The 285,511-nt window shown below is 46.5% G+C and overlaps 7 protein-coding genes and 1 long non-coding RNA gene across 13 annotated transcripts; 4 read left to right on the top strand and 4 right to left on the bottom strand.

Moving 5' to 3' along the window:
- The first annotated feature begins 13,981 nt into the window (after positions 1-13,981).
- On the top strand, positions 13,982-25,506 carry TARDBP (TAR DNA binding protein). 2 transcript variants are annotated; one of them, XR_003514932.1, is made up of 7 exons: positions 13,982-14,099; positions 15,087-15,334; positions 16,848-17,011; positions 17,241-17,381; positions 18,013-18,183; positions 18,558-19,766; positions 20,501-20,622. XR_003514932.1 is itself a non-coding variant. In XM_027564924.1 (6 exons), the coding sequence occupies exons 2-6, from the start codon at positions 15,097-15,099 to the stop codon at positions 19,086-19,088; spliced, it is 1,245 nt and encodes a 414-aa protein (XP_027420725.1). In that variant the 5' UTR covers positions 14,007-14,099; positions 15,087-15,096; the 3' UTR covers positions 19,089-25,506. The 2 variants fall into 2 exon arrangements, 1 of the variants encoding a protein (XP_027420725.1); XM_027564924.1 differs by having other exon boundaries at positions 14,007-14,099; positions 18,558-25,506.
- Positions 19,534-37,539, bottom strand: MASP2 (mannan binding lectin serine peptidase 2). 4 transcript variants are annotated; one of them, XM_027564920.1, is made up of 11 exons: positions 37,437-37,539; positions 37,125-37,353; positions 36,828-37,005; positions 35,927-36,058; positions 33,620-33,816; positions 33,399-33,546; positions 29,832-29,950; positions 27,995-28,073; positions 25,730-25,861; positions 25,155-25,229; positions 19,534-23,930 (listed from the first exon to the last, which is right to left on the bottom strand). In XM_027564920.1, the coding sequence occupies exons 1-11, from the start codon at positions 37,439-37,441 to the stop codon at positions 23,164-23,166; spliced, it is 2,061 nt and encodes a 686-aa protein (XP_027420721.1). In that variant the 5' UTR covers positions 37,442-37,539; the 3' UTR covers positions 19,534-23,163. The 4 variants fall into 4 exon arrangements, 3 of the variants coding, with proteins under 3 accessions (XP_027420721.1, XP_027420722.1, XP_027420723.1); XR_003514931.1 differs by lacking the exons at positions 19,534-23,930; positions 33,620-33,816 and having other exon boundaries at positions 24,102-25,229; positions 37,437-37,538; XM_027564921.1 differs by lacking the exons at positions 19,534-23,930; positions 25,155-25,229; positions 25,730-25,861; ... (2 more) ...; positions 33,399-33,546; positions 33,620-33,816 and adding an exon at positions 35,020-35,134 and having other exon boundaries at positions 37,437-37,538.
- Positions 37,540-51,045: 13,506 nt separating this feature from the next.
- SRM (spermidine synthase) lies at positions 51,046-55,089 on the bottom strand. Its single transcript, XM_027564919.1, has 8 exons — positions 54,832-55,089; positions 54,172-54,292; positions 53,660-53,752; positions 52,804-52,957; positions 51,943-52,026; positions 51,657-51,802; positions 51,443-51,565; positions 51,046-51,334 (listed from the first exon to the last, which is right to left on the bottom strand). Exons 1-8 carry the CDS (start codon positions 54,996-54,998, stop codon positions 51,314-51,316), a joined length of 909 nt encoding a protein of 302 aa, XP_027420720.1. The 5' UTR covers positions 54,999-55,089; the 3' UTR covers positions 51,046-51,313.
- An 18,395-nt stretch (positions 55,090-73,484) lies between these two features.
- EXOSC10 (exosome component 10) lies at positions 73,485-96,946 on the bottom strand. Of its 2 annotated transcripts, XM_027564917.1 has the most exons (25): positions 96,794-96,946; positions 94,708-94,844; positions 93,666-93,789; positions 92,300-92,404; positions 91,842-92,007; positions 91,579-91,693; positions 89,642-89,717; positions 89,240-89,350; positions 88,896-89,039; positions 88,183-88,373; positions 86,607-86,763; positions 86,085-86,233; positions 85,865-85,915; positions 84,861-84,972; positions 83,074-83,124; positions 82,826-82,904; positions 82,625-82,734; positions 80,574-80,669; positions 80,156-80,230; positions 78,731-78,818; positions 77,574-77,647; positions 76,876-77,047; positions 76,009-76,070; positions 75,371-75,447; positions 73,485-74,593 (listed from the first exon to the last, which is right to left on the bottom strand). In XM_027564917.1, the coding sequence occupies exons 1-25, from the start codon at positions 96,902-96,904 to the stop codon at positions 74,563-74,565; spliced, it is 2,664 nt and encodes an 887-aa protein (XP_027420718.1). In that variant the 5' UTR covers positions 96,905-96,946; the 3' UTR covers positions 73,485-74,562. The 2 variants fall into 2 exon arrangements, with proteins under 2 accessions (XP_027420718.1, XP_027420719.1); XM_027564918.1 differs by lacking the exon at positions 94,708-94,844 and having other exon boundaries at positions 96,794-96,874.
- A 6,599-nt stretch (positions 96,947-103,545) lies between these two features.
- On the bottom strand, positions 103,546-227,154 carry MTOR (mechanistic target of rapamycin kinase). Its single transcript, XM_027564914.1, has 58 exons — positions 227,047-227,154; positions 224,789-224,964; positions 224,046-224,154; positions 223,123-223,355; positions 221,651-221,851; positions 220,809-220,943; positions 215,451-215,726; positions 215,258-215,366; positions 212,070-212,256; positions 210,989-211,117; positions 210,051-210,295; positions 208,770-208,985; positions 208,219-208,424; positions 205,540-205,662; positions 204,683-204,772; positions 204,466-204,558; positions 203,646-203,780; positions 203,288-203,417; positions 201,692-201,942; positions 191,820-191,906; positions 188,980-189,147; positions 188,365-188,477; positions 187,848-188,010; positions 186,661-186,753; positions 185,619-185,765; positions 181,272-181,414; positions 178,216-178,378; positions 177,955-178,100; positions 144,107-144,182; positions 141,045-141,184; positions 136,759-136,859; positions 134,957-135,072; positions 133,714-133,791; positions 133,419-133,526; positions 129,919-130,044; positions 129,695-129,826; positions 125,870-125,985; positions 124,839-124,956; positions 121,077-121,328; positions 120,298-120,398; positions 119,524-119,620; positions 119,025-119,123; positions 118,608-118,730; positions 118,215-118,397; positions 117,682-117,816; positions 117,298-117,472; positions 115,907-116,042; positions 115,148-115,295; positions 114,440-114,562; positions 112,995-113,077; positions 111,860-111,932; positions 111,329-111,403; positions 110,809-110,944; positions 110,105-110,170; positions 107,936-108,016; positions 107,578-107,658; positions 105,187-105,292; positions 103,546-104,495 (listed from the first exon to the last, which is right to left on the bottom strand). Exons 2-58 carry the CDS (start codon positions 224,948-224,950, stop codon positions 104,480-104,482), a joined length of 7,653 nt encoding a protein of 2,550 aa, XP_027420715.1. The 5' UTR covers positions 224,951-224,964; positions 227,047-227,154; the 3' UTR covers positions 103,546-104,479.
- ANGPTL7 (angiopoietin like 7) lies at positions 165,947-172,315 on the top strand. The gene is made up of 5 exons (XM_027564916.1): positions 165,947-166,973; positions 169,245-169,345; positions 169,922-170,116; positions 170,798-170,996; positions 171,200-172,315. Exons 1-5 carry the CDS (start codon positions 166,604-166,606, stop codon positions 171,367-171,369), a joined length of 1,035 nt encoding a protein of 344 aa, XP_027420717.1. The 5' UTR covers positions 165,947-166,603; the 3' UTR covers positions 171,370-172,315.
- A 4,872-nt stretch (positions 227,155-232,026) lies between the features above and the next one.
- UBIAD1 (UbiA prenyltransferase domain containing 1) lies at positions 232,027-244,248 on the top strand. Its single transcript, XM_027564913.1, has 2 exons — positions 232,027-232,875; positions 241,593-244,248. Exons 1-2 carry the CDS (start codon positions 232,365-232,367, stop codon positions 242,078-242,080), a joined length of 999 nt encoding a protein of 332 aa, XP_027420714.1. The 5' UTR covers positions 232,027-232,364; the 3' UTR covers positions 242,081-244,248.
- Positions 244,249-272,978: 28,730 nt separating this feature from the next.
- LOC113906579 lies at positions 272,979-283,218 on the top strand. Its single transcript, XR_003514930.1, has 4 exons — positions 272,979-273,466; positions 274,393-274,450; positions 274,899-275,072; positions 282,855-283,218. It is a non-coding gene; the product is annotated as an uncharacterized LOC113906579 (long non-coding RNA).
- The last annotated feature ends 2,293 nt before the right edge of the window (positions 283,219-285,511 follow it).

Below are 285,511 nucleotides of genomic sequence, written 5' to 3'. Positions count from 1 at the left end.
CACCTGAGAGGCGCCGCACCTCAAGTAAGACTTAACACAGGCAAATAAATAAACAAAAAGGAAAAAAGAGAGAGAAATAGATTTTAAAAAATCCTCGCTGATCATAACAGGAAATCAACAGGTGATCTCTAAGATAGGTGAATCAAAATATTATATAACAGCTGTACTATTTAAAAAGAAGGAAATCTGTAAGAAGCAACTAAAAGAATGGTTACTTTGAAAGGGGAGGTGGGGATTGAAGAGAATATGGGACTGCAGCCTTCATTACTGGTGTTTTGGCACTAATTGGCTTTTAACAAAAAGCATTTTAGGGCTTCCTTGGTGGCTCAGTGGTTAAGAATTCACCTGCCAGTGCAGGAGACACTGGCACCCCTGCATTGGCATGAGCTCCATGCCTGATCTGGAAGATCCCACATGCAATGGAGCAATTAAGCTCATGCATCCTGGAGCCTGCACTCCACCCAACAGGAGAAGCCACTGCAACCAGAAGCCTGAGCACCGCAAGTAGAGAAAAAGCCTGCACAGCAGTGAGACCCAGCACAGCCGAAAACAAATAAATAAACAACTTAAAAAAAACTTTTTTTAATCTAAGACCTAGGCCAAATAGGGGAGGCAGACCTTAATTCTGGCAGGTTCTAAGATATTTAAATGAAAAGGAAAGTAAGTCATGATGAAAGAAAAACAGCTTGCCTTGGTATTATATTATTTTATCTTTCAAAAATGCTTCTGGCGACCAAAGCAGTAATGAGTACACCTAATGCCTGGCTTCTAGTTTCTAAATGTCTCTTCTGACTGAAAGGAGCCAGGGCTCTTTAGAGGAAGGCTGATTCCAGGCTTGGCACATGGAAAGTATAAGGTGAGCCTGGAACACTTTGTTATGCCAGAAAGCAAGAATGTACTCAAAGAGTAATGGGAACACATCAAAAGGACCAAAAGCCAGTTTAAAGGGCTTCCCCAGGCCATAATTAGGACAATTTGATCATTAAAAACACTAATGACTATAATTATTGCAAAACATTGAATAAATAAAATCCAAGAGTTCATGGTAACTACAAAAAAAAAAAAAGTAGTTACCATTGCAGATGACTATTGGTGGTTTAGTTGCTAAGTTGTGTTTGACTCTTGCGACCCCATGAACTGTAACCCGCCAGGCTCCTCGGTCCATGGGATTCTCCAAGCAAGAATACTGGTGTGGGTTGCCATTTCCTTCTCCAAGGGATCTACCCAACCCAGGAATCGAACCCAGGTCGTCTGCATTGCGGGTAATGACTATCTACAGGAGAGGACTATTAGGCCAACCTATTCTGAAAATTGATAACAAGTTAAGCATTTAGGGGGAATTGCAGTTCATCTCCAGTTAATGAAGAAAAGTTCTTCTTTACAAAAGAATGCAGAATAAATTATATATTTAAAATTTTGCCATTCTGCAATCCCTAGTGAAGTAACTGAATCAGGCAAAGATCGTCAGTGGATGTTAAAAACATTAAGTAAAAGGTTGTAGGGAAATGGGATATTTGCCTTATGCCTGAGTATCATCCAGAGATCACTTGCAAATTGCAGAGGGAAAGTATACCTTTTCTGTGGAGGGATCCAGTGGTCACAATCTTAACTAAGGAGTCCAAATTTAGCATCATTGAAAGTAAGACAATCAGACATTGTGTTCCTGACGGGTGTAATAGGACATATTTGGCTGTACCCACAAAGTGACCTGGCCATTATCTAACCTGAATTTGATCAAGACTTTACACCACAGAGCAGGAAAAATGAGGAGAGAGGAATGCGCTAAGGAATGTCATGAGGAACAAATCAGGTGACTCCAGAATGTATCACGAATCCAGTTGATCCTTGAACAATGCAGGGCTTAGGGATATTGACCCTCCAAAAATTTGAAAATTGGAGTGTAATTTATAATGTTCCTCTGTATTTGTGGTTCCCCATCCTCCTATTCAACCAATCAGACAGTATTTGGAATCATCTCAGGGTATCTACCTAATTATTAGATTCCTTATTAGGTTTATTTATTAGGGGCTTCCCTGGTGGCTCAGACAGTAAAGAATCTGCGGGAGACCAGGTTCGGTTCCAGGGTTAAGAAGATCCCCTGGAGAAGGGAATGGCTCCCCACTCCAGTATTCTTGCCCAGAGAAGAATTCCATGGACAGAGGAGCCTAGTGGGCTACAGTCCGTGGGGGTTCATGGGGTCACAAAGAGTCGGACATGACTGAGCAACTAACACCTTCACTTTTATTAGTTCCAAAAGGGGGGAAATGGTATTTTTATGCTGATGGTAGTTTACAGTGGAGAACAGCAGGACAAAAAATACACCGCACTGCCTCTATGGTATTCATGCCAAAAATTATTATATTAATGAGAAAATTCCTGAATTTGATAATAGCACAATATTGAATTATACACATTATTATTATTTTATATATCTAGAGAGTGGGAGTGATAAAGCAAATGTGACAAAATTTTATCAGTTGCTGAATCTGGATAAAGAGTACACAGGAGTTCTTTCTACTATCCTTGCAACTCTATCCAAAATTTTAAATAATTTCAGAGAAAAAAATCTTTACAAAAATCTAAGTTAGACCTGGACCAGTTGGGGAGGCAATTCCTAAAAATATGGGGATTAAGAAAACATTTAAATCTTGATCAAAAAAGTTACCTTTATTTAAACACCTTGTATTATGTTGGCATTTCTTTTAGTGTTCAGGAATACTTGTTGACTTCATGGAACTGGCAGAGCTGGGACTCCAAGGTAAGGAGGCATGCATGGCCAAGTGACTGAGCTGCAAACTGAAGTCTGTTCCCAGACATTCTGGTTCTCAGCCAGTATCCTTTCTTTCGAGCTGAATTGCCTCATCCTTATGCTGGAAGCCAGCCCCCCAAAAAAGCTACTGTGGAACCCCTCAAGCCCTCAGCATCTGCCCAGCACTGGCACCCACGTGCTTTATACTCTAGAAATGCTTTCCAATTATTCTGTTGCCACTCCCGCCTGGATTAGGCCACTTCATCCAGGCCATGACTGGGTTGTGTGTTTTTACACTATAGTTTTAGCACAGTGCTAAAGGCAGAAGAGCATAAGGCATAAGAGCTCAGAAAATCTTTTCTGATCCATTATTTTCAGAAAGCATTTAATAAATAAATACTCAGAAGATAGGATATGGGTAAGAACAGATACTTTTGGGCCATCTAACAACCTTTGGGCTTAATGTGTAAGGGATATGAACACACAAGCAAACAAACCAAGATAATTTATAAAGCACATCGCAAGTAAGTAGAACTTTTTTTCTCTTTTAAAAAAAAATTTTTTTTTTTTAATATCGTTGCTTTAGGGCTTCTCTGGTGGCTCAGTGGTAAAGAATTGACCTGCCAATGCAGAAGATACAGGAGACTGGAGTTTGATCCCTGGGTCAGGAAGATCCCCTGGAGCAGGAAATGGCAACTCACCCCAGTATTCTTGCCTGGGAAATCTCATGGACAGAGAAGCCTGGTGGGCTGCAGTCCATGTGATCGCAGAAAAAGTAAGACATGACTTAGCAACTAAACAATGCAGTTGCTTTAACAATGTTGTGTTAGTTTCTGCTGTTCAGCAAAATGAATCAGCTGTACATATACAATCCATGAAGTCGCAGCAAGTGGGACATGACTGAGAAACTAACACTTTCACTTTTTTCCATACCTGTACATATATCCCTTCCCTTTTGGACTTCATTACCATTCAGGTCACCACAGTGTATTAAGTAGACCCTGTGCTACATAGTAGGTTCTCATTAGTTATCTACTTTTAACATAAGTATCAATAGTGTAAATGTGTCAATCCCAATGCCCCAATCCCTCCCACCCACCAGTAGAACTTTTTTTTAATTGAAGTATAGTTGACTCACAATGTTGTGTTAGTTTCAGGTGTAAACAAGCAGAACTTTTAATTGAAGTATAGTTGACTCACAATGTTGTGTTAGTTTCAGGTGTAAACAAGCAGAACTTTTGTTTCGAAAGTACTGTTTCAAGCTGAAACTCAGAGATGAACTTGGCTAGGAGTGGGAGGACTGTCTCCCTCTGGCCTTATCAATTCTCTTCCTCAAGGAGTTATTTACCTTCTTCAAGATTGTGTTTGCTGGTCTTCCCAACTGGCCTGAAAACTTCTGGGGAAAGGGACAGACGTTGTGGTTTTGTCCCTCTGTGAACTTTCTCCCTTTTCTGCATACTCAGCTCCGCCCACTTGCAGCAAGCATCCCAGGCCCGGAGGAGCCACCTGCACCCAGTACCTCAGCCTCAGTCTTGCCAGAGAGAGTGGGCCAGGGAGACGGACGGAGCACAGCTTCAGGACCTGACAAATCCTGACAGTGACTTACGGGCCGGGTAACATTCTCACGCAATTCATACAGCCTCTGAGCTTCAGTTCCTTCTGCTGCAAAATGAGGGAAGTGGGAATTCCCCAGCAGTCCAGTGGTTAGGACTCTGAGCTCCCACTGCAGGGGGAATGGGTTCAATTCCTGGTTGAGGAACTAAGATCCCATCAAAAAAACAGAAAATGGGGTAGTAAAACTGACTTCTTGGGCTTCCCTGATAGTCTAGTGATTAAGAATCTGCCTGCCAATGCAAGGGACATGGGTTCAATCCCTGGTCCAGGAAGATTCCACATGCCACGGGGCAACAAAGCCCGTGCACCACAACTCCTGAGCCTGAGATCTAGAGCCTATGCTCCACAACAAGAGAAGCCACCACAGTGGAAAGCCAGCTAGACACAACACAGCACACCACGAGAGCAGCCCCTGCCGGCCACAACTAGGGGAAAGCCTGTGCACAGCAACAGGGACCTAGCACAGTCAGAACACATTTTTTTAGAAAACTGACTACTCCCCCAAAATGACTGGGTGGATTGTGACGATGAGGCCTCTGCGCTTCATCCAGTGTTTGGAAACCTTAGTGACCATCAGGGGCCTTCTGTCCAGTTTTGTCCCTTGTTTGCACAGCTATCCCTGGGGGGGTGGAGTGGGTAAAGTCACTCATTCTTACTGTCTCCGCTCCTTCCTTCCTATCTCTCCAAATTTTGTTGTTGTTCAGTCGCTAAGTATGTCTGACTCTTTGTGATCCCATGAACTGCAGCACGCAAGGCTCCTCTGTCCTCCACTATCCCCTGGAGTTTGCTCAGATTCATGTCCATTGAGTCGGTGATGCCATCCAACCATCTCATACTCTGTCACCCCCTTCTCCTTCTGCCCTCAATCTTTCCCAGCATCAGAGTCTTTTCGGCTCTTTGCATCAGGTGGCCCAAGTATTAGAGCTTCAGCATCAGTCCTTCCAATGAATATTCAGGGTTGATTTCCTTTAGGATTGACTAGTTTGATCTCCTTGCCGTCCAAGGGACTCTCAAGAGTCTTCTCCAGCACCCCAATTCAAAAGCATCAACTCTTTAGTACTCAGCATCTCTCCAAGTTGGTTCAGGTATAATCTGGTCAATATCAACAGCAGGTATCAGAGATGGATGTGCAGGACAATATTTCTTCCCTAGGAGGCCATAAAAAGCAGGAGGCATCCACTCCAGAGTCAGGCTGCCTGGGTTCAAATCCCAACTCCACCATGTTCCTGCCCTGTGAACCTCTATGCTTCAGCTTCCTCACCTATAAAACAGGAACAATAACAACAGCAGCTACTCTGTAGGGTTATCCCGAGGATTAGATTCATCAACACATAATTACAGAGCGCTCTGCTAGTATTGCATTTCATTGAATCCAATATGATGGTACACACTAGGAAATTAAGTGTATTGCCAATTAAACTAAGACATATCATCAGTGGAACTGGAACTGAAATTACATATTGATATTAGAAAGTCTTAAATATGACATTCTTATATGTGGAATCTAAAAAGAAATGATACAAATAAACTTACTAACAAAAAAGAAAAGCTATGACAAACCTAGAGAGCATATTAAAAATCAGAGGCATCACTTTGCCGACAAAGGTCCTTATAGTCAAAGCTATGATTTTGCCAGTAGTCAAGTATGGATGTAAGAGTTGGACCATAACAGAAGACTGAATGCCAAAGAACTGATGCTTTCCAACTGTGGTGCTGAAGAAGACTCTTGAGAGGCCCTTCGATAGCAAGAAGATCAAACCAGTCAATCCCAAAGGAAATCAATACTGAATATTCATTGGAAGGACTGATGCTGAAGCTGAAGCTCCAATACTTTGGCCACCTGATGTGAAGAACTGACTCATTGGAAAAGACCCTGATGCTGTGAAAGAGTGAGGACAGGAGGAGAAGGAGATGACAGAAGATAAGATAGTTGGATGCCTCCACCAACTCAATGGACATGAGTTTAAGCATACTCTGGGAGATGAAGGACAGGGAAGCCTGACATGCTGCAGTCCATGGGGTCCCAAAGAGTCAGACATGACTTAGCAACTGAACAACAACAACTTAAAAACAGAAAGAGACTCACAGACTTAGAAAATGAACTTATGGTTGCCAGGAGGAAGGAATAGTTAGGGACTCGGGGAAGGTCATGTACACACTGCTATATTTTAAATGGATAACCAACAAAGACCTATCATATAGCTCATGGAACTCTGTTCAATGCTATGTGCCAGCCTGGATGGGAGGGGGGTTTGGGGAGAATGGATACATGTATATGCAAAAAATAAATAAAAGCTATGATAAAAAAAAATTGATAGATGAAATATACTATTGTTATTAGTATACATAGCTGGAACATATTCAGTTCAGTTCAGTTGCTCAGTCATGTCCAACTCTTTGCAATCCCATGGACTGTAGTAGGCCAGGCTTCTCTGTCCATCACCAACTCCGGGAGCTTGCTCAAACTCATGTCCATTGAGTCAGTGATGCCATCCAACATTCTTATCCTCTGTCATCTCCTTCTCCCTCTGTCTTCAATCTTTCCCAGCATCATGGTCTTTTCCAATGAATCAGTTCTTTGCAGCAGGTGGCCAAAGTATTGGAGCTTCAGCTTCAGCATCAGTCCTTCCAATGAATATTCAGGACTGATTTCCTTTAGGATGGACTGGTTTGATCTTCTTGCAGTCCAAGGGACTCTCAAGAGTCTTCTCCAACATCACAGTTCAAAACCATCAACTCTTCAGCAATCAGCTTTCTTCATGGTCCAACTCTCACATCTATACAAGACTACTGGAAAAACCATAGCTTTGACTAGATGGACCTTTGTCGGCAAAGTGATATCTCTGCTTTTTAATATGCTGTCTAGATTTAAGGGCCTAGATCTGATAGATAGAGTGCCTGATGAATTATGGAATGAGGTTCGTGACATTGTACAGGAGACAGGGATCAAGACCATTCCCATAGAAAAGAAACGCAAAAAAGCAAAATGGCTGTCTGGGGAGGCCTTACAAATAGCTGTGAAAAGAAGAGAAGCGAAAAGCAAAGGAGAAAAGGAAAGATATAAACATCTGAATGCAGAGTTCCAAAGAATGGCAAGAAGAGATAAGAAAGCCTTCTTCAGCGATCAATGAAAAGAAATAGAGGAAAACAACAGAATGGGAAAGACTAGGGATCTCTTCAAGAAAATCAGAGATACCAAAGGAACATTTCATGCAAAGATGAGCTTGATAAAGGACAGAAATGGTATGGACCTAACAGAAGCAGAAGATATTAAGAAGAGATGGCAAGAATACACAGAAGAACTGTACAAAAAAGATCTTTACGACCCAGATAATCACGATGGTGTGATCACTGACCTAGAGCCAGACATCCTGGAAAGTGAAGTCCAGTGGGCCTTAGAAAGCATCACTACGAACAAAGCTAGTGGAGGTGATGGAATTCCAGTTGAGCTATTCCAAATTCTGAAAGATGATGCTGTGAAAGTACTTCACTCAATATGCCAGCAAATTTGGAAAACTCAGCAGTGGCCACAGGACTGGAAAAGGTCAGTTTTCATTCCAATCCCAAAGAAAGGCAATGCCAAAGAATGCTCAAACTACCGCACAATTGCACTCTTCTCACACACTAGTAAAGTAATGCTCAAAATTCTCCAAGCCAGGCTTCAGCAATATGTGAACCGTGAACTTCCTGATGTTCAAGCTGGTTTTAGAAAAGGCAGAGCAACCAGAGATCAAATTGCCAACATCTGCTGGATCATCAAAAAAGCAAGAGAGTTACAGAAAAACATCTATTGCTGCTTTATTGACTATGCCAGAGCCTTTGACTGTGTGGATCACAATAAACTGTGGAAAATTCTGAAAGAGATGGGAATACCAGACCACCTGACCTGCCTCTTGAGAAATCTGTATGCAGGTCAGGAAGCAACAGTTAGAACTGGACATGCAACAACAGACTGGTTCCAAATAGGAAAAGGAGTTTGTCAAGGCTGTATATTGTCACCCTGCTTATTTAACTTATATGCAGAGTACATCATGAGAAACACTGGACTGGAAGAAACACAAGCTGGAATCAAGATTTCAAGGAGAAATATCAGTAACCTCAGGTATGCAGATGACACAACCCTTATGGCAGAATGTGAAGAGGAACTAAAAAGCCTCTTGATGAAAGTGAAAGTGGAGAGTGAAAAAGTTGGCTTAAAGCTCAACATTCAGAAAATGAAGATCATGGCATCTGGTCCCACCACTTCATGGGAAATAGATGGGGAAACAGTGGAAACAGTGTCAGACTTCATTTTTCTGGGCTCCAAAAATCACTGCAGATGGTGACTGCAGCCATGAAATTAAAAGACGCTTTCTCCTTGGAAGGAAAGTTATGACCAACCTAGATAGCATATTCAAAAGCAGAGACATTACTTTGCCAACAAAGGTTCGTCTAGTCAAGGCTATGGTTTTTCCTGTGGTCATGTATGGATGTGAGAGTTGGACTGTGAAGAAAGCTGAGCACCGAAGAATTGATGCTTTTGAACTGTGGTGTTGGAAAAGACTCTTGAGAGTCCCTTGGACTGCAAGGAGATCCAACCAGTCCATTCTGAAGGAGATCAGCCCTGGGATTTCTTTGGAAGGAATGATGCTGAAGCTGAAACTCCAGTAGTTTGGCCACCTCATGCGAAGAGTTGACTCATTGGAAAAGACTCTGATGCTGGGAGGGATTGGGGGCAGGAGGAGAAGGGGACGACAGAGGATGAGATGGCTGGATGGCATCACTGACTTGATGGACGTGAGTCTGAGTGAACTCCGGGAGCTGGTGATGGACAGGGAGGCCTGGCATGCTGTGATTCATGGGGTCGCAAAGAGTTGGACACGACTGAGCGACTGATCTGATCTGATCTAGGTTGGTCATAGCTTTTCTTCCAAGGAATAAGCATCTTTTAATTTCATGGCTGCAGTCACTGTCCACAGTGATTTCGGAGCCCAAGAAAATAAAGTCTGTCACTGTTTCCATTGTTTCCCCATCTATTTATCATAAAGTGATGGGACCAGATGCCATGATCTTACTTTTTTGAATGTTGAGTTTTAAGCCAGCTTTTTTGCTCTCCTCTTTCACCTCCATCAAGAGGCTCTTTATTTCCTCTTTGCTTCCTGCCATAAGGGTGGTGTCATCTTCATATCTGAGGTTACAGATATTTCTCCTGCCAGTCTTAAATCCAGCTTGTGCTTCATTCAGCCTGGCATTTCACATGATGTACTGTGCATATCAGTTAAATAAACGGGACAAGACAATATATAGCCTTGACGTACTTCTTTCCCAAGTTGGAATCAGTCTGTCGTCCCTTCAAGATGGTGGAGTAGGACGTGCACTTTTCTCCTACAAGAACTCCAAAATTGCAACTAACTGCTGAACAACCATTGACAGGGGAATGTTGGATCCCACCAAAAAAAGATACCCCACATCCAAGGGCAAAGGAGAAGCCCCAACAAGATGGTAGAAGGGGCAAAACTGTGTTTAAGAATCAAACCCCATACTCACCAGAGATGCTTGGAGGGCTCAAATAAAACCTTGTGCACACCAGGACCCAGACACCCCACAGAGGCTGAGTCAGACCTGCCTTTGTGGTTTGAGTGTCTCCTGAGGAGGCACGGGTCAGCAGTGTCCTGCCGTGGGGACAGGGGCTCTGGCTGCAGCAGACCTGGGAGGCACAGCATGTAGCACAAGTCCTCTTGGAGGAGGTCACCATTAGCCCCACCATAGAGCCACCAAGCAGACGACTCATAAACTGGAGAACAATTATACCAAAAAGGTTCTTGCACTGTTGTGAAAATTCTAGGGCCCCCAGGAGATTTCCCAACCTGGGGATCTGGCAAAGGGACTGAGAAGCCCCAGGGAATTTGACTTTGAAGGCCAGTGGACTATGAGTACAGAACTTCCACAGGACTGGGGAAACAGACTCTTGGAGGGCACAGACAAAACATTGTGCAAACCATGATCAGGAGAAAGAAGCAATGACCTCAAAAGAGACTGAACCAGACTTGCCTGTGAGTGTCCATGACTCTCTGGAAGAAGCTCGGGTTGACAGCGGCCTGCCCTGGGGTCAGAGGCACTGAATATAACACCATGCGGCAGCATGCTGACATAAAGCCTTCTGAAGGAGGTTGTTACCATTGCTACCATTATCCTTGCCATAGTTTGGCCTCAGGCCAAACTACAGGGATGGAACATAGCCCCACCTATCAATAGAAAATTGGATTAAAGATTTACTAAGCATGGGCCATCAGAGCAAGACCCAAATTTCCCCACAGCCAGTGCCTCCCATCAGGAAGCTTCCACAAGCCTCTTATCCTTATCCATCAGAGGGCAGACAGAATAAAAACCACAATCACAGAAAACTAACCAAACTGAGCAGAAGGATCACAGCCTTGTCTAACTCAATGAAACTATGAGCCATGCCATGTAGATCCACCCAAGATGGACAGGTCATGATGGAGAATTCTGACAAAACGTGGTCCGCTGGAGAAGGAAATGGCAATCCACTTCAGTATTCTTACCTTGAGAACCCCATGAACAGTATGAAAAGGCAAAAAAGATGTGACACTGAAAGATGAACTCCCCACTGGGTAGATACCCAATATGCTACTGGAGAAGAGTGGAGAAATAACTCCAGAAAGAATGAAGAAGCTGAGCCAAAGCAAAAACAATGCCCAGTTTTGGATGTGACTGGTGAAGGAAGTAAAGTCAGATGCTGTAAAGAACAATATTGCATAGGAACCTGGAATGTTAGGTCCATGAATTAAGGTAAATATCGAAGTGATCAAACAGGAGATGGCAAGAGTGAACATTGACATTTTAGGAATCAGTGAACTAAAATGGACCGGAATGGAAGAATTTAATTCAAATGACCATTATATCTACTACTGTGGGCAAGAATCCCTTAGAAGAAATGGAGTAGCCCTCACAGTCAACAAGAGTCCAAAATGTGGTACTTGGTTGCAATCTCAAAAATGACAGAATGACCTCTGTTCATTTCCAAGGCAAACCATTCAATATCACAGTAATCCAAGTCTATGCCCCAACCACTAATGCCGAAGAAGCTGAAATTGAATGGTTCTATGATGACCTACAGGACCTTCTACAACTAACACCCCAAAAAAGATGTCCTTTTCATCATATGGGATTGGAATGCAAAAGTAGGAAGTCAAAAGCTACCTGGAGTAGCAAGCAAGTTTGGTCTTGGAATACAAAATGAAGCAGGGCAAAGGCTAACAGAGTTTTGTCAAGAGAACACACTGGTCATAGCAAACATCCTCTTCCAAAAACACAAGAGACAACTCTACACATGGACATCACCAGATGGTCAATACCGAAATCAGATTGGTTATATTCCTTGCAGCCGAAGATGGAGAAGTTCTATACAGTCAGCAAAAACAAGAGCAGGAGTTGACTGTGGCTCAGCTCATAAACTCCTTATTGCAAAATTCAGACTTGAAGAAAGGAAAACCATTAGACCATTCAGGTATGACCTAAATCAAATCCCTTACAATTATACAGTGGAAGTGACAAACAGATTCAAGGGATTAGATCTAACAGACAGAATGCTTGATGAACTATTGACAGAGGTTCGTAACATTGTACAGGAGGCAGTGATCTAAACCATCCCTAAGAAAAAGAAATGCAAAAAGGCAAAACGGTTGCCTGTGGAGGCCTTACAAATAGCTGAGAAAAGAAGAGAAGTGAGAGGCAAAGGAGGAAAGGAAAGATATACCCATCTAAATGCAGAGTTCCAAAGAATAGCAAAGAGAGGTAAGAAAGTCTCAGTGATCAATGCAAAGGGATAGAGGGAAACAACAGAATGAGAAAGACTAGAGATCTCTTCAAGAAAATTAGAGATATCAAGGGACTATTTCATGCAAAGATGGTCACAATAAAGGACAGAAATGATACGGACCTAACAGAAGCAGAAGATATTAAGAAGAGATGGCAACAATACACAGAACTATACAAAAAAGATTGTCAAGACCCAGATAACCACGATGGTGTGATCACTCACCTAGAGCCAGACATCCTGGAGTGCAAGGTCAAGTGGGCCTTAGAAAGCATCACTAGGAACAAAACTAGTGGAGGTGATGGAATTCCAGTTGAGCTATTGCAAATCCTAAAAGAAGATGCTGTGAAAGTGCTGCATTCAATGTGTCAGCAAATTTGGAAAACTCAGCAGTGGCCACAGGACTGGAAAAGGTCAGTTTTCATTCCAATCTCAAAGAAAGGCAATGCCAAAGCATGTTCAAACTACCGCACAATGGCATTCATCTCACGTTAGCAAAGTAATGCTCAAAATTCTCCAAGCTAGGCTTCAACAGTACGTGGACTATATCAGCATTAGAGTTATGGGTCAGATGTCAGGTTCACCATTTACTACCTGGGTAACCTTACTTTGGGGTTCCCCAATAGTTCAGCAGTAAAGAATCCGCCTGCAATGCAGGAGACGTAGCTTCAATCCCTGGGTCAGGAAGAGTTCCCCGGAGGAAGAAATGGCATCCCACTCCAGTATTCTCACATGAAAAATCCCATGGACAGAGGAGCCTGGGGGGCTATAGTCCATAGGGTGGCAAAGAGTTGGACAAGACTGAGCATCTGACCTTACTTATGCAAGATACTGAGCCTCTCTGTGTCTCAGTTTCGTCCTCACCTGTATATGCGGATAACATCAATAGCACCTACCATACAAGACTGTTGGGGTAATTAAATACGTGATGACTTAGGTAGTACCTAGTACACAATCGGAGAAGGCAATGGCAACCCACTCCAGTACTCTTACCTGGAAAATCCTATGGACGGAGGAGCCTGGTAGGCTGCAGTCCATGGGGTCGCTAAGAGTCGGACACAACTGAGCGACTTCACTTTCACTTTTCACTTTCATGCATTGGAGAAGGAAATGGCAACCCACTCCAGTGTTCTTGCCTGGAGAATCCCAGGGACGGGGAAGCCTGGTGGGCTGCCGTCTATGAGGTCGCACAGAGTCGGACAAGACTGAAGCGACTTAGCAGCAGCAGCAGTACACAGTAGGTGCTATGCTTGCTATTCTTTAGAACAAAGTTATTCTCTCCAGGTGTGGATGTTGACTGCGGGAGAATAGAGGACGCACCTGGCTGGGCTTAGGTTAAAAATGGCTTGGGCTCAACAGCCCTCTCCCAGCCTCCCGAGGGTCAGGATGGCCTAAGGGCCTTCGCCCCGCCCAGCCCGGCCCAGCCCCGCCCAGCCCGGTCCGGCCCCGCCCCGCCCCGCCCGGTCCGGCCCCGCCCCGCCCCGCCCGGTCCGGCCGAGCCCCTGCGCTAGTCTCGCGCATTTTAAAAGTGCGCGAGCTCCGGCGGAGACCCGGGGCCGGCGGTTGGTCGGGCGAAGCCATCTATTACGCTACGTGGGGGGAGGTAAAAGCCTACCCATCTACATTTTTTCCATATTTAGCCTTTCTGGCCTAGGTGCTGGCCTCCTTATAGCCTTCAAGTTCACTCCCTGTGCTCAGACTGAGGGGGGGGGGGTTCTACCTCTCTGGGGAGAGGGTCGTTGTCTCTGTGCGGCGGTCCCCCCCACCTGCGGACGGGAAGCCGGTGGGAGAGGACGATGGCCGGAGGGGGGAGGAGGCGGCCCTAGCGCCATTTTGTGGGAGCGAAGTGGTAGCTGGGCTGCTCTTGGATTCCTCCTTGCTTCATTCTCCCTGTCGGGCTTCCTAGCAGCGGCCTAGCGGGTGAGTTGCAGATGCTTCTCACTAAGGACGCCCTGTGTGCCTCGGCTCCCGCGATGGGGCGGCCGCCGACCCGGAAAGGGAGTCGTGGGACCAGGCCTGCTTGGTCCTGCCGGAGCGGACTCGTGTGGGAGCGACGTTAGGGCCTGGCGCGGGGTGGCAGCCGGCGCCTGAGCTAGGGTGCTGGGCCCACGCAGCTGTGCAGCCCGAGGCAGCGGTTTGGCCTGGCTTCCCGGCGCGGGTATTGCTTTGTGCTTTCGTACTTTTGCACCGGGACGGAGTTTAGGGCCTGATACCCCAGCGGTCCCACCTCGGCCGCGCTTAGAAACTCCTCCCTCGGTTGTCACGCACTGGCTTCTGGGAGGTGGCGGCCCGCGTCGCGAAGGACCTGTCGCCGCTGTCCCTGCGGCTCAAGTTTGGAGAGCCTCTGGACAGCCCACCATCTGGAACAGGGAGGAACTTTTCCGTTGTTCTTTTCGGCTGGCTCACTGCTCCTATTCAGTCCTCAAAACTCAGCTTCTGCATCGCTTGTTTGGGGAAGTCACTTTGACACCCCTGTACACCCACACACACAACACATCTCAACCAGCTTAGGTTCTCCCAAACATCCTCAGACTACTTTCCAGTAGTACTTATCACGATTGTAATAAAATAAGTACTTGCTTGAGATCTTTCTCCTGCTTTCCCCTTCCCCCCCCCTCTCCCCCGCCTTGCCACTAGCATGCCATCTGAGACTAGTTTCACAATGGCAGCACTTGATGTATAGTAGGCATTCATCAAATACTTAATGAACTAGGGAGGCATTACATTTTAATAGCTATCCTTGCCTTTACTTTCTCGTTTTTCGGGGATAATCAACACCTGTAAGAATCCAGAGACCAGAGAATTTTTCTACAAGTTACAAAACAGTGCCGTATAAATCAGCTGGGATAAGGAAACAGTTACTTTGACCACAATTGTTAAGTCATTTGTATCTCTTTTCCCTTTAAGAGAAACAAAGATGTCTGAATATATTCGGGTAACCGAAGATGAGAATGACGAGCCCATTGAGATACCATCGGAAGACGATGGGACAGTGCTGCTGTCCACGGTTACAGCCCAGTTTCCAGGGGCATGTGGGCTGCGCTACCGGAATCCAGTGTCTCAGTGTATGAGAGGTGTCCGTCTGGTAGAAGGAATTCTGCACGCCCCCGATGCTGGCTGGGGGAATCTGGTATATGTTGTCAACTATCCCAAAGGTTTGTTGCCATTTGGTTTTGCAGTGATCCTAAAGTATAGGTTTGTATCTCGTTCTCAAGCATAGATCATGGTCTCTTCGTGGTAAACCATCTCCTATTTATTGCCCAAGTATTTCTTCAAAAGTTACTGTCAGACAAGCTTGGAAGACCACTAAATGAGTGAGAATTGGAATACAGAACATGTTTTTAAAACTATGTGTTTAATTATCTGCACTAATTTTGCTGAACTAATGCCAAGTTTAAGAAATTAAGAATGCTTTGCAGTTCTATCAGTCTGTTGAAAATAGTCCTCTGAAGTGCCTCAATATTTTGGTTTGTTCTTAATCCTTGCAAGCTACGTCATTCATTCAGCTAATTTTACTCCTTTTTTTTCCCCCTTAAATGAACATCAGTTGCAATAGCCCAAATCTTGAAGTAATTCAGTCCTAATTATAGTTTTAGGTCTGGGCTTTTTCTCACTGTGTCTTATCAGTGATGGTTTTAATCTAAAAGGAAGCATGAAGATTTAGAAGTGTGCCAAGGAACTAAGTACATATTATCAGTAGGTACTTTGTGCTAGTTGATAGATCTGTTACTTTTATTGTAACTTTATATTGCAACAAAGGTGTACTATTTGGTCAGTATTTAAGATGTTGCCTCAAGAGATTTTTTCATGTATCAAAAATTGTACTGAAATTAACTTGGTTTCTTTTAGTCTGCAGTTTCTTGATCCATTGGTTGTAGGTAAATACTTACCCAAATTTGAAATGTCATTTAGATAGTAATGTATTGATGTAGGTTCATAGTTGTAACAAGTGTACCACCCTGGTAGGGGATTTTTATAATGGGGTGGGGCTCTGCCTGTGTAGAGGGAAGGGTATATGGGAAATATGCCTTCCTCAATTTTGCTGTGAACATAACGCTACTCCAAAAAATGGTCTGTCTTTTGTCCAAATGTCATTGAGTTTCTCTGCTCTTCCAAATACTGGTTTTTTTTTTTTTTAATAACCTTAAGTTTCTGTTATTATAAAATTAATGTGAGCTTGATGTTGAAAGTTTGGACATAAAACAGAAAAACTGAAATCAGCCTTAAAAATCTATAACTGGAGATTACAGTTGCTAATTTTGTGGTAGTCAGATTATTGACATTAAAATAATCAAGGAAATATATTTAATAGGCACAAAGATAGCATCATTGTTTTTCAACCTGTTTTTTTTCCTTCCTTAATGTATTTTAAAGTGAAAATAAAGGAACTTTTGTTTTGATACATCTTTTGAGAGGGGAGAACATACAGTTGTAATCTTGAGCTGTTACAGAACCAGAGGTTAGAATCCCCAGATTGGCTCCAGAAAAGCAACCGAGCCGCTTATTTAAGCCTTATTCTGTCCATGAGAGCTAACATCACTCATTACCAGAAGTTTCCAGTGTCTTACTATTCCTAGAATGTTTTTGTTTCTCATTTCTGCATGAAGGGGGTGAAGTGTTTAAAGTGTTAAATGAATGTTCTAAAAGATTTCTGCTCATTTTGTTTAGATAACAAAAGAAAAATGGATGAAACAGATGCTTCATCAGCAGTGAAAGTGAAAAGAGCGGTCCAGAAAACATCTGATTTAATAGTGTTGGGTCTCCCATGGAAAACAACTGAACAGGATCTGAAAGATTACTTCAGTACCTTTGGAGAAGTTCTTATGGTTCAGGTAAGCTTTGATTTCACTTAACAGTTTTTCAGTGAATGAGCGTCCAGAACTCCTTGTTCTGGTGATGCTACCCTTCATGTTTAGTAGGTGATATTTTTAATATTTATTATATGTATGCGTAATGGGTGCTGAAAAGAAATTTGGTTTATACTATTTCCCTTCATGTGTGTACTCTGGGTTGGTTATATGTGTGTGTAGATTTAGTGAATTTAAATGATTTTTTTTCTAGGTCAAGAAGGATATTAAAACTGGTCATTCAAAAGGGTTTGGCTTCGTTCGCTTCACGGAATATGAAACCCAGGTGAAAGTAATGTCACAACGACATATGATAGATGGACGATGGTGTGACTGTAAACTTCCAAATTCTAAGGTACTTTCTCTTGTTTTCTCTGCTTTGGCCATTTGTGGTGACAAACTTAATTAAAAGACACTGTAAAATAAAACATTACAGTTGGAAAATGTGGCAGGGTGTGTTCTTGAAATCTTTTGTTAAAAGTCTCAGGACCTTAATGCATGGTGAATATTTTATATATTTGTTTGAAATACTTAGTTTATTGCTTCTCCAGAATAAAACATGATTCATTTTATTCTTTCTCTTGTTATTTAATGAATTAGCAATTTCTTACATAGTTACATGTGAACAGAGAATATGTGGATCTCGTTAGTGTTAACAAAGACAATTAGAATATGTTGATCTTGTTACAAAAGCCTTACTTATTCCAAGCAAGCAAGACTTGCTTATTTGGAACATTATCCTCTTTGCCAGGACATTTCTAATTCATCAATTTTCCTTAATCCAAATATACTTTCATAGCTTTAAAATTAAAAGCATTGAAGTCTTACAAGAAGATGTGCTAATACAAAAAAGAAAGGATGTACCTACTTTTTAAGCACTCACCTAAAGAAAAGGCAGGTAGATTGTGTTACATCCTCCACCAGAATGCTGTTTTCATTGCTTGTAAAATATTTCTGATGGTTTTTCTTCCTTTTGATTTGATCAGCAAAGCCCAGATGAGCCTTTGAGAAGCAGAAAGGTGTTTGTTGGGCGTTGTACAGAGGACATGACTGCTGATGAACTGCGGCAGTTCTTTTGCCAGTATGGAGAAGTGGTAGATGTCTTCATCCCCAAACCATTCAGGGCTTTTGCCTTTGTTACGTTTGCAGATGATCAGGTATTTTTCTCTTAAAAACTTTGCCCCAGTTAGGTGATTTCTGTTGAACATTGCCCTTCCAGCTAATTACCATCCTTACTAACTAAGCTCTCTGACCCTGTATTTGGGTCTGAATATTTGTGATAAACCCCTTAGGTATATTTTTAATATGTGACATTTAAGTGGGAGTGTTACACATCCTTTGAAAATGAACGGAAAAATCCCTGCTGCCATTACTATAAAGCTAAAGGCTATTTTATGGGTTTAAATGAAATAAGTGTTCCTTGCTGATTTTTTTCTCCAGCGTAGATGATGGCTTGAAATCTAAGTTTTATTGCTACTTTGTATGAATCAATGGTTTAATCTCCTCTATTTACATCCCTTATTTTTTATAGGTTGCCCAGTCTCTTTGTGGAGAGGACTTGATCATTAAAGGAATCAGCGTACATATATCCAATGCTGAACCTAAGCACAATAGCAATAGACAGTTAGAAAGAAGTGGAAGATTTGGTGGTAATCCAGGTGGCTTTGGGAATCAGGGTGGATTTGGAAATAGTCGAGGGGGTGGAGCGGGTTTGGGAAACAATCAGGGTAGTAATATGGGTGGAGGGATGAACTTTGGTGCTTTTAGCATTAACCCAGCAATGATGGCTGCGGCCCAGGCTGCTCTGCAGAGCAGCTGGGGTATGATGGGCATGTTAGCCAGTCAGCAGAACCAGTCTGGCCCATCAGGTAATAACCAAAGCCAAGGCAACATGCAGAGGGAGCCAAATCAGGCTTTTGGTTCTGGAAATAACTCTTACAGTGGTTCTAATTCAGGTGCAGCGATTGGTTGGGGATCGGCATCAAATGCAGGGTCAGGCAGTGGTTTTAATGGAGGCTTCGGCTCTAGCATGGATTCTAAATCTTCTGGCTGGGGAATGTAGACATTGGGTTACAGTTAGTTGGTATACTGGTGGGAATTCAAATTTTTCTAAACTCATGGTAAGTATATTGTAAAATAACATGTAAGAATTTTCAAAATTGGTTTGTTCAGTGTGGAGTATATTCAGCAGTATTTTTGACATTTTTCTTTAGAAAAAGAGGAAGAGCTAAAGGAATTTTATAAGTTTTGTTACATAAAGGGTTGAAATATTGAGTGTTTGAACGTGAACTGCTGTTTGCCTGATGGGTAAACCAACACACTACAATTGATATCAAAGGGTTTCTCCTGTAATATTTTATCCCTGGACTGTCAAGTGAATTCTTTGCATGTTCAAAATGGAAACCATTGATTAGGACTACATTCTTTTCTCCTTGTTTTAATTTGAACCCCACCATATGGATTTCTTTCCTTAGGAAAATCTCTTTGGAGATCACGGTGTCACAGTGGTTGGTTCTTTTGTTTTTTTTTGTTTTTGTTTTAACACTTGTCTCCCTTCATATACAAAAGTACAATATGAAGCCTTCATTTAATCTCTGCAGTTCATCTCATTTCAAATGTTTATGGAAGAAGCACTTCATTGAAAGTAGTGCTGTAAATATTCTGCCATAGGAATACTTCTGTCTACATGCTTTCTCATTCAAGAACTCGCCATCACGCTGCGCAGGCTGCGTCTTTGACGGTGGGTGTCCCATTTTTATCCGCTACTCTTTATTTCATGGAGTCGTATCAACGCTATGAACGCAAGGCTGTGATATGGAACCAGAAGGCTGTTTGAACTTTTGAAACCTTGTGTGGGATTGATGGTGGTGCCGAGGCATGAGAGGCTAGTATGAGCGAGAAAAGGAGAGAGCGCGTGCAGAGACTTGGTGGTGCATAATGGATATTTTTTAACTTGGCGAGATGTGTCTCTCAATCCTGTGGCTTTGGTGAGAGAGTGTGCAGAGAGCAAGGATAGCAAATAATGTACGAATGTTTTTGCATTCAAAGGACATCCACATCTGTTGGAAGACTTTTAAGTGAGTTTTGTTCTTAGATGACCCACGTTAGCTGAATGTGTTAAGTGAAACGATACTTGTATTTCCCTTACCCCTTTGTCAACTGCTGTGAATGCTGTATGGTGTGTGTTCTCTTCTGTTACTGATCTGTAAGTGTGGTAATGTGAACTGAAGCTGATGGGTTGAGAACATGGACTGAGCTTGTGGTGTGCTTTGCAGGAGTACTTGGAAGCAGAGTTCACCAGTGAGCTCGGGGTGTCTCAAAGCAGGGTGGAAGTTCTCATGTCTGTTAGCTACCCATAAGAATGCTGTTTGCTGCAGTTCTGTGTCCTGTGCTTGGATGCTTTTTATAAGAGTTGTCACTGTTGGAAATTCTTAAATAAAACTGATTTAAATAATATGTGTCTTTGTTTTGCAGCCCTGAATGCAAAGAATTCATAGCAGTTAATTCCCCTTTTTTTGACCCTTTTGAGATGGAACTTTCATAAAGTTTCTTGGCAATAGTTTATTTTGCTTCAAATAAACTTATTTGAAAAGTTGTCTCAAGTCAAATGGATTCATCACCTGTCATGCATTGACACCTGATACCCAGACTTAATTGCTATTTGTTCTTGCATTGTCCAAAGTGAAAAGTTTTTTTTGTTTTTTGTTTTTTCAAATCTAGTTTTTAATAAGTCTGGGTGACCACACCTAAAATGGTAAGCAGTACCCTCCAGCTTTTTCTTAGTGCCTCTGTGCATTTGGGTGATGTTCTATTTACATGGCCTGTATAAATCTCCATTGGGAAATCATCCTTCTAAAAATATTCTTATTTGAAGGAATGGGCAAAGCAATGTTAATTTAAAATGCTTTGTAGCAAAGCCTATCAATTGAAATGAAGGGAATATCAGCACCTTTCTGGATGGGGATTTGAAAAGTGGAATTAATTGCAATAGGGATAAAGTAGAAGAAACCACAAATTATCTTGTGCCTGAAATCCATTAAGAAGCCTGATAGCTTTAAGAATTAGCAGGGTGGGTTGTCTGTCTGTGGAAGTGTTAAGTGAAAGGGGCTTTGTCTTCCAAAGATGGGGAGATAGTATAATGTCAAATAAATCTACAAAACTCAAGACTCTCACGGTGCATTGTTAAGTATGTAAAAGCAATAATATATTGATTCTCTATTGTACTTAAAATGTAACTAACTTATGTGAGAGTCAGCTCCTTTTCTAGTGGAAGAATGTAACAGTTTTTGTGTTGATAATTTACCTAATGCCCTTATCTAATTAGATTATGATAAATAGGTTTGTCATTTTGCAAGTTATGTGTTTTAAACTTTTATAAATGAAGTCGTCTTTTAGGCTTATGGTCGCCACATTGTTTTATTCAGTTTCCTCTGTAAAGGATCTTGCGTTGTTTTAATTTTTTTTCTGCATCTAAATTGCATGATTTCCAAACCCTGTACCATCTGAATTTTGCATTTTAGCACTTGCACTATTACTCAGCAGCAGTAACATGGTAACTTAAAATGGTATTCGGGGACCTCCAAAGACTAAACTGACAAGCCTTCAAGAAGCCCAGGGGTAAGTTAACTTTGTCAATGGCATGGTTTTAATCCCTTATTTACACTTGTATAAATCTAGTTACCAGTCTTAGAAGGCTTTCAATGTTGAGTAGCCTTCTATTAACATGTTTATGGTACTACATAGCTATGGGTATTTAATTCTACCCTAAAAAAAAAAAATTGAAGTTTAGAAGTAAACTATTTGGCAAAGATTTGTTTAAGTCTATTTGGTCATCTAAATGCATTCATTCTAAAAACTTTTTTGAACCAGTTGAATAAAAATCTTTGTTGCCACCACAGTTTAGTGTCTGGAGTCTTACTGGAAAAATACAGTTTCTTTTTTTATTTATGTGACAAAGATGCTGGAAAGTTAGCTTTAAAAAGTGAGTCTCTAGAAGTTGCACTTTATATGTACAAGAGAAGTTAGTTGAAATCACAGTGAATTTCTACATAATAATGGTGACTCTTTGGCTAGAATGAGGAATTTTGTTGAGTGTTAGGTATTAAAACTTTTTAGGGAGGTCAACTAAATGAAATTTTTTAAGGTTGGGTCAGGGCTTAAATTTTGTCCTTAGGAAAGATGTTAAGTACATAGTAATTCAGATGTATGTGATAATTAGAATAGTTTTTTGTTGTTGATTACTGGGAGAGCAACTCTTAACTGTGTATTTGAGTTCTGTACTCAGCTGTTGTACGATCTGTAATCTATTTTTAAGTGTGCCCAAGTATTTCATGTTCATGGTAAGAAAAAAAACTACATTTATTAATAATACTGCCACTTATTTTTAATATATTTCTTATGAAAATGACACTTTTGAATCAACTGTCTTCTGAATTTGAACATTATTTAGGTTATTTCCAAGTGCTACGAATATTCTCACAGCTAAATTAAAATCTTAGCATTGTAATTACCAGGTCAAAGACTATGCACGCTTTTAAGACTTGTGAAATATATTGCCAAATTGTCCTTTAGAAAATCTCTTGACAATGTGAAATAGTGCTGTTCGTGTTCTTTGTTTGGCAGTTTTTTATAATTAAAAAATGATAGTGTTGTTTTAACATGGAAATCAATCTATACATAGGCCAAAGTGTTGCTATTTCCAATTTATCTACCCAAGAAAAACATTCAAAGTAACTCCTGAACCAATACTGCTGTAATATATAACATTCTCAGATCAATAAACAAATACAAAAATAGTTAAAGAACATGAATAGGAAATTTCATAGAAATGCAAATGGATAGTAGAAAAAGACACTGGACTTTGTTAAGTAAGTAAATGCAGATTTAATCCATGAGTTTGTAATGGATTGGCCAAGATGAGTATCACTACAGTGGCTTATGTCCCCTTAAATCAAAGAGTTAAGTAGTGGAAGAGTGGCTAGTGGACACATGCCTGAAAGGCAGGCTCACCTGCAGTCTGGTTCAGTTGGGGTGGAATGGCAGCGCTCCTGTTCATGTTTCTCAGGTCAATTTGCCACTAAGATCTTTTACGGATATTTTTTAAAACAAAGAATCACGTACTAGCTGAAGACACAAAGTTAAAAATTACTATTAATGATGCTCTTGATCCAGGGAATGTAGTTTATGACTTTGGTGTAGACCCCATACTGATCTGCTTCCCCGCAATTAATGGAACCCCAGGACACTATTCCTCCCACAAACCACTTCTGGGTCTCATTATCTAGAAACACTAATGCCCCCCCACTGTCACCTCTACAGCTGTCCTTGCCCCCACTTTGCAAGCCAGCACAAAGCATGTTATCAGTTACCCTTCCGTCTGGATAGGACTTCTTTTCGTAGGCAGCAGTACATTTTTGATGGTCAACAACTGGTATGTCAATAAACTTTAGATTTCTGGCAAGAAACCCTCTTTGGGTTAATCCCCATCCAGATGCAGTTCCAATGTCATTTGTCCTCATGAAAGATTCTGCTTCTTTTCTTGGCAAACAAATAGGCATGATGTTGCTGTTGATTGCAACTTTGTTCTTCAGTTTAATCAGTGCTATGTCGTTATCGTAACCAGCATCATGAATGTAACTTTCATGTATAAAAATGGCCTCCGCCCAGGCTTGTGTATAATTAGGTGATATTCTCTTCAGGGCACCCATTCTAATCTGTAGGGAGGCAGTGTCTTCCCTTTGGTCATATACAGCATGAGCAGCTGTTAGGATCCAGTTGTCGTACAGAAGTGCACCTGCTGCCATAGTTTTACCTAGTAACAGCACTTGCCAAGGAAAATAACCAAGCTTTGCATTTTGTCCTCCATATATACGACCTTCTGTAGTACGGGTGGATATTCCACACACTGGGGAAATAAGCAGATGTATAGAGGCTTTACAGAAACCTGATGGTGTTTTTCTCTAATTATTACCACTTTGGAGTTGTCAATTACTCATGTTTAATGTCACCCAAAAATTGTATCACACGAATTGGTGTTTGTCCACCTGTACAGGCAAGTGAGTATAGTATATATATGTTTTACTGCTCGAAACATTGTTCAAAGATCTGATAAAACCATTCGGTATTTTTTAGCTCCTCAGAAAATGAGGTGAGTGAAAATTAATATGTAGAAACTAATTTGTTTTGCCAAAGTAACTTGGTCTCAGGACTGGGAATGTGTTCGGTAGGGCTAACAGGAGTTGTCTGAGCTGGTGTGCACAGGAAGTGAAAGTAAATAACCTCTCCATTGCTTCTGTTTTCCTCTTTGTAAAATGGGGTATCTACACTGTAGTTCTGGGAAAGCAGGAACTAGGGTCAGTATCATAGGATTTGCAGACTACTTTCACCTTTGAACATTTAAATGTTTTAAAAATGAGAATGTTACAGTTGTAGCCAGGAACCTTCAGGTTCAGAAATTATTTCTGGTCTAGTTGTTCCTTCCAGACACTAGACTTTACTGTATATTGCTAACTAAATATGCTTATTAATGTAGCAAATCTGTTTCCTGTTGTGGCAGAATACTCTTATGAAAGCTTATAAACATTGTGTCAACTGAGAAGACTAAACCCAGTAACAGGGGTAATGGATATACTATTACTTTTCTGATTTTTTTTCTTCTTTGTCAACTATATCTTCAGAGCCAATTCTGGTAAAAACTTTTTCTGAGTACTATTAAAAGGCAAATTGCATTAATGTTTAAAAACTAGATGTCATTGGAAACAATTGCTTAGGGAAATAATGAGGTTATTAGCTTTGGGTTTTAATAGCATTTCTATAGAGAAGAAAAGTAACAGAAGAACTCGTGTTTATAAATGTATAAATGGTTCAAGATAATTTTAAGTATTTAATTTTTTATGCTTGCCTAGTTGTAAGGTCAAAAATCATCAAATGACTGATGCAGTCAGGACCTAACAAACCTCTCCACATGGAAAGGGGTAATGAGAACATATTATTTGGAAATAATAAGTTGGTCTAAGAGCCAAGTGCTGAAGTTACATTTCTGCCAACACAGCTAAAGCCCTACTTACTGTCTTCTACCCAGTTCTACTTTCCATCAATTACAAATCTCTTGTATAAATGTATCCATTACCAGGCTCACAGACTGGGAGTGATTTTTCTCTTTTGGAGCTCGTCCAGAATCCATCAGCCTCACACACATATTTACCTGCAAATCATTGGAAAAACAAAAATGTTTAACTGCATGTAAAAGGTGGTTGTCATTTGCTTGAATACCCCCTTGAAAAATGTTGATTCTTGAGCATCAGTGGGAAATAGAGGTTCTGAATAACCGTTTTACATGATTTCATAAATAGGAGGTCTCTGCATTACCATGTTTGCTTGCAAAGTGGAAACCTTTTAGACGTGTAACTTGAATATGTATCAAGATCTCAAGTGCTTAATGATAAGGTTTTGACTTGTTAAATTAAACCATTTGGAATATATTGTGTGTTTGTGGTAGTCATTTACTAGATAAGATCTGTTTTCAGATTCTTGTAAATTGACATTAAAGTCACTTCAGCTGCAATATTTCACTTAGCAGGTGGGAGACGTGCCTTTTAATCTTTTGCCTAGCCTTAGCCAAAAATGTTGGGTAAGTTTATTTTCAGATCATGAGGGCTTAGGTTCCAAATATTACCCACCCCCAACTTGGAACAGTTTGCTTACCATCGTTGGTTGTCATTGTGTAGAACTCATTACAGCGGTATTTAACCACAGCCCTGTATGTGGTCACAGCAGGACCTGTGATGTACTCCACCTGGCCACTGGGTAGATCGTCAGGAGGGCCACAGTCCACAACTAATAAATAATAAATAATGGGAGAGGGAAGTCAGTTTGTGCTGAATTCTAACATTAAAATGATGTGTGGAGATTGTGATGGTGGTTGGCTGTGTGGTGCTGTAACCTGAAGGCACATTCAAGGTGGACATCATTTCATCTCTGAAAATGAGCATCACCTTAAGTGTGGTTTTAAAGCGTCACTCCTTCCTATCCCTCAGTAAATGGCTAGACTGAAGTGAAGGCCCTGGGCAAGGAGGGTAGGATGCTTTCCCTAAAGGAAGGGGATTTGAAACCACTTGGACTTCCTTAGCATTCCCACATGTAAAAAAAGTGGCTGGCATTTATTGAATATCTCCTCGTGCAACAAAATAGCAACAGAAGAAAACAGCGCGGCGTGCAGGTGGCATGTACAGTCTGGCTCCATGTAAATGGTGCAATTTGATTGGCCTTAAGGGTAGAACAATACAAAAATGACTGAAGGACTCAGCTTGTTATGATCCTTAGCTTTTTAGAAGGCCTAGAAGTCATGCTACCTTGAGTTTGGGTTGGAATTCATACCTGTTCGGACATTAATGTGAAATAACTAACCCGTTGGTGAGAAAGTGGTATCAGTCTGAAAGTCATAGTTTTGTACACAATAAAACGTTGTTGATGTATTTCTGTGGATACTAAAAAAATAATACTTGGTTTTCAGCAGCTTAATAGCAGTGTATCTGGCTCTGTGCCAAGTGCTTAGTCCACATTGTCTATAATTTCTCCACAGGTAATATGCCCATAACCACAGAAGTGGCAAAACCAGGGCTCACACCCATACCTCTTACTCCAACACTCCCTTCAGTGCCAACTCTTACTGTTTTTTAAACTAAAAATTGGTGGTATATTGGTGGTATATTCTGACAGGAATATAAATTTTAGAGATGAAAATATTTAAATTCCCCTAGGAATTTTGTAGAAACCGTTGAACAAGATATGTGAAGATATAGGTACAGAGGTATTAACTACAGCATCTGTAATGGTAAACGAAATAAAGATCGCATGGACTGAAAATCAGGTCTCATGGAATACTAGACAGTCATTAATAAGAATGAGCAGCTCTGTTAGTACTTGAATTGATGTGGAAAGATAGCCCAGCAATTATGGAGGGGAAGGGTAAACTGCAGTCAGATTTGAGAATCCCACTTTGGTTCAAAAGTATGTAATAGTGAAATACATTAGTATGAATAGCATAGGAGATAACGAATGTGAAGGAATGGACCCCAGTGTCCTAAAGGTATCAACAGTTTGAGGATTTGGGCAAGAGAGGTTTTCACTTTTTTTTGTTTTGTAAATTTGTTACTTCCACTAACATTGATGCTTTTGAACTGGGGTTCTTGGAGAAGACTTGCGAGTCCCTTGGACTACAAGGAGATCAGTCATTGGAAGGACTAATGCTGAAGCTGAAACTCCAATAGTTTGGCCACCTGATGTGAAGAACTAACTCATTGGAAAAGACCCTGATGCTGGGAAAGATTGAAGATGGGAGGAGAAGGAGACGACAGGATGAGATGGTTGGATGGCATCAGCAACTTGATGGACGTGACTTTGAGCAAGCTCCGGGAGTTGGTGATGGACAGGAAAGCCTGGCATGTTACAGTCCATGGGGTTGCAAAGAGTCGAACACAGCTGAGTGACTGAACTGAACATGTAACATAGTTCATTAGATACATGACTCAGTTCACAAAATGGTAATGGACATTGTCATCCCAGTTTGATGTGGATATATGTCTGTGTATGTACGTGTATATACACATACACATACCGCAGTTGTCTGCATCAAGTGGTGGCCTGAACATGTTTGTATGTGTGATATATGTAACTGAGATATACACCAAAATAGCAACAGTGGTTATACTCTGATACAGTGGGATTATGAGTATTACAATGTAATTTTTCTCTATTCCCCATCTTTTTACTTAGAAAAGTACTTTTGCATATACTAAAGCAAATACTTTTCCTAGTAGCGTGGTCCCATTTTAACTGCTTAAGAGTACACCTAGACACTGGGTAAGACAAGCATACTTAGAATTCAAGCCCTGATAAAATCATTTTCTAAAAAGACCAGAAGCAGTAGTAGCAGAAGCAGCTGCGGGCGTTGTGGTCGCACATACGTACTGCTGCACACTGGCATCGGTCGGTCCCAAGACCCGTCTTTCTGACAGACTGCAGCAAATGACTTCAGGGGTAAGTTACCCTAAAGAGGAATTGAGAAAATATTAATTTCCTCGTTTTCATCATAAAGCACTCCACAGTAGTTCCTCTTCCAGTGTTTCGAGAGATGCTCCCAAGGAGGGTGATGAACCCACATGACACAGCCCAGCTACCTCGATACATGTGTGTGCTTGGTAATGTCTTGCGTGTGTCTCTCAAAGATGTTGACCTCTTGCAGCAGTTTTTGCCTTCCATTTTAATCCAAGAATATGTCAGATTTCAAGTTCCTGCTGATGCTGCACCATTTCTTTAAGTGCCAAAGGGTGATGGTCAGAAGTCTGGGGAAGGTCAACCTGATCAGGCATGGAATGAATATGTCTGGATTTTTCTACCCTGCAGCTATTAGCTGGAGGAAAGTCATTTAAAATACTTCCTTAAACTTCACAAGGGTGTTTCCTATCAGTTCCATTGCTAATATCTAGAGGGACATTTTTGACATTGAGATATTTTCCTGAAACGGACTTTAAATGAAAGAAAGTGGCTTTGACAGAAGCTTTATGCTTCAAAGGAGAGCAGGATGATTTTTTTTTTTTTCTTTCATCAGAGACTGAACAGGAAATACTAAAAAAAGAGAGTGAGACTTCCCTGGCAGTCCAGTGGTTATGGTTAGGACTTCAAGGTTTCACTGCCAGGGACTGGGTTCAATCCCTGGTCGGGGAACCACAAACAACGAGGCATAGCAAAATATATATATATCTTTAAAGATAATGGCTGATAAAACTAGATGTTCAATAGATGTTTATTTAAAAAGAAAAACAGATTTGCAGTTCAAGGAGCTATGGTAAGAGCCCGCCCAGAAGTTTGCGAATTGAGAAAAGTGTCTCACTTTTCCCCCCTCCACAGGACTGGATTGCATAGCCAGCTATCATTTCAGTGTTATTACTTTTTACCATTGGGATTCAGTGACAATTTTGAAGAACATAAAGAGGACATGTTAATCTCCTACCTGGGCCCCTAAAGCAACACACTAAGCATTTTTTGAAATTATCCTCCCTCTCCCTTAACAGTGGTCACTGTTTATAACTCTGCAGAATATACTGTTTGCAAGGGCTGTTTAATTTTTTGTGGGCCCAGGAGTTGTTTCAGGTAAAGGTCATTTGACCACGAGGAGTTTGATTATAGCAAGGTGATAACATAGAGCACAATGGCAAACATTTCAGTGGCTTTACCAGGAGCTGCAGTAATGTGTATGAACTGAGAAAGGTGTTCATTTATATCACCAGCGCTCCCCAAGACAAAAGCTTTTTTAAATAGCAGACTTCTGGTGGTTCAATGGTTAAGAATCCTCCTGCTAATGCAGAAGATGTGGGTTCAATCCCTGTTCCGGGAAGATTCCACATGCTGCAGAGCAATTAAGCCCTTCATCCTTGTGCTCAAGAGCCTGTGCTCCACAGCAAGAGAAGCTACCACTATGAGAAGCCCACACACTAACTAGAGAGTAGCCCCCGGCTTGCTGCAACTAGAGAAAACCTGAGCAGCAAGGAAGAACCAGCACTGCTATAAACAAATTAATTATTTTTTTTAAATAGCAGAATTCCTAAGAACAGAAATTTTTCTATAGCCATTTCTCTTAGCAAATGTATCATTTCTTTGAATTTTATTGTTTAATCACAGGGAAAAGAAACCACCATGCTGACAGCTGTTTTCCCATCTTCCTTTCACATACTTGCTGATATAAATGTGTATTAATTTAAAAACCATCATGATTGTGGTTGCAGTTAGCAGTTTTATATTAACTTACTTGCAGAAGTTCATAACCGGTCTCGCAGAAGACGGAGAAGTGGTCTTTCAGGATGTATTTGGCTTGCACAGGGGAGATGCGGCCATTAGGTGGCGCCAATGGATCAGGGCAAGGCTCAGCTGAGCAAGGAAATGAGACGAATGGGTTTGGCTGTGGTCTACAGCAGGCAAGTCTGAATTGAGCAATTAGAAGTTCTTGATTTATAAGTGAAACACTTATTGTGTAGAGAGAGCTTTCCACAAGTGGGATAGAGTTCTTAAGATTTAAATCCAAAGGCAAGATTAAATTTTCCGTTGCTTACTGTACAAATTAGGATTTGTTGTCTGGCCTGGGCTTCAGCCAAAGTGATGGAAAGAAAGTCAGGCATGCAATAAGGGAGCATGGTCATTGCAAAGGGTGTGTCTGGTCCCCACCAGGGGCCTCACACACACTGCAGAGAACTGGGGAATGTAACGGGGGCGGTGGGGGTGGGAGTGGAGAAGAGTTGCACCACGTGCATTTAAATCACAGGAAAGTCTCAGTTTCCTCATCCATAAGTCTGATGAGACTGTTTGCTCACCTCCTGGGGCTTTGTGAGGACTGAGTGTGAAGCACAGACGAACGTGCTTTGCTAATAAAGTGTTAGTCGTTCAGTTGTGTCCTACTCTTTGTGACCCCCATGGACTGTAGCCCGCCAGGCTTCTCCATCTGTAGGATTTCCCAGGCAAGAATACGGGAGTGGGTTGCCATTTCCTTCTCCAGGGGATCTTCCTGACCCAGGAAGTGAACTCAGGTCTCCTGCATTGCAGGCGGATTCTTTACCGGCTGAGTCACCAGGGAATAAGCACTGGAAGGGGATCAGTCCTGGGTGTTCTTTGGAAGGACTGATGCTAAAGCTGAAACTCCAGTACTTTGGCCACCTCATGCGAAGAGTTGACGCATTGGAAAAAACTCAGATGCTGGGAGGGATTGGGGGCAGGAGGAGAAGGGGATGACAGAGGATGAGATGGCTGGATGGCATCACCGACTCGATGGACATGAGTTTGAGTGAAGTCCGGGAGTTCGTGATGGACAAGGAGGCCTGGTGTGCTGCGATTCATGGGGTTGCAAAGAGGCAGACACAACTGAGTGACTGAACTGAATTGAACTGAACTGAAGAGGTGGTCACAGCCAGGGAGCCCTCCCAGCAGACCTCGTGGCTCAGAGCCAGACTGGCACCTGGGAAGCCTCTCCTGTCCCTCATGAGCATGTGCACACAGGGCTCAGGACTGGCTTCCACTTTGGCCCCCAAACCCTGGCCTGTTGTCAGCCCATGGCTTCAGCCCATCCCCCATGGCTGACAATCCCCCAAGGCCACCCCTCAGCCCACGCAGGCCATTTGCCTGTCCTCCACTTCCTCCAGCAGCCGATCTCTATGTGTCTGGGTGACTCTCAGTCCCAGGCAGGCCCCAGAGTCTCCAGGGACATCCCAGGGCTTACTGAGACCGTCTTAATCCCAGGCCAGGGTCCTGCTCACACCCTCCTTCACACACACTGCCAGGCCATGTGCCGGCCCCTTCTCACTCAGCAGCTGGCAAACCTGACTTTTCCCTCCTACTCGCTCTGAAACCAGTACTCCAGGTTTAGAAATTTTATTACTTTGACCCACAGGAAAACAAAAGGCTTTTAAATAATGAAATGTTTGGGACTTCCCTGGCCATCCAGTGGTTAAGACTTTACCTTCCAACACAGTGGGGTGTGGGTTCGATCCCTGGTCAGGGAGCTAAGATACTATATGCCTCGGCCAAAAAAACAAAAACAGAGGCAATATTGTGGCGAATTCAATAAAGACTTTAAAAATGGCCCACATCAAAAAAAAAGAAAAGGCTTCCCAAAGTGCTGGTCTCTGCCCTCCTGACCAGGCTCTCATTCTTTCCCACATGTCCAACAGAGGCGGCCCAAAGGTTAATCTTTGTTAATCCAGTCTCCTCATTTTAAAAAGTAATACCTCCTTCACACACACCCCATGCCTTCTACATTAGCCCACCAACCCCCACCTTTCCACAGAGATGTTATCCTTCATTAGATAATTGAGACATTATATCTCAGGAAAGTTACTTTAAGAAGCTCAGTGTCACACGGCCAGGAAGCAGGTGGCACTACAGCTGGGGCATCAAGCTGGGCAGCCTGACCCTCAGCCTGCACTCTCAGCACAGCTTGGGCTGCAAATATTTTGCTTTGGAGTTTCTCCAGTTCAGTTACTCGGCCCTTCCAAAAATATCCTCAGAGACCAGTTGGCTGAGAGTGTCAACTCTGAGGGGGACAGTCACATCCAGCGGTCAGTGCCCAGAAGATGGGGGACTTGGACTTGTGTCTAAGGAGGAAGTACCAAGAACCATCCAGTGTGTGAGGGTCTGTCATGAGGAAGAGGTGGGGAAAGCCCAAGAGGCCTGGAGGGTGGAGGCGGATCAGGGAGGCAGAGTGTAGCCCTAGCTGCAGATGCCCTGTCCAAACTCTGTGTGACGGGAGCCCCCATCTCTGCCCACCCCATCACACCCACTGCAGCTTCACACCAAGAAAGATGGAGCCTCTGGGCTTTTGCACATAACAGTTCCCTTGCCCTTGGGACAACACCCTTCCATATTCCTCCCTTTACCTCTCCCTTCTCCCCTGAAGCAGGTTATAAGACCCTTGTGTGACAGGTGTCTTCCCTACACTCAGAGGGAAGCCTTGTCACCAAAGACAAAGGGATGCCAAGAAGAATCCTAACAAACAAGGCTGGCTACATTTGAGTCATTGAAGGGACTGAGGCTGAAGCTGAAGCTCCAACACTGGCCACCTGATCCCAAGAACTAACATTGGAAAAGACCCTGATGCTGGGCTTTCTCAGGGTAGGAGAAGAACGGGACGACAGAGGATGAGATGGTTGGATGGCATCACCGACTCGATGGACATGAATTTGAGCAAGCTCCAGGAGTTCATGATGGACAGGGAAGCCTGGCATGCTGCAGTCCATGGGGTCGCAAAGAGTCGGACATGACTGAGTGACTGAACAACAAGTTTCCCCCAGTTCACCACCCTTACTTTATATTCCTCAACCTGTCACACTCCTTAGCAGACCCAGCACAGAAGTACACAGCTGTCTCTCTGGGTCTTCATTTCCTTAGGAAGGCAGTTGTGCCATGTAAAGCGTGGAGTGTGTGTGTAGTGTTAGTCACTCAGTCGTGTCCAATTCTTTGTGACCCCATGGACTGTAGCCCAACAGGCTCCTCTGTCCATGGGATTCTCCAGGCAAGAATGCCAGAGTAGGATGCCATTCCCTTCTCCAGGGGCTCTTCCTGACCTAGGGAGTGAACCCAGGTCTCCTGCATTGCAGGCAGATTCATAGCATCTGAGCCACTGGGAAGCCCTAGTGCCACATAAAACTTACATGAAATGAACAAGTATACTTTTTCCCATTAACCTTTCAGTTTGCTTTTCAGACTTATCCAGGGACACTGAGCAGGTTAAGGAAAAATTGTCCCTTCCCAGTTTCCGGGGCCCAGCCAGGAAGAGTTCCATCCCTTGTGGTTCCTTGATGCTTCTGGAAGAGTCCCTACCTGCCCTCACCTGTGCTGTTGTATCGGACCTTCCAGCCCATGTGGTCCCCCGACTGATCGGTGGTAAAGGTGATGGTCACGGTATTGCTCTTGGTTTCAATCCTGCTGGGCAATGTCTTCCCACAGAACGGGCCGTATTCCGCCTTGTCTGTTCGAATCTGAAAACGGAGAGATACCCGTCACCCCAGGACCTACCGGGCCAGGATGAGGTGGGGGCCAGAGGAACCAGACCTTGAGGGAGTCGTAGGGGCACAGGGTCTCGGGGTGCGTCTCCACGTCAAAGGACTCCACAAAGTCCAAGATGACGTGGAATCCCTCCTCCAAGTGGATGCTGTAGGTGCAGCTGGAGAGTTTGGGGTATGGCTGTGGGTATTCAGGGCTGCTGAGCTCCCCAGACCGGGCAGTGAAGACCTGGTCGGAACACAGGGCTGGGGAGAGGGGGGAAGACAGGCACGGTGAGCCGGGCACAGAAGCCTGGCTCAGGCTACTGGTCGAGCTCAGACACCAGCCCCAGAAGCCCTTCCAGAGACTGGACACTCCACCCAGGGGCTGAAGGGACAGTTTAGGGAGGGGCTTCCTCTGGCTTCCAGGCTTTAGCTGACACCCTCGACACTTGAATGTACATTCTCTGGGGCTGCACTCACACCCCCAGGGAAGGTGGGGGCCCTAGGCCAAGGCTTCTGTTGCAGGAATCACTGGGCCAGAGTCCCAATTCCAGGAATGAGGGGTGTGGGATTTGCCCGGGGGAAGGAGGCACCAAGAGAAGAGAAGGGGACTTTCCTTATTCCCCAGGAATTGGGTGGGGAGTGGATGGGAGGAGGGATATGTCCTTGGGCTGAGGGTCACCCACCCACCCCTGACTCTAGCAACCCCCAAGTTCATTTCCCCCAGTCTTGGACAGTCCAGCCCAGCCTCCCTTGGGCCCTCCCCCCACCCCCCTTCCCTGGATCAAGACAGGGGGGCAGTTGAGGGAAGTTCAAGTCCACATTGATCACAGATGAGTCTGGTGCCCACATTCCCCACTGAAACAGCTGATTCTGCCTTTGAAGAGGGAAGTCAGCATCACTCATGGGAGGGTCCTGCCCACCTCCCCCAGGTGGTGGTGCGGGGGACATTTCAGGAAGTAGGAGCCCAGCACTGCCTTTCTTCTTCTACGTGGCTGCTTCCCAGGGTGCAGAGGCAGTCAGCCCCAGACGTGGGGGACCAGATTACCTGTCAGTGAGTTGATGGGCAATCAGTTTCCATCCATCAAAACCTCCCTGGCCTCTTCTGCTCTGGGTCAGGCTCCCCCTAGCCCATCACACACAGGACCTGAATTGCCCTCTGAATAGGAAGTGGACCCAAGGATGCTCTGAGCCCAGTCCTTGGATTCCTGGTAGGGGAGCAGCAAGAGCTTGGCTGCCCTGTGGGAACTCAGGCAAGCCTATGCCCCCTCTCTGGACCTCAAGGCCCCACCATCAAAACGAGGGTGGAGGTAGAGCAAGCCCTTCTGGGAAAGACGCCTGTGGCCCCATGGAGGGGGCCACCCCACCAACTGGGGCCCCTCAGACTGAGATGAGGGTGGAAGAGGAGAGGGGCCAGGAAGCACATCACGGCCCTCCCCCACTGTCCCCCCAGAGACAGGCAGCAGGTGGAGGTGGAGCCACGTTTATTGTTAGGTCCAAGGGGGCGGTCAGTGGGGGCTGCAGGCAGCAGCAGACTTGCCCAACCCAGACGGGAGCTGGAGGGGAGGCTAGAGGCTCTGCTCTGGAAGAGAACAGAGACAGGGAGAGACACGGGGGAGGGATGACTGAGCAGGGGGCGCAGGGTCAGCTTCGAGGGATGCGGCTGCTCACTCCCCAGGGCGCCAGCTGGTTTTCCATCCAGGCCCCTGGCAAAGGCGCAGAGGGGCATCCAGGCAGTGGAGGACAAAGGGGTTGGCTGGCTGGGCACCAAACAGCAGCTTTGAGCAGGACCTGCCCTCACCCTGAGGTTCCATGAAGGGAAGCTTGTGTGAAGCAGGCCTGGGGCCCCCCACTCCTCCATCCTGGAGCCCCCCCACCCCAGGGAGGGTGAGCCAGGTACAGAGTGAGAGCCTAACACATGCTCACCAAGTGAATGAGCTGAAGGGGATGAGAGTGAGCCAAGGACAGGGCAGAGGTGAGTGAGGAATTGGAGAGCACGGGTGAATGGATGGATGGATGTGTGGATAGATGGACGGATAGATGGATGGGTGGATAGACAGATAGATGGATATATGGATGGGTGATAGATGGATAGATGGATGGATGGATGGGTGAGTGGACAGATGGATGGATGGATGGGTGAGTGGACAGATGGACAGTTGGGTAGAGGATGAATGGGTGGATGGTGAGAAGGGACAGAAGACCAAGAAGGGGCCACCACCTAGGAGAAGTGTCTAGAGGGCCAAGGCCAGTGGTCCCTCCAGTCGCCTGGGCAGAGCAACTGTGGCCTTGAGGAGCCAGTGGTATCTTGGGGCAGAGTGGGGGCTGGGCCAGGCATAGTGTCCCCCTTTTCCCCTTTCCAGCTGTGGCTCACCTGAGCAGGTGCGCTTGTTCCTGTGGAGAACATAGCCCACACGGCAGGAGCAGTAGAAGCCACCCAGGTAGTTGTGGCAGTGGTGGTCACAGGTGGGGGCCTCTCCTGGGGGCACCTGGCACTCGTCAATGTCTGGGGGAGGGCCAGGCAGGCAGGCAGCAGGAAAGGAGAGGGGATATCACTGAGGCCCGGGCTCAGGCTCAGAGGCCCCCAGCCTCACAGCTGCCCTGAGAGGAGCCTCCTCGGGAATGGAGGTGGCTTGTGCCCGGCCAAGTGCTAGAGGCCAAACAAAGGTCACTGTGGCCTTCCTGCAGCAGGTGGAGGGAGACCTCAATTTCACCCTTTTTAAACCAATGAAGGTGAAGTGTCCTGCTCCACGTAGCCAGGCCAGTGCAGGGAGCAGCCTACAAGGGAACCCGGTGGGTAGGCCTCTGTACAGGTTTCACTGAACTCTTAGAGCAGCCTCAGGACAAACACAGAGAGGTTGAACCACTTGCCCAAGGCCACACAGCAAGTCCCTGCAAGAGCCAGAATCTGAAATCAAGCATCGAAGTCCACATGCAGACGCAGTACTCAAGCTAGTGGGGCTTCACCTGCCCATCTGCAAATGGGCTCACCTGGCCCTTGCATCACAGGGGCCCCTAAGGATGTCCCTGGCACAGAAGGGCATTCAGTCTTAGCACCTGGCACCCAAGGGGGGCTTAGTTTAGAGCAGAGATCATGGCCTGTTAGGGATATTTGCATTGTGATGATGTTAGACCAGGTATGCACTCTTCTCCTGCTGGTCTGGCAAGAAGCCAGCCTCAGGGACTAGAGTGGGGGTGGGGAGGAGACCAAAGGGAGGACCAGTCTGGCCTGAGACCGAATCCCGCCCCCACAACCGGCCTCCTCCCCTGCTCACCCTCTGCAGAGTAGAAGGCCTCAAAGCCAGTGAACGGCTTCTCGTTGGAGTAGTCGGAGCGGAAGGTGACATCCAGGCTGGAGCCCGGTGAGTAGAAGGTGTCGTTGCCAGGCGCCCGCTCTGTGTCCGTGCTCTCTGAGCCACACAGCGTGGCCAGCTCCTTGGTCCCGGCGCTCAGCTGGGGGGTTCGGGGGTCACGGGGAGCAAAGGCGCGACGCCAGGCCTGACTGCCCTCCCACCCTCCAAGGTCAGACCCTGCTCCCAGGTGTCCCATCCCCCCGCCTGCCCTGCTGGCACCTTGACAAAGTCATACTCGCACAGGTAGGAGGGCTCCAGCTGGAAGTGGGTGAAGTAGAGGCGCAGGCGATAGCCGGGGGGCGCCGTCAGGGCCCAGCGCCGCTCCTGGTTGTTGGCGTACTTGTCGGGGAAGCCGGGCGATGCCAGGCGCCCGAACACTGGTTTGGGCCACTGTGGCCCCGAGGACGCAGCCACCAAGCCCCACAGCAGGCCCAGGAAGACCAGCAGCCTGAGGGCGGTGCAGGGCAGGGGCGGTGAGGCCTGCTCTCAGCCCTCACCCCTGCCAAGCAGGTCCTGGGGGCTTCCACCCACCTCATGGTGCACTCGGTGTCCTCCGGCTGACTAGGCACCGTCTGGAGCCCCAGGGAGCCTCACCTTTGATCTGTTTGTCCAGCGCCTGGCCCTGCCCCCAGCCACCCTGGCCTTCTGGGAACAGACCCCATGACTCCTGCCTGCCCAGATTTCTGGGCAGCGAGGGCAGGATGCTCCAGGAGCCAGGGGCTGGGCCTGGATGACGGCCAGGCCTGGGAACAAATGCTAGCTCTGTCTTCACCCTTGACCTCTGGGGTTCCCCAGCAGTGTGTGACTTCCAAGGTCACGCAGAGTCCTGGGGACAATGATCTCAAAGGTGGTGGCTTCTAGGTGGACATGGGGGAGACACACAGGCATCTACCTTTCCCTCCTGGCAGAGAGAAGAGGGGAGCTTTAAAAACACGAGTCCACAACAATGGGGAACAGGGGCAAGGATATGGAATCGACATTTAGGAAGCTGGAGAAACAGATGGACAGGTGGAAATGATGCTCCAGGAAGCAACTCTGAGCTTGCAGTGAAATCAGGAATTTGCGGCCCCAAGTCCTTCTGGACACAAGTAAGCATCTTGCCAATCCCTGCTTCCCATCCCCCAACCCCAGCAGAAAAGGGTGACTTATTCTTGGAGGAAACACCTGTCAAAGCAGGAGACGAAAGAGACACAGGTTTAATCCCTGGGTTGGGAAGATACCCTGGAAGAGACCATGGTGACCCATTCCAGCGTTCTTGTCTGGAGAATCCCATGGACAAACAGCTTAGCAGGCTACAGTCATACGGTCACACAGAGTCAGACATGACTGAAGCCACTTAGCACACATGCATGCATTCTTGGAGGAAGGATTTGGAGAGTCCCATCCTGCCAAGGATGGCAGGGCCCAACAGCAAACAAGGAATCCATGCAGACAGACCAGCCGTCCTCTGACTCAGCTCCTGGAACCTGGCAGCCACCAGACTTCTCTCTTTTCCCGGGAAGAGTGAAGAGGTCAGGAGGAAAGATCTAAAGATGCTGACTTGAAGGTTCTACATGCAAATGGCTCAGCATATTATCCACCGTGAAGGTCACCAAGCTTCCAATTAGCTTTTTAGTCCCTAGTCTTACAATGAGCAGAACTTTCAATGATTACTGAGGAAAACCGCATACATGCGAAAGACCAAAAAATATCAGCCAACCAACCAACCAACCACAGCAAAACAGAAAACATCAGTGAGAGGGAAATATCCAAAACTAAAAGGAAGCAATCATTCTTTTCAAAAGAAGAGGGCCAGAACAAGAAGCAAACACAGGATGCTTGCTGTTTAGCAAGAGCATTCAGAGAACAAAACATGGTTTGGGGAAATAAAAATACGATAGAAACAAAAAACTCAATAAAATGTTTGGAAGATAAGCTGAAGAAATCTTCCAGAAAATAGAGTTTAAAGAGAAAAAAAAAAAACAGTAAAGATAAGAAGTCTTATATGGGGATTTACCTGGTGGTCCAGTGATTAAGACGCCAAGCTTCCAATGCAGGGGATGTGGTTTTTCAATTCCTAGTTGGGGAACCAAGATTCCACAGGCCCCACAGTGTGGAAAAAATATAAAAAACTAAACTAACAAACAAATATGATTCATTCGTAAGAAGCCCTATAGTATGTCAAAGACTGAAAAACAGAAATTCCAGGAAAAGACAACAAAGAAAGCAGAGGGAAGGAAATTATAAACAAAGTAACACAAGGAAACTTCCCAGAAGAGAATGCAAGTTTATTGATTGAAAATGTCACCCAAGTGCCCAGAACAAGAGATGAAAATAGAACTTTACACATGTTATTTCAACACAGTAGAGAGAAAAACTATGTTCTACAAATTGTGAGGTACAGAGAGGGAAGCAGAGGGAAAAATCACATACAAGAGATCAGATATAAATGATCCCGGAGCTCTCAAAGCAACACTGGAAACTAGAAGCCAGACTCCAGTGAGTGCCATATTGGAATATTCACATCCTCAGGTGTAGAACTCTTCCACACTGATCAAACCAGTCAATCCTACAGGATAGCAACCCCGAGTATTCATTGGAAGGACCCATGCTGAAGCTCCGATACTTTGGCCACCTGACGTAAAGAGCTGACTCAGTGGGAAAGACCAGATGCTGGAAAGACTGAAGGCAGAAGGGGTGACAGAGGATGAAGAGGACTGTTGGAGAGCATCACTGACTCATGTGTGCACGTGAACTGGAGCAAACTTCAGGAGACAGTGGAGGACAGAGCAGCCCGGTGTGCTGCAGTCCAGGGGTCACTAAGAGCTGGACACAACTTAGCAACTCAACAGCAACATAGGACTCGGCTGAAAGGATGGGATGTGATGTGTGGCGAGGCATTCGAGGCATCGCAGAGTCTACCTGGCTCTCTTCTGGACCACTTGTTCAGGGGGAAGTCAGCCATCATGAGTGAGAAGTCTCTATGGAGAAGTCCACTTCAAGAGGAAATGGGTTCTCCTGATAACCACCTCTGTAATTTGCTAGTCCCGTGACTGAATCATCTTGGCAGCTGACCCTCCAGCAATAGCGACAGTTTTACTACAGCCTCATGAATGACCCTAAACTGAACCAACCAGCTAAGTCACTCCTAAATTCCTGGCCCACAAGAGACATGCTTACTGTTCCTCTTTCAACCTACTGATTGTTTCCATGTGCTACATTTCGGGCTAATTTTAAATACTGCAATGATAATAATAATCGAAAACAGCAAATCTCAAAATGTTGAAGGAAGATCATTGCCAACATATTTCTATACTCATCTAAATTCTGAACCCATCGGTTAAGCATGAAGATGGCATAAAGAGTTTCATGGGTGTCAGATTTTTTAAAACTTTCATCTCTTGTCCCCTTTCTCAGAAAACATCTCAAGGATGTGCTCCACCAAAACGAGAAACAGAAAGATACGAGCTCTGAGAGTCAAGAGTGGAATTCCATCTGGGTAGTCAGGAGACAGGGAGAAGGCAATGGCACCCAACTCCAGTACTCTTGCCTGGAAAATCCCATGGACGGAGGAGCCTGGTGGGCTGCAATCCATGGGGTTGCTAAGAGTCGGACAGGACTGAGCGACTTCACTTTCACTTCTCACTTTCATGCATTGGAGAAGGAAATGGCAACCCACTCCAGTGTTCTTGCCTGGAGAATCCCAGGGACGGGGGAGCCTGGTGGGCTGCCCTCTATGGGGTCGCACAGAGTTGGACACAACTGAAGCAACTTAGCAGCAGCAGCAGCAGCAGTCAGGAGACAAAGAACAGACTTGTCAGAAAGATGAAAATGATAAAATACCTGTAGAGCCTAAAGATTCTTTAAAAAGCTTTTTTCCAGTAGTTATTTTTCCTAAACAAATGTGAAAATTAAGCAAATGGAAAAAGCCTCCAGGGAAAGCAAGAAGCTATGCCAGAGATAAGAAAGTATCGTTTTTTGTTTTTGTTTTCCTGAGTCTCAGCTGCAAATGTTATTTGCAGGGTTGTAATGGTGCAAACACTGAAGGTGGAGCCAACTGACTCTCATTTAATTGTTGAGAGTGTGGTGGGGGCAGGGAAGCAGAGAGCTACATCTTCACCTTCCCAAATGGGAAATCGACAGATTGTGACTAAAACTGACAACAAGCATACTGTTTAGAGTCAAGATGGTAATACCAAAATAATCAACAGAAGAGGTGAATGCGGCAGCCTTGGGAGAGAAGAGTGGGTACAAAGAGGGGCTATTTTTCTCCTAACAACTCAGGTGGGAACTACTGGAATCCTTAAAGTGGGGGCAGGGCTGATTTTAATACCTGAACTTCAGGATTCTAGATAGGATTCTTATTCTATTCTCCAAGTCAGAGACTAGACTTGTTCACGGACCTCTTCTGAATTTTGGGGACTTGAGAAGACTTGACTCCCCTCCACCAAACACTGGCTTCCACAGATGAGTCTGTGTCCACATCACATCCACCCAGCTGTGGGGTCAGTGCTTTTTCTCAAGGCCCATCTCTGTGAGGTGGGTGCAGACTTCACCTACATTTGAGGAAGTGGAGGGATTTACACTGCAGACACCTTCTACTTCCAGGTCAGGTTGTTTTTTTTGTTTGTTTGTTTTGAATCTTCCCAGAGCAGGGATCAAACCCACGTCCCCTGCCTTGGCAGGTGGATTCTAACCACTGGATGACCAGGGCAGTCCCAGGTCAGGCATTCTTGCTGCTATTTCTGCAAGCTGGGCCCTTTCTTCTTCCCCTGCTCTGAGAAGGAATTCTGATCTCCACCAGCTCGGTGAGAACCATCTGACATGTGCTCTTTGAGAAACCTTGTAACCATTGAGGACCATGCTCCCATTTTACAGACAGGATAACTGAGTCAGGAGTTGTGAGTATCTAAGTCACAGATTTCCCTGGTGGTTCAGACAGTAAAGAATCTGCCGGCAATGCGGGAGACTGGGGTTTGATCCCTGCATTGGGATGATTCACTGGAGGATACTTGGCGACCTACTCCAGCGTTCTTGTCTGGAGAATCCCATGGACAAAGGAGCTTAATAGGCTACAGTCATAGGGTCACACAGAGTCAGACAAGACTGCAGTGACTTGGCACACATGCATGCATTCTTGGAGGAAGGATTTGGAGAGTCCCAGATCATACCAAGAATGGCAGGGCCCAACTGCAAACAAGGGCTCTACGCAGATAGACCAGCCTTCCTTGGACTCAGCTCCTGGAATCTGGCAGCCACCAGGCTTCTCTCTTTTCCCCAGGAAGAGTGAAGAGGTCAGGAGGAAAGATCTAGAGATGCTGACTTGAAGGTTCTACACGCAAATGGCTCAGCATGTTATCCACCATGAAGGTCACCAATAGTCCCTGTCATGTGCTCAGAGCTTCCAGTTAGCTTTTTAGTCCCCAGTCTTACATATGAGCAGAACTTTCAATGATTACTGAGGAATACCTTATACATGAGAAAGACCAAAAAAATATCAACCAACCCACCAACCATAGCAAAAAGAAAACATCAGTGAGAGGGAAATGTCCAAAACTAAAAGGAAGCAATCATTATTTTCAAAGGAAGAGGGCCAGAACAAGAAGCAAGCACAGGTTTCTCAAAGAGCACATGTCAGATGGTTCTCACTGAGCTGGTGGAAATCAGAATTCCTTCTCAGGGCGGGGGAAGAAGAGGAAAGGGCCCAGATTGCAGAAATAGCAGCAAGCACATGTTTAAAAAGAGCATTTAGAGAAGAAAACATGGTTTGGGAAAATAAAAACACAATAGAAAAAAAGAGAAACTCAATAAAATGTTTGGAAGATAAGCTGAAGAAATCTTCCAGAAAATAGAGTTTAAAAATAAATGAAAAAAACCAGTAAATATTAGAAGTCTTATATGGGGATTTACCTGGTGGTCTAGTGGTTAAGATTCTAAGCTTCCAATGCAGGGGATGCAGTTTTTCGATTCCTAGTTGGGGAACCAAGATTCCACAGGCCCCACAGTGTGGCAAAAATATAAAAAATTAAACAAACAAACAATTCATTCCTAAGAAGTCCTATACAGTATGTCAAGACTGAAAAACAGATATTCCAGGAAAAGACAACAAAGAAAGCAGAGGAAAGGAAATTATAAACAAAGTAACACAAGGAAACTTCCCAGAAGAGAAGGCAAGTTTATTGATTGAAAATGTCACCCAAGTGCCCAGAATAAGACATGAAAATAGAACTTTATACATGTTATTTCAAAACAGTAGAGAGAAAAATCATGTTCTACAAATTGCGTGATACAGAGAGGGAAGCAGAGGGAAACATCACATACAAAGGGTCAGGATATAAATGATCCCAGAGCTCTCAAAGCAACACTGGAAACTAGAAGCCAGACTCCAGTGAGTGCCATATTGGGATATTCACATCCTCATGTATAGAACTTTTCCACATTGATCAAACCAGTGAATCCTAAAGGATATCAATCCTGAATAGTCATTGGAAGGAAAAATGCTGAAGGTCTGATACTTTGGCCACCTGATGTGAAGAGCTGACTCAATGGAAAAGACCAGATGCTGGGAAAGATTGAAGGCCAAAGGAGGAAGGGGTGACAGAGGATGAAGAGGATGCTTAGATAGCATCACTGACTCATGTACGGACATGAATTGGAGCAAACTTCAGTAGCGGAGATAGCGGAGGACCGAGGAGCCTGGTGTGCTGCAGTCCAAGGTATCACTGAGTTGTACACAACTTAGCAACTGAAGAGCAACACAGGACACGGCTGAAAGGATGGTATGGTATGTGTGCTGAGGCGTTCGAGGCATCCCAGCATCCACCTGGCTCTCTTCTGGATCACTTGTACAGGGGGAAGTCAGCCACCATGAATAAGAACAGTCTCTATGGAGAGGTTGACTTGGGGAGGAAATGGGTCCTCCTGATAACCGCCTCCGTAATTTGCTAGTCCTGTGACTTCATCCTCTTGGCAGCTGACCCTCCAGCAATAGAGACAGCTTTACTGCAGCCTCATGAGTGACCCTAAACTGAACCAACCAGCTAAGTCATCTTAAATTCCAGGCCCACAAAAGACATGCTTATTGTTACTCTTTCAAGCTACTTATTGTTTCCACCTGCTGCATTTCGGGCTAATTTTAAATGCTGCAATAGACAATAAGAATGGAAAACAGCAAATCTCAAAATGTTGAAGGAAGATCATTGCCTACATACTTCTATACTCATCTAAATTCTGTACCCATTAGTTAAGCATGAGATGTAATAAAGGGTTTCATACATTTCATTTTTTTAAAACTTTCAACTCTTGTCCCCTTTCTCAGAAAGTATCTCAGGGATGTGCTCCACCAAAACAAGGGAGTAAACCAAGAAACAGAAAGATATGGTGTCTGAGAGTCAAGAGTGGAATTCCATCTGGGTGTTCAGGAGACACAGAACAGACTTGTCAGAAAGATGGAATTGATAAAACACCTGTAGAACCTAAAGATTCTTTAAAAGGTTGTTTTTTTTCAGTAGTTATTTTTCCTAAATGAATGTGAAAATTATCAAACGGAAAAAGCCTCCAGGGAAAGCAAGAAGCTATGCCAGAGATAGAAGATATTGTTTGTTTTTTTTTCCCCTGAGTCTCAGCTGCAAATGTTATTTGCATGGTTGTAATGGTGCAAACACTGAGTCGGAGCCAACTGAGCCTGTCATTTAATTGTTGAGAGTGTGATGGGGGCAGGGAAGCAGAGAGCTACATCTTCGCCTTCCCAAATGGGAAATCGACAGATTGTGACTAAAACTGACAACAAGCATACTGTTTAGAGTCAAAATGGTAAATACCAAAATAATCAACAGAAGAGGTGAATTCGGCTGCCTCTGGAGAGAAGAGTGAGTATGCTGTTGCTCTGCCAAGTTGCTTCAGTCGTGTCCGACTCTGTGCGACCCCAAAGACGGCAGCCCACCAGGCTTCTCTGTCCCTGGGATTCTCCAGGCAAGAACACTGGAGTGGGTTGCCATTGCCTTCTCCAATGATGAAAGTGAAAAGTGAAAGTGAAGTGGCTCAGTCGTGTCCAACTCTTCATGACCCCATGGACTGTAGCCTACCAGGCTTCTCCGTCCATGGGATTTTCCAGGCTAGAGTACTGGAGTGAGTTGCCATTGCCTTCTCCAGAGTGGGGCTATTTTTCTCCTAACAACTCAGGTGGGAACTACTGGAATCCTTAAAGTGGGGGCAGGGCTGATTTTAATACCTGAACTTCAGGATTCTAGATAGGATTCTTATTCTATTTTCCATGTCAGAGATTAGACTTGTTCATGGCCCTCTTCCTGATTTGGGGGACTTGAGAGGACTTAACTCACGTCTCCACCAAACACTGGCTTCTGCAGTTGAGTCTGTGTCCACATCACATCCACCCAGCTGTGGGGTCAGTGCTTTTCCTCAAGGCCCATCTCTGTGAGGTGGGTGCAGACTTCACCTACATTTGAGGAAGTGGAGGGATTTACACTGCAGACACTTTCTACTTCCAGGTCAGGTTTTTTTTTTTTTTTTAATTATGTTTTGAATCTTCCCAGAGCAGGGATCAAACCCATGTCCCCTGCCTTGGCAGGTGGATTCTAACCACTGGATGACCAGGGCAGTCCCAGGTCAGGCATTCTTGCTGCTATTTCTGCAATCTGGGCCCTTTCTTCTTCTTCCCCTGCTCTGAGAAGGAATTCTGATTTCCACCAGCTCAGTGAGAACCATCTGACATGTGCTCCTTGATGAAGCCTTGTAACCATTGAGGACCATGCTCCCATTTTACAGACAGGATAACTGAGTCAGGAGTTGTGAGTATCTAAGTCACAGATTTCCCTGGTGGCTCAGACAGAAAAGAATCTGCCCACAATGCAGGAGACTGGGGTTTGGGATGATCCACTAGAGGATACTTGGTGACCTACTCCAGCGTTCTTGTCTGGAGAATCCCATGGACAAAGAACTTAGCAGGCTACAGTCATAGGGTCACACAGAGTTGGACATGACTGCAGTGACTTGGCACACATGCATGCATTCTTGGAGGAAGGATTTGGAGAGTCCCAGGTCCTGCCAAGGATGGCAGGGCTCAACTGCAAACAAGGCCTCTATGCAGACAGACCAGCCTTCCTCGGGGTCAGCTCCGAGAATCTGACAGCCCCCAAGCTGCTCTGTTTTTCCCAAGAAGAGTGAAGAGGTCAGGAAGAAAGATCTAGAGATGCTGACTTGAAGGTTCTACAAGCAAATGGCTCAGCATGTCATCCACCGTGAAGGTCACCGATAGTCCCTGTCATGTGCTCAGAGCTTCCAATTAGCTTTTTAGTCCCCAGTCTTACATATGAGCAGAACTTTCAATGACTGCTGAGGAATAGCTCATACATTAGAAAGACCAAAAAATACAACCAACCAACCAACAACAGTAAAACAGAAAGCATCAGTGAGCGGGATATGTCCAAACTAAAAGGAAGCAATCATTATTTTCAAAGGAAGAGGGAGAGAACAAGAGGCAAGCACAGGATGCTGTTTAAAAGAGCATTCAGATAACAAAACATGGTTTGTGGAAATAAAAATATTATAGAAAAAAAGAAAAACTCAATAAAATGTTTGGAAGATAAGCTGAAGAAATCTTCCAGAAAATGGAGTTTAAAAAATAATGGAAAAAAAAAAAAAAAAAAAAACAACCAGTAAAGAGTCTCATATGGGGATTTTACTGGTGGTCCAATGGTTAAGACTCTGAGCTTCCAATGTAGGGGATGTGGTTTTTCAATTCCTAGTTGAGGAACCAAGATTCCACATGCCCCACTCTGTGGCCAAAAAATAAAAAGCTAAACAAACAAAAATCATTGTTAAGAAGTCCTATATAGTATGTCAAAGACTGAAAAACAGAAATTCCAGGAAAAGACAACAAAGAAAGCAGAGGGAAGGAAATTATAAACAAAATAATATAAGGAAATTTCCCAGAAGAGAATGCAAGTTTATTGATTGAAAATATCACCCAAGTGCCTGGAACAACACATGAAAATAGAACTTTACACATGTTATTTCAACACAGTAGAGAGAAAAATCATGTTCTACAAATTGTGAGGTACAGAGAGGGAAGCAGAGGGAAAAATCACATACAAGAGATCAGATATAAATGATCCCGGAGCTCTCAAAGCAACACTGGAAACTAGAAGCCAGACTCCAGTGAGTGCCATATTGGAATATTCACATCCTCAGGTGTAGAACTCTTCCACACTGATCAAACCAGTCAATCCCACAGGATAGCAACCCCGAGTATTCATTGGAAGGACCCATGCTGAAGCTCCGATACTTTGGCCACCTGACGTAAAGAGCTGACTCAGTGGGAAAGACCAGATGCTGGAAAGACTGAAGGCAGAAGGGGTGACAGAGGATGAAGAGGACTGTTGGAGAGCATCACTGACTCATGTGTGCACGTGAACTGGAGCAAACTTCAGGAGACAGTGGAGGACAGAGCAGCCCGGTGTGCTGCAGTCCAGGGGTCACTAAGAGCTGGACACAACTTAGCAACTCAACAGCAACATAGGACTCGGCTGAAAGGATGGGATGTGATGTGTGGCGAGGCATTCGAGGCATCGCAGAGTCTACCTGGCTCTCTTCTGGACCACTTGTTCAGGGGGAAGTCAGCCATCATGAGTGAGAAGTCTCTATGGAGAAGTCCACTTCAAGAGGAAATGGGTTCTCCTGATAACCACCTCTGTAATTTGCTAGTCCCGTGACTGAATCATCTTGGCAGCTGACCCTCCAGCAATAGCGACAGTTTTACTACAGCCTCATGAATGACCCTAAACTGAACCAACCAGCTAAGTCACTCCTAAATTCCTGGCCCACAAGAGACATGCTTACTGTTCCTCTTTCAACCTACTGATTGTTTCCATGTGCTACATTTCGGGCTAATTTTAAATGCTGCAATGATAATAATAATCGAAAACAGCAAATCTCAAAATGTTGAAGGAAGATCATTGCTAACATATTTCTATACTCACCTAAATTCTGTACCCATCAGTTAAGCATGAAGATGGCATAAAGAGTTTCATGGGTGTCAGATTTTTTAACACTTTCATCTCTTGTCCCCTTTCTCAGAAAGCATCTCAAGGATGTGCTCCACCAAACCAAGGGGGTAAACCAAGAAACAGAAGGATACGAGCTCAGAGAATCAAGAGTGGAATTCCATCTGGGTAGTCAGGAGACACAGAACAGACTTTTCAGAAAGATGGAAAGATAAAACACCTGTAGAGCCCAAGGATCCTTTAAAAAGCTTTTTTTCAGTAATAATTTTTCCTAAATGAATGTGAAAATTAAGCAAATGGAAAAAGTCTCCAGGGAAAGCAAGAAGCTATGCCAGAGATAAGAAGGTATCGTTTTCGTTTTTTTCCTCCGAGTCTCAGCTGCAAATATTATTTGCGTGTTTGTAATGGTGCAAGCACTGAATGTGGAGCCAACTGAGACTGTCATTTAATTGTTGAGAGTGTGGTAAGGGCAGGGAAGCAGAGAGCTACTACATCTTCATCTTCCCAAATGGGAAATCGACAGATTGTGACTAAAACTGACAACAAGCATACTGTTTAGAGTCAAGATGGTAAATACCAAAATAATCAATGGAAAAGGTGAATGCAGCGGCCTCTGAGAAGAGTGGGCATACAGAGGGGCTATTTTTCTCCTAACAGCTCAGGTGGGATCTATTGGAGTCCTTAAAGTGGGGGCAGGGCTGATTTTAATACCTGAACTTCAGGATTCTAGATAGGATTCTTATTCTATTCTCCAAGTCAGAGACTAGACTTGTTCACGGCCCTCTTCTGGATTTCTGGGGACTTGAGAAGACTCGACTCACATCTCCACTAAACACCTGCTTCCGCAGATGAGTCTGTGTCCACATCACATCCACCCAGCTGTGGGGTCAGTGCTTTTCCTGAATATCCATCCTTTTGAGATGTATAGACTTCACTCACATTGGAGGAGTGGAGGGATTTACACAGCAGATACCCTCTACTTCCAGGTCAGGCTTTTGTGTGTGTGTGTGTGTGTGTGTGTGTGTGTGTGTGTTGAATCTTCCCAGAGCAGGGATCAAATCCAAGTCCCCTGTCTGGCAGGTGGATTCTTAAGCACTGGATGACCAGGGAAGTCCCAGGTCAGGCATTCTTGCTGCTATTTCTGCAACCTGGGCCCTTTCTTCTTCCGCTGCCCTGAGAAAGAATTCTGATTTCCCCCAGCTCAGTGAGAACCATCAGACATGTGCTCCTTGCTGAAACCTTGTAACCGTTTAGGACCATTGCTCCCATTTTACAGACAGGATAACTGAGTCAGGAGTTATATCTAAGTCACAAGCTTCCCTGGTGGCTCAGACAGTAAAGAACCTGCCTGCAATGTGGGAGACTGGGGTTTGATCCCTGCATTGGGAAGATACTCTGGAGGAGAGCATGGGAACCCACTCCAGTATTTTCTCCTAGAGAATTCCATGCACAGATGAGCCTGGAAGGCTACAGTCCATGGGGTTGCAAAGAGCTGCACATGACTGAGCAACTAACACTTTTGTCACAGAGTTAGTGTGACCCAGGTCCAGTATCCCCAGAGATGGAACCCATTTTCACTGCCTTCCTTCATTCCTCTGATCATACTCAAGATGGGCCCTCCTGGAGCTTGGTCACTATTGGGCCTAAGACGGGGAGGTAGGGCACGAACAGTGGAGGTCCGGGCAGACACCCTGCTGGGAGCACCAGGGTCCTCAGGCTGAGCTGCCCTGCAGATGGAGTGGAGCAGCTCCTAGAGGCCTACAGTCTGGTGTGGCCTTGGGAGGTCACCTGATGCTATGTGGAGTTAATAGTATCTACCTTCCTTCCTTAATTAAGGTTAAAGGAATTAAAGCAGGTGACAGGACAGTGCTCCTCAACTGGCCATCACTAGTCTTCCTTTGCCTGGTACTCACCTTGTAGCCCAGATAAGTCCTGACTTCACCGGGCCTCCCAGGGAGGAAGACCGGGGTGGAATGGGGAACTCAGCTTGGGGTCAGACTTGCTGACCAGGGATGAACATCAAAAAGTGCCCAGAGTCCAAGAGCTTCAGGATGATGGAGAAGCCCAGAGAGCGTGGTGACTGGCCTGAGGCCACCAAAGGAGTAGGTGGCAGAGCCGGACCCCTGTTCCCAATCCCATTATGACTGCAGTCTTAGCCCCTGCTGAGTGGGGACTCCAAAGTGGGTGCCCAGGGTAGGGGTGGGGTTGGGGGGACCCTCCAACTACCACCAGGTTGGAGTGACTCTCTTGTCCTGCTCCCTGCCCCCTCAGTCTCCCAGGTTAACGTGTTCCCTGGCCACACCGCTGCCGAGGGCAGATGTGGGGCCGGGATTGGTGAGGCCAGCTCTTGCAAGGAGTGAGGACCTTCCTTGCCAATCCTGAGTCAGGAGTGGGCTAAATGCCCCCTTCCCCAATCTGTACCCTGTTGTGGTGACTCTGGTCCCACCACCAGAGCCCCAGTCCTGGCAGCCAGGAGGGCTGAGGCATCTGCAGGTTCAGCACCTTGGAGAGGGGACAGTCCTGCGCCCACAGAGTCCTCGTGGGCAGCTGCCCGCACCTGCTTTCTCAGCCTCTCAACACTTGGGGGAAGTTTCTAGGAACTTACCAGAGGGGACACTCATGAGGAGGGGAGGCAGGATTTGAACCCAGGTCTAAAATCTGAGCCAAGTCAAGGTACCTAATGTGCACGCCCAAGGAACTGGATCCCAACCAAGCTCCAGACAGCTGCCTCTGGGGTCACTGCCACCACCTTCCCCACAATGCGACCTGGTCCAGATTCTTCTGAGAGCCCTGCTGTGCAGCCCCAAGGGAAGGCAAATCCCTTGATTTTGACAACTCCTGAGCCCAGACCCCATGGGTCTAACACCACCAACCTTGTGTGGGGCTTGGGGATGGAATGATTAAGGGCTGCTTCTCAGGACAGACTTGGGCCAGTGTGATAACTGTTGCATCTCTGGGTCCTACAGAGCTCAAGGGGCTGGCCCAAGGTCACACAGGGAGCAGCCTGCCTGCTCCCACAGCAGATACTTGGAGGCCAGACAGGGGGGCCAACTCAGGGTCTGGCACACAGAAGAACCCACTGATGGCTGAGGTAGCCCCTGCCTGGGCCCATCTGAAGTCCAGGGACACACAATCCAGAATTTTGTTATAAATACATGTGTTTGGTGAGTGAGGGGCAACAGAGGTGGGGGAGATGCTGTACACAGCTGGTATAGGTTTGGTGGCTGAATGCCACCCAGAGGAAGACAGACAGTCCACCCGCTAGGGCCAGCCGGACAGCGTTCTGGGGCCTGTAACAGTCAGTTGGTGGGCAAGCCAGCAGGGGTCTTGTCCGGGGCTGGCGAGACCCAGGTGCCCCAGAGGCTCCCTGTCCGAGGTCGTGGGCGGCGTCAGCAGCAGTACCCGGGCTCAGCTCACATCATTCAGGGCCTGGAAGGACACAAGGCCTAGTCAGGAGGGGGCTGGGCTGGGGGGGTGGGCAAGATGGCCCTTCAGGGAGCCCTGGGTACGCCCTGCCCCGCGGGGGGTGGGGCTCACCTTTCGGGCAAACTCAGGCAGGACGAAGGCTGCCCGGTGCACATCGGAGTTGTAGTATTTCAGCTGCATCTCTTCCACCTGCTTCTGCATCAGCGGCTGCAAGGGCTCCCGGAAGTTGGTACTCTGGGGACAGGGGTGTGTCTCAGAGACATGCTCTCCTGGCCCACCTGCCAGGCTCCCGCCCCCACCCGGGGGCCAGTCCGCTTCGGCTCACGGGGTTCTTGCTGCACAGCATGAAGCCGATCTGGCCGCTGGGGTAGGTGGGGATGGTGCAGTAGGCGTAGTCCACCACTGGGAAGAGAGACTTGCAGAAGTGCCGCATCTCCTTGATGAGGTCCAGGTGCAGCCACTGGCACTCACCTACGGTGGGGGGGTCGGGGGCGGGTGGTCAGATGATGTCAGCACTGGCTGGGGGCAGTGCCTGGTCCAGCCCCAGCCGGACCCCTCCCGGCGGGAGCCCGGCTCACCCAGCAGCACCCAGTCCACCCTAGCCCCCTCACCCTGGCAGCAGAGAATGCCGTCCTCCTTGAGGGCAGTCTTCATGAGCTGGTAGTAGGACTCCTTGAAGAGGCTCTCAGCAGGACCTGCAGAGGCGGGGGGTGAGGGTGGGGGGGGACAAGCGCCAAGGGACACCGCCTGAGCCTGCCTCTGGGGGCATGAGGGCCACTCTCACCCCAAGATACACATCCACACAGCTACCAGGGGGCAGAGCTGGAAGTTGAAAGCCAGGCCTGTGGAACTCAGAAACCAACCAAGTAGAGGGTGCTTTGGAAGGGTGCAGGGATCCAGTGCCCCAGTGTGAAGGGGCTACACGTTTTAACCCCATTCCTGGGGGATTCTTGTTGGCACTGCATCAGGGCAGTCTCCAGCCTGGGCCTTGGTTTAAGATTGTATCACATGGAACTTCGCTGGTAGTCCAGTGACTAAGACTGCATTCCTAATGCAGGGGGCTCAGGTTTGATCCCCAGTGGGGGAACTAGATCCCACGTGCTACAACTAAGACCCAGTGCAGCCAAATAAAAATAAGTGTTAAAAAAGAAAAGAAAAAAGATGAGATCCTTGCACATATCCTGATGCTGGCCTGTCGGGGGCAGAGAGGAGGCTGAGAAGGAAACTGGGGCCTCAGTGGACCAAGGCCCCACTCTCCTCCAGGCTCTAAACCAACTCTGGGCAGTAGCCTAGTGGCCCTACTCTGCTGAGCCATGTTTGAGGGGGTAGGTGACACCTCAGAAGGGAAAAGAGCCGCACTAGTTCTGGAGGGCCCCTCCATCCTCTATTCTGCAACTCGGGCTTGGGACACAGATGGAGATGCTGGCCTCCCCTCTGGTGGCTGCTAGAGGCCCCAGGCCAAACCCGCTTACCCATGGGATCTGAGGAGTCAGTGATGATGACGTCAAAGGCGTCCTGGTTCTGTTTCATGAACTCAAAACCATCACCCACGTGTAGGGTCAGCTTTGAGCTGGAGTAGCCAACGGCCATGCTGGGCAGGAACTTCTTGGAGACTTGAATGACATCCTGGGGAGGGGACAGGAGGTAACAGGTTGGGCCACAGGGGTTGTGGACCCTGGAGCCAGAGTTGAGTGGGACCCCTTCTCAGAGCCTGATTCACCTTAGACAAGCCATTCATTTGTGGAACCTCAGTTTGCACATCTGTACAGCAGGGAGCAGCTTGGTACCTCCCCTTCTCAGAGGGCTGACTCCCACCAGCAGCTTGGACCACACTTCCGCCACCCCTGCTCCCCCTCCCCAAACCCAAGTGCCCCAGGAGAGTGGTTTCCTTACTATTTCAGAGTAAGGAATTTATTTCAGAGGGCTGGAATTCCACCTGGCCTGTATGCCTCACTACGCACACCTTTATCAGATAACCCTTTGACTCCTAAGTTGAATGTCAACTCCAAGGAGGCAGGACTAGACCTGCAGATGTACCAGTGAACCTGGCACCTAAATGCTCATGAAAGCCCCCAGCTGCTGTAAAGGACAAAAGGAGTCCCCGGGACTTCTGCGAAGCATCAGCTCTCAGTGTTACTAAGAAATAACATCAGCCGCACACCTTCTGTGCACCAAGTGCTTTCCTGTCTGCTTTTCCTACTGAAGCCTCCAACGTGCTCTTGAGACCAAGAAACAGGCCTGGAAAGGTTAAGCAACTTGCCCGGTGGTAAACAGCCAATTCAGGGCAAACTGGGACTTGAACCCAGACCCACCCAGCTGTGCGCTCACCTCATCAATCTCACACTGGACCACGGCCTCCACAGAGGAATGCTTGACCACCTCCCGCAGGACGCCTCCGTCCCCGCCCCCAATGATCAGCACCTGCCAAGGGGAGGAAGAGTCAGCCAGGAGCCGGGCAGGAGCCCCACCAAATAGGCTCCAGCGGGAGTTAGTGGCCGGCCTCTCTGCCCCCTAAACCGCACTGAGCAGACACAGCTCCCTGGAACAATTTCTCAGCTTCCCTGTGTCACAGACCTAATCACTTCATCTTCCACTTTGTCCCCTTTGCCTGGGAACTCCTGCCAAGGCTGCTCCATCTCAAGCTTCAGGTCTCAGCCCCGGTGTTAGCCCCCACCCCTTGTGAAATGGGCAGCTCCTCCCCTCTAGGCCCCTCTTCCTCGCTATCACTTCTCTGACAACCCTTTGGGCAGGGCTGAGCACTGGGCACTCCTGGGGCCCCCAGCACTGTTCTGTGGGGGCTATCCCTCGGCCCAGGGCTGGATCTAGCTGGGATGGGGTACCTTGCGTGGGTTGGGGTGGCTGCAGAGGGGCAGGTTGGCGATCATCTCCTGGTAGGAGAACTCGTCCCTCTCCGTGCACTGGATAACGCCGTCCAACACCAGCACATTCCCGTAGCTCTTACTGAGGGCGGGAGTGACAGTCAGCGACCTGGGCTCCTCGGGAAGGGGGCAACGTGCCCCCCACTCGCCCAGGGTGAGAAGAATCTCTCCCAACCTGCCGAGGGGGCTCCAGGGGTGAGTCCGGGGGGTGACACGTGGCGAGGATCGGCGGGCGGGCCCGCTGGGTGGAGGCTGGACGCGGGGTCCCGGCTCTGACGTGTCCGGGACTGACACGTGGAGCTCGGCGCAGCGGGTCGGCGCAGATTCCGGCTCCCTCCCCGCCGAGGTGGACCGCCCGAAAAGCCGGTCCCCAGCCCAGCGAGAAGGATGCGGGTTGGGGAGGGGACGGAGGGAAGAGACGGGCCTAGTTCACGAGAACTTCTGACAGTTTTGCAGGGGAAGGAGCGGGCAGAGACGGCCGGGGGGGGCGTCCGGAGGTAAAGCGCGCAAGACAGGGGTCCGACAGGAAGAGGGTCGGGCTGGGCCGAGCCCAGGGCTGGAGTGCCGGCGGGCTGCGCGGGGCCGGGCGGCCGGGGCGCTGGGCCGGGCGGGCGCGGGTACCTGCGGAAGACGAGGATATCCTGGTACCGCGAGCGTTGATGGTGTAGCAGCTGCTCCACCTGCAGAGACAGGGCCTGGCCGGGCCACAGGCTGCACGTCTCGCGGAACCAGCCCTCGCGGATGGCAGCGGGGCCGGGGGCGGCGGGGCCGTCGGGGCCAGGCTCCATGGCGGGCGGGCGGGCTGGCGGTGCGGGGCGCGGGCCCGGGACTGCAGGCCGCGCGGAGCCACAGCACAACGGGACCAACTCCGCCCGCCGCCCGCGCGGCAACCTAACCCGGCCGGCGGGGCGGGGCCTGTTGCCAGGGGCGGGCCCCAAGCCCCCCAGTGGCGGCGCCTGTGCGCGGCAGCCTGGCGGCCCCGCCCCCTCCGGCGTCCGAGCGCACTCATTGGTCTCCGACCTGCAGCGCGGCGTCCAGTGGCTGCGGCGGACCGTCCGTCTGCGGCAGCAGGCTAGTGAGGCAGCTTCCCTGGGCCACGTGGGACCGGGCTCGGGGAGGCACAGACTGGCCCGAGAGGGAGTGAGGGGTACCCGACTCAGCAGGGGAAACCTGAGCTGACATCTCGGGTCCGGCGCGGCGTGTCGGAGCGCCGAGACGTCAGGACTGCCGGCTTGAACCCTTGGGCTGGAAACACTGGACCGGGTGGCTACACTGTCGAAAGAAGAGTTAGGTTGTTTCGCTGGAGCTAGAGTAGAATGAATGTATCATCTTTACCGCGTCCGCAAATTTGAGTCCGTGTTGGACTTCAGCACAGCAGTGTGCTTGGTCGGGGGCACAACGAGGGTTATATTTACTTGAGAAGAGCATCACAGCCCCAGGACTTAAGCTCGATTTAGGCATTTCCCCTTAGATTCTCTGATCCTTGGGCGTATGGCTGCTGAATGAGAAAGAGTTCTTTTCTAAACGAGTTTCTAAATTTACCAGCAGTGTCCCGGAAGAGGCCAACACATGCATATTCAGCACCAAAAAAGACTGGCACACAGGGTTTTTGTTGTTTTTTTTTTTGACAAACTGGGCCTCGCTCCTTGAAAGGTGGGCGGGAATGTGCTTTCTGATTTTGTGAAAATGTCAAGGAACTTTTCTGAATCACATTAAGCATGCTAATTACCAAATATTAAATGCTAATTGCTCTACATGCTTAGTTCTTCGCATGCCAGGGCAGGGAGGTGAAACTGGCATAAGCCACGGGTGACATTATGACAAGGGTGTTTTTTTTTTTTTGAGGGACTTTTTGTAATGCTGAAAGCTCAGCTTCTCTGTACACTGTTGCAGAATCAAATCTCAGAGACAGTTTTGGGTGATACTTCACCCAAATACTATACCTTTTCTACTGGAAAGGGTAGCTTTCTTGCTTCACCAGGTAAAGGGGGATACAGAGGGCTCATGCCCTCAAAACCATGTGTCCCCAACTTGGGGAAGACAGTGACAAGTTTTCTAGTCATTGCTTAAAGAGGGCATGATCAGCTCGTGGACATTCTTCTAATGGGTTGGTGGTAAAGTAAGTAGGAGTCCACATCGTCAACCTTCAAGTCAAACTGGTATGGGGTCTATGTGCTTGTGGGCAGCATCAGTTCAGTTCAGTCACTCAGTCGTGTCCAACTCTTTGCGACCCCATAGACTGCAGCAGGCCAGGCTTCCCTGTCCATCACCAGCTCCCAGAGCTTGCTCAAACTCATGTCCATCAAGTCAGTGATGCCATCCAACCATCTCATCCTCTGTCATCCCCTTCTCCTCCTGCCTTCAATCTTTCCCAGCATCAGGGTCTTTTCTAAGGAGTCAGCTCTTTGCATCAGGTGGCCAAAGTATTGGAGCTTCAGCATCAGTCCTTCCAATGAGTATTCAGGACTATTTCCTTTAGGATTGACTGGTTGGATCTCCTTGCAGTCCAAGGGACTCTCAAGAGTCTTCTCCAACACCACAGTTCAAAAGCATCAATTCTTCAGCAATCAGCTTTCTTTATGGTCCAACTCTCACATCTATGACTACTGGAAAAACCATAGCCTTGACTAGATGGACCTTTGTTGGCAAAGTAATGTCCCTGCTTTTTAATATGCTGTCTAAGTTGGTAACAGCTTTTCTTCCAAGGAGCAAGTATCTTCATTTCATGGCTGCAGTCACCATCCACAGTGATTTTGGAGACCAAGAAAATAAAGTCTGTCACTGTTTCCATTATTTCTCCATCTATTTGCCATTAAGTGATGGGATTGGATGCCATGATCTTAGTTTTCTGAATGTTGAGTTTTTTCTCCAGCTTTTTCACTCTCCTCTTTCCCTTTGATCAAGAGGCTCTTTTTTGCTTTCTGCCATAAGGGTGGTGTCCTCTGCATATCTGGGGTTACTGATATATCTCCTGGCAATCTTGATTCCAGCTTGTGCTTCATCCAGCCTGGCATTTCGTATGAGGTACTCTGCATAGAAGTTAGATAAGCAGGGTGAAAATATACAGCCTTGATATACTCCTTTCCCAATTTGGAACCAGTCTGATGTTCCATGTCCAGTTCCAACTGTTGCTTCTTGACCTGCATACAGATTTCTCAGGAAGCAGGGAAGGTGGTCTGGTATTCCCATCTCTTGAAGAATATTCCACAGTTTGTGGTGATCCACACAGTCAAAGCCTTTGGCATAGTCAATAAAGCAGAAGCTGATGTTTTTCTGGAAGCAGATGTTTTCTCTTGCTTTTTTTTATGATCCAATGGATGTTGGCAACTTGATCTCTATTTCTTCTGGCTTTTCTAAATCCAGCTTGAACATCTGGAAGTTCTCAGTTCACGTACTGTTGAAGCTTGGCTTGGAGAATTTTCAGCATTATTTTGCTAGTGTGTGAGATGAGTGCAATTGTGCGGTAGTTTGAACATTCTTTGGCATTGCCTTTCTTTGGGATTGGAATGAAAACTAACCTTTTCCAGTCCTGTGGCCACTTCTGAGTTTTCCAAATTTGCTGGCATGTTGAGTGCAGCACTTTACCAGCATCATCTTTTATGACTTGAAATAGCTTAACTAGAATTTCATCACCTCCACTAGCTTTGTTCCTAGTGATGCTTCCTAAGGCCCACTTGACTTTACATTCCAGGATGTCTGGCTCTAGGTGGGTGATCACACTATCATGGTTATCTGGGTCACTTTTTTGTATAGATCTTCTGTGTATTCTTGCCACCTCTTCTTAATATCTTCTGCTTCTCTTAGGTCCATATTGTTTCTGTCCCTAATTGTGCCCATCTTTGCATGAAATATTCCCTTGGTATCTCTAATTTTTTTTGAAGACATCTCTAGTCTTTCCCATTCTGTTGTTTTCCTCTATTTCTTTGCACTGATCATTAAGGAAGCCTTTCTTATTTCTCCTTGCTATTCTTTCGAACTCTGCATTTGGATGGGTATATCTTTCCTTTTCTCCTTTGCCTTTCACTTCTCTTCTTTTCTCAGCTATTTGTAAGGCCTCCTCAGACAACCATTTTGCCTTTTTGCCTTTCTTTTTCTTGGGGATGGTTTTGATCACTGCCTTCTGTACAATGTCACAAACCTCTGTCCATATTTCTTCAGGCAACCTGTCTATCAGATCTAATGCCTTGAAACAATTTGTCACTTTCACTGTATAATCATAAGGGATTTGATTTAGGTCATACCTGAATGGTCTAGTGGTTTTCACACTATCTTCAATTTAAATCTGAATTTGGCAATAAAGAGTTCATGATCTGAGCTACAGTGAGCTCCCGGTCTTGTTTTTGCTGACTGTATAAAGCTTCTCCATCTTTGGCTGCAAAGATGACTTGCAATCAATCTGATTTCAGTGTTGGCCATCTGGTGATGTCCATGTGTAGAGTCTTCTCTTGTGTTGTTGGATGAGGGTGTTTGCTATGACCAGTGCGTTCTCTTGGCAAAATTCTATTAGCCTTTGCCCTGCTTCATTATGTGCTCCATGGCCAAACTTGCCTTTACTCCAGGTATCTCTTGACTTCATACTTTTACATTCTAGTCCCCTGTAATGAAAAGGACATCTTTTTTTGGTGTTAGTTCTAGAAGGTCTTTTAGGTCTTCATAGAATTGTTCAATCCTGTTTCCCTATCCCTGTGGGCAGCATACCATTGCTAATCACTAACTTCTCCCTCCTGGAGGGGGTTTCCATATCTGCAAAATAGTTCAAAGATAATGTTGTCTACTGGAGATAAGCTACTGGAGATCAGTGGAGAAATAAGTCCAGAAAGAATGAAGGGATGGAGCCAAAGCAGAAACAACACCCAGTTGTGGATGGGACTGGTGATAGAAGCAAGGTCTGATGCTGTAAAGAGCAATATTGCATAGGAACCTGGAATGTCAGGTCCATGAATCAAGGCAAATTGGAAGTGGTCAAATAGGAGATGACAAGAGTGAACGGTAACATTCTAGGAATCAGTGAACTAAAATGGACTGGAATGGGTGAATTTAACTCAGGTGACCATTATATCTACTACTGTGGGCAGGAATCCCTTAGAAGAAATGGAGTAGCCATCATAGTCAACAAAGGAGTCTGAAATGCAGTACTTGGATGCAATATCAAAAACGACAGAATAATCTCTGTTCGTTTCCAAGGCAAACCATTCAATATCACAGTAATCCAACTCTATGCCTCGACCAGTAATGCTGAAGAAGCTGAAGTTGAACAGTTCTATGAAGACCTACAAGATATTTTAGAATTAACACCCCCAAAAGATGTCCTTTTCATTACAGGGGACTGGAATGCAAAAGTAGGAAGTCAGGAAACACCTGGAGTAACAGGCAAATTTGGCCTTGGAGTACGGAATGAAGCAGGGCAAAGGCTAATAGAGTCTTGCCAAGAGAACACACAGGTCATAGCAAACACCCACTTCCAATAACACCAGAGAAGACTCTACACATGGATATCACCAGATGGCCAACACTGAAATCAGATTGATTATATTCTTTGTAGCCAAAGATGGAGAAGCTCTATACAGTCAGCAAAAACAAGACCGGGAGCTCACTATGGCTCAGATCATGAACTCCTTATTGCCAAATTGAGACTTAAATTGAATAAAAGTGGGAAAACCACTAGACCATTCAAGAATGACCTAAGTCAAATCCCTTATGATTATACAGTGGAAGTGACAAATAGATTTAAGGGACTAGATCTGGTAGATAGAGTGCCTGATGAACTATGGAATGAGGTTCGTGACATTGTACAGGAGACAGGGATCAAGACCATCCCCAAGAAAACGAAATGCAAAAAAGCAAAATGGCTGTCTGGGGAGGCCTTACAAATAGGTGTGAAAAGAAGAGAAGCAAAAAGCAAAGAGAAGGAAAGATATACCCATTTGAATGCAGAGTTCCAAAGAACAGCAAGGAGAGATAAGAAAGCCTTGTTCAGCGATCAATGCAAAGAAATAGAGGAAAACAATAGAATGGGAAAGACTAGAGCTCTCTTCAAGAAAATTAGAGATACCAAGGGAAGATTTCACACAAAGATGGGCTCAATAAAGGACAGAAATGGTATGGATCTAAGAGAAGCAGAAGATATTAAGAAGAGGTGGCAAGAATACACAGAGTTCAGTTCAGTCGCTCAGTCGTGTCTGACTCTGCAACCCCATGAATCGCAGCACGCCAGGCCCCCCTGTCCATCACCAACTCCCGGAGTTCACTCAGACTCACGTCCATCGAGTCAGTGATGCCATCCAGCCATCTCATCCTCTGTCGTCCCCTTCTCCTCCTGCCCCTAATCCCTCCCAGCATCAGAGTCTTTTCCAATGAGTCAACAGTTTGCATGAGGTGGCCAAAGTACTGGAATTTCAGCTTTAGCATCATTCCTTCCAAAGAAATCCCAGGGCTGATCTCCTTCAGAATGGACTGGTTGGATCTCCTTGCAGTCCAAGGGACTCTCAAGAGTCTTTTCCAACACCACAGTTCAAAAGTATCAATTCTTTGGCATTCAGCCTTCTTCACAGTCCAACTCTCACATCCATACATGACCACAGGAAAAACCATAGCCTTGACTAGATGGACCTTTGTTGGCAAAGTAATGTCTGCTTTTGAATATGTTATCTAGGTTGGTCATAACTTTCCTTCCAAGGAGTAAGTGTCTTTTAATTTCATGGCTGCAGTCACCATCTGCAGTGATTTTGGAGCCCCAAAAAATAAAGTCTGACACTGTTTCCACTGTTTCCCCATCTATTTCCCATGAAGTGGTGGGACTGGATGCCATGATCTTCGTTTTCTGAATGTTGAGCTTTAAGCCAACTTTTTCACTCTCCTCTTGCACTTTCATCAAGAGGCTTTTTAGTTCCTCTTCACTTTCTGCCATAAGGGTGGTGTCATCTGCATATCTGAGGTTACTGATATTTCTCCTTGAAATCTTGATTCCAGCTTGTGCTTCATCCAGCCCAGTGTTTCTCATGATGTACTCTGCATATAGGTTAAATAAGCAGGGTGACAATATACAGCCTTGACAAACTCCTTTTCCTATTTGGAACCAGTCTGTTGTTGCATGTCCAGTTCTAACTGTTGCTTCCTGACCTGCTTACAGATTTCTCAAGAGGCAGGTCAGGTGGTCTGGTATTCCCATCTCTTCCAGAATTTTCCACAGTTTATTGTGATCCACACAGTCAAAGGCTTTGGCATAGTCAATAAAGCAGCAATAGATGTTTTTCTGGAACTCTCTTGCTATTTTGATGATCCAGCAGATGTTGGCAATTTGATCTCTGGTTCCTCTGCCTTTTCTAAAACCAGCTTGAACATCAGGAAGTTCATGGTTCACGTATTGCTGAAACCTGGCTTGGAGAATTTTGAGCATTACTTTACTAGCATGTGAGATGAGTGCAATTGTGTGGTAGTTTGAGCATTCTTTGGCATTGCCTTTCTTTGGGATTGGAATGAAAACTGACCTTTTCCAGTCCTGTGGCCATTGCTGAGTTTTCCAAATTTGCTGAAATTGAAGAAAGTAGGGAAAACCACTAGACCATTCAAGTATGACCTAAATCAAATCCCTTATGATTATACAGTGGAAGTGACAAATAGGTTTAAGGGCCTAGATCTGGTAGATAGAGTGCCTGATGAACTATGGAATGAGATTCGTGACACTGTACAGGAGACAGGGATCAAGACCATCCCCAAGAAAACGAAATGCAAAAAAGCAAAATGGCTGTCTGGGGAGGCCTTACAAATAGCTGTGAAAAGAAGAGAAGCGAAAAGCAAAGGAGAAAAGGAAAGATATAAGCATCTGAATGCAGAGTTCCAAAGAATAGCAAGAAGAGATAAGAAAGCCTTCCTCAGCGATCAATGCAAAGAAATAGAGGAAAACAACAGAATGGGAAAGACTAGAGATGTCTTCAAAAAAATTAGAGATACCAAGGGAACATTTCATGCAAACATGGGCTTGATAAAGGACAGAAGTGGTATGGACCTAACAGAAGCAGAAGATATTAAGAAGAGGTGGCAAGAATACACAAAAGAACTGTACAAAAAAGATCTTTATGACCCAGATAATCACGATGCTGTGATCACTCACCTAGAGCCAGACATCCTGGAATGTGAAGTCAAGTGGCCTTAGGAAGCAACATTACGAACAAAGCTAGTGGAGGTGATGGAATTCCAGTTGAGCTATTTCATATCCTAAAAGATGATGCTAGTAAAGTGCTGCACTCAATATGCCAGCAAATTTGGAAAACTCAGCAGTGGCCACAGGACTGGAAAAGGTCAGTTTTCATTCCAATCCCAAAGAAAGGCAATGCCAAAGAATTCTCAGACTACTGCACAATTTCCCTCATCTCACACGCTAGTAAAGTAATGCTCATAATTCTCCAAACCAGGCTTCAGCAATACGTGAACCGTGAACTTCCAGATGTTCAAGCTGGAACCAGAGATCAAATTGCCAACATCCATTTGATCATAGAAAAAGCAAAAGAGTTCCAGAAAAATATCTATTTCTGCTTTATTGACTATGCCAAAGCCTTTGACTGTGTGGATCACAATAATCTGGAAAATTCTGGAAGAGTTGGAAATACCAGACCACCTGACCTGCCTCTTGAGAAATCTGAGTACAGGTCAGGAAGCAACAGTTAGAACTGGACATGGAACAACAGACTGGTTCCAAATTGGGAAAGGAGTACGCCAAGGGTGTATATTGTCACCCTGCTTATTTAACTTATATGCAGAGTACACCATGAGAAACGCTGGGCTGGATGAAGCACAAGCTGGAATCAAGATTGCCGGGAGAAATAGCTGTGCTGAATGAATTAAGGTTGCCGGGAGAAATATCAATAACCTCAGATATGCAGATGACACCACCCTATGGCAGAAAGTGAAGAAGAACTAAAGAGCCTCTTGATGAAAGTAAAAAAGGAGAGTGAAAACATTGGCTTAAAGCTCAACATTCAGAAAACTAAGATCATGGAATGTGGTTCCATCACTTCATGGCAAATAGATGGGGAAACAGTGGAAGACTTTATTTTCTTGGGCTCCAAAATCACTGCAGATGGTGACTGCAGCCATGAAATCAAGACACTTGCTCCTTGGAAGAAAAGCTATGACCAACCTAGACAGCTTATTAAAAAGCAGAGATATTACTTTGCCAACAAAGGTCCGTCTAGTCAAAGCTGTGTTTTTTCCAGTAGTCATGTATGGATGTGAGAGTTGGACTATAAAGAAAGCTGAGCACTGAAGAATTGATGCTTTTTGACCTGTGGTGTTGGAGAAGACTCTTGAGAGTCCCTTGGACTGCAAGGACATCCAACCAGTCCATCCTAAAGGAGATCAGTCCTGAGTATTCATTGCAAGGACTGATGTTGAAGCTTAAACTGCAGTATTTAGCCACCCGATGTGAAGAGCTGACTCCTTAGAAAACACCATGATGCTGGGAAAGATTGAGGGCAAGAGGAGAAGGGGACAACAGAGGATGAGATGGTTGGATGGCATCACTGACTCGATGGACTTGAGTTTGGGTAAACTCTGGGAGTTGGTGATGGACAGGGAGGCCTGGTGTGCTGTGGGTCATGCGGTCACAAAAAGTTAGACACAACTGAGTGATTGAACTGAACTGAATGTTGTATATATCTGTTGATAGAGAAACACTATTGCTTGTTTCTCCATGATCTCGAATCCCTTCCCTTCCCTAATTAACAACTGCTTGAATCTGCCCACTGAAACTCAGAGAAGATCCTGGAGGCTGAATGAAGGCTGTTTCCTATAATCAAAGGAATGGGGGACATGGAGGCCTTGTGCCCAGGAGCCCCACAGGGCCCTGCATGGGATCAATACTCTCCTTTTCTTTGATACTCCTCAACCTTGAGAACAGATGTTGGATGAGAAAAGGGAATAATTGTTTTTGGGTAGAACTCAGCAGAGGATGGGATTTCCTGGTGGCTCAGAAGGAAAAGAATCTGCCTTCAATGCAGGAGACCTGGGTTCAATCCCCAGGTCAGGAAGATCCCCTGGAGAAGGGAATGGCAACCCATTCCAGTATTTTTCCCTGGAGAATCCTATGGATAGAGGAGCCTGGTGAGCTATACTTCATGGGGTCACAAACAACCGGACATGACTGAGCAACACACACACACACACACACACATCAGAGGAACTTGGTTTTGGGGGAACTCAGTTTTAATCCCCACTTGGTTTTATCTTTCCCCAAATCTTTCAGGGAATGAAGTGATGACCACTGTAACTACTTTAAGCTGAGATGGGGCATAGTCCTGCCAACTTTGGGGGAATAGATACCGAATTGGAAATAGTTGAGTTCCATGTCCTGGATCCAGGTCTCATATGATTAAATCTCAATCCCTTGTTCTGCCATTTTGGTGCAGCAGACCCAGTTAGAGGTGAACTTTAGAAGTTAGAACAGTTAGAACTTTAGTAGACAGAACAGATCTCGTTTCCTTAGGAATTCAGGAGAATAAGTCTGAAAACCAGTCTGGAACTGGCACTTCAGAGACTTATTGTAGCCAGTTGTTTCCAGGCCATTCCCTACATGGGGAAAACCCATCAGAATCCAGGGGAGACCTGGAAATAGGAAGCTGGCCACATAACTAGCAGTTAGAATGACTGAAAGAATCAGCATATGAATCTGTAGGTAGAAGGTATAAGAAAGGGTAAGAACACAGAACTTTCACTCTGCTTGTTGGAACAATACAATGTCTGCTTCTCAGGAGTCTGCTTGCTGACTTGGCTGGTCATCTGGTAATCTTTTTACTCTGGTGTGATGTACCCACAGTTTTACCCCATCCAATTTTAGAGAGGTGTGAATAGTAAGTAGTAAGAAGAATGTTATAGGGTCCCTTCTTTTATTTTCAAGCTGCAGCTCAGGTTATTGCTTTTTTCACATTTTCAGTAGCATTCAGTTTCTTGCTCTGAAGGGATGGAAGGAAGCTTCTGGGTGGGGGTGGGGGGCGACCGGTGGAACACAAACTCATGCATAGCAGTTAATAGTTGTCCAGTCAGTTGAATATAGAAATTGGCAAGACCTTGTCCCATTTTAGATGAGTTTTTTGCATTGCTTGGCAAGAGTTTTCTTTATAACCTTATAGTTAAGAGTTTTTCTTTATAGTTTCCTTAAGAAGGGTTTTTGTCACTTCCAATGCCTTTTCTTTTCTGACTGGAAAAGTCTCTATTCAACCTCTCAATCTTTAGCCAAAATCTTGTTGAAGAGGGTGGGGGAATTTTAAAATCCTTGTGGATTGTGATATACCTCAGAAAATTCAAGTTTGCAACAATTCTGGAACGATCACATCTGAAATTACAGCCACTATGTCACCTAGTACTCCATTCTGACTTTCAAATGCATTCCCCTCTCCAGTGTTAAAGCAGATTCACTGTTAATGACTTCATTGCTTTTCTAGATATGGGAAAATGCAAGAATTCAGGCTCATAAAATCTTCTGAAAATATCTAACTACCTGAAGTCCTGTTCAGCCAGTTTTTCTCAGGGCACAGAGTGCCTCATTTCTGATCTCCATTCTTAATTCCTTTATTCAAGGGGTGTTGAAGTTCAATGACTGAAGTAGCCATGGACTTCATCTTTGCAGAGGCAGATGGCAAGCGCCAATTTTCGTTTGGCAGGGTCCCTTCAGGGTCATGTATGTGACCATGGTTTGGGGGGCATTTAATGACCATTTCATCCCATGGTGCTAGGGATGCTTATTCCCAGGTCTGGTGAAGACAGGCCACTCAGTGTGCTGCTCTCATTGGACCAGGCCTCCTTCTAACAGTGGCAAAAGACTCTGGACCCTTAGTGTCACTAGCCTCTTTAGGAAAATACTGCCTCTTATTCTTCCCATATCTAGAGTTATACTGTTACAGTCATTGATCTCATATGGAACTATATATCGTTATTTTATCAGAGGCTCAGTCACATATCTGATAATGCGGTAAACAATACTTTTGTAAAACAGGTAAAATAAAAAATAACATAGCTAGCAGTATTAGTCCTTAGTATGATTTAATTGTCCCCAGCATAAGGGACGGAGAAGGCAATGGCACCCCACTCCAGTACTCTTGCCTGGAAAATCCCATGGATGGAGGAGCCTGGTAGGCTGCAGTCCATGGGGTCGCTAAGAGTCGGACATGACTGAGCGACTTCACTTTCACTTTTCACTTTCCTGCATTGGAGAAGGAAATGGCAACCCACTCCAGTGTTCTTGTCTGGAGAATTCCAGGGATGCGGGAGCCTGGTGGGCTGCCATCTATGGGGTCACACAGAGTCGGACACAACTGAAGAGACTTAGCAGCAGCAGCATAAGGAAGCCTGTAAATTTAAATGACCATGGCCTGGTGTTAATCTCCTGGTTGTAGATTATGGAGCATCTGATCTTTATCCAAAGATTAATTACATAGTTAGGCTTCAGAAACAAACTTAGTGTTCTTCTGACAATTAAATTTTGTAACAATATGATGCAACAACAAGGAAAGTGGGTAAACACAGACCTTATTTAACAACACTAGAATTTAACATTCAGTGAAACCTCTTTTTTCTAGAATCACCTCCATTTTCATCAGGTACAGCTGAGACTAATTTATTTTTAAACTGTTTTGTCCATTGACCACATGGATTCATCCACGTTGATTCTGGTGTAATTCCTCAGTAGGAGTCTCAGATGAAAGTTTCAAAAGGCCCCTCAAGACCAAGAAAGCCATGTCAAAGGCCTGCCGTCAGATTTTGCCTAGGTGACTTTCTGTCTTCTATAGAAGTCCTCAGACTATCAAGATCCCCCCACATGCCAGAAGAGTCTTTCCCATTTGTTTGATAAGGCTGCTCAGAACCCAAGAGTTTACAATGTTTGAACAGAACAGGCAGAGGGAAAAGAAAAATATCTCTGTTTTACTCACAGAGGTATAATTTACCAAACTGTTGTAAATCATAACCAACTTGAGGAGAAGGGCTTCCCTATATCTGGAAAACATGAGTTAAAATCAGTGACATTTCAGATAAAACCCATAAATTTATCACCATAATTTACAGTCCATTTAGTGACCAATCCTGTTTTTAACTTTGTATGAAGCGATCAGGCTTTCCCTTAGGACTTTCTTCCTTACCTAGTTCCCCAGTATAACCTGAGATTTAACAGACTACAACAGTGTTGTTGTTGTTCAGTCCCTGAGTTACGTCCAGCTTGTTTCGACCCCATGGCCTTCAACATGCCAGGCTCCTCTGTCCTCCACTATCTCCTGGAGTTTGCTCAAATTCATGTCCATACATGAATATACATGAATACAACAATAGCCATCTATAAATCACAGAAAGACTTTAAAAAGGAATTTAAAAAGTCATAAACATTTGGCCACAATGGGATTGACAAAATAAACTGAGTTATTATGACATGCAACATTTTAAAACAACTAGAAAACAATGAGATAACATTTTACTGGGGCATACCAGATTTTTAGAAATCCCATGAAATTTAACATACTAATTATTAAGTATTTCTCTCTGAAGCCTTGGCCTTCTGCTGCTGCTTAGTTGCTTCAGTCGTGTCCAACTCTGTGTGATCCTATGGGCTACAGTCGGCCAGGTGCCTCTGCCCATGGGATTCTCTAGGCCAGAGTATTGGAGCCGGTTGCCATGCCCTCCTCTAGGGGATCTTCTCAACCCAGGGATCGAAGCCGGGTCTCGGGCATTGCAGGCAGATTCTTTACTGCTGAGCCACCAGGGAAGCCCTTTTAGAACCTGTCAAACAATATTTACTTAACCAAAGTAAAAGATTTCAATGGGAAATACAGATTACTTAAAAGCAAAGGAACTCACAAGCTGTCATGTAAGCAGAATTCCAAAAAAACTTTGAAGGGTTAAACCAAATCTCTAGCCCACTCCCAATTAAATCCATTTACCCAATTAGATTTAATCCAATCTAACAAAATCCTATGGAAATCAACCCTGAATATTCATCAGAAGGACTGATGTTGAAGTTGAAGTTTCAATACTTTGGCTACCTGATGCAAAGAGCTGACTCACTGGAAAATATTATGATGCTGGGAAAGACAGGGCAGGAGGAGAAGGGACTGCCGAGGATGAGATGTTTGGTTGGCGTCACTGACTCTATGGACATGAATTTGAGCAAACTCAGGAGACGGTGAACGACAGGGGAACCTGGCATGCTGTAGTCCATGGAGTCCCTAAATTGGGTACTATTAGCAACTGAACAGCAAGAGTTTTGTAAACATACCCTACGAGGGGGCTACAAGATGCAACAGAGTTCTGGTTGCCCATAACAAGGCTAGTCCAAAAGGGAAAATCCCAACCAACATTCCATCACAGGCAAAGCCTGATGCAATAGGGAAGGATTCCCTGGTGTTGCCACATGGGAGCCCTGTTGTTTAGTTGCTAAATCGTCTCTGACTCTTTTGTGATCCAGTGGACTACAGTCCTCCAATCTCCTCTGCCCATGGAATATTACAGGTAAGAATACTGGAGCAGGTTGCCATTTTCTCCTCCAGGGGATCTTCCTGACCCAGGGATCGAATGAATGTTTGTCTCCTGCATTGGCAGGCAGATTCTTTACTGCTGAGCCATCAGGGAAGCCTGTAATAACTTACGTGCTAAGGTGCTTAGTCGATCAGTCATGTCTGACTCTGTGACTCCATGGACTGTAGACATTGTAGCCAATGTAGACATTCTTCCAGTGGGTTGGTGCTGAGGTAAATAGGAGTCCACATCATCAACTTTCAGGTCCAACTGATGTGGGGTCTACAAGCTTGTGGGCAACATACCATCATTAATCACTAACTTCTCCCACCTGGAGGGGGTTTCAGTATCTGTAGAGCAGCTCAGAGATACTGTTGTGTGTATCCTTTGATGGGGAAACAGGACCCTGCCTCAAAGCTGCTCTTGACTCTTTCTCCCTGGTCTCACATCCCCTTCCTTCCCTAATTAACAGCGGCTTGAATCTGCCCATTGGAACCCAGGAAAGGTCATGCGGGCTGAATAAAGGCTGTTTCCTATAATCAAAGAAATGGGGGACACAGAAAGGTCTTGTGCCCAGGAGCCCCTTAGGGCCCTGCATGGGATCAATTTCAACCTCCACTTGGAGGTGGGAAGCCTGCGTCCTCTTGACCCAGATGAAAAACACACTGGTGTTTGTTAGTACAAGCCTCACGTCTTATAGCAATGAGCCTTGATTGAGTTAAACTCCTTTTAAAGGGGAAATGAGCCAAAGCAGTAAAAGAATTGCTAGGCAATTATGTGGAAGCTTGGATGGGAGAAGAGTTTGGGGGAGAATGTGTGTTGTGTGCTTAGTCACTCAGTCATGTCCGACTCTTTGCAATTCCATGGATGGTAGCCTGCCAGGGTCCTCTGTCCATGGGGATTTTCCAGGAAAGAATAGTAGAGTGGGTTGCCATGCCCTCCTCCAGGGGAACTTCCCAACCAGGGATTGAACCCAGGTCTCCCGCATCGCAGGCAGATTCTTTATCATCTGAGCCACCAGGGAAGCCCAAGAATACGGGAGTGGGTAGCCTGTCCCTTCTCTAGGGGATCTTCCTGACACAGGGATCAAACCAGGGTCTCCTGCATCGCAGGTGGATTCTTTACCAGCTGAGCTACTAGGGAAGCTCTTGGGGGAGAATGGATACATGTATATGTATGGCTGAATTCCTTCGCTGTTCACTGGAAACTCTCACAACATTGTTAATTGGCAATGTTGTTGTGATGGCTTCCCTGGTGGCTCAGATGGTAAAGAGTCTGCCTGCAAAGCAGGAGACCCAGGTTCAAACTTTGGGTTGGGAAAATCTCCTGGAGAAGAGAATGGCTACCCACTCCAGTATTCATGCCTACAGAATCCCCATGGACAGAACAGCCTGGTGGGCTACAGTCCATGGGATCACAAAGAGTCAGACATGACTGAGCAACTGACACTTTCAGTTATGTTGTTGTTCAGTCGCTAAGTCGTGTCCAACTCTTTGATTCCATGGACTGTAGCACACTAGGCTTCCCTGTCTTTCACTCTCTCCTGGAGTTTGTTCAAATTCATGCCCATTGAATTGGTGATGCTATCCAACCATCTCATTCTCTGTCTGCCCCCTTCTCCTTTTACCTTTGCTATATCCTAATACAAAATAAAAAGTTTTTAAAAAAAGAATTGCTAGAAGACGGCTCCCTTGGAACTGTTAACCTACTCAGGGTCGGGATCACACAGCCAGCCAAAGAGAGTCAACCCATGCCAGTTACTGCAGGCTGCCTGGGTTCAGCCCTGTACTTGGGTCATGGTGCTTACATCACCGCCTGCACATCAAGACACTTATACATACTCTGAGTTGTGACAGTCTGCTTACTTCTGTGTGGCCCGAGCCAGACTGTAAGCAGACTAGGGATGGTGTTTATAGCTGGCAGCACTGGGTAACAGGCTGAACATGGGCGGCCAGGATGCGGGCCCAAGCACCCGGTGGAATCAGCTGTCTTGGCTTCCACCCAGGCACTGCACAGCTGAGCCCAGGTCAGGGCCCTGGCATTCCCGGGGCACTGCATGGGGGTGTGGGTGGGGCAGCGGGAGGTCAAGTCTGTCCCGTCCCTCCTGCAAGCTAAACAAAGCTGTTCCAGCACGTGCATCCGCAAATGAGGACAATAAATGACACCCTTGACCCTCCTGTAGAGGAGATAGAGCTGTGGTCTTAGCCTCAAATACCAATAGCAAGCGGGACCTCTAGGATAATTTGTACAGCAGTAGCCCAGACCTTCCAAGTTGAAAGAAAATGAAGGTCCTGAATACATTTTAGGTGAAAAAGTCCCCAGATGTACAGGGACCATGAGCCCAGAAAGGTCACCCAGTTTCAGATCACAAGGAGGAAAAACTGGTTTTGCCAGAAGTAGCCCCTGTCATATAGCCCCCTTAAATCTACAACTGATAGGGAAACTCAGGAGGGGGAAGCCTGAAATGTTCCCTTGCATTCAGACCAATGTGTGTTTACAACTCAGTGGTAAAGCGGCACCGTGCAGCAGGTCAACCGTCTCAGCCTCCTAAGGGCAGCTAGTTTATAAGAGGACAGGAGGGGGTGAATGGCTACCGTCCAAGGCGATGGGGCTGCCACAGGGCAGGAATGTGTTTCTGTCGCTGATTAGCACTTGGGAGTCATTTTTTAAAGCATTGTGTGTAGCCAGGTAGACAGCTGTGGTTCTGAGTGTAAACGAATTTGGCCAGTACACGGTGTTACTCGGTTGAAAATACTTATGGCAAGCTTCCTAAGGGCCACAAACAGCAGTGTACATCCTTGAGCAAAAAGCCCTTCTGCTCCGCTTCTGCTCTTAAATTCTCTACCTCCAACCCCACCCGGTCCTGCCAGGTTGTCTTCCCAGAGCGCAGGGCCCTTCACAGCCTCCACGGTTCGGAATCACCAAGCAGTTCCAGACTGACACGTACCCCCCATCCCCCACCTCACGCTCCTCCCTGGTCCTTGAGCATCCAATCAATTTCCCCACGGCTTTAAGCTTCAGTGAAATGGAGCTACAGATGTTCTCCAAACCTCCAAGGCCCTTGGCTCCATCCCTTGGCTCAGTGGTCCTGGACTTTGGGGTTCCAGGGACCCATAAAACTTAAAAAAACACACTGGGGCACTGATATCAGGTTGCCAACTTTTTTTTTTGCATAAGACACTTAGAAAAGACCTCTACTTGTACAGTTTACAGTCTCCATCTTATTAAAAAACAAAATCACGACTTCCCTGGTGGTCCAGTGGTTAAGACTCTGCATCTCTACTGCAGGGGCACAATTTGATCTCTGGTTGGGGAAGTTCCACATACAGTGCAGTGTGGGAAAAACAAAACCAAAATGACAACAAAATCCAGACAAAAGGAGCAAGGATAACTTCCAAATACAGGACAAGGACTCATTTTACCTCCATGAGGAATTTACTACATCGTCACCACTATTCATTTCACCTCTGAGAGGTGGTGAGCCCCCTAAACATGAGGCCCCCTGCCTTGCGTTCAGCCCTTGGTCTTCAGACTTAAGCACACACAAAAGAACCACCAGGAGAGTTCGGACGGGGTGGGCCCACTCCCCCAGCCTGATAGGGCTGGTCTCGGGAGAACCTGGGGCTCTGCCCACTCTTTGAGTAAAGCTGGCAACAAGGTTCTCTGCACTTCTTACCTTATGAAGCCTCCTCAGGGCATCCTCAGTAGAATATAATCTTTTTCTTTGGTTAAAAATTTTTTTTGGCTGGGCTACGTGTCATGTGGAATTAGTTCCCCCGTGATCAAACCTGTAGCCCCTTGCATTGGATATGTGGAGTCTCTACCACTGGACCACCAGGCAAGTCCCATGAATATAATTTCTTAAAAAAATTCCCATCTCTTTTTTTTTTGACCAGGGATTGAACTCAGGTCACAGCAGTGAAAGCCTGGTGTTCTAACCACTAGACCGCCAGAGAACTCCCTCATCTAGCTTTTATAGTGGAGACTCCTCTCATTTTCTGGCAGATGACTGCCTCAATGTCCATTCTTACCAAATTCTGACTAATTATATAATTACAGAACCCTGGATTTTCAGCTGGGCATTGAACTAGTGAGTTTCTCAGTATCCTTTGATGTGGTCATGTGACTAAGTTCTGGCCAGTGGGGAGTGGAGGTTGGGTGCTGGTCTCCCCTCCTTCCAGCTGAACAGAATGAGGATGTGGCGGGTGGCATGGGGGCAGTCACCAGGCCCAGGAGGTGGGAGTCCTGTGCTCCAGTTAAGGATGGTAGAGCAAAAAGATGGCAGTCAGAGTCTGAGGACCACCAGTCACTGCACCAGCTCTGGGCTGACTGCATTTACAGAGAAGTGAAGTCACTCAGTCGTGTCCAACTCTTTGCGACCCCATGAACCGTAGCCTGCCAGTCTCCTCCATCCATTGGCTTTTCCAGGCAAGAATACTGGAGTGGGTTGCCATTTCCATTCAGAGAAAAGACATCTTTTGCTAAGCCAGGGATAGTTTGGCTTTTCTGTCACCTTCGACCACTCGAGTCCTGCCTTGTTCACACTCTGGCTGTCCTGGACTGCTCTCCGCAGCACAGCCATGTCTGGTCTGGCTTGGCAACCCTGTGGAGTCTCACACACAGTCAGCCCGCTCAATAACTCATGGGAAAGACTTCCAAGAAAGTAGGTTCCTTGTTTAAATATTTGTTAAAAAAAATATTGGTATCATTCTGTGCTTTCTTGATAGCCCACCTAAGGACTAAAATCAAATGGAATTTTGAAGAATAATCAAGAGACTGGGTCAGGAATTTATACAAAAAGTTTAGTGTTACATTAAGCATAGTACAAAAATGGTGGTCCCACGGTTAAGAATCCGCCTGCCAGCAGGGTACACAGGTTCAATCCCTGGTTCGGGAAGATCCCACATATCACGGGGCAAATAAGTCCATGTGCCACAACTACTGAAGCCCATGTGGCCTTAGAGCCTGTGCTCTGCAACAAGAGAAGCCAGTGTAATGAGAAGCCTGAACCCCGCAACTACAGAGTGGCCCCTGCTCGCTGCAACTAGAGAAAAGCTTGAGTTCAGCAATCAAAAAAAAAAGTACAAAATGGAAACCTAAATGTTGAATGATGTGCATTAGCTAAAATGAATTTCAGGATGAGAAAGGTCTCATAATATAAGTTTTAAAGGTGAAACACTATAGAAATATAAGGTCGTTTGGAAAGTATTCACAAGTAAGGTAAAAAGCCTTTTCATCAAAATAGTAAACATTCTCTCTGTGCCGCAAGACTAAAGATGATTGAATTTTTCTCTTTGCATTTTTCTATGTTTTTCTCATTTCCTATAATAAACATGTTATTACTTTTATAACGGGGAAAAAACAAAATGTAAAAAAAAGAGAGAGAAAGGAATAGAGAAGAGACCAGGCTGTCGAGAAGCCCCAGTGGCTCTAAGCACCCATCAGTCCCTCTTCCCGAAGGTACTTTTCACCATCTGGCTTCATTTGCATGATGTGCAGGCGTGGACAAGTGCATCCTCTCAGGATGGAGAGTTAGGTGGGCATAACTCTGGCCTGTGGAGGCCTCTCCTTCCTGAGTCCTGGGTGTCTCCTGCATTCCTCCTCGGGGGAAGTTTTGGATTTCTCCGGAAACCACACTCCAAGGGCACACTTACCCCAGACCGCTGAAGAGGGTGACCTGGACAGGACGAGGTGTGTTCTTGCCTGCCAGAGCTGGAGTGGCCGCAAAAGAAAAGTCAGGCACCCGCTTTCTTCCAGCAAGAATTATTTTTTAATGGTTTAAAAACGAGTCTGTACAAAACCAGCACCACTATCTGGTGCTTCCAGTCCACCAGGGGATCCTGAAGCTGTCTTCCAACACTATCTCTTTGGCCAATTGTGCCTGAAACCTCTGTAGAGACAGTGTGAAAACAAAAGGGTTAGTTCTTGCAGTCTGGCTTAACGGTGGCAGTCAGCCAGTTTATAAAACGTTGTGAGCCTTAACACTGCAGAACTGAGGGACAATGGTCTGTTTGGGGTTGAGGAGAACTGAGCTGGGCAGTAGAGTGCCCCCGGCACTCCAAGGGCACTCCAGGGGACAGGAGTGGAGGCGGGAGCAGCAGCGCCCTGTGGCCTAGTGAGGGAGGGCTGGCCGAGCTGAGGATGGTCCCTCCTCCGCTGCCACATCCTGGGAGCGTGTCTTCCGACTTCAGGGTCTGCTGCAAGGATTAGGGTTTCAGGCTTTTAACTAAATTACCCTTTTCTGGGCGATGCCATGCGACTTGAGGGATCTTAGTTCCTCAACCAAGAATGGAACCCAGAGTATCAGCAGCAAACGCACTGGACTGCCAGGGAATTCCCTAAAATATTCTTGGACAACAATGACTATCCATATTTGCTTACTGATTTTTTTTCCTCTTTCCTCAGAAAGGGGCTGATGTAGGCAGATTTCAAACCTATTTGCTCTGGGATGACCCTAGGAGACCATGTGGTGATGGGAGAGGGCTAAGGGTGACGGAGTCCTAGGAGGCGTGGTTACGACTGTGGTTTCCAGTGATCACCTCTCCTCCTCCCAGCTCAGTTTTCTGACTGACAAAGATGGGGATCAGGCCAGGAGATGTGCTCTGAGACTCTCTCTAGGTGAGGCCTCCCCAGGTTTCCCTGGCCACGATGGCATCTTGCACGTTACCTGTCTGACTTTCCAGTTGGAAAGGACATGCTTTTGTTTCCAATCGACTGTTTAATTTTTTTGGCTGCAATGTATTTCTGAAAAGACAAGAAACCATCTAGGCTGAGTGACGACCATAACCGCACGACGCACAGGAAAACACGCCTAGGCTCAGACGGCCCATCAGAGCCTCCAGTGCCAAGGGTATGACTCTTGGGTTTCCTTGCAACTGGACATTTCTGGGTGTTAGAGAAGGCAGGCTGTACAGATGAGCTACTGAGGGAATGGCCAGGCTCTACACAGGGCTTGCTTGCCCTCCCCACGCCAGACGTCCAGTCACATTGCACTCTGGCGGCAGCAACGCCCACGCGGGCAATGGCAGGCCTGTACTGGTACCACAGGGAGTGTTTCCAGCCTGCTGCTATAATTCCCAAGGCAGCAAACAGTAACACCCTTCAAAACCACACACCCACTTTTAGAGACACAACATTTTTTTTCTTGCTGAAATAGGTGATGGGTATTGTTTGTGCCTGGGAAGAAATGAGGCGAGGGAAAAGCTATGCAGACAGAGAGGATTCCTAGATGGGCCAGTCTTGCCAGCAGTGGAGGGTCAACAACATACACCTCAAGCCCGCTGGAATTCTCAGTCTGTTTCTTACCTTGCCTGACTGGGGCTGCTTGCTTGGGTCAAACTGGGAAGAGGGTTTGGATTTGCTGTTTCCTGAAAGGTAAGAGAAAAGAGAGGCCAGTGACCATGTGAGTGAGTTAATATACACCACAGACTCACTACCGGGCCAGGTGCACAAGATCCAGGCAGTGTGGGCTGTCAGCTCACTAGCCCTTCACAGACAGAAACTTCTGGCTTGTTGTCACCTCACAAATCATGTTCTCAGTAGCTAAGGGCAGCCCGGAGGCCAGGCTCGTTTCTCATAGGTCTATTCTCAGGTCAGGGGCCGGTGGCTAAAGCACTGGCCAGTTCACATCAAGGAAATCCCTCTGGTTTCTGTGAAGGATGAAGCCACTGTCTGTAAACTGTGGCGAGAGGGGATGTTCTTGCAGAAAAGACGGCTGTGTCGCCAAGGAGGCTGCTCTGTCATCAGGAATGTCACTGCAGTCCTTTCAACAGACAGGCTCTCACAGGCTAAGGAGGCACAGAGCGTCATCTTCTAGGCACCAGGCTGTCTCAACAAACCACATCTTTCCTCTATGTGTGTATGTCTGAGAAAATGTGTTTCTGGGCACAACTTGTGAAGAAGGCTGGACCACAATTATTAACAGAATGGACACTATCTTGATGAACCACCAGAGTGGCTCCTGCAGCTCAGCCCTGGGGGCTGAGGGTGGTGGGTTTCTGCCCTGTCCCTGTCATGTCCTTGTGTTGCCCTCACAATTCCAGGTTGCCTGCCTGGCCTTGGGTGGAGCTTAATCTCCACTGAAGTTCTGCTCTTTCCTCCCCTCCCTGTCACCTGCTTCCCCCCATGGGATGTGGTCAGGTGGTCCCTGCGGGACACCCCCTCTGGCCTCACCAGCAAAAGCCTTGAAATCCAACTTGCTGTAGTCATAGGGAGTGAAGTCTTTTTCTGGTGGATCTGGGTCTTTTGGCTTCTTGGAAATTTTGAGGCGTTTCTTCTCTTGCTTCTGTTCTGTCGTCCTCGGGTCACTCGTCGCCCGCTCTCTCTTCTTGGCAGCGTTCTCTAGCTGTGGATTGAACAGATCTGTAAGAGGGAAGCACAGCCACGACCAGGGCAGGAGGCCACTCTGTGTGTGTGACCCCTGTGAGCACCCTGTGAGGCACACGATGCCTCCAGAGCTGTAAACACAGGCTTGGGGACGGAGAGAGGAGCACTGGCGGTGGGGGGCCGAGCTCCCAGCTGGAGGATGACGTCAGGCCACTAGGAAAGGCCAGAGCTGAGCACTCCAGGGTGCTGGGGAGCCGGGGGGCAGGGGGTGAAATAGCTCCCAGGTGGAGTGGGACACAGAGTGGGCTTGATGCCTCACCTCCTTCTACAGGCCAAAGGCATGTTTATCCCAAATGCAGCGGGAGAACCATCCCAGACGGACAGTGACGTCAACCTTCTGGGTGGGGGGCAGGGGGTGGCCACGAGGCAGCACTACTGGACCAGCAACCGGAAGACGCCTACAACCCAACGCTGAGGGTGAGCCCTCCTGACATTCCACACCACCCCAGACCACGACCAGATAAAGCAGAAACGCAGGCACGTACTGCAGCCTGCTGGCGGACGGACACGGCCTGCTCCGCGGCTGCCCTATACTCCTCTTGGGCCTGGTCCCGGGCAGCTGCAAGAGAGAGAGAATGGTCTCTGTGATTGTGGCGGCAGCCGGGTCTCTAGGCCACACTGCTTGCGGCATCACCCCTGCTGATCGCAGCCACCCTGCCCCTCAGCCCCAACCCCCACATCCCTGGAGGACCCTGCCTCGCGGCTCAGCCCACGTTCCTCTCCTCATCAACCAACCTTGGGGTCCACATCCCTGCCTGCTCTTCACCTAGCGGCCTCCGTGACTCCCCTGAGGACGCGGTGTCAGGATCTCAACCTTAACAGGTCAAGGACCAGAACCAAAACCTCCTCCGCCTCTAACCGGGCCCCCTGCAGCCTCACTGTTCACACAGCCCCGCCTCCCAAGGCGCTCAGGATAAAACCTCCTGTCCAGGACTACCTCACCCAATGCTGTCAGCTTCTCTATGCGACATGACAGGCTCTGAGTTTCCACCACCTGCCCTGCCCCCATGACATCCACACCAGTGTCCCCCTTCATCTGCACCCTGTGCTGCCTCCTGACTGGACTGTCTGCCCTGTCCTCTGCCCAGCAGCTGGTGAGGCCTCCATACCTAAGTCAGGGTACGGCCCTCCCCTGCTCAGAGCCCTCCATGGCTTCCAACTCACTTGGAGTAAAAGTCCCAACAACAGACCCCTGCCTGCTCTCTGTCCTACCCTCCACCCACCCCCTGCCCCCATCCCTTTGGCCTCCTGGGTCACTCTGAGCAGTATTGCAAGCTGTGGCCTTGGCCTCGCTGGGCTGCCAATCTGAACACTCTCCCCTGATGGCTGTGGGTCTTGGCTCAATGTCACGTTCACTAGACCGCCTCCTGTACTGCTGTACAGAAGCAGCCTGCACCCCATTAGGCCCAGCCGCAGCACTTCCTTCCTCTCTCTTTGCATAAGTACCCGCTGCCCTGATAGCTCACACATCTCCGGCTCACTGCCTTCCACCCCTCGGAAGAAGGGAGGCCGTGGAGGGGAGGGCTGGGGCTGCTCGGCTGTGCCTAGAGCTTTGCTCGAGTAACTGGACAGAACAGTGAGCCAGGGCTGCTCTCAACCAAAGGTGCCGGCTGAGCTGACAAGGGGGTGGGCGCTACACTACCTGTGTGCTCAGCTGCCTTCTTCTTGGCAGTTTCTTTAGGTTCTCTTTGTACCTGTACCTGGCTTGCCAGCTTCCAACGGTTGCTGATCTATAAATGAAAACAAACACAACAAAAAATCTCCAAAACTCAGCTGCCTAGGATGATTCTTTTAATGAGGTGATGCAGAGCATGCTGACTGGTAGCTATATACATTCTAGGTCCTAAGTCCCATTATCTAATGATCCTGTATCTAATGACATGAAAAATAAGACCTCATGCTGGCTTTATTTATAAAGTACTTATATTATCTAGGCACTGGGTTGGATGTCTGCATATCCAACCATTCAGTCCCTTCTATGACTCTGAGGCAGAGGTACCATCATCACACCCACTTTACAGACAGGAAATAGGTTGGGAGAAGCTAAGTAACGTGTCCAAGGGGACATGGTTAATAAATGGTAGAGATGGTGTTCAAGGCAGGACTTCTGCGAGTCTAATGTGCTTCTTTACAACACATTTACCTGGGGCATGAGAACACATCTCGGTGACAGGAAATGGTAAGTCTGGTGGGCAGGGGGGTGGGGGGGCACAGATGGCTGCCCTGAGTAAGCCACAACCGGGGGGAAGAGAAGAGACAGCAGAAACCTCACCTGACTCCCTGTTTCTAAAAACAGCAGGCTTACCAACAGCAACAGGGCAGAGGCCCATCAGGATTTCAGCCTGATTCTCTTCTGTTTTGTTTTTTTTTCGGCCGTGCCACATGGCACGTATGAGCTTAGTTCCCTGATTAGGGATGGAACTCTCGTCCCTGCATTGGGAAGCGTGGAGTCTTAACCACTGGACTACCAGAGAAGTCCCTTGGCCTGACTCTCTGGCCTAAAGAGAAGTGCAGGGGTGGGGGTCGGTCGGGGGCAGAGGGAGCCAGGCCACCCATCTGATCAGAGCACCACCTCCCGCAGGGAGGAAGAGGGCTTTTAACAGACAATTAACATGACGGCTCCCAGGAATATCTCATGGGGATCCAGGGAAGATGGATTCTTATTCTTACTTAAAATGCTGTTAAAACAAACCACACAACATACAATAGAATGTTTCAAAATTTAAGCTGTCATCTTTAAGAGCGTTAAAGTAATATTCATAAATAGAAATGCATCAAGCTGTACATTTCATATCTGTATACTGTATACCTTGTAAATTAAACTTTAATTAAAAAAAACAAAAAACAAAGACCTGTTTCTTTAAAAAGTTCCCCAATGCTTTCAAGAATCTGATTAAAGTCTGGCTCCTCTCTCTGGAAACAATGCTTATATATGAAGTGTTTCTTGCACTCATTTTCAGGGAGGTTCAAAGATGGGCTTGTTTAGAACAGAAACCTGGTTTAAGAAATTAAGAAGTCCTCTTTTCTTAGAAAGTTCACTCTTAGAAAGGGTGACAAATCCACTTACTTCATAGATTTTCGATGATGGATCAAACTTTGCTGACTGAGAAATGTGAGCCCGGTGTTCTACTGAAGGCAGAAACTGGAGAAATGGAAATAGTCATGTTAAATGCTGAGAAACAGAATCTGGACCCAGAATTCAGTGGCACTCAGATGCGGGTGTCCTGCTGGTTACATCTTAGGAGGCCTCAATGCAAAATGTCAGCCTGGCTGCAGCTGCCTGGCCCTCAAGTGGGGTCCTCTTGTTGACCTGGTCTCAGAAGACCTGACTCGGGGTCTTCACCAACTGCCAGGGATGACGTCACGGTGGTGAGGCTTCTTCGGTCTCTGAAGTCTCTCGGTTCCTTTTTCAGGCAAAAGGCACCTACAGCTGCAGAAAGCTCTGCCTCTTCTGTCAGCCCTTAACATATGTAACCGGTACTTACCATCCGAAATGGATTTTCAAAGGACTCCATTATGTTCTGGGCTTTTTTCTGTGCAACCGTTAATGGACTTTTTTCATTTCCTTCAGCACTAGGTTCCTGCAGGGACAGAGAACAATGGCTTACAATCGTGACCATTTTATGATATTAGATGCCGCAAGAGGAGTAACAGTAATAGTAATAACGCCAACAGCTGACTTTTTAAAGTTACTTATTTATTGGCCACGCCACATGGCACGTGGGATCTCAGTTCCCCAACCAGAGATTGAACCTGTGCCCCCTGCAGTGGAAGCGTGGAGTCTTAACCTCTGAAGTGCCAGGGAAGTCCCAATACACACCCATTGAATTGATGAGTTCTCACCACATCCTTACAACCTACAAGGTATGTGGTGTTACTCTCACCATCGTACAGATGAGGAAACTGAGGCTGAGAGAGCTTAAGAAAGTCTTCCAGAGCCTTACAGCTAATAGGGGCAGAATAAGGATGTAAGCCCAGATCTGGCTGACTGGAGAACCTGGGGTTGTAACCTGAAATTAGCTGAAATTTAAAGTCATACACCTTTATAGGTGACCAACAAAACTATGCAACAGAATGTCGCTCTCACCAGGGGCATCAGCCTGCGCTAGCCCCTGGCCTTCTCTGAAGTCAGGCTTCCTGAGCACCAGGAACACGGATGCAGCCTCTGCTAGACAACACACAGCACTTACACATCCATATAGCTGCAAGTTCATGCTCACATCTTTAGCTGCCTAATCACCTTGGTCAACTAAAGGTCCTAGACTTCTTTTTGCACTGGCTACTCAAACAAGACTAACTGTATGTAGTTAAGAGAAAAGGAAAGTTCACTCCCAGACAGTTAATACATCTTGCAAGTGGTACTTCACCTCCCTGGCTCTGGCGCAGCATCTGAGTGTGATGGGAGAGTTGTGAATGGGATTGGACCACCCAGCTTCTTACCACCTGAACACGTGCTAAGAATGAAACTTGTTCTTTATCCAGACAGTATTCTTGCTTCTCTTTCTCAGTTCCTTCTTTCCAGAAATTATAGTTTTTCCTTCTTACCACATCTGTTCCATCTCCTGGTGGCTCAGACGGTAAAGAATCCGTCTGCAATGCAGGAGACTGAGGTTTGATTCCTGGGTCAGGAAGATCCCCTGAAGAAAGGAATGGCCACCCACTCCAGTATTCTTGCCTGGAGAATTCCTTGGACAGAGCCTGGTGGGCTACAGTCCATGGGGTCATAAAGAGTTGGATACAACTAAATGACTAACACTTTCACTTTCTTTCACATCTATTGTGTGCTGTATTCAGATTTTATCTGTGTGATTTCCTTTTTTCCTGGTCACCTCAGTAACTATCCATCCTGACCAGCACATACACCCTGGTCTTCCTTTTGCACAGAACCCAGAGCTCATGTCTGTGGTGGAAAGGAGAAGCGTGATGGGTGGGATCGACCAGGACAAGCTCTATCGTATCCCAGGCTGGACTCCAGGAACAAGGTCCCCAAGTGTGCCACACTGGATGGAGTCTCTACTCAGCCTCCCTGGGAGTGGGGAACAAGCTCCTACCCACTTCCTGGTACTTGCATCTCCTGCTGCTCACTTAATCTAACAGGCCAGATTGGGGAGAAATGCTTTTCTTTTTTCCTTCTTTTCATCCAAAGCACACATAGATGATGCTGGCGGTCGTCAGGAAAGTATACCCAGCACACGCTATGAGTTCACTGGAAACGCTGTTCCACCCCTTCTGGGAATCAGGATAAACTGGCCCTCGATTGACCTTGGATGAATGGGGAAGAAAGGCCCCTGTTTATATGTCCCTGGAGCTCCTGTCCGGCTCCCTGGGGGCACTTCCCCTGAGGATTTCCTCAGGCAGCACACAGAACCCTTCACCTCCCCTCACAGACCTCATCAGGGCAGCAAACACCATCTGGCCAATGGGCTTCCCGCCCACCCCCACCGCCACTGGCTTCCACTTCCGGCAGACGGCCTCCTGTCTGATAAAGCCAGCACATCCCCCCAGTCTGGGTCACGTCCCGGATGGTGTCACTCACGTTAAATAATGTGACGACAGCGGTAGCGACGAGACATCTGATGTCTGGCAGGGTCTCCTCGTCTTCTTGGGCGGAGAGGAGGCCCTCCTGTTTCTGCATCGGCACAGGCCCTACAGGGAGGGGAGTCAGCATGGGCCAAGCCTACGGGGCGGCACACCGGGCAGCCCCACCCCCAGGACGTGCCAGGGGCCTCTTCGTTACCGTCAGTTGGGACGAGAGGGTAGCCATCTGACGGGGTATGGGAGCAGTCATGGGGGCCAAAGAGAACATTCTCCAATCTCTGTGTCAAAAAGAAAGCAACAGGCCAGCGTGAAGGACCTGCAGGCAGGCGGCAGCTCTGTGACCAGGTGACAGGCCCTGGTGTCTGTGAGGGAGGCTGGGTCTGTCCAGGCTGTGACTGGATCCCCCTCCCTCCCTCTGAAAAAGCCACAATGAACACATCACGGTACCTCAGGGTTGGGCAGCGGCCCACTCTTCCTCACTCCCGCTGCGACTTCAGACTACAGAGTCAAAACAGAGAGAATGTGAGGAAAGTTCCCTAAATTTGCTGACACAATCATTCTCTTTTTTCTCTCAGTGCAGACATGTCTCTTCACTAGACGGTGTCTCTCAAGCGCCCGAGACTTTCTCTCGTCCCTTCACCCCTTCCAGTGCCTGGCACTGTAATTACTTGTGCTCAGTAATTATTTGTTGGATGAAAGAATAAAACCCTTTATCACAGTGAGGCACAATACAGAAGGATTCCAAAGAGCCTGAGAAAGATTTTTGTCTAGTCACTGGCGTTTTGCTCTTTACTTGGACAAAGTATAGAGTCAAGAAAGAAATATTAGGATGAAGACATTAAATGTGCTTATCCTCGGATTCTCTTTTTTTTTTACCTCAAAGGGGCTGATTTCAAGTCGCCTGTGATCAATAATCTTTCAAAAAGTTACAAACATGTTTTACACATGCTAATATTATTACTGAGACAAAACATTAAAAACTGTGCCAATTAAAACACAAATCAAAACATGCATATCTTTCTGAACACCCTCTCTCCCACCCCATGGCAAGGGCAGAATAATGTTTGTATGGATTAAAAAACAAAACAAAACACACACACATATGTAAATCTACACATAATCTTGTGCAGACATACTGTAATATCTACACAAGAACACCGGTGTGTTGGTATGTGTGTACGTATGGGTTTGTATTATGGGCTGGGCGTCCTGCTTTCATCTAAATTTGCCTAAACTTTAGCATCTTCTTCACAGTTAGCTCTTTCTGAATTCCCTTCTCTCCGGGGTGCTCCTGTTTCTTGTCACCTCGGCTTTCTTGTGTGGAGTGAGTGGTCCTTGACTCCACTTCCATTATCTTCAACTCTACTTGCCATTCAGAGAACACCTCTAAAGTACTTAGCATGGTGCTCAGAAAAGAACCGTGGCCACTGTCACCACCTGGTATAAAGTCCCATCAATCTTTGCTTTGAAGATGTTTCCTGAACCTGTCTTTTCCCTTCTATTCCTGTGACCGACACACTCATCAGGGCTCTTATCATCTCAGTTTGGACTACTGCCAGCCTTCCAAAATGCAGTCTCTGTGCTGAGATCCCCACTCCATTTTATCCTGCAAGGCTGACTGCCTCGGGACAACAGCTAACCAGCCCATCATCAGACATCATGAGACATCACTGGCCCTTGGATTAACAAAGATAAGGTTGCAAAGAAAGAAGGGTGAGGGTTTCCCTGGTGGCTCAGTGGTATAGAATCTGCCTGCCAATGTAGGAGACGTGGATTTAATCCCTGGTCTGAGAAGACCCCACATGCTGTGGAGCAACTAAGTTCATGTGCCACAGCTATGGAGCCTTGCTCTAGAGCCCGGGAGCTGCAACTGCTGAGCCAAACTACTGAAGCCTGTGCGCCTTAGAGCCTGTGTGTGGCAGCAAGAGAAGCCACTGCAATGAGAAGCCTGCATGCTGCAATGAAGATTAGCTCCTATTTGCCGCAAATACAGACAAGCCCATGCAGCAATGATGCTCCAGCACAGCCAAAAATAAACAAATAAAATTTTTTTAAAAAAAGGATGAACTTTAGCTTCTGACTATCAAAAAGACACACCCACTGGATTTCCTAAATCCTGTTATTTCCTCTCGCTTTTTTTCAGAGTGGAGACCAACTCACGTGTGAAGGAGATTATAAGGAGCAAGACGCCAACAGACAGAGCTGAGAACCTGTGGAGTTGGGGAGCTTCTTACCTTGAGCAGAGGCATCTCTCGTGCCTGCTGAATCAGAAGGTGCATTTCGTTGATCTGCTGCCGTACAAGAGGAGGCACGGGGTTACAGCAAGCGATGATGCCCTGAGGTTCCCTGAAGGAAGTGAGAACACATTCAACATTGCCCAGGAGCTCGGCCCACAAAGGCTACAGGAAATAACAACGACCCGGTGAAGCCAGACTGTAGGCACTCAGGTGAGAACTGAGGGAACATGGTCTGTCAGGGTGGCCCCGCTGGCTGTTCCAAGACGTGCTCTCTGCTGCACTTAGCCCTGAGCAGACGCCTCCTACTGCTGCCTCCTGCTCTCAGGGCGGGCTGGAACGCAGCCCCACAGCTCTGCTCACCTGCAACCCTGCAAGGAGGTGCCAGGTGATGATGAGCTTTAATTCTTTGCTTACACTCCAATTAACATCATAAGAATCTAAAATCATGAGCCACCTTAATCCAGAAGGAGGTACAGATGAAAGAGTCTGAGACATTTTCTCTCCTTTAAAGTGGATGCTCCAGGCTCAGAGACTTACACGCTGAGGCTGCTGTTAAGTCACTCAGTGGCGTCCAACTCTTTGTGACCCCCATGGACTGTAGCCCACCAGGCTCCTCTGTCCATGGGATTTTCCAGGCAAGAATACTGGAGTGGGTTGCCATTTTCTCCTCCAGGGGATCTTTCCCACCCAGGGATTGAACCCATGTCTCCTGCATTGGCAGGCGGATTCTTTACTGCTGAGACACCTGAGAAGCCCAGAGACTTACACGGGAGTCCATATAAGGGATAAACATAGAAACAGCTCCAGTTCAGAAGCTCTGCTTCCTAAATGGCAGGGCACGGGCAGAGATTCTGCATTCCTTGGACTTGCTAACTTCCTCAGAGCACTAATCTGCTCTGAGTAAACAGCTCTGAGGTAACAACAATCAGGGAAGCCGGATCTGAAGGACAAGTACTTTCTCTACTGAGGAAGTCAGAGCACATTAATCAGCCCTCACTCACTTGGGCAGCTCCTCAGCTATCTTTAGCATCATGTGGTTTGGCAGGACGTATCTGGAATAAAACACACAACAGGATCCCATTAAATTCTGCCAACAAGTTCCATGATGTGCTGTAACCCTGGGAAAATATAATCAACTTTCATGGTGAAAAGAGTTGAAAAAGCCCATTATTTCCTTGTCACCAGACCTAGCAAGAATGAAAGGGATCGACAGTCCCTTACCCATAACTCTCATCTTCCCGACGAGCTGTTTTATCCCTCCAGGCAAACAGCAGCTGAAAGGCTGTCAACTGCTGTGTGTTCAGATGCTTCTTCTGCTTCCTATAGAGTTCCAGGTAAGATTCGTCTGTGAAGATGGGTTTGATGAATTTCTGCAAAATATTAAAGAACATTCAAGATAAGTGGGAATCAATACTGTGCCCTGGGCTCTTCAGGACACTGGGCTCTTTCATGAACATAAACAGCAAAGCAGACACGCACCGCCACGACCACTGAGCCCTTGTGCCACAACTACTGAAGCCCGTGTGCCTACAGTCCACGCTCTGCAACGAGACGCCACTGCAGTGAGAAGCCCGCAAACCCCAACTAGAGAGTAGGCTCCACTTGCTGCAACTAGAGAAAGCCGTGTGTAGCACCAAAGACCTAGTACAGCCAAAATAAATTAACTCATTTCAAAAATTTTTTAAAAATAAAAGAGCAAAGCAGAGCACGGGGACCCGAACAGAACCTGGGCCCGGGCTGTACCTTGAGGCAGATGTCTCGACTGCGCTGCCACACCACCTGCAGCTGTGTGGGCTGCTCGTTGCCGCGCTCCCACAGCTCCAGCCGCATCTTATCATAGATGTACAGCAGGTAGTGAGTGTCGTCTCGGGCGTAGCTCAGCATTTCCTCCGGCAGAGGTCTAGGGTTGCAACAGAGAACGCTGTTTCCCTGGTTTCCCCCCAGGTGGCAATTTGACTCATCTACCCTGTGGGTTCCTGCTGAAGTTCAAGAGTCTCCCCTGGCCAATACTACAGCCCCACCAGCTTCTCCAGCATCCTCATGGGACAAGCCGCTCTTTCCACAGCTGGGCAGAAGGGGCAGTAGGGCAACGATGTGGTTAAAAATCAGGGCCCCGTGTTGAATGTGAATCTTATCCCACTGTGTGGCATGTGGCAATGGTCAAGTAAAAGGAAGTGGTTTTTAGATTTTATCAATTTTCATCTTATAGTTCAACTTTACTAAATTCTCTTGAGACTTTCTGGCATGAGACGTGCAGAAGAGTTTGGTGCTTTTGCATACATTAGCTACAGCCTCAGAGAGGAAGCCAGCCATCTGAAAATGACCAAGGGGAGCAAGAATCCCACAAAGTGTGGCAAGACTCCCTAACAGCCTTAGATTATAGTAAATACTATAAATTACTATACTATAAATTATTATATTTATATAGTATATATTTACGATGTGCTATATTTACTATACTGTAAATTACTCTACAGTAATTACTCCACTATAAATTATTTAGATTACAGTAAATACTGCTTACAAAGCTAAGTCAGCTCTGTTCTTAGAATTCTCTCACACTTATGGGAGACCATTTCACACACATGTACCAGGGAGATGTGGATTACAAACAAGAGACTGACATGGACAAACGCTGACATGGCATGGCAATTTCAACTATTTCCATGCAGCATGATGCACTATTTATTTGTTTATCTAAGATAGTAATTCCTGACTTTTTCAAACATGAAACATTCTTTTCACTTTTTCTTGTAATTTATGTTCAAGTACAATCTAATTTCCTCCTCGATAAATATGAAGCATTTTTTTAAACGAAATTTACTTCCATTTTAAAACTTTTAAATATTTCACATCACAAAACTAAACTGAAATTTATTAACATTCTCCTCTATGTAACATAATCAGTCCAACATTAACTCTACATTATTCTAAACCTTCCAGCTGTCCTTATGCCACTAGAAACAAATGGAGAAAAGCCCAATGACATTCAACTCAAGATCCAAATGGGGTACTTCCCTGGTGGTCTAGTGAGTAAGACTCTGCCAGTGCAGGGGACAGGTGTTCGACTCCTGGTCTGGGAACTAAGCCCATGCACCACAACTACGGAGCCCACCCCTCGAGGCTGGGGTCCGCAACAAAAGAAGTCACTGCAATGAGAAGCCCAAGCTCTACAATAAAGAGTGGGCCCTGCTTGCAACAATGAAGACCCAGTGCGGCCAAAAATAAACTTAAAAAAAAGAAAGAGAGATCCAAATGGTGCTACAACCACCCAGGCCTCCCTCCGCCAGCCCTGTTTGCTCATCAAGAACAAACTGACCGTATCCGCCAGTCGGCCAGCTGGTACTGCTTGTTCGACTCCACGCTGCAGTAGAGCTTCAGCAGGTGGTCCAGGGAGTGCCTGCCCAGGTTAAGAAGGCGAGCTGCCTGGTGGGTATCAAACATGTTCACCACGTACAACCCGAAGTCCTTCTGGAGCCATTCTATGTCTGAATCAGCACCATGGAAGACCTGAAAATAAAACCAAAGCCGTGCAGTACAGAGGCACAGGGCCGTTTGTGCTCTGAAATGAACTCTGTCCCTAGGTTATTAGAATACTGGAATAGATGCCAGGATAAAGAATAAGATGGTTCAGTTTTACATGCTTCTTTTAGTTTGGGCCACAGTCCTCTACAATCCTAATTGCATGCTTTTAAGTGCTAACAGCTGATGATGCTAAGAAAGCCACGTTGCTAGCTTCAAGGACAGTCATTAAGTCCAACAATCTTGAGATCAAGGGCTCGCTGCAGTATTCATTAAAGTGCTTTAACATTTTTCTGGGTGGTGACCCAGAACCCAAGGATCAAACTTGGGTCTCCTGCATTGCAGGGAGATTCTTTATCATCTGAGCCACCAGGGAAGCCCACACGAGTGGAGGAAGTTACAATTTTTTCTCTCAGCTTTCTCGGGGCTATGCTGAAATGACGACAGTAGTAAATTGGGAAGCACTTAAATCGTGTGCTCACATGTAAGAGTGGGAAAAGGCTGGCTAACCTTAACAATAGCTGGGTCTGTGAGGCTCTCGTTGAGAATATACATGTCGCTGCGAAGCTCCAGAGTGTCAATGATGAAGTCTTCTGTCCGGGTGGAAATCTGCATCAGGCAGGTGAGCCCCAGGAAGCTCCTGTAAGAGTGGTGCTAAAATACACAGAAAGAAGGGGAAACAGCGAAAAAAGGATTTGTATCAGGCTTACAGTTAAATTGATTTTGAAAAATCAGTAATAAGTAATGTGATTATTACCAAAAAACAGGTTTAAATTAGTATTAATTTTATACTTCTTGAATAGGTGAACTCACAGAAAATGTAAACACTTCCTTCTAGGTCACTAAAAAGTTACCTCTAAGTCTACCGCAAATTCTTGACACTTCAGGAGCTTTTCGTTGAGTTCCACTAGTTCATCCAGTGTGGACACGAAGTGGCAGGGTGTCTCTCCTACAGGTCTGTATAACTGCATCACAAAAGTACAGGGAGAAGGAGAAGACTATGAACCATCGTCTTTCCTTAAAGGACAAAGTGAATTATGAGTCCAAGAAATGATCTGAAGTCACACCCTTCTATTTGGGTAGCCAGAAAATTCGTTCGGCTTTCCATAACATCTTACGGGAAAACTCGAACGAATTTTTGGCCACCCCAATACGATAAAAGCAACTAAAGAAAGCCAAAACTGCATCCAGTCATTGATGTACCTGCTTATTCCTGGGCTACCTGGGAACCACCATCAGCTGAGATCGGCACTCACCTGAGGCTCTGGCTTTTGAAGGACTGAGTCTGGTGGCGTGAAGTGATCTAGTTCATATTGATAAGGATGCGCAAACCTGAATCAGTAAAACGAAAAGGTACAAACAATAAATGCTGGAGAGGTGTGGGGAAAGGGCAGCCCTCTTGCACTGCTGGTCAGAATGTAAACTGATACAGCCACTATGGCAAACAACACGGAGGTTCCTTAAAAAACTAAAAACAGAACTACCGTATGACCTGGCAATTCATCACCAGGGGTATACCCTAAGAAAACCGTAACTCAAAAGGACACATGCACCCCGCTGTGCACTGCAGCACTATACACAACTAGGACACAGAAGCAACCTAAATGTCTACTGATGGGTGGAGGAAGACGTGGCATATATACACAACGGAGTATTAGACAGAAAGGAACAAAACGGGGTCATTTATAGAGAAGTGGATGGACCTAGAGTCTGTCAAACAGACTGAAGTCAAGTCAGAAAGAGAAAAACAAATATGGTATATTAACACACATATATGGAATCTACAAAAACTGTACTGGTGAACCTATCTGCAGGGCAGGAAGAAAGATGCAGATGTTGCGAATGGACCTGTGGACATGGTGGGGAAGAAGGTGGGACAAATGAAGAGTGGCACTGACAGACATCCACTACCATGAGTACAATGGCCAGCTGGTGGGGAGCTGCCGTACAGCACGGGGAGTCAGCCTGGTGCTGTGACGACCTAGTGGGGTGGGATATTGAAGGGGTGGGTGGGAGGGAGGCTCAAGAAGGTGGGAGGATTTATTTGTACATACAGGTGATTCCTTTTGTTGTACAGCAGAAACACAACACTGTAAAGCAATTACACTACAATAAAAAACAAACGAAAAAAAAAACAAAAAGAAAAATCTTTGTGATTAACTCCATGATTCAAGGAAGAACAACTCTTTTAATCCAGTTTGTTAAAACAAACAAGAAAAGACCATTGTGAAAATATTTTAAAAAGCATCATTGCTTCAATAATTCAAGTGCATAAAAAAAAAATTAGGTGCAACTTGTTCACCCTTAAAAGTATAACAATTAAAAATCTATTCATTTATAAAGATTTGAGCACTAATTGGAAAAACACTGTATAGCTGCTACTGCAGATAATACAGAAAGGTGAAATATATAATTTTTGTGATCTGGAATAACGGATCTGCGAGGTGAGAGAGGATGGGGCAAATACCTCAGCTGTCATATACTAAATGATGCATTTTCTTCAGTTCTGCTATCAGAATTCTGGCATAAGAATCTGCTATCAGATTCTGGCATAAGAATCCTGTCTTTTTTGAGTTCCTTGAGGGCAGGGCCGCCTTTCAGCACCTTTATTTCTCCAGCACTTGATTGGAGGCCTCACAGTGCAGAGCTGGGGCTGAGGCATGAATGCCCCGACGCTCTGGCTAAGTGTGAGAGAAGGACCAACACTGACCAAGTCCCCCTCATCTTTTTTCTTTACACTGAAGGCAAAGTCCTATTGTCTGTTTATAGCAAAGTTTTTCCAAGTTGCCTATACTGCCAGGGAGAAGGCCTTTTCTGTGCTAAGTTTACAAGTGAGCCTTACCTTCCTGTGTGAGACCCCACCTGACAAGAGAGGCAGAGTGATACAAAGGAAAGAAAATTCTAAGAAAACTTGGGTTTGAAGTTCTAGTTCTGTGGGAAGTTAGCATCTCAAGTTTGGTTCTTTCATCTGTATAGCAGGGACGAGAGCAACTGGCAGCTCTTAGGACTGTGTGAGGCCCTCTGTGAACACAAGCAGGAGGTCAGCTGATAAGATTCACCTCGGGTTGAGGGGAAGAGTCACCCACTCCTCAGGTTCTGCTCTCATTCACACATTTTACAAAAGTGACGCAGAGTGAAAACACACATGGTGGTCAAGTCTCACAACAGGACACTCAGACAGGTGAACACTTACATGTCCTGCTCCACCTGCTGGGTTCTCTGCTGATGGATTAAATCTGCCAGGGCAGGGGGGACATCCAAGTCCTCAGGGCGGTCTTGTGGGCGTTCCCGCCTTTCTTTGGAGAGTGCTGGAGACCCAAGCAGCAACAAAGACAGGTTTACACTTTGTCTAGTTACCAAGGGTTAACTGGCTCCCTCTGAATTTGAACAAAGGAAGACGGGAGGGAGACCTCTCCCCCTTCACTTGTGTTGTTGGGCAGAGTTGGTACCACTTACCCTGAGGGAGGGGTTTCTGAGCATTGGGCTTAATGAAGATTTTGGGAAGAAATGGTGTGTTAGAGTTGTCGATCTTCTCTCGGAACTTAAGCTGAGGTCGGATGATGTTTTTTGCATGAAGCAGCCGGAAAGTTTCAGATTTTGTTTTTTTGCTATATTCTCCTGCCTATGATCAACAAATACAAATACTTTATAACACAGCAACTTGAAAACTTAGAAAACTAAATTCCGTTTTACGCCAACGGCCACCCATTTAAGAATGTATGTGTGACCCTGGGGTGGGGTGGTGGCTGCAAAGTCGACTAGAGGGTGGAATTAGGTTGTGTCTGTTTATGAGAACAAGTTAGGCAGTGGCGAGTTCTGTGTTCAATAAATTAGAACAGAAATGCAAATGAGAAAGGGCAAAGACCCTAAGGTTGATATCAGATACTCCAGTGCCTCTGAAAAGCAGCCCTCACCTTCCGGTTCCAGCTGGACACTATGGTTTGGGGGACCTGTAACCCTGCAGGGAGGACAGGTTGTTGATTCTTATTCACGCCTGATGCTTCGTCCAGTAAAATGCCCTAAGAGTGCAAGAGGTATTAGTTTAGTATCTTCCTTTAAGGGTTAACAGAGTTAATTACCTAAAATTTTACGAAACATAGCCAGAGAATTACATCCAAGAGTACACATTTTTAAGAGCGAATAACTGTAGGAGACGTGATTTTAAAGTCAACCCAAGTAATTAAAGCATTACTTGCTCAAAGGTAGGGCAGTGATCAGGCACTCCCAGCCCTTGACTGACTCTCTTCACAGTTCTGAATTGGGCTGAAAATTCAAAAGTGACTTAACAGGATGATGTGGCCTACCATCCTAGCCTGCATTAAACATTGAGGAATGGTAATGAGAGTGAGAATGACAGCTGTCCTCATCTACCCGTATTTTGTACAGCAGCACCAGATGTGGGGTCTCAGTTTGGGCACTACCAACAGTGGTGCACCTAGCTGACAAATGGTAGGACTTGAAATCAGAAAATTTGAGCAAACCACTGAAAGACCTGTGGGCATCTAGACCATGGAAGACATGACTTCATGGGACAGGACAGCATGATTTAAACATCCACAGGACTGTCATATGGCTGAGCATTAGCTATGTTTTGGACAAGCTGTGCATTTCTGTAAGGAATATTCTGCCACAGAATTAGGCAGAAGAAGACGGTTGGCTCGCTATCTCAATGAGCCACGTGTCCCTCTAATCACGGAACTCAGAGTAGTTAGAAGACCGAACGTGTGTGTGCTCAGTCGTGTCCAACTCTTTGCAACCCCATGGACTGTAGCCCAACAGGCTCCTCTGTCCGTGGGATTTCCCAGGCAAGAATACTGGAGTGGGTTGCTATTTCCTCCTCCAGGGGATCTTCCCGACCCAGGGAGTGAACACAAGTCTCTTGTTTGTGTCTCCTGCATTGGCATGCAGATTCTTTACCACTAGCGCCACCTGGGAAACCTAGTAAAAACGGATTAAATGTTGGTTGTGCCCTGTATCCAGAGGCCTCTTCTCCTGCAACAAAATGGAACTGGCAAATCTGCAGGGTAGATTTCTGATAAAGGCACTTTAAAAACAGGCATCCCCAGGGGAAGTAATATTCTGAAGTGATGTATCTGAAGACAACTGTGTTATTTTGGGGGAAAAGAAGCCAATCATCAGAGGAGGGAATATTGTTATGGGCAAGAAATGCTAAACTTCCTTTCTTTTCATTTCCTGAAGTGCCTGGGTTTTCTTTCATTATTTAATAATACAAAGGCTCTTCATTTGTTAGTTACCTTAAGAGTGAGGTGAAATACTCACCACTCTTTCCAGAATAACATCATTGGTGTCGACCAGCAAATCAAACTTGTCCTCCAGCTCGGTCACTTTACTCCGGTCCTTAATGTTGCTTCGGCACCCGTGGTACTGCATCACCCTACTCATGCTGGGAAGGACAGGAAAACCCAAATCAGTCTGTATACTTTTGTTTGCTTGTTTACTCATCTGGCAGAAAGCTCCCAAGGCTTAGCTCAGATTATTCCCAACACTTTCTATAACAAAATATTTATTTATTTGGCTGTGCTGAGTCTTAGTTGCAGCATGTGTACTCTTAGTTATGGCATGTGGGATCTGGTTCCCTGATTAGGGATCGAACCTGGGCCACCTGCAGTGGGAGGGCAGAGTCTTAGCCACTGGACCTCCAGGGAAGTCCTCCCTAATACTTTTAGATCAAACTAACAAAACCTGCACCCTTATAGCAAAAAACAGTGCTAGTTGTATGGCACTGGGCAATTCACTAAATCTCACAAAGACTTATTTTCTTCATTCGTTATTTGAAGGGGTGGAAGAAATTACCCCAAGGCTTTGTTTACATTCTAAAAAGATATATAACACTATGTAAATGATGTACTCTGCATTCACTGTTTTAACATGAAATCTAAAACAGATTCTCCAATTCTGTCATGCAACAGTTCAACAAAACCAGTGTCTGTGTAATGTCTGTCCTAATACACTTATTAGAAAGCCATTACTAAAAAATAAAATAGATTAAAAAAAAAATAGAAAGCTAAAACTTGTGACTCCACAGGTTGTGTGAGAGAATCTTGGCTCTAGGTTTTCAAGTCCCATGTTAATTTAAAAAGATTCACTGTCTATAGCTGCAATAGTCAACATATATATTTTTAAAGTTAAACTCAAAATTTACCAAGTAACATTCCCTAATCAAAATCCATTGTCATTTTTACATTTTATAGCTCCAAAGCACAGAAAATTATGGTAAGAAAAAAATACAAATCTCAGGAAAAATCATCTACTTCTTCATAGTCATTTCTTTCAACATGAGAAAAGAATATATAGCACTTACCACTGAAGCAACCTGTCTCCCTGTGTTTCACAAAATGCCTGGAAGCCAGGAAAACTTCGGTAAAAATCATACTCATCACCAAACTGTGGTAGGCCCCCAGACGCCTTGGTGACTGCCACCACTGCCCCAAGAGCGAACTGTCAAAACCAGAAAAACAAGCGTGTTTTAGACACGGGTCACCATTCATCCAGCAGCTCATTTTCTTTTCCAAGATCTACTATATATAAGGAACTGTCCTAGATGATTGTTGGGGATTTTTTTCCCGGGACTTGGAAGTGACGAACCTGAAAGAAGGACACTCGGACAGTCTCTTGCAAGGACTGACATGTTTATTTCTGTAGTCAAGCCTTTTTATAGAAGTAGGAACAAAGAGCTTAGAGTATACAGCCAGCAGAGCGCGTACGGGGTTAACACCTAATCAGTAAAAATATTTCAAGGACAGCGCGCTCTAAGTGACCCATGTGTTTATCTCATAACCCATTTTTTCAAGCAACATCCTTAATATTTATTATTAAATCTTGGCGCCGGACATAACCAAAGGCAGGAGATGTTTTTCTGTCCGAGCACATCAAGCCGGGGTACTTCTGGCCCTTCGCCATTTTTCCAAGGACTTCTTCCAACCAGCTATTTTGTACTGGGCTTCCCAACAATGATGAAGATACCCAATCTCCATGCATCATTTAGTGCCGATTTTACCCCAACCCTTATGATACACGAATGAACGTGAAAACGAGTTTTGGAGCTTACATTCTTGGGAGAATGGGTATAGAAATAACAAATACATATATAATTAGGCTAAGATTCAAAACAGCCTGGTACTGTGACCTTAGGCAAGTTATTTTATTTATTTGAACCTTAGTTTCTGAATTTGATAAACAAGTGTAAGGGAGTTCCCTGGTGGTCCAGTGGTTGATACTCCGTGCTTCCACTGATAGGGGCATGGGTTCAATCCCTGGTTGGGGAACTAAGATCCCACAAGCTGCATGGCTCAGCTAAATAATAATCATCATCATCATAATAGATACAGACAATATAAGAATATTCTGGATCTTTCATATGATTGATTTAGAATGGTTACCATCCACAACTGGACTTGTGTTTATGGCTCAGTTACTGTCAAGGATGTCTCTATTTCAATTTCTGTGTGGTAATGGGAAAAAACCTGAAGTGGCACTCATGGGTAAATGATGGTTGGTCACATGAAAGCCAAATGACATCACTGTAAGCTGTGTTATAAATGTTTTCCAAGAAAAAAAGAGAGAAAATGGGAACTTGAATCATGGTGGCATTCCTGGTAGCACAGAGCCACCCAATCAGGACCATGGCTAGTGACCCAGGAATTAATCAGAACCAAATAAATGAATTTGTGGTAATGATAAATTAGACAAAATGCAAGTGGAGTTTTAGGGAATTTGTAGTGCTAACTTACAAGCTATTTTAGCTGCATGGTCTTGTAAGAGCTATGCATGAGATGTTTAATTCCAGATTTGTTTGTTCATATTTAAGCACCATTAGACAAATAATCCAAATGAACTCTATGGAAGGAGGCACTGATCAATGTTCTATGGCACCTGCAGGAGGGACACTCGGTGGCAGCTCTACATTAAACCCAGGGTTTAGGATTATGTAGGGCTGGACCTCAGGAGAGGGAAGAAGGGCCATCCCCGCCGCGGGAGGGGAGGACAGCAAGTGTGGGCAGCTTGAAGCAGCCGAGCCTCTCCGGAGAGTTGTTTGAATGGCTCAGGCCTGGGCGGGGTCGGGGTCGCGAGGACTGGGGGCTTCAGGGTGACCAGGAATCCCTTCCTATGACGTGGCGACAGCTCTCCATGCTCGGGACTGCAAGGGTTCAAACGGGAGATCCAGGACCCTGGGGTGTGGGGAGCCCCCCAGTGTCAGCGAGCGAAGCCCCATCCCCGGAGGGTGAAGAGGCAGATTGTGCCGGGAGAGGGCACAAGCCCCTTTAACCCTCTCCAGGGGCTCGGCTGCATCGTGCACGCGGCCGGGTGGGCGGCCGCCCAGAGGGTCCGGGCCTGCTTCCGGTCAGCCGCGGGCGGCTCCCGATGCCCTCGAGGCGTCACGAACTCACCTTCACGAAGCTGTCTGCGTCCGGGAAGCCCGGCAGCACCATTTCCCCGTCAGACTTGGCCGCGGTCGTGGCTGACTGGGCCTTGGACTCTCGGGGACTGGGAGGCGCCATTTTTCCGGCTGGCGCGGCTCTTCTCGCGAGAGTGCCTCGGCCAGCGCGACGTGCGCGCACTGCGCATGTGCGGAGGCAGTTCTTGCTGGGGGCGAGCTGGGGAGTTTGAGTTGGGGCGGAATCAGCCTGAGAACCTGGCTCCAGCCGACCCCCACTCCGCCGCTACCTAGGGAGGCTGACATTTTCTTTAACCTCGTAGGTGAGACGCAGAGGACCTAGTAATTCTCAGATTTAAAGCCAGCTCTTCTTAGGCTCTGGTTTCGTGTCCCCCTGACCCATTTGATTTGACTCCTGCAATTCTCCCTGTCTGGTGTCTTCCCTCGTTGCTGGTTCTTCCGTAACAGACTACAAGTATGCTGGCATCTCTCCCAAATGAAAGGCAAGACAGAGAACGCCACTCCACCCCACACCTTCCAGCCACCGCAACATTTCTCTTGCACTTCATAGGTAAGCTACTGGAAAAGGCGTCTGTTACCTCCAGCGCTCTGGAACTTCTCCAGTTAGAGGTTTCTCCTGAAAACACGACCGCTGGAAACACAACCTAAGGCACTTCAGTGTGAACTCAAACGTTTGTGAAATGAATATCTGCAAGAGTTCTTGTTAGGAGGGAGGCAGTATTAGGCAGCTCAGGAGTGGATTTGGGATGCCTCTAGGGTGTATCCTCTCTCCTGAGATCAGGGACGACACACCCGTAATACAGTTTGTTTGGCTTAGTAGGTGTTCAATAAATGTCAGCTGTTACTTTTTTTTTTTTTTTTGCGAGGCCTTGCAGGATTTTAGTTCCCTGGCCATGGATCGAACCTGGACCCTGGCAGTGAAAGCACTGAGTCCTAACTACTGGGCTGCTAGAGAATTCCCTCCTTAGCTGTTATCTTAGTCAGAATATCTTATTAACAGGATGCTTTTTTCAGTCTCCCCATCCCCTCCCCAGCCATTTGTGTACCACAGGTACCATGGCAGAACAACAGCTAGCCTATTTCTTTAAAAAAAACCCAATATATTTTGGTTTGTTTTATTTTTGGCTGTCCTGGGTCTTCACTGCTGCACACAAACTTCCTCTAGTTGCTGCGAGTGGGGGCTACTCCCTAGTTACAGTTCATGGGCTTCTCATTGTGGTGGCTTCTCTTGTTGCTGAGCATGGGCTCTAGAGTGCATGGACTCAGTTGCCCTGTGGCATGGGGGATCTTAGTTCTCTGACTAGGGATTGAACCAGCGTCCTCTTCATTGGGAGGCGTATCGTTCAACCTAGGCTGTGCTGAGGTGCTTTACATGGATTTGCACCCCTCAAAACAACCTGATGGGGTAGACTCACATTTTCAGTGGAGGAAGCAAACACAGAAAATAAGGAGCTTTTCCGAAGTCACACTGGTAGGATGAGACAGAGTTGAGATTTGAAACTAGTTAATTTGTTACCTAGTGGGCACAATAAAGGACAGAAACAGCAGAGACCTAGTAGATGCTGAAGAGATCAAGAAGAGATGGAAAGAATACACTGAAAAACTGTACAAAAAAGATCTTAATGAACTGGATTACTACGATCATGTGGTCAGTCACCCAGAGTGAACATTCTGGAGAGTGAAGTCAGGTGGGCCTTAGGAAGCCCTGCTGTTAATAAAGCTAGTAGATGTGATGGAATTCCAGTAGAGCTATTCAGATCCCTAAAGAATGATGCTGTCAAAGTTTTGCATTCATTATGCCAGCAAATCTGGAAGACCCAGCAGTTGCCATAGGACTGGAAAAGGTCAAACCTCATCTCAATTCCCAAGAAGGGTAGTACTAAAGAATGTGCTAATCATCAGACAATTGCACTCATCTCCTATGCTAGTAAGATCATGCTTAAAATCTTGCATGTTAGGCTTTAGCATTATGTGAACCAAGAATTTCCGGATGTCCAAGCTGGGTTTAGAAAAGGAAGAGGAACCAGATATCAAATTGCCAACATTCGCTGGATCATAGAGAAAGCTAGGGAATTCCAGAAAAACATCTACCTCTGTTTCATCAGGGGCACTTTCCTTCTAATGTCTATGTTAGAAGATTTCTCTGTCCCTTTTTATACTTAAGTAAAACTCTGCTACACAAAAGTTCTTGAGTGATCAAGGTTGGTCCCTGGTCCCGAAGCTAAATCTTCAGAGATCACAAATCCAATACTGTTCACCGTAAGCTATCATCTTACGGGCTTGCCCAGGATCTTCAGGATAAGGTAAGAACCCTCAGAGCTCTAGCCTCTCTGCTTTCCCAGTACACACGTTTTCTCATTTACTAACTCTACAGTGTGCTTGTATGAATGAATGACACACCCTGCGCAAAGCAAGTGATGAGCCCTGCTCTGCGGTTTCATGGTGCCTCATAATGACTGAAGGCAGCCCCCAAAAGGGGAGCATTGTAGGGGGTTTATGCTGACCTGCCAGTGTCAAGAGACACCCAGCGTCCTTGCAAGGGAGGCGGCCAGAAATGGGCAAAGCATGTGGACCAAACTTTCTTTTCTGAGTCAGCTTTTCCTGTTCTCTTTGGCTGTTTCATAACTGAGTGGGGAATTAGAACTACTAACCTAATCTGTTGGATCGCAGACTTTCAAGGGACTTGTGATCTATGCTGTTACTATGTGCTTTTACCTAGACCCCCTGTGTGGAAGCGCCTAGCCTTGCTAGGAGCTGAAAGTTGCAAGAGCATGTTTGGGAATGAGGTGGAACTCTAGCTCCAGGAACGTCTCTCAGGCTAGAGGTCACTCTCTTGGCTGCCTGCCTCAGGGTCGAGAGTCCTAAAGTGAGTCTGTCATGGCTGTGCCTCCGATCTATGTGGATAGAAGCACTGCTGGTGACCATGAGGTTTTTGAGGACACAGATTGGGAATTGCAGGATCTGGTCAGATTGGAAATGCATTGGGCTTCTTTTGGTAGTACAGGGCTTCCCTTGTGGCTTAGCTGGTAAAGAATCTGCCTGCAATGCCGGAGACCTGGATTCGCTCCCTGCATTGGGAAGATCCCCCAGAGAAGGGAAAAGCTACCCACTCCAGTATTCTGGCCTGGGGAATTCCATTGACTGTTTAGTCCATGGAGTCACAAAGAATCGGACATGACTGAGCGACTTTCACTTCTGTTTCATCAACTACGCTAAAGCCTTTGACTGTGTGGATCATAAAAAACTGTGGAAAGCTCTTAAAGAGATGGAAATACCAGACCATCTTACCTGTCTCCTGGAAAGCTGTGTGCAGGTCAAGAAGCAAGTTTAGAACCCTGTATGGAACAACTGATTGGTTCAAGATTGAGAAAGGAGTATAACAGGGCTGTCTGCTCTCACCCTGTTTTTTTAACCTATAAGCTGAGCACATCATGAGACATGTTGGGCTGAGTTACAAGCTGGAATCAAGATAGGTGGGAGAAACATCAACAACCTCAGATATGCAGATGATACCACTTTAATGGCAGAAAGTGAAGAGGAACTAAAGAGCCTCTTGATGAGGGTGAAGGAGGAGTGTGAAAGAGCGGACTTAAAACTAAACATTAAAAAAACTAAGATCATGTCATCTGGCCCCGTTACTTTATGGCAAATAGAGGGAGAGAAGGTGGAAGTACTGACGGATTTCCTCTTCTTGGGCTCTAAAATCACTGCAGATGGTGACTATAGCCATGAAATCAGAAGACGATTGCTCTGGCAGGAAAGCTATGACAAACCTAGACAGTGTGTTGAAAAGCAGAGACATTACTCTGACGACAAAGGTTCCTATAGTCAAGGCTATGGTCTTCCCAGTGGTCACATACAGTTGTGAAAGCTGGACTGTAAAGGACGCAGAACACCAAAGAATTGATGCCTTTGAACTGTGGTGCTGGAGAAGACTCCTGAAAGTCTCTTGGACAGCAAGGAGATCAAACCAGTCAATCTTAAGGGAAATCAACCCTGAATACTTGTTGGAAGGACTGATGCTGAAGTTGAAGCTCCAGTATTTTGGTCATCTGATACAAAGAGCTGAGTCATTGGAAAAAACCCTGATGCTGGGAAAGATTGAGGGCAGAAGAAGAGGGCATCAGAGGATAAGATGGCTGGATGGCATCACTGATACAATGGACATGAACTTGGGTAAATGGTGAGGGACAGGGAGACCTGGTGTACTGCAGTCCATGGGGTTGTAAAGATTCGGACACAACTTGGTGACTGAACAACAACAATTTGATACCACATCCTTAACTCTCACTGCTTTAGTTGTCTCTAAGGTATTTAAGGCCCTCCCCTCACACTGGTTACTTGAAACCATCCTGGATTAATAGGGGGATTAGGCTGTCTTTAAAAACTTCTACAGAATTCCCTGCAGTCTAGTGGTTAGGACTCTGAACTTAAACCGTCAAGGGCTCAGGTTCATTCCCTGGTCAGGGAACTCTGACCCCACAAGCTATGTGGTAAAGCATAATATTAGTAGTAATAATAATATAAAAGCCTCTATTAGCACCTCACCTTCCTCTGCTAAGTCATTTCAGCAGTCAGAAGGTTTTGCTTAGATATAACTTAAAACCCATTGGATTCACCAAACATCTTAATGCCAAGAACTTTCCATGTCCTAAGAAATATGTCTTTATCATAGGTGGCCACCATTTTTCTGAGTCCATCCATTCTCATGTCATTTGTCTTACAGTGATGATGACATCACTATAGTCATTGATAGTTATTTCACGTAGAACTTGGTCATATTTTGGGGAGCAAAGTATATACTTTTGGCTGTGTCAGGTCTTAGTTGCAGCACATGGGCTCCTCGTTGCTGCACACAGGCTTCTCCATAGTTACGGCATGCGGGCTTTGGCACGTGGCATCTTCGTTCCCCGACCGGGGATCAATCCCTCGTTCCCTGCATTGGAAGGCTGATTCCTAACCACTGGACCATCAGGGAAGTCCCACTACTGAGATTTAAGTCTATATTTGTTTTTAACAGAGGAGTTCTCCAGTAAGTGTTTATGGAGCACCACAGTGCACCTGCTTTTCTGACGGATTTGGGGGATACAAAGTCCCATAAAATATGGTTCCTGGCCTTATAATTCTCATCCAAGTGCAAGTGTTAGTCGCTCAGCCATATCTGACTGTTTGTGACCCCATGGACTGTAGCCTGCCAGGACCCTCTGTCCATGGGATTCTCCAGGCAAGAATACTGGAGTGGGTTGCCATTCCCTTTCTCCACGGGATCTTTCTGACCAAGGGATTGAACCTGGGTCTCCTGCATTGCAGGCAGATTCTTTACCATCTGAGCCACCAGGGAATAAGTTCTTTTTAAAAAATTCTTATTGAAGTGTAGTTGATTTACAATGTTAATTTTTGCTGTACAGCAAAATGGCTCAGTTATTCTTTTTCAGATTCTTTCCATTATGGTTTATCACAGGACATTGAATACAGTTCCCTGTGCCACAGTAGGGCCTTGTTGTTTATCCATTTTATATGTAATAGTTTGCATCTGCCGGTCCCAAACTCCCAATCCCAATCCTTCCCTCCACCTCTCCCCCTATCCCCTGGCAAACACAAGTCTGTTCTCTATAGGTGTCTGTTTCATTTCTGTAGATATGTTCATTTGTGTTGTATTTTCATTTTATTTTTTGGTTGCATGGTGCGGCATGCAAGATCTTAGTTCAACCAGGGATTGAACCCTTGCCCCCGTCAGTAGAAGCACAGAGTCTCAACCACTGGGCCACCAGAAAAGTCTCTAATTGTGTCGTATTTTAGATTCCACATATAGGTGATACCATATGGTATTTGTCTTTGTCTTTCTGACTTACTTCATTTAGCATGATAATCTCTAGATCCATTTTACAAGTTCTTTCAATCACTTTTATGAGTCAGTAGTTCTCACTGGGTAGCTGTGGTCCACAGGAACTTAGAAAAAGAAATCTAGCTCAACAACTGAAAACAGTATTTTTTTGGAAAAACTCGTTAGGCATGCTCTTTAGAGGAATCTACCTAGTGCTTGCCGGCTCTGTTTAAGTTCTCTCTTCATTATTGCAACAGTTTTTTTTACTGGGTTTTGCAAACTTTTAATTTTCTTTCCACCTGTTTGATACTAGTTGCTTTAAAAAAACCCTACTGAGATTCTACTTGTTTTAAAACTTCACATGGTTCCTTCCCTGCCATCCACAGCATCAGGTTCAGACTCCTTGCCGCTGGATTGTGAGGCAGCCGGTCTGGCCTGGATCTACTTTCTAGCCTCCTTTTAGTTCCTTTATTTCCCAGTGACCACTGAGCCGGGCATGCTGAACCGTGAGGTCCGTGTGTGAAACTGCTGTTTTGATGTATAAAGAGCGTCCTAATACCTGCAGTCTCACATGGTTCGGGTTCACACGTGCCCTTCCTGCACGGTCTTGTGCTTTCACACCTCTTTTCTGATGAGGACATCCTGACTTGCTTCATTTGACAGACTCCCACTCCCATTTAAGACCCCCGGCCAGTGTCCCCTTTCTGTGAGGCTCCCAGTGGAACCAGTGCCCCTTCCCCAAGGCTCTTGTGGCTCTCTCTTCTCACCAGGTGGCCGGGTGGCTTCTAAGAGATGTGGCTCTGTCTTGTCTGGCCTGGGAACACGCCGAGGACTGTCCTGCAGTCCCAGTACTCAGTGAATGTTGAAGGAATAACTGTTTCTTTCATGAACTAATATACAGGAATAAAAAGCCACTCATATTCATGTTTTTAAAATTCTGATGTCTTTTATTGGCACAAAAATTATTCAGATACAACATGGTGTCTAGACATGGCTACACTTTATACTTTGTGCATTTAAGATTTTTTTTGCTCCTACTTCCCAACATGTTCTAGACCTTCCCTCTCTCTGTCAGCACCTCCATGACAGCATTTCTGTATTCCAAGGCCTTGCTCCAAACGGAGGGCATTCAGACCTCACTGAAGACATCCCAGAACCAGGCCGGAAAGGCCAGTGTGGGCCTCCTACTGCACTGTGATCTCTGTGCGCCTGCCTAGCCGAGGCTGCCCGGCGACCTGAACAGATTCTCCTCTGAGTGGCTCGGGTCTTGGCTTGAAGTGTATATGTCGCAGCGCGGCGGGTGAGGCAGAAGACTGACCTTTCCCACCCATTTTGGCCCATCTTGCGAGGGTTGTTGCTGCGTCCACGGACCAGTGAGGTAATGAGATGGGCGAAGGCGATGAAGTCAGCTTCTCCGCGTCTTTACAATCCAGAGTCCTAATCCGTGTCCTCCATGACCTGAGGCTTTGTGACTGTGCTGAGTTTGCTGTGTCCATGTTGAGAGGAACGACTAGGCCATTCTCCTGTCAGCAAACACTTCTGAGTTCTTTTGTGAGTTAAGTCAAAACCCGTATTTCTAAAGTTAAAGATCTTCTGTTCCCCAAAATCAAGGGCTTGATTTCCATAGTATTACTGTGTTTACTGTCCTGGGAACCAAATCAAGCCTTGTGTTTCCGACAATATATTCTTTAACAGCAGCTAGAAAGTTGGTTCAAACCAACTTATAATATACAGTAGTTCTTTTCATTTACATTTCAGAGCTGAACTTTCTGACCATGGTTTCAGTTTAGTGGAAGCAGATACCAAAGTACAAAAGCCTCAAGAGAAGTGCTGTGGGCACGTCTGTGCCTCCAGTTACCAGAAAGGACACCTAATGAGACAAGGAGAAAAGGAATATTTTAATAATCTGCGCTTCTTCAAAGCTTTATGCAGATATACTGAGAATGGAAAGAGCAAGGTCTGCCCACCCCCGGGACCCTCCCTGAGATCTCCCACAGCTAATTGTGCAGGACAGGCGTTATCGTTTCCAGCCCAGGCCAGACGCCTGCTGTGGTCCCGCAAGGACGCCTTTCTGTCACCCTCTCTCTCTAGTTTCTACCTTCAAGCATGCCTCAGGCGATTAATCAAAGCAGACCCCAGAGTGGTCCTTGAGGTTACAAACGTGGATGATAAATCTGTCTTTTCATCTCCTCTCTGTCACCCCTCTGGCTTCTTCTCCTTTGCCTTTCCTGTATCTCTGAATTGACAGCAAAACCCCCAAAAGAACACCCCCACTCCTCAAATAAGGGGGCCTCACCTATTCGTCTAAGTCAATTTAACATGTCATTTTAATTCACTTTGGTGTTTGCCTTCCAAATACACATCCATATGTCTCCATTTTCCCATTTTTGGAACAATGAGCATACCCAGTCAGTATAAACTTTAGAAGAGATTTGAGACACAGTTTCCCTATATGGATACCCAATTTCCCTGTATGGATAAGCCCCCATATCTTTTTCTGTGACTCTGGCTTTGAGGCACAGGGTAGGGGCCTGATTGCTTATTTGAACAGAGGTGCTCACCAGCCAATGTAGCACTGGCAGAGGTTTTCATGGGATGTCGCTTGTTTGATGAGCAGCTCGACTTGTGTTGGGACATCCAGGGTTTCGTCATGAGAGAAGTCCCGACCTAGGACACGAGGAGCAAAAACGTCCAGTGTGCACCAGGTACCATACCAGCCAGCTCCACAGTCCCCAGCCAGGCTCAACTGTCCACACAGCCTGAATCAGTTCCCCCTCGTACGTGAATATAAATGCTATATAATACTTGGATTTTTAAATTCACCTCCACATGACCCATAAACACCTAATATATACTAATAAACACACTCATATATACTCAGCTCTTGGTTTACAGAAGGTAAAGTCCTACAGTGGGCAGAGTGCAGGAGTAGCAAAGATCTGGCCAGTGGGCTTCTATTCCATAATCACCCCTGAGTCGGGCAAGTGGCCAAGAAGCCTCTTTCAATCCTACCAGCCTCTCCTTCCAGCCCCTTTGTCCTGCAGGGCTGCCTGCTTTCATCACACACTCATAGTCTCCCGCCTTACATGGGCGCTCAGCACTGCCTGGCCAGCTCCTCTGGCTATACGCCCTTCCATCTCCACCACAAAGTTCTCTCCTCTCCTTGAGCATCCAAACCTCCTCTGGCTCCTTACCCTCAGCAGGTGCCCTCATCTCCTCCTCTAGAGCCAACTGACTCACTAAGGGCAGAGTTCAGAGCCCTGATATGTTGGGCAATGTTCGAGGTGCCAGCTTTGTTCAACACGAGCTCCCCCTTCTTCCTTTCCATCACCCCGGAGAGTGGGCCCTCCTCCCATTTAAGGCCAAGTTCACTTGCACTGTGATCCACCGCCTCCTCTTTGTCAGGAGCCTTACAATACCGACCATCCTGCCTCTCACGTCTGCACTGCCCCCCCGCCCGCCCATGTGCTCACTTTCTGTAAACACATTCCTCCTCCTGTTGAAGGAAACAGAGCCGTTCATCCAACTTCTCCCTCTTCAGCTATGTCCTTTCTCCTCCCCACAAAGCCAGACTTCCTGAGAGCTTTGAAACTTGTCTCTGTTCCTTCTCTCTCACTTCGCATTCTCTTCCACTGCATTATTATGGCTGCCAGGCTCATCAGAGCTCTCAGAAGGCCACCAGAGACCTAGAACCACCCTTGATCCCTCCCCACCCCTCATGGCCCATCATCAGTCCTTTGCATTTTCCTCCTAAACAGCTCTTGACTCCATCTCCATTGCCATCCTTGTCTAATCAACTGTCCAACTGGCATTGACTGTGGCAGCCGCTTCCTCCCCTCCAGCTCCTGCTTCCCCCACAGTCAGAGCAGGCAGGATCTCACAATGCAAACCTGCCCAGCTCCCCTCCATCCCCTTAAAACTCTTCAGTGGTTTCTCACTGCCCACAAGATACAGGGTAAAAACAGAAGGCCCTGTATGGTCTGGCCCTGGCCCTCTCAGAGTCCAAACACTTTGCATCGTGCTCCTCTCACCTTCTTGGGGGCAGTTTGGTCTGCCAGCCTTTCTGACCTTTTATTCTTGCCATCCTGCCTCCTACCACAGGGTCTTTGCACACGCTGTTTCCTTTACCTGGAAGAATCTGCCCTAATTAACTCCTCTAGCAAATTTTGGCTCCTAGGTAGTTTGCTGAGGGAAGCGTTTCTGGAACTCTTGGACTTAAATTCCCCTGTTACTGTCCTCACAGCCCTAGTCTCTCTTCCACTTACAACAGTATTCCTCTTTAGAGTCTAAGTCCCATGAAAGCAGGGAAGATGCCTGTTTTTAACCCACACTGTTTCTTCAACATGTAGCGCTTGCAGGTGCTCAACGAACCAATATCCCTTGATGATAGAGCTTACGTGCTGGGCCTCCCACGTCCCAATTCATCCTCACCGCCTTCCGAGTGAGGTGTTCTTGTCACTTTCTGGCCAGAGGAAGAGACACAGGCCTGTGGGGTCCCAGCAGTGGTGCTGGGCCTTTGGCCTCCCTGCCTCCACCCCCATGTCACACCACTTGGTCAGCGTAACACATCTCCTGTTCAAAAGTACACGGTGTTCCCATCCAGGCTCCACATTCCGTAACAGCTATCTGAGCACAGGTGGGCAGTGAACCAAGTGGTCAGATTTGCTCTAATATTAAGCCATGATGATTAATTTTCTTGAATTTGGCTGACTTTGGACTCAATAGAACTTTACTGTTAAACTTCACTGTTAAAATGAGATTAATAACATTACTTAAAGGAAGTTCATTGGTCATTAGAGAATCAGAGAGAATCCTTCACTGATGGCCTCAGAGACACTCCAGTTAGCAGCACAGAGTCACAGTTTAGGCACCAATAACCACTGGAAACTGGGCTGAACACCCACTCAAGGAGATTTTATGTTCCTTTTAAGTAAACACATACACACACTCACCAGTGAGCTTGTCTCGAACCCTGTTAATAATTTGAATTGCTTTCTTATTGAGGGCCTCTGGTTTCACCAAGCCATCTCCGACTGGAATAAACAAAAGCAGAAATAATAGTAAGACTGGACCATCATAACAGGTTCAATGCACACCCCTGTTTTTCTCACATATTCACTTTTGTAAGTGTAGAGCGATTCTTCCTCTTTGTCTATCTTTGTCCTCAGAATATAATGAGAAATTCATGGGACCTTTGCTGCTCAAAGGCAGTTCTGTTACTTCCTCTTACTGACCCTCCTCCTGGTGTTCACAGCTGCTCTTTTCTTAATGAGCTAGTCGCTGATGTAATTCCTCAGAGGCTGGACTTACTGAAAGAATGAATAGATTCTGGCACTGTGGTCCCCGTTTTCTTATGGGCTGGTTCCCCAAGTTCCACACCATCCAAAATTTCTAGGAGGAAACAAAAAAAAGCAGCAGAAAATTCAAACACCAAGAAGCCACTGTTCCAAGGTATTGGCTCTAATTCTTCACATACGATCTCTCTTTTAACACCTGCCCCACCTGTCTCAGAGGAGAAAGGAAATAGGAAGTGTTATGCTCTTTATGAATTTAACATTTTTTAGGGAGTTCCTGGGTTGTCTAGAGGTTAGGACTCAGTGCTTTCACTGCTGTGCCTTGGGTTCAATCCCTAGTCAGGGAACTGAGATCCCGCAAACTACAGGGCACAGCTCCCCCACCCCCTCAAAGAAAGTTTTGAAATCTGCATGAATTTGCAAACACACAGCATTAATAAAATGTTCTGACATACAGAATAGGCTCATAGGTCAAAGATCTGGCCACAAAATTTGGTTGGTTGGACCCAAACTGGTCATAACATAAAGAAAACTAGCTTTCAAAGGATCACACATGTGACTGAAATGTTATTCCTTGGAGGAATTTATACATCAATTCTCAGGAGAAGTCCACAGGCTTTAGGCTCACCCTCTGCTGACTGTGGCCTTCAGGAGAGGTATCTAGAATCAGAACTCTGAAGCTATTTACACACGGCCCTGGGACACGACAGGTCTTCAAACCGAAGCTAGTGATGATAATACTTTAATTAATGAGTCCTTGGAACTTAACTTTTGAGGCACATACAAGCAACCAGGTCTACACCACTGGTGCCACCAGAACAAGCTGTCCTAACTCCCCTCGGTATATCCCAGGCGGCACATGGGAGTCACCCAATAATGTATTAACAAGGCAGACCCTGAGAGTTATACCAGTGTCACATAATCTGGGTGAGACCAGTCATCTGCACAAGGCCCCCAGACACTGTGGGTGATTCAGGGATTCCCAAGTCCTATCACGGTGTCCAGGGTAGAGTCCAAGCTATTTGTGGATGACACGGATCCAGGATGCCCATTTCCTGGAGAAAACACTTGCTTCCTTTCTACCCATCCAGATTCCACTCATCCAGTAAGGCTCAGCTTCAATTCTACCACCCCACGGGCTCCCTTAACCCTCGCAGTTCAGAGTGATACCTCCTTTCTAAGGCCTACCACCCCCTGGTTCCCAATCAAACCACATGGCACCTGCCTGCACAGTGCAGTGAGCTGCTCTATTACTCCATATACACTCCGGGATTCTGTGCTTTGTCAGAGCATGCTCAGTATGTCACATTGTTTTCTTACCTCTGAATACCACTTGGCCTAGCTGGTAATTGGTTGCAAATGTTCCATAAGTATTTGGAGAGAATATTTAACTGTTTTACATCCCAGTGGTATTTCCTAAATATGACTATGTAGGATGTTGTTGAATGTGGGAGTCAAAGGGTTGGGTTAGGGGTAAGGGGCAAAGGAGAAGGGTAAACAAGTCAAACAGCTTGACTCGAAGACGTCTGAGAGCAGGGAATACACAGAGCCTGTTCTGGCTCTGAGAGGTGCATTATCTTCTTGTAACCCTGCTTTATGGACCACATTCCTGGGAACAGTGTTTCCTGTGGCTTCCTAGATGCTCAGGTAGCAGTGTGTGTATATTTCCGCTGCTTCCGTCTTCCCATTTCTGAGCTATTCCCAAAGCTTTAGAATTAAGGTAATGTAGCTAATAATTATCCCAGACACTATTAAAGGGCATGCTAAAGACTGACTAATATTCAGACATACTTAAAAAAAATTTTTTTTTAATTTACTTGACTCTGCTGGGTCTTAGTTGCAGCACATGGAATCTCTGACCTTAATTGTGGCATGTGGAATCTAATTCCTGGACCAGGGATTGAACCTAGGCCCCCTACATTGGGAGTGTGGAGTCTTACCCACTGGACCACCAGAGAAGTCCAATTCAGATGTACTTTTAATTGATTTATGTTTTTACATGTAGATTAAGATTGGATAGTGTGATCAAAATTTCTGAGCTTTAGGTACCCACTTCTTCCTGAGAGTCATTAAATAAAAAATACATTAGATGCTTATTACTTAAGTCATGTCTTCTAAAGGCAGTGACAAGGCTTGCCCTATTCTAGAAATACCCTGGACAAAAAGGAGAGTCTGCAGCACTCACCTACTGACTGGCCAGCAGAGTAGGAATCTGTCCTCGTCCGTGATCGCTTGTTACCTTTGGTATTTGCTAGGGAAAGAAAGAAAAGGAGGATTAAAAAGCGCTTCAAACTTTGAAAAAACTTGGCTGATATACTTTCCCTTAATCATAAAAATATAATTTTCCCAAAAGCCATAACTAAGATAAAACCAAAAATGTAACACTCAGGAGTAAATGGGTGGATGTTCACAAGGCATCTGATCCTGAGGGGCATTTTATATGGCTGAGTGGGATTCAGATGATGTAAACTGGATAACAAGTGAGTGTGTGACAACTGCAGTAGAGAAGACGCCTCTGATTAGTAAACACCTTCTGAGGAGGTTGGAATAAAGAGTAGACTAAGACACTGTTGAGATAACACAACTGTTTGCAAATCCTGTAAAAATTCCATCTGCTATTCAACATGAAACCTAACAAAAGTCACTAGAGTACTTATTTATTCTGAAAAATGCTTTAATCAAGATCTAAACTGATGACCAGAGTTTTCTTAGTTAATAAAAATACTTGAAATTGATTTCCAGCTACCACAGCGGCCCTGTGGAAGTGTGGTGTGGCAGCGGAGTACTGGGTCTTGGGCTCTGTGTGTGAAGAGGGGCAGGACTGTGAACTGGCCATGCCCATTGTGGGAGGGGGTGAACCCCAGCACCCGGGCTCTTGCTGAGACTCACTGTCCATCAGCCTCCAGTTCAGCAGGGGGTCATAGACGAAGGCTTCCAGCACGGCCATGACGCTGTCCTTGTGCTCCCGGAGCACCTCCATCACGGTGTGGCACGTGATCCTGTAGTTGCCATCAAGGCCCGTGACCTGCAGATGGGCCAGAGCAGCTCACCACGGAAGTCACCACGCTGGTCCCCGAAGGCCTTACCACCCAGCGTCACCTCAGAGGGTGTGTCACCCCACTCAGAGAGAGAGAACATGGCCATCACTGAAGGGCCAGGCTGGGAATGCCTCAGAGCAAAGGGTCAGGGCTGTCATTCATATGAAACAAGGTCTGGCGTAAAGGTTGGGTAAGACTTTTAAAGACTGATCATTTCTAACAGGATGGAAAATACCAGGAGGATATGACTACAGCATAAGCTGGGCATTTGCGGAGCTGGAGATCTAACAAGGAAGGAAGTCTGTCCTTGGAGAGGGGATAGAACTATACTGGTCCCACTTCAAAGCAGCTTGTTACCAACATCCACTCACCTCCATAGCATTGGTCAGCATTCTTGTTAGTCTAAATGGAATTTTCTCTGGGAATTTCTCTCTGGTCATAGCAACCTAAGGGTAATAAGGGAAAACTCAGGTCCACTGGTTAGACTGCCTTCCTCAGCTGGAGCCAGGTGCAGGTAAGTGGCTTTCCTTTGCATCACTGGCACTGATTTCAATTAGAGCATAGAAAGGAAACAGTGAGTCTAGTTTAGTGATGGGACTTATCTCTATAATTTAAGACAGCTAAAAATTTAAAAATAAAAAAGAGAAGGTGGGGGAGTGGGGAGGGAGAAAGAGAGAAAAAAGATAAGTGTGTTATCATGCCCAGGCCTTCAACCAGCATCTCCTTTTCTGAGTCCTGTAACAGCAAGAATCAAATAGCACATACTTCATCTGTTAGACTGATGTTCTATCACCTTGAGAGAAGAGTCAGGGGTAAGAGTACGACATTTGGGCTTTTAAGTTTGCCTAAATGGTTGGAGCAGGGTAGAGGGTGGTCCTCTGGGTTCTGGAACATATGCTCACCTCAAAGCAGTCCCCAAAGTCAATGTGCAGGATCTTTCCACTCAGCCGGTCCAGCATCAGGTTGGATGGGTGTCTGAGAAACAGGAGAGAACAGCTCGGATGAACAAATCCCCAAGTCTGTGAGACTGTAGGCCAGGGGTTGGTAATGACAGCACTCAGGCCAAAGCTAGCACTCCACCCCCAACTTTTACAAATAATTTTTATTGGAACACAGTCATGCTCATTTGTTCATGCATTGTTTTGGGCTGCTTTTGTGCTGCAGCAGCAGAGATGAGTACTTGTGATGGAGCCTGTAAGGCCAGTGAAGCCTAAGATATTTACTATTTGGCCCTTTACAGAAAAAGTTTGCTGACCCTTGCTCTAGGGCTCAAATGAGAATTGATCTGTGTGAATCACAAGTTGCCCCATGATACCAAGACAGTTTGTTTTCCCAAGGTCTTTGGTCACAGGATAAATGGTCACAGGTTCCTGGCAGCGCTGGGATCTCAGAGTGACAAGGCTCTTCGAGATGGGCTCTCATCTCCCTGAGTCCCTGAGCCCCTCCAGGCAGAATCATCTGGGTATTCTGGACAGGTGCTCTACTAAGTTTTTTAAAAACAGGAATTTATTATTTTTGTGGGATTAAATTTTTTCACTCTCAAATAATTGCATGGGAATGATCCCAGAAGAAAAATTGTAGACATCAGAATATTATTATTTTTTAAAATTTCTGAACATTGCTAAATGACTTTTGCAGTCAGTACATTTGGATGAAATTTAATATGTAGAAATATCAGAGGGATCTACTTTGGTTGGTTTTAATTATAGAAATAGGATTATTTGTCTTAGCATAGTGATGACTGATAAATGTTTATTGAATCAATAAAATCAACTGGATTTCATATGGTTTTTAATACATTAAACCAACCTATGGAGAAAGCACCCCTGAACTATGGTTTTTCTTCTCTTTAGTTTGACATGTTGTTTTGATGGCATGGACAATAATAGGGGACTAAGGTTGATGCTGCAAAAACAGCTAAAGTACAAAATACAAATATTTATCAAACGGTCATAAAGCTCACTGGAAAACAAAATGAAATCATTCAAGAAAACTATATAATGGAGAAAGAAGATTCAAAGAAACAAATTCACTCACCTATCGCCCAGGCCCAAAATATACCCAACCATAGACATGACCGCTAAAGAGCGGGTATAATTGGTTCTTCGATCAAACCACACCTAGAACACAGAAGCACATGCGAACCGAGGCTCTGAAAACTAACTGGTTTTCAATACAAATTACATCCTAATCAGTTGTTTGCTTACAGTCCAACAATAACCAGTTAGGATGTATGAGGGAACAAAAATCATTCATAATTATAAAATTAATAAAATGCTCAGAATAAACTTAATTGGAAATGTGTAGAACTTAGATGACTAAGTAAATTAAACTTTGTTTAGAAATATAAAGACTACAGTAAATGAAAATATCCATTTAAAACAAAAAGAAAAAAAAAAAAGGAAAGAAAATATCCATTTAAGGCTATCCACTTAAGATTGAAAAGATGTAATATCCTTCCAGATTATTTAATACATTTAATGTAGTTTCAATAAAAGTTCATTGGCACTTTCTTGGGAATCTTGACAAAATGATCCTAAAATTTACCTGGAAAAAAATTACATGTAAATAACTAGTGAGAAAAGACTTGTATTAACAGTGGGATACTTGAGGATAAATAGGCAGAAAAGATCAGTGATACGGAAATTCTAGAAAGAAATTCAAGGGCATATAAGAATTTAGTATATAATAAAAGTTGACTCTGTTACAGGATGGATTATTTGGTAATACTGTGTGTGTGCTAAATCACTCCAGTAGTGTCCGACTCTTTTCGACCCCATGGACTATAGCCTGCCAGGCTCCTCTGTTTATGGGATTCTTCAGGCAAGAATACTAGAGAGGGTTGCCATGCCCTCCTCTAGGGGATCTTTCCAACACAGGGATCAAATACGTGTCTCTTACATCTCCTGCTTTGGCAGGCAGGTTCTTTACCACTAGCACCACCTGGGAAGCTCCTGGTTAATACTGTCATGTTGGTTATCACCTTAAAAAAAGAAAATCTATACCCTAACTTTAAATTCCAACTTGGGTTAAGGATTTAAATGTAAAAACAAATCTTATAATTAGTACAAGAAAATCTTGAGGTGGAGAGAGCCTTTCTAAATATAAAGCCAAAGAAACTTTAAAGAAAGGATTAAAAAAAATCTATTAACTTCTAACATTTAAAAATGTACATCAAAACCAAAACAAAATAAAAACTTCAAACCTAGAAACATACTATTAACAAAACTGAAAAACCAGATCTATAGGAAATTAATAATATATATGAAAAAGATTTAACAGCCTTAATAAAATACTGTTGTAAGCAATGGTTGAAACATGAAACTAACTGCAGCTAGACTATGTGGCTCAGCCATTTGGTTTCTGCTCTAAAAGCTACCCATCACCTACAGCTAGTCATTACAGGACACACCCACCGGGCGCACAGGAGCAAACGAGCCTTTCTGACCAGAGGGGAGGCTGGCGGGGCAGGAGCACCATACCTCGGAGCTGGGGCTCTTCAGCCACAGCAGTTTGGCCAGGTCGTCCCCAGCTGTGTTGTTGACGGCGTGCTCAAACACCTCGACCTTCTGCATCAGAGTTAGGTGGTCATAGTCTGGAGCCATCTGCACCAAGACACAAGTCTGAGACGAGAAACTCATATCCGGGAAGAAACAAGGCTCTGAGGTCAGGCAGAGATGGGTTCTGATTTCACCACTGCCACCAAAAGGAGAAGGGGAATAAGGAGAAGCAGTGGCCACTCTAACCTGAGGACCACAGGAGGGCCCAGGGGACAAGGGCAAGCATCAGGCCTTGCCTCGGTACCAGCTTCAGTGTGAACGAGAGCACTGGGAGGTTCATAAACTTTCTCACTTTTCTCCCTCACACACCTACTGAACACCGCTTCCCTGCTTCCCCATTCAGCCAGTCAGCGCTCTGTGTACCATGTAAGGATCAGCAGATATATGTTGCTTGATGAGTCAAATACTGTCCAGTCTCATGGAGGGTGATGAAAACCTAATTGCTAGGCTTTAGGATTCTGTTATCTGCTTGAAGACTCATACCATCAATCCTTCGTCAATAGCTAATTCCCTTAAATAGATTTTTCAGTAATGGAACAAGGAAAACAGCTTTGTACCAATTCCTGAACTGACTTTTGAGCTTCACCCTCAAGACACTGAAGGGTTGGGTCTGGCAGCCTCATCACGTACCCGCAGCATGATGCGATGCTCAATGTTGAGAAGGATCTTCTTTTTCTCCCTGTAGTCCCGGATGAGGGCGTGCAGTGTGTCACAGTGGGGGACCCAGCCGATGAGGCCCGAGTTGGTTGATAATGGAATGACAGCGTATCTCTGGATGCTAAAGCCCACAGGAAAGCAGGGTCAATGAACAGAAAACAGAGCAGACCTTTAAGCCACTCATGGCACATGCAAACTGGTTTTAATGAGCCTGTCCACAAAAGGCTATTGTGGGGCATGTGATGAGGGACATGGTGCGAAGCATAAAGCCTAAAACACAATCGGGGTTGATGGTATAAAGGTACCACCAGTGTTCCCAACCTGCCTAACAAACTCACCGCTTTGGGGGAACAATCCCATGATGACTTCTAAGCCTAAAATGACCTCCCCACTAAACATCCATGTTCTTAACAGAAAGAGGAGTGAAAGAAGCCTGAGGACAGGAAGGCTTATTAGGGCTGTCATTTCATTTGGCGTAGAACCCATCAAATTTGTCAAATCTCCCATCTAAAGGCCATGAAATGTTCCTTTCTGAGTCCTCTGAAGGACTTCCCCTGAGAACACTCTAAAACCAACAGAGAGTCTTTCTCTTTGACATCTTGGCTACTGATGACCTCCTGTCAGGTACAGAATCATTTACTTGGCAAAGGTTAAGTGACGACCTGGAAAAGAAGTAAGAAATAACTAGATTTCTCTAGTTATCTAGGGCTGTCTCCGTGGCATCCTGAATACCTGAGGTTTTTCCGAAGAGACGTCGGGTCATTGGCCAGAAGGGTGTTGACCAGGCCGAAGAGCTGCATCACCCGTTCGTCCTGCCGCAAGTCCTCATGGCCCTTCAGGAGGAAGACAAACTCGTGCCCGTTGCTGCCTGCGGGGAGTGAAGTGGGGAGCAGTCAGCAAGGATCAGAGGGTTTCCATCCTGTCGGCTGGGGGACCACTGCTGCATTTGCAGGTCGGCAGACACATACCATACCCAGTCACACTGTCCTGACAAACGGAAGAAACGCGCCCTAGAATGGGTGAAAAGAATGGCCTTTTTGATGGTCCCCCAGTGAGATGTTCCAATCAACAGTAGATAAAGTTTTTTAAAAAGCTCTGCCTTCAAGTGCCAGAGATGGGTCACTCTACATGTTACCTCCCCAACCCACTCTCTGTCCTGCTCTGACCTTAGAAGCCTGACTTCTAGGTACCACATCCCCTGGGCTCCCTGGTGTGCTTGGCCAATGGGGTCACTGGCAGGAGGTTAGAGGGTGGAAGAGGGAGAGGTCAGGGTACCTGCCCCTGACAACTGGCCAGGTTCTGGTTCTAGAAGTAGCTCCCTCCCTTGGTCTGGACCACGGCATCAGGGGATGTCCTCTTTCCAGGTTACAGCCCTTGCCAGACTCCGTGCCCTCTAGGTCTGAAGGGCGGGGGTGAATAATTATACACTTCATACTGCTGGCCCTCTTAACTCAGCCATACTTCTGAAAACAGTCCTTCGTTAAAGTCCCTTTAGTTAGAAGCTGCTGAAAGCTGACCAACACACATGTTAGTATTAGAAGAGACCAGCCTACAGAGAGACAACCACCCAAGGACCAGCATTCGCCACTGCTGGTGAATAATCACTGTTTAAGAAACATGAGTACTGTTAAAGGTGCGAGAGCTCCGAGTACCAGCAGAACACTCAGGCCTTCAAAACCACCCTCCTGGTAGCACACTGCACTGTCAGAACTACTGCTTCACTAAGTTCACTTTACAAAGCATCCCCACAAAGAGAGGATGTGAAGTATAAAGAAGGACACTCCAGCCCAGGTGGCCCTTCTCAACGTGGCCTGTCACCTGCTGTGCTGCATCCGCAGCCTCTTTCTTCCTCATCGGCTCCCTGACCGGCCCCCTGCCAAACTCACCTCCATGCTGTAGGCCTGCACGGTTCCCTTCCACCTGCACTGGGGTGGGGCTGATAGGCCTCACTTAAGGAAGCACAACAGTAGGAATCAACTAGAAGTCCCAGCGAGGATGTCTTCCACTCGACTCTCAATACATGGGAGAAAGGTTAGCAGTGTGGACAGCAAGCAGTCACGTCAGGAGGGGAGGGGTCCCCCGGGCTGGGAGGGAGACTCGATCAAGTGCATGAGGGGCCTTACCCATAAGCGTCAGCTTCCGGGGCCTCTGTTTGGATGTGATGACTTGCAGAGACGGCGCGATGGACTGAATGCGAATGATGGGCTGGTTGGGGTCGTAAGTTCCCGGCACAGCCAGTTCCAGATCCCGGCACATCAGAAGTTTGGGGGAGACGTACTGCAGCTCTAAGGATGTGAGCTGGGAATAGTTACCACAGGGTTTAGCTTTCTGCCTCTGAAATGCTGTTTACATATTTTTCAATGGATTGCTAGTAGCCATGCCTTGTCCCAAAGTCCGCAGATAGAAGTGGAGCCAGGTGCTGGGGACTTAGTATCAGAATGTTCACAGGCAGCGGAACAGAAAGGACTATAATGACTGGTAACCCTGCTAGAGCCATGAGATCCTACCTGAGGCAGCTGCTTGGAGATTCGTCTGAATACGTGGTAATAGAGGTCCCAGGCTTGGGTGAGGTCCTTGACATTCCCTGATTTCATGTACTTCCTGCACCATTCCTGGGCCTCCATTAAATCTCGACCATATGCCTGAGAGGGGAAGCAGGAGAATGCGCAAGGTGTCACTTGCATTGACTAAGCCCAACTCTGAGTCCCCAGCAGGCAGCAGAACTGCTTGGGAGGGTACACTGGCTGGACGGCACTGTCTGGGTTGCGCGGCAACTTTCCAGTCCTGGAGCCCAACCCTTAGAATGGATTCTCAGGTAAAGTGAGGTTGGAAGAGAGACGAGATGGCCCTGTGAGGTACCTCATGGTTTTCTAGTTAAAGTTTTGGAAGGGTTCTTGTAACTTCATGACAATTCTATTTCTGGTGTTTTATATCCTGTGACCTCCCTCCATCAAAATACATTTTATTCAAGTCAGCAGAAAGGTTAGAGGGAAAGGAGACTGCTAAGGACTTTGGGGTCCCATCAGTTCATGTTTTCTACCTGGTTAAAGGATGTTTCCTTCAGTGTCTGGGGTCCCCGCTCCATCATGGCGTGCAGGGGTTCCAGCACCTCGAACATGCCTTTCACGTTCCTCTCCCCAAAGTACAAGCGAGACGCCTCTTCCAGGCCTTCATGCCACATCTCGTGCCAGAGGATGGCCACTCGGATCAGCTCCTCACTCACCTGGATCAGAAAGGGGACAGAGGGACGTGCTCAGGGTGAGCTAAGCTCAGAAAGACCCGTCTCGGAGAAACAGGAGGAACTTCTGCCGTCAGAGGGAGTACACGGCCTCGCCCTGAGAAAGAAAGGCCGTCTCATTCGAGACCTCTGCTTGGTGGCTCAGGTGTCTCATTCGAGACCTCTGCTTGGTGCCTCGAGTCTGCCCGGACTCACCATCATGGCCTGCTGCACCAGGGTGTTGCTGTGTTCGCACATGTTCTTCAGGATTTTGTTGGCTGCGTTGTGCCGGGCTGTGGTGGTGGACTTGGAGGCCACTGTCAGTGGGTAGATGAGGGCCTGAAGCAAGCACAGAAGGAGCGTTTGCAAACGTGTAAAAGAAGGATGACAAGAGTATGGTGCTGACACTCATCTGAGTCTACCAGGCAGGGGCTGTGTGGCCTTGGGCGGAATTTTTTCTTTCCCAGAAGACCCTGGGTCCCTGAGCCTGCCAGCTGGACAGACCCTCCTGGGGGCAGGACAGGACTCTTGGCTCCCAGGGGCATTTGTGTCCCTAGAGCAGTTTTAGGAAAGGTTGATGGCCAAATCAAAGGTTAGTGGTTAGACAGAAAACTGCCCGGGGTCTCCACGCACCTGGGGGTGGTACCGACCAATGTCTGTGAGAAGCTGGTGGATAAGACGTCCCACCAGGGGCCTTGGCGTATCAATTCTTGCAATGAGCTGAGGTATAACCTGATATTCAGAAAGACACAGTATGCAGCCTATGAGATGTGGAAACAACTCCAGTTATTCTTCTGAGACATGAACAGCTCTTGCAACTGGTTTGATAGATACTGCTGGGCATGGAAATGGTTCACCCTCTTCAGTTCTCTAAAGGAACTGAAGAAAATATGGAGTCTTGACCTTGGGGTTGATCGCTGCTTCCTTACCACTGTATAGTGCCTGCTTCCTTGCTCCTCTCAACACTGCATGATTCCAAGAGAGACAATGAGCAAGACCTGACCCATCCTCACCTGTACCCAGTGCTCTTACCTGTAATCCAGTGCCCTCATCTCTAACCTAGTGTCCTTACCTGTAACCCAGTTCTCTCACCTGTAACCCAGTGTCCTCACCCGTAACCCAGTGCCCTTACCTGTAACCAAGTGTCAATCTGGATTGCTTTCACCCCTTCCACTAAGGCTTCATTTACATCTGGCCAGTGACCATAATCAAACCATAAGGTGAGGACTCTGGAAAAGAAAAAGGAAAGTCATAGAAACTTTAATTTGCCAGGTTTTGCCTGTTTTGTCATCTTTGAGACTCTTTTGAAGAGAAGTGCTGGCGGGGTCCCAGGTCAGTGGCTCCAGTGTGCTTGGTCCCAGGAGCACTTAGGAGTGGGGTGGTGGTGGCTGGCAGTGCCTGACTGGACACAGACCATCCCCAGGGAAGGCCTATGTCACTCCAGACAACAGGGAGGGATCACCATGCCACCAGTTCACACATCTAAGAGAGGAGTCCATGGATAAGCTTTGCATGTGTAGGAAGAGTTGCCTCTAACACAGCAGCAACTAGTAAACTTGGCACTTAGCTGGGAAACCCCCAGACGCAGGAGGGCTGGACACTGACAGCCTCTGGACTGACTGGCCTGTGCTATTTGTTTGGGCCTCTCAGAGTCACCTCCAAAAGCTGAAGGGATTCTAGCAACAGTCTGAGAAAGAGCTGGGCTTCTTCTTCCTACATAACAGGTTACACACTGGAGTCCTCAGGCATTGCTCCTTCCTCTTTGCATATTTCACTCACATGAGTGAGGCCCAGTCAGCTGCAACTCTGGGATGTACTCATGGGGGTGGGGAGGGAAAGAGGACTTTATGGGTGACTCCTGTGACTTGCCCCCGACATGGCCCACCAGGACTTCCCTTCCTGATACCTGAGCGTGTCCTGGAGGTTGTTGCCTCGTGACAAGGAGATGGAACGGAAGAAGCCCTGGACAGCAGGGACAGTGTACATCAAGAGGGTTTTGGACAAATCCTGTTGGAATACACATATGTTAGTGACACTCCCACCTCAGCTTTCTCATCTGTAAAATGGGCAGAACAGCCCACTAAACAGCACATCTCCAAGAGTGGTTATGAGGATTAAATCAGTTAATGCACAAAAAGCCTTTAGATCAGCATCTGACATGTAGCAAGCACCCTGTAACTACAATGGTGCCCTAACTGTTAATATCTTGGGCTAAGAGTAGCTTCCTGGACAGGGTGGCAGAGGAGGTGGGGCCAAGGCCCTGAACATGCCGATCTCTGGGCTTATCAGCTGCCCCAGAGCTTGAACTGACTGCCCCAGAGGAAGTGGAAGGGGAGAGAAAAAAACAGTGGATTCTGCTGGGCTCTGTGCTCAGAGTGGGCCCGCAGATGTGTAGGCCACCCCCACACAGGTGCTGGGCATTAGGAGAATGAGCTCAGCTCCGTGGGAGGCATGACAAGGACCTCATTCTTCAGCACGGAGGCTACATCAGGTCCCCAAACACAAATACACATACAGAAGTACTGTCTAAACAATGCCGGATGGCAAGCCATGCTTTCTGACTTCCTCCAGGGCTTCAGAGCAGAGCCTCAGGCTCCTGTAAGGCTAACCAGGGCTCCATCCTCAGGGCGCCTGGTGCCTGAGTCAGTCCATGATAGTGGGGGGTTGGGGTTGGGGGGCGGGTACCTCAGTGACCTTCTTCTGCAGAGGAGACGGGGTAGGGCTGTTCTCGGTGCTCTCAGCCTCGCTCTCGCTGTTGCTGCCCTCGGTGCTGGTGGTGGTGGCGGTGGCCGTGGCCGCTGTGGTAGCAGCAGTGGCTGCGTTAGTGATGTTGGCCCCACTGGCGTGTCGCAGCTTCTTCTTCTCGTCGCGGGCTTGGTTCTGATGTTTGTAGTGGAGCACAGCCTCAAAGTTCATCACTGCCCACGCGTGCCAGGCCTGGGGGGGTGGGATGAGAGGACAGACACGGGGGCTGTGACAAGAGCTGGGGCAGGAGGCTCGGGTATCAAGGGCCTCGAGGGGTGTGAGGCCACAGCTGAGGCTAAGCAAGGGCTGCCCTTTCTTCTCAGTGGTCAGTAAAGCGAATCCTCACTTCACTTCAGCAGAACACTTGGGAATGGGGCGTTTCACTAAGTCCAGTGTGATCATTCATCCTGTGGTGCATCTGTTGCATCAGGGACTTCGGCGGGTGACATAGGATGGGGGCGGCCTGTGAAGAGAAGCACGCCATGGGCCTTGACTCAGGACCTCTTCATCTAGAGAAGAGGTTGCTCAAAGACCTACAAATAGGCAGAATGGGACAGGGGCAACGAGAGAGAGACAACGGGAATGCCAGGTGCAGGGCTGGGAAGGCTTCATGGAGGAGGGATTTGGGGCAAGTCTTGAGCCATGCCAGATGGGTGAGGAGGGAATAGGAAGGCACAGCAAGGATGTCCTGTAAGAACAGGGACGAAGATGCAGGTGGGCAAGCAGCGTGGTTCACAGAAAATAGACATGTGCCTGAAGCTCAGGACACACACAGGAGGGCATGGAATTCCCAACAGAGCTTTGAAAGATGGCTTAAGGGTCTTCCCTGAAGGTCAGTGGTTAAGAATCTGCCTGCCAACGCAGGCGACACGGGTTCGATCCCTGATTTGGGAAAATTCCACGTGCTGCAACTAAACTCTTGCACCACAACTACTGGGCCAGCACTCTAGAGCCAGGGCTGTGCAGCTACTGAAGCCAGTGCACCAGAGGCCTGTGCTCTGCAGCAAGAGCAGCCACTGCAGTGAGAGGCCTGCGCACCGCAACCGGACAGTAGCCCCCACTTGCTGCAACTAGAGAAAAACAAAAAAGGCCTAGCACAGCCAAGAGCAAATAAACAAGTATAGTTTAAAAAAAAAAGAGCTTAAGGAAATTCCCTGGTGGTCCAGTGATTAGGACTTGGTACTTTCACTGCTAGGGCCTGGGTTCAGCCCCTGGTCAGGGAACTAAGATCCTACAAAGTGTGGCTCTGCCAAAAAAAAAAAAAAGAGATGGGTTAAAAGCTGGGTTTGAAAAATTCCTTTGGCAGCAGATACAAAACAGATGATGGAGGAGAGCAGAAGTTCAGAGAGTGAAGGCAGAGGTCTTAACTAGGCAGAGAACAGTGGGAAAGGGGGCACACTAAAAGAACAGGCCAGCCATGGAGGGTGACTCGTGGTCACTGCTTGTCCCTCACACCTGGCTGAGGGCCTGTCAGAGATCAGTGGCCAGTGACTGCCAGCCAGAAGAAGCCTTTGGTGCTAACTACTCACACCTCTGAGGGTTTGAGCGGTAGTAATGCTTTGAGATAGCATTGCCTGGTGCACAGGGCAATGAGGAAGAGTTTGATTTGGAACTTTGTAAATTTGCGATGACAGCAAGACATTAAATAATTCACTCATAGTTGGAACTTTCTGGATAACTGGTATATTTCTTTGAATCCCTTGCTAAAAACCTTGCTTTAACATAGAAGTGTCCATTTCCCCAGCCAAGCAGAGTAGATGAATCACAATCAACTTCTACTTGATGAATAAGAATCCTACAGTGACCTAGGCTCAGCTTTCCCATACCTTCATTTAATCCACAAATACCTGTATATGTACAGTGAGCTGGGGGGTCACAGCAAACAAGACAGAAAGAGTCCTGCAGGCACGTGGGACTAACATGCATCACTGATGGGAGACGACAGCACAGACTCAATAGGCCCAGACTAAAGCCAGTTTTTTTTTTTTTTTTTTTCTTTTGATTCATTTCTTTCAGAAAAGTTGAAGGAAAGCAATCTGGTTAGGACACAGTTCTAATTAGTAAGGCTCCAGCTGGTCAAAGGTTCACTGGACATATTCTTCCAGTCCTGGACTGAAGCTGTCCTAGAGAGAATAATTCCTGCTGCTTTCACAAAATGGGCATTTTTCAGATCAGACTGATACATGCTTAAAGCATGGCAAGAATTTTACTGTAGATGTTTCTAGGGCCTTCAGATGCAGGTTTTGACCCCAGAGGGATTCATTCCCAGAGTATTAGCAGGTTAAAGAGACACCAGAAAGGAGTGGATGACATCTGCCTCACAGGCAGTCTAACCAGGAGGCCCCTCAGAAAAGATATAAAAAAAACATGAGAAAGCATGCTCTCACCGGAGGTGTGTACTTCCAAGACTTATTCCTCTACCAGTCAAGCTTTTATACATTTTCTAGTTTTCTCTATCTTCTTGAAAAATTTTCTATTATATAACAGGATGTTACTCTGGAAACAGAGCTTTCCAACAGAAACAGAAAGTTCAGTTCTTAGATGAGGAGCAGGCAGGGATGGAAATCATAAAGAAGCTGGGAAGGAACAGATGACCCAAGGGAAGATAAAGTTCCAGAGACTACAAGGGAAGATAAAGTTCCAGAGACTAACTGTGTGTCCACATGGTCTAGGAAAACAAGCTGCTAAGAGTCTGTAAGACTGGAGAGGGTATGAAGAAAAGGGAACCTTTTGTGCTGCTGGTGGGAATGTAAATTGATAGAACCACTATGGAGAATAGTATGGAGGTTCCTTAAAAACGTAATAGAACTACCGTAAGAACTACCACAGGACCCAGTAATCCCAAGACTGGGCATATACCCTGAGAAAATCATAATTCAAAAAGAGATATGTACCCCAATGTTCACTGTAGCAATATTTACAATAGCCAAGACATGGAGACAATCTAAATGCCCATCAACAGATGAATGGATAAAGAGGATGTGGCACAAATACACAACAGAATATTACTCAGCTATAAAAAGGAACAACATCGGGTCATATGTAAACATGTGAATGGACCCAGAGTCTGTCACACAGAGTGAAGTAAGTCAGAAAAACACATAGCATGTTAACACATATATGTAGAATCTAAAAAATGGTACAGATGAACCTATTTGCAGGGCAGGAAGAAAGATGTAGATGTAGAGAGTGGTCATGTGGGCCCAAGGGATTAGGGGAGGGTGGGACGAATTGGGAAATTAGGATTGACATACATATACTACTGTGTGTAAAACAGATAGCTAGTGCGCAGGGAGCTCAGCTCTGCTCTGGGATGACCTATAAGGGGAGGTGGTAAGAGGAGGTCCAACAGGAAGGGGATATATGTACACACATAGCTCATTCACTTCAGTGTACACAGAAACTAACATAACACTGTAAAGCAACTATATTCTCATTAAAAAAAGAATAAAAAGACAACAGCATCTCCACAGCCATGCACACACTCATGGTGTAATAAATCTTTTTCAAGTGAAAGAATCTCTCAATCTTTCTTTATCAGTCAGACCTCTGACTGACTAGCTCTTGGCACTCAAAGAATCAAACTCGTGGTACCAGACCAGGCCACTGAGGCTCTGCGGTGAAGCATGAGCGCCCTGGGGCGCACTGGCCGGCATCTGGAGGCAGCGGTGGGGAGCCTGGCTCACTCCCATCTCTGGTTACCTTGTACCAGCTGCGGTCGTGCTCTGTGGCGGCGCTGTAGTACTGCAGGACTTTGGGGATCGTGCTCTCGTTGATGCCCTGTAGGTTCAGCTGCCACTCCCCGAGTTTCAGGAAACATCTGAAAACAGAGAAACAAACCCTGTGTTGCTCCCTCCTCAGAAGAGCCGTGCTGAGGAGGACGACATCCTGGGAGCGCAATGGCCTTCCTATGGTTGACTCCAGGTCTACAGAGGCAACATGACTGAACCACCTGGATTCTCAGCCACCTGGAGGAAAACAGACAGGTTTTGGGCACCAAGTTTTTAAGGGATGGTCTCTTCTTGCTCTCTGTCAATGCTAACATAAACCAGGTAACTGGCACACTGAAGTCTGAATGGACCTGGCTTCCCCAAATTCATTTCGGTGGGTGGCAGCTGCTGAAAGTAATTTTTCTTATCAATTGCTTTACGGCTTCTCCCTTATTTTCTAGCTGTGCCATGCTACATGCAGGGATCTTAGTTCCTTGACCAGGAATAGAACCCAAGGTCCCTGCAGTGGAAGCATGGAGTCTTGATCACCGGATTGCCAGCAACGTCCTCCTTCATTCTTTGTATGATGGAATTAACAGCTAACGTTCACTGATTGCTACTCTGTTCCAGGTACTGCTCCAAGTGCTTGATGTTTTCTTTCCACTAATCCTCACACCATCCTGTTCCACCCTAGGGAAAAGGAATTCTTACTATCCCCTTTTTAGATAATGAGGAAGCTGAGGCACAGAGAGGGTAAGTAACTTATCTAAAGTCACACATCAAACCAGCAGCATTTGAAAGCTAGGAGTCTTAACTCTGAAGCTGGACACCAGGAGAACAGCACACGGGTGCTCTTGGGCTATTGGATCCTGGGAAAATAAGTGGCAGAGACTGTGGAGCCCTGGAAAAGTTGAGAGAGATGCAAGCAACTGGCTGCTCTGGGAGCCTTGACCATGACCATGGGGCAGAGGCCGCTGATGGGGCAGGGTTGGGGTGTGACAGGCCTGGCCATAGGGAGCTCACCGGGCCATGAGCTTGTGCAGCTCCTGCTTGTGCTGCTGGTCCTCGGTGGCGATGGCATGCTGGGCTTGCTGCTGCATGGTCTGAACAAAGTGCTGCATGTGCTGGAAGGCATCAATCTGTAGTAGGACAAAGGCACAGGGAGTCACTTGGCGTCTGGCCCAACACCAGGGGAAAGGAACTGCCATTCACCCTCTCCCAAAGAACACCCTAGAGCATGGGGTAGGACAGGGGCAAGGGCATAATGCTGAGCGATGGCTGGACTTGTCAAGAGGATTCATATTTTTTTAACTCAAGGAGTAACTCTCCTTGGCCAACTGCAATTACTAGTTTAACAAGCCTTAGAAAATCTACTTGCCCAACTTCCCCAAATAACAATCCATATGAAGTAATCGGAAATCACTGCTTAATTCACTATCAATATACTGCCCTGGGGGAAATCAGGCTTCTTGGGAGTTGTTTCAGGCTAGTGAACCCTTAGTATTTGTTTAAGACACTGTATACCCTGGACACTAGCACAGGAAAAATTACAGTGTAAAAAATCGAATAGATCCGAGGACAAACCACAATGGAAAAGAATATAAAAAACAGTGTGCCTGGTGTGTATGCACACACATGTCTAAATCACTGCCATATAGCAGAAATTACACAACCTTGTGAATCAATTATATTTCAATAAAATACATTAAAAAGATCTGATAGAACCCTCAGTACCCAAATAAGAACACAGAGATGGGGTGAGACCCCTCATATATCCAAGTGGAGTGGGGAAGACACTAGCCAAGCATTTAGTTGAACAGGTTGGCTAAGAAGCAAAGGCTTCAGAGGGTCCTCAAGCAGTTCCATCTCTTTACATGATTTTATACAAAGTGAGCAGGAGGCATCTGAGTTCATAACAGATAGTGGAACTAGGGAAGAGTAGAGCCAGAGTCAGAGGTTTTGGAGTCAGTTACAAGCCACTTATAAACCTGCCATGTCCACATGTACCAGCATCATGATAAATGGAGTCCAAACTCTTTAAAGGGCTTCAAGGATGAAGATAGAACACACAGACAGGAGAAGCACAAGTGGGAAAAACAGTGGATTCCAATCCACCGACACAGAGAGGGGAAATGGCATGGGACAGAAAATGAAAGAGAATATGTGTTCTCTGCTACAGGAAAGGAGAGAAAAACTCAACACTTCAAATAAATAAGGTTAAAATGATCTCCTTATAAATTATATAAGGTTTCCTTTCTTTCTTTTTTAAAAGTGGAAACATGTTAGTAATGATAGCTCTGAAGGAAAATGAAATTCCCTTGCTTGGGGGCCAGAACCAACCTCAGATACTTTTAATATATAAAGAATTAAGTAATTAATTGGCATCAAGAGACAGAGGGCTTCACCCAGAGGAAGAATGACGTGTCAACGCTTTACCAGGGAACTAATCCACACGAGGACAGCGCAGACACACACGTGTTCTAACACTTAACAAGACACCTGTCTCCCTCACATCTGCCTTTAGTTTCATTCCTCACCACTGGCTTTGAAAAATGAACTATATTAGCCTCCCACACCTGGGAAGTATAAGTATTCTTTTAGTTTTTCTTCTATGGAAACTACACTGACTAGACTTAAATCTGATTAGGGAGAGAAAAGAGAATTGACCTCTCATGACAAAGATGGAGGATAACTCTGGGGCTTCCCTGGTGGCTCAGCTGGTAACGAATCTGCCTACAATGCAAAAGACGTCGGTGTGACCCCTGGTCTGGAAAGATCCCACATGCTGCAAGCAACTAAGCCCACACACAAGAACTACTAGGCCTGTGCTCCAGAGCCTGGGAGATGCAACTACCGAGTCTACACACCACAGCTACTGAAGCCTGCGAGTCCTAGAACCCGTGCTCTGCAATATGAGAAACACTGCAAAGAGAAGCCCACACAATAAAGAGTGGCCCCTACACGCTGAAACTAGAAAAAAGCCCGTATAGGAACAAAGACCCAGAACAGCCATAAATAAGTAAATAATTATAAAAAAAACCTCCTTCTTTTCTTCATCTCCAGGAAATGAGGAGGGGGGAAAAATGATTCTTTCTCTCTTACAGATAGATCACTCACTTGGAGGATGGGGCTTCTCTTAGGCTGAGTGTGAGCTGGGCAGACTCTTCTGGCTCTTGACTGCCTGGGGGCTTGTGGGCAAGAACTAGGTTCTTGGCTTAGTGAAGTTTACAGAAGGAACCAGACTGTCTCTAGATTCTGTGAACTGTCTCTTCTAGAAGAACACTGGCCATACACCTATTGCCTGATGTTTTCCTGCAGAAGGGGACCTGCTTTTCCCCATGTCTACCTGACTGAGGCAAGGCAGAGTCCAGTCCTTATTTACAGAGGAATAACGTAATGCTCAGAGAAGTAAAGTGACTTGTTCAACAGCACAGTTAGTATTAATAACCAGTCTTCTCGGAGTAGCTCCTGAACTCTTATGAAGATGTGGCATCTCTAGCTCCAGGCTTGAAGTTCAAGCACCTAATTTTAAATTGATATCTAAATTTTTAATCCATGTGGTTTTATGGTCTGCCTCCAGAATGTGGGCTCCTAAGAAAAGGCCATAATCTGTGAAGTTGGGCTGTAGTCCTATGTTGAAAGAAGCCACTCCGTGGCTGAGATATTAGCCAAGATATTCCTTATGCCTGCCTTCGGCAAGACATTCAAAGACTTGGAGGCTACACATAGGAAGGAAACCAGACTACATTCAGATCCAGCACCTTCTGTTTTTCTCATTTGCCTGGAGGAAGAGCAGGCTTTGAATCAGAAGTGCTCTGGCCTGGGAGGCACACTAAACAGAGACTAAACAAACACGTCCTCCCAAACAACAACAAAAGAGAAAAACCTTAAACTGCACATTTGGAGAAGGACACTTGGGCCATTACTTTTGAAGTATGCCCCAATCAAAGACAGGACCTGGGTGCATGGCTGTGGCTCCCACCCTGGGTGGCATTTAGAGTCACAAAACCCAGTACCCACAAAAGAGGTCAACTCCTAGCCACAGTCCAAGGATCTCCCAAGTGGGCCTTTAGCTCAGACTTGACTGCTCTTCTCTCATATCTCCCACAGCCATGGCTTCAGTGGCTGCTCTATGTTCCTTCCTCACCTCAGGGACACTGTGGGCACAAAAGGGAGAAGACAGCTGGGACTCCCTCTGTTTCCTTAGGAGGATGATGAGGAGCCAAAGCAGGTGCTGACGGTGCCTCCAGGACCTACTTTGGGTTAATCACCACCATCAGCCAGGGAGATTGTTTTTAAAAATAAAATAGAAAAAAATCCCACCAGAAGTCACATGTATTTCCCAAGGCCCTGTCTGTAAATAAAGTCAGAGGAATACCACACTGGCTTCAAGATGAGTTTCCTCTCTGTTTCTAGCATTACGCCCTGGGTGTTGCTGCTTGTGAATCCAAACTGACGAGTGCAGAGGAGACAAGAAGTCTGAAAAACCAAGTTGGTCTTACGAAAGCTTCAGTCTGTTTTCATAAATACACTGCTTTTTTGGGTACTTCTCTTAGGGAAAAAAACAAAACACAACCAAGAAACCGTGCTTCTTCTGTTGCAGCACATTCTAGCTGCTCATAAAAAAAACTGTGATTACATGCATTGGTTTGGTCCATGGGTATACGTGCATCTCCCCGAATGTGATTCACTTTTTGAAATCTGGCCCAAATAGCCTCCCCACGGAAGCACACTCCCTGACATGGTGGTTTGGACACTGTCTCCTTTCTGGCCTGGAGGAGGCAGTGAGAAGCAGACTAGGCGAGTGTTCTACAGAAACGTGGTCTGCTGCTGCAGTCGGGTACAGACCTTGCGGGCGCTCTTCCACATATTTTTCATGTAGGCGTAGGTCACCTGGGGGTGAACCGTTGGCAGAGGATGGTCAAGTTGCCGAGATGGATCAACTCCCAGGAGCAGCACTAAGGTTTTGTGAGCAAGTGCCTTCAAGACAAGGGGTCAGGTTAGACACAGGACTGGACCAGGAGCAGGGTCCCCTCCTCAGCCCCCACCCCAAGGAGGGGCGGGACACTCACCAGCCTGCCACTCTTGCCACACAGGCTTGCGTACTTGAGCCAGGTCCTCATGTCCTCGTGAGGGCTGACGACGAGTGACCGCACCATGAGGATTTTCTGCCAGTCTTCCACAATACGCTGGCAGCCCTGGGATGTTCACAAGTGAGGATCAGATATGTGCTCTGCTACATCTTACCCCCTCAAGGGCAACGGTGAAACCCACCCCGAAACAAAAAAAGAGATTCATTTTTATAATCTCATATTTCTCAAGAGAAGGGTACTATGAGTGAACGCCTCTTAGGAACTTTTCAAAATTCGAGAAGCTACAGAGCAAGACCTCTGGAGCCTGAATCGCAGCCCATCCACTTACTACCTATCGCGACTCTGGATAAGTTACTTAACCTCTCTGTGACTGATCTGTAAAATGGGATAAGAACCGTACCAACTTCATGGGGCTATGGTGAAGTTTAAATGAACTAAATTATTTAAATTTCTTTTCTGCATTGTAAATAATGTATTTTTAACTTTTTTTGCCTCAGTCTCTCTGGTTGAAGATGACTATCGCTGACAAAAATTAAAGATGTATCATTCAAAATTTTAAAAACTACTTAAGTGTAAAAAAAAGTTTAAATAACTGAAGTTTCAACTGATGTTATTTGAAAGTTGGTGGCATTTATATTTCTGAAATTATTAGAGCCTAAACTTGCACTCAGATCTTGGCCTTGTCTTTCCTCTTCATTTTTTTTTTTTAAATATCTCAGATCAAAAACCATACACAGAAGGGAAAAGACCTCATTCATTCACATGTATAAATTCTTTTAAATTAAAAACAGTGAACTAATCACTATCAAAAGGGCCAAGTTAATTTTATATTAAAAGACTGTTGAGAACACAGTAAGCCTCTCCTCCTCTACCTTCCTGATAAAAAATCAGATGCAGAGACGAATACCGGGGGGACGGGGTTCTGAGATCTATCAATTCATCAGAGAATTTCATGAAACCAAACAAGCTGTCTTCCATGGAGGTAGGTCTAAAAGTCTAGCAACAATGGTTGAAGGCTTTAAAATAACTTCACAGATAGTTTTTATTTATTTATTTCTGGCTGTGCTGGGTCTTCGTTGCTGTGCAGGCTTTTCTCTAGTTGCAGTGAGCAGGGGCTACTCTTCATTGCAATGGCTTCTCTTGTTGTGGAGCATGGGCTCTAGGGCAAGCAGGCCTTAGTAGCTGTGACATGGGGACTCCATAGTTGTGGTTCCCAGCTGAACAGTTGCAGTGAATGGGCTTAATTGCTCCACAGCATGTGGGATCTTCCCAGACCAGGGATTGAACCTGTCTCCTGCATTGGAAGGCAGATTCTTTACCACTGAACCACCAGGGAAGTCCAGTTGCAGGCTTTTAAACATGACAGGACACAGACTGAGTCTGAATAAAGAACCCAAGGCAAGAAAAGACCCAAGGCAAGAAAAGAACCCAATGCAAGTAAGGCTGACCTCTCATACTGTCCCATGGGAGCTACTGGCTGGGGAGTTCAGCTGAATGGATCACAAAATGGCAGTCTTCCAGCCTAAGCAGTTAGTTGAGTGTTCGGACAGCAAGCCATCCATAAGAGCCAAATTCCTACTGCAAAGTTAACACTGTATTTTTAGCCTTTGGACCATCATCTTTCATCCCATTAACGACAATGATTTGGAAAGTTAGAAAAACAGAACAAAGTACACTGAGTGACTGTTCTGGTGACTTCTCATCTGCCAGCTTCTCCCACATGCTGAAATCCCTTGGCTCTGAAAAGCAAAAAGTATCTTCTGTCTCAAGGTAGGAAGGTCACGAAGGCCTAAGGTGATGATGGTATTATGGACACAGTAAAGTCAAACATGGGTCTCCCTTCTCCGAGACTCGTCTAGTCCACCCCCTTCTAAGTCTCTGTCTGGTCAAAGTCCCACTTGTTAGAAGGGCAGAAGATTCATCAGATCTCTGATTTGGAAACCCTTCACCCCATTACAGGCACTTAAAAAAAAAAAACAAAACGAGGGTGTGGACAAGCGGGAAATTCTGGCTTTGTGGAATTCTTTTCTGGGGTTCAACAGACAATTTTCCACCAAAACATTCACTGGACATTTCATAATTGCTAATAAAACATGGGAAGGAACTGCATGTGCTCATTTCAGAGCATAAACGACTGTGCTCATAGGCGAGCCTCTGCCCCACTCCTTTCCTTTCCAGAGGAATGTGCCCGGAACTCCATGGACGAGAATGCAACTTGGAGTCAGAAGGCTCTGTCACAGCCTGCTGAAAAGCTGGAAGCACAAACTTCGACTGGTCTGGGGACAGAATTTGGAATTAAGTGTGGATTGGATCAAGAGGAAACCGCTGACAATGAGGGAGGTTGATTACGATGAGCAGGGGGACAAGTGCCTTCTGGAGCAGTGAAGGCTTTGCCAGTGAACTTCCCTTATGTCTCCTCAGCGGGTGGGAGAACTGTCCTTTCCAAGAACACTTGAGACTCCTGACTCCCAGGTTGGGAATCGACAGCTCCTCATGCTAAAATGATCAGAATGTACAATGTGAATACTAATGGAGAATTTGGACTAGTCTCTCGATGAGGGGAAACTTCGGTGGAAAAAAGTTTGCAGAGATTATCGCGTGACTAAGACCTGAGGAACTGTAAACCGCAGAAGTTAGTAAATGAAAACATCAGCCTCCCCACTCCAACTGAAAGGTGGCCAGCAAGTGGATTTAGAGCAGTGGATCTCAGCATCAGCCACATCCTGGAATTATCTGGGAAGGCTGGAAAGATACTGATCCTGGGTCTATCCCCAGGACTTCTGTTGATGTGGTCTGACGTGACCTGGGTATTTCAATTTTTAAAAGCTTTCCAGATCATTCTGGGCTTTCCAGGTGGTGCAAGTGGTGCAGAACCTGACTACCAATTCAGGAGACATAAGAGACCTGGGTTAAAACCCTGGGTGGGGAAGATCCCCTGGAGGAGGGCATGGCAACCTATTCCAGTATTCTGGAGAATCCCACAGAGGAGCCTGGAGGGCTATAGTCCATAGGGTTGCAAAGAGTTGGACATGACTGAACTGACTTAACACATAGTACCAGGTCATTCTATCACATAGCTGAAGTTGAGAACCACTGATTTTGAGGTCAAGATTCTCAACTGGCTGGCCATAATGTCACTTATTTAAGATATTTTCAAGAATTTCCTGGTGGTCCAGTTAGATTAGGACTCAATGCGTCCATTGCAGGGGGCATGGGTTCGATCTCTGATTGGGGAACTAACAACCCACAAGGTATGGGCCATGGACCAAAAAAAAAAAAAATTATTTTCTTTTATTCCCTGAGAAGGGTAAAATGAGGTTGGGAAAGTGGTCATTCTCTCATAGCTAAAGGCTCAGGTGAAAAGTCTGTGGGTGTTCTGCTCTGAATGTATACCGGGCCTCAGTGAGGAAGCAGGGAGTGGATGCCAGTGGGGATTGGAGGAGTGGGGAGGGTGGCACAGGGCTTTCCACCAGGCTCACCTGCAGTCTCTCCCACCAGATCTGGCGGATGATCTCCCGTCGCTCGGGCACAAGTTTGTACTGGATAACCTCCTCCAGCTCAGACAGCATGTGGCAAGAAACCATGGCCTGATGGAAGCAAATCACATTCCAACTTAATACAGCATGAACAATCCAAAAGCCAGGCTTCATTTCAGTCATTCCTTCTGGTCCCACAGGCACACTCCCAGCAGCCTGTGTGTACTCATGAGCCCACTCTGCAAAAAGAACTGAACTGAGCTGGAAACCTGGCACTGCACAGGCAGTCCACACTCACCCCATAGGCCCGGCTGTAGCTCTCTCCCGCCATCGCCGTTAACTCCGCGTCTAGTAGGTCCCGGGCTTTGTCGATGCACTGGAAGAGAACGAGAAAAGCACAGGAATGGAGCTTCAGGCTTGGGAGCTGAGGGGAGCACTGTGATTTTTGGGCTTCCCCACTAGATGCACAAATTCCCTGTTTCACTGAAATCCCAGTGATGAAGAAGGGAAGAAACCTTTTACCTGATTTGAAAGCCCAGATAAAAGCATTCTCTGATTTCTCAGAAAAAACAGAAATATATGGCAGCCAAAAGCTCACCGTCTTAGAGCTTGGGTGACAAAGGAAGGGAGACGTGTGCTTAGAAAGAGAATCACTGTGCTCTCGCATCTCAAGAGGACAGCCTGTGGATCCATCTGCTTTGAACTTCTTCTTGCTGGGGATACTGATAAGAACAGACCGTGCAAGCACTCAAATGACCCACCTGCTTTTAAGCACCTTGTCCTCCTAAGAGAGGGTCTCTGAAACTGGCAGAAAAATGCCCGATCCTTTCCAGGTAAATGGGAACTTTTGTGTCTAGAACATGAATGGCCCAGGGCTGTTTTCACATCGTGTAAACCAGAGCTCATAGGACTGCAGTCTGAGGCTTCTCTGTTTCATCTGTTAAAACCCCAGCATGGGGAACTCTTCCTTTCTTGAAAGTTTCAGGTTAATGACTACGTGCCCATCCTGGAGTGCTCAGGGCATTCACCCAAGCACCTCACCTAAGACAGTCTGGTGCCCAACAGGGTGGGTGTGATCACCTCATTATTTTAGTCTGCTAGACAGCAGAGGATTTCCAAATAAAGTGCTGGCTTCCCTAGAAGGTGACCAGTGTGTGACATACCCTAACAGCCAGAAGAGGTGGGATTTCTGCTGCAAGGGGCGCACTGCTCTCTGAATCCTCCTTTAGTGGACAGTTTCTCTCCACCATAGGGAACACTAAAGCAACATGGTAAAAAGGAGGCCATGATGACCCAAGAAGCCAACTCCATAAGCAATCTACATGGTAACTTCCAGAACAGGTGTCCCTCTTAGAGCAGAAAGTGGCTGATGTGCTAGGAGTTGTCTTCTCACTGAGTCTTAGGCTCCTAAGCCATTCTAGCGAGCCCACAGAGCCAAATGCCAGAGCCTGTTTACATAGGTGCCCTGTGCTTAGGAGCTAACTGGGCACCCTTGATTACCATTTCATACTACAAAGTTTTGGTTACACATAGATTTTTACCTGTTGTGCCAAGGAGAAGAGGTCCTGATGTAGCGCCAGCACAGCTCTATAAAATGCCCCGTCGTGGGTGTCCCGAGGGATCATACACGTGTACTCTTCCATGCTGTCCCACTGACCTACATGTGCATACACGCACACACATATACAGAGAAAATATGAGAGTGGTAAGCTTGCTGGGCTAAAGGCAGTATATCAAATAGGCCTTGTCACTGTTACTTGCTTTTAGCTTGGGGTTCAAATAGGACAATCTTGAGGCTGATGTATCAGAATCCTGCAGAGAGCCTCTATACTCTGTGAGGCTGAACAAGCCAATTTAACAACATCATAGCTGTCTTCCAAACACAGGCCTCTGTGGCTGCCCCTGGGAGTTAGTTCCATGAGAGATGGAAGGAGCTACATGAGTATGAGCCCACAGGTCAGGAGGGGGAGTGCAGCACCTCATTAACCTAGAGAACTCACCAGGGACTCTCTCAGTGAGACCAAGAGCCTTTCCCCTACCAGTGGAGCATCTCACAGTTCAGTAATACCTTGGAAATTACATTTTCTCGAAAACAACTGATATGGATCATTATCTGGACAGGGGACAGGATGAGACAGTTAACTCATCTCATGCTGGCAGCACCTCTGCCTCAGAAGGAGGCGATAAATATTTTAAGAGGCTCTGTTACAACAGAAAGATGGGCTAGGTCATAGCACAGTAGTCCTATATCACGGCAGGCTGGGGAAATGGTGGCATCTGGGAACGATATTTGCTTCCCCTGGTGGGGTGAGCATGTCTCAAATGCCAGGATTTCTATGACCATCTGCAGAAAAGACACTGGCTTCATTAGTTGCACGCTGCAGGGCCCCCAATTTTATGAGGCCTTTCCCTGCCTTTCACTCCAGACCACCGGTGCATCCATTCTCTGTGCCTCTGGGCAAAAGTGAATAACAAAGAGTGACTCCTCAGGAAGCAATTCATTTCTGAAAAATGTTCTGGATCCAGCTCAGAGCTCATGAAAGGAGAGGATGTGAGCTCTGTGACTCAGAGGATGGGGATGGAGGCGGACGTTATGTAACCTTCCTCTGGACTCCACAGGTGCAGCTTCCACCTGGGACACCCACGGACCCTCCCTCTCTGGCCAAGAGTACTTCTGGGACAGACATGGATAATCCTCTCTGCTGGGGCCTGAGATCAGAACATGACACTTTTCTGTGGGGATTAAAAGGAAATCGCTGCTTGAAAACACTCAGGGAGTGAGAAAGGTGGGTGAGTGTTGGGCAGCAAGGAGGAGAAGAGAGAAAACAAGACTATCAGAATGTCTGTAACTGCTGGAGGAAGTGAACAGCATATAGGGACTCATTGTACTATTTACTTTTATCATCGTTGGGAAAATTCTACAATAAAATTAACAAATCAAGGAGATAGACAGCTGACTTCTTTCATTATTCCTGTGGGGTAAAAACATGCTGGTAGAACTCCAGCAATCATAGTGGATCATGACACAGAGGCCCCAGGAAAGCAGAAACGCAGAAAGAGGCTAATGACAACGGAGCCAGAATGCAAACTTCACTAAGCATCTCAGTGTTGATGCTTGCACACTGTTTTCCCTGGCTTCCCTGTGAAGAGAGATTTTCATGCATGTCTAACAAGTTAATCAAAGCCATGAAGACAGAAAGGACCAACGGAAGAGGTGGAAGTGGACATGAATGGCTTCACGCTTCTGTAGACCTGACACTCTGCCTGCAGCCACAGTGCCTTGCTACTCAGAGGCGAGCCTCCAGCTTCACTGTCCTCCCCATGCCTGGGAGGGCAGCCTTACCTAAACCCCATGCAGCTGCAGCAGCCATGCGGGCCATCTTGGCTTGGGTCTCATCATTAACCAGAGTCCATTTTTCACAGCACTGCTGGTGAAGCTGCCCCCTGAAGGAAAAGAATTATATAGTCAGGTTAACTGAAATCACCTCCATGACCTGCTCATTTTTCTCTCGAGCCCCTTGGGTTAGCTGGGGGGTTGCAGGGGAACTGGATGATAGGGGCCTGCCTTCATCTGGAAGCCTTTAAAGAAAAAGTACTTTCATGATATAATTGAGAAGTGTCTGGTGATTTGTCATTTCTATGGCCTGGTGGCTCAGAATTTTCCTGACAATGAGTTTATCAAACAGAGGGACTGTGTCTAACTCGATGTGACGTGAAATGTCCTAAACATCTGGCCCTCTTCATAAATATTAAATAACTTCTTTCCTATGCCAGTGAACTCTGGGCTCTTTCCCTTTGGCAGGCCTACAGAGAAAGCAATCAGAAGAGACACATCTGTACATTCACTTTGGGTTCAAAGCTATAGGGACAATTGGCTCTTATAAGTATTATACAAATGGCTGCAGTCTGAAATGAAATTCAAATGAAATCAATCTGTGCAGAGGAAGAAGGCTCTACAATGGTAACATCCACCAGAAATCCAAATGCTGTTTACTCTCGGAATTTTGTACAATGACTGTGAGTATAGGTGTCACTAGGAGATAATGAGATGCATTCGATACACAGAGCAGAATCCCTTAAGAAGAGACGTCCTGTTGGCAGTTAAAACTGCTGCCCTCCTATGTGGCACTTCTGAGTGAAAGGAAACAAAACTCTGCTTCTGTAGGAATATGAGCTCCTGCATTCACGTGAGCTTCAAGACTCAGCTAGGAGACTCCTCAATCTCTCCTGCTTTCTGAAAGAGATACTGCAGGATATTTTAGCTTGGTATTGGGATTGGAGTCAAGAGAAAAGGTACAAGCTCCAAGTGGCCCAGCTCAGAAGCCTTGGGGACATAAGTGCATTGTAAGGTGACCTGGGGGACTGTGAATAGGGAGGAGATAAAGATGCTGAAGGGATCTAGGCTGAGCTCCCCTAGAAGCTGACTGGTGACCACATCCAGGAGAACTGCTTGGGGCCACTATCCAGCATCGCGACCTTGCAGTCATCCTTCCACTGTCTCTCCGGCACATAATGAAGACAGTCAGGGACATGAGCATTCTAGCTTAATACATGGCCAAGATAAAAAAGAGGAGGAGGTGGGCAGCCATCCTGCACCATGGACTTACTGAAGCTCAGTGACAGCAGCTGGATGACCTCAGTGTTGGTTTCTTGCCACCTAAACCTAGAAACCTTCACTCTGGGTCCTGCTGGAGGTTCTCCTACAGTAGCAGCTCTTCCTGCAGAAGACTTAAATTTGATCCCTGGATTGGGAAGATCTGGAGAAGGAAATGCCAACCCACTTAAGTATTCTTCCCTGGGAAACCCCACGGACAGAGAAGACTGGGAGGCTACAGTCCATGGAGTCACAAAAAGACACGACTGAGTGACTAAACAACAAGTTTCTAGATGATACAGATGCTGTGATCCAAGGGCCACCGTTTGAGAACCACTGGCTCAGGGCACAGCACAGATCCTCTGGGCAGCGTATTCTGGTGGGAATCCCGCCTGGAGCTAAAGAAAAGCGATGTTCTCGCCCTGAATGGTCCTTCCAACTCTAGAATTCAAATTTGTACAGCTCACAGCCACAGGCACTTCAGCCTCCCTCTACTGTTTCGTCAGGACATTCCATTTCTGTGTTCCAAGTCTGAGATTTTGCTCTGCTCTTCACCTTGAGCCGGGGAGTGAGTTCAGTGTGAAACACCACATACTGTCACCTCCAGAGACAAAGCAAGGAGCACTGTAGAGCGGCATCTTAGAGAGGAGGCCCGCCAGAGGATACGGGCACCGCCTTCGAGCTGCAACTGTGTCAACAGCTGTCAGACCCTGGTCAGTGTGCACAGAGGCAGGCTTCCTCTCCTACAAAGACTTCTTACAAATAAGAATGCAGAATATACTAACTCCTACCTAACTCTCAAAGGCGGGGAGGGGAAGAGAACCAAATAGAGAAAAAGTATGAGACTGTCTATGGGGCAACCACGAAGAGGTTCTCTGACAACTCTTTGTGACTCCAAGGAGGTTTGGGTAAAAGGTCCTCCAAGACTTTGACTTTCTTGCCTAGAGCATCAGCCAAAAGCCTGGGGGAGCATTCTTCGATCTGGAACACCTAAGTACTTGGCTGTCTGGGATGTCATTCCCAGGGAATCTGTCCTCAGGATGCAGAGGCCACACAAGGGAACTGTGGGGAGGGGGCTTACTTAGCTTCATGTGGCTGCAGGTGTGGCCGGGGCTGGAGCTGGGGGAGGGGGAGCTATTTCTTGTAAGCATGGGGAAAGGGGGTCTTCCACTCACTGGTAACCCCAGATCGTGCCAGACAGCCACCTCCGGTGAACACCTGCCTCAGGCACATTCAGGATATATACTCAAAGCAAAAGCAATTTAAAAACTGCACTCTAAATAGAATTGACTGAATAAACCATATAAAAAAAACCTGCATATGATCAGGAAAAGAATTCTGCTTCTTTCATCTCTTTTAAAAATCTCTTCTACTCTGCTGCATTTTTAAACCCCTTGGTCAGCATCACTGGCCACTTACACTTTATAGGTAATTATAAAGCTGGAAGGAATCCAAGACTTCAGGGGTGGATGGCACTGTGAAGTGCAGTGTCAGGAGGCCCAGAAGACTCTGCTCTCGAGAGGCCTCAGGGCAGAGATGTCAACTCCTACGAGTCTCAGTTTCCCAACTGTCACATGGGGAGATGAGACAAAATCACACCTAAAGTCACTTCTCACAACCAAGCCAGCCCTGGGTTGGACAGTGGTTGTTTCTAACTGTGAAAGGGGGAAGGCAGGACAGGTTTCCAAGAGGAAGAAACAGTTCAGGTGGAGCTTGAAAGATGCAGAGAATTTCAAAGGAGAAAAAGGGGAAGAGGTGAGCAATCCAGGGCAATGAATGAAAGAATGCAAAGAAAAAAATTCTGTGGGGTTTGGAGAATGGCCTAGCAACAGCCCTTTGGTTAAATAAAGTTCAAGCTCTAACTTGGTCTACAAGCCCGACTTGGCCTGGGCCTTGCCGAGTTCTCCTGCCCCACCTCTTATCTCTTTTCTGTATCACACCTGACCCCACAGCCACACTGAACTTTCAGAACCCATAACATAATACTGTGCTCAATCCTCCTCACTGTCTAGGCCTGAGTTAGAGCACTTCTTCCTGGAAGACTTCCAGAGCCTTCCAAGTCAGGATTAGGGCCCCTTCTTCTATCCCACCAACCCTGGGCTTCTCCTTTATAACTATATTCACTCAGTGCTACAGCGGCCTGGTCATCTGCCCTGTCGGCTCTGAGAAGGCAGGGGCTGTGCCCTTCTTGTTCACACTGTGTCCTCAGGGCCCCAGCACAGATGCTGGCAGTGGGCAAGCACTCAATAATGACTGGTTGAATGAATGAATGGAGGGCCCTCAGTCATACAAGCAAGAGAAAGCAGAGATATCTGCTCCTGGGGAGGTAGTAAGGCATTTGTTATTAAAAACTGTAGTTCAACTAGTTCATGACTGTGGTATGGCATTTTATTTTAGCTATTTAAAAAAACTGCACTTCATGCTGGAAAACATCTCCTAACAACTCCCCAGACCAAGACCATGGCAAATGTCCTCAGCTGAGCATCCCTGTTGCTTCCACCTGGAATACCCTTTCCCCGCTCTCCACTCTCTTCACCTGTCTCCCAGCCTTGGTCCTTCCTCCAGGAAAACTGCAAGGTTGCCCCACCCTCATGTGCGTCTTTCAGAGTTGTCTACAGACCATTGTCCCTGTACGCTCAGTAACTGTACAGTAACTGCCTGCAAGCAGGCATCTGTTCTTCTTTCCTAAAATCACTAGCAATAGGTAATAAAGAGAAAAAGAAAAATCAAGGTTGCAGAGTAAGAATACGAAGTCTTCATCAGCCAGTCAAGGTTAAGAGACAGAAAGAACAGGTGTAGATCCTAGGAACACACCCATTCCTGTCCTGTCCTAGAGCATTACGAAGACTATGTGAAAGAGAGAGAGAGAGAAAGAAAAGAATCTTTCTATTTATCACTGAGACAAAATAGAGAAACACTCCCAAGTGAGAGATGCTTCCTGGGAAAACACATGAAAGCAAAAGCGGGAGTCTTGGGAGAGAGCTCTGGGAGAAGTCTTTCCAAGGCAGTTGGGCCTCCATCCCACTGCAGCTCACCATTCCCCCAAGGCCTCGAGGCAGCGCATGCGGCCCAGCATCAGCTCTGGGTCGTCCTTGTTGGTGTCCATTTTCTTATCATAGGCCACGAGAGCATCTTCCCACTCGTGCAGCTTCTCATACCAGGTAGCCTGGATCTCCTGCCAGGGAGAAAAGAGAGGACTGCTGTGAGGCACAGAGAACATAAGGCTGTGTTTTGTTTATCCACAGACTTTCCTTCCTTGAGCATGCCATGTTGTATGCGTGACACCGCACCAGCACAGTAGGCCTTCAGAGTATCCAGAGGTATGTACAGTGCTGGTGGGGATGCTGGCTCCTTGGCACAGTGTTGGAACAATCCGGGGATAACGTGAGAGTAGCTGTCAGGCCATGTCTTTCCCCATCATTTCCTGCTCAGACACAGGAGTCACCAGAACTCCAGCATGTGGGCATGCAAGGACAGGGCAAATCATCTGGATGGCAGGAAGCCCTGACAAGGGCTCCCGTAAGGAGGCCAAGGCCTGGATCTGCTGGAATGCTGACAGTGGGCCGCCTGGCAGGGCCAGCAGCTGCTTTCCTGATGAGGCCAGAGAGACCAGGCCACATCTGCATATTTGCTGGAGGAAAACAACTCGCTTTTCAAAAGCTCTTTATTCTCTGCATTACTTAATACATTTTTAAACTTTCAGGAAATAATAATTTAAAATACAATATAACACTGCCACTTAAAATTCTTTGGAAAAATCTTCCTCCCTTCTTCTACAGTCTCCCATCCAATGTTCCCTCCTCTGAGCACTTGGCAGCTTCATCACTGGCAGGGGCCCAAGGACGGATTCCATCACCCAGCAGATGGCGTGCCACACTGCCATTCGGTGTTGGCCACGTGAATGAGCAGCCACTGCAGTCTAGAAGGTGCAGACTACGGTTCTCTGAATGGCCCGAGGACTGTTTTATGTCTCTGTCTGCCCTCCATCTGCTGCCACCCCAGTCTGTCTTCTGGGCTTCTTCCTCGCCAGCTTGGTGACGACTAGTTCTCTACCAGGCCAGGGAGCAGCTCTCCAGGGATTTCTTTAACAACAATCTGATCCTGCAGCAGCGTTGTGTGACACGATGCAGGGCCCCCATTCATTCTCCCTATTACGCTCCTTCTCCTTGCCAAATAAAACTCTAATTTGAGTAGCATGTATGAGCACAGCTATGTGCTATTAAGTTCTCTGAAAGAATCTTTTCTTCTTGAACGGCTGTGAGGAGGTCATGTCTATTTTAGGCCATTAACCTGTGCCTACTTCCCCTCATTTGTCTTCGGCAGAGCCAGTCCCCTCCGCTTGCCCTGTCCTCATCTGCGGCCTCAACAGCCTTTGCCCCAGTGTCCGTGTGCAGTGGAGTTTGTCAAAATGGGCTCTAAGCTTCATTTCCTGAGCTCGTTTAGAATCATACTGCTCCACTATGCCTAAATATGAAAGACACAACTTAGCAAAGAGTGGCTTCAGAGACTGTAACATTAAAAACTCTTAAATTAAAAAGGAACACTGGTAAATTTCCCATTTTGAATTTCTATACTGGGTGGAAAAGTGGGTACTAACATATGGTACCCACTCAGTATGAAGAAGCAGAAAGTAGGGGGAGCAGCGTATGGAGCAGGTCAGGTAGGGGGCAGGATATTTTGAGTTGCAATAGATTGCAGGAACTATAAGGTTTAAGCAATGAATCACACACAATTCTAATGAGATTGCTGTTACATAAACTGTGCTGAGAAAGCACAGGCTCTGCCAAGAAAAAGCAAACCATTGTCGAATTTAATATGATTCAGCTACCTAAATATAACAGAAAATCCACCAGGGTTTAGCAATAATCCTGGAGCTAACGGCCACCTTCAGAACCTGGAGATGGGGATCTTTTCATTTAAGGTTGGCACTCTGAGCTACCAGCATATAAAATCACCCAAATACCAGATGTTTGTGGAATCCTTGTTTCAACTACTGCAGTCTGAGCTCTAAGGATATCAAAGGAGAGGATATCTCTGTCTGAGTGGACTACATTAAGCACCCTCTCTTCTGACTTTCTTCCCTCTGCAAACAAGGTTGTGGCAAAGATGGATGAGACACAGTCCTTTCTGTTTTGTCATCTGGAGATGCTTTCTTAGCTGAGTTACAGGCATGTGCTCAAGATGGCAAAATACTCCCTTAAAATTTTCAGTCCAATTGACCAGCCATTACATAAGGCAGTGAAGTAGTCAATTTTCTTTACTCTAACACACTGGGCTCTTGATTAAGGCAAACTGGAGTAAGTGACTGGCATAACTAATAAAAGGTTCCTCATCAAATATATGGACCCAGAACTTCTTGAATTTCCAGGAAGCCAGTGTTAAGTTGATTAAATCAATGTTTATATATGGTTAGGAAGTTACCAAAGCACCCGCCCAAGACCACAGAGAGTAACGGAAACATTTTAATATTGGTTGGGCAAAGATGGCAGGAAGGAAGAAACTATATAAGCAGTAATGAAATGGAACAATCCCTCAATATCATGTATAAATTATGGCATATTTTTTCTGGAGAATTAGTCATGGTTTCTTCCGAAGTATATACTGAGCCTCAAGTATGGGCAATGGTAATGCTGGTTGTTAGACAACACAAAGATAACTCGGGTCACATCTGGGCTCTGACACCAGGTTCTGCCACTTATTCACTCTGTCAGCTTAGGTAAGGCTGTTATCCTGTCGGGACTATAGTCCCTCTCATCCCTGTAAAATGGGATAACAATAGTACCTGTTCACAGGTTGCTATGAGGACTGAATTAGATGAAGTACATAAAGCACATAGCAAAGAGCTAGGCATATGCTATTTGATAAATACAAGTCATTACTGTTCATTAGATTCTGTCCTCACAATCTCTGTTTAGCCTGAATATACTCTATATGGCCACTGCTTCCCTCAGCCTCAAGATACAGGTAAGTCAGCATCAGGCTGTTAATAATTGGGGAAAAAAACAGAAAAGGAAAGTAACTTTCTCAAGGCTGTGGCCTAGTGCTTCCCTAGCCAGGTAGCTGCCCCTTGCTCTTCTAAAAGGAATGAGACACTTACCAGCTCTCCAAAGTGCTTCATGGCATACTCCAACACCCCAGCAGCTGCCTCTGGCTGCTGCAGCTTATTATTAATGCTGGGAAAACAAAAGGAAGCGGAGGTTATACTCAACATGTCGGAGGGTGAGAAGGGCAGGGTCGCTTGTGGGCAGATGGCTCACCAGCATGTTGGGGACAACGTCTTACAGAAGCAGAAAGAACATCAGTTACCTATTATATTACCACTGTGGCCTGATAATTTCATCTTGACCTCACACTCCTTATCTTGAAGGGGCCACATCTGGTGGACAGGAGGCCTCACCTGCCTGGGGCCCTTCCTCCAAGCAGCAGACTGACTGGTTTCCTCTCTGATATCAGACGTCAGGCAGCACGCGTCTGTTTTTGAACTAAGAAACCCTGGCTCCAGAACCATCCCAACCAACACAACAGATGAGGTACCTCTGAACTTTTAGCTTTTATGTCTCAATGATAAGAATAACCAAAACAAATAGAAACCATCAGGCTCTGTGGGAGACACAGAAGTGGCCCTGAGGCTGGGTCATCCACGTCAATGACAGAGAACCCTGGGGCCTATGGCTGTGCAGCTGTCTCAACTGCTCACTGATGAGGTCCATGTCTTTCAAATCCAGATGCCCCCTTAGTCCCTCTCGCAAGACCGTGCTCTGCCTCTGAAGCAGGCTGTGAAGGGACCACATCCCAAGGCACTTGCCTGGTCTCTGGTGGAGAAATGTTTTTCATAACCACACACAACGCTGCTGATGTCATCCTAAGGGCAGTTGGGGCTGGAGGACTGTAACTATATTGGGGCAACTAGGCAGAAAAGCTGGAAGGCTTGCCGCCTGGAGTTGGTTCATCAGAGAGGCTGTGAAGACATCCTGAAATGGAGAGGAGCTGCAAGGCTCAGTCCCTAGTTCCAACAGGGAGGTAAAGAGCAGCTAACCCTACACTAAACATGAGCCTGAGTTATGGGAAGGAAGGAAGAGAGAGAGGGAGCAGGCCTGAGAAAACTATAGGATAATAATGACCGTGTCTGTTCACAGGTAGGGAGCAAAATGTGACAGACCAGCTTGGGAGTCCAGACTGGTTTAACAAGCTAGGATCTAATTTACTGCCCTAAGGACAAACTGTCTACTGGACTCAAATTAATTTTTAAGTGGTTTTGGGAAATTCCAGGATGTGGGTTCAACGTGGTAATATGGCAAGAGATTGGTGTTATAAAATACTATTTTTAAAAATTCAAATTCCACCACATTTCTTCCAATAAAACTGAGAGGTAACTGCCCAGAAATCTGATGAACTAGAAAAGTTAACATTTGTGAAAGTAATAATCGAATGCCTCATGTTTGCAAATCACATCTCAAACAATCTTTCCAATCTATTGCTCCTCTGACCTCATGCATCCCTGAGAGAGTGGGTAGGGAAGGGTATTATTAGGCCTGTTTTACTCCTGGGGAGACAGAGGCCTGGGAGGGCAGTGACTTTCCCCAAGGCCCACATGAACGGGGACAGTCTCCATACAACCTGAAGCAATCTTACTGTCTCCTTCACGGCATTCTTTAGGGAATCAAATGAAATAATGGATATGAAATTAAGCATATAAACAGGTTCTTATATGTGCTTCTTCCTTCATCTGTTTTAGTCCAAGGATAGAAGCTTCTGGAATCTTACTTATATGTTTGAGTACAGAAAAAACATATGTCTAATGTTCAGACTTTTTTTTTTTTTTGGGGGGGGGGCTCCAAAATCACTGCAGATGGTGACTGAAATTAAAAGACGCTTACTCCTTGGAAGAAAAGTTATGACCAACCTAGATAGCATATTCAAAAGCAGAGACATTACTTTGCCAACAAAGGCCCGTCTAGTCAAAGCTATGGTTTTTCCTGTGGTCATGTATGGATGTGAGAGTTGGACTGTGAAGAAAGCTGAGCATCGAAGAATTGATGCTTTTGAACTGTGGTGTTGGAGAAGACTCTTGAGAGTCCCTTGGACTTCAAGGAGATCCAACCAGTCCATTGTGAAGGAGATCAGCCCTGGGATTTCTTTGGAAGGAATGATGCTAAAGCTGAAACTCCAGTACTTTGGCCACCTCATGCGAAGAGTTGACTCACTGGAAAAGACTGATGCTGGGAGGGATTGGGGGCAGGAGGAGAAGGGGACGACAGAGGATGAGATGGCTGGATGGCATCACTGACTCAATGGACATGAGTCTGAGTGAACTCCGGGAGATGGTGATGGACAGGGAGGCCTGGTGTGCTGCAATTCATGGGGTTGCAAAGAGTCGGACACAACTGAGCGACTGAACTGAACTGAACTGAATGTTCAGACTTGAGCCAGCACTAGGCAACCATCCATGCAAGTTCCATCTTGAACAGGACTATTCGAGTGGGCTCCAAGCTCAAGGTCCAGGCTCTGCAACCAGAGGTGAAAGTAGCTGTACAGACGCCCTTCTCCTTTACTTACAGGAGGAGACGGGTCACCTTGTGTGGAATCTACTGCACAGACTCTTTGGCGCTTCTGAGCGGGTCCCAAGCAAAGCACTGAACCTGAATGTTTTCCATAGCTTTCTGCTGCAGGATTCAGAAATATTTTTAATTTCAAAGTGATGCTGTAATGTCATGGTTTTCTTTAGGCAGCCCTGTGAGAGTTCAAAGCTGAGAATGAAAATCTGAGTCCGAAGGGACTCCCTCCACTGCATGCTCACTGTCAGGCAGTTTCCTATTCCTCTTGGCCTCAAAAGTCAAGTTCTTAACTTTGTTCTCACTTATGTGGGGCTGTGCAAACTGTATTAGTAATCAATACTACTGGGTATATATATTTGTGATCATCTAATTCCTTGAGCCCAAGTAAAGATTTGGCAGTATAAGAAGACAGGAAATAAGAAATCCAGTATATATTCTACATATTACTTATGATATATTATACTGGGCTTCTCTGGTAGCTCAGACGATAAAGAATCTGCCTGCAATGTGGGAGACCCATGTTCAATAGCTAGGTTGAGAAGATCCCCTGGAGAAATGAATGGCTACCCACTCCAGTATTCTTGCCTGGAGAATCCCATGGACAGAGGAGCCTGGCGGGCTACAGTCCATAGAGTCACAAAGAGTCAGACACGACTGAGCGATTAACACTTTCATACTGAAATATGTAATATATCATATGTAACTATCTATAATGATATAGTCTATATACTACTTTGAGTCCTAATGTGGACTACTGGGATGGCCCTGGTAGGAATATAAAGTATTTTGATGAGAAAGATACGGAAAGTGTTCTTTGCCTGAACCAAAAAAAGTTAACTCTAAGAATCAGACATAAAAAGTCCAGGAGTTCTAAGAACTGTCTTCCAATCTCATGTTCTGGAACATATTCTATTTTCAAGATCAATTTATAAACATTACCAAAACTCGCCTTCCTCTGGGATAAAGCAACAAAAACAAAAGCAAGCGAAAGCCATTTCCCCCTTCACTCTCCTACTCATTATACATAAAAAGGAGAATTTTACAAGAAACTGATCAAAATCAGGAAGTTGTAGAGACCTCAGAGGAGAAATACAGATTTTACCTTACTATTGCAATGACTTTGACCTACCTCCTCTAAGGACAGACCAACATAGCTTTGCAAATGTGACAAGAAAACTCATCACATGGCCCCAACTCCTTTAAGAGCAAGTTCAAATAAGACACCTGTATAGTACTTCCCACTTGAGTATGTGGGGAGGCAGGTGAGGATGCAGACAGAGCCCTGTGGGAAGGAGAGGGGTTGGGCTCATTGAGGACTTACTGACCAGCCCTCCATCAATGGTCAGGAAAACTGGGCATACAGCTTGCCATGCAAGCTAGGCTCTTGTCCAACCGTAAGGACAGTCACTGAAAAACGACAACTTTGACTAAATGGACTAAAACATACCCATGAAAAAGGAGCGTGAGCAGAGAAAAAGGGTCCCTTTGATAAATTAAGTTCTGGTTTGAGGACCCGAAAGAAAGGAGACCGTATGCACCTACAGTCAACTGTTCAGAGAGGAGAGATTTCAAGTTAACTGGCTGTTCTCTCCCTGTTAATTTTCTCCTGTTTGCATTCTTCTTTCCCACAGAACTTTCTCCCTAATGCACCTCTCTCTTCTTTTCCCCCCAGGGAGTCTTCCACATGTGCCTGCAAGGCTGCTGGAGGACACAAGTGCAGGGCTGAGGATCTGTAGATTCTCTCAGTGCTTCAGAGAGTCCGCCACCTTATTTAAGATCTTAACTTTTTATCCCTCCTTCACGGCTTCTGGCACTTCATCATGTGAGGCCAAGGATTTTAGCAACAACAAGATACCTAAATTTACTGAGAGCTCTGTAGGTGCCAGGCACTGTGCTGACTACTGCTGATCCATGATCTCTTAACCCTACGAAGTAGACACTACTATTAACATTTCCATTTTGCATAGAAAGAAGCTGTAGCCCCGAGGGCTATCCTTTCACTTCAAAACTGTACGTTTAAAAGGATCTCAAGTAATAACTAAGGGTACAGCTCTGCAGGAGGAGGAAAGTGTGTCAGCTGTCTACTCCCCGCATCAGTGGGCACCAAGCAAGTATATGTGAAGTAAGTGACTGAAAGCAGGGAACAGATGGAAGCAGGGCAAGGACGTCTCCATGAGCTAATTCCACATGCAATTCACCATACAGGACAGGAGCCCTACTGCACTTCACTTTAGCCTCCTCACTCATACTGTGGTTGACACCCTGCTCTGACCCCTAAGCTGCCATTCCCTAGTTTTGTTTTGTTTTTTTTTTTTGGCTGCATCACCTACCCTCTGGGATCTTAGTTCCCCAAGGAGGGATTGAACCCGAGCCCTCTGGAAGCTGAAGTCGTAACCACTGGACTGCTAGGGAAGTCCCTCCCATTCCCTATTTTTGATTTCCCTTCAGAAGCCACTGCCTCCATGCCTCCCAGGAGGACAGTCCCCATGCAGCCATAGCGGATTTTTCTGGGGCGCTTGTTTGAGGCTGCCAGGCATACAGACAGAGTCCAGGCTGTGAAGTGGGGCATAAGTAAGCCTCCACGGAAATGCAGCAGTTCCCAGCTACTAAGTCCCCTGTTGCCTGCCTACTTGGGTGACACAAGACCATCCTTTGAGATACTCCCTGTTGAAACTCAGATGTGCTTTTATGACACTGAAGGGAGAGACAGTATGTGTGACTCACGTGCAGAGATCACCTTTGCTCAGAAGTCCCCCTGATGAGGAGCTCTCATTTACGGGGCAGCTGGGAGTCTTCCACAGCCTGTTCTATAAACGTTCCCGTGTGTACCCTGGAGTCTTTCCCTATTAACGCTGGAGGCTTATAAAGGGCAAACTGTTCAAAGCTTAGCCCAACAGCAGAGGAATGCTTAACGACACAAACCAGACCTCACTGACGCTGGTTGGGCTGACAAACAAGTTTAGAGAGAGGGAGGCTTCGACAGTAATATGCCCACAACAACATAGAGATGACAGTCGACCACAGGGCCTATCTCCTCTCCATGCCCACTGAGGCCAGAAGGCTAAGATGGCTTAGCTGCTGTCTTCAGCATCAGTGTCGTGGTATATTTATATTTTACTTCATATCCCAGTGAGAAAAACCAGTTGAGGTTTCATATAGTTGCGAATCTATACAGCAAACAGAAGCTGCCTACCCACAGAATAAAACGCTGAGCCCACAAATGAACCTGGTGTTAGAAATACAATGAAGACAGGAAAACTCAATGAATTAGGATGTCAAGAAGGGAAAAGGCAATTATTCAGACATATTCACTCATTCATGCCCACCTCCCCTCTCCTATTCCAAGATTTAATTTTTATTAAAGGAAGCTGAGTTGAAGAGCTTGAAACTGGGAAAATTCACAAGTGAGGGAAGCACTTTCTAGAATTGAGTCAAATTAACAATAAGAAATGGCCTCATTGTCTTCTATACTACACAGATTACCCCAGGCATCTTTTCTTCACTATCTGAAAATCTCTTTCCAAATGTAGGGAAAGTGTGTAAGCGAGCAAGCAACTCAGGCATGAGGGAGCTTCTCACTGCCTTGGTGGGTTTCCTGTCAAGAGTGATGGATGAGAAGCGAGTGCTCGGTGCAGGGCCTGTCTGCTTTCCCATGACTCTCCCTTTTGAGCTCTTCCTCAGGGCTTTCCACAGGCAAGTGGCGACCAGTATCACTGAGGATGCTCCTGAACAAAGGGTAGATCATGAACTGCTCCAGGTTCTAACCCCAACTTGTTAGCAAACCAATAGGGGGGTCGCTGGCTCACCATCCAAATGCCATTCCTACCACTGGAAGGGAAACCTGAGGAACTCTATCGTCTCCTAAGTCACTGTTCCACAGGCTTCTGGACTGACGTCAAATCCAAAATCCTCTGGCCTGGGACTTCCTCCCGGTAGAGTTCATTTGGTCATCGACCCCATCTCTCAGCCTTGGTGACCTTTGGCTACTAAGAGCAAAGTGACACAGGCGCACTCAACACTAGCCGGAACCCACAGCAAAGCCAGTCACACGAGGAGCGTCTGCAGTGGCATCTGGGGGACTACTCAGGCTTCCTGGTGCTCCTGTCAGGAATTTATGAGAATGTCATGCACTGGCTTCCCAAATGGCTCTGGGCCTTCTCTCTCCTGTCTATTTCTAGTGCAGACTACCGTCTGCATTTTATTTGGTTTCCTGTCAAGGAAGAATTCTCTGAATTCCCTCAGTGCTGGGCTGGTGACACGCAACACAGTTGACAAGGGACCTCGGCAGGTCTCGCTGAGGAGTTCGTGACCAGCCAAGTTGTGAGGCCAATGGGACCCATTTTACGCTGAATCAAGCTGTATCTTTCTTATTTCTCTCTTAGAACCAGTAGCTGCTTCAGACCATCCCTGTCACTTTTTCTAGCACCAAGATTCATCTCTGTGTCCAATGGGTGATTAGAAACACAACTGCTTGATTCCTGTACAGAGTCAGGAAGATCCAGGGTTTGTCGGGCCCTGCTATTATCATGAGGCAGCTCCCTGGGGCTCTGGGGAGCTCAAGGGGATGACAGTGCCTTTTTGAGCAGGACAGCAGTGAAGACAGAAGGCAAGGTAAGAACGTCTAAAATGCACGCCAGAGAAAGGCAGTGGGGCAGCTAAAAAGCAGGTGGCAGGGAGAGCAGAGGGAACCGGCAGGCGTTACAGTTCCCTCACTTAAAGTCACAGTCAGGTTGTGAAGATAGCACCCAGGATCTGGCAGGTCAAACTTTCCTTTCTTGCTCCAAGAACTTAGGAAAAGTAACTTTACTTCTCTTCTAAACATTAAAAAAGTGGAGGCTGGCCTTGTTAGAAGGTTTCAAAGCTGGGACATTTGGTGTCCCTGGAACTCTTGGGGGCCTAAGGCACGAAGACAAAAAGAATGTGATACAAGAGAGGTGGGCTGCCTCGGCATCAAATGGGCTCCTGACGCCTTACCCCAGAGTGGATTAAGGGTGAAGAGTTCTGACTTGTCTCCACTTTTTCCTTTGTCTGGTCACGGTATAAGTGACATGTCTGTCATAGTACCTAGAAGACTTGCCAGATCTGTATGTGAGAAAGTGGGACCTTAAAAATAAAAAAGACAGGACTTCTCTTTTGGCCCAGTGGTTAAGAATCCATCTATTTGGATAACAGTATGGTGATTTCTTAAAAAAAAAAAAAACAACTAAGAAGAAAACTACCATATGACCCAGCAATCCCACGACTGGGCATACACCCTGAGAAAATCATAACTGAAAAAGACAGATGCACCCCAGTGTTCACTGCAGCACTATTTACAGCAGCCAAGGGATGGAAGCAACCTAGATGTCTGTAACAGATGAGTGGATAAAGAGGTTGTGGTACATATATACAATGGAATATTACTCAGCCATAGAAAGGAATGAATTTGAGTCAGTTCTAGTGAGGTGGATGAACTTAGAGCCTGTTATACAGAGTGAAGTAAGTCAGAAAAACAACTATCATGTATTAATGCATATATATGGAATCTAGAAAACTGGTACTGATGAACACATCTGCAGGATAGGAACAGAGACTCAGACACAGAGAAGAGACTTACAGACACAGCAGGGGCAGGAGAGGGTGGGATGAATTGAGAGAGTAGCATTAAAATATATACATTACTATAATGTAAAATAGATAGCTAATGGGAAGTTGCTGTATAACACAGGGAGCTCAACCCAGAGCTGTGTGACAACCAAGAGGGCTGGGATGAGGTGGGAGGGAGTTTCAAGAGGAAGGGTTCATATGTATACCTATGGCTGATTCATGCTGATGTATGGCAGAAACCAAATAACAGTATAAAGCAATTATCCCCCAATTAAAAAAATAAATAAATTTGAAGGAAACAAAAGAGAATCCACCTACCAATGCAGGGGGCACAGGTTTGGTCCCTGGTCCAGGGAGAGTCCACATGCCTCGGGGCAACCAAGCCTGGGTACCACATCTGCTGAGCCTGTGCACCACCACAAGAGAAGCTGCCTCGATGAGAAGCCTGCATACTGCAACTAGAGTAGTGCCTGCTCTCCACAACTGGGGAAAGCCCGTGCACAGCCAAAAATGAAAAGCAAAAAGAATTTAGAAGACAGAAGCTAACAAGTGCAGATTAGGGAAAGGAGAGAAAAAAATTCCTATCTTTTCAATTCTGGTGCATATGTGCTAAATTGCTTCAGTTGTGTCTGGCTCTTCCATGGGCTCTATGTAGCCCACCAGCCTCCTCTATCCATGGGATTCTCCAGGCAAGAATATTGGAGTGCGTTGCCGTGCCCTCCTCCAGGGGATCTTCCCAACCCAGAGATTGAACCCACGTCTCTTACATCTCCTGCATTGGTAGATGGGTTCTACGTCACTAGCATCACCTGGAAAGCCCCTTTCAATACTGGTAGCGGGAGGTGTGTGTGTGTGTGTCTGTGTCTGTGTATATATATATAAGACATTTTTTAATTTAAAAAATTGGAGTGGGAGTTCACGATATCAAAATGATACTTTTGCCTATGTATATTCTGTATAAATGCATATTTTAGACATAGTGCTAGTCAGAGTGATGATATAGTACTGTATTCTGCTTTTTTACATGACACAGGCATTTCCCACTTTATCCGGAGCCTTCACAAAAACTTTTTAACAGCTGTGTAAGAAAATGTCCTGCGCTGGATCTTATGTCTAAACCAGTCTCTTGGGCACACCCTTGTGGCCGGGTGAGAGCAGCACTAGCTAAGCCACCAAGGTGTGGCAGGAGCTCACAGGGGATTCGTCCTGCAGATGTCTGTAGGCTTGCCCCTGGGAATCAGAGCAGCCACCCAGAGGATGGACACAGGGTCCAGCAATAAGCTGGACAAGCTGTCCCATTTCACTCATCACTTCCAGCACCCCCTGGCTGGATAAACGGGGCCTAAATGCCCTAGCACAACCAGCATGAGGCACTGAGAAGCCGCAGAGCCCTGGAGTGTCAAAGCACACGATTTGTGCTGGCCAGGTTTGCAACCCAGGGGCCTGTCAGAGGCGTGTTGTAAAAATGATGAATGGCTGTCACATTTCCAAGGCTCTGGCTGATTTAGGGAGCCACTGGCAGGCACATCACTCCCAGCGTGTCAGCCAGTTAATTACTTCCAACTTTATCTTTCTTGTCAACACTTCTTGACAAATTGGCCATTATCTTTTTATTCTACAACAATGAGCACTGCTTCTTTTCTGGTGAGGCCTGGAGGATTTTCTCCTCCTTTCTGCTTCTTCATATCCAGAATGAAATGAAGAGATCTGAGAGAGAACATTAGGGAGAAGAAGCTGTCAGGGAAACAGAACAAAGTGGGGAGGGTTGACAGACGGAACCCAAAACTTATTTTCAACTACTTTGACTCAAAATAGAGGAGATATTTTGGGTAAAAATCCATCCTGATTTCTTGGCTGCTGCGTGTCCAAGAGCTCTGACTCAGGCTATTATGTGGATGAAGTTGGGAAACAAAAATTAAATGAGCTGGCATCCAGGGACTTGGCAGCTCTGAACTCTCCTCACTTATAACTGTGTAAGGAGATGTGCCCTGGCCCTGTGCTCTGGTAGAGTGAGGCCACACTGTAGAAATACTGATGCCCGTTCTAGAATCGGGAAAAGGAAAATATGCCTACCTTCCTGGTAAGGAAGAGCTGACAGATGAGGACTACAACACACTAACTGAATCATCAAGATTTACAGCCAGTGAGATGTCCAAAAGAAGCTCGAGAGACCAATGGTGTCATCACTGACACTTTTCACTGTCACTGGGACAAACTGTCAGAGACGGCCATGGGGCACCCACTGTATTTCATCAGTTCTAAGATGCACTCTTAACATTTCTGAAATCATGATACAGCTTATGATTCAAGGTTTCAGAGTACCATGACCCAGCTTAATTGCCAGTAGTCTGCCCCTCATCATACAGGTACATAAAAATCAGAAGCACCTTTGCTAACTCACCATAAGAGTGGTCCCTTTAAATCTCTAGCCATTCCTGGGGATGAGCTAGATGCAGTGGAAGGGCAGAGGTTAACTACTAACCAACAGCAAGCTTTTCATTGTGTTCATGGGGTTGCTGAAGCTGAAGCTCCAATACTTTGGCCACCTGATGGGAAGAGCCGACTCACTTGAAAAGACCCTGATCCTGGGAAAGGTTGAGGGCAGGAGAAGGGGGTGACAGAGGATGAGATGGTTAGATGGCATCACTGACTCAACGGACATGAGTTTGAGCAAACTCTGGGAGATAGTGAAGGGTGGGGAAACCTGGCCTGCTTAAGTCCACAGGGTCACAAAGAGTTGGACACAACTTAGTGACTGAGTAACAACAGCAGCAGCACGCTGTGCCCTTTAGAATGGTCGTGGGTGCAATGGAAGACTCTCTGTCTTTCTGGTCAGCTCTGGGAGAAACACCAGATCTCTGCCCTTTGTATAGCTCCTCACTGACAGCCAGCTTTCTGTACTGAAAGCAGTTTTCCTTGGAGTTTGTAAGATGCTCTACAGAGGCAAGCTGTTGTAAAGTGAACCTGTAAGAAGTCTTCAGAGTGGCCAGAAATAAATTTAAGCTCTACTGGTGACTGGTGAGGGACCTGGCCTCTTGGGTAACGGCTGGATGTAAGGGCATTAAAGAAAAAGATGGGTTGAGAAAGAAAGATACAATCTGTACTCGTGCTCTGCCTACACTAGGGTTTCCTTCGTCTGCCCCCTCTTTGCTGCCTGGAGCTTTTCTACAGGGTACAGATTCCTAGAGGAACACTGGCACTTCTGAAGGCAGCATGAGTCCAGACATTTGGAATGTGTTTTTACCAAGAAGAGAGGAGCTTTGAGCAAATCCTCACCCCCTGGACAGAGTGTATTCTCTTCCAGCAGAGGTGCGGGAAAGAGAACAAGACTGTACCTTTTCAGGAAGCCAGGAAACAACTGTAAAGGCTAGGCTCATGCTTCCAAGCAACACAACAGACACCTTGGGAACACGTGTTTAGAGTTAAGACAGAGTGGGCTTGTTTGTCATCCAGCCTCTCGTCTGTAGGCTGTAAAGCCCAGTCACCCTCACCGTTAACTGGTTGCTCAGGCACAAACTGGCTCAATTTCTTTAACATTCTCAGAGAGTTACAGGCCATTTCCCGTTAGTGCTGCCTAAGTCAGGGAAGCTAAGGCCCAGCCAAGGGGACACTTCTCAGTCCCTGGGCAACTGCGCGTGGACTTGCCATCTCGTCCTGCACCCTGGCTGGGATCCGTCTCTGGTGAAGGGTGATTTTCTACAATTACAAGGTAATGTGTGTGTGATTACTCTTTGGAAACAAACAAGATCTGTTAGGTTCCTGGATTAATTATGGGGAACACAGCTGCTCAGATATACGACATGTTACTTTCTCCTTCACATGAACCTCTGCGTGTGGCCCCTTAGGCTGTGATGAGGGTTAACTGACAGGCCAAAGCAGGGTCAGGCTATTGCATATGCCGTTCACATAGGCCTTCAGAATATACAGGAGAGGGGAAATCCCTACCCCAAATGCTCTGAGGCCCTCTCACTCATCTTCATATGTAACAAAAGAGGTTGCCACTGTTTGCTTTAGTCTCTAACTCTTTTGTGATCCTACAGACAGTAGCCCGCCACTCTCCTCTGTCCATGGAATTTTCTAGGCAAGAATACTGGAGTGGGTTGCCATTTCCTTCTCTGGGGAATCTTCCCCACCCAGGGATCGAAACTGTGTCTCCTGTATTGGCAGGCAGATTCTTGACCACTGAGCCACTGGGGGTGAGATGTGAATCCATGATTTCGAGAGATACAAAGTTATACAGTAAAGATGCTACTTTAAGTTATTGGTTAAAAAAGAAGAAGCCTGAACCAAATGATCCCAACTCTTCCAGTTCTCACTTTCTTTGATTCTATAACTAAAACCTATGGAAGAAAATGTTAAAGCAGGAGAGAAGACAATGCCCTGCAATGAAGAACTCACCATGATGAAGACTGGCAATGACCATGGAGAGAGAGACTAAGCCTCCACAACACATGCTTATTTATCGGGAGACAATCTTCTTCTGGGAAGTCATTCTTACAATTGGCAAGTATCTCTTTTGTCCCAGCCTTTGTGCTAAGTGCTGGATGCTAGATCTACTGTGGTAGATAAACCAGGGCAGGTCTCTGCTTTCACAGAGCTTACAGGTCAGGGCAGTAGATAAGCAAAATGCAAATGGAAATACGTAAGCACCTGAAGAAGACAACGCACAAAGACGGAAAATAGATTTAAGTGGGCAGGGAGGTTTTTCTGATGAAATGATAATCCATCACCTAAATTAATACTACTTCAGATTTGCTAGATACGGACTATGTGTCAGACACAATTCAAAGTGTTTTATAGCTCATATAACTCAATAACAAAAAAACAAACAACCCAATTGAAAAATGGGCAGGAGACTTAAATAGAAATTTCTCCAAAGAAGACATACAGTGGCCAACAGGCACATGAAAAGATGCTCATTATTGCTGATTATTAGAGAAATGCAAGTCAAAACTACAACAGAGTGCCACCTCACACCAGTCAGAATGGCCATCATTAAAAAATCTACAAATAAAAAATGCTAGGGAGTGTTTGGAGAAAAGGGAACCCTCTCACACTGTTAGTGGGAAAGTAAATTGGTAAAGCCACCATGGAAAACAGTACGGAGGCTCCTCAAAAAACTAAAAATAGAGCTGCTATTTGATCCAGCAACCCCACTCCTGGGCATATATCCAGATGAAACTATAATTTGAAAAGATACAAGCACCGCTATGTTCACAGCACCACTATGCACAATAGCCAAGACATGGAAATAACCTAAACGTCTATCAACAAAGGAATGAATAAAGAATACATGTAATAGTGCATGCAATGGAATATTACTCAACCATAAAAGGGGATGGAATAACGCCGCCTGCAGCAACATGGGTGGACCTAGAGATGACCACACTAAGGGAAGTAAGAAGTCGCTCCATCATGTCCAACTCTTTGTGACCCATGGACTGTAGCTTGCCAGGCTCCTCTGTCCATGGAATTTTCCAGACAAGAATACTGGAGTGGGTTGCTATTTCCTTCTCTTACAGGATCTTCCTGACCCAAGGATTGAACCTGGGTCTCCTGCACTGCAGACAGTCTCTTTACCATCTGAGCCACCATGGAAGCCCCAAGGAAAGTAAGAAAGAGAAATACAAATACAATATGATAACATGTATATATGGAATCTAAAATACAACACACATAAGTGGAAACAGACTCACAGACATAGAGAACAGACTTGTGGCTGCCAAGGGGAGGTTCTGGGGAAGGGAAAGATTGGGAGATTGGGAGTAGCAGATGCAACCTATTACATATGGGATGGATAAACGAGGTTCTACTGTATAGCACAGGGAGTGAGTGAAAGTCACTCAGTCGTGTCTAACTCCTTGCGACCCCCATGGACAACACAGTCCCTGGAATTCTCCAGGCCAGCATACTGGAGTGGGTAGCCTCTCCCTTCTCCAGGGGATCTTCCCAACCCAGGCATCGAACCCAGGTCTCCCACATTGGGCACATTCTTTACCAGCTGAGCCACAAGGGAAGCCCAAGAATACTGGAGTGGATAGCCTATTCCTTCTCCAGCGGATCTTCCCAACCCAGGAATAGAACCGGAGTCTCCTGCATTACAGGCGGATTCTTTACCAACTGAGCTATGAGGGAAGCCCATATAGAACTGTAGTCTATATTCTGTGATAAACCATAATGGAAAAGAATATGAAAAAGAATACATATATGTATAACTGAGTCATTCTGTATAAAGCAGAAAATAACACAGCGCTTTAATCAACTATATGTCAATCTAATTTAAAAAAGTGTTTTAGGGGCATTATCTATTTTTAAAGAAACTTTCGGACTGAAGTACAACATACAAGAAAGTATACACTTAATTGTACAGCTTGATAAATTATCACAAAGTGAAGTTACCATTATAACTACCAACCAAACCAAGTAACAGAACACACTGCCAGCACCGCAGAAGCACTCAAGCCTTTTCCCATCACAGCTTCCCTCCTCATCCTCAGAGGTAGCAACTATCTCACTCCTGACCCAACTCGTTAGTTTCACCAGGTTTTGAACTCTATATAAATACTCGTCATTACATTTACGAGATACATCCACGTTGCTGCATGCCATGGCAGCTTGTCTTTTTTTGCTGAATAGTCACTGTATGAACCCACCACAAGCGAACTATCTTACTGTCGATGGAGGTTTTAGGTTGTCCTCAGTTTGGGGCTACTGACGTTACCACAAACATTCTTGTTTGTGTCTTTGCTCCTATTTCCGTTGGAAACAAACCTCGCAGTAGAACTGCTGGGTTTCAGGGCATGTTTAGCTTCAGAAGCTACTGACAAATGGCCATTGTAAGTGGGAGGGTACAGGAATCTCAGACGCTCCACATGTTTGTAAACACTTGGGATTCAATGTTTCCCCTTTTAGCCATTTTGGCTGCTTTGTAAGTTGCATCTTATAGTTTTAAATTTGAGCTTCCATAATGACTAATGAGCTTGAGCAGTTTTTCATGTGTTGACCAGCCTTTTGGATATAATCTTTTGTGAAATAAGTCCTGTTCACATCTTGCGCCCATCTTTTTAACTGGCTGCTTTTTGTCTGTTTGTTTGACAAGAGTTCTATATATACTCTGGATATAGTACACACAGAGGAATGTACAGGAAATACCTCATTACCTTTACACTCTCTTCATGATGGTTTCCAGTGAAAAGAGATGACTCCCTATATTACATTTGATAAAGTTTTCCTTTATGGTTAGTGTTTTTCAAATCTTCTTTAAGAAATCTTTGCTTATCCCCCAAATGCTGAAAATAATCTCCTATGTTATCTTCTGGAAGTGCTCCTGTTTTCAGATTTATAATGTAAATCTCCAGAACTTGAGGTTTGGGTGTGGTATGGGGTGAGGGCCAAGAACCTTTATCCCCCACGAGGCTAGGGAGTCGACTCAGCAGAGCTCACTCTTCTGTCATAAACCAAGAGCTCACAAATGTGCGGCTCTATCGCGGGACATTCACACCTGCTCCATTTATCTGCTCGTCTACCCTGTGCCGATACCACATTGACCTAGTCACTGGCTGCAGCTTTAAGATAAATCTTGAACCCTAGTATGGTAATGCCTCCAAATTTATTTTTCTTTTTCAAAAATGCCTCAGCTATTTTTAATCTTTTGCTATATTTAACTTAGTCTTCACAAAAACCCTGCAAAACAAAGTAGTTATAATTTTAACGAACATTTTTTTGGGGGGCCACACTGTACGGCATGAAGGATCCTAGTTTCCCAACCAGAGACTGAACCTGGTCCCCTTGCAGTGGAAGCATGGAATCCTAACCACTGGACCATCAGGGAAGTCAGGAGTAGTTATAGTTTTTATCCCATTTCATAGAGTGGTCAACTCAGAGGTTAAGTTGCCCTGGGGTCATATAACTTATCAAGTGATGAGAGGGGATTAGAACCCAGATTTATCTGATTCTAGACCTAAGACTTAGAAGTCCTTCAGATACTGCTTCCTTAATCCTCAAGCCAGATGAGCCCTCCTGGGCATTTAATATGAATGCATTACAATGTTAAGAAATTCCAATGTTCTAAGCCACCAACTTCCAGTTAAAAATCTTGTTTGGCAACTACAAAGAGCCACTGTTCTGGTGAGACTCAAGAAAACAAAGCAAGAAGTAAAAGCTTCCTGGCTTTCTCCCACAGCCCCTGTCTCTGGAATACAAGGGCCTGGGGGCCCGGTGCCCCTCCACCCCTCCAGCTTTCATTCCAGCCACCACTCCTCTTCCTTCTCGCCCCCCATGCCACTCTTGACTACTTAGATTGTATAAGCCCAGGCTTTTCATACAGCTACACTTTGCCTCAGGATGTTCTCTCCAATCTCTGGCTACTTCTTCCTCAAAAAACAAAACAAAAATAAAAACAAAAACACCACAAACTCTGGGTATCGGGCTGTCCAGAACCTCATCTGGGTTGGGCATTCCCCCCTCTGCTGTGTCCTCCACTCCAGCCTGTCAAAGAGCCCTGCAGTTCAGCCGTCTGTCTCTCCAACTAGCCTGTGAGACACATGAAGCTTCAAATTCCTAAAAGGGGTCAGAGACAGACTTTTTGTGCTAAGCGCTATAATTACATGGTAGCCTCTAAGAGGAGGCCTGAAAGAAATGGTTTCTGCTAAGTCCAGGGTGCACTCGTGGGTGCATGTGTGTGAGCTCAGTTGTGTCCGACTCTTTGAGACTCCATGGACTGTAGCCTGCCAGGCTCCTCTGTCCAAGGGATTTTCCAGGCAAGAATACTGGAATGGATAGCCATTCCCTTCTCTAGGAGATCTTTCAGACCCAGGGATCAAACCCATGTCTCCTGTGTCTCCTGCATTATGGGCAGGCAGATTCTTTATCACTGTGCCACGTGGGAAGCCCACACCCTAGGTATGAGAGGCAGTTACTAGGAGGCTTAGGGAAGAGGTGGCCATACCTTCTGTGATGCACCTGGGCTTTGTGCTGAAAAAGAAATAGGACTAAGTGGTAGATAGGTCAGGATTAAATGGCCACATGTAGAAAGGCAGCTGTGGCTCATTAGAAGATTTCACAAGTAAAACATGACCATGAGCACACAATTCAACTAGGAACAAGGCAGGTTCTTCTGAGATGTATTCATTCAACAAACTGAGAGTCTGGCACTGAGGGCAGCTGTCCCTCCCTCACCAGTCAGGAAGCATGGTGTAAGAGCAGGCTGGGGCAGGAATACACTGAAAAACAAGGAGTCTCTCCAATAGGAACATTTTCAAGAAAATGAGATAGGAAGTCCACACACTGGGGTATAAGGAAAGACCACCTCTAGGCCCTTCTGAGCTTTGGATTCCCCAGGCTGCTCAGATACCTCCAGTCCTTGGTGCCAGCCCAAGTGGCACAGCCAAGAATGTAAGATTGATTGATTGGTTGGTTGGTTTTTTTGGCTGTGCCCTGTGGCACGCAGGATCTTAGTTCTCTGACCAGGTATTAAACCCAAGCCCCCTATATTTGGAGCACAGAGTCTTAACCACTGGCCTGCCCGGGAAATCCCCATAAGCTTTATTTTTATAAACATCTTTCCCGGGAGCACCAAGCTGACCCTCTTTCACCACCAGAAAAATGGAGAAGTGGAAAAACTGTACAGTGTCCAACCCAGGTTTTTCATATTTTCTTAATTAATTTCCATTTCTTATGGCCACTTTGTTCACCGAACGGCAAAGAAAGGATTAAAAGCCTCTCAGAGAAGGGAAAACCACTCCAGTCTTCCACATTTGTTCTGGTTTTCTCTACTGGCTTAGCTGTACTCAAAACAAGGACTTATTTTTCCTTCTTTTAGCAATTCAGAATCTAGGACATTTAGGGTTGTGGATGTTTTGGAGAATAGATCTTCTGGCATGGGATATATGCCTAATTAGCTATTTTTCTCAAAGGAGCAGGGCGGGGGAGGGGGAGGATTGAGATTTGGGCAGTTTAGATAATTTAAGAAAATCTTCAAATAAAAAAGCTTCTGTCTCCAACTTTTATGCCTTATGTTAGAAATAAGTTTCCAGAAAAGAGATGTCAGAGAGGAGGTACTCATGCTAAAAGTTCCTACCTTTCCTGGAAAGGATTACTCCACAGGTTGCTAATATGAATGACTTCAGAGTGCCTGAAGAACTACGGACAGAGGTTCCTGACACTGTATAGGAGGCAGGGATGAAGACCATCCCCAAGAAAAAGAAATGCAAAAAGGCAAAATGGTTGTCTGAAGAGGGCTTACAAATAACTGTGAATAGAAGAGAAGCGAAAGGCAAAGGAGAAAAGAAAAGATATACCCATTTGAATGCAGAGTTCCAAAGAACAGCAAGGAGAAATAAGAAAGCCTTCCTCAGCGATCAGTACAAAGAAATAGAGGAAAATAACAGAATGGGAAAGTCTAGAGATCTCTTCCAGAAAATTAGAGATACCAAGGGAACATTTCATGCAAAGATGGGTTCAATAACATGTATAATATCATGTATGAAACAAGTCGCCAGTCCAGGTTCGATGCACGATACTGGATGCTTGGGGCTGGTGCACTGGGACGACCCAGAGGGAGGGTATGGGGAGGGAGGAGGGAGGAGGGTTCAGGATGGGGAACACAGGTATACCTGTGGTGGATTCATTTCGATATTTGGCAAAACTAATATAATATTGTAAAGTTTAAAAATAAAATTTACAAGACACACAAAAAAATTGAAAAACAAAACAAAACAAAAAAGATGGGCTCAATAAAGGACAGACATGGTATGGACCTAACAGAAGCAGAAGATATTAAGTAGAGGTGCTTAAAAAGAATACACAGAAGAACTATGCAAAAAAGACCTTCACAACCCAGATAATCACAATGGTGTGATCACCAGACTAAAGCCAGACATTCTGGAATGTGAAGTCAAGTGGGCCTTAGGAAGCATCACTATGAACAAAGCTAGTGGAGGTGATGGAATTACAGTTGAGCTATTTCAAATCCTAAAAGATGATGCTGTGAAAGTGCTGCACTCAATATGCCACCAAATTTGGAAAACTCAGCAGTGGCCACAGGACTGGAAAAAGTCAGTTTTCATTCTAATCCCCAAAAAGGCAATGCCAAAGAATGCTTAAACTACTGCACAATTGCATTCATCTCACACACTAGTAAAATAATGCTCAAAATTCTCCAAGCCAGGCTTCAACAGTACGTGAACTGTGAAATTCCAGATGTTCAAGCTGGATTTAGAAAAGGCAGAGGAACCAGAGATCAAATTACCAACATCTTTGCATCATCGAGAAACCAAGAGAGTTCCAGAAAAATATCTACTTCTGCTTTATTGACTACACCAAAACCTTTGACTGTGTGGACCACAACAAACTGTGGAAAATTCTTAAAGAGATGGGAATACCAGACCACCTGTCCTGCCTCTTGAGAAATCTGTATGCAGGTCAGAAGGCAACAGTTAGAACTGGACATGGAACAACAGACTGGTTCCGAATTGGGAAAGGAGTATGTCAAGGCCGTATATTGTCACCCTGTTTACTTAACTTATATGCAGAATACATCATGAGAAACTCTGGGCTGGATGAAGCACAAGCTGGAATCAAGGTTGCTGGGAGAAATATCAATAACCTCAGATATGCAGATGACACCACCCTATGGCAGAAAGTGAAGAAGAACTAAAGAGCATCTTGATGAAAGTGAAAAAGGAGAGTGAAAACGTTGGCTTAAAACTCAATATTCAGAAAACTAAGATTGTGGAATGTGGTTCCGTCACTTCATGGCAAATAGATGGGGAAACAGTGGAAGACTTTATTTTCTTGGGTTCCAAAATCACTGCAGATGGTGACTGCAGCCATGAAATTAAGACACTTGCTCCTTGGAAGAAAAGCTATGACCAACCTAGACAGCATATTAAAAAGCAGAGACATTACTTTGTCAATAAAGGTCCATCTAGTCAAAGCTATGTTTTTTCCAGTAGTCATGCATGGATGTGAAACTTGGACTATAAAGAAAGCTGAGCACCGAAGAACTGATGCTTTTTGAACTGTGGTGTTGGAGAAGACTCTTGAGAGTCCCTTGGACTGCAAGGAGATCCAACCAGTCCATCTTAAAGGAAATCAGTCCTGAATATTCATTGGAAGGACTGATGCTGAAGCTGAAACTCCAATACTTTGGACACCTGATACAAGGAATTGACTCATTGGGAAAGACCCTGATGCTGGCAAAGATTGAAGGCAGGAGAAGGGGATGACAGAGGATGAGATGGTTGGATGGCATCACCAACTCGATGGACGGGAGTTTGAGTAAACTCCAGGAGTTGGCAATGGACAGGGAGACCTGCACGCTGTGGTCCATGGGGTTGCAAAGAGTCGGACACGACTGAGCGACGGAACTGAACTGATTCATTTTCTACCCAGATATGAAAATCTATTCATAACATTTTTTCTGTTTGGGCAGGGGAAGTGGCTACTGGAAAGAATAAACAGAAAGCTGGCCAGAAAGCTGCAAAGCACCTTTCTTCCAGGATGTTCTCTACCAAGATGGCAGGGTCACGTGTGATGCGGCACAGGAGTGTGTGACACATGGTTTGAGCTCAGGGTCGTTTGCTGGGTAGGAGATCATCTTGAAGATGCCAGTGGAGTTTAGCAGACCCTGGTGAACCTGGTGGTCGTGGCCAGGTTCACCACAGTGAAGTGAACACCATGAGCTAAGGCCAGACATATGCCAAGAGAGGGCAGGGGTGGGCTGATGGCGCCAATGCTGAACAAGCCCTTTTGAGCAGAGTGACAACTGCCACAGGGCGCCAGCAGCACCCTCACTCTTAGGCAGGCACAGAAGACAGGCAGTAAGCAAACCAACCCTGATCCACCTGATCCACTCCTCCTTTTTGATTTACTAGGGAAAAAAAAAGTGTCTGGTAACTCCAGCTGCCTGAAAAGTAATGACTTTCGGAGAAGCAGAAGCCCTGACTAGAAAAGGGCTCTGGGGGTCACGGCAGTAAGGAGAGCCTGAGGCCAGGCCTCACGCTTGTGTGTGAAGGGCCCACACGGAATAGCCACAGAACATACAACAACTGTACCTGGAAATGACAAGCGTATGTTCCAAAGACAGTTACCATGTACAGAGAGAGGGACCTTTGTTTACATTCTTAGTGAAAAGCTCATTTTAAAGACTTAAAATGTGCTGAAAACCCAGTCTTTTTTCCCATTTGTTTTCAAAGGAGGAATCTCCTTTAAATACAGACACAAAAGATTACAATATCCCTATTTTCAGGGATATAGATCATATATAATGAATCTGGAAACCATATTCCACAGGAAAAGGGAAATGAGACTCTAGACGTGCATTATTAGGCCATGGGGATTCTTTTCTCTATGTTTTAACTTTCCAGAACCTGGGCTGTGGCTGGGCCTGTGTCTTGATCTGCCTGAAGACCGTGGACATGCGGATGCCCACACAGGTAACAAGTCCTGTAGGGATCATGCCCTGCGTTTCTGCCCCACTGTCATTGCTGACACACCTGTGCCAAGAGGCTAACACTGACCCTCTCCTTATTGAAGGAGAAAGTATGTAAAAAGACAGACAACTGGGTAAACCCTGTGAGTACAAACTACAAAGTCCTTTTTCACTTCCTAAGAACTTTACTCTATCCTCCTATTTCTAAAGCTTTTTCTAGGTTGGAAATATTCAAATGAGAGATGGCATTAGATCCTAGCCAAAAGAAGGTTTTGTAAAACACTGAATGCTGATCAGAGAAAGGAATAACCAGCCTTGTTAAAAGCACACTCAGAAGGATGCCAAAATAGACTAGAACCGCGTATAAACAGCATGGATTGCATTAACAGGTCTCCCGGGGTGAGTGGAGAGTCTTATCCCCACTCTCTTTGCCTACCTTGTGCTCACCCCGTGGTTATGTAACCTTTAGAATGGAATCTGGAAATTCTTCTGACCCTGCCCTGCTCACTGATAGAGCTGAGCCAGTGGCTGGCAGGGGCACAATCTAATAGGCAAAACTGGAAACACACGAACTCAGCCCTCTGGTCTCGGCTCAGAGACTGTGCAGGCAGGGAAAGAAAGACGCGCCCCTGTCTCTCCCCTCCCCTCCTCTGGCCTAAGTTTGCACTGACTTCACTCAACAGGCACCTGACCCTCCCAGATGAGCTGGGAGGGGCTAAAGCGCCATGCTCGGCCATGGTAGGGGTGGAGGTGCAGCAGCAAACAATATTTAAGATGCTCAGTTTGTTGAGCATTCAGACTTGGGAAGAAAAGCTACGGGCTACCCAACTGAGCTGCACTTTCAAAAACGCGAGTTTTGAGAAAGGCTAAGAAAGAGCAAGGAGAGAGAGAACAGCAAACTGGTAAGTCCATCACGAGTGAAAGTCTTAGGTTTTAATCTGCCACAGTTTTGCACACCTCAGCTGGGCATAGCTAGGTTCCCCCGAGGAAGAACCTCCTTCCTCACCCAGGCCCACGAAAGATGCTGAAAAAGACTCTCTCGGCCGTGGCGTGGCTCTGCATTTTCCTCGTGGCCTTTGTCAGCCACCCAGTTTGGCCACAGAAGCCCCCTAAGCGCAAGACCCCAGCAGAGCTCACCGCAGCCACCTGCTGTGAGGAGGCAAAGGCGCTCCAGGCCCAGATCGCCAACCTGAGCAGCCTGCTGAGCGACCTGGGCAAGAAGCAGGAGAGGGACTGGGTCAGCGTGGTCATGCAGGTGATGGAGCTGGAAAGCAGCGCCAAGAGCATGGAGACGCGGCTCACTGAGGCCGAGAGCAAGTACTCCGAGATGAACAACCAGATCGGCATTATGCAGCTGCAGGCAGCGCAGACGGTCACCCAGACCTCGGCAGGTAAGGAGGACGCAGCCTCACGCTGCTCGCCACCTCCCACTCACACAGCTGAGTGCCTCCCGTCTGCAGCCCTGCTTCTAGGTGATGTGGTCAGAATGCTCCCTGGGGTTGCTCATGGAATTTAGTTTCTTGGGTATGTGCCACCAGCTCTAGTTTCTCTTTTGCAAAGGCTTACAAAGTATTTCTTTTGATTCCTAAGATGCTGTAAATTTACCCAGGTCTCTCTTTACTCCGGCAATGTTTCGGCATACTGAAGGTATGAATCGCCATCCTGGAGCACAGAGAGATCAGGCGGTCTGCCCAGAGTCACACAGCAAGTCTTAGAGCTCACATATTCCCGATTAGTCCATTTCCTTGCCCAGAGCTGACTGGCTGTCCCCTCAGTCCCAAGGAAGGAGGAACAAACACCAAAATCATAACATCTCTAGAAGCAAAGTTTTTACCAAAAACAGTTTTCTTGGGTTCCTGGGATTTAGTGGGCTGGGCAATAATGGAACTTGGTTGTCCTATTGGCCAATCTCACTCTTCTCATTGGCTCAGAATTAAGTGCACAGACACTGCCCAGGGCATCTAAGGAGTCCTTTGTGTTTAAAAAGGACTGGTTCCTCAAGGTTCCTCAATTCTACATTTCTATTTTTTTCCCCCCACAATCTCAAAATTGTCCCTAGTCATACAGGAAAACGAAATGCTGAAATTTGCATTTTTTAGTAGGCCCAAAGTAAGATATGTTTACTACTCTTTTCTTTTGCAAAACAATTCTTAGTTTCTACTTAGCTTGGCTCAGACAGGCCAGGTGAATTCGTTTAGACAGAAATTTGGTTTTCTGAAAATATCTGCAAATTATTAGTTACGAGGAGCAGAGTCAATAGATATGTCACTTCTTACTGATACAAGAACAGAGTAAGTCACTGGTAATCCTTAGTTCAAATGAAGAAAAAGTTTTAACTGGAAATTAAGCCTAAAAATTTTGTGTAAATCACTTTCTCAGTATGTACTTCCTGACTCTCAGCTTGGGACAAGAAAGGTATTTTCAGGTCATTTTTCAGACAAGTGAGTCCTGATTTGGGTCTGTGAGACGAAACAGATATGCAGGTGACCAGGGAAGGTAGAGGAACCTGACCTGAACCACCTCCAAACAGGTCAAGGAGCTTCTTGGGCGTCAACTGCAGCTCCCTTGCCGGGCCTCATCCTTCTACTGCCCAGGCCCTCATTCCTTACTTCCCTTCTCTACTAGCAGATGTGGGGGCACCTTTACATTCTGTAAGGAGTTAGCCCCTTGGAGAGAGCAGTAACAGGAAGTGAAGAACTCTGATGGCGAAGACAAGGGTCTCCCATTTCCCCTCTGCAAAGCACTCTGCCTCAAACAATTCCCACCATGGAAGAGTCACCATCTGCAACCGTGTCCTCTTCTTGAAGGCTGAGTGCAGTGATCACCAAAAAAAGAACTCCCAGACAGAGAGGCAGGGAGCATCTTCTGGCCAGGCGAGGGTTTCTGCTTTCTGATCCTATTTGGAAAGGCTGTCCCTTCCACAGTGCTCTCTGATATTCAGAACAGGAGACACAATCCCTCGTAAGGCACTAGCCCCCAGGGCAACTGAGGAAACATTAAAATCAACCAGAGGGAGAAAGCCAGCCTGCCCAAAGCTCTCATTTCCTTGTTTTAATAACAGTGCCAGGAGAAGGCCTGCAGGGGTTCCTTAGACTGTTTGCATTTTCATTTGTCGAGCAGTGTTGAATTAAGGTGGAGAAGATAAAATTATAAATCTTTGCTAATAAGGGATCTGGTAAGCAGTAGCCATTACCTCTGAAAAACAACAAAACAAACAAACAGAGAAACAATAAAACCAAACCCTCTGAGATTCTCATGACTTTTCTGGGAATAGAGGTCTGCTGTCCCAGAAGCTGAATCCATTAAACAGTAGCATCTGTTAGTGGCCCTCACGCATTATAAAGACTCCAGAATTCATACCCTAGAACCACAGCAGGATAATTTACTTCAGCACAAACCTTAAGCATATTTGTACTGCTGTGTAACTCAGGTGAAGGGCTTCCCTACCTCTCAGCCCTACCACCATTCAGGCCAACACATACCTATTCCAGATCTCCTGATATCCATGTCTCCCAAGTCTGGACACTGGCAGCAATGAACACTCCTATGAATTTTGTGGCAGAAGGAAGTCTCCCTTTTAAACTTTCAGTGTAGATGCAGCAGGGGTGCGGCCAGCCCTGGAGCCTGGGCCTGGATGCTCACCCTGTGGCTCACTCCTGCAGATGCCATCTACGACTGCTCATCCCTCTACCAGAAGAACTACCGCATCTCTGGAGTATATAAGCTTCCTCCTGACGACTTCTTGGGCAGCCCTGAACTGGAGGTGAGGCCGTCGCAGCCCACTGCCTGGGTTGTCAGCTCTTCTCTACCTACTCAAAGGCTGGGGACAGCAGGGCTAGTCAGTCTAAAGAGCGGGAAACTCAAGACAGGGACGCAAGCACACCAAATACCAGAGAGCGATCTAAACACTCCATTTACAGGGGGAAAAAGTCCAGCCATCTGTTTGGCTCCTTCAAATCACTACCAACCAAATACTAATCCTTCTGATGTGGTTAGATCACGTTCTCACCACAACCTACGTGCTGTGAAGTCTTGCCACGGCCTACGGCAGTTACTCTTTGGGGAGGAGAAACAGAGAACATGTAGGGAGCATGTCAGAGGACCTGGATGCTTTCCCTTCAAACTACGTGCACTTGCTCTCATCCTCAATTCTGATCTTTCTCAGCAAATCACCAGCCTGCCCAGCTTGCCAATACTGGGGAGAATTGCTACCTAGTGAGCCAGTGGCTGTGGAAGGGCATATGTCCATCAACTCTGGGGGCAAGAGAAGATGAGAAGCCGTGCTCAGGCTTGTCGCCTGTCTCGGCGGGTCCTGACCAGGGCGTCCCCTCCGTTCCAGGTGTTCTGTGACATGGAGACTTCAGGCGGCGGCTGGACCATCATTCAGAGACGGAAGAGTGGCCTCGTCTCCTTCTACCGGGACTGGAAGCAGTACAAGCAGGGCTTTGGCAGCATCCGTGGGGACTTCTGGCTGGGGAATGACCACATCCACCGGCTCTCCAGGCGGCCCACCCGGCTGCGTGTGGAGATGCAGGTGAGCACAAGGCGCAGTCCCCAGGACTGGACCAGGGCTGCCACGCCCAACTCTGCACAACTCCGGGGTGTCATTCCTACTCCTTTCCACCATCGGCTGGGATACTTGCTATGATGGTTTTCTTGCAGGTTGTAGGACAGTTGAGGAAGAATAGGTTTTTTTTTTTACCCCTGTATTTTTCATAAAAGTGAGACTGCAGGTACAGGAGAGGCCAGACTCAGGCCAGAGCAGAGGAATCCAATAGTCAGCTGGGCTGAAAGACTGTTCCCTGCCCTGGCCTGGGATATAAGGACCTCTGCAAGCAAACCTTATTGATGTCAGTTAGTGATCTTCCTTAAAGGCCCTGAAGCGTCACTATATTCTCAAGTTACTCTTATGACACCTCAGAGTAGGATACAGCAAAACTCAGGTCTATACTTCACAGACAGCGGAAGAGAGAATGAAGGGGAAGAGAAAGAGAGACTAATCAAGCCATATGGGGACTCAGGAGGGAAGTGTGATCTAGGATTCTTGCTGTCCGATTCCCAGGTTAGTGTGTTAAACTAGAGACAGACAAGTAAAGTCTTGCTACGTTCCCTGCAGTAAGAAGACATATGGCTGCAGCTAGAGAGAGAGAAGAGGGGCAGGGTGGTATGACAGGAGGCCCTGCCAGTTTTTCTAAGGCTCTGCCTCCCCTGACAGGACTGGGAGGGCAACATGCGCTACGCCGAGTACAGCCACTTTGTTCTGGGCAATGAACTGAACAGCTATCGCCTCTTCCTGGGGAACTACAGCGGCGACGTGGGGAATGACGCCCTCATCTATCACAACAACACAGCCTTCAGCACCAAGGACAAGGACAACGACAACTGCTTGGACAAGTGTGCCCAGCTCCGCAAAGGTGAGAGTCGGGGTCTGGAGCGGGGAGTTCAGAGGCAGGGCCACAGTCCTGGTGGAGGAGAAAGTGGATTTATAGCTGCACAGTCAGTTTTCTGGCTTTGTACTCCTTTGTGACACTGACCCTAATGGCTTCAGTACATCCCTGCTGCCCAGGGTGTCAGTGGTCTCTGAGGACACCAGAGGACTGACTGTTTCCCATCGCAGGTGGATACTGGTACAACTGCTGCACAGACTCCAACCTCAATGGCGTCTACTATCGCCTCGGGGAGCACAACAAGCACCTGGATGGCATCACCTGGTATGGCTGGCACGGCTCCAGTTACTCCCTCAAACGAGTGGAGATGAAAATCCGCCCGGAAGACTTCCAGCCGTAGAAAGGGGCCTGCTCTGGAGGAGGACTGGAGAAACCAGAGGCTGGGAAAAGGGCAGAGGAGAGGGAGGGAGTCTAGAAAGGGGAGGGACGGGAAGTGGCCCATCATCTTCAAGGAGAGGGTGGTCTCTTAGGAGAACAGGACTCGGTGCTGAGAATGTTAAAGTAAGTGGGAGGAAGTATTCAAATGCACCAGGTCCAAACACACACTTCTCAGGGGGTTGGCCTGAGGGGGCTCCCTGCCTGTGATCCCTGACGTAGCAGCAGCTTCTCTTTTCCACACAATTTTTCTGTGGAGGAAAAACAATTGTGAGTTCATTTTAGCCATTTTGCCTGAGGCCGAGGTGATGTGAGGGCAGAAAATGAACCATATTGCTTTGATTCTCTTGGGTGTTAGAGAAAGGAGTGAAGGGGGTGGTGGGGGCGAGGGGTTTCTATTTTTAAACCCAATGAAATTACCTTCAGTCTACACACTTTTTTTTTAAAAAAAGACAAAAATTGTTCGGCTGGAGGTGAATGGACCCAAGTTGGAATTGACCGGAGGAAGCTCCAGGGTTCTGGGCCTTGCACTGGTCTCTGAGCACCTCCCCTGCTCAGCCTGGATCAGGCACAGCACTGAGAGGCAGGGAGTAAGCCCAGTGCTGGCAGGAGCTCAGCTGGAGGGGAAGATAAGTCCCTGTGGACACTCGCACAAAACTGACTTAAAATTTTCTCAGTCAATACAGATACATCTATTTTTATTTACTTTATGAGAAAAGGGATCAAAAAGCTTCCTCTTTTATCTCATCTATAAAAAAATGGCTGAAACAGGAAAGTAAATGGCACCATGGTTAATAAATAATTCATGCTGCATATAAATAAGCATTTTGCTTTGTAAAAATAAAATACTGTAGTTTGTTTTCAACATTCAGTTTTTTTCTTCCTTCCACAATAAACTCTTTTAAATCTTGTTCCTTTTAAAATGATTACTATTACCACTGAGGGCATGGTGAAAAGTTTTAAGTGAAAAATCAGAGTGAGCTATGAGAAAGAGACTCTGGGTGTGCTGCAGTCTTCAGGGATACCCAGGGAGGAGCAGGAAGCTGAAGACAGAAAAGCAAGGGAGAGAAAGGGCAGCAGGAGCTGGACGAGGTCAGACTCTGGTCTACCCACCTGACCCCCCCAGAGGCTGGGGCCATTGCCTGGATTCAAAATATTCTGCAAAGCAACACTCCTACTTTCTACCTGAGCAAACTTACATACACAGAGGGAAAAAAATATCTTTAGTCATCACAGATGTCAAATAATTTTGACCTTCAGGAAGTAATTTTTCTTTCCCAAAAAGAACTATTCCCTTGAACCAGTCAGGGTAAGGTAAGCATAATTCTCTAAGTGACTATTTTCTAATGTACCTAGGGTCCTTTGATTGTTGGGAACCCACTTGACCTTAAAAACAAGATCATCAGGATTTTCAAAGAAGTAAAGTGAGTAGAGAATAAGTATATTGAAGCAGGGCTTCCTATGGGACAGGCAGTCAGACAGAAACTTCTTGAAGCAGGCAAGGGATCTGAGATGCTCAGAAGCGGGCACAGTGCTGCTTGGAGAGAGGAGAAAATGATTAGAAGGAGATGAAGAGAAGGAAGAGCACAAGATGATTGGGGTAGAAGTAGCTAGTAATTCTCTCTCATAAACTATATACCCCACAACTAAAGAAAACGGAGGCTCTAGGCAACAAGAACTAAAATAAGTAAGTGGGACTACCTCAAACTAAAAAGCTTCTGCACAGAAAGGGAAACAATAAAAAAAACTGAAAATCTACAAAATAGGAGAAGAATATCTGTAAACCATAATCCCTGGGTTAATGTTTAAAATATATAAAGAACTTACATGACTGAATAGCAAAAAAGCAAATAATCCAGTTTAAAAATGGGCAAAGGACCTAAACAGTTCATTTTTCCAAAGAAGACATTCAAACGGCCAATGGGTACATGACCAAGCACTCAACGTCACTAATCACTGGGGAAATGCAAAGCATAACCACAGTGAGATACCAACTCACATCTGGGAAGATGATCATTATTAAAAAGACAAAAGATAATAAGTGCTGGCAAGGAACTGGAGAAAAGGGAACTGTTGGTGGGAATGTAAACTGGTATAACCACTATACCAGTCTGGCAGTTTCTCAAGAAATTGAAAACAGAACTACCATGTGATCCAGCAATTTTTCAGTTCTGGGTTCATATTCAAAGAAAACAAAAATCACTGTCTTGAAGAGATATCTGCACTCCCATGTCCACTGCGGTATTATCCACAATAGCTAAGAGATGGAAACAGCCCCAAATGTACTTTAGGCTCTCCTAGTGGCTCCGAGGTAAAGAATCCACCTGTCAATGCAGGAGACATGGGTTCAATTCCTGATCCAAGAAGATCGCACATGCCTCAGAGCAACTAAGCCCATGTATCACAACTATTGAGCCAGTGCTCTAGAGCCTGGGAGCCACAACTACTGAAGCCCGTGCACCCTAGAGTCTGAGCTCTGCAATAAGAGAAGCCACTGCAATGAGAAGTCTGCGCACCGCCATGTAGAATAGTCCCAGCTTGCCACAACTGGAGAAAAGCCCGCACAGCAACAAAAACCCAGCACAGCCAAAAACAAATAAATAAATAGCACGTGTGTGTGTAAATATATACACACATATATAATATAAACAATGGACTATTATTCAGCCACAAAGAAAGAAATTCTTCCATTTGTGACAACATGGATGAATCTGGAGGGTATTATGCTAAGTAAAATAAGACAGAGAAAGACAAATAACATATAGTATCACACATGCAAAGTCATGTTTTTAAAAGTGATTTCATAAAAATAGAGACTAGAATGGTTGTTGTCAGGGGACAGGAGAATGGGAAAATGTGGAGATATAGGTCAAAGGGCACAAACTTTCAGTTATAAGATGAGTAAGTTTTTAGGATCTAATGCACAGCATGGTGACTATAGCTAACAAAACAGTTTTGTATATCTGAAATCTGCTGAAAGTAGATCTTAAGCATTCTCACCACACATAAAAAAATTAGCCATGTGAGGTGGTTATGTTGATCTTAGTAATCATTCTATAATGCATATCAAATCATTATGGTATACATTTAAATATATACAATTATATTTGTAAATCATTCCTCAAGATAGTTGGGGGGACAAAGTACCTATATCAATCAAAACCTATAGTTCCTGAAATTGACTCATATTTATATAGATATGAAATTGAATAAGTGAAATAAAAACCTTTTTGTGGCAAGGTTAATGTTGAAAAAAAAAAAAGTCACCGTACAAAAACAAAAACCAAAACATTGAAGCTCTAATTTAGCACCTGCGGTTTACCTCACCCTTCTGGGAAAATGTCTGAGATGAGGGAAAGCAGGTGGAAGGAAAACACAGAAGGTAACCCACAGAGGTGCAGGTTCTGACAGTAATGGTCACTTTTAAAACATTTTGTCGGGGGCAGGGTGACATGGATTCCAAGGACTTGAAGGTGAGCACAGCACAGCCTCTACCTTCAAGAGGACAGAAGCACAAAAAGGAGAGCTCAGCTCTCCTGAAGGGAAAGAGCACTGTGTTCTGACACACCCTCCAGGGTGTACGAGAGAAGGTACAAAGGGTGTGAAAGAGAACAGGACTGATGGGCAGTTGGCAGAGCTGATGCCAATTGTAAGCACTGGAATTTTCTCAATCAGAAAATTGTCTTAAAATGGGATAACATGTCAGGGGCTGGGCAGTGAGAGCACCAGTTTTGATCAGACCCTGTCTTCTATTTTGGGTGGAGAAAGAGAAGCAGGTGCTGTGGACAGAATCTGCATCTCCCTGATGCACCCCCCAATCCCCCATTCATATTTTGAAGGCTAATTCCCAGTGTGATGGCATTTGGAGACGGGAGCCTTTGGGAGGGGATTAGGCCATGAGTGTGGAGCCCTCATGAAAGGGATTAGTGCCTTTATAAAAAGACCCCAGGAAGACACACAGAGCAACCAACGTCCCAGAAGAGGGTCTTGCCAGAACCCAACCATGCTGGCACCCTGATTTTGGATTTCCCAGGTTCTAGATTTTTCTCCTAACTGTGAAAAATAAATGATGTTCAAGCCACGCGGCCTATGGTAATTTGTTACACTGTCCTGAATGAACTAAGAATGAGGAGGACACCAGATCTTATCCTAATGCTAATACACCAAGTAAAAACTGTGCACATGTATAAGTACAGGAGCACGTGTGTTTCAAAGTACCTAAATACTCATTTAACTCTCTGCTCCCCAAAGAAGCAGTTATACTCACTGATACATAACAGCGTTGAGAGTTTGTAGGCCCTAGTTTGGGGATTACATGTGGATTTAATGTGTCCTAGAGCAGGTGGATAAAAATTTCAACAGGCAGGACGACAGACTGATCCAGCAGCAAGAGAACAGTACTGTCAGCACAGGACAGCTTTTTATAACAAAAATAAAAACTAAGAATCAATTGTGCAAAGATGTTTCTGTGTACGATTAATCTGATTGCTTCAAAAAGAATTTAAGGCAGTTGACTCAAACGTATATACTAAACTTTAAAATAAATGACAAATGCTAAAGAGAAAGTAACAGAAGGAAAAATAAAATTAGAGAAGGGAGTTGGGCAGTAGAAAAAACAGGTAAGATGTCTGCAATGTGATACAGGTGGGCCAGGAATTGAGCTTTGAGCTCTGTATGGAAGGGAACCCAACCTCTTAGTGACCAGTAATGCCTCCAAGACAAAACCAAAGTCGTGGAGGAGGGTCTGGGCCATGGGAGGAGTGTCTGTGAGGACTGGGGTAACGCCGAGAGCAACTTCTGAATAAGCAGCTTAAGGATGTTTCTTAAAACTTTCTTCACTGAATATGACGGCATAACGTGGCAATTGTGCTGAGAAAAAGCAGTTTTACAAATTTAGCAGGAAAAGCTACAAGCAGAAACAAAAAAGATGGGTATTGGGAAGATACAGGAAACCAACTGAAGGGCTGAGCTGAGCTGAACCTGACTTGGAACCAACCAGAGTGTAGAGGCCCTGGCTTCACTGGGACCAGAGGTTTTTGTTTGTTTTCTTAGAGCCAGTATCAATCTGCAGGCAATTCCAAGGATGTATTTTCAATTACTGGAGAAGGAAATGGCAACCTATTCTAGTACTCTTGCCTGGGAAATCCCATAGACAGAGGACCTGGCGGGCTACAGTCCAGAGGATCGCAAAAGTCAGGAACGACTCAGCGACTCAACAACAACATTTTCAATTACACCGGCTTTAAGAAGTTAAATGACCTTCTGGAACACTTTTCCAGGCCTCTGACTACATCTTCTACTACATATCTGCATAAACACTAATGCTTCAGTGATTGTCTCAAATATGGAAAAAACTGGGGCTTGGATGAGGGAAGTTTCAGAGAGGTATCAAACAGAAAAAGGCAAGCAAGGAAATTAATGTTCAAAAACTAGTTACTTAATGTTAAGTCACAATATTCAGCTATGGGGTCTTCTTCCAGTTTTGAAGCAAGATTGCATTATATAAGCCAGAGACGGAAGGAAGGAAGGAAGGTGTCCGCTTCTGCCTAATTTGAAACTGAGGCCTACCCATAGGATGGCACATTTATAAACGTTCCTGTGTGGTATTTTAGAAATCAGCATTCTCTCCAAGTCCAATTTATTTGGGCAAAAACACGCTTCTATTTCTTTTTGGTCACTTTGTAAAGCACTCAAAGGAACAGAGTTTAGCATCTACTCAAAAGCAGAGCTAGCAGAGAACTTGTTATTTGATTATCCTTACAAATGAAGGGAGCGCCACTCACAGCAGGCTGTTTCAGCCACAGTGGAGGTCCTGATTAGCTGCATGAGTTTTCCTAAACTATTTGTAGTGAAATAATCTACCATGTTAGCATTTACATGAAGATAATTAGATCTCGGAGTTAATATTCTCCGATAATCATTAGGGGAAGTAAACAATTCTCTAGGAGCTGTGGAGCTAACATTTAAGGCTGCTTGTAATTTCATAACAGTGAAAAATTTATTAAACAACCTATTTTTTCCATACCCAGAAGACTCAAAACAACCTTATGAGAGAACATAGCAAATGAGAGGAAAAGACCACTGGATTTCAGACATGGCTCTGCCTTTTACATTCACACTCCACAGAGGAAGACTCAGGTACCAATATATTTAGTCAATAAAACCCTAGCCTGCCTCTGGCTGGTCTCTGAGGCACAGAAATCAGCTCCTACTCCTAAGCCAGAGAGTGCGGTCTAACCCAGACATAAAATCTATCTTTCCTAGGCTGCTCTGGTCACAGAACTGCTTCAGGCTGATTTCATCAGGACAAGTAAGCACAGGTTGGAAAGGAACAGGAGCCCAAGTGCTAAGGGTCAACAGAAGTGACAATTCTGGCTAGAGTACCAAGAAAGGCCACCTGCAACCACAACTCGTTTACACACGTGGCAGTCCCGACGGCAGATTTGACAGAGCAGAGGTCTCCAAGGGCCTCCAGGACACTGGCACCAGGCAGTGGGAGAAGAGAGGTCATGTGAGACGCAGGCATCAAGAGAAAGGGTTTATGGCCTACCTGATGAGAGACTCGAGAATGGCAGGGGTGGGACCTTTCTGGAACTCCAGTTCTTTGTAGTGCAGCGCTTTGGCATATGCTCGGCACTTGGCAGCTCTCTCGCCCAGCAGGACAATGCCATTGTCATCTCTCAAAGGCAGGGGGCCCTGGAGGAGAGCAAAACCCCACAGCATAGAAAACAAATGGCAGACAGGCCACAGGCCAGAGTGGGTTATGCAGTGCTTCCCCTCTTCCCGCCAGCTGGCTCCCTGACAGGCTCACCTTGTCACTGTGTTCCATGAATTCAGCCAAATTTAAGAGGGTTTGCGTGACTTCTGCGATGTCCTGGGAGGTGAGGGCCAACTCGATACTTCTGATGAGCTCATCCTGCTGGTCCTCATTCAGCTCAGACCAGCAGGACACAAACGCAGCGTTAAAGAGATCCCTGAAGGCAGACAGGAGTGGAGACAAATGTTGGAAATGCCCCTCCTGCCTCTGATTGGTGCCACAAAGCCACAACTTAACAAGCTACTCCTGGCACTGATAATGGTTGTACAGGCCAAGGCAGTCCAACAGAACTTGCTGGAAATAGTTCCTATCTTCCCCACCCAATATGGCAGCCACTGGTCAATGAGCACTTGAACAGTAATAAGTATGACTAAGGAACTGAATTTTAAGTTTTAGTTACTTTTAATTAACCTAAATTGAAATAAGCACATGTGGCTCTAGTGACTGTTCAATTTTTCAGCACAGGTCCAGGGAAAACTGTGGGGGCAGGATGGAGTGGGAGAACGAAGAGCAAAACAAAATGACTTGTCTCCACAGTGTTTGCATCACTCTTTTTCATTGGAGGGGATGGACAGAAAGGGACTTTTAACATAGAAGCTGACATAACAGATTCAGTTAACATTCATCTTCAAATGATTCTTGGGATGTTTCTTCTCAGGCAATGTGAAAACTAATACCAGAAGTAGGCATTTGCTATTGCTTTTGAAAACATAAGCAGAACCCTTAGTTGGGTGGTCATAAACAAAGTGAAAACAGAGCTTAAGAAACGAGAAGCATCAGAAAACAGAACCCAAATGCGTAAGTCTTAAAACATTCCCTAAGCCAAACCTCTAACAGCTGGGGCCTTGGGAAGACCTGGGAGCAGGGGTACCATTCCCAGAATCACGACAACTATTTAAGACCACTACAGCACCACTTGGGTGGACACGTTTGCTACCCCTGACATCTGGACTTCAATCCTACCCTCTCGCTTTTGGTGAATGTGTGGAGAGGGAGTTGGAAACTACAGGATATGCCTGTATAATGTATGGGCTTAAGCACCTGACGCCTATACATCTATTTTTATTTACATACTTAAAGGGTTAGATCAGTTCAATGTATACATAATTTTGGAATCTGATGAAAGAAAACAAAATCTGAAATTCATAGGGTAACATGAAGACCAAGAGAAGCCCTGTGTACATTAAGAAGTAAGCTTTCTGATCTAGTTCCAAGGCTACGGTGGCTCCCAAATGAACATGCTTGGCATTAAGGGGACAGACACATGTGTGTGTATTTATCACAAACCTCTTTTGGATGAGGGTGTGCTCAAAAAGGACTTGAAGCAGACAAGAGGAAACACTATTTTTGCATACTATGGAAATAGAGAATGTGAAATCTGCACACTATGGAAACAGAGACTCCCTAGGAACAATTTTTTTTAAGCATTAAAAAATATTTGAAAGAAATCAGATGAACCAAATCATGGTATCCAAGTAGCAGTCTCAGGGACCATCTCTATTTCCACTAAATACACTCCAAAGAGCAAACCAGCCGTGATGATGAAAGTGAAATGGAATACTTCACTTTTTTGGTTCCTGCCAATGAAAAGATAGCTAATGAAATCATGCTTCATTACAAATAAGCACTGTCCATTGTAGAAAAACTTAGAAAATAATGAAAAAAAGAAAATAATTGCTCCTTAAATCCTCCTAGAGATAATCATTATTGTATTACTTTATAATCTTTTTCCTAGGTACACATATTTTTAATAGTTGAAATCCCACATTTGCACCATTTTGTATTCCATTTTATTCACATACATTATACCATGAATCTACATGTGTTACAACTTTTTATAAACCAAATTTTCAATGACTATTTAAGATTCACTGTGTAGGATTTACAGTATTTTTAAGGTAAATTCTATTTTCCAAAGATGGCTGCAGCACTAGCTCCTGTTCCACACATTCTTCTACGATCTATCCTGCTGCTGTTGCTGCTGCTAAGTCACTTCAGTCGTGTCTGACTCTGTGTGACCCCATGGAGAGCAGCCCACCAGGCCCCTCCATCCCTGGGATTCTCCAGGCAAGAATACTGGAGTGGGTTGTCATTTCCTTCTCCAATGTATGCAGGCATGCTAAGTCACTTCAGTCATGTCCGACTCTGTGCAACCCAAGGACAGCAGCCCACCTGGCTCCTCTGTCCACAGGATTCTCCAGGCAAGGATGCTGGAGTGGGTTGCCATTTCCTTTTTCCACTCCCCTATAAAAAAGTGGCATCCACGTCTCCTCTCCTTGAGCCTGAGTGGGTCTTTGTGACTTCTTTTGACAACAGAATGGGGCAGAAGTGACACTACATGACCCCCAAGGCAGGTTGTACAAGCACCACGCACTTCTGTGTCATGTGTCAGTCCCTTTGCGGTCACTCACTCCTGAATTAAGACAGTATTCAGTAAGGAAGCCCAAGCAACCCGTGGAGCAGGCCACACGGAGAGGAACCAAGGCCCTGGCCAGGGCTGAATCTTTGGCCAACTGTCAGCCCCAACTTGGCAGATGTATGAATGGGCCATCTTGGAGGTCAACCTTCTAGCCCCGGAACTAATACCCCTGCTGATACTGGGTGGGCCAGAGACAAACTGTTCCCACACTTCCTGCCCAAACTGCAGATTTGTGCATAGAATAAATAATTTTAGATGACTGTTGTGTTACACCACTAAGACTTGGGGACTTATGCAGTCACATGTAACTGGAACATCACTACTACTGGAAACAGATTATATTAAACTATTACATAGTTGTTTTCAGAGTTATAAATGACTTTGTAATTAAAATTTTGGACCTAAATCTACTAATGAAAGGTCTATTAGCAAGGTTAAGATGGATCTTCTTCCTATAATAAGAGCATGTTCAATTTGCCTTTTTATTTTTTACCCCAGAAGTTAACGAAATTAAAAATACCTTTTTACTCTTACTGTTAATAAAAACTAATTATTATATATTGCTTTCTACAGGCTAGTCCTCTTGATCACAATGTGAAGCTGGGAAGAAGGGAGCCCTGACACACCGCACCTGGCCATCGGGTTGTAGGCCTGTGCCAGGGCCCAGCAGGAGCGCAGGGAGGGTGACGAGGAGTCCTTCAGCAGCTCCAGGCTCAGCCGCCGCAGCCATTCCAACCAATCATCTTTGGAAACCCTTCTGGCAGCTCCCCAGGCCTATACACCACAGGCGACAAAGGAAAACCATCAGCTGTGAGGGCCTATTGTAAGGAGCCCTCGCCTATCTAATGATTATCCCACTTCTTTGGTTTATACAATTGTACCTCTCATGACAAAACTCCCTGAGTACAAATACAAAAGAGTAATATTTAATTAAAGTCATAAAACAAAAGCAGCAACCTCTGGAATATAACACAATATAGAGAACGCCTGTTTTACAACTCATCTGTGCTCAACTCTATCTGCCAAGCAGAGAGCTCCACAACCCCAGAGTGGATGGGGATCGTCACACTAAGAATGGCCTCCAGCAGTGTGGGAAGGGCCCAGGGCACCCTGCAGTGGGACACTGGCTCATCTGACAGTGCAGTCACACACGGAGGGGGAAATGCTCAGATCTGCACCATCATCAATAGTGCGACAAAGCCCAGAGGACACAGCACTATGTTGGAATGAGACAAAAGGAGCTGAACAGATAGAACTTTTACTTTGCAGTTAATCCCCTTCAATTTTCCTCAAAACTCTGAGCTCTCCTGGCACCAAGAGTTACTAGCAGGGGCAGCTTAGGGAGGTGGATGGAAAGACTCAGGCCCTGGGGCTGGGTAATAGAGGGTACTGGCCAGAAGCCACATTCTGTGCAGCTCGGCAACTTGAGTTCAAATCCCAGTTATGTAACGTATTGGGTGCCTAGTCTTGGGCAAGTTACTTAACTTTTCTGTGCCTCAGTTTCCTCCTCTGTAAAGTGTGGATAACAGTCCCCACTTCAGAGGGTGTTTTAAGGATTAACTAAGTTAATATGTGTAACAGACTTAGCACAGTGCTCAGCACAAGTTAGTGCTCTATGTGTGAGTGTCTGTCTGCTACTCTGAAGTTAGAAACACCTGGCTGGAATCCTGGCCCTGCCACTCAGCTGCTGAAGAAACTCTGGGCAAACTACTGGTATGCGGCATCTGAGTCTTAAGTCTTCCTCCTCCAGGAAAAAATGCATCTAAAGGGTCTAGCTGGAATAACGAGCAAAACATTGTTGCTTTTATTATCAAAATGACTTCTCTCTGAATTGGGCTAGCCCTAACTACTAAATCTTTAACTTCTAAAATATATTCTTAAAAGATTTTTCTGGCAGAACAGACAGGTCAATCCTCCCTAAACTAAGGGAGGATCAGATAAGTTAGAGCAGAAGTTCTCAAGGGAAGTCGTCCAGGGAGTGAAAGAGACCTGTGTGTGCTACATAACCTGACCACCACTAATCCAACCCACCATTTTCCTGGGATGAAACAGAAGTCTGCTGTAGCTTTTGACGAGTTACCAATAAGTGACAGTACATCAACTATTACTGTACATCAAAAACTGAAGTAGAGATACTGTAAGAGACAGCTTAAAAATTTTTGTCGATTCTCACTGACACAATGAGAACTCCTGAACTAAAAGAAGAGTGACACTAGATACCAAAGACTTTTAGACCTTATTCTGTGGAATGAAATGGGAACACCAAGTGCTTTTCAATCCACAGACTGCTGGTTTCCACCCTACACAGTGAGTCTCTGCATAGCAGCACTATATTACAAGGTATTTAAAAGTCAATCATATACAAGGAAGTAGTACTAATGTCTTTCGCCCTCTAAAGACGTGAGGCTGAGTTTGGGTGAGGCCAAGACAATGCAGCACAGTGGTTAAGAGACTGGTCTCTGGAGTCATACCTGGCTCACATCCTTGGCTCCTCCATCTACTGGCTGACATTGGACAAATTTCTTAACCTTTCAGTGTCCCAATGTCCACATCATAAAAGAGAGATGGTAATGACAGCACTGAACTCACATGGTTACTGTGAAGATTAAATGAATCAATACATATAAAGTGCTCACAACAGTGTCTGACAGACACATGGGAAGTGCCCAACAAGTGTAGATGGTGGTTATTGTGATCATTAACATTAGTACCATTCGATAAATGGTAGCAAATAGCTCTCCAAAAAATTTTGGCTTAGTGAACAACTGCACAATCTATCAAACATGATATGTGCCTCACAATGGCCTTTCCCTACTGCTTTGTAATTTAAAACATAATCAACTCTCAATTCTCTGAGTTTTACAGCAACTGTTCAAACTCCAGTTTCCTCTCATCACCCACCTTCTGCTGACTGCCTTATCTGTAACACTGGTGCACGCTGATGGAACGCCAGCTCATTCATTTAGAAGGTAAGCCCGGATCAATTACCATAAGACAGGAAATCAGCTGAGAATCTTGGAGGCATGCTGGAGGTATATATAAATGGCTTTTATGTTTTCTGTACTATGTAAATCCTCTATTAGCATAGCCAATAGAAGGGTGACTGAGGTGGCAAATTATTATTTTGAAGGCTGGTTAAAACTGACAAATATACCAATCCCTAGTTGTCATCACATGAATACATAGAAGCACAATTTACCTTTCGATGAAATGAATCTGAGCTTTAGGTGTAGAGAACTTTGCTTAGGGTTTTTGAACTTGATCTGTTCTTTCAGGTGAGACAAACTAAGATGCCTTCTTTTTCTCAAATCCTGGGTAAAAGGCAAAACTTCCTGGAAGCAAACTAGACCACTGGCGAATTTCCTAAAGCAGGGCGGCAGCTGCCTGGCTGGAAGGACATTCTGCACCAAGGCAGGCTGAAAATATCTGGGTGGAAACATGCATCTGGCCTCCTTGTCCAGCTCCTCCCTCCAGGGTGAGGTGTTAGCATGGTGGCCTCAGCAAACACTTGGGAATGCCAGGTGTCAGCCTTTTTCCTCCTGAGGTCTGGGACTAGCAATTACAAAACACACACAAGAGAGTAACATCATTCCTGACCCAGGGGTATTTTACCACTTTCATCTTAAATCATCAAACTTTTCTCAGTAGTGGTTACTTTGCAGTTGCCTATGTGGGTAAAGGCTGATGTCAGGAGTAAAGGCCAGTGTTCCAAAGCTGTATGTGAGCACATGCACACAGGTCTGCATGCAAATCTTTATGGGCTTGGCCAAGAGACCAAGTCAGCTGGGACCAACCCTGCCTAGTTCTTTACCTCTATCTGCTGCTGCACAGAAGTGCAGCTGCCTTGGGTCAACTGGTAATAAAGGAAAGAAAACTACGTTGAAATACAAACTGGGAGCTGTTTTCAGTCACCAGAAGTACTAAAGACTGATGCAAAATGTGGAAAATAAGCAACCTGATAAATTTACTTAAAAGTCAGTGAAGTATATGATTACTCTGTTTAGATCCATCAGAGATGCTTTGAACTGCCTATTTGTAAGTGGATAGCTGGTGGCATACGTGATGAGAAGCTGGTTTTATCCCAGGCTTTGGTCAGCACAGAGAATCCAGTATTGACCTGCAGAGATCTAAAATCCTTGCTACTCAAAGTGTGGTCCCGTGGACCACTGGCATCAGCCATTACCTGGGAGCTTATTAGAAATAGAGACTATCAAGGCCTGAGCTTCAGCCTGAATCAGAACAAGCATTTTAACAAGTTCCCCAGCATATGGTTAAGCCCAATGAGTCTGAGAAGTTTCTGAAGGACTGCTTTCAAGAGCCTGCATCAGTCTCAGTGCTAACTACAAGGCTGACTGGTTGTGTTCTATTCATGTAAAAAATGAGAATGCAAACTGCAACAAGTTCCACTGGGCTTTCCTGGTGGCTCAGTGGTAAAGAATTCACCTGCCAATGCAGGAAACACAGGTTTGATCCCCGATCTGAGAAGATCCCACGTGCCACGGTGCAACTAAGCCCATGCGCCACAACTACTGAGCCTATGCTTCAGCCCATGAGCCACCACTACTGAGCTCACGTGTCCTACGGCCCGTGCTCCACAACAGGAGAAGCCACTGCAATGAGAAGACCGTGACCCACAACTAGAGAGTAGCACCTAGAGAAAAGCCCGCACAGCAACAAAGACCAGCACAGCCAAAAATAAAATAATCAAATAAAATTATTAAAAAAAATAAGTTCCACCGCCAAAGCTCCAAGGGAACATAAAAGGACACCTTGTTCTTTACTTTCCTTATATTAAAAAACTGTATACTTCAGATACTTGGAGAAAGACAAAATGACCTAAGTTCACGGTATCCAGATTTTCAGAAAAATGCTTGGATTTTGGTTATTTTAGACAGAAGATAGCAAGAGCTGAAAGTTTCAAACAAGCAACAAGAGCAGGGCTCTCCTTTCCAAGTCCCCCAGGACACAATGGACTTGCCTTTTGGAGGTTGATGGTGCTGACGTGCAGTTTCTTCATGGGCCCCGTTTCCACTGGTCCACTGGCTAAGGCATCACCTTGGCCGCTCCTCAGCATTCGATGCTGGTAAATCAGAGGGTCCTCCTCCTCGTCAGCCAGGGTATACCCCTGCAACCAGAGTTTACAGAACACCTGCGACTCCGCAAGCTGCTCCAGGTTAGAAAACACCCTTAACCTTCAGGTGGGTCCCACCTTTCAGAAGAGCCAGGATTTAGCCAGGTACAGACAGAATGAATCATGACCGGGCTGTATTCTGCATTGAGACCAGTCTGCGTTGGTCAGTCCCAGTTGCTGACAAGCACTGACTTAGGAGTATGAGCATGCAACTGGCACATAAGCAATAAACATGATGAAGAGCTGGGGCAGCAAGGAGCTGCTTGCTGCCTGTTTTTGTCAGGCCTAAGGGCTAAGGCTGGTTTCTACATTTTTTTAAATGACTGAAAAAATAATTGAAAGAAGACTGATATTCTGCAACACATGAAAATTATTAGAGAATCATATTTTGGTGTCCATAAATAGTTTTACTGGAATGCACCCTGGCTCATGTGCTTATGGATGCCTATGGCTGCTTCCAGGTGGCAGTGGCAGAGCTGAGTAGTTTCATCAGAGACCACTGAGCCTGCAAAACTGAAAAAATGCACTATCTTGACAGAAGTTTGCCAATCCCTAGTTCAGAGCCAAAGGGCTTCCTCAGTGGCTCAGCGGTAAAGAATCTGCCTGCGATGCAGGAGCCTCAGGAGACGGGTTCGATCCCTGGGTAGGGAAGATCCCTTAGAGGAGGGCATGGTAATCCACTCCAGTGTTCTTGCCTGGAGAATCCCATGGACAGAGGCGCCTGGTGGGCTACAGTCCATAGGGTTGCAAAGAGTTGGACACAACTGAACCGACTTAGCTCAGCACAGCACAGTTCAGAGCTAAAAAGCTGCATATATACCCATTGCTAAGAATACCAGTTAAGAAAGATGATGAGGGGGCTTGAGAGCAGAAACAAAGCACAGCTCACCTTGACTATCCTGCAGATGAGGACATCGTAGCGCTGATGGTTGATTCGGTGTCTCACCAGAACTTTGTTCACCATTGGAATGAAAATTTGGTACTGCAAGAGGAGAGCAAACAGAGCAGAAACCATTACTTTGGAGAGTGGGAAAGAGAGAAAAGATTATTAGCACTGCCTTATTACAGCTATTACTTCGGGGTTTGGGACTAGCTCTGTGGTTGCAGGAGAATCACTTTCTGGCCCCTGGGCTATGATCCTCACACCCACCGCCTTCCATCTGGGTCACTGCAACTGGCTTTTACGGTAATGGTCTCTCTGCTTCCACTCTTGGCCCAGTCTGTTCTTCCACACAGCACTAAGAGCCATCATTTAAAAATGTTAGGTCAGATCACAGTATTCCTGTGCTCAATCTCTCCAAAGACTTTCAGTGTTTCTCAGAGTAAAAGCCAAAGTACTTACAATGAAACAGCAATGTGCAAATTCTCGTGGGCGTCAGAATCACCTGGAAGGCATATGAAACCAGAGACTGCTGCACTCACAATCAGAGCTCTGGCTCGGCAGGTCCTGGGGAACCTGCAGTTCTAATGGCACCCAGCTATGTAGATACTGATGCTGCCTGTCGGGGAATCACATTCTGAGAACCACTGGTCACAATATGTAGCTTCCAGTGGGCCCATCACCAGCCCAGCCCTCACAAGGTTCTCTATGATCTTTCCAAGCCCTTTCCCCTGCTCCCCTGCTGAAGTCATTACTCTGCTGTTCCCTCCCTTCAGGTTCTGCCTTCTGGAACCTGTGCCTTTGCTCTTCCTTGTGCCTGCAGCCAGCTCCCTGGGCCTGGGCCTTTCTGTTACTTAGGTCTCTGCTGAAATGTCACCTTATCAGAGTGGTCTTCCTCACCTCCCCTAAAGAAACAGCGTCTCTCCCCACCCGTCACCCTCACGAGATAAATGATGTCTCAGAGCTTTGCTTCACCGGAACATGAGCTCTGTGGGAACAAGGACATCATTCTGTTCACTGCATCGTCCCCAGAACAGGACTCAGCCCACAGAGGTGGCTCAATAAACACTTGCTGAATGAAGAAGGGAAAAAGGGCATAAATGATTCCCCTCTGAGAGTGGTTGAGGCCTACAGACTGACAAGCGAAGGAGTTCGCTAAGACAGAAGAGCATGTGTGTCGAGGACTCCCGCCTCACCTTCTTTCCCAGCTGAAAGACGAGTGAAGACAACGTGTCCATTGCTGTGGAACGGAGTTCTGGGCTCTGGTCCAGTGTGCGTACAATCGGATGAATGATCCGAGAGGCATAGTCCGTGAAATCCAGAGACTCTGTCAGACGGTCCACAGTCTCTAGCGCGGCCCTACAACAACCGCTGAGATATAGTAACTACTGACACAGAGCCCAGAGTAACAGAAACAACTGAGGGCTACCTTAACAACTGGCACCTATTGGGAAGGAATGGCTTCTGACGTTATTTTGGGTGCACAGAGCCAACACGCACTGCAGTGGGATGGGGACAGTTAAGATTTCCAGAAGCCTGGTACACTTCTGGACTAACCTAATGGGAGTACATTTCTGGACTAACCTAAAATGACAAAAAAAAAAAAAAAAGAAAGAAAGATGGCCCAGGAACTTAGGAAAAGGACATTTTCAACAAGACATTTTAATGGTTAACTAGATTGATGACTGTTAGTCCCAGAGGGCAGGTGCTCACTTTCGAGAAGGCAATGGGGCTTCGGGGGCGTCAAATAACTTCACGATCGGGGGCAGCAACAAATGCAGATAGTCATCCAGGTTGGCACCGAACAGCTGGATTGCAGCCAGCAACTGCAAAGAGGAGCAGAGGCACGGCAATGAACAAGTACAGTCAGGGACCAAGTCCCTAAGTCTACAAAGGGTGGCAGTGGTAGGATAATTCCAAATTTGGGGGGCACTCTGAACAGACTTTAATAAGTTACTTGGAATTATATTCTCTTGGTAGCACAGTCTCCCCTCATATTGTTTTGCTTATATGCTACTTTTCTTTCTCTGAGCGTATTTCAATTGTAAGGAATCAGTGGCTGGGTAATAGAGAAAACTGCTCTGCCATAAACATTTACCAAGATTATTCCATTAAAGGAGACAAAACATAAAGATAATCAAGAAAGGGTCAGAAACATTGAATAAGCTGCACACTGCACACTTCAGGTACTGAAGTATTTCCCTAGATTCCATCTTTTAGGCTGAGTACCACCCTGTCACTCAGAACAGGTTCTCGTCTCTTAGATGACCAACTGGGGACTCTGACAGACTCTGGAAACCTCTCTAGAGGATGCCCCGGGATACTTACCTTGATGGAGACGATGCGGCCTGAGCTATTGTCATGCATGAAGACACGAAGCATGTGTGGAATCAGCTGGGGCAGGTAGAGCTTAAATTCACCCCCGAGGGCTACCACAATCTGCTCAATGAGGAGAATGATTGTGCTCTGGATGGAGGTGTTCATGACCCAGAATTCCTAGGAAGGGGGAAGACAAAGGAGCAAAGTCAGGGGCCCTTCTGTTGAAACAGGAACCAAGGAACTAAGATAGCTAAAAAGAAGCAGAAAGGCAGTGAGCATGGTCTTCCCCATGGAACCCTTCCCTGTCCTCCGCTCCCCAGGTCCTCCTGTACCCCACATCACAATGAACAGCTAAGCTGCATCTCCCCGAAAGCACCAGACTACTTTCATCCTCTGTGCTTCGCTCATGCTGCTCTCTGCTTAGATCCCACCTCTTGTCAGCTAAGCCCCACCTCTTCCCAGACCTGGCTCAAGCCTCATTTCTACTCAGAAGCCTTTCCTGTCTCTTTCCATCATACACTGTGGGTCCCTCTGCTCTCCTCTTTCCAGCACCTGCAATACTTAATTTTTTGTTTTTTTTGCTATCCTCCCTCGATTCAGCTGTAGGCTAGTTAAGGGCATGAAACCCGCTGATACATCTGTCTCCCTGAATCCAGCAGAGAGCCTGGTATATTCCAGCCACCCAAACCCATTTACAGAATGAATGGACCACCAGCTCTGCAGTGCTCTAGGAGCTCGCTAGTTGTCCAGGGTGGTTCTGCTTTGGGTACCACCTGGGCTCTGCCAGGCGGCAACTCTAGTGTTAACAAGATTTCCTGCTCTTTCTAAATAGACTTTGCTCAACAGCATCTCACATCTGTTCCAAACCATTTTCAGGACAAGAGAGTGCCACAAAGAGTATTTTTCTACAGTTATCCAATTATATCCCACATAAGTTACTAAAATGAAAACCTGGCCAACTGGCTCCAGATCCTGTCTTAGTACTACAAAGCAAATTGGTCTAACCTCTCACTCCAAGGAAAGCTGTCACTTCAAATCAATTCAGAAAGATCGTTGCCTAGTACTTTATTTAAAACCTCCAGACCAGGAGACTTAATGATGGCAACATATGCATATTAGTACTCTTGGTTGTTGCTAAGTCATGTCCGACTCTTTTGTGACCCCCATGGACTATAGCCCACCAGGCTCTTCTGTCCATGGGATTTCCCAGGCAAGAACACTGGAGTGGGCTGCCATTTCCTTCTCCAGGGGATCCTCTTGACCCAGGGATTGAACCCGAGTCTCCTGCTTGGCAGGTGGATTCTTTACCACTGAGCTACCAGGGAAGCCTGTTGGGCTTCCATTTAAATCAGAGTAGAAGTCAATGAAAAAACAAAAAAAAAAAGACAACTCCTTGGATGAAAGGCTTTAAAAGAAGTCTAAGTGGCTCAGTGGGCCTGCCAATGAAAGAGATGGGGGTTCAATCACTGGGTTGGGAAGATCCCACGGAGAAGGAAATGGTAAACCACTCCAGTATTCTTGCCTGGGAAATCCCACAGACAGAGGAGCCTGGCGGGCTGCAGTGCTTGGGGACACAAAGTGTCTGGCATGACTGAGCACGCACACATTACAACTACTACTCTCCACTGGAAGACTACCGGAACTCCTCACAAGGGGTTTCCCCTACCTCAAAGAAGCCAGACAGCCTCCCCAGGGATGTCAGCTGGATCACTGTTCACAAAGCCCAAGCTCTCCCTGGGCTGGGGGGAGCTTACTAAAATGCTGGATCGAGAGCCAAGGCAAGAGCCCTGTTGCACCTTCTGTATCCTGAAGGGAGTGAAAGCTGGATTTGGCAGGTGTAAGGCTCCCTGCCCCAAACCCCTATGCTTTGGCCATAAGTCTTTTTTTGGGAAGCAAGTCACAGATTACTTCAGCTTTGACCCAAGAGCACACTGCTTCCTCCTGTGCCACTCCCCACTTCCCTAATTCCATCCGACAAGCTCTTCAGCCCCCTGCAGCTCTCACTTATTTATACATATAGGAGTTATTTGGTTCTGAGGACTCATTTTTGGGGAAGCTCCATTTTTGAAGCCAGTCATTTGATTTTAGCCCTGCTGCCTCCTTCAAGCCAACTACAAAGGGCTGGTGTAGAAGAACAAAAATGACTGGAAGAAGTGTCTTCCAAATTTTTTAGGACACAGCCATCTCTGCAAAGCAACCTCCCCAGCAGAGACACTGAAATTATAAAGAACAGTAGGAAGCAGCCTCCCCAACTTCAAAACAGAAAAACGATACTATGGGGTCAATGGGGTGTCCTGTGTACCTGCTTAAAGCACATTATAACATCTGGGATACGAGCCCCCTCTCAGATGTGACTGCAGTCAGAAGGCAGCAGTCAGGCTGTAGAAAGCATCAGGAGAAAGCATCACCTTCCTCCTCAGAGTCTGACAGGAGCCCATCATATTTAATGGCCTCAGGAAGGCCCAATCCTCAGTCCTCTCTTAAGGCCATGGTTTTATAGGCAGTAAGGAAGAGGGCTTTTGTGGGAATAGTGAAGCACGGCTGTGATATTAAAGTGAAATTGCTCTGCTGTGTGTGAGGCAAGGATCTCAAGTCTATTTCTGGCAGAACAATTACTTCAGGATTTCTCCTCAGACTTCACACCTTGAACTCCTGTACCTGGGAGCCTGTAGCCATGGCCCCTCCACCCTTTCATGATCCACTGGGATACCATGCTCCACTTTTCATCCTCAGGTTGTAACAGCTCTATGACGACCCATAAAAAACATGTCCACGTCATCCAAACCTGCTTCCAGACGCTCCTGGACCCAAACCCCAAGGAACGGGCCAAAGCATTCATTTCTACTCACTCTCATGAGCGTGACTATCTCATCCATGTAAGGTCTGATGTGGCTCTTCACAAAGGACACCAACATTCCCAGCTGCTGGAACAGAAACTGAAACAGAGACGAGGTCAGCATGTTGGCACCACAAACGATGTGGAACTCCCAGGCCTACCCAGGGTCCACGTGAACCAATAAAGACAACCATGGAATTGGCTTCTGTACCACCCTATCTGCTGAGACTAAGCTTCAAAGAATGAAATTTAAAACTGTCGGCGGGAATGGTGGTGGGAGCTCAAACAACTGCCAGTGGCTTTACTCGCTAGGTGAGGCAGTTTCTGCTCAGCGGGGGCTTTGGGGCCAGACTAGCTGTTCTGAGTCATTTCTGTTACCTACTAGCTTCGTAACCTTCATTTAACTTCTCTGCACTCAGCCTCTTCAGTGGGAAAATGAGAGATAACAGTTCTTATCTCATAGGCCTGGTCTAAGAGTTAAATGTGCTGATACCTGGAGAGCACTAGAACAGGGACACAAATACTGTTAAAAGCCCAGCAAACACCATCTACTGGTGAAGGATTACTAAAAACGTAAAAAAGGACATGAAATTTTTAATTAACTATAAACGTATCTTTTATTAATTTAGTTAATTAACTGTAAATGTATTATTTTGCTTATTTTGTTTGTCTTAATTTACTACCACTTACTTTCTAAAATAAATACTTCTAACCATTATGGGCATCGTGATTCATTTGTAGTAATTAACTTAATTAGGTCTTAATTAATTAGCTAATTGTGTCTCTAAGACACTGTAAACCAAAACAGCAAGCAAATTGAGGGAGGGATGGGATAAGGAGATTCTATTTAGGCTGGTATCTTGCCACTATCAAGAGATGCCATTCATGAAATAAAGTTAGGAGTAAGGACAGCTTTGGTAAGAGAACTCCCAACTCTTTCCAGGTTTAAGATGTCTTCAAGGCGTAGTTTTTATTTTGTTATGATCCTCCGATAGTGCTCCATGTCAACATCAAGTAGCAAATCATACTCTAAACCCATGCCCCCAATTTTTATAGCTCTCTGCCTTTGCTGCCCTCCACTAACAAGGATAATTTCATACATATATATTTCCACCCTTATCCATGTTTTAAAACTTGGCTAAGTTTTAAAAATAAAGTGCTTCAAATAGTGAGTAATGGGCTGGCAGAACTCATTACCTAAAGAAGTGAGATTGACAGGCCTCTTCAATTATAGGACTGGGCTCAGAGAGTATGGAATAATTCTCCAAGTTCAACGATACCAGTGGATTCTAAGGGGGTTAGAACCCAGTTCCACGTGGGACACAGGCCTGACTCAGTGGAACTATCTCTTCCTAACTCCTGGGCACCTCCTTACAGAACCGCTGCTGACAGTTTCTGTGAAATGGTCCCTACAGTACATTACAGAGATCAAGGGACAAGAGACTCTAAAATACAATAGTTCTTGAGTTAAATTTGTGTGATGCACAACATAAGAGGAGGTAGAAAGTCTAAGCTGGAGGAAAAGCAGGGCACTGCGGATGGCAGGGAGGTCAAAGGAAACCTCGAGACAAAAGCATCCTGATCGTGCTGTTGTTTCCCATGAGGTGTCCAGCGGCAGCCTCTCCAGTGGCTGATTCACAGGCAGGCACATCAGTCCCAGGCAGGGAGCCCAGGCAGTCACCTCATTTCTTCTCCCTTAGATTCTTTCACAAGCTTTTTTCTCTTTTCCCTCCTGAATATTAGTATTTTAAAAGAACACATAGTTTTGTTCCTGAAAATACTTTCCTGGTGGCTCAGATGGTACAGAGTTCACCTGCAATGCAGGAGACCCAGGTTCGATCCCTGGGTTGGGAAGATCCCCTGGAGAAGGAAATGGCAATCCACTCCAGTATCTTTGCCTGGAGAATTTGTGGACAGAGGAACCTGGTGAGCTGCAGTCCATGGGGTCACAAAGAGTTGGACACGACTGAATGACTACCACTTTCACTTCGAGATGCCCTCCCAGGTCCCCTTGCTATGAAAAGCCTAAAAATAATGCATAAAAGATGACAAACACTGTTGGTACATTATCTGAACTGAAACCTTTTACATAAAGCCAAACCTTCAAAAAGTTACATATAAAGAAAAATGGTGAGGCTCTCCACCCCACAATCTGTCCACTGGCAAAAGGAGACAAATAATCTGCCAGTCTTGAGGTCGAGATAGAAGACAGTCTTCCTAAAAGTGTGTAATTTTAGGCCACACCCACACGATGAGTTTAGTTAACTTTTAACTACTTGTGTGGCTTGAGAAACTCTAAGCCAAGAATCTAACTTCAGTTCTCCTGGACCACGTGGTAGAAGCAAATGCAAACCCTCACTGGAGAGACGCAAGTTCAGAGCATATATTCCAGTATTACTGCTCCAGGGGGAGCCCAGCTGAATATAATGCGTGATCCAAAATTGTAAAACATACAAGGACAGACTTACAGGCTTGCTGCCAGCATGACTTGGCAAAAACAATAAACAACAGAATTAGACCCATCGAAAATCCTATATATAGTAGAATTCAGTTCAATTCAGTCACTTGGTCTTGTCTGACTCTTTGCGACCCCATAGACTGCAGCACTCCAGGCTTCTCTGGAATTTGTGGACAGAGAATATAAAACAAATCTGCTTAAAATGCTTAAAGGAATAAGAATGAGAATTTTAAAAAATGAGTCAGGAACAAAGTACTATAAAAATATTAGGCGTGTTGCAAAGAACCCAGGATGACTTTAGAAATTATAAAATGTAGTAGGAACTAAAAACTCAATAACAGATCAAAGACATGGTTAAAGAATCAATGAACAGAAAATGGATGTGCAGACACATTCAGAATGCATCTCTGAGAGACAAAGATGAACTACACGATAAGAAACTAAGAGACATTAAGGAGAAAGTGAGAAGCCCCACATGTTGAATCAAATTCTGGAAGGAAAAATAGAAGGATGGAATCTTCATATTCAGACAGTCCACAAATCCCCAGCAAGGTTAAAAAGAGAAATGCAAATGCAGATTTGCAGTCCTGAAACCTCAGGACAACAAAAACGATGAGAAGATCCCAAACGGTCACAAAGGAAAGGGAGATTAAATACAAAGGAATTATAATTTTTCAAGAGCAACAAAAGAAGTCAGAAAACAGTGGGATAACATCTATAGCTGAAGGAGAATCCAGGATCGTATTCTCAGCTAAAAAAAGGTTTTAAAAGAGGGTGAAATAAAGATTTTTTTTTTCAGATAAACAAAAACAGCATTTACTTCAATGGATGCTCAGAAAAGGTATCTGGCTTAGAGAGAACGAAAATGACCCTAGGAGGAAGCTGAAGTGAATCTTCATAAGATTCACTTCATAAGAAATGAAGTGGCAAATGTGGATAAATATAAACAAATATTGTTTGAATAAAATAATAAGGTTTAATTTGGTATAAAAAAAGTGATACTACATAATATAAGAGGGAAGGGAGGTACTTTGAGCAGTCATCCCAAGTTCTGTATATTGTTCAGTGAAAAGGACAGACATAATGATTAATTTTAGACTTTGCTATATAAGATATGCAAATCGAATTTTATGGGTGAAAAAGATAAATTTGGACCCATTTCTCAATCTGTACACTGGGATATATACCAAAGAGCTCAAAGATCTAAATGTAAAAAGTGAAGCCATTTAAGTATTGATACAAGAAGAAACAGAGGTGAAAACGATGTATACACAAAGCTTTTCACTGCGGGATTATTTTAAATACCAAAGACTGGAAAAAATACAAACAGTCATCAGCAGGAACTGGTCAAATAGCTATGGTATGTTCACACAATGAAGTCCCACGTGTCTCTAAAGGAACAAAGGCGTTTCTCAATACACTGCCATGGTGTGAACTCCAGGATATGCTGTTGTGAAAGTGGGAAAAAAGCGAAGTTCCGAAGGTTTATATTATGTTACCTTCTGAGGAAAGGAGGTAGTAGACAAATATTTTCTCATATTTTCAATAATAAACAGTGAAAACATAAAATTTAAAAACTGGAAAAGCTGGTTACCTTAGGGGGAAGCATAGTAGGCAGAATTATGGCACCTCCAAAGACGTCCAGGTCCTAATTCCTAGACCTGTGAATAAACTACTTTACACGACAAGGGGGGCTTTGGAGGATGTGATTAGGGGGTCAGGACGCCAAGATACAGAGATTATCAGGGTGGGCCCAATCTAATTACAGGAATCCTTAAAAGCAGAGAGCCTTTACCTGTTATGTTCAGAGAGAAAGATTTGAGGGCAAAAGAAAAGTCAAAGAGATACAGTGTTGCTGACTTTGAAGAAGCAAGGAGGTGGCCAAAGAAGGCAGGCAGCCTCTAGAAGCCAGAAAAAGCAAGGAAAAGGGTTCCCCCTAGAGCCTCCAGGAAGGAACACAGCCATAAGCGCACCCTGCTTCCAGTTCAGTATGATCGATGTCAGACTGACGACCTAAAGACCTGTAAGACAATCAATCTGTGTTGTTTCAAGCTCCTACGTTGGTGGTGACTTGCTACAGCAAGGCGAATGACAGAGGAAAGAAGAAACAAGGTATGAGAATGGAGACAGAAGCTAGTCTTTGCTGAATATATCAGTCTTTTGTCTTACAGTTTTGACTTAGCAATTATGCTAATGTCTTACAAACCTAGAATGAAAGTTAAATTAGAAAAACACAAGAAATTTCTAAAAATTGAAAGGAAATAGGAATAAATAAATTTAACTATAAACCAAGTTGGTTTCACATCACTCAAAGGATTATTTCAAGTGACTCTGAACACAGTATTTTGGTGTATATTCCCAATAGGACACATCTTCAGAACAAAAACGAACTGCAAAAAACCTTGACCTGCACTCAGTAATCATAGTTAATGCTTGGTCATTTACTGTTTATATGTATAAACAATACATATACTCTGCAATATAAAACAAGTACTTACAGAGATCTCAGAACAAAGGAATCAAGATTTTCAGTGTAACAGGAAAGAGATACAAGTATAAAGTCAAAGAAGTAAAAAACAACTCTTTAATCTTAAATTTGAAATATCAGTATTAAGGTATGGATTATTTTTCCTTTTTAAAAACTACATATTTCTAGTTCTGTTCACTGAGAAGGCCTAGAAACAGTGACACAGCAGCAGCAAAGAGCATCCTAGCATACAAACTGCTGTCTCTATGTTCCATCTCTTACTTGAAGAAACCACAGCTCCTTGCAAGTGGCTATGCTGAGGCTGGAGTATAAGTCTGAAGTATCTTTTTTTTTTTTTTGCCAGAAAGAAAGAAAGTGATCAAAGACTAAGATCACTGGGCAGTTTAAAAAGAACACAAAGCCGGGTAGATTGAAATAATTAGATCATTAAAAGAAGACTGTCTTCAATACATAAATCCATGTATTGGCAGTGATATTCCAAAAAATGTCAGGGGGTCGAGGGGGTTGCCTGGGTCACCCTTTGAGAGACTGTCAGGGACCTGATTCATTATTCTGAAAAAGCGATGAAAGAATCCTGAGTCTGTTCTGCCCTTCCTGAATGAACTAGCCTTTAAATTGACTAAACTGTTGATGACATAAAGTTTTTTATAGATGATTTCTAACTAATAAATCCAGAAGGAATAACAGAAAATCACCACTTTGCAACTGCTATTCAAATAACAGTTCTAGGAAACAATAATCAATAAATACTAAAGTGATTGAGATAAAGGCGGAGGAAGAATGCAGAATCACACCGCCTGAATCCTCTGGTGAACCTGCACTTCACTAGAAGTGGATCACTTAGAAAATACCTGTTTACTAAATGCCCAAATACGAAGTATATGGTACTACCTATGAAGTATTTCTTGCCAAAAGAATAAAACCGGAAAATAATGAATCCTCTAAATCTAACCGGTCTACAAGAAACATTAAAAGACATCTTGATAATACAAGCAGGCAAATCCAGAATGGAAAATTCTATAGGACAAATGACCTGGTTTCTTCCACAAATACACAGAGTGAAAAGCAAAAAAGTGAGGGGAAAAGGAGAAGATACAGAAAGAGAATTAGATATATCAGCCAAGTGCCATGTTATTTGGATTCTGATTTGAATAAGCCAAATGTGAAAAGAAAATTTTAAGACAAACAAGGATAGCTGAAGAAGGGTTGGTATTAGATTACATTAAAGAATTTCATTAATTCATTAATTTCATAGGTGTTGTAATTGTGGTTATATGGAGAGGAGAGAACTGAATGGTGAAATATTATTTTATCTAGAATTTGCTTTAAAATGCCCCAGAAAAACAGTGTGTGTGAATGTGTGTGTGTGTGTGTGTGTGTGTGTGTGTGTCTAGGGCGGGCAGGTAATAAGATGAAACCAAATTGATAAGATACTTATAACTGTTGATGAGTATGAGAATTTAATATAAGTTGTCTACTTTTCGTTTATGGTTAAAACATTCCATTACAAAATAGAGGGCAAGAGATAAGAAAATGAAAGCTCAATCAAGCCCCAAAAAGAAAAGAAAGAAAATACACAAGGTAGGACAAAAATAACGCACTGTGTAAGATGGTGGGTATCAACCTAAATTTATCAGCAATCACAATAAATGTAACTGGACTGAAATGTACTACTTGAAAGACAAAGATTTTCAAATAGATTAAAAGTTAATCTAGCCATATTATTATATATATTATTATGAAATACCAACCTGAAGCAAAAAGTCAAAAGACAGTCAAAAGTAAAAAGATAAGAAAAGACACGCATCTCCAAAAAAAGCTGGTATAACTAAATTAACATTAGTCAAAACAAATCTCAAGGTATTATCAAAGACAAAAAGGGTCTGTAAAATGATAAAAGATTCAGCTCACCAGGAAGATATGATGATTTAAAATGTGTATGCACCTAATGATATAATCCCCAAATTAACTACACTATGAGAAATTTATAAATCTATCCTTGTAAAAGAGAATTTTTATTTTACTTCTCTTAGTACTTGATAGATTAAGCAAACAAATATTAATAATGATATAAAAGATTCAAATACAAGTTCAAATCTAATAACATATGTAAAACCTTGTGCCTAACATTAGCAAATACACCCTATTCCCAAGTGCAGAGGAAATGTTTGCTGAAAACAATCAAGCATTAGATGATTAAGGCAGTTACAGCACACATCAAAGAATCATAAACCCAAAGCAATTGAGTTAGAAACTGCTATCCAAGAAAGAGATTTAAAATCCTACATTTGCAAATTAAAATACCCACTTCTAACTAACTCGATGATGAAAGAAGTCATAACAAAGATTAGAAAATACTTCTGAACAGTAATGAAAACACATTATTATTCAGCAATAAAAAAGGAATGAACAACCTGAACAACACAGATCAATCTCAAAAGTGAAAGAAGCCAAACACAAAAAAACTGTGTATGCTTCTAATTCTATGCATATGTCCAGAAAAGGCAAATCTACAGAGGCAGAAAGTAGGTAAATGGTTGCCTAGAGTTGGGATAGGAATGGAAAATGACTGCAAACGGGCAGGAGGTTTCTCTCTGGGGTTATGAGAATTTTCTAAAATTAGATTGTAGTGATGTTGCAACTCTGCAAATATACTAAAAATCATTGGATTTTACATGCAAGAAGGACATAAGAAGGATATATTTTTATGGCATGTAAATTTCACCTCAATAAAGTTTTTGAATGCAGCAGCTACATTTAATTTGCAAATTAAAATATACACTTCTAATTTAACTTGGAGTTAAATGTACAGCCTTAACAGATTACATTTAGACAAGGAGAAACATCAACCATAAAGAAGCTAATATCTAATAATTCTTTTTTAAAGCAGAAATAAGAAAATAGAAGCAAAGTAATAGTAAAGAGCAGATTAATGAAATAGAAACAAAGATATAAGAGAGAAGAGAAACATGGGACTTTCCTGATGGTCTAGTGGCTAAGACTCCCAACACAGGGGGTGCAGGTTTGATCCTTGGTCAGGGAACTAGATCCCACATGACACAATTAAAGAGTTCCCATGTTGCAACTAGATCCCTCATGCTGAAACTAAGATCCAGGGCAGCCAGAAAATAATACACGTAAATTTTAAACTTTTTTAAAAAGAAGAGAAACAAAAGCAAAAATTGGTTCTTTGAAAAATACTATGACAAACCTCTACCAAAAAATTAAAATATAAAATAGTGAACAACTTCATACCAATAGATTTTACTATTCAGATAAAACAAATACTTTCTTAGAAAAATGTGACTCAAATTGTCTTAAAAAGAAACAGAAAAGCTAAACAAATCTTTGAAACTGTGGTTAAAAAAAAATTATAGGTCAATTCCTCTCAGGAACACAGATGTAAAAATTCTAAATTACATATTAGATAGAAAATCAATGTATTAAAAAATATAACCAAGATGATTTTGACACAAGATATCAAGGGTATTTTTAGCACTAAAACACGTATCAGTGTAATTCAACATATTAATATATTAAAAGAAAAAAACCAAATGATTATCACAAGATTAAAAAAAAAAGGCATTTGATAAAGCTAATACTTATTCATGACAGATACTCTTTAGCAAATAATACCATAAGGGAATATTTATATCTTTAAAAAGCTACCTATCAAAAACCTACAACAAACATTATGTTTATTGCTGAAATTTTAACTGCAGACCCATTACATCAGGAACAAGATTAAAGGTTTCCTCTATTACAGTCTACTCAACACTACAGTGAAGGTCCTAGGAAGAAAAGTAACAACAGCTTTAATGACTAAAACAAAAAAGGCAAAACTGCTTTTTATTTTCTGCAGATTATATGATTATCTAGTGAAAACCTGGGAAAATATACAGGTAACTTATTAGAATTAGTAAGAAATCAATGAGGTTGATTATGTAAAAATAAACTGCACTTGTACACTTTAGGAGCAAAGCTAGAAAATACATTTTCTAAAAAACATACTATCTTTTCTGAATGTACATCAAGTTGACCATATGATCAGAGAAGGAAAAATAATTACTTCCAATATCTTTTAAAGGCAGTACTCTGACTGTATACCCTTGTGGAATATATTCTAAGAACAGCAGGAACTGCAAAGCCACCTTGAACTGTATTCAGTAGGTTTGCTGTAGGTAGTGGTACAGGTACGGTAATCACAGAACTACAGTGCGGGCTCTATGGTTTAGAGAAAGAAAAAGACCAAGAGAGAGGAAGAGGAAGAGAAAGGGGAAAATTATTCTTTACAGAAAAATGCCAGCTATTAGAAGCAGAAGGAATAAAAGAACTAAAGTCATTACTTTACAAACAGCATGATAACTGATTTCAGCAAGGATCCTCAATGGAGGCTAAAATCACTGGGTGAAAGGTAGCTGGGGAAGAGGACAGTCACACAGTCTCAAAGCTATTACCCCACACGCTACTGATGACTGAGGCAAACAGGTAACTTTAAATGGAGAGATCTGATAAACACCAACCGTACCACGTGCTCAAACTTAGGACCAACAATAACAGGACAAACTGACATTACCAGATCCAATAAGAAGTATTGTAACTGCACCTCTGGAGTATTCACAGAAGTGTGTGACTTAAATCTAGTCATGAAGAAGAAATCAGAAATCCACTGTGGGATGTTCCATCAGATTACTGGACTGAACACTAGATTACTGAGAATAACAATGCTGTCCCGTCCCACCAGCCACTCATCTTTTAGCCATTCTGAATGATATGACAGGAAGCTGGGTTGAGCTGATGAATCCTACACACCTAGGTGTCAGAAGCTCAGGGAAGTTAATGGCAAGCAGAGTCCATTATAAGGAAGCCAAGGCGCAGATGGACCTTCCACACAGGCACTGGGCAGGGAGGAGCAAGGGTCAGGGGTTTAGGCACTTACTTCCCGGATGGCCCCGTCACAAACCCGAATGACATTCAGGAATGTGGGCATGACCTGGGGCAGGAACTGCACGCACTTGAGCCCCAGGGACTTGAAGATGAAGGTGATAGCCTGGACAACCATGGTGTGGTGGTGAGAGAGGGACTGGTCTCGGAAGATGCGCATCAGGGCCACCATGGACACGGCCGGGTAGAACTCGTCTAGAGGCAGGTTCCCCATGTTGACCAGCATCTCGCTGGTGCTGTAGTCAGCTAGGACCAAACAGCAATGAGGGTCGTGAGCTACACGCGACTCTCACTGTGGACAAAACATGGTTAACAACAAACAAAAATCCTCCAGACACTCATTAGCATTCGTGTCTCTCTCCCTGCCACATTCTAACAGCACTGGGAATACAGGGTATATTAGGAACCAATGAATAGGCTCTCACCATGAAGGACACAGAGTTTTTGGCTTGTCTGTTATCTAAACTATGAAAGCCTAAAACAGTACATGATAGGTTTGCTTTAAATTGCTGTGTTTAATTTAGCTTCTTATCATTCCAGTTCACAACTTTGTAGCTGAAACCATCAATAAAAATAATTACTCCCCCAAGTGAAAGTAAGGGGGATTAAATTAGGTAAACATCTGTTCAGCAGTTGCTTGGTCCCCCTGGGGAATTCAGACAAGTTAGCAACAAATGCTACCTGACCTGAACAACAAGGATCTCAAGGACTGGGGGTGGAGAGGGTATGGAGGGTGGGGGAATAAGGACCCTGAGAAGCAGAACATCCAAGAGACCGGATGACACGGTGCTGAGGGTGGAGGAACACCTGGAGGACATGGCTCAGGCTCCGCTTGACAGCTGGGGGTCTGACAGGGCATCATCACAGGCACACTTCTCTAACACACAGAACACACTGGAAGCAGAAGGGGCCCATCCACAGAGTTCAGAAACAATTAGTTTATTTACTTTATTTATTTATTTTATTTTGCTGAACTGGATGGGGAAGCCACTGTTGAACTTTCCTACTTTCAGATAAGTCTGCCTGAAGGAGACAGTGGGTTAAGTCTAGAAAACTTGCCGGCATCCCCAGGCCCTACCCAATCTCTCAGGCTATTTATCTAAAGGCAAAGAACTCCAGGGCCAGACCACTTGATGGAAAAAGAACCCTGGATTCGGATTGCTACCTGCTTTTCTATGCCCTCTGAGCCTTGTATCAGATTTCCCTATCAATTAAAATTGGGACAATCAGTTCTACCCTCTTCCTCCTTGGGTGCCACGGGAAGAGAAAACATCAAACAGGCACTAACAAAGAATGACAGATGAACAAATGTGATGGGGTGATAATTCACCTCTTTCTCATCAGCACAAAAAGTGAGCACAGACATAGTCTGTTAACCCTTAACAAAGAACCCAGGCAAACAGGGAGACTAGACACAGCGCCCTTCCTATGATTCAAGAGCAAACTACTGACGTTCCATTCAAAAGTCACCAAGTGAACCAGTGAAGGATCATTTCATAGTTATCCAGCACCAGGCTCTTTCTAAACAAAGCCAGTGAGGGCTTTGTGAGGCAAGCACTTGGCAAGCCACTCACAGATCCCCTCAACTTACAAGAATCCTGACTTGACTTGGACTCTGACAGGCTGACGGCAGAAGCGTCCCGGGACTGGTCGATCATGCCAATGTTCACTTTGTGCTTGTAGGGATCCAATGCCCCTAGGAGCCCCAACACACGGATAGCCTGTGTGGGAAAGGGGTGGGGGAAAAGGAAAACATTCATCACAGCACCTGACTACAACAAAACAGTGCTCACGGACACTCCTCTCCCGTTCCCAGCTACAGGGACAAAACAGAAAGGGAGAGGAAGTCTCATCAACACCGCTGGAGAGTGTTAATGCCGCAAACATCTCCCACTCTCTCTCCATTCTCCCAGCAAGTCTGTAAAGACTAAGTCTGACAAGCTTCCTACCTCCCGCCGTGTACCCTGGTTTTGCTCAGTCTTCAGAAAGTTCAGCAGCACCTCCAGCAATGTGGGGTACTTCCTGTAGGGCTCTACCACGTAGCCAGTGCTGGCCACCAACTGCCCCAAGGTCCACAGAGCCACCTGGACAGGAAAAAGGTCACATGACTCATACAGCCAGTAAGAGAGAAAAGAAAACATACTTCGTACTCTTTGTTAAATGGTTATAACAAAGAGTTAAAGGCTATTACAAGAAAAGAATTTCCAGTGAAGACACTAACCATAAACACAAATCCTGAGAGCTGGGATATAAAAACAAGGCTACAAATCAATACAACCGTCACTGGATCAAAGGTAAAGAGCAGACCTGCCTTTCTCAAAGGAAATACACAGTCCTTCTCACCATGGATGATTGATAGAAGAAGTCTGACCCAAAAGGAAATTAAGGTTGGTCTTACTTTTAGTCTAGGCACCTAATAATCTCAATGACCAAAGTGAAACCAGGGTGGGGAGGGTGGGCTGGAGCTCTGTTGGCCTCTACAGCCAGAGGCCAAGGCACTCTTTTTCCTTTTAGGAGGCTGGAGCTCTGACGGGTGATCTGTAATTTTTTTTTTGTCTAGAGGAAACGGCACTGGTCAGCTCTAACACTGACAACAACTCTGGGTCAGGATGACAGCTAATTCGGTTCCAAGTCTTTTTTCTTTTCACTAAGTCAACAAATGTTTCCAAGTACCCACTATGTGCTAGCCATTGCTTGGGGACACTAAGGTGACAGAGGTCCCTGGCCTCATGGGCCTGTCCTGTTCAAAGAGGAAGTGGTGCTACTCACCTGCCTTTTGGCCAACAGAGAGGAGTCTTGGAGCATGTCCATGATGATAATAAAAAGTTCATCAACCCATTTCCTCATTTCAAGGCCACTAACCTACAAAATGAAAAAGGACGTGGCAGACAGCATTAGAAATTATGGCATTAAGAAGTATTTTGACCTCATCAGAGGTATAATCACATTCTTCCCATCCTATGGGAAAAAACAGTTGTCACCTTACCTGAGCCAACTCTCCTATCGTAGCCAAGACATTATTGATCACACCTGGGTTTGGATCAGGGTCTGGATCTTTCAGTTTCAAAATTAAAGCCTATGGAAAGAAGGTACAAGAAAATGAATCCTGGTAAGAATTGACTAGGACACTTCTTTTCACATAAGTAAAGTTCACCCCAGAGATCATCTCAGACACAGGTAAATTACTTCTCCGGCTTTATGAATCCAGGGTTCCTCTGGTATGTAAATTCTCCTTTCTCCATACTGTACACAAGTCTGATGTAAGAGGGAGCTGGGAAGTGCCATGATTCACAAATGTTTCCCATGCCTTTTCTAAACTGCATCTGTGTGACCATGTACCCACATTCACATAGGTTGTGACACGCTTCACATGACTCAACATATCAGATTTGAAGGCTGTCTCCGATGAGTATATATTTTTGCCTGTGTCCTGCGGCATATGGGATCTTAGTTCCCTGACCAGGGCTCGAACCTGTACCTCCTGGACTGGGAGAGCAGAGTCTTAGCCACTGGACCACCAGGGAAGTCCCACTGCCTCAGATTTTAAAGCTCACTTATTTCTTCACTTTGGGGGAGCTTCTTTATGCTGCTGTTTTCTCCTCTCCAAGAACATTTGATAATTGATGATGTGCTTGAAACACTACATCAGGAGGAGAGCACTTTCCTGCAACTGGTGAAATTCTTGGTATCTTGAGCTGCAGGTGCTTGATGCGGCTCTTGTCCCTGAGTGTGGGACCAAAGAAATGATCTACTTTGTTCAGTGTACCAGTGAACAACGAAACACTCCCTTTGTCCCAAGACAGCCTGGAGAGATAGTACCTGTCTCTGTCTGTTGCAGATTACCTTCAGAATAGGCTCCATGTAGGGGCGGATGAGCCGCGGGGCGTTGGAGACCAGGTGGCCCAGCATGCGGGCACTCTGCTCCTTGATTCTTCCAATGCCGCTGTGCTCCAGCTCTGTGAGAATCTGTAGGTAAGAAAGGCTCTCTATGGCAGAGGAAACTCAACAGCTGCTGTGTGTCTGAAGGGAGAATGAGGTGGGGACTAGAGGAAGGAACCAGAACGGGATACTCCACAAGCAAGGCCATCTCTGCCGCTCATAGAACAGTCCTGGAGACAGCAGTGACAAGCGGAAAAACTGCTTGAAACCAGCCCTTCTGTCATAGTGCTCCACGGGCCCTTGGTCCTCTGTGAAACATAGCATTTAACAGTGTAGACAGTCATAGGAGACTGAGAAAACACAGGGCTCACTGTCAACAGAGTTTTGCAAAAATAAAGACTGATGCAAGGGCTCTCTGCAAAAAAAAATCTTTGCAGATTCCAGTCAGCAAATCACTCAGAGTAGCTATAAATGATAACAATGGAATCGAAGACCGATGATGTTGAAAGAAATACTGAAACTTAGCAGTGCTTCTGGGCACCTCTAGATAAACCTAAACAGGGATCATACCAACAGGATCCCCTTGAATCTTAATGAACAGAGATAACATGTGTGATCTAAGCAACCTGCTGAAAACACCAGCAAATCAGCATGTTATGCTCCTGGGGACACAAACAACTTAATATAGACAAACTTCTGGAGAGCTGAAGTTGCCAGAAGGAAACCTCTGCACAGTGGGAAAAGGGAGAAACAAAGCTCATGTTAACTCAGCTACCCAGAGGAGGAGTCCCCAAGTTAATGTTTCATCTTAGATTATTGCTTTACTAATCCCAATTTCCTGGACGCCCCTAGCCTGTTGTCAGTAGGTCACAACAGATAGCAGTGAGAAGGGATGGAGAGGGATACTAAGGACAGACCTGTAACTGCAAGAAGAGACGGCTGTCTGGGAGGAAACGGCTCCAGGGAGGAATGCACAATTCTCTGGGACAGCATGGTGCCAAATCAGAGAGTCCTCAATTTACTCCAGAGCCAAAGAGCATCGCTGAGCAAGGGCAGTGGGTAATAAGAATACCCAGTGCCGTCCCTGATGATCAAGACGCCAAGAAGAGACCACAGCACACTTGGGTGTGGTCCCTTACCAAGGCATGAAAATGTAGAATTCAGCATGGGGAAACTTGTATCAAAGTTTAAAACCAAGAAAAATTATTTAAAATTTTTTCCCAAGCAGCCCTTGTTTTATTCATTCCTTTTGCTAATAAAGTGTTCCCAGATTTGAGCCTTCTGATAAAACAGAAAAAATGAAATGAAATAAAATTCTGGTATTTCAAGGGCTGAGTTCAGTACAGAGTAAATTCATTTAATGATGCTTCACATTTTCCAGTATCAGAAAAATGAGAAGGCCTGACAGCTTACTGTAAACTTCTCGACGACACAGGCTACCCCTGGCTGCTTCACTGACGTGCTTCCAGTACCCAGCAGTACTTGGAACATAGCAGGTGCTCAAAACATCTGTTGTCTGAATGAACATACTGATATTCTCATTAGGAATTATATCCTTATCAAGCTTACTTAGTACAGTTTGAGCTGCCAGGCTCAACAATGATTTCTTTTCCTTCCCCAAACTTTACTTATTTCAAGAAGACTTAAAATGACAGGCACCCCTAACACAGGCCAGCAGTTAAGAAATAAACCATTAAGCTAAAAGCATAAGTGACAATATAAATATAATATTTATTTGTTCACTGATGACTTTATTCACTGTTACTTTAATTACGATAAACTGTGAATAAATGATATTTCTTTAGGATAAAAGTTACATATATTTATAATTTTCTATGTTTAAGTGCTTTATTTGTTAGAAGCGTTTATTTACTTCAAAAGAAACCATGGGGAGGGTCACGAAGCTGAGGGTGAGGTAGGGACAGGATGGAGTGAAGGGACGGGAAATGACCGAGTAAGCCACGCTGAGACCCAGAGAGGTCGGTAGAAGTAACACAAGGCAGGCAGGACTGTACCCCAAGCATTGCTCACAATGTGGCCAGAGAACTTACTTAGGTAGATGAAGACAAAAACCAGGGGATAAGTTTCAGGAGCTCAAGCAGCAAGGTCAACCTGAGGCTCTAGTCCAATCAGCTGAGCTTGGCATCTGGCATTATTGAGCAAAGATAGCCAGGGAGCCAGGGACCACAGAGCAGGGGCAGTGATAATGAGAAACAGAGCTGGGACCTCTCCTGTGCTCGGCCTCTGTGGCCGGCCTGGCAGCAGTGGGAGAATTAGGAGGGGAAGGACAGGGAGGCACTGGGCCAACTGACACCCTCTGCAGCAGATGCAGAAAAGAGGAGCCAGAAGTGGATTTGCTGATGACTTGCCAGGAAAAAGGAAGAGCTGCATGAGAGGTCAGCCTGGGCCTAGGAGGTCTCCTGGAGTCACACTGACAAGAGGCCTATGAGGTGATAAGCACTTGAACCACAATTATCAAGCCGGGAAAACATGTGGACTCTTGGCACCAAATGTGGCTTCTACCAGGCGTCTCAACCCTTCTCCCCCTTCCTCCTCTCTTTCCCCATACAGTGCTCACAGGAGCGTGTGCTCACAGGAGCGTGCCCTCCCCACCACCCCGAGGGGTGGCCGTCACACCCTCACCTGGATGAGCATCTTGCGCAGGAAGGGCATGACGAAGGCTGGGTTCATGCTGCTGAGCCGGCCCACAGTGCAGATGGCCAGCTCCCGGATCTCAAACACCTGGTCATTCAGAGCCACAAACAGGGCCTGCAGGTTCTCCGCCTGGGCCAGGTGTGCATCAAAGCGCTCGTCCAGGGACGCCAAGACACAGTAGCGGATGTCGGGGTCTGCAAGAGCAAATGAGCCTTTCAGTGCTTCTACTCTTTCATCCCTCCAGTCCTTTCCCACGTCTGCCTCCACTGCCATCATCCTAGAGGGGGACTCCAGACACCCTTGTCTCACCGAACTTGTCATTTTCTTTCTCTACTGAAAGGACAAAGATGACAGAATTTAAGGCTGATTATCTTACACAATAGGCTGGCGTGGCCAAACCTAACGCCTTGCCAGAAGAAGAGCTGGACATCAGTTTGTTGAGGCCGAAGGATTCCAGAAGGACCACGCAAGGAAGCTGGCTACTTCTAACTGTACCTGGCACCTACACTTCCCTAGACTGCCTGCATCTCAAACTTTACCAGGATCGGTTATCCCAACCACGAGCAGTTTGCTGAGCACATCTGCCACCACTTGCACTGCAGTCTGGCTGACCACATGAGCGTGGCCACTGATGAGGTGGACAGAGGGTGTGAGCAGGCGGGAGCAGGTGCGGGCGGCCTCCATACGGATCTCCTTGTGCTCGCTGTTCAGGAAGTGATCCGCACAGTGGCGGACAAACTGGGTCAGAGAGTGGCCTGGATACAAGGGCAGAGAGAAGACAGAATGAACACCGCTGCTTTGGACAGCAGCTCTGTGACTCACTGGCTGCAATTTCCACTTAGTGGCTACTAATTTAATTTTCAGCAAGATGTTGATCAGCAAGATACTGACCCAGAACTCTTCTCTTAAAAAGGTAACAAATGGGATTCCAATGGGCAGAAAGGCAGATGGAGAAGGAACTGGGAGACGTACAAAAGACAGTTCCTTCCTGCTTCCATCCTAATCTTTTATTTCCTTCAAAAAATGAACTATTTTGTTTTATTCTGACACTGTTTTTCATATTCCCAGAGAGAAAAACCATTTTTGATCAAATTTACCTTGTCTATTTTAGTTTCCAGATTCAAATATCAAAAAGAGAGTTTGATGTAGGCTGAGTTTAAATATAACTCCTTGCTATTCATTAGAAATAAATTATCCTGAGTGTTAATCAGTGTAACTGGAGGAACTGAAACGGGAAATCATGGACGCCGTAAGTACTCAGACAGCACATCTAGACTTCTTATACTTGCTGTTTCTCTGCAGTCTTGACCAGTACCACCTACGTGATCTTAAATTTCATCTACGTGTGCATTTTTCTCTCCTGAAATATATCTCCCTAGGGTGTTAACGTGGGTTTTTCTGCAGCTTGGAATTCCAAACTGAACTGCATAGTACAGTACTCTTGGAAATCATACAGCCATAGTAACAAAAACACCCCAAGCCCTGCTTATACATTTTAAAGCATTAAACACCATCTCAGCTACAGGGAAGTAAGAAAGTGCAGAGTCCACCTCTGTAGCATTAGTTCTTTGGATTAATGCATACTATTCTTCAAAATATCTGTACCCCCTACCCACTTTTCCTGTCTTTGTATGAGACAAAGAAACAAAGATAGGAATTAACAATATATAGAAAGAATATAGGAAGGATGAGCTGCTGCAGAATCAGCCACCCTGTCTCCAGGACCCAAGCCAGAGCCAGGGATTCTAGGCACCCTCAGTCTGTTCTCCAGGTTCCCAGTGTCACTGACTTTCTTGGCAAGAGTCACCACCTTTTCTTACCTTCAAATTCAAAACTGCCGAGAGTTCGGAGAGCAAGGGTGATGCTGCCCACATCACTGGCCTCAGGGAGGGTCGTGAGACCAGGGGAAGCCAGCTGATGGGCCAGGCCCTTGGGCATGCCGGGGTGCCGGAGGGGTTTGTGCATAAGGACCAGGGACAGCATCTTCAGGAGCCCGTCTTGGATGTCCTTTTTCAGCTGTGGAATCTGACGGCTCAGGTCATAGAGCACAGCTGTGAGGGCAGGGCTGAAGGGTGGGAAACCAGTCACGACAAGGGCATGTGACATCTGGTCTGTTCTGGAGAAGAAACAGCCCTTTCTCTCCAGAACAGGGACTGGGTCCCATCTCTGCTTGGTTTTTACAGCAGAAAGAATACTATAAAATTGAATATATATCCTAAAATCTCTTGGTCTGATTCCGGATTTCAAAACAATCTATGATTTTGTATTGAGCAAACCTGTTTACTATAATTTAGCCACTAAAACCAAGTCTCAATAAGTTACCTGGGAAGCAGATTGACAGCATCATCCTTATTTTATAGATGAAGAGAACGAAAGTGTAGGGAGCTTAAGTAATTTGCCCATAATAATATAAATGACAACTGCGAACATTACCAGAGCGTTTCTTAAACACACAGCACTTTGTGAACTCTTCTACTGAATCCCCAGGACAAATCCAGACAATAGGAATTGTTATTGTACCCACTTTTCAGACTAGAAAGCTGAGGCTCAGAGAAGTTAAATAATTTAGTTACAATCACCAAGCAAGCTAGTGATGAAACATGGATTTGAAATCAGCCTCTGTATTTAGTGTGAGCTATCCTACCTAGTCAATGTTATATGCCAACAGCCATGCCTCTTTCTTTCCACACAGACCCAGGAGTGTGGCTCGAGCCTCATACTAACCGAGACAGGGACAGCTCAGGTTCCTGACACCTACCTCAGGCCCACCGCCAGCATGGGCTCCAGCAGCTCCTTGATGTCCTGTTGGATGCCTGGCCCCATGGCTCGGGCCAGCATGCTGATGCAGGTGAACACTGTGGCATCCACTTGCATAGCCTTCTGTCTCCTGCAGAGAACCCAAGTGTGACCAGTTTAGACATAATGGCATTTTGTGATGTCCTACCTCAAAATCACCGTGAGGCAAGCAGGGCAGGTTACCCAAACGGGGCCACCCCATGTGGGTGTGCAGGTGACCTAGTGGGGCCCATCACCCTGCCGTCACTGCAGACTTGTATATTTACAACAAATGTCCAGCAGATGGCAGTAAAGTCTCCTGAGTAAGGGGCCCCACTTCAGAATTCACACAAAAGGCGCCACATGGGTTAGAGTGGTGCTGGCCAAGGTACCGATTTAGGAAGCAAACTGAGCAACATGCAGATCAGGGACCAGGAGTGAAGGGCACAGCCATCATATGGGAAGAAATTCTACTCCCTGTGAGGAGAAGGCTGGGCTTGAGATGGGCGAGGCTCAGTAATTCACTAGCACAATCCTTGCTACTAACACAGGGAACTATGAAGACACAATTCTAATGAACTCTGACCCCCTGAGACTTAGAGAAGATACCCCAGCCTCGCCACTTTGCAGGGTGCTGAGGTCTTTCTCATATTTTATTCATTGGGAGGTTTCGAGAGGAAGAATAATGTATCCAACTTTAGTGATGAAAGGGTGACCATTAGGTCCCCTCATTTCTAGTCTGGGAATCCTCACTTTAGTTGTTATCAGAATAAGACCTTTGAAAGCCAGAGAAAAGAACAGAACTAGGAGATTCCAAGTAATATACATATTGAGAACAGCACTGGTATCTAATATGTTTGCAGGTATTCAAGCTTCCCAAATATTTACATCGATGTCACTTCATTTGGAAAAGGCCAGAGCTCAATTGAGGAAGGGCTATTCATTATATAATTTGCTGGTTAATGATGCAGAGAACAGGATTAAGCTCCACAGAAACTGGAATGGAGCATCCTTTCTCCTCAACCAAATGGGGTGGAAGATGAAATAGTAATAAAGATGCTTACTTATGGGCGAAGTCCTTAGGGGGCAGGGCTGCTCGGATGATGTCCAGCACACGAGGTAAATAGACCTTGAACTCAGACCTCACAGCCACAGAAAGTAGCCCCAGGGCTTGAAAGGCTGCTGTCCGTTCCTTCTCCTTCTTGACGCAGCTCAGGACATGGTTCATGGTATCCTGGAGGTACTGGGTATCTGAGCACAGAAACGACAAAGTGTATATGGCTCAAGGTGAGGGCTGGTCTCTGTGTCAAGGTCAGGGTTCCTATGCAACATGCAATTTAAGAATAAATCAAGAGAGCCTGTTGGAAAGGCATTAAAGAGAATTGAGAGAATGTACAAACCAAAGTCTTATGCTTGATAATCACTCCTCTGATAAAGCTTTTAGAAATATTAGAAATATAAGCTGTTTTTCTCCTTTAATAAAAAAAAAAAAAACTTAATCACATTAATTGTCCCCATCCGTGTTACATTTTGAGGGAAAAGATTATATGCTCTTGTTTAAGAAATATATGTTAAATCTTGGTTTAAAACGAGGAAAGGATCAACTAAGCTATTTTATATTGAAATTTACAGTAATATTGAAAATTGTTTCCAATAAACAGGCCATTCCACTCAGCCTAGGCCTAGAAATCACTTTGCTATCACCTAGAGAATTCTGTACAGTTATATTTAATAGAATAAGATTTAGTCTGTAATTTGGAAAGCCACATGTGTATTTTCATTAAGTTTACATAAGCCAATGTGCACGGGTAGGCGATTCTTGGGCAATTTAAGCTAAAGTGTTATGACTCCTCAGAAGGCTGGAGCTGCCTGCTTCGTGCCTTGCTTCTGTTTCTCCTCTTCCATCTCGCTGGCCTCAAGGCTGTGCACCGGCAGCACATACTTTGGAGCGGAGAAGGCGAGACCGTATGTCCACTATCCCCGAGAAAGTGGGGGCTGTGGAGGGCCACGATAGCCGCACTCAGCAACACGCCACTGCGTTTCCGCCATTGACGTATGTCTCCTCTCATAGCTCGAGGCCAGGTGAGGTGAGACCACACATCCCCCGTCCCCGAGTGAGCGCTGGAGAGGGAGGGCCACCAGGACCACACTCAGCAACACACATCACTGCGTTTACACCACTGAGGAATGTCTTCTCTCACAGCTCGTGGTCAAATGAGTTGACCTCCCACCAGCTGAGGCACGCTGGGGCTTGAAAACAGTCAGAGACCAAGGGGATACCACCCTCAAATCAGAGTGCGTCTAGGAGGAAAACTAGACCTTTGCAGAAGGGCAGTGTTTCAGCAGGAAATGAGCTTAAATGATAGTGGCAATTTCCTTTTCCAGATTTAGCACCCCAAGAGACTAGAAATCTGGCATTGCTAGATTCTAGCCCAAACCCAAAGGGAGTATTTTTGACATTCCCAAAGGTTGCATCATCAGGAAGTGCAAGCAATGACTTCCAAACTGTTAAGCTTTAAAAAGTGGCACTTTCCCAATGAGACTGTACTTACACAGGCTGCTCAGGCTGAATTCCAAGGACATATTTTAGTATATTATTTAATAAAACAACAAAAACCCACATCAAAAGAACAAACCTGGGGGCCTTCTGAGCCTTTGTATCCTGCTGCTAGGCCGTCTTTTGAACTTAACTAGGGTAACTGCTTCCACAATATGCCAGACTTTGATCAAATATGGCCTACTTATTACTCTCTTTTGAACCACAGACTTTCAAACCAAGATCATTTAAAGCTCTACTGAATAGGGGCGTGTCTGGTTATTAAAAAGAGAGAAAAGCTGCTGAGCACCAGGAGGGAGGAATAGAAAACTGAAAAACTACGGGTGATTTTCATTACATCCTTTCTTTATGGTTCAGTGATTTTATGTGGCTATTTGTCTCATCCTCACTCAGCATGGCCTGTGCTCACACCCCACAGGTTAACACTTCACCAGCTGTATTTTGCCGCTGTCTCATCTGAGCTGAGCAGTATGAGATGAGTCTATGCCAGGGAAAGGCATCTGTGGAGGGGCAGGCTGGCCTTCCGTTTCCCATCTCGGCTCTCACTGCGTCCTATATGCTTATGAAATGCAGGCAGCATGCACCACAGTGAAGACCAAAGAGATGTAGGGCCAAGGTCTCTACACCCAGCAAGGAGGGAGGTGAGACCAGGATGTTAAGTATGAACATGCAACTGGAGTAATAGTATAATTTTTACCTTTACCTTATTATTAAAAAGGCTTTGAAGTAGCCAGAGGAGCCAGCAACAGTAATGGTTTCTATTTCTTGGAGCTCACTCTGCACCAGGCACTTAGAAAGGTGCTTAGACATTCAGGCAGCCCATCTCATGGTGCAGGAACTGTCACTCTAACTGGACCCATCCAGAAGTGAAGATCCAGGAAGGTCACACAATCTGCCCCCAACGTCGCAGCTAAGAACAGAGGCTGGGACTTTCCCCCTAGTGGTCTACTGTTTAAGACTCTGTGCTCCCAATGCAGGAGGCGCAGGTTCGATCCCTGGTTGGGGGACTAAGATCCGGCATGCCTCACGGCGCAGCCAAGCAAAAAGAACAAAGGGAAGATTCACCCCAGGTCTGATGCTGTGGCCCTTCCACAGCTGGGGGTTATAATGAGAAAGGAAAAGCATGCTTCCAGCTGAAGTGAACCAGGCAGGCCTCAGGGAGAAGCCACTGTCTGAGCTGGGCCAGTTTCAGGAGCTAGGAATTCACAGCAACCACTGGGAACAGGGCAGGAAGGGGGGAAGCCACAGTCTGTCACTCGTGAAACCAGCCCCTAAAGCGTCTAGTCCTTCCTCCTTGTGAGCGAGTAGGCAGCCTGGTGCCCACCTCAGGGGCAGATGCAGGACTGCATCGGCTCCTCTGTGCCCCACAGACTAGCCGCTGCACCCCACAGAAACCCAAACTTCCCTTCCTTCAGTCTATCTGGAGCCCATTCGTGAACGAACATGTTGGCTTCCACACGAGAACTTGCTTGGCTCTAGCAGCGCCTCTGCCTGCACATTCGGACTGTCCCGGTGTCTGCCACATTTACAGAAAATCTGAACTACGTACCGCTGAAACTGGCTAAGAAACCAGAGACTGGCCTTTCAGCAGTCACTGCTTCAAATGAGAAGCAGTTGTAACTTTCTGCAATCACGTCTTCTCTGTTTAATTACCCCTGATGGGTAACAACACAACGCATCCATGGACATCCTCACCTGTGAAGGCAGAAGGTCGGAAGGCAGCCAAGCGGGGCAACAAATTAAGGATTGTCATTTGGATCAGCGAGTTCTTGCTATTCCTGCACTTCAGCACCCACTGGCACACCTGAGACAGGAAGGACACAGGGTTGGTAAAGGAAGGGGAGGCATGGAGCTTGGGAAAAGAGAGAGCAGGCCTCCTGCTACTGACCTGATCAAATTTCTCCTCCATCAAGTCCCTGCAGCAGCGACTTTCCACCAGCATGGACTTTGCTGGGCTGGGGGAGGCCCCAAAGCCCATGAGGCCTTGGTGAGAGCTGTACCCCAGCAGCCCCACCAAGGCATTTGACTGCTGGGGCTGCACGGACTGGAAACTGGTGAAGGGGGTGATGTGACGGGGTTTCGTTCCAAAACCCATGAGATCCTTGCAGTACTTGTCATGGACCAACTGCTGCTGTGTGATTTCTTCCATTTCTTCTCTCAGGCGCTGTACACATGGGGGAGAAGTCACCTTTACTCACAAGAGGCATTTACCTGGGCACCGTGGAGTCTATGAGCAACACACACCCAACCCTGAAATGTAGCTCTTCCCACAGGGGATGGAGGCCACTCTTCTTGAGGATTCAGGTTTCCCTAGGACCTTGCAGGGGGCCTGATTCTAATTTAGGCAGAAGAGCACCACCTACTGAAGGATGAAGCCGCAGCAGGGGGCTGGCTCCCAAGGACCTGTAAGCTACCCTTGGTGTGGGAAAGCTGACTGTTGATGGCTATGACAGGAGACTCCTGAGAGGGTGAGGGGCAGCCCCACCCTGCTAAGGAAGCTCTGCTGTCCCTCTTCTCACCTGAAACCCAGGTAGAAACAGCGGAGGCAAGTGATATTCTCAGAGGCCTAGGAATTCTGTAAGAGGCATGGAACAAGCTGATTGGCTGAGAACTCACACCTCTTACCTATTCAAAGGACTGCTCAATAACTCGTCCTCCAGCAGTCCAAATTGAGAAAGATAAGAGAACAATTAATTTCCAGACTTCCAAACTCTTCTCACAGATATTTTCATTTTTCAGAAAATCTTGTCCACTATTTTTGTCAAGGTCACCAACATTCTTTCGTTGCTAAATCGAATGGTCTCAGTCCTCATCTTATTTGACTTGTCTGCAGCATCTGATCCAACAGTGTTTCCTCCTCCTTGACACCCTTCACTCACTTGGCTCCTTGGACCCTGAGCTTTGCTGGCACCCACACCCACCACCACCACTACTCCTTGGTCTCCCTGGGTTCCTCAGGATCTCAGCCCCCATCTCTCCCCCAACCACCCTAGTTACCGGGGAGTTCTCATCTAGTCTCACGACTGGAAATAACATCCACATGCCAACAACTCCCACATCTGTCTCTCGCTCAGATCTCTCCCCCAAACTACTCAACATCTCCACTCAGATGCACAATAACAAGTTCAAAAGCAAACCCCTGACTTTCCACCCCAGACCCATTACTCCCATCTCAGTAAATAGCAACTCTACCCTTCGGGTTACTGAGGCCCCAAACCTGGACTCCTCTCTCTCCCACCAACCTCCAAATCCCAAATTTAGAACCCAACCCCTCCTGGCACCACCACAGCTCCCAGTATGGTCTACGCTGCCCAAGTTCTCTACTGAGATGCTACAGTTCTGTCCTGACTAGACTCCTGGCTTCAGCCCTGGCCTCTCCATTAATTTATTTCCAACGATATGTGCAGGGGCTTCTGAGATCCTATGTGATGAGTCCCCTCCTGCCCCAGGTATTCCCTGGACCCTGCCTCCCAACTCCTCTCTCCTCTCATTCAGCTCACAACAGCAAGCTCGCTCCCTTCATAAAGCAGCACACTCCTACCATGGGGCCTTGTGCTTACAGAACCAGCTGTCTGGAAGGGGCATCCCCAGATGTTTGTATGGCTTTGTCCTTAGCTTCTTCACGGCTATGCTCAAATGTCACCATATTGTAAAATGTAATCCTTGATCCATGCTAGCTTCCCCATTCCTTTCTCTGCCCTACTTTTCTCCACAGCACGTATCGCCATATGCTGTACTATATATACTTTTATTGATTTGTGTATTGTCTGCCTCCTTTTGCTAGTATGTACTGTTTTATTCACTGCTGCATTATTCTAGCTCTTAGGACACAGTATAACTGGCCTATAGTAGAAAATCAGAGATACCAAAGGAACATTTCATGCAAAGATGGGCTCGATAAGGGACAGAAATGGTATGGACCTAACAGAAGCAGACGATATTAAGAAGAGATGGCAAGAATACACAGAAGAACTGTACAAAAAAGGTCTTCATGACCCAGATAATCACGATGGTGTGATCACTGACCTAGAGCCAGACATCCTGGAATGTGAAGTCAAGTGGGCCTTAGAAAGCATCACTACGAACAAAGCTAATGGAGGTGATAGAATTCCAGTTGAGCTATTCCAAATCCTGAAAGATGATGCTGTGAAAGTGCTGCACTCAATATGCCAGCAAATTTGGAAAACTCAGAAGTGGCCACAGGACTGGAAAAGGTCAGTTTTCATTCCAATCCCAAAGAAAGGCAACACCAAAGAATGCTCAAACTACTGCACAATTGCACTCATCTCACATGCTAGTAAAGTAATGCTCAAAATTCTCCAAGCCAGGCTTCAGCAATATGTGAACCGTGAACTTCCTGATGTTCAAGCTGGTTTTAGAAAAGGCAGAGGAACCAGAGATCAAATTGCCAACATTCACTGGATCATGGAAAAAGCAAGAGAGTTCCAGAAAAACATCTATTTCTGCTTTATTGACTATGCCAAAGCCTTTGACTGTGGATTACAATAAACTGTGGAAAATTCTGAAAGAGATGGGAATACCAGACCACCTGATCTGCCTCTTGAGAAATTTGTATTCAGGTCAGGAAGCAACAGTTAGAACTGGACATGGAACAACAGACTGGTTCCAAGTAGGAAAAGGAGTACATCAAGGCTGTATATTGTCACCCTGTTTATTTAACCTATATGCAGAGTACATCATGAGAAACACTGGACTGGAAGAAACACAAGCTGGAATCAAGACTGCCGGGAGAAATATCAATAACCTGAGATATGCAGATGACACCACCCTTATGGCAGAAAGTGAAGAGGAACTAAAAAGCCTCTTGATGAAAGTGAAAGTGGAGAGTGAAAAAGTTGCAACATTCAGAAAACTAAGATCATGGCATCTGGTCCCATCACTTCGTGGGAAATAGATGGGGAAACAGTGGAAACAGTGTCAGACTTTATTTTTCTGGGCTCCAAAATCAGTGCAGATGGTGACTGCAGCCATGAAATTAAAAGACGCTTACTCCTTGGAAGGAAAGTTATGACCAACCTAGATAGCATATTCAAAAGCAGAGACATTACTTTCCCAACAAAGGTTCGTCTAGTCAAGGCTATGGTTTTTCCTGTGGTCATGTATGGATGTGAGAGTTGGACTGTGAAGAAGGCTGAGCACCGAAGAATTGATGCTTTTGAACTGTGGTGTTGGAGAAGACTCTTGAGAGTCCCTTGGACTGCAAGGAGAACCAACCAGTCCGTTCTAAAGGAGATAAGCCCTGGGATTTCTTTGGAAGGAATGATGCTAAAGCTGAAACTCCAGTACTTTGGCCACCTCATGCGAAGAGTTGACTCACTGGAAAAGACTCTGATGCTGGGAGGGATTGGGGGCAGCAGGAGAAGGGGACGACAGAGGATGAGATGGCTGGATGGCATCACTGACTCGATGGACATGAGTCTGAGTGAACTCCGGGAGTTGGTGATGGACAGGGAGGCCTGGCGTGCTGCGATTCATGGGGTCGCAAAGAGTCGGACAAGACTGGGAGACTGATCTGATCTGATCTGATAGTAGATGCTCATTCTATTCTGTTAAATGAATGAAGAAGTTATGAAATTATAATACTTCATATTTGTACGGTGGTGATGGTTTAGTTGCTAAGTCATGTCTGACTCTTGCAACCCCATGGACTGTAGCCCGCCAGGCTTCTCTGTCCATGGGATTTTCCCAGGCAAGAACACTGGAGTGTGTAGCCATTCCCTTCTCCAGGAGATCTTCCCAAACCAGGGATGAAACCCAGGTCTCCTGCACTGTAGAATTCTTTACCGACAGAGCCAACAGGAAAGCCCTTATATTTGTATAGTTCTTCATAATTTACAAAGTACCGTCACCAAAGTACTATTTCATTTAAACCTGTGAGCTAGGTGATATTGTCCCGTTTTTCTGGAGACAACAAAGATCCCAGAGCTGTGTGGGGTACAGTGGAAAGCATGTTATACTCAGGTGGGGAAATCTCTGAGGATGATCATTTACACAATGCCCACTAGGAATCAGGAGTTGAGCTAAGCACCCCATATATATTTAGAAACCTTACAGGAGCTCCATGAGGTGGATAAGACCCTGTTAAAACTGAGAAAACTGAGGGGGTGAAGTAATTTACCCAAGTCACACAGCAGAGAGAGGAGTGGGGATCCAGAGCTAGACTCTGTGCTTCACACGCTGCAGCACACACTGTGCCCACACCCAGGACACAGGCACTGACAAACGTCACTGGGCCTCCAAAAGCAGGAAGCCCTGGGGTAAAATTCCACAGCAACCAGTTCCCCACTGGAAGACTACCTCCCAGATACACCCTGAATCCAGCACGAGTGGACTGACACTGAATCCACTTCTGCGTCTACACTACCAGAGTCAGTGGAAGCCGTATCTGTGCCACAGCCGCACCTTCCAGAGGCCGCTTCCAGCCGAGAGAACGCAGTAAGAATGCTATGGCGGGCCTCCTCTGACAGCCAGGTCCGGCCTGAGGACCCTGGGATGGCTCTGCATGGTAGATTAGGACGCTTCCATCCCATTCTTCCCACTCTTGTTCACTCAGGGTCAGACACGCGTTGAGGCCTGATGGTTCTCCCAGCCTCTTCCAGCTCCCTCCTCATTTTCTCTCACAGGCTATTTCCCTAATACAATCCTTGTACTTTTAAACCCATCTTTGTAGCTGCTTTTTGAGCCAATACACCTCCTAACTCATCTTTCTGCTTTCCTCCCTGCCTCTCCACAAGCTCTTCCCCACAAGCAGCCAATGACTGTTAGAGACACATGCCGTCACATCATCCCCTGGGGTAAGAATAAGAGCCTGGGTGGACCACAAACTATGAGCCTCCCAGTAGGGCCTCGCCCTCCCTCTTCCCACTCATGGTGCACCAGCTTCACTTCCCTTCCTGCTTGAACTTGTCAAACTCTCTTTCACCCTCAAGTCTCTGCATGGACAACCTCCCTGCCAGCCGCTAGGCTGGCTCCTCCATGTCGTGTGGTCTCAGCTCAACTGGCATCACTGCAGGGAGGGAGTCACCCCCTCCATCCTATTTCCCTCCACTCCATTTCTTCATAGATCTGGCTGCTGTCTGAAATGCTCTTATTTCTTTGTCTATTACCTGTTTCTCTATAAAATGTAAGCTTGTGAGGATGAGAATCTCGCCTGTCTCACTCTCAGAATGGCACGTGGGAAGCCTGGAACCCCTGACCCCACTGTTCCTCAGAAGTGGCTTCTCACCTCTCCCTCCATGCTACTGATCCGGACCAGCTCATTGAGGATAAGCAGGGCTCCATGGATCCGGTCATCCCGATTCATGCCCTTCTCCTTGGCCAAGGTCTCATCAAACCCTTTCTCTGCTTCTTCAAACGTGTGCTACAGAGAGATGCAGAATGCTTTCATTACACAACACCCAGAGTTAGAAAGCAGCCCGGCCATCTATGTGGGGGGTTCTGAGGTTACCATGCCTGCTCAGGGACTTGTGCCAGTATCACCAACAATACTAGTTCATTGAGATCTTTCATCTAATTTAGCTTCAACTCTCACAACGCCACCATGAGGCAGATTAAAAACAGAAACTAAGTGACTTGCCCAAGGTCACAGGGCAGCCAAGACTAGAACCCAGGTATCCAATCCCATGTTCAAGGCTCTTGGTGTAGGACAAGCCTCAGTAGGTTCTCCTGGTAGCAGCAGTCAGCACAGGACTCGCAACACTAGAGGAAAACTGGTATTTTCTCAGTATTTACTGCATTTCATTCCTCCAGACACACCCATTTTCCCCTACTTTAACATCTCTGAAAAGAGATCCCTTATAATTGTTGTTAAAAAGGCAGTGAGTGTAACTGGCATTGCAGTCTCACTATTAGTGGTGTGTAAAATAATGGCGTAGCTATGGACAGATCTTTGCTTTCGTTGGAAACAACAAAATAACTACTAATTCACAGTGAGCTTAAAAAGTCATGTAAGACCAAAGTAGACATGACGCTAGCTCTGTGGCCAGGGGCCTACTTCTGCTCTTTAAGCCCAGTGATGCTCTAGGCCGAAGTGCTTTGCTGGAGGCTGGAATGGAACCATCTCCTCACCCTGTACCACTGCGGCTTCTGCATCTCTTTTGGCTCCCGCTGGGTGGTGAGGATCAGACAGGCACGAAGGGCGGCGACAGCTCCTTCCCGGATGGCCTGTTTGGGGTCCCACACGGCCACAAAAATATTATCAAAGAAGGGCTGCACTTGCTGGAAGAAGAAGGTGGGGACGCTGATGGCCAGCTCACGGAGCACCAGGACCTGGGAGGAAAGGCACACAGAGATCTTGCATCTGGATCAGACAGTTCTGTTCTCTTAGGAACACAGCCTCTTTTCATGCCAGAGCCAACACACACTAGGAAAACAGCACACTTGCCCACTCTTGTAGCTCAGAATTCCTGGGGACCTAGGAATGAGAGTAAAACTGATCAAACATCTCAGAGTCCATTATCACAGGGTGTTTAGAAATAGAACGCTTGTACAGGAAAGTCAGGACACAAGTTCTGAAAGGGCAGCCGTGTTTGATGTTTTATATACTGCTCCACTAGAAGATAGCAGATAGATAGATAAATAGCCTAGAATGTACCTGAACTACTTAAGCAGTCAATAAACTTTTACTGAATGAATGTTCCTGTTTAATATTTAATCTTGCTTTTTTCATTTGACCATGGAAAAACGGAAGGTGGGCAGGAGGGTCTGCCCCAAGTTAGAGTTAGAGAGTGGCACCAGAGGCAGGCCTCTCACCCAGGCAGGCTCCTTTCTCATGGTGCTGCCTGCTAAAGAGGGAAGCGACTGGAAAGGATCTGCCTAAAGCTTCTATTTCCACCACACTGGTTCATAGATTCTGTCTCTTAAGGACAGACTCTTCCCCGCCTCTCAGCCTGGATTTTTAGCCCATCAGACTAGTCTTTTTCAGGGATGAGCCTTGGAGAGCAAGGAGGATGTGCATCTAGAAGAAGAGGGTAGAAGCCACCACTCCCTCAAATGCAGAACAGCCAAGGGGAAAGAGGAAGTCTGGACTGTGTACTGACCAATCAATAAATGACTAAAACATAAACAGGAAAGGCCTGGGAGAAGGCAGACCCACTCTCCCAGCAGGGGGAGCAAGCACCTCCCTTGCTCCTCTCTGCAGCCCAGAACTTCCTTTTTCCACAGGATATTGAGGGACCTTGACAGAGGGATGCTGCAGATAGTGCAGCTGTCTGAGGCTTTGTAAGCCTCTTGGCCTGTGGCTTCTCTTCTTTCCTATGGCTGAACGGTGCCTTCTGGGGAAGCGTTTTCGACTGGAAAATCAGAGGTCAGGGTAAGAACTGTACACAGGGCTGCCTCTCAAGCAATGAAAGAGAACGTTAATTTTCCTCCTCAGGAATGGAGCTCAGGGTGAGGAGAGAAAGGGACCCGGGGTAGAATTCAGGGCCACCAAGAAACACAGTGCCTCTGCCTGGAGCGACCCTCTCACTCTTTGCCTTCCAGGGCCCTGAGCACGTCAAAGAAAGGACCCCGACACGATGCACTGCTCCCCAGACACTCACAGCCGCGTGTCTCCGGCCCTCATTGCGGTCAGCACCCAGCCATTCCAGGGCTCGCTTCACCTCAAACTCCACATACTCAGCAGTGAAAGTGTCCCCTGCCATGGCGAGCCGACCGATGGCCTTGGATGCCATTTCCATGACAACTGGGTCGTTGGAGGGAAGGAGGTTCCGAAGGTAGTTAGCAAATCTTCCAATTCGAGTGGCATTCCCACCTTCCACTCCTATGAGGCTGGCTGGAAAAAACAGGAAGGCAAAAGGTGAGGAAGGGCACAGGCTGCCCAGGAAAGTAGGCGGCTTTCAGAGGGACACAGCCAGTGACCTCTTCCTTTTAAGTACTGACTGAAATCTCCAGACAGTAAGGATGCAAACAATTTTCATTTCAACCAACAGATTTGGCATTTGTGCTAGAACTACTTACATAAAGCAAAATGACCTCATTTTAGTAAATACAATTTGTTTTCCCAAGAAGAAAAGGAAAACAAACTGGGACTGAATAATAGTTCACAGGATGGATGACTAGTTCCTGGGAGCTGAAAATTACCTGCCTTTCATTCAATGCATCCCAACTCTACTTTTCTGTTTGTTGAGTCCTGCTATGCCACACCGTGCTATGGAGAAAACAGAGCCTGGAGTGAAAGCAGGCTTCTAGTCTCAGCCCTGGTACACTGGCCCTAGAAAAGTTACTTAATGGTTCTGAGATATGGTTCAGATACATGGATATCTGAAAATACCTGCTTTGCCTATGTCCCAGGACTACTGCTAGAATAGCTGAGTAAGTACACTGAAAGCCATGAGGCTCCTTAAAATTCCTTAAACAAATGTGAACTAAGTATCCAGTAGGAAGCAGACACAGGGTGCAGTGGACACAAAGGTGAGCAGTCCTTTATTTCCAGTTCCCACCTCACCAGAGACTCTGTCCTTACCTATGGCCAAAATGCCACCTTTCCTCTCATTGGCATCTGAGCTGGACACCAGTTCAAAGATGTGATGGTTCAGCTGATCATAGAAGCGAGTAGACTCCTCTTGACTCATCTACAAAAGAAGATGTACTCAGCACAACTGCTAATGTCTCCCTGATGGTGGGATGGCTCCCAAAGGTTAGGACCTGAAAGGCAGCCGGCAGGTACAGTTCAAGCCAAGGGGGACACGGCTGCTGCCCATTTCTAGTTTTAAACTGTACAGCAATTCATTGGTCTATTTAACAAATACTTATTGCATATCTTATTCAATAGCAGGCCACCTACCGTCCTAGATTCTACCTAGTACCAGAGGTATAAGGACAAATAAGACATTGTCCCTGACCTCAAGTCTGGTCTCTGTTTAGAAAGCCCCAAGCAACCAACTCTTCAAAGCCATGCCAACCACTGTTATCAGGCAGAAAGAGTAGAAGGTCTGGAATGTGGCATGAAACAGAAAAAAATGAAAAGAAACAGCCATCTCTATGCTGACTCTTAAAATACCACACCTCAGGAAATGCCACAGAAATGTGTAACTGCTGCAAAGGAATCCGCACATTCTATGGACACGAGAAACTGGGCGCCTTTCTGAAATGGAATCTTTACATTTTCTGAATCCTCACTTAGGGGTCAAGAGGCATCTAACCCAGGGATGGTACAGGTAGCCCCAACACTCCATTATGAATGGCCCCAACGACAACAGTCCGAACCTCTCGGAGCTCCATGGTGACGTAGTGCTGGAGCTCCTTGGCAGCTTTGGCCCTAGTCTCTTCATTCCGGCTCTTCAGGCCGCTGGCAAACTGCTGCAGGACGCTCACATTGCTGGATGTGGTGGCAGCTGTGGTGGCAGCAGCAGGGCCGGTTCCAAGCATCTTGCCCTGAGGTTCTTTGGAGAGATGCTTCCTTTTAATATTCTGAATAACAAACTATGGCAATGAACTTATATATGGTCCCAGCTCCTCAACACAGATCTTCATATACCCAAGTCAAGCTGGGGAGCCAAACAAGGTTGGGAGACCTCACTGAAAAACATGCAAAGAGCCTTGAGCCATTCAACAACGACTGATGTTTAAAAGAGGCAGCACAGTAGCACAGGTCAAATTATGGGCTGTGCTGCCAGACTTACCTGGGTGAGAATTCATTCCAAAATTATATACCTTGAGGAAGATACTTAATAGTTTCCTTAACTGTAATAAGAGGATAATAGTACCTAACTCATAAGGTTGATGTTAGGACTGAGTGAGTTAACCCATGTTAAAAAATGATTAAAACAGTGCCAGGCACACAGTGAGTTAATCGTTACTAGGTATGATTATCTTTATGACCACTACATACATGGCACAGTCAGGTACTAGAGTGGGGAGGCAGAGGGAGAGAATAAGCATGCCTAAGGCTGCCCCTTTCCTTGAGGAAAATTTAAAGAGGGGCACTGTTTATTATTCTATAGCAGCACTGCCCAACAGCAATATGAATCACAAATGTAACTTTGAATTTCCTAGTAGCCATATGGAAAAGGTAAAAAGAAACAAGAAAAATGAACACATTTAATCCCAGTACATCCCAAATATCATTTCAACACATTATCAATACAAAAAAATTATTGACATATTTTTTCATTCTTTTTTTCTGTACCGAGTCACCAAAATCGAGTGTGCATTTTACACTTAGGTCACTTTCAACTTGGACTAGTCACATTTCAAGCACTCTAAGCCTCATGTGGCTGATGGTTATTGTATTGGGCAGCACAGTTCTATATTTTTAAAATTTTTTATTATTTTCTATTTTTATTTTGTGGTCCTGCCCTGCAGCATGTGGGATCTCATTTCCCCGACCAGGGATTGAATCTGTGCCCACTGTATTGGAGGCAAAGAGTCTTTTACCACTGGACTGTCAGGGAAGTCTCTGCTCTATAAAACGTACCTGGAACATGAGCTAAAAGAGACTGATATGTTCCTGAGATCACTCACTTATTCCTCAATTATGTACTGTCCCTTCCCTCAATAAGCTTACAGTCTAGGGGGAAACACAAATAATCAAGTGACCATAATAAAGTAGCTGTGATAAAGCTCTGCCAGACTGCTATGGCAGTAACATATACACCTGTCTACGTTATAACAGAAAATCAAATTTTCAAAATTTCTTATTTTTGAAAGAATCTGTGAAATCCAGAGGGGTAAAAAACAGTAATAATTGATTCTGAGAAGCTTTTAAATACTCCAGCATCAAGAAGAAGACTGCAGAAAGAAGTGTCAGACTTTAGGGCTGAGGAACCCCAAGGATTCCAGAGGAGAAAACTACTACAGAGTGTGTGCACCTGGCTGTGATGAGGGGGAGGGAGGCTAGCAAGGAATTTCCAGTCTCAGAAAGGAATCAGCCTATCTTCATAAGGTCTAAGGCCCACAGGCTATCTGCTCCAGGCAGAATTCAATGAAAATACTAGAATTTAAATATACGAAGGGTCTTGGCGAGGGCTTACAGAAGTTAAAGCCAGGTGCCCAAACTAGGGATGGGGGCGGGGGAAGGAGAGGATGAAACTCAGGGTGGAACCGAGCTCAGCTCCGGGGAATGGGTCCTTGAGAGGCATCCACAGTGGAGCGCAAGGGGCTGACACTGACGTTGGTCCTCTCTGAGGACAATGTGTATAGATGGCTCAGAAGAAGGGTTGACTGATGGGCAGTGACCCAAAGGCGCCCCAGCAACACAGGAGCTGATGGGCCGGCCTTCTGGCGCCAGAAACGCACGATAGGCTAAAGGGTCTGGGGGTTTCCTGGAGGTCCGGGAGGAGGTGGGCGTAGCCTCGCGAGGTGAGGGTCAAGGGCTCCGGCGGCGCCCAACTCCATGGGGCCAGTACTGAGGGGACCCCAAGTCCCAGACGGACGGTTTCCCGGGGTGCCCCCACGGACCAGATTGGCCGTGGGTCTGAACATTCCGCCGCCTTGGAGGGGTCGGTGCCAGGCTCCAGACTCACCGCGCGGCTTCGGCCAAGGCCTCAACTGCCGCCGCCCGCGCCGGTACCGCCGCTTCAGGGCCCGGTCCCCACCACACGCCTTCCCCGCTGTCCTCTAAGCCGGGCGGGAGGGAGGGCGTAGTCCTAGCCCTAACGACCAATCGACGGGCATAAGAAGAAAATAGACAGGAATACAGGCCAATAATCATTTAGGAGAAGTGAGGCTTCGGGACCCGGCTTCTCCAGGGGGTGGGGACTGTTCAAATAGACAAACCCCGTGGCCAGTGGTAGGAGAAAGGAGGCTTAGGTCCTCTCGGGAGAACCAATCATTCGTGAGTTGACTTCAGTCACTTCCACGCACACATCCGGTGCATCGTTACTAAAGTTCCCCACTGCACCTGGGCCGTGGCGGTGCCCATTTCGCTGTCTGGGTACCGCGGGATGGGACCACGAAGGACTAAGATCATGGCATCCAGTCCCATCACTTCATGGCATATAGATGGGCAAACAGTGGAAACAGTGGCTGACTTTATATTTCTGGGCTCCAAAATCACTGCAGATGGTGATTGTAGCCATGAAATTAAAAGACACTTACTCCTTGGAAGAAAAGTTATGACCAACCTAGACAACATATTAAAAAGCAGAGACATTACTTTGTCAACAAAGGTCAGTCTAGTCAAGGCTATGGTTTTTCCAGTGGTCATGTATGGATGTGAGAGTTGGACTATAAAGAAAGGTGAGCACTGAAGAATTGATGCTTTTGAACTGTGGTGTTAGAGAAGACTCTTGAGAGTCCCTTGGACTGCAAGGAGAGCCAACCAGTCCATCCTAAAGGAGATCAGTCCTGTGTGTTTTTTGGAAGGACTGGTGTTGAAGCTGAAACTCCAATACTTTGGCCACCTGATGTGAAGAGCTGACTCATTGGAAAAGACCCTGATGCTGGGAAAGATTGAGGGCAGGAAGAGAAGGGAACAACAGAGGATGAGATGGTTGGATGGCATCATTGACTCGATGGACATGGGTTTGGGTGGACTCCAGGAGTTGGTGATGGACAGGGAGGCCTGGAGTGCTGCAGCTCATGGGGTCGCAAAGAGTTGGACACGACTGAGCGACTGAACTGATTGAATTCAATAGATATTGTCAAATTCATTTCTTATCAGGGAAGTACCAATTTTGATTTCCGCCAGCAATATATAGGATTTTTATCTTCCTAAGACATGGTAGGGCCCTGTTTTCTAATGAACCGTCAAAGATGGTTTTATAGCAATAGTCATCAGTACATTTATAGGTCTCTCTGCAGGTTACAGAGTTTTATTGTCCATTACATTAAAATAATAGTTAATATTTATTGAGCACTTAGAAAGTATCAGTCATTTTGGTGGATACCGTAGAGTAGTGGTTAAAAGCATCTTGGAGTCTAACTGAATCTGAAACTTAGCTCCAGCGTTTACTGTATGAGCTATATGACTATATGAGCAAGAACTTATGTACCTAGTTTCTTATCTTTAAAACTAGAAGGATTATAATGTATATATATAATATATATATATGTATATATATAATGTATAACACCTCTGTAGGTGGTATTGTGTGGGTTCAATGCTAATACATGTAAAGTACCCAAAATACCTGGAGAAGGGGGTGGCAGCCCGCTCCAATATTCTTGCCTGGAGAATTCCATGGACAGAAGAACCTGCTGGGCTGTGGTGCATGGGGTCGCAGAATCAGACACAACTGAGCGACTAACACACACACACACACACACACCCCCCTAAAATACCATGTGACACATATGAACAGTCACTAAATGCTGTTACTGCTATTCCTGAACATTATGAATGAGGCAGGTTGTGTTGTTCCCACTTTGTACATGAGTAATCTGATGTCCAGAGGGATTGGGTCACAAAGTAGGTAAGTGATGGAGCCAGGATTTTAATATATCTGCTTCTTCCTCTTGTCTGATTTGGCAGCATTGAATATTCAGATTTTGCCGGCCTTGCAAGTATGTGGTGGGTGGTGGAATTGTAAATGGTTAACAACTAGATGTGAGGGGAGGGGGGCATGTATGTATATTCAGGGCTTTCTTCATGCTGTGTGACCTGTGAGGTCAGAATGCTCTGTCTTGAAATTCTTAATGATTTTTGAATAAGAGGTCCCGAATTTTTATCTTGCACTGGGCACCAAAATAGTCAGTCCTGTGTACATATATATTATATGTGTATTACAACTTTCACTAATATGAAGGATGTGTAGCACAAAACTTACAAATAATAATAAAATAGACAAAACTCTTTATTGTAAATTCCATGTAGCGAATTGATTCTAACAGTATACTTTCTTTGATATTGTGTAACCTCCCTATGGTTGCATTGGCCAATGTGTGTAGTTCCAACATGAATGTCAGTTGGTTTTTCTCTCTTTTTAAAAAGTATTTTTGAAAATGAAGTAAGTCAAATTTTGTTGTTGTTGTTCAGTCGCTCAGTGGTATCCGACTCTTTGTGACCCCATGGACTGAAGCACACCAGGCTTCCCTGTCCTTCACTTTCTCCCACAGTTTGCTCAGACTCATGTCCATTGAGTCAGTGATGCCATCCAACCATCTCATCCTCTGCCAGAAATCCAGGATACTGGGGTTGTATTCGGTTGCTAAGTCGTGTCAGACTCTTTGGCTTCCCAGTCTTTCACTATGTCCTGGAGTTTGCTCAAACTCATGTGCATTGAGTCAGTGATGCCATCCAACCATATCTCATCTTCTGTCACCCCCTTCTCCTCCTGCCCTCAATCTTTCCCAGCATCAGGGTCTTTTCCAATGAATCAGCTCTTCGCATCAAGTGGCCAAAATATTGGAGCTTCAGCATCAATCCTTCCAATGAATATTCAGGGTTGATTTCCTTTAGGATAGACTGGTTTGATCTCCTTGCTGTCCAAGGGACCCTCATATATGATATCACATAATATTTGTCTTTGACTTACTTCACTTAGTATGATAATGTCTAGGTCCATCCATGTTGCTGCAAATGACAATATTTCATTATCTTTTATGGCTCAGTAACATTCCATTTTGGGGCTTCCCAATTGGCCCTGTGGTAAAGAATCTGCCTGCCAATTCAGAAGATGCAAGAGATCCCTGGGTTGAGAAGATCCCCTGGAGGAGGAAATGGCAACCCCCTCCAGTATTCTTGCCTGGGAAATCCTACAGACAGAGAGCCTGGTGGGCTACAGCCCATGGGGGTCACAGAGACTCAGACATGCCTAAGCAACTCTACACATGGGCACCATATTCCATTTTAGATATATCTTTATCCATTCAGTGAATGCCAACACACAATATTCCATTTTAGGTATATCTTTATCCATTCAAATTGCCACCATCCATTGGATCATCAAAATAGCACAAGAGTTCCAGGAAAATATCTGCTTTATCGACTACACCAAAGCCTTTGACTGTGTGGATCACAACGAACTGTGGAAAATTTTTAAAGAGATAGGAATACTAGACCACCTGACCTGCCTCCTGAGAAATCTATATGTAGGTCAAGAAGCAACAGTTAGAACCGGACATGGAACAACAGACTGGTTCCAAATAGGGAAAGGAGTACGTCAAGGCTGTATATTGTTACTCTGCTTATTTAACTTATATGCAGAGCACATCATGTGAAATGCCAGGCTGGATGAAGCACAGGCTGGAATCAAGATTGCTGGGAGAAGTATCAAAAACCTTAGATACGCAGATGACAGCACTCTTATGGCAGTAAGTGAAGAAGAACTAAAGAGCCTCTTGACCCAAGTGAAAGAGGAGAGTGAAAAAGTTGGCTTAAAACAGCATTCAGAAAACTAATATCATGGCGTCCGGTCCCATCACTTCATGGCAAATAGATGGGGAAATATGAAAACAGTGAGAGAGTTTATTTCTTTGGGCTCCAAAATCACTGCAGATGGTGACGGCAGCCATAAATTAAAAGATGCTTGCTCTTTGGAAGAAAGCTATGACCAATCTAGAGAGCATAGTAAAAAGCAGAGACATTACTTTGCTAACAAAAGTCCATCTAGTCAAAGCTATGGTTTTTCCAGTAGTCATGTATGGGTGTGAAAGTTGGACTATAAAGAAAGCTGAGCGCTGAAGAATTGATGCTTTTGAACTGTGGTGTTGGAGAAGACTCTTGAGAATCCCTTGGACTGCAAAGAGATCCAACCAATCCATCCTAAAGGAAATCAGTCCTGAATATGCATAGGAAGGACTGATGGTGAAGCTGAAACTCCAATACTTTGGCCTCCTGATGCCAAGAACTGACTCATTTGAAAAGACCCTGATGCTGGGAAAGATTGAAGGCAGGAAGAGAAGGGGACGACAGAGGATGAGATGGTTGGATGGCATCACTGACTCGATGGACATGAGTTTGAGTTGGTGATGGACAGGGAGCCTGGCATGCTGCAGTCCATGGGGTTGCAAAGGGTCAGACACGACTGAGCGACTGAACTGAACTATCCATTCATCTATGGATGGACTTTCAGTTTTCCTTCCTGTCTTGGCAAAGCTAATAATTTCTTAGACAGCATTTCCCATTTCAGAGCTTCAGTTTTCCCACTTGAAAATGAAGGGATATAATTATACCTTATCACCCTCAACGTGCTCCCTGGTTTTGTCCATTTTGTTCACTGCTGCATGCAGTAGGTGTTCAATAAATCTTGCTGCACACAGTGGGGGCTCAATTAACTTTTGTTGAACGAAGAACAGAATAAGTTCTATTTCCGTGAGTGAAAGCTCTTGGTAAGTCGTAAAGCGACATGCATTTGCGGTCGTTCGTTAAGTTAGGCTGTTTTCAACAAGACTCAAAGCAACTGCGTCCCCGACCTTGGGCAAGAGAAGGGCGGGGCTGCTGGGTCGCCACCCTACCTCGGCCCCGCCCCTAGACCTCTGGCCCCGCCCCTCCAGGGCCCCGCCCCTAACCCCGCCTCGGTCCTGGCCCAGGCCTAGGGCCGTGCTGCCGGCCGGTGTTTCCCGGCGAGCTTGAGGTGGCGGGCGCACAAGATGGCGGCGCCGGCGGTCCTGGCAGCCCCGGGGTGGCGGTCGCGGCTCGTGCTCGGGCTCTAGGGCGGGCGGGGCTGGGGTCTGGAAGCAGGCTTACACAGGTGACAGGAGGTCGGGGCGGTGCCGCCGGGCCTCTTGGGGTGTCAGGCCCACTCGCTGCAGCCCCTGGGCCCCGCCGCCTCCCAGTCCCTGTCCCTGGTGGAACCGAAAAAGGTCAGGTCCGTTGCCCCGCCCCGTCCGTCCTCGCCCTAGCGCGAACGCTGCGCAGTGGGTGGCTCACTACCACTGACTTAACACACGTGCAGCCTCCATGGCGGAGAAGATTAACATCCACGCTGGAGAGACGGCCAAGGTCGAGGACAGAGACCTGCTGGGGAACGGCTGTCCTCAGCAGGACAGACCTCCGCAGCGCTCGTGGAGGCAGAAGTGCGCCTCCTATGTCCTGGCCCTGCGGCCCTGGAGCTTCAGCGCCTCACTCACCCCGGTGGCCCTGGGCAGTGCCCTGGCATACAGATCCCAAGGCGTCCTGGATCCCAGGCTGTTGGTGGGTTGTGCCATAGCTGTCCTCGCGGTGCACGGGGCTGGCAATTTGGTCAACACTTATTACGACTTTTCCAAAGGCATTGACCACAAAAAGAGTGATGACAGGACCCTGGTGGACCGAATCTTGGAGCCCCAGGATGTAGTTCGGTTTGGAGTCTTCCTCTACACCTTGGGCTGTGTCTGTGCCGCTTGCCTCTACTGTCTGTCTCCTCTCAAACTGGAGCACTTAGCTCTCATCTACTTCGGAGGCCTGTCTGGCTCCTTTCTCTACACAGGAGGTAAGTTGGCCTATTTGCTGCAAGTCTTAGTTGCATGGAAACTACAGTTTGCTTAGGAATTATAGGGCTCTCGAAGAAGTGTCAAAGGTTATTTTCTGAATTAGGCCATTTTATGTGAAATCTATAATGTTTGGACCATGTGGATTTGGGGGATAACATTTTTGGCTTGGCTTATGGATGTTAGGAATAACAAATATATGGTATATACGGAAATTTTTGTTATCTAATTTCCTCTCATTCTTCATAACTTATAATGCCATGTGTGTGGGTGCAAAGTCGCTTCAGTCATCTCCGACTTTTTTCGATGCTATGGACTGTAGCCCACCAGGCTCCTCTGTCCATGGAATTTTCCAGGCAAGAATGCTGGAGTGGGTTGGTCCCCCCTCCTCTGGGGATCTTTCCCACCCAGGGAAAGTCGCTTCTCTTACATGTGTATTGGCAAGCTGGTTCTTTACCACTAGTGCCACCTTGGAAGCCCTTATAATGCCACAGTGTCAAATTTTAGTGGAATTAAATTTGAAGAGCTCTAAATTATGCACCTAATTACTTTCAGCTAGTTTGCTAGGTGACCCCTTGCAGCAGGCTGATTAAAGTGCTGATGGGCAGGTGTTTAAGCCCTATTTATTGAGCGCCTATTATGTGCCAGGTTCTGTTCTACCTGAACACAACAGTCAAGTCCCTGCCCTTCTGGAAGTAATTTTATATATCATGAGGAGAGATAGAAAATAAAAATAGTAAATTATGGTTAGGATGATCAATATCCTGGTTTGCTCAGCACTGAGAGTGTTTCCAAGATGTGGGGCTTTAGGAAACCAGAATTTGTGTCTTGGTTACAGTACATGAGAAGATGAACATGAGAAGATGAACAATACTATAGGGGAAAAAAAATTAAGTAGAGCAAGGAAGGAGGACACAAACTAATTTTAATTAGTTTGATCAGGGTAGGCCTCATAAAAAAGGTAACACAAGGGACTTCCCTGGTGGTCCAGAAGTTGACTCTGTGTTTTCAGTGCAGGAGACACAGGTTCTGTCCCAGGTTGGAGAACTAAGATCCCACAGGCCCCTTGGCACAGCCAAAAAAAGATAACATGTGATCAGAGATTGTGAGAGGGAGGTGAGGGAGTTGGCTCAACAGGTATCTGGAAGAAGGTAGCATTTGAGCAAAGATTGTAGGAGGTGACAGGTGAGGGAGTTGGCTGAGCAGTTATTTGGAGGAAGAGTATGTTGGAACAGCAATTGCCAAAGGCTTTAAGCCAGGAGTATCCCTGAAAATGTTGGAAAACAGCATGGAGTACAGGGTGTGCACAAGGGAGACAGTAAAAGGAGGTGAAGTAAAAGCAGTGTGTTTGGGCAAGGCAGTGTGGCACAAAGATGACATAGGCCTTAGTGTTTTGAAACAGTCACTCTGGCTAAGTTATTGAGAATGGATAAAGGAGGGCAAGGGGAGAAGCAGGAACATCTAGGAGGAATCTGTCAAGTAAAACAGGCAAGAGATGTCTGGTGGCTTGAATCAGGGTGGGATTAGTGGAGAGGGAAGAAGTAGTTAGATTCCCAATATTTCTTGGAGGTAGGCAGGGTTTGCTGATAGATGGAACGTGAGGCAGGAGAGGAACAGGAATTAAATACAACTCTAAAAAAAATCTATCCAAACAAATATAACTCTAAGGTTTTGGCCTGAGCAACTGAAATAGTGAAGTTGATGTGGAGTGAGAGAGAGAAGATTGAAAGTAGGTTTGTGGAGAGAAAATGGAGACATTGACTTTGGACATCTTAATATATCAGATCTCCATGTGGAGCTGTCAAATTGACGGTTGGATTTGAATCCGAGTTCAGAGGAGAGGTCTGACCTGGAGGTAGAGACTTTTGAGAGTCTTTGCACATATACTAAGTTGTACGACAGGGTGAGAGCCCAGAGGACGGATTGTTGACAGATACCCTGCTACTGCTAAGTCACTTCAGTCGTGTCCGACTCTGTGCAACCCCATAGATGGCAGCCCACCAGGCTCCCCTGTCCCTGGGATTCTCCAGGCAAGAACACTGGAGTGGGTTGCCATTTCCTTCTCCAATGCATGAAAGTGAAAAGTGAAAGTGAAGTCGCTCAGTCGTGTCCGACTCTTAGTGAGCCCATGGACTGCAGCCTACCAGGCTCCTCTGTCCATGGGATTTTCCAGGCAAGAGTACTGGAGTGGGGTGCCATTGCCTTCTCTGACAGATACCCTGGGGAGCCCCAATATTAAGTGAGGAGGGGAGAAGACTGGCCAAGGGAACTGTGATGGAGCATCAGAAGGAGAAAGAAGAAAAGCAGGACTAACTGTGGTGAACTGGCAGCCAGCTGTAAAAAGTTCTGTGAGGGAAATCAGTAGGGCGCTGAAATAGAATGAATGTGTAAGGTGCTGATGGAAGAAAGAGGCCCTCTGTGAAGGTGACACTTAAACTAAGCTTTGAAGGACAAGGAGCCAGCCGTGGGGCAGAATTGGGGTCTGAGTCAGGTCCTTCAGGACTGCAGGAACAGCAGATGCAAATATCCTGGGGTAGGGAAGGACTTGGCATCTCAGGATTTGCTGAAAGACCAGCATAATTGAGAGGGAGACTGAGATGCAGCCGTCAAGGGAGGTAGGGGCTAGATCATACTGGTCTCATAGGGCCTCAGTCTCGGCTAGTTCCTCGTCACTCCCAAGCCTAGTCCTTAGACCTCTTTAGCTCTATTTACTCCCTTGGCGATTTCAGCCAGTCTCATGGCTTCTATCGCCATCTATTAAGCTGGTGAGTCTTGGATTTCTACCTCTGGACCAGGTACCTCCACTAAACTCCACACTCAGATCCCACTTGTTTTTTACTTATTTATTTTTGGCTGTGCTGGGTCTTTGTGGCTGTGCACAGGCTTTCTCTAGTTGTGGCGAGCTGGGCCAACTCTTCACTGTGGTGCTCAGGCTTCTCCTTGTGGTGGCCTCTGTTGTTGTGGAGCACAGGCTCCGGGCACACCAGCCTCAGTAGTTGCGGCTGCAGGCTCTAGAACATAGGCCCATTAGTTATGGCGCTTAGGCTTAGTTGTTCCTTGGCATGTGGGATCTTTTCGGACCAGGGATCAAACCCATGTCCCCTGCACTGGCAGACAGATTCTTAACCACTGGAGCACCTGGGAAGCCCCAAGGTCCAACTTCAGTAACTTCTCTTAGAGGTTATAGGCATCTCAACCTTGACGTGTCTGAGACCAAATTCTTGATCTTCTCCCCCACCAAAAACCTGCTGTACCCTCAGCTTTCCCCTTCTCACTCGATGGCAACACCATCCTTCTGGTTCTTCAGGCTGCAAATCATGAGCATCATCCCTGACTCTGCTTTCTCACATCTCACATCCAGACTGTCAGTAAGTCCCGTTGACTCTCCTAAAATGCATTTGGGGCCAGACCACTTCTCATCCCCTCCCACCACTGCCACTGTCATTTCCCTTGATTATTGTGGCTGATGCTTTACTGATCTCTATGCATCCACCCTTGTCCCTTTCAGAGTACTCCTGCAGCCGTGTCAGTCCTCTGCTCAAAACTCTCCTTGGCGCGCATCTCGTTAAAGTCTTTACAATGACTCCCAGGGCCTGACATGATCTTCTCACCCCTCACCTCCCCCAGCTCTCTGACCTGCGCTCCTCCTCACCGCGCTCCAGCCACACCGCCCTCCCAGCTGTATCTGGAATGCATCAGGCGTGCTCCTGCCTTGGGTCCTTTGCAGATGCTGTCTCCTCTGTTTAGGATACTGTTTCCCCATCTATGTGTATGATTTGTTTTCTAACCACCACCCATTTGCTCAAATGTCAGCTGCTTGGTAAGGCCTTTTTTTCTGCCCTATTTAAAACTACTAAACAATAAGGCTTTCTGCAGCAGTTAAAAAAAATAAAATCACACACCCTTTCTGTGTTTTCCCTACACTATCTTCCTCTACAGTATTTTCCTTATTGCTTTTCTTTGCTTTTTCTACACAGCACACATCACTTTCTAACCACAGAAAGTATTTACTGTGTTAGTTACCTTCCCACTTAGACTGTAAATTCCCTGGGTGTAGGGATTTTAGTCTCTGTTCTCTGCTGAACCCCATGGTGTCCAGAACAGTGCCCACCTGGCATGTACTCAGTACCTAATATTTATTGAATGAATAAATGTGGATACATTGAAATATATTGAGTGGAGGAATGACATAATCTGACATGATTTTTTTTGACGTTGACTTTATTGATATATAATTGACGAACAGTGGAATGCATGGATTTTGAGCCTTATAGTTTGATGAATTTTGACAAATATTAATACATAGAGCTGTGTAACTCATGTTGTTGTTGTTCAGTTATCCAGTCGTGTCTGACTCTTTGTGACCCCATTAACTGCAGCACACCAGGCCTCTCTGTCCCTCGCCATCTCCCGAAGTTTGCCCAAGTTCATGTCTGTTGCATCGGTGATGCCGTCCAGCCATCTCATCCTTTGATGCTCTCTTCTCCTTCTGCCCTCAATCTTTTCCAGCATCAGGGACTTTTCCAATGAGTTGTCTGTTTGCATCAGATGACCAAAATACTGGCGCTTCAGCTTCAGCCTCAGTCCTTCTAATGAATATTCAAGGTTGATCTCTCTTAAGATTGGCTGGTTTGATTGATAACCCATACCCCTGTCATAATACAGAACATTTTCATCACCCCCAAAAGCTTCCTTGTGCTTCTTCTGTTTCAACTCCACTCTCTCCATCTAGTGGGAACCACTGCAACCACTGTTCTTACTTCTTTCACATGGATTCCTTTTGCCTGGTCCAGAATATCATGTACATGGAATCATTCAGTATGAATTCTTGTGCCTGTTTTTGAGTTTCATTGTGTTGTGATGTGATCAGTAGTTCCTTGTATCTCTGAGAGGTAGCCATTGTATGAACATATCACAGTTTGTTTATCCATTATCCTGTTCAGTGACTTGGATTTTTTCCATATTTTGGCTATCATGATTGAACATTCATTTTCAAGTCTTCTGTGGATATTTGTGTTTGTTTTTTCTTGGGTAAATGCCTAGGAATCAGATTACTGGGTCATAGGGTGAAGTGAAGTGAAGTGAAGTGAAGTGAAGTCGCTCAGTCGTGTCCGACTCTTAGCAACCCCATGGACTGCAGCCCACCGTGCTCCTCCGTCCATGGGATTTTCCAGGCAAGAGTAGATGATATTTAACTTTATGAGCTGCCAAAGTGTTTCCTAAAGTGCTTCTACTTTGTTTACCTTCCCACCAGCAAGGCACGAGAGTTTCAGTTACTCCATGTCCTTGCCAACATTTTGATTTAACAAATTCCTTCTGGCTGGCTGTGTGAAGAACTGGCCCAGGATTTCACTGTGCTGGCCCCTGTGGAAAGGGGTGTTGGGAGGAAGGGATACCTAAAAGGAAACTCCCAGGTGAGCCACACCTCTGAATCAGGTGGAGCTCGTGAGCCTTGGGTCAGACACTCTGAAAACAGGACTTTCTGCTCAAGGGCTATGTCATTTTCTAGTGTCAGATAACCTCAAGAACGTTGACAGACCTCTCTCATCCTTAGCTGAGCTTTGTGGTTTTTTTGTTCAAGGTCTGTTGAAGGTGGGGGCTTATCTTTGCAGGCACAGGTTTCTGTTCAACCTTTTGTTGTTCAGTTGCTCAGTTGTGTCCGACTCTTTGTGACCCCATGGACTGCAGCATGCCAGGCTTCCCTGTCCTTCACTATCTCCCGGAGTTTGCTCAAACTCATGTCCATTGAATCAGTAACATACTCCTTTCCTGTTCAGCCTTGCTCACGTCTTTTTTTTTTGCCAGGCAACTTAAGGAGGTGCTCTTGGGTACTCTCGCCAGATGTCAATCAAGGCTATAGAGCTGTTCTGTTTCTTTCCATAGAGTCCCGAGGTCTGCCTGGAGAGCTGAGGAAATAAAGGGATGGGCAGCTGGTGGAGAAACTTGGTGGATCGGTAGTTGGAGCAGTCCTGCCTGTCAGTTGCCTAAATGTGTGAGACATCACACAAGACATCAGTTTCCTTATTTAGAGCTCATGTGCTGCTGGAGAGACCTTCCTCCTAGAGGGCGTGTCCTCACACAACCAAACTATTTATCAAAACACTGTGTGGGGAGTACAGAATGAGTTTACTGGGTGTTGGTGGGACTCAGGGAGCATGCCTGTTATAGCCTATCCTGGAGATGCTTCATTTCCAAGAAGCAGCCATGGTCATTTAGTGCTAAAGAGTCCCAACCACAAGTTTGGAGGTAAACTTGCGCTGCGTCTTGTTCTTCAGCTGCCAAGCCTTTAGATTCCCTACAGATAATGTCTCTCATATTTGTTTAAAATGCAATTTATGACCCGATAGTTTTTTTTCTTTTAACCTTCTGATCCTGGGGCCATGTCTTAGTAACTTCTTTAGATCAGAGGTTTCCCAAGCTTCTGTAGCAATATATATGTGGGTCACCTCTTTGAGTGGGTGCCTCTCACTCTTCCTGCGCTGCTTTGCCTGTTTCAGTCCCAGTGGGACATTTTTCACGATCTTGGTCCCAAATTTCAGGTGCTTGTTACTGTAGCTCTGTGTTCAGTTCAGCCTGTCAGGTTTGAGGAGCCAGCTGTGCCCTCCTGAAACCTACTGGTTTGTGGGAGAGAGGGAGATTAAGAATTAGAAGTGTGGGAATTCCACAGCAGCCAGTGCTTAGGACTCCGTGTTTCTACTGCAGGGGACATGGGTTCAATCCCTGGTTGAGGATCTAAGATCCTTCATGCCACTCGGCACCAAAAAAAGAAAAGAATTACGAGTGTGGTGGAATTTATGAAAGTCAGGATGCTATGGTGCATATTGCAGGGGGGCTGAATATGGTCTCAGGCTGAGGAAGGTGGTTGAAGAATGACCTTTAAAGTCTTGAGGGTTGAATAGGAGTTGACCAGGCAAGGGACTGGAGGTGAGGGAGTGTCTGAAGGCCCTGAGGAACTGAGGGGAACTGAAGGATGTAGAGGTGGGGAGGGGAGGAGAGCTCAGAGCAAGGCAGGAGGGGGGCAGGGCAGGGCCAGGCCAAAGCTGAGTCAGGTGAAAGAGTTGGGGCTGTTCTTATCCTGAGGACAGCTTGTTGATAAGGGTGTTCTGGTATGTGTTTGCGGAAGGGCACAGCCAGCTTAGTGTTTTGAGAGGACCATTCTGGCTGCAGGGGCTTCCCAGGTGGCTCAATAGTAAAGAACCCGCCTGCCAATGCAGGAGATGCATTGGGTCGGGAAGATCTCCTGGAGAAGGAAATGGCAACCCACTCCAGTATTCTTGTCTGGGAAGTCCCATTCACAGAGGAGCCTGGTGGGCTACAGCCCATGGGGTCACAAAGAGTTGGACACCACTTAGCGACTAAACAACAAAGTCTGGCTGCAGTGTGGAGATTCAATTCGGGATGAAGGAGGGGAGGCAGTTATGAGACCCGAAGCTGAGGGACCAGCTGAATGTTGCGGTGGGTGGGGGGTGGGAGTGTAGTGCATAAGATGACCCTGACTTGGACTTGGGGATAGAGTGAGGCAGGATGGAGTGTGGCTTTGGGGATGGAGAAACTGGGCTGGTTTGAAAGACAGGATTTGAGGTCGATCAGCAGCACAGGAGGAAAAATGAGGGATCATTCAGCGTTTTAACTTCACGGGAACCAGAGACGGGGGAAGCAGAGTTGTAACTTCACCTTCTTAGCTGTCTTCCTTATTATGTGGGTGAAAGTTTCTCTGTATGGAGTTTGGGAACCCTGAAATTTTGCTGAGGTTAACTGGGGGCTTTCAAAACCAGAAGATGCTGCCAGAGGTTGTGGCCGAAAAGGAAGAAGCTGGGATGGATATTCCATGAGGGGCTAATCTCATGGTGTTCCTGACAGGAGCAGTGTCTTACGGGGGGGCTGGTGGATGGTGAAAGAAAGCCAAGCCCTGGACTGTAAGGCCTGTGAAAGCCTTCATGGACTCCCCATTGAACTGTGTGTGACTAGGAACTCCCTGCTCTTCTTTTTTTCCAAAAATGTTTCCAATTTGTAATGTACACAATTTGTAAAGATTATTTTGCATTTACAGTTATATAAAATATGGGCTGTGCTCACGTTGTTGTACCATACATCCCAGAGCCTGTCTCACACCCAGTAGTTTGGCCCTCCCCTTCCCCCACCCTTGTTCTGCCCCTCCACTCCCCCTCCAACTGGTAACCACTAGTTTGGGAAGCCCCTGCTCTTTGTGTCAGAGCTTTGTTGGGGGATGTGGATGCAAAGTCACTTGAGTCGTATCTGACTCTTTTTGACCCCATGGACTATAGCCCTCCAAGCTCCTCTGTCCGTGGGATTCTCCAGGCAAGAATACTGGAGTGGTTTGTCATGCCCTTCTCGAGGGGATCTTCCCCAGCTGGGGATCAAACCTGTGTCTCTTATGTCTCCTGCCTTGGAAGGGAGTGTTCTTTACCACTAGCCCCACCTGGGAAGCCCTTTTGTTGAGGGACAGCAGGAAGGAATACTCAGGGATGACTCAGACTGAACTGGGTGTGAAAGGATTAGTCTTTTCTGACCCTCTCCATCACCAGAGGAGAATTCGGATTTTGCTCTGGAGGGGAGGGGAATACAACCACTGCCCCGCCTCCCAGTCCGAGAAGAAAATGCCCTGCCCAGCCACAGGCAGCCAGCCTTTCCACTGGAGAGCAGACCCGCAGTTTCCAGCCCTGATCTCACACCAACTCTCTGGGTTTTCTGGCCATAGGAATTGGACTCAAGTACCTGGCTCTGGGGGACCTCGTCATCCTCATCACGTTTGGCCCGCTGGCTGTGATGTTCGCCTACGCTGTCCAGGTGGGGTCCCTGGCGGTCTTCCCACTGCTCTACGCCATCCCCCTCGCCCTTAGCACGGAGGCCATCCTCCATTCCAACAACACCCGGGACATGGAGTCGGACCGGGAGGCTGGCATCGTCACCCTCGCCATCCTCATCGGTCCCACGCTGTCCTATGTGCTCTACAACACCCTGCTCTTCCTGCCCTACCTGGCCTTCAGCATCCTGGCTGTGCACTGCAGCATCAGCCTGGCTCTGCCCCTGCTCACCATCCCCATGGCCTTCTCCCTTGAGAGGCAGTTCCGAAGCCAGACCTTCAACAAACTGCCCCAGAAGACTGCCAAGCTCAACCTTCTGCTGGGCCTCTTCTACGTGTTCGGCATCATCCTGGCACCAGCAGGCAGTCTGCCCAAACTCTAAGGGGACCAGTGGCCGCCTCCCCACATACAGTGTGCCCCCCTTTCTTAGGATGCATTGAGGGCAGGATCTGAGGAGAGAAGGTGATTCAGCACCGAGGGGCCTACAGATGGCTTGTGAACTCCCACCTTTTTTTTATTATTACGTTCTTAAAGAAAATGTTTTGTTTTTGTTATTTTACTTATTTTACTCCGTTTTATGGGGACTCCGGAAACCACTCTGGCCTCAGAAGGTAAATTGGACACACAGCCCTTGTTTTATTTATAATTTCCACTAGAGGGTGTTGTCAGGTCACTTTTAAGTAGATTAAAATGCCCTGAGACTTGGCGAAGGAGCTGCCAGGATTGGCCTCCTGTCCCCGAAGAGCCATAGTAATTGAGCCAAATGTCCTCCGTACCTTGGTCTGCCAGGATGTGTGGTGATGATCCCCCGTGACCAGGAGCGCCTGTCTCACCCTGAGCTCTCGGGTCCAGTAATGCTCTGCTTGAGAGAGGACTTTGCTCATTAACAGCCCGGCTGGGCTCCTGGCTTTTTGCCTAAGTTGTGACTCAAACCCTTTCATCCTCCCTTCACTTATTGCCACGGTTAAGGAAAAGCGTCAAGATTGCCACACAACAAAGCATTTGGGCTGGGGGCTTGGAAGGAATTTAAAACCACCCTGGAGGTAGCTGAGAAAATCACTCTGCTTTTGGAGAGAAAACTGGCAGGGCAGCTGGTTTCCCTGTGGAACCCACTGGTCTGACAGGAAGGGACCCCCCGCCCCCCCGCCCACCTCCCCGTCCTCCCGCCCACCTCCCCGTCCTCCCGCCCACCTCCCCGTCCTTTTAGTGACTAGCAGGTGCTCTGAAATTGTGGAGGCCTGCTGTCCTTGCCAGCTATTGGAGGCCCACAGGGCACCCCTCCTTGCCCTTCTTTGCTGTTCCTCGCGCTCCCCTATGACCACCCTCCGTTTCTTCCTGGTCCCCATTTGTGTATTTCCCATCCACTGTTAGTTGCTAAGTTGTGTCCGACTCTTTGCAACTGTATGGACTGTAGCCCGCCAGGCTCACCTGTCTATGGGATTTCCCAGCAAGGAATACTGGAGTGGGTTGCCATTTCCTTCTCCAATCTATGGAGCCCTGCTATTTGGGCAGCAGCTTAGCAGAGATGAGTCAGGGATGGTTGCCCCTTTTCACAGAACCACAGGATGAGCTGACGCAGGACAGTAGCCCCTCCATGAGTGATAAGCCAGTGGTCAAACAGTCCTGACCCTGATCACCCAAAATGTCAGGCCTACCAGTAAAGAAACTATGTCTTCCTCCTTGGGGACTTCTGTCCTGTACTGACCCCAATTCTCCCAAAGGCTTCTCTTGCCTTGTGTGGGATAGTTTGCACCCAGAGTGGGGAGGGGGGCAGATTCCAAAGTTGATCCAAGCTGGTTTTCATATCATTGTCCATGCAATATAACTTTCTGGGCTAGAATTGCTTGGTTGCCTTGGGTCCAAGACAGAACTAGATCGAGGCTGTTGTCATCATTTTTTTCTGTTGTGATTAAAGCCACTCTGGTGGGTATGTCAGGGTCTCGACCTGCAGAAAATAACATCAGAACCAACTCTTCATCCTTAAAATCAGGCCAATTATAACTTGGCTTCTTGAGTTAGAATTAGGCATCTTACTTGGAAAAAAACACATTTGCAGAAGTTGGAAGTTGCAGTTCTTCTAAAGTTAAAGGTGGTTTGTCTGCAGAGTTCCAGAATCCTCGAAGAGTGGTCAGAGCCCAGTAAGGAGGGTGAGGAGGACAGCACTCTCTCCTGCCTGTCTTCCCAGCACCATTTTTGTTTTATGCCAGGCTTGTGACATTTTGGTGCTCTCGGGAGTCCTGCCTTCAAAGACCAGCAGGGTGTTGTCACAAGTCTTACCTCTGAAGCTGTGGGCCTGAGAGCTCCCTGTGTCCATAGACCAGACCACCTTGGTAAGGCCTTCTATCGGGGCTGTCAGTTAACTTCTGCACTGTTTCTGGTGCAGGTTTTAATGCATATTTTTATATATAAATCTTTCTAAAAGGCCAGATTCGTTGCCAGGCTTTATATGCAGGTCTCTATAATTTGTATTACACCCCTTGATTCAATGAAAGTTTTCTTTAGACTTGTTAATAAAACCATTTTTTTAATTAAAAAAAAGGAAAATGTGGATCAGTGGTCTGGCTTCCAGTTTCCCTGTGTTTTCCTCGTGCTGCTTATCTCATCGTCTGCTTGTGAACTCTGACTCATAAACCTCGAGACCAGCACGGGCACATAGGTGGGGTGGGGGCAGGATGCCTGATCTTTGGTGATGAGTTTGACTGGATTCAACGAGCCCTTAGAAAAGATAGAAGTTACCTTTCCGAGGCAGTATGGGTTTGCCAAGAGCCAGTCAGGCCAGATTAACCTCTGCTTTTTCCTACTTTGACTTTTCTCCAGCGGGTCACTGTGCTGATAGATGGAGAATGTGCAGACAGAGGATGTTTGGTTTTCTGCTGGGCATTTGACAGTATGTTCTCTAGAACACAGCCAGCAAAGATACATAAAATGGATAACAGTCTAGTTAGGTGAATTTCTGTAAGACTGAAAAGGCTGCTTTGCTGTGTCAAAGGAAGGCTTTACCACAAGTGAATATGAAGCAGTGGGCTTGGGTCCCCCCCAAAGCACTATATGCCGTTAGAAGGGGAAGCTCCACGGAGTGACGGCAGCAGACGTGGTGGGTGTTGACCCTGAGATAACAGCTTCACTGCTTTTAAATCTGTGAGTCAGACTTACTCTGCCCCCCAGTGGACATGGATGGAAATTCAGCCTCAGTCATTTGGGTCAGTTCTCATCTCCTTAGGACTGCCCAGGACTCCTGTGCCTCTGTGGGGCCAGAGCCAGGAATATTGGCTGGGTCCTAGCTCCATCTGCTCACTGTCTGTAAGGTTGCTTCCCTGCTATTTCAAGCTTGGGGGTGGCCCTGGAATTTACCCTTGTTTCTTGGACACTCTGCTCTAGAAGGGTTCAAAATGCCCCCCGACAGCAGCCTTCCTTGCTGAGTACCATGGGCCTAGGGGGCTCTTGTCCTGGCCACCCCATCCCCATTTCGGCCCAGTCCTGTGGAAGCTTTCACTTTGTCCCTGAACTGCCTCATCCACCTGACCTACTCAAAGCATTTCCCTCCTGCCCCACCCTGGCAGCTCAGACGGTAAAGAATCTGCCTGCAATGCCAGAGACCCAGATTTGATTGCTGGGTCGGGGAAGATCCCCTGGAGAAGTGAATGGCTATTGCTCCAGTATTCTTGCCTGGAGAATTCCATAGAGAATCCTGGTGGGCTATAGTCCATGGGATCACAAAAAGTCAGACATGACTGAATGATTAACACTTTCACTTTCCACCCCTTCAGGACCTTTGCACAAAATCCCACCCAGCAGGCCTTTAGAAGCTCAATGCTGGCCTCTTCTGGAGTTGGGCAGTGACATACATCACGTTATCTTAGCAACTCTTCTGTTGTGTGTGTATGCTTAGTTATGTCCAACTCTTTGCAATCCCTGGAGCCCACCAGGTTCCTCTACCCATGGAGTTTTCCAGGCAAGAATACTGGAGTGAGTGGGTTGCCATTTCTTCCTCTAGGGGATCTTCCCAACCCAGGATTCAAACCTGCATCTCTTGTGTCTCCTGCATTGGCAGGTGGGCTCTTTACCACTAGCACCACCTCCTTTATTAAAACCAAAATCAGCCTGTTACCTGGCCTGAAGCTCAGTTGGAGTCAGTGATGAGCTCTGGCTTTCATGTTGGTTAATGTGACCTGAGGTAGAATGAATAGGTTAGTGTCCAGGACAAGGAAGGCACAGGTCCTGCCCATCCCTGTGTTGTCGACCCCGTTTGGTTGGCTAAGCCCATTCCTGGGTACCCTTCCTTCTTTCTTAGTTCTTTTCTGGATAGAGCAAATGTGATAGATCAGGAGCAGGCCTTGGATGTAATATACTGGGATTTCAGCAAGGCGTTTGAGAATATGGGGTGAAATGTGAAATGCATGAAAATACAGCTCCAGGAACTTAATCTCTACCTGCATACACACACGTGCATCTTCACACTGGTAATAGCTGCGGCAGAGATTTTACGTCTCTTATTGTGGGACCCACATTCTGAAGATATTATTCCTAAGCTGGATCTTGTCCAGGAAGCCGTAGGCAGACTGGTGAAGACACTTAAAACCATGTCAGCATGGAAAGGAGGCTGGAGAGAGGTTGTATGTGTGTGTGAGTGTGGGTGTGTGTGACATCAAAGACAAAGCTAGGGACTTCCCAGATGGTACAGTGGAAAAGAATCTGCCTGCCAATGCAAGGAACATGAGTTTGATCCCTGGTCTGGGAAGACTCCACGTGCCATGGAGCAGCTAAGCCCATGGACCACAGCTACCAAGCCTGCAATCCCCAGAGTTGGTGCTCCACAGCAGGAGAAGCCTGTGCATTGTGATGAAGAGTAGCCCCTTCTCACTGCAACTAGAGAAAGCCCCTGCAAGGCAGCGAAGGCCCAGTGCAGCCAAAAAAAAAGGCAAAGCTAGAAGAACAGGTAGAAGTTACTTGGCCCCAAATTTAAGCTCTTAGGTCAGGAAGAACTTTCTAGTTGTGAGAGGAATTGGAAAGGGAGATGTTTGAAACGTCCCAGTGGGTGGTGAGTTCCCTGTGACTAGAGGCATTCAAGAGAAAGGTTGATTCCTTGTTAGGAACACTGAAGCGAAGACTTGGACATTGGGGAGGGGGTATATGAGAAGACCTTAAGGGTCTTCCCACGCTGTGATGTGGGTGCTCTGTTATGGGATCATTTCTCAGACCTGCCCCCCAGGGGCTGGGAGGACAGAGTACAAGAAACATGTTGACGCTTCTTGATGTCAGGTTGCTGTCTGTCTGCCCATGTTAACAGGCACTGCTGTGATTGATACTACTTTCTTTTTTTTTTTTAAGATCACACACATACATGCACACACAGTTGATTTCCCCTTTGAAAGCGCTTGAAGGGAGGTAGATGACAGCTCCTTTCCTCTGAGCCCTGCAGACCACTCTGCAGCTAATGGACTGTCAGCCTGTTTCATTAAGGGCTCCAGACTGTGCAGGCTGGTGTAAAAGTAGTGCCTCTGGCAAGAACCTGGCACTTGGGTCTCAGCCAGTTGACATTTGTGATTTGCCCTTTTTCAAATTGGGACAGCCTTCCCAGCGTGAGGGACTAAGCCAGGATGCCAAACAGTGGTACAAACCGAGTCAGGTCCCCTGCTTGACGGGGTGACAAGAGCCAAGCCTGGCTCTTCAGGAGGGCCCGCAGACAGGTTCCCAGGGCCAGGGAAAGGTGGTAACCGCGGGGCAAAGCCCCCACCCTCCCGCCTTAGGTGCCACTGACCCACTTCAAGATGCAGGAGCTCCGGGCAGGTCCCCAGGGTCCTGAGAGGGACAGTGAGGGTCTTGATCACATGTGCTCAACCAGATTTCAAGGGTAAAAGGAAGATGCTCTGTGGCCCTCCTATGATGCTAATGTTAAGTTGGCCAGAAATTCACTGGAGTTTTTTGTAAGAAGGTACGGGAAACCTGGGGTTTCCCAGGTGACTCAGTGCTGAAGAATCTGCCAGGCGATGCAAGAGAGGAAAGAAATGCAGATTTGATCCCTGGGTTGGGAAGATCCCCTGGAGACAGAAATGGCTACCCACTCTTGTATTCTTGCCTGGAGAATCCCATGGACAGAAAAAACTGGTGGGCTATAGTCTACGGGGTCACAAAGAGTCAGACACAACTGAACGCCTGAGCACACACACACAGCACCTGGGAACCCTGAGTGAACATTTTAGTCAACCCCATACATCCAGAGAGGCAGCCCTCTGTGTGCTGTGACTCCAGAGGCACCCTAAGTCTGCACCCCCTTACTCCTGCCATAGCCTTGTCCCTCTGTCTCCTAGCCTGCCTTAGGATTATCCCCATTAGGGTCACAGGGGGTGTAACCGGGTGGGACTGAGCATGGTGTGGGTATCACACGCCTGTTAGTTTGTCAATTGTCTATTGTCAGCACCCCCAGGAGCTGGTAGGACTAGGGTACTTTATTCACCTAAGTCATCTTAAGCACAGGGCTTGGGGGCTCAGAGCAGGAGCTGAAGGACCGAGCCACCTCTGGGAGCAGCTGGACTTGTAGGGCTGACCGGCAGGTGTGAGAGTTCTGACCGTTCACATCAGCTGCCCCTGAGCAGCAAGGGGTTGGGAGGGGAAAGGAAGCTGGGCAGTACCTCTTAAGATCTTTTAAGATCCAGCTCATCTTCCTGGTACACGTGCTGCGTGCTCAGTTGTGTCTGACTCTTTGCGATCCCACAGACCGTAGCCCGCTAGGCTCCCCTGTCCATGGAGTTCTCCAGGCAAGAATACTGGAGTGGGTTGCCATTTCCTTCTCCATCCTGGTACATGGAAGCCTCTAAATAAATAAATGTTTCCTGAAATACTTAGTGAATGACAGTAATAAAGCTATCATGTGCTAGGCATTGTTCTCAAAGCTTAACTACATTATTATTATTTTAAAAATTATTTTTTAATTTATTTTTGGCTGTGCTGGGTCTTGGTTGCTGCGTGGGCTTTTCTCTAGTTGCGGGGAGCCGGGCTACTCTCTAGTTGCAGTGCACGGGCTTGTCATTGCAGTGGCTTCTCTTGTTGGGGAGCACGGGCTCTAGGGTGCTTGGACTTCTGTAGTTGCAGCACATGGCCTCAGTCGTTGCAGCTCTGGGCTCTAGAGCACAGGCTCAATAGCTGTCATGCATGGGCTTAGTTGCTCCATGGCGTGTGGGATTTTCCTAGACCAGGAATTGAACCTGTGTTTCCTGCAATGGCAGACGGATTCTTTACCACTGAGCCACCAGGAGAGCCCTAAATACATTCTTTTAAGCCTCAGAAAACCTCAGGAATGGTGTATTAAGATCTTTTTTTTTATCATGAGAGAGGAAACTGAGGTTGAGGGAGATGCTTACATTTGCCCAGGGTCACCCAGCTAGTTGGGTTTCCTAGGTGGCGCTAGTGGTAAAGAATCTGCCTGCTAATGCAGGAGATATAAGAGATGCGGGTTCGATCTCTGGGTCGGGAAGATCCCCTGGAGGAGGGCGTAGCAACCCTTTCCAGTACTCGTGCCTGGAGGGTCCCCATGGACAGAGGAGTCTGGCGGGCTACAGTCCATGAGTGTCACACAGAGTCGGACGCGACTGTAGCAACGGCATGCTCACACACCCAGCTAGTAAGTGATAGAGCCACGGTTCTTACCTGAACTGCTTCAATGCAAGTTCTGCACCTCTTCTGTGTCTTTGCATGTCCTGCAGTGCCTTGTACTCTGGAGTCTCAGTTAATTGGTCTGCCCTGGGGAGTGGGTGGGTGGTGAGGGAGGGGGAAGCAAGGCTGGGGGTGTGGGTGCCTGAGAAGGGAATTTTAGAAGCATCGAGAATGACACAGTCTTCACCGCTTCCTCAGTCCCACCAATGCTCTTAGGCAGGGGCTCCTGGGTGGCTCCCAAGAGTATGCGAGCGACCAGGCCGGCAGTGGGCCCAGGGAGGTGGCTCAGGGCTAAGGAGGTGGTTCCAGGTAGGACAGTGTGCTCCTTGCTGGTGATGCTCTAACACAGGAAGCAGAGAGCCTGAGACCTGGCCGAAGAGTCAAGCAGTTGTACATAGAGGAGGTAGGTACCAAGGGTTGGGCACTGCCCTTGGCCTTGGCATTGGGCTGCTGCCCTCTGGTCTTCTAGGTTAGGAAGACCAGAGGGCAAACCGTCTGCTCTGTGCCCTCCAGCACCCCCAGGAGGCCAACTCTGTGGAGATAATAATTAAACCCACTTGTCTAACCTGCTCTGGCCATGTGGGCTGAGGTTTCGGGTCAAATCTGCCCCTGCCCGCCCACGATGACACAGGAAGGTCCATCCTCAGGTAAAATTTCTCCTCCTGTTCCCCCAGGTGCCTACCTCCATTTTCTGTGCTGCTTGCTGTCCTCACCCAGCCACTGAATCTGAGTGCCCACATCAGGGATATGAGTGACTCTGCTTCCTGAACATGTGGCTGGGGGAGACTTCAGTCTCTTCAGGGAGGCAGAGCCCCTCCCTGCCTTCAGGATGAGCAGCATCCGGAGCTGAGAGTTACATGTGTTTGCGATACAGTCCCCTCTCTGTGTTCAGTGAGGGGAGGCTGACGCATGTCAATGGTCAGCTAACCCCTGACAACCACAGTGCATTGAGGGTAGAGATGGGGTGCTGGATGGAACTGATCAGGAAGGCTTCCTGGAGGAGGTGATGATGAGTCATGATTAAGGCTTCCAGGAAGAGGTGGCCATGAGGCTGATGGTTTTCTCAGAAGCTTGAGGTGCTGGTGGACAGCTGTTCCCAATTTGCCTAGCTGGAGAAAGTCCCTGGGATGCTGCCCAAGAGTGCAGATGAAGTTTTCCCTAATCAATGTCATTGGCAACGCAGCACACAACTGCAGCACTGAGGCAGGTGTGCTGAGGGCTGTCACATCACTGCCAAGGTCAAAGCCTGAAGAATGAGAAACCCTGACACTTCCTCACGGAGACACAAACAGGAGGGGAGGTGGGTATTTAATCAGCCAAGGCTGCCAATACCTAATCAAGATGAATGGCCTTGAGAGACAAGGCCCAGGGAAGGCATCGTGTTGGGAGAATGGGAAGACTGCCTTGCTTCAGGCTGCACTGAAACTGGGGGATAGCAGGTGAGGAGGAGCCCAGATGTGGGGTCAGAGGTCATCAGTGAGGGCCTTCTAGCCAATGCTTATCCTGGCCAGAGACCTTCACTGAGAACCTACTGGGTGCCAACTCTGTCCTAGGATTCAAGATGAATGGGTATGCCCTTGCCTTTTAGGCTCATAGTGAACTGGTGGGGAGCACACATACATGTTTTATTCCGACGTCATCCTGAGTGTCATAACAGAGGCACAAGAGCTGTGCAGAGATTACATTCTCCACTCCCCACTGTCGCAGACTCTGATCAATTCACTGGCTAGGATAAAAGCCTCTTTCTCACCTCTGCTTCTCTCTGGCGCCACCTGCACGCAGCTATGAGAAGAGACAGTCAGTTACAGTTAAATGAGCGAGAATTATGTTCCAACCCTCCACTAGGCTCTGGGGTGTACTGGTGAGTGAGACCAGTTCCCTATCCTCAGGAATCTTACAGTCCAAGAGGAAAGACAGACAAACAAGCACTTCCGACATCACTCATGGAACTTCACTGTGAAACACTCGTGGAGTCTGACAGCACTGGGTTTAATTCAGTTCAGGCTGTATCACTCACCCTATGGATGTGCTCAGCCAAGCCATGAGCTTCCAGTTCCTTCTCTACACAGGAGGATGATAGTATTTGCTTTGTAGGGTACTTTTGAGTTTAAATGAAATATGTTCAGAGAATACTTAGCATGGTACCTGGGATGTAGCAGGCACCTCTTGTTGTTATTTTGTTGTTAAGTCATGGTTGACTCTTTCCAACCCATGGACTGTAGCCTGCCAGACTCCTCTGTCCATGGGATTTCCCAAGCAAGAATACTGGGGTGGGTTGCCATTTCCTTCTTCAGGGGATCTTCTTGACCCAGGGATGGAACCCCCATCTTCTGCATTGGCCAGCAGATCCTTTATCACCGAGCCACCTGGGAAGCCCAGACATTTGTTAGAGTCCCCTTTCCTCTCTTACTGATGAATATTTTAGAGTGTGGTTGTTTCTGTATGATCTCAGACTTCCCCACTAAAGGGCAGAAGACCCACAGCTGACATCATGGTGTTCTTCACAGCACTGGAGCAATACCTGGTACAGTCATTCATTCACTCAACAAACATTCACTGAGCATCTGATGAGTGTCAACTGAAACTGTGTGTGCTCAGTCGTGTCTGACTCTTTGTGGCCCCATGGACTGTAGTCTGCCAGGATCCTCTGTCTTTGGGATTTTCCAGGCAAGAGTACTAGAGAGGATTGCCATTTCCTGCTCCAGGGTATCTTCCTGACCCAGGGATTGAACCTGCATCTCTTGCATCTTCTGCATTGGCGGCAGATTTTTTTACCACTGTTCCACTGATAAGTGTCAGGCGCTGTGTTAAAAGCTAAAAATACAAGGTGACCAAGTCCGTGCCCCACTGGGCTTATAAAATAGTAAGGGAGACTGAAGAGAAATGAAACTATTCACTGTGAAACTCTATGTGTGCGTTGGGGAGGGGATCCATTTAGTAATTTCCTGGGGGGGGGCTCTGCTTTGGCACCCACACAAGGTTCTATGAGGAAACCCATTTAGAACCTTTGCTCAGGAGATTGGAATCCCAGTGGGGTAACTGTGGGACAGTTGGCCCTCCCCTACCAGAGCCTAGTACCCCTGAGCTTCTGGTCTTGGGGCTTCCTCAAGAAGCCTTTCGTCTGGTCTAAATGGCTTCCTCTTTGAATGCCCCATGGTGCTGGGAGCCTGACCATTGAGCAGGTGCTAAGAGAGTATTGGATGGAGAGACAGATGGTCTTATGTACGGATGTAAGTGGCCTGTCATTCAGAGGAGCTTCAAGAATCTCTAAGTTAGGGACTTCCCTGGTGGTCCAGTGGTTAAGACTCTGGACCTGCCTGTCAATTCAGGGGACACTGGTTTGATCCATGTCAGGAAACTAGAGCCTGCATGCTGCAACTAAAGACCCAGTGCAGCCAGATAAATAAATAAAGACTCCTCATTTCCTTTGCAGGATGCGTGGGTTTGATCCCTGTTTGGGGAACTAGGATCCCTCATGCCACACAGTGTGGCCAAAAATAAAAAATCTCTAAGTTAAAGGAATTTTCAGGGCATCATATTTCCTAAGTGCCATGGGGAGTGATGCCCTCATCTCCTTGGGCTCCTGTCAGGGTTCAACCAGTGAAGGACATTCAGCAAACATCTGAAGTCTGTTTTACCAGGGTTGTCATTATATTAAAAAAAAACTTGCCCACATACATGTGTGTGCACCTATGTACACGTGTGTATGTGTGTGCATGTGTATACATGCAGGGACACCCACCCCTCTGCTTCCTCACTGACAGGGCAGTTATTGCTCTGGGTGTTCAGGATGAGCTGAAAATTAATGAAACTCAATGCAATGAGCGACACCTTGTAAAACAATCTCAATTACCAGATAACCAATCTCCGTGCAATTCCAGAGAGGATAAAAGGAAACCACGGGGGCTGTGAGCAAATGATAGCCCCAAGCCGCTCGGGCAGAGCAGGGAGATGGAGCAGTCCTATCCTGCCAGCTCAGGACAAAGGTGGGGCATGGGGCGGGCTGCTTTCATGAGAAGAGCCATTGCTTTTCTGAGAAGGGACAGCGGGGAGGTGTTGAGCGGAAGATTAGTCAGGTGGGGAAGACTGCTGTGAAATCTGAGCCCCCAGCCCTCCGTTGCAAGCTAATCTTGTTCAGCCTGCGAGCTGGGAGAAGACCTGCTTCCTCAGGCGGTACCCCCCCCCCCCCCCCCCCGCCACCTCCGCCCCCGGAGAGGCCAGGCCCTGCCCCAGACACCCCACTGCCGGCTGGGGAGATCTGCGGTACCCGTTCTCCAGTCCCTTGCAGAGGGTCTGATCACCCAGTCTGGCTGGCTGCTCTTGGAAGTGGCCTGGGCTGCTGGGAGGAGGGGGTCTAAGCCGTGGGAGTGGTACAGTCCACACTGCCCAGGGGTACAGTCTCCATCCTCCAAGTTTACCACACTTTCTCTGGGAGGGTTTCCTTCCCACCTCCCCACAACCTTGAGACCAGTGCTTGCGCAAGGTCACAGGGTCACAGAATGGCAGATCCTCCACCTGAATCGGCTCTTTTACTCTCTACGCAGCGCTCATTTGGTTTAAAATCTTGTTCATTTTCAATGCTTCTCCTTACAAAGGCAGGGAGGGTGGTGGAAAGTGTGATGGGTTGTTTTTGTTTTTTGTAAACCTCATTTTCAATTTAAATCTCCTTTAAAATATGGAAAGAACCACAGCTGCTTCTCTCATCATTGTCTTCCTCTCCCATTCCCTTTCCTGCCTCTCCTCCTGCTTCCCTCCCTAACCCTTCTTCCAGCTCCCCCTGCACATGGGGCCTTCTTGAACTAGTTGCCCTGTGTTTATTGAAGGAGAGGTAGAAGAAGCAGGGTTGAGGGGCCCATCAGGGAGAGCGTCTTGGGGTTACCACTGCCGAGAGGAGGATGGATGATTCTATTTGCTTTGTGCAGCCTGAGGTCATCTCAGCCGTCCCTCCAGTCTGGAACAGAAGCATGTCTCCTGCATCTTTGGCAGATATCATCTTTGGGCTGAACAGCCTCAGACAAAATTTCCTACCAAAACCCACACTGCAGTGCCTCAGGGCCCTTGTCCTCAATGTTTCTGCTGTCTGACCTGAATTAGGTTCACATCATCGGGCTTCCCGGGTGGCTCAGATAGTAAAAAATCTGCCTGCAGTGCAGGAGACCTGGGTTCCATCTCTGGGCCGGGAAGATTCCCTGGAGAAGGGAGTGGCAACCCACTCCAGGATTCTTGCCTGGAGAATTCTGTGGACAGAGGAGCCTGGCAGGCTACATAGTACATGAACTTGCAGAGTCAGTCACGCCTGAGTGCCACTTTCAGTTCACTTTCATGTGTGCATCACATGTGGGACTCATCTCAGTTCCAGGATGGGGTTATGATTTGTGTCGTCCATCTCATAGATGAGGAAACCGAGGCTCCTGCTGCAAAGTTAAGCACCGTACTCTCAATATCCCTAGACAGATCCATCCTTGAGAGGTCACAGAGCCAGTGGCCAAGCTGGGATTAGAAGCCAAGTCCTTTGACTCCTCACCCAGTGCTCTTTCCACCAGGCTCTGTGGTGTGGACCAGCATCCTGACCTTGGTCCCAGCCTTGAGAAGGCAGCACCAAGATCGGAGGACTTGAGAGTCCCAACTTTCTTCTGAAGCAGAAGCCCAGCCCATGACAGAGATAAAAAGCAAGCCGAGAGGCAGGTCTGATCCTGCGGAGAGCAATGATAGCTCCCCGGGTGAGGATAAAGCAAACAAGCAGGAGGACAACGGGGAGATAATCTCAGAAATGATGGAGTGCCGGTTGCTTCTGCAACCGTGGGGCTGCATCTGGGCGCCTGTGCTGACATGAGCTCCGCCCCCGGATCCACATTGTCATGAGCTTGTTGGAAAAACAGATGTTATTGTCCTCTGTTCCCGTCCCTTTATCCCTAATAGGCACTTAAGTGCAGGAGGGGGAACAGAGAAACCGAGACAGAATTGTGTGTCTATTTCAGGCTCTTTCTGGAAGGTTGCATTTCTGTGGGATTTGGAGTTTGGGATGGACTGGGTGCGGGAAGGACCTCCACCCTTGCCCTGAGTGGTCTGGGTCAGCCTTGGGGAGGAGCTGTCCTGGCTGAGGACTGGTTCCTTCCTTCTCTCTGAGGTCCACCACCTGGACTGGACACTTAATTGACATTGGGGAAAGGGATGATGGGGACCTCTGGCCTTCTGCCTTGACTCTCAGAATCTGGGAGGTTGGGTGGGGTCAAGGGGACTTCCCGGCGGCTCAGTGGTAAAGAACCCTCCCGCCAACGCAGGAGACACAGGAGAGGCAGGTTCACTCCCTGGTTCGGGAAGATCCCCTGGAGAAGGAAATGGCAACCCACTCCAGTGTTCTTGCTTGGAGAATCCCATGGATAGAGGAGGCTGACAGGTTACATACAGTCCATGGGGTTGCAAAGGGTCAGACAGCACTTAGTGACTAAATAACAGCAGCAACATGAGGTCAAGAGCTGATGAGATCAAAGTCCTGGGTTGCATTTTTGTTTGGGATTCAACCATTCATTCAGTGATCTGCTGCTGAGCACATTCTTAAAGGCAGGACCCTACACGTGACAGCAGCATGCTGGTTTGCGGGTGAAAACTTTTCAGGGAAAGCGCAGTATATCCTCTTACATCAGGTCACCGTGGCTATGATTTAATGGAAGCTCAGAGGCTCTCCTGCACCTAAATAGCTCTGCAGCAACCTGCCTGGTGCCTCAGATTCCATCATCAGTCAGCCCTGTGAATGAAAGCGTTATATCTCCCAGAGGTCCTTGCTAAAATATAAGTGTGTAACTGAGGAGGGCTCACAGAGGGCAAACAAAATCTACCCGTCGCTATGGAGAACAGGCTATGGGGCCCAAAATGAGTGCTGTGTGAGGTGGTGAGTTTTGATGGGAGACAGAAGAGAAGAGAATTGTCCAGCTCATGGGCTGCTGCCCTGGGAGGGAGAGCCTGAGGGGTTGGATGAGAGAATGAGGGATTTAGGGGAGTCAATTCTCAGAGGGACCTGTTTCCATGCACCACTGGTTGCCCCATTCTTTTTAAAAAATAAAGATTCAACTCAGGCTTTATTTATTTATTTACTTTTGCCTGTGCTGGGTCTTCATTGCTGCATGGGCTTTTCTCTGGTTGTGGTGAGCAGGTGCTACTCTCTTGTTTTGGAGCATGGGCTCTAGGGCTCAAGGCTTCAGGCTCAGCAGTTGTGGCCATGGGCTTAGTTGTTCCATGGCATGTGGGCTCTTCCCGGATCAGGGATCGATCCCATGTCTCCTGCAGTAGTAGGCAGATTCTTTACCCCTGAGCCACCAGGGAAGCCCCCATTCTGCTTTGAGACTGACAGTACAAGACTTAAGAACTATCCTAGCCCTTCTGCACCTGTTTGGAGTATGGGGAGAACTTTAAATGCTCTGCTGACCCTCAAACCCTGGAGGCTCAGAGATGGGACCCCCTCTGTCCCCACTGGTGCCTCCTCCACATCTCAGTGGGATAGATGGGGCAAAGAAGGGGTGGATGGAGGCCCCAGTGTCCTGTCCATCCCCCATGACCCTGAAGCCTCACCTGGAGCCGCACCATACTCTCTGCTTGCCTCCTCCCCTACTGGGGTCCAGGGGCTGATTACAGGTGAGCTCAGGCCCCCAGCCAGGGGTTTCCCAGGGTGGCAGAGAGCACCCTGGTCCACCTGGACAACTTTGATGAAAGGAAAGAGAGCCTAATCCTTGAGTGGGATCTGGGGAGACCCTGTTCTGCCATCCTCCCTACCTGATGGGTATTAGGGAGCTAATTAACTGGGGATGAGCCCACCTAGCAGAGATGCCCTTTGTAATCTCTTATTACTTAATATTCAGAACCTCTTTCACCTCCCTGTAGCAGAACTTCTAAAAAAAAGTCACATAATAAAGCACATTAGAATTCATCTGAAATGGTCTCCATAAAGATGGTTATTATTGCCTAGTGATGATTCTTGGTGAACGCGCAGGCTCACTGAACATCAGAGCTGAGGGAGGGCTCACCCCTCCCCCTGTAGCCCCTTTGTCCTGCTCTAGGAAGCACTCAGGAAGGGTCTCTCACCCTCCCCTCCTCTCTTCGTCCCTGCCAGCTCACCTGACTTCCACACTGTCCAATAGCTTGCCACGCTTTCCAAGTGACAAGGGTTGGGTGATGACCGCTGTCCAGGAGAAAATGGAAGGAAAGTGGCCTCAAAGGCTTGCTCACCTCCAGTCACTCCTCCAGGATATATATACCCTTACAATTTGTGAGTTCTTCTGAATGGACATTACATCTCAATAAAATATTTACCCCTCCAAAGCCCTTTGTCTAGTAGATATTGTTAATACTATTTGACAAAGGGCTTTGGGGGTAAATATTTTATTGAGATAATTGCTGTGAGGGTGGAATGGAACAAGTAGTCAAAAGCAGTGGATAATCCACAATTATTTTGGATTTGGAACTGGAATGAGTACCTCACGCACAACATGCACTTGTTTAGAACGTATTTACTTGTGTGTGTGCTTTTGTTACTATTAAAATTAATTGTAATACCACTCACCCCTGTGGGTGAGATGGCCCAGAAGCATCCCCTGGGGCACTGAAGTCCAATGGAGGCAGGATTAAGACTGTGACATGAGGACTTCCCTGGTGGTCCAGTGGTAAAGAATCAGCCTGCCAATGCAGGGGACACGGATTCGATCCCTGGTCTGGGAAGATCCCACATGCAACTAAGCCCGTGCACCACAACTACTGAGCCTACCCTCCAGAGCCCTTGAGCCACAACTCCCGAGCCCAGGTGCCTAGAACCTGTGCTCCACAAAAAAAGAAGCCACTGCAATGAGAAGCCCTCACAGCAACCAAAAGCAGCCACCACTCGCTGCAACTGGGGAAAGCCTGTGCACACAATGAAGACCCAGTGCAGCCAAAATAAATTAACTAATTTTAAAAAAAGAGTGGATATGTGTATACAGAGGATGAAATGGTTGGATGGCATCATCGACTCAATGGACATGAGTTTGAGCAAACTCCAGGAGATAGTGAAGGACAGGGCAGCCTGGCCTGTTGCGGTCAGTCCAGGGGATCACAAAGACTCAGCCAAGACGGTGATTGAATGACAGCAACAGTGTATGTATATGTGTATAACTCATTAACTTTGCTGTACAGTAGAAACTAACACAACGTTGTAAATTGACTACATTCCAATAAAATTTTTAAGAAAGAGTTTGATGTGGGTCATCTCCTCCCCCCATCTGCTATCCCCTCCCTTAGCGTTGGGTGTGGTCACTGTTTATGTCACTGCAATGCACATTTCATTCCTGCTTTGGTGGGTACCAAAGTCAGGTCTTCAGTGCTTGCCACCTCCCCTTGGCATGAAGGATCAGAAAGAAACTGTCCATTGGAGGAGGGCCCGAGAGCCTGATCCCAGACTGGTGACTATGGCACCCTGTTTGGGACAAGCCCCCTTCCTGTGGCAGGTCCCCTTAGCAGGGTGCTTTTGCCCCACTCTTCCCGTCATGATGCAGAGCCTCCTACCCAGTCCCTTAAATCTGAGTCGATCCTTGACTTACTTTGACCAATAGAGGATGATGAAAAGGAAGCTGTACACTGTCCCAGCCCAGACCTCGACAGGTCTTCAGCTTCTGTTCTCCTCGCTCTGGGCGGATAGCCACATGAAGGAGGCAGGTCCAGCCTCCTGAAAGGAGAGAGGCCGCATGAAGAAGAGAGGAGCCGTCCAAACTGAGGTCCCCAGACCACCCAGCCGGCAGCCTGCACCAACCACCAGACATGTTGGTGAGGCCAGTTTTATTATTAAAATTTTTTATTCATTTATTTTTGGCTGTGCTGGGTCTTCCTTGCTATGCACGGCTTTCTCTAGTTGTGGTGAGTGAGGGCTACTTTCTAGTTGCGGTACTCGGGCTTCTCATTGTGGTGGCTTCTCTTGTCATGGAGCATGGGTTCTAGGTGCACCAGCTTTAGCAGTTGGGGTGCACAGGCTTAGTTACCCTATGGTATGTGGAATCTTCCAGGACCAGGGATTGAACCCACATTCCCTGCTTTGCTAGGCAGGTTCTTAACCACTGGACCACCAGGGAAGTTCCAGGCCAGTTTTAGACCCTCCGTTCTTCCCAGCCACCAGCTGACTGCACAGGAACCCAGAAAAGATTGGCCCAAGTCATCCACCCACAGAATCACGAGCAAACACCTCCATTGTTGTTCCAAGTCACTAAATTTTGGGGTGGTTTGTCACATGGCAATTCATAATGGATGCAGTCGCTAATGCCCCCACCTGAGCACCTGCTGGCCAATGCCAGCATCCCAGGGACAAGACTTCGCCCCCAGGACTGTCCATTCTTCCATACACAAGCCCCAGAAGCAACTCTTTGCCCAAGATTTCTTTCTTTGTGCCTCCCCACTGGTTTCCAGGGCAGACACGGCAGTGCCCATTGCTCTTTATTAGTTTAATATATGTTGAAGCCTCCAAATGGATGCTGGGGCCCAGGTGGAACAGATGAAATGTGACTAAGTTCTAGGGGGATGATTGATAATGAGTAGGGACTGGAAAATCAATTGTGTTAATTCCTGGTCTGTCACTGGGACCGAGAATTAATGAGAAAATCTGTCTAACTTAATGGTATTTACACATTATACAGAGTGTGATAAAATTGTCCGCAGGTGCTGTCTGGCATTCCAATTACATAAGGCCTGCACAGCCTGAGGGGCCAGCAGGTCTGAGCTGTTGAGGACCTGGGCCAGGCATGTAGAGACTTACTCAGATGCCCCAACTACCACACTAACCTCTCAATGGGTCCGAGGCCTGGCATGGGTCTCACTAACATGACTGGTCCCTGCCTGGTGTGGGCCATCCAGCTGGCAATGTCATAAGGATGTGCTGGAGGGCACATTTATGAGCCTGCTTTGAAGATAACCACTCCAGAAGCCATGTGGCCAGTTGGACCACAACCAGGGATGGGTTCTGTCTTATGTGTTGGCATGATTTGAGAGACACAGATGGTCCTTCTGGCCCTAGCCCTCCGGCCCCAGGGTCAGTCATCACTAGGCTGTCTGACACCATAGCCATGGACCAGTCACCATTGGAAGATGCCTTGAAAAGTCTCATAGAAACTGATGGAAAAGACTGCCTCGGAGTCTGAGTGTCTGCTTCCCTGAAATTCTGTAGAAGGGCTTGTCCCCACTAAGGCTATCAGGGAGGTATCCCTGAGAACCCCCAATTCCTGATATTCACACCCTTATATGGTCTTCTTTCATATTGAATGAGGGTTCAATAAGATATTATAGAAATTACTGTGACTTCTGAGGCCAGTTCAGAGACTTCCCTGGTGGTCCAGTAGTTAAGATTCCACCCTTCCAATCCAGGAGGTGTGGGTTACATCCCTGGTTAGGGAACTAAGATCCCATATGCATGATGTGGCCAAAAAAAAAAAAAAAAGGCCAGTTCACACACACACACACACACACACACACACACACACACGCATTTGTGTGTGTGTATATATATACACACACAAATATACATATACATAGGGTTTCCGAGGTGGTACCAGTGGTAAAGAATCAGCTTGCCAGTGCAGGAGACACAAGAAATGCAGGTTAAATCCCTGGGTCGAGAAGATCCCCTGGAGGAGGGCATGGTAACCCACTCTGATATTCTTACCTGGAGGATCCGATTGCCAGAGGAGCCTGGTGGGTTACAGTCCATGGGGTTTCAAAGGGTCAGACACGACTGAGGTGACTTAGCACTCATACATGCATACATATACATAAAGGCAGCTTCTGCCCTGTTCTCTCATATCACTCACTCTGGGGAAGCTACCACCATGTGGAGAGGAACTGAGGCCTCCTGCCAGCAACCAGCCCCATGAAAGTGTAGCATCCTGGAGGTAGGTCCTCCAGCCCCAAGCCTTCAGATGACCACAGTCCTGGCTGATATCTTAACTGCAACCTCAAAAGAGACCCAGAGCAAGCTTGCTCCTGAATTCCTGTCTCGCAGAAACAGAAAGGGATAATACATTTAGATGTTTGTTGTTGTTTTAAGCTGCTAATTTTAGGGATAATTTGTTACATGGCACTGGATAACTGATACAGGTGAGGAAGGAGATGGGTGGGCAAGGCCAGAGATATTTCACCGGGGATGTGGAACTGATGGAAGACACCCCCTTGTACCCTCTCTGCACAGTTCGCGTGAAATCCAGAAATCCACTATTGTATTGTTGTTGTTGTTTGGCAGCACTGCATGGTATGTGGGATCTTAGTTCCCTGACCAGGGACTGAACCCGCGTTCCCTGTATTGGAAGCTCGGAGTCTTAACCACTGGACTGCCAGAGAAGTCCCCACTTTTATATTTTGCTGATTCCCCAAATACCGTAACTTTCCCACCTCTGTGCCTAAACATGCTTACTCCTCTGCCTAGAATGCCCTTTCGCCTCCCCTCCACCCCCCACTGCACCTCCTCTTCTCCTCTTTTTCTTTCTCCTTCTGAGATGAACTCCTACTCAGCCATCAGGACCCAGCTCGGATTGGCCCTCCTCTGGGAAAGCCTTCCCAGTCTTTCTTGGGCAATTTTGGTCACCTTCTTTGGCACCCCTGAAAGTGGCTCAGTCATGTCTGATTCTTTGCAACCCCAAGGACTATACATGGAATTCTCCAGGCCACAATACTAGAGTGGGTAGCCTTTCCTTTCTCCAGGGGACCTTCCCAACCCAGGGATTGAACCCAGGTCTCCCACATTGCAGGCAGATTCTTTACCGACTGAGCCACAAGAGAAGCCCTTGTGGAGACCCTATTGGCATCCCCGGGGAGACCCTGTTTTTCAATGGATACCTGAGGGGGTTGAGCTGTAATGATTGGTGCCATGAGTTCTAGCTGGAGTTTAGAACTTGAATTTCATTAATCAACTCTGCCCTCCCTCTCTGTTCACTGGTACCCAGGGGGATGTTCAATGGAAGGGTGTTGAATGAATAAATGAATGAATGAGCAAGCATCCAAGGCCACTTTGGGGAGGAAGAAAGGGTCCGCATGAAACCTGCCTTGTGGGTAGGAGGGCAGAGCTTGGCCTGAACAAATGGAAGGAGTGCAGGCTGGTTATTGTGTCTGTAAGTTTCACATCTGCTCATCCCAACACCAGTGAGAGAGCTCTTACCTCTGGCTGCCCCAGAGCTTCCCGGGGTCAGGAGAAAGGGTCTCACCTGGGAGGCCCCCATGTCTGTGTGTCCCATTCAACCCCTTTCCTGACCCCTGCCCTTCCTGGCTCTGTTTTCCATGCCTCACAGGCAGCCCTCCAGAGTCCCTTCCTTTCATACAAACCTGGAGGGCAGGTGAGTGGGTGGCCAGACAAATCTGATTTCTGAAGCAGGTTTAAAGGTCTCTTCCCAGAGTTCCTGAGCTCATTTCTCCTTTCTCTGTCTCCAAAGTGCCAGGGCAGCAATTCAGAGCTCAAATGCCTGAGCAGGGGTGCAGCCAAGTTCTTTACAGCACAGAATGAATTTGTTGTGTGGGGATTCTTTGGCCTGAAGGATTGCTTAACGTCCTTATGTCACCCGGCGTCCCAGCCTGGCTGGTGCTCAGAGTCGGGAGAACTGCCTTGCGTGCCAGTTGACTGAGAGGAAGGCTGAGGGGGGCTGAGGTCAGGGAGGCGTCACCTGCAGACTCTAGCCCTACTGCTGGCCACTCCTATTTATTGATTTATTCCCATTGTAAGCAAAGCTTATTTCTTTTCAAATGTTTTAAGTCTTTATTGAATTTGTTACAATCCTGCTTCTGTTTTATGTTTTGTTGGTTTTTTGGCCACAAGACATGTGGGAGCTTAGCTCCCCAACCAGGGATCATACCAGCATCCTCTGTATTGGAAGGCAACGTCTCAACCACTGGACCACCAGGGAAGTGAAAGGTTGTTGCTGAATCACGTGAAGACACCAGGATTCTTGGCCCCCGGAGGAGAAGAATTCAATCCAGGGCCAGAGACGAGGCTTGATCGCTCAGAGCTTTTGTGTAATAAAGTTTTATTAAAGTATAAAGGAGATAGAGAAAGCTTCTGACATAGGCATCAGAAGGGGTCAGAAAGAGTACCCGCTTGCTAGTGTTAACAATGAAGTTATATAATCCAAAGAATGTCTAGAGGTTGTAAAGACCTCATCAGACCTACTTCCATTAAGATAACACTGTCCTCAGGCAGGATACATCCTTGTAAAGACCAGGTCTACTCCCATAATTTACATTTTAAGATAACAGAAGGTTTAATCCAGAGACTGTCCTTAGGCAGGATACATTATTGTTATATAATCCTAAGGAATGTGGAGAAAGAAAAAAAGTTTGTCCTTTCTTTCTCCTTGAGAATTCCAGACCCCTCTCTCCTTGGGGACCCCTAGACTCCTTATCAACCTGCCTAGGAAATGACTCTCTCAGAAGTCCCTATTTCTTTTTTAAATTGAACTATAGTTGATTTACAGTGTTGTGTGAATTACTTCTGTACAGCAAAGTAATTCAATTATACATGTATTGTTGTTTTTCAGTCTCTAAGTCATGTCCGACTCTTCTACTATGGACCGCAGCATGCCAGGCTTCTACTATGGTTTATCACAGGCAAGTTAATCTAGTTCTCTGTTCTATATAGTACATGCTAAGTTGCTTCAGTTATGTCTGACTCTGTGACACCATGGACTATAGGCTGCCAGGCCCCTCTGTCCATGGGATTCTCCAAGCAAGAATACTGGAGTGGGTTGCCATGCCCTCCTCCAGGGGATCTTCCCAACCCAGGGATCGAACCCGTGTCCCTTGCATTGGCAGGTGAGTTCTTTACCACTAGCAACACCGGGGAAGCCTGTGCTATATAGTAGGACCTTGCTGTTTATTCATTCTGTATATAACAGTTTACATTTGCTGACCCCAAACTCCTACTCGATCCCTCCCCAGCTCCCCCAACCCCCTACTCTTATTTATTAAGTATGTAGCAAAATCAAGTCCCAGAGAAAGAAATCATTTGTCTGAGGTCCCATGGCAGGAAGTGGCAGAGCTGAGATTTGCTCCCAGGCCTGTCTGACTTCAAAGACCCCTTCTCTGAAACCACTGTCTCAGCCTGACCCGGCCACTCCTGGAATCATGCAGCTCCCTCCCATCCCCTCTTACCCCCATCCCCAGCTCCCAGCACATCCAGGGGTCTTATGTGTTTTCATGAGGACTGAGTCAGAGGCCAAAGATAATGACAGCCTGGGCTGGAGGGTCCTGGGTCCCTAACACCCATTGGCCCCTCCAACTCCCAGAAGGCAAACGGAGATCCTGGGATTTCCTGCTCAGCTGAATTCTACTCCCTCTGGAGCAGAGAAGGGTGGTTTGCCATGTCTGGGGGAGGTGGGGCGTAGCTTTGGAAACTGCAGTGCATGTGGAAACCTATGAACCAGAAGAGGTGGAGGAATGATTAAAGAGAGAAAGGATTAAAATCTACAGGGCTCCCCATGCTCTGCAGAGCCTCTCCCGCAAGCGGTGCTGTGATCTCTTTATTAGACAGCCAGCTGGCCGCCAGCTGCAGCGGTAAGAAGGGCTGAGTCCCTGACCCCAGCCTTAAGTCTTGGAGAAAGCAGCGTTTGGGGGCATGGAGGTGGGAAAGGCAGGGTGTGTTTGGCAAGTGGCAAAACATAGAAGTGGAATTCACTTGGCTAAAAATCAGGGTGAAGTGAAGGGGAGACGCACGGGAATGTATTTTATCAGCTCCACACCCTGGGTAAGATACCCCTGACCCTGCCCACCTGTCTCCCTCCCCGTCTGTATCAGTTATCTAATGCTGTATAACAAATCACTCCCCAAACTTAATAACTTAAAGCAATAATGAACGTCTATATATATTATCTCTTTCTGTTTCTGCGGGTCAGGTACTCAGGAGCAAGTTCACTCTGGGTCTCTCTTGAGGTTGCAGTCAAGATGTCAGCCAGGGCTATGGTCATCTGAAGGCTTGACCAGGGCTGGAGGACTACTCCCAAGATGCTTCACTCCCACGGGGCTGGTTGCTGGCAGGAGGCCTCAGTTTCCCAAATGGTGGTGTCTTCCTCAGAGTGAGCGACATGAGACAACAAAATAGAAGCTGTCGTTTTGTTTTTTTTCAATGCACTGGCCCCAGAAGTCACAAACAGTCACAAGCAGTTACTGTTTCCAGCTTCTCCTGCATTCCAGACAATCACTGCTGATAGCGTGGCTGCCTGGGGTCCCTGAGGTGACTGTGTCTGCCTCCAGAGTGGCTGGTCCCTACAGGTTGGGATATCAGTGTTCCTATGAGTCCTTTTCAGAAATCATGATGTGAGCGACCACGGTCTGGGAAGGCAGACCTTTGCTGCACACCCATTCCCAAGTCTGCTGCCATCCCATGCCCTCCACCCACTTCTACCTTCTACTTGCTGCCACCCTCCCCTCAATTGCCACATCTTTCATATCCAAAGACGATGCTCTCAGCAGTGATTGGAGCATAAGGAAAGCTGGGAACAATAGTGAAGTGAAGTGAAGTGAATTGAAGCTCAGTTGTGTCTGACTCTTTGCAACCCCATGGACTGTAGCCTGCCAGGCTCCTCTGTCCATGGGATTTCCAGGCAAGAATACTGGAGTGGGTTGCCATTTCCTTCTCCAGGGGATCTTCCCAACCTAGGGATTGAACCCGGGTGTCCCACATTGTAGGCAGATGCTTTTACCGTCTGAGCCACCAGGGAAGTCTCAGAGAAGTGGGAACAATAGGAACCCACTTTTATGGAGTACTTACTATGTGTTAGGTTCATATCAAGCATGGTTAAAGTGCTGACTACTTACAGCCTCTCAATGGGTAGGTAAACTGAGGCATAGAGAGGGTAAGTGGCTTGCCCAAAGCCACACAGCCCAGAGCTAGAATCTGCCTCCAGAGCCCACTCTGCTAACCTCACATATACTGCATCTGTGATATGAGGCAACATTCCCTTTTTAAGGAAGCTACAATTCATCAGACAGAGATGAGGGTTTGCAGCACAGCAAGAAAGATGGAGCTCGGACACCTGGAAGACCCTCCAGACCACAAGCTGTGAGGCCTCAGAGCAGCTTTGTCCCTGAGTACAAATGGGGTCTTCTGAACTGCAGTGAGCACTGGAGCAGCAGCTAGGTCAAAGGTCTATGCTAAGTCACTTCAGTCGTGTCCGACTCTGTGCGACCCCATAGACGGCAGCCCACCAGGCTCCCCCGTCCCTGGGATTCTCCAGGCAAGAACACTGGAGTGGGTTGCCATTTCCTTCTCCAATGCATGCAACTGAAAAGTGAAAGTGAAGTCGCTCAGTCGTGTCTGACTCTTAGCGACCCCATGGATTGCAGCCTAACAGACTCCTCCGTCCATGGGATTTTCCAAGCAAGAGTACTGGAGTGGGGTGCCATTGCCTTCTCCGAGGTCAAAGGTCTATGGCTTTAAAAAGAAAAAAAAGTTTTTAATTGCCTGTGGTTCAGATGGTAAAGAATCCACCTGCAATGCAGGAGACCTGGGTTCAATCCCTGGGTCGGGAAGATCCCCTGGAGAAGGGAATGGCAGTCCACTCCAGTATTCCTGCCTGGAGAATTCCATGGACAGAGGACCCTGGTGGGCTACAGTCCATGGCATCGAAAAGAGTCAGACATGACTGAGTGACTAAGACTTTCAGTTTTTCACAAAATACACATAAGATAAAATTTCGCATTTTAATAAACATTTTGAAGAGCACAGTTAGTGGCATTGAGCACATACACAGGCTTCACAACAACCACCATTCACCAGGTCCAGAACTTTCCTGCCATCTCGAGGTCTCTGCTGACCCCCCAGTTCTCCTGCCAGTCTGGACCCCCTCCCTGCTGCTGGCAGGGATGGCATGCTGCACAAGCAGGCTTTCCGCTTCTGAGGGGAGGGAGGTTTGCAGTGATCCACTGCTGAGGTTCACTCTCTGCTGCAAAGGCCCAGAAGGGCTGTGCAGACGATGAGCTAGAACGACGGCATGAAAGGGAGTTTATCAATAGTACCTGGAGCTCAGTAATTCATAAACCTTTCATTAGTTTTACATCGATGACGGCTCAAGTTCTAGGAAGTAGATTTAGGCTGGGAAGACAGCCGTCTCCATAAATCATCATCTCTGAACATTAGGGAAGTGGAGGGAGCGTTTTTATAGGATTTCCCAGCAGCTCACTTGGGAAGCTGTGCTTTCTAATTCCCAACCCCCACTTTTTTTTAATTAGAAAAAAATTTTTTAAGTTTTAATTGGAAGGTAATTGCTATACTATGTTGTAAATGTATACAACATAGTATATATATACATCTGCTGTACAACAACATGAGTCATGCGATGTATACATATATTTCCTCCCTCTTGAGGCTCCCTCGTACCCTCAACTCCCATCACACTCCTCTAGGTCACCACAGAGCACAGGCTGAGCTCTTTGTGCTATGCAGCAGCTTCCCACTAGCTATCTATTTATATGATAGTGTGTATATATATATATATATATATATATATATATACACATATATATGGGCTTCCCTAATAGCTCAGTTGGTAAAGAATCTACCTGCAGTGCAGGAGACCCCGGTTCAATCCCTAGGCTGGGAAGATCCCCTGGTGAAGGGAAAGGCTACCCACTCTAGTATTCTGGCCTGGAGAATTTCATGGACTGTATAGTCCCTGGGGTCACAAAGAGTCAGACACGACTGAGTGACTTTCACTTGGGCTTCCCAGGTGGCACTAGTGGTAAAGAACCCGCCTGCCAGTGCAGGAGACAGAAGAGACATGGGTTCAATCCCTGGGTCAGGAAGATCCCCTGGAGGAGGGCACGGCAACCCACTCCAGTATTCTTGCCTGGAGAATCCCATGGACAGAGGAGCCTGGCAGGCTACAGTCCATGGGGTCACAAAGAGTCGGATACGACTAAAGCGACTTAGCATGCAGTGTATATATGTTAATACTACTCTCTCAGTTCGTCCCACCCTCCCTTTCACCTGCTGTGTCTTGCTCCCTTTCTGAGCTGATGTTGAATTTCCAGCCTCATGTCCTTGGACAGAAAACACAGTCGGAGGCTCCAAGGAGGGATTAGAAAGGGAACCAAATGCCCCTGCCATTTGCTGAGGCACTGCCAAGCCTGCGGGCTGCAATCTTGTGTCGGGGTTACCTGAAGAGGGCTCAAGGAAACAGCTCTCCCTGGAATGTGCTTCTGTGAGAGGAAGAAACTGGAGCAGCAGGAGGAGAGCACACAGGAAGGAACTTTACAATTCAGCTCTCACAGAAATGAGAGCAGACAAAGCCTTTTTCTCTTTTTTTCCCCACATTTGAACATTTAATTCAAACTTGACTTGGCCTTTGGCTATAAGCATTCTTATTTTTTTCTCATTGGACTTATTTTATTTTTTATTGAAGTATAGTTGATTCACAGTGTTGTATTAATTTCTGCTCTACAGCAAAATGACTCAGCTACGCATGAGTACATGTGTGCTCAAGTCGTTCAGTCGTGTCCGACTCTTTGCGACCCTATGGACTGTAGCCCACCAGGCTTCTCTGTCCATGGGATTCTTCAGGCAAGAGTACTGGAGTGGGTTGTCACGCTCTCTTCCAAGGGATCTTCCCTGATCTAGGGATTGAACCTGCGACTCTTACTTCTCCTGCATTTGCAGGCAAGTTCTTTACCACTAGCGCCACACACACACACACACACACTCTTTTTTTTATAGTAGTAGGTGCAAGATAAAGCCTTTTGTCTGCTAACGAGAACAGTAGTGACCACAACAGTGCTTAGAACAGTGTCTGCCACGGAGACAACTCTCCACGTTGGCCAACACAGAGGAACCCTCTGGAAGGTAGGGTCTACACAGACGGGACGTCAGGGCGCAGTCCTCACTGCTCCCTTTCCTCTGGGCAGGGGTCCTCTCAGCAGCCTCGCATCCGCTGTCTGCTTTGCTTTGCAGCCCCAGTCTCGGTGCCCCGCCCGGTCCACTCCTTTTCCGCATCACCCACGGGCTCCCCACCCCGCCCCCGCCCGGCTGCCTGCCGTAAAGGCTCAGACAGGCTAATTACAAGACAGAGGAGAAGCACTGGCAGAGACCGGGTGGTGATTTGGCGGGTCTCTGGACTCAGTGATGTTCTGAGGTGGGGGCAGCGCTGGCGGGCTCGACAAATCAAACTTTTCAATTTCCTCCCCTCTCCCCGTCTCTTGCCCCTGGAGGGTGAGCCCGCGAGCGCGGAGCCGGAGGTGAACTGCCGCAGTGTTTGCTGCGTCTGGCTGTGGAATGAGACGGCTCCTAGCAATAAGTGTCCCAGGAGAACTCTACTCAGGAATAATCTGCATGAGTATTTATTTCCTCCTTGCTGGGCTTCCCGCTGAAGTGCAGGCTTGTTTCTGCTAGTTTCCGGCAGGAGGAGAACTCTGCTCAAAGATTTCCGTGAAGCAGCCAAAGATTCAGATTCAATGAGTGTTCACTGAGCATTGACTGTGTGATACCCTCTGCCCATGGCTTTGCCCACTCTGTCCTGCTTAGCCTTTCTAAAAGCTTTCTGAGTTGTATTCGCATTCTACAGATGGGGAAGGTGAGTCCAAAATTGGTAATAACTCCACCAGCTGACATTTCTTTACTGCATTTACTTGCCATGTTTCAGTTCTAGTCACTGAGCTCACTTAATTCTCTGACAACCCTATGATATAGATACTGCTATTACGCCCATTTTACAGCTGAGGAAACTGAGGCCCAGTGAGGTTAAATAACTGCTCCAGGTTACAGGGGTTGAAGGTAAGGGGCTGGGATCCAAATCTAGGCTAGCTGGCACCAGAGCTAGAAATTGGGTCCAGTTTTTCCGATTCATGTCCAATTCCTAAAAGCTATGCTTATTCTTGGCTTGATGCCCATAGGAGGGATGGACTTTGGGGGATGGCACCCCATATACCTAAGGATCCCAGGAACTATAAGGCCAAGACTTGACTGTGTGTTGTGATCAGGCTATTTAAGTGGCAAGCTATAGAAATCCAACTTAAGTAGCTTAGAATAAAGGAACTTTATTGGCTCCAGTGAAACAGGAGTCCAGGGGTGAGTCTAGGGATCATATGATGTCATCACAGCTCTGTCTGACTTTCTCTTGAGTTCATTCACCAGCTGCTTTCTTCTGTCCTCAGGGCAGGGAGAGTGGGGGCGGCATATATTGGCAGTTTAGGAACTGCTCAAGTCCCCTGCTAAGGGGCTGAGTGGGAGCTGAAATACATTCAAAGCTCTGCTTGCCAAGCTCTGTGCCCTGGTACAAGGCAGTGTTGGGGCACTTTCCCCAAGTCATGTACTAGGAAGACTCACTTATTCCTAATACTCGTAAGATGCTTTATATGTTACAGGTTACCCTGACCCCACCTCATCCACTCGGAATATTTATGGAACCTCTGTCACAGGACTCAGGTACTTCCCTGCCATCTTGCAGCATATATTTTGTGTATGCTTAGTCGCTCAGTCATGTCCGACTCTTTGTGACTCCATCAACTATAACCTATCAGGCTCCTCAGTTCATGGGATTCTCCAGACAAGAATACTGGGGTAGGTTGCCATTTCCTTTTCTAGGGGATCTTCCCAACCCAGGGATCAAACCTGGGTCTCTTGGGTCTCTTCCAGTGGCACAGGTGGGTTCTTTACTGTCTGAGCCACCAGGGAAGGATCCGATTGGCTTCGCATGGGTCATGTAACCACACTTGAACCAATCACTTTTGCCCAAAGGAATGAGTGGATACAGTGGAGCCAGGTGCCCATCCCTTTGGGAGAGACTGGCACTTGATTGGCAGTCTTACCAGTACCACCTGGAATGGGGGTATTTTCTCAGAGGAAATAGAAGGACTAGGCTGTAGAAATAACTGACATTCACCCAACTGTGGGAAGATTATAGTCCTAGGACTGAATTTCCTTTTCCTGGGACAAAAATATTCCTAGGAAAATTTCCTCTTCCTTGACCAGTAACCTTTCCATCTGCAGTAGGCGATGGCTGGCCTCCTATACTCTGAGAGGAGTGGATCAGGATGTCCCTAAGGGTTTAATCATTGGTCCTGTTCAGAAAGGTCAGGGGTCAGGACTGTTTACTCAATATCAAGGCAGTCTGACCTTCAATTTGAGGAAGAAGAAAATTGATGGGGCATCGGGCAGTGTCAGGGGTGTGCACGCCAGGAAGCAGGTCCTGAGTGGGGCTCCTGGTCCCATTGTTTGTGGAAAGCTTGTATGCCATATTTACTGAGTACTTGTTACGTGACAGGAGCTTCACTTCAGTTCACTTCGCTCAGTTTTGTCCAACTCTTTGGGACTCCATGGACTGCAGCACGCCTGGCTTCCCTGTCCATCACCAACTCCCAGAGCCTCCTCAAACTCATGTCCATCAAGTCGGTGATGCCATCCTACCATCTCCTTCTCTGTCGTCTCCTTCTCCTCCTCCCTTCAGTCTTTTCTGGCAGCAGGGTTTTTTCTAATGAGTCAGTTCTTCTCATCAGGTGCCCAAAGTACTAGAGCTTCAGCTTCAGCATCAGTCCTTCCAATGAATATTCAGGACTGATTAGGATTGATTGGTTTGATCTCCTTGCAGTCCAAGGGACTCTCAAGAGTCTTTTCCAACACCATAGTTAATTTCACTTGCTTTGTCTAATTTAAGCTCCACACCTATCAGGTATGTGTTATCACTTTTTGTTGGTGAAGAAACTGAGGCTCAGAAAGCAGAAAAAGAAAAATGCTCACTCAGGTGTGCTGACTTCCAAGGTCCCTTGACTGAGCCCACAGGGCCCTGAGGTCACAGAGGCATCCCCAAGCCCCCACCCACATGCCCAGTGAGGAACCTCAATTGGAACCCCAGTGTGGACTCAATTTAATATCTTGATCCCTGGCCTCCCCTTCTCCAGCCCACCCACTCCTAGAGACCCAGTAAACCCTCCTTTAGCCTCTGCTCGCACCATCTCCCCTGCTCCCACTTGCAGCTGGTGGCATCTTGCAGTTTCCTGAGCACTTTCCTGTGTTCTCAAAGGATGAACATCTTCTGATCCCTGAGGCCACCTCATGGTCTCAGGATACCCGCCTGCCCATTTCAGGAGGAAGGCCAAGCTCAAGCTGAACCGAGGGGCTGGTCTGCCACTGGAGAAAGCTCCCAGTGTGGCCTTGTTCCTTTTCAGGGTGCTGAGAACTGGGGCCTGGGTAGAGGAAACAGCCCAGTGGATGCATTGCCAAAGATCTTCTGGGGACAGGATCACCCCTCCTGGAGACCCGGAGGCTCTGCTCTGTGAGATCAACATCTCCTTTCTCTTCTTTTCTTGCACTGAAGTATAGCTGATATGTAATACTGTGCTAGTTTTAGGTATACAGCAAAGTGATTTGGTTCTATGTACATGTGTGTACTTGCTTCTATATCTATGTTGTTGTTTAATCACTAGGTCGTGTTCAACTCTTTGTGACCCCATGGTCTGTAGCCCGCCAGGCTCTTCTGTCTGTGGGATTTCCCAGGCAGGTAGACTGGAGTGGGTTGCCATGTCCTTCTCCAGGGGATATTCCCGACCCAGGGACTGAACCTGCGCCTCCTGCGTTGGCAGGTGGATTCTTTACCACTTAGCCACCCGGGAAGCATCCCTGCCCCCCTATATATATATATATATATATATATTCTGTGTATATATATGTTCTTTTTTCCAATTCTTTTATAAGATATCAGATATAGTTTCCTGTGCTATTCAAGCAAATTCTTGTTATCCATTTTGTATATGGTGATGTGTATCTGTCAAGCCAATACCCCTAATTTATCCCCCCACCTTTGGTAACCATAAAACTGTTTTCCACACCTGTGAATCTGTATAAGCTTCATAAATAAGTTCATTTGTACTATTTTTAGGTTCCACGTATAAATGATATCATATAATATTTGTCTTTCTCTATCTGACTTCATAAGCTGTTAGGTAAGATCACATAGTAATCTCTAGGTTCAACTGTGTTACTTTAAGTGGCATTATTTCACTCTTTTTTTTAATGGTTGAATGTCTCCATTATTAAAATGTGAGCCTAGGGAGATGGAAGTGACTGGAAGAGGAGCCCCAGCACCCAGGGCTGGGGACTCCAGTTCTGCCTCCCTGCTGCTCGTGCCCACTTGGAATCAGAGAAGAGCAGGTGAGACTCAGAGCAGCCCACAGCTGGTTTCCCATTCCTCATTCATTGACACTGACTCCTTTATTCAACAAATATTTTGTGAGTACCTACTGTGTACAAGCACTGGGCTAAGCCTGGAGATACCATGATCCCCCTGCTGTCATGGAGAGTTCAGTCTTGTGGGGAGAGAGGGAGATACATAAACAAGCAATTGTTATGTTATGTGTTAAGTTCCAGTACAGGCGTAAGCACAGGAGACTCCAGGTGTGAAAGGGAGGTACATAGCCTCTACCTGGGGGTTTCTACCTCTACCAGAAGGCTTCTCCGAGGAGAGATGGTATCTTAGTAGCTGAGACCTGAAGGATCTGAGGAATTAGCTTGGCAAAGTGAAGTGATCCAAGCAGAGTTATCAGTTTGTGATCAGTTTACCTGGAAGTGAGAGAGTAGCGTGTATGCATTCACTCATTCATCCATTCATTCAACAAATACTTTCCCAGCATCAGCTGTGTACCTAGCACTCTTCTAGATGTTGGAGCTGACCATAACCATGACCCAGGCAAACAATGTCCATACCTCATGGCACTTACAATGCTAGTGGGACGTGGCCATTCACTTAATCCAAAGAAATCTTGAGGACATGGGTAGACATGTGGAAGGGACAGGGGCCTCTCCCCTGCTAAGGTTCCCTTGGGCCCCAATCTCTATTCTCCTCCTGCCAAGCCTGGCAGCCGACCCCTGAGCCTGCCTGCACTGGTCAACTGTGGGGAGGTCACCCAGTCCATGGGGCAGCCTGTGCCAATGTATTAATAGCCTGGCTAGAGGCCTGCTGAGCAGTTCTGCTAATTACAGTGATTAATGGCTTTAATTTACTTAGTAAGAGTAATGTGCTGTCACTCTGCCGTCAGAGCTCAGTCCCAGTGTCTGCTCCCTCCTCTCTTCTTCAACAGGTGGCCACCCAGGTTCTTACAGCCTCCCCACTGATGGCCCAGGCTCTCTCGAGTCCAGGTACTGGCCTGCCCATTATTGTGTCAGCTTGGAACCTGTCTTCTGCCCCCTGGTGGCAAGAGGAGGAGAATCCTTACCTGTCCCCACTCTAGAGGGGCCACAGTCTCTCTGAGGACATAGCTGGTTGAGTCGTCCCAGCCCTCCATGTCACCTCTGCACAGGGCACAGAGAACCTCTGGTCTCTAGTTGATCCCCCCTCTCACCAGCTCTGTCTTATCCCTGGGGAGTGTTCACCCTAGCTAAAGTCATTTTATGTGGTTTCCTATTTCATGACCACCCTCTGGCTCCAGAGCACGAGCGCCTTTGAGGACAGGGACCCTCTCAGGTGCTCCATTTGTCAAACGAATGAATGACTACATAAGGGTCTTACTCCCCCACTGCATGAGCCTCAATCTTTGTAACAAGATGACTTTGGATCTGGTGTTTTCCTTCCCCTATCCCTCCTCAGCACCCCTCCCAGGTGATGTCTGTAGGTGACAAGTGGCCCAGTGTCTTCATTCTGCCGCCTGAGAAATGCAAGATCACGCAGCACAGAGGTTGAACAGGAGCCGAGGCCTGATGACCTGAACCCATTGTCCACTAGAGCGGGGACATCAGGACCAGAGCGTTCACTGAAGCCCAGGTGTCCATTTCTGGGGGATGGTTTCAAACCTCCAACTAGAGCTTCCTTTGATTGCGATCATTTTCTTTTCTGTTCAGGGTGGGGGGCCAAGACTTCCTTGTGATCGGAGTCTTCTGCTGTCTCACCTGACTCCCTCCCTTTGCCCCCAGTAACTGCTCTTCATCATTGTAGTTGGGTTGGGGGACAAGGATGGGCTGTCTTCTCAGGGGCAACCTTGGAGCTTTCTTCCACTTTCCAGGCCAATCCTGAGACCAGAAGGTGCCTCCATTTCCTTCTGGCCCCAGAATTGTCTTGTTGCCAAGCCTGCTGTAGCTTTGAGGTGTAGCGTCAGCTTAGTCCCTCCCCGCCCCGCCACCAACCTCCCCAGGGCAGCTGTGACAAGCTTGACCGAGTGGATGGCCACAGTCAAGGGAGAAGGGGGTGCTATTTGTTTCGTTCGCTCACTGCCATGCTTGCCCAAGCAGGCAGCCCCGGCTGGCAGGATGCCCGAGGGAGCTCTTCCCTCGATCAAGCCAAACATGACTGGTGCTGGGAGGAGAGTGGCATTCAGTGGGGACAGGGCCGTGTTTCCATTTCCTCTCCTGGCAGCGACAAGAAACTCACTTGTCAATCTTTCAGCCCAATCAGAACAGGACGGAGGCAACAGTGCAGCAAGAGGGATTGTAGTCAGACAGCAAGGAAAGAGAAGACACACCTTCCAGGAAACGAAGTGAGGGAGAGACCCAGCATGTTAACCTAGGAGTGACAGCCCCAGGCTAGCCCCTGGCTGTCTGTGAGTGGGCAGGTCACGTCTCGCTTGGCCTGTTTCTCCATCTGCACTGCAGCAGGGGGAGGCCTGTATGAGCTGAAAACAAAGGTTGCTTCTAGTTCTGGGATTCCCCATCTATATCTAATTCCTGCCCCCTAGACACATGCAGGAATGGAGCAGGGTGGCCCCTGACCCCTTGGGGGATAGCCAGTACTTGCTGGAGGAGCCAACACCTCACGACCATCTCCCTGCAGACGTGACAGCTACTGGGTCTCGGCAGGCGAGAGGCCAGATTGATAATCGACTCCGGCCATGGGGGAGCCAGCCTGACCTAATTAGTATGCAGTGCCTGTGCAGAGCGCTTAAGAAAAACTTATTAATTTCCCCTCCACAAAGACTGAGAGTTCGACAGTAATCACAGTATCAAGTTGTAATAAAAAAAAAAAAAATCCCTCTATTGAAAATAGCAGTTGGGGCTCTGGAGAGTTCAACAGGAAAAGATTGTATTAAGATAAAGGAGATTATAGCAGAACAGACATTAAAGGTTGTCATTGTCTGGTAAATCACCTCGGGAGGCCCTGGGACTGCTATTGCCCAGCGAGGTAGCGAGGACCAGGTTCCTGACCCGGCAACCTGCCAGCTGGCCCATCTCTCTCTGGTCTCTCTCCTGCCCTCCAAGGCTGGAGCAAACTCAGAAATCTGATGTCACTGCCCCTTGAAACTGGCTGAGGACACTCATTAGGGACAGAAGGTGGAACAATCTCCGGATTCTGGAAGACAGATCTCCACTGAGGCACTGTTATAGTCTAGCCTGACGGTGGGGGCTTCGGGACATTTGTCCAGCAGTGGAGGGACCTGGTGGGGGAGTGTGTTTCTGTGTCACCTATCCTGTTGGCATCTTCATGGTAGGGACGGAGTCCCAGTGTTTGAATCCTCCAGACTCTGCCTGACCTGCCTCCCAGACACAGGCTGAGTCAGAGAGAGTGTCCTGACTTGCCCATGGGGAGGTTCCAGTCCTGGTGGAAAAAGCCCAGAAATTCTAGTGAGGAATTATCAGGATTGAGACTACCCTGGTGATCAGGTGGTTAAGAATCCACCTTCCAGTGCAGGGGATGCAGGAAAAGATCATGGCATGACCGTCCCTGGTTGGGGAGCTAGAATCCCACACACCATGGACAACTAAGCCAGCATGCTGCAAGTACAGAAGTCCTTGCACGGCAACAAGAGAAACCCCCGAGCAGGGCAACTAGGGAAAGCCCACTTGCAACAGTGAAGACTCAGCACACCCAAAATACACTCAGGTCCTAGATGGTCGTCACCCCTGGGACTCTCACCAAGTAGTGGCTGGCTCGGTGGGGTGCAGGGCAGAGCCAGGGAGTAGGACCTTGCTCCCTTTGACATCTTTGCTTGGGCCAAATGAGAGGTTGTACAGACTCCAGAGGTGCAGTCTGATCTGAAAGTTACACTGAAATCAGGACAAGAAGTTTCCAGTTGTTAATGGCTGGGAGGCTGCCTGTAAGAGTGGAGTGATGGTGTGCTGAGGGGTTTTGTTACCTGTAACGGGGTTGTAGGGAGAGGATAGTCTCCTCAGCTTTGAGTCCTGACTCTGCTGTGTATGAGCCGTCCTTAGGTGAGTTACTTAACCTCTCTGTGCATCAATGTCCTTATATATAGAACAGTGGGAACAGTAGTAATGCAGCCATGAAATTAAAAGATACTTGATCCTTGGAAGAAAAGCTATGACAAACCTAGACAGCATATTAAAATGCAGAGACATCACCTTTTCAACAAAGGTCCATATAGTCAAAGCTATGGCTTTTCTAGTAGTCATGTATGGGTGTGAGAGTTGGACCATAAAGAAGGCTGAGTGCCGAATAATTGAAGCTTTCGAACTGTGGTGCTGGAGAAGACTCTTGAGAGTCCCTTGGGCAGCAAAGAGATCAAACCAGTCAATCCTAAGGGAAATCAACCCTGAATATTCATTGGAAGGACTAATACTGAAGCCGTATTAATACTGAAGTCCAATACTTTGACCACCTGATGTGAAGAGCCGACTCATTGGAAAAGACCCTGGTGCTAGGAAAGACTGAGGGCAGGAATAGAAGGAGACGACAGAGTATGAAGTGGTTGGATGGCATCACCAACTCAATGGGCATGAGTTTGAGCAAACTCCAGAGGATGGTGGAGGGCAGGGAAGCATGGTGTGCTACAGTCTGTAGGGTTGCAAAGAGTTGGACACAACTTAGCGATTGAACAACAACAGTAGTAATGGTATCTACTTCGTAGAATTGTGATAAGGATTAATGTATTATACATGAACAGTTATAAATTAAAATCTGCTCTTATCTCCTAATTGCCCTGGCCTAGGTCACACAGTCAATAGGTGGCCAACTCACAGGGCATGGCCACCTTCTGCCCATCACCATCTTTCCACAAGCCACTTTAAATTTTTTATTTGTTTAATTGGCTGTGCCGGGTCTTAGTGGTGGCATGTGAACTCTTTAGTCGTGGCATCTGGGATCTAGTTCCCTGACCAAGTACTGAACCCAGGCTTCCTGCATTGGGAGCAGGAGGACCACCAGGGAAGTCCCTGTGCAAGCCACTTCCTGGGGAGTGCAGTGTGGTGGCCATGGGGGTGGAGCCCAGATGCCCTAAGTTCAAATCTGCTTCAAAACTTGGGCAACTGACTCGGCTTCTCACTCACTCAGCTTCCCCTTGTACAAAACAAGGAGGTCACTGGCCCCAGGTGAAGGTGCGGGTACCATGAGGAAACCAGAAGGGAACGGTCTCTGCCTGCGGACGACAAAGCCAGCAGGCAGAGCCCTCCACGTGGCATTGCCCTCTGCAGCTGTCAGCCTTGGGCACGGAAGACTGCTCTGAAGTCACCCTGAGTTTATGATGCTGAGCCAAGGGGACCAGGCTTGTTACCTGTAATGGGGTTGTAGGAAGATTAATGTGAGGCTGGGTGAAGTAGCTAAGGCGAGTCTTTTCCCCAGTTAATATGCACATTTAAGGAACGATTTGAGAGTGTGAAAACTTTTAAAAGGAATGCTAATTTTAGTGGGAGAGATAAATTCTGGGAAGGAGAACATTCAGAGAAAGGCTGCGCTGGGATGGAGGTACCAGGAAGGCCTGCTCAGAATTCAGCCCCGTGGGGAGATCCTCTGAGGGCCTTGCTGTGCCCACTGTTTCCAGGAGCACAGGCCTCTAAGGGGGCAACGGAGGATGAGATGGTTGGATGGCATCACCTACTCAATGGACATGAGTTTGAGCAAGCTCTGGGAGATAGTGAAGGACAGGGAAGCCTGGTGGGCTGCAGTCCGTGGGGCTGCAAAGAGACGGCCACGACTGAGCGACTGAACAACAAGATCTTGAGGGACACCCAAAGCAGACACTGGGTTGGCTGTGGTGACCCTGGACCTAGGTTGGAGCCTTGCTGGACTGGAACCGTGTAGTAGTGGGGGCCCTTGGGTGTATTATGGAGAGTAGGCAGTGGAGGGGGTGCAACTCAGAGGGGCAAATTCAGGTTGAAGGCTGGGAAGACTTCATGGAGGAGGTGCCACTTGAACTGAGCCTTGAAAAATGGGTTGGGAGGAAGGGGTGAAACCTTATGGACGGCGGACTTTTGGTCCAGGAGATCCTGGTAGGATGCAGTGCCCACAGACAGGTGAGACCCAGGCTTCTTCAGGCCTGTGTCCAGGCTCTAGAAGGGTCCCTGTGAGCAAGCTCAAAGGAGGCCAGGGGAAGTAGCCTCTTCTTCCCCAGGGGAGCACTTCATCTCCTGGAGCCTCCAAATGGGACTTGTGGATTCTCTGCTTTCACACGCTGTAAGTTTCCCATGGTGTCCTTGGCCCTGGCAGGAAGACTGGAGGCCAGACGTGGCCCTCACCCCCATGCTCCCCAGCAGGGCAGGCCCTTCCTTCCAGAGTCTCATGTCTCAGCAGTAGAAAGGGTGTCATGAAGGTTCTTCCAGGGAACCCTGAACTCTAAGATCCCATCCCATCCCATCCACTTGTCCTGCTCAGTAGGGGTGAGGACTTCCCTGGTGATCCAGTGGTTAGGAATCCGCCCCCCAATGCAGGGGACATGGGTTCAATCCTTGGTCTGGGGAGATTCCACATGCCATGGATCAACAAAGCCCGTGTGCTGTGACTGCTGAGCCCGCATGCCTGGAGCCCATGCTCTGCAGCTAGGGAAGGAACTGCAATGAGAAGTCTGTGCACCTCAACTACAGGGTAGCCCCAGCTTGCTGAAACTAGAGAGAGCCTGTGCGCAGCAATGAAGACTCAGCACATCCAAAAATAAATAAAATTTTAAAAGTGGGGTGTGCCTGTCCTCCACTAGCTTGTTCCTTCTGTATCCACCGAGACCCAGGTGTTGAGGAATCAGTGCCTGGGAAGCTCAAGGAGATGAAAAGCCTTTCCAAGAGCCCAGTGCGGTTATTAATAACGTCTCTCAGCTCCGAATGCCTCTTTAATTCCTCCGCTTAAACCACTCTGGAATCCATTTAAATTCCTCCGCTTAAACCACTCTGGAATCCATAACAGTTGCCCCTTAGCCTGTGGTTATTCCACTCCCTTAATGGCCTTTTATGGAGGGACCTTATTGAAAGCTTTTCCCCAGCCTGAGTAAATCATGTCCTCTGGGTCATCCTTGCCTGCAGTTTTATTAACTTCTTAAGGGAAGTCAGAGGGACCAGCGGGAGGCCAGTGTTCGCTCTGTCCCCCAAATCCCAGTGCTCACCTGGGTCTCTTACCTGGCTGAGGTCCTTGGAGGAGAAAGTGACTGGGAACCTTGGAGATCAAAGGTGTTGGGGTGTCCCAACCCCACGCCCCTCCCTCCCTCTCATAAATCAGTCTTTCTAGGGGGATGGAGCCTGGGAGACCTGGTGATGCGAGCTAGGCACAGCAGGGAGCAGGGGCAAGCGCCAGGGAGGGCAACACCCACTTCAGTCACCGGGTGCGTCAGTCACCTGGTGCTTTGGTTGCCTAGTGCGTTAATTAACTGGGGCATCGGTTACCTGGTGCATTAGATACCCGATGAAATTGGTTACCTGGCACGTTGGTTACCTGGTGCATCAGGCATGTGGTGGGCCCTAGATTTGACAGCAGGGAGGGGGAAGCAGAACCAGGGCAGAACATGGGTGCTCAAAATGGAGAACTGGAAAAGGTAAAGGACCACACTGATGCAAGATGTTAATAAAAGGGAAAACTGTGCAGTGGAAAGGGATGCATGGGAAGTCTCTGTAATTCCTTCTCAATATTTCCATAAACTCCAAACTGCTCTAAAAGTAAAATCTATTAATTAAAGAGAAATTCAAAGGAGACCCCAGGAAATGGAGATGCCTAGAAAAGATCAGGGCATCCCCCTGGATATCTGGGATGACTTTCAAGGGGCCCACGTGCCTCTCCACTGCCCCAGGACGAAGAAAGGAGGGGAGCAGCAGATGCTGGGAGAGGTGAGGAAGGTAGCAGTGGGGCTGGGCGGGGACTGGGTGTCCCCAGGGAGTGGAGGGGGTTTCTTAACGGAGCCTGGACCCATCTATATGGTCTGTTCCTTGGGCCGTGAGCAGAGGTGCCCATAGAGAAGGACCATTTCAGACTGATTTCCTGCTGTCCTTTCTCATCCCAACTCTGAACCCCTCAAAGATGCTGGCTCCTCCCTTCTGGTCCGGGAGAAGGTCAGAGCAGACCCCATGCCCAGCTCTAGAGCCCTGGAGCTTCCTCCCCATTGAGAGGTTATAAACCATCTTGATGACTACAGCTAGAGGAAGAGGAGAAAGGCAGGACACAGGGCTGAAGACCACTTAGAAGGGGCCCGTGTCTCTTTGACTGTCCCTGGGAAGGATTTCAGAGGGGCTTCCAGCTCTGCGTGACTGGGGCAGCAGAGGTTTTGAAAATTCTGTCTGTAGCCCAGGAAGGCTGGATCCCCAACGGGCAGCACTATGAGGACCTGCCACCCCTGGTGTCCCACCATCTGGACCCAGCGGGCACATCATCGGAGGAGGGGCTGGGGTCTCCTCTTCTCCCACACCTGGAAGTGGAGTGAACACCTGGAGTCAGGAGTTGGGCTCTTCCTGCCCACCTGTAAGAGGGTCCAGGCCTGAGTCTGACCGTGGTGGAGGAAGCGGCAGCTGTCTGGGGCCCCTCCTTCCTCCAGCTCTGGGCTTGGAGTTGAAGGCTAGTTCTGACGCCCTCACCTTCCCCTCCATGTTCCCAGCGATAGTGACTAATGGATGCTGGCCCTTAGCACGTACCCAGCTGTGTGTTGAGGGATATATGTATATGATCTCATTACATCTCACCCTATCTAAAGAGATCTCTTTATCCTAATTATTATCACCCATTGCACCCCTCTTTTTAAAAAAATATTTTTCTTTATTTGGCTGTGCCAGGTCTTTTGCTGAGGCATGCAAACCTCTTAGTTGTGGCATGTGGGATCTAGTTCCCTGACCAGGGATTGAACCCAGGCTCCCTGCATTGGGAGTGTGGAATCTTAGCCACTGGACCACCAGGGAAGTCCCTGTACCCCTATTTTTCACTTCTTAGCAGAGATTGTAAGTCATATTAACTGTTGCCTTGTTGCCTGTCTTCCTTTCGAGGCTATAAATCCTTTCGTTTGCTGTAACATTCTTAGCATCTGTGGTAAATAAGACCTGGAACACTGTAGATACTCACTAAATATTTGTTGAATAAATGCAAGACTTAATCAAGTAAATAGGCTCAGAGAGGTTAAGTCATTTTCTCAGGGTCACACAGCTTGGATCTGGTGGACCTGGAGTTCTTGCCCAGGTTGCGCATGTACAGTCTGAGCTCTTACTGCTCTTACTTGTTCCCCTGGTACTGGGAGGAGCTTGAATCCCAGGCCCAGCAAGAGGCTGAGAATAACCTGAACCCTAGAGCCTTCACATACCCTCCTGCAAAATGGGTTGGGCTTCTCAGTGGTGCTGGGAGTGGAGTTGGATTCTCCCCTGAGCTGGAGCCTGGCCACTGGGCAACCTTTCTGGTCTGAGGTCTCCTTCTTCTTCGCTCCAGGTAACTATAGACATGGATTTATAACCTGGCTGGGACAGTGAAAGACAAGCCCCCAGATTGGTTGGTGGCTGTGGAAATAAAGGCCACACTCCTCATGCCTGCTGGGAGACGAGGCAGCAGGAGAAGCTGAGTGTATGGACAGTGCTGCAGCTCGACCTGGGAAACACCTGCGTCAGTTCCCATCACCTGGCCCTGGCACAAACCGAGGAGCCTCCCCTCCTCCCTGACCCCTGCAGGCCACTCTCCATTCAGGAGCCAGAGTGATCACAAAAGACAAACTTGATTCAAACTTGAAAAAATTTATTTATTTTTAATTGGAAGATAATTGCTTTACAATATTGTATTGATTTCTGCCATACATCAACGTGAGTCAGCCATAGGTGTACATATGTCCCCTCCCTTTTGAACCTTGCTTCTGCCTCCCACCCCATCGCACCCTTCTAGGTCATCACAGAGCACCGGTTTGAGCTCCCTGTAAGCAAATTCCCTGTGAGCAAATTCCCACTGGCTATCTATTTTACATTCTGTAATGTATGTTTCCATGCTGCTCTCTCAATTCGTTCTTACCAAACCTGATTAAAACTTTCAGTGGCTCTTCATTCTAGTTACCAAAAAATCCCAAGTCCTCTTTGTGCCCTGCACCTAATCTAGCCCCTTGTGCCTTATCCAGCTTCCTCTCACCCGTGACCGCCCTCAGCCTCCTGCCACCCTGGTCCTCTCTGGCCCTGGCCTGCCAGAGCTCCGCCCCACTGTGTACCTTTGTCCTGCCATTCTCTTCTTCCTCGGATCCTCTCAAGGCTGGGCCCCTCTCGTCCTGCAGGTCTCAGCATCTCTGAGACAGGTCTCCCCAGATCCCAGGCATTCCTTAGCTGCCCTTCCTGTTTCATTGCTGTTGTTTTTCAGTTGCTAAGTTGTGTCCAACTCTTTGAGACTCCATTGACTGCAGGCTCCCCTGTCCTTCACTTCTGGAGTTTGCTCAGATTCATGTCCATTGAGTTGGTGATCCCATCCAACCATCTCATTCTCTTCTCCTCCTCCTGCCCTCAATCTTTCCCAGCATCAGGGTCTTTTCCAGTGAGTCGGCTCTTCACATCAGGTGGCCAAAGTATTGGAGCTTCAGCATTAGTCCTTCCAGTGAATATTCAGGGTTAATTTCCTTTAGGATTGACTGGTTTGATCTCCTTGCAGTCCAAGGGACTCTCAAGAGTCTTCTTTTCTCACTTAACACTGCAAGTTTCAAGTCTAACCTGGCCTCATTCATTCGTGGCTTATTTGTTTCATGTCTGTCTGCCTCACTACAACCTGTGTGAGCTCCACGAGCATAGTGACCATGTCTGTTAAATACTGCTCTCAACCTGGACCCTAGACCACTGAATACCTCATAGTAGGTGCTCAATAAATGTTTGTTGAATGAATGAACAAATTTTCACCTGTGGAAGGGGACTCCTTTGGGCATCCCTGCTGGGCAGCTCAGTTCTCTCCTGCTCCAGGACTTGAAATGCCAATACTGGAAAGTGGGAGAGGCAGGGAGGAAAGTGGGGGTGGGCCTGGAGCACACAGCCTGAGTGCTGGCTAGTGAGGCTGAGCACCCTGAGGGAGAGCAAGGTAGAGGCACCTGCAGCAGATGGCCACCTGGATCCTGCTTTGATTCCTGGGTCAGGAAGTTCCCCTGGAGAAGGGATGGGCTACCCACTCCAGTATTCTGGCCTGGAGAATTCCATGGACTGTATAGTCCCTTGGGTTGCAAAGAGTCAGGCATGACTGAGTGACTTTCAAAAAAAGAAAAAAAAAGCATTTGCTGGGGCTTTCCTCATGGCTCAGTGGGTAAAGAATCCACCTGCAATGCAGGAGACACAGGAAGCTCAGGTTCGATCCTTGGGTGGGGAAGATCCCCTGGAGGAGGAAATGGCAATGAAGGAGGAAACAGACAGAACAGGCTCCATCTTGAAAGCAGGACTCCATCTTGGGCTGGACTGCGGACTTTGAGCTGTATGCCGAGAATCTATGGAAACGACTTACCAACTGGAAAACCAGACCCCCCGGATGGAAGAGCCCCAGGGCTCGTACCTAGACTCACCATTGCCTAAAAGAATACCTTAATTATCTGTGTAACCAAATAGAATAATACATTCTATTGTGCTTATTGGGGTGTGACCACAGGCCTATTGATAATTGTCCACTGTTAACTACCTAGGCTTAAGGTATACGAATCACAGGTTAACTTTGTATCTTTCTTTTCCTTTGTTCAGACTAGTTTCAGAGAATTTGGGGAGGTGTGTTTGAGCACTTACACTTAGGGTATGTAAGGTTTTCACAAAAACTGGTCAGGGTCCTTGGCTAAGAGGAGACTCTGCCTTGGGCCCACCTGTGTAATAAACTGCACTCCACTATCTGCATTGTCCTTCTGAGTGAGTTTGTTTCCTGGAACACATGGCTACAACAGCAACCCACTCCAGTATTCTTGCCTGGAGAATTCCATGGACAGAGGAGCCTGGTGGGCTACAGTCCATAGGGTTGCAAAGAGTCAGACACGACCGAGTGACTAAGCACACACACAGCACATGCCAGGAGGTGGTGGGGAAGGAGGCAGCTGTCCCAGAGATGGAATAATGTACTCCCGCTACCCCAACCCTCCACACCCCTCCCCCATCTTCCCC

This window comes from Bos indicus x Bos taurus, chromosome 16 (genome assembly GCF_003369695.1).
Source record: "Bos indicus x Bos taurus breed Angus x Brahman F1 hybrid chromosome 16, Bos_hybrid_MaternalHap_v2.0, whole genome shotgun sequence".
Lineage (NCBI taxonomy): Eukaryota > Metazoa > Chordata > Mammalia > Artiodactyla > Bovidae > Bos > Bos indicus x Bos taurus.
Note: the sequence above shows the minus strand (reverse complement) of the source record. Positions and strands in the feature narration are given on the sequence as shown.

Coding starts and splice junctions, on each gene's coding strand:
- UBIAD1 (XM_027564913.1), top strand. CDS start 232,365: ATGGCGGAGAAGATTAACATCCACGCTGGAGAGACGGCCAAGGTCGAG. Junction 232,876..241,592: donor CTCCTTTCTCTACACAGGAG/GTAAGTTGGCCT, acceptor TTCTGGCCATAG/GAATTGGACTCAAGTACCTG.
- SRM (XM_027564919.1), bottom strand. CDS start 54,998: ATGGAGCCTGGCCCCGACGGCCCCGCCGCCCCCGGCCCCGCTGCCATC. Junction 54,293..54,831: donor GATATCCTCGTCTTCCGCAG/GTACCCGCGCCC, acceptor TCCCGCCCTCAG/TAAGAGCTACGGGAATGTGC. Junction 52,958..53,659: donor TCCAGTGTGAGATTGATGAG/GTGAGCGCACAG, acceptor TCCCCTCCCCAG/GATGTCATTCAAGTCTCCAA.
- TARDBP (XM_027564924.1), top strand. CDS start 15,097: ATGTCTGAATATATTCGGGTAACCGAAGATGAGAATGACGAGCCCATT. Junction 15,335..16,847: donor TGTTGTCAACTATCCCAAAG/GTTTGTTGCCAT, acceptor CATTTTGTTTAG/ATAACAAAAGAAAAATGGAT. Junction 17,012..17,240: donor GAGAAGTTCTTATGGTTCAG/GTAAGCTTTGAT, acceptor TTTTTTTTCTAG/GTCAAGAAGGATATTAAAAC.
- MASP2 (XM_027564920.1), bottom strand. Junction 36,059..36,827: donor GGCCTTCTACTCTGCAGAGG/GTGAGCAGGGGA, acceptor GCCCTCCCCCAG/ACATTGACGAGTGCCAGGTG. Junction 25,230..25,729: donor CACAATGACAACCAACGATG/GTAAGCAAACTG, acceptor AATGATTTGCAG/GTAAATATGTGTGTGAGGCT.
- EXOSC10 (XM_027564917.1), bottom strand. CDS start 96,904: ATGGCGCCTCCCAGTCCCCGAGAGTCCAAGGCCCAGTCAGCCACGACC. Junction 94,845..96,793: donor ACGCAGACAGCTTCGTGAAG/GTGAGTTCGTGA, acceptor TGGTTTTGACAG/TTCGCTCTTGGGGCAGTGGT. Junction 92,008..92,299: donor TGTCCAGCTGGAACCGGAAG/GTGAGGGCTGCT, acceptor TGTTGATCATAG/GCAGGAGAATATAGCAAAAA.
- MTOR (XM_027564914.1), bottom strand. CDS start 224,950: ATGCTTGGAACCGGCCCTGCTGCTGCCACCACAGCTGCCACCACATCC. Junction 203,418..203,645: donor ACCAGGGTACACGGCGGGAG/GTAGGAAGCTTG, acceptor TTTCCCACACAG/GCTATCCGTGTGTTGGGGCT. Junction 135,073..136,758: donor TGCAGCTGCATGGGGTTTAG/GTAAGGCTGCCC, acceptor ATGCACATGTAG/GTCAGTGGGACAGCATGGAA.
- ANGPTL7 (XM_027564916.1), top strand. CDS start 166,604: ATGCTGAAAAAGACTCTCTCGGCCGTGGCGTGGCTCTGCATTTTCCTC. Junction 166,974..169,244: donor GGTCACCCAGACCTCGGCAG/GTAAGGAGGACG, acceptor TCACTCCTGCAG/ATGCCATCTACGACTGCTCA. Junction 170,117..170,797: donor GGCTGCGTGTGGAGATGCAG/GTGAGCACAAGG, acceptor CTCCCCTGACAG/GACTGGGAGGGCAACATGCG.